General features: G+C 38.1%; 20 protein-coding genes and 8 long non-coding RNA genes across 51 annotated transcripts; 17 read left to right on the forward strand and 11 right to left on the reverse strand.

Annotated features, from left to right (window-relative positions):
* The first annotated feature begins 2,908 nt into the window (after window positions 1-2,908).
* On the forward strand, window positions 2,909-12,981 carry LOC149713080 (uncharacterized). The gene is made up of 7 exons (XM_089845980.1): window positions 2,909-3,318; window positions 3,600-3,663; window positions 5,303-5,467; window positions 10,220-10,373; window positions 10,478-10,683; window positions 11,288-11,598; window positions 12,602-12,981. The coding sequence occupies exons 2-7, from the start codon at window positions 3,610-3,612 to the stop codon at window positions 12,870-12,872; spliced, it is 1,161 nt and encodes a 386-aa protein (XP_089702106.1). The 5' UTR covers window positions 2,909-3,318; window positions 3,600-3,609; the 3' UTR covers window positions 12,873-12,981.
* Window positions 12,982-15,232: 2,251 nt separating this feature from the next.
* LOC149713081 (fucolectin-1-like) lies at window positions 15,233-21,274 on the forward strand. Of its 3 annotated transcripts, XM_089846049.1 has the most exons (7): window positions 15,233-15,336; window positions 16,286-16,425; window positions 17,785-17,881; window positions 18,814-18,841; window positions 18,911-18,997; window positions 20,040-20,189; window positions 20,997-21,274. In XM_089846049.1, exons 1-7 carry the CDS (start codon window positions 15,280-15,282, stop codon window positions 21,272-21,274), a joined length of 837 nt encoding a protein of 278 aa, XP_089702175.1. In that variant the 5' UTR covers window positions 15,233-15,279. The 3 variants fall into 3 exon arrangements, 2 of the variants coding, with proteins under 2 accessions (XP_089702175.1, XP_089702168.1); XM_089846042.1 differs by having other exon boundaries at window positions 18,814-18,997; XR_016370612.1 differs by lacking the exons at window positions 15,233-15,336; window positions 16,286-16,425; window positions 17,785-17,881; ... (1 more) ...; window positions 18,911-18,997; window positions 20,040-20,189 and adding an exon at window positions 20,715-20,906 and having other exon boundaries at window positions 20,997-21,138.
* LOC149713082 (uncharacterized) lies at window positions 15,259-18,981 on the reverse strand. Of its 3 annotated transcripts, none has more exons than XR_016370655.1 (3): window positions 18,846-18,981; window positions 17,369-18,760; window positions 15,259-16,564 (listed from the first exon to the last, which is right to left on the reverse strand). It is a non-coding gene; the product is annotated as an uncharacterized LOC149713082 (long non-coding RNA). The 3 variants fall into 3 exon arrangements; XR_016370652.1 differs by lacking the exon at window positions 18,846-18,981 and having other exon boundaries at window positions 17,369-17,446; window positions 17,509-18,820; XR_016370649.1 differs by lacking the exon at window positions 18,846-18,981 and having other exon boundaries at window positions 17,369-18,820.
* A 5,989-nt stretch (window positions 21,275-27,263) lies between the features above and the next one.
* On the reverse strand, window positions 27,264-46,644 carry LOC149713083 (uncharacterized). 2 transcript variants are annotated; one of them, XM_089845814.1, is made up of 5 exons: window positions 46,490-46,640; window positions 34,653-34,843; window positions 32,128-32,856; window positions 30,585-30,896; window positions 27,264-28,197 (listed from the first exon to the last, which is right to left on the reverse strand). In XM_089845814.1, exons 2-5 carry the CDS (start codon window positions 34,831-34,833, stop codon window positions 27,716-27,718), a joined length of 1,704 nt encoding a protein of 567 aa, XP_089701940.1. In that variant the 5' UTR covers window positions 34,834-34,843; window positions 46,490-46,640; the 3' UTR covers window positions 27,264-27,715. The 2 variants fall into 2 exon arrangements, with proteins under 2 accessions (XP_089701940.1, XP_089701949.1); XM_089845823.1 differs by lacking the exons at window positions 27,264-28,197; window positions 30,585-30,896; window positions 32,128-32,856; window positions 34,653-34,843 and adding an exon at window positions 36,697-38,341 and having other exon boundaries at window positions 46,490-46,644.
* Window positions 46,645-47,396: 752 nt separating this feature from the next.
* On the forward strand, window positions 47,397-63,617 carry LOC149713084 (DNA excision repair protein ERCC-6-like). Of its 3 annotated transcripts, none has more exons than XM_089845559.1 (19): window positions 47,397-47,594; window positions 47,717-47,906; window positions 49,165-49,343; window positions 50,070-50,195; window positions 51,098-51,263; window positions 52,809-52,934; window positions 53,012-53,104; window positions 54,973-55,121; window positions 55,203-55,305; window positions 56,403-56,521; window positions 57,398-57,589; window positions 57,720-57,834; window positions 59,194-59,441; window positions 59,643-59,913; window positions 61,207-61,333; window positions 62,180-62,358; window positions 62,421-62,480; window positions 63,147-63,193; window positions 63,262-63,617. In XM_089845559.1, exons 2-19 carry the CDS (start codon window positions 47,736-47,738, stop codon window positions 63,518-63,520), a joined length of 2,730 nt encoding a protein of 909 aa, XP_089701685.1. In that variant the 5' UTR covers window positions 47,397-47,594; window positions 47,717-47,735; the 3' UTR covers window positions 63,521-63,617. The 3 variants fall into 3 exon arrangements, with proteins under 3 accessions (XP_089701685.1, XP_089701694.1, XP_089701678.1); XM_089845568.1 differs by having other exon boundaries at window positions 47,725-47,906; XM_089845552.1 differs by having other exon boundaries at window positions 47,437-47,488; window positions 47,725-47,906.
* On the reverse strand, window positions 63,183-67,873 carry LOC149713085 (uncharacterized). The gene is made up of 2 exons (XR_016370666.1): window positions 65,429-67,873; window positions 63,183-64,688 (listed from the first exon to the last, which is right to left on the reverse strand). It is a non-coding gene; the product is annotated as an uncharacterized LOC149713085 (long non-coding RNA).
* Window positions 67,874-69,495: 1,622 nt separating this feature from the next.
* Window positions 69,496-70,940, reverse strand: LOC149713086 (uncharacterized). The gene is made up of 3 exons (XR_016370691.1): window positions 70,744-70,940; window positions 70,583-70,627; window positions 69,496-69,621 (listed from the first exon to the last, which is right to left on the reverse strand). It is a non-coding gene; the product is annotated as an uncharacterized LOC149713086 (long non-coding RNA).
* Window positions 69,563-112,097, forward strand: LOC149713087 (uncharacterized). Of its 2 annotated transcripts, none has more exons than XM_089845438.1 (26): window positions 69,563-69,773; window positions 72,535-72,753; window positions 75,651-76,572; window positions 78,142-78,234; window positions 78,306-78,445; window positions 79,793-79,986; window positions 81,196-81,297; window positions 84,481-84,618; window positions 87,015-87,426; window positions 88,920-89,171; window positions 91,276-91,564; window positions 93,186-93,339; window positions 94,652-95,938; window positions 97,359-97,523; window positions 98,261-98,490; window positions 99,766-99,878; window positions 101,464-101,555; window positions 102,445-102,560; window positions 103,293-103,438; window positions 103,816-103,935; window positions 104,457-104,624; window positions 106,156-106,332; window positions 107,668-107,888; window positions 108,717-108,797; window positions 110,032-110,196; window positions 111,678-112,097. In XM_089845438.1, exons 1-26 carry the CDS (start codon window positions 69,711-69,713, stop codon window positions 111,916-111,918), a joined length of 6,300 nt encoding a protein of 2,099 aa, XP_089701564.1. In that variant the 5' UTR covers window positions 69,563-69,710; the 3' UTR covers window positions 111,919-112,097. The 2 variants fall into 2 exon arrangements, with proteins under 2 accessions (XP_089701564.1, XP_089701572.1); XM_089845446.1 differs by having other exon boundaries at window positions 97,422-97,523.
* Window positions 112,098-114,102: 2,005 nt separating this feature from the next.
* On the reverse strand, window positions 114,103-119,798 carry LOC149713088 (uncharacterized). The gene is made up of 6 exons (XM_089846027.1): window positions 119,696-119,798; window positions 119,589-119,631; window positions 119,341-119,520; window positions 118,973-119,281; window positions 116,163-116,422; window positions 114,103-116,115 (listed from the first exon to the last, which is right to left on the reverse strand). Exons 3-6 carry the CDS (start codon window positions 119,410-119,412, stop codon window positions 115,848-115,850), a joined length of 909 nt encoding a protein of 302 aa, XP_089702153.1. The 5' UTR covers window positions 119,413-119,520; window positions 119,589-119,631; window positions 119,696-119,798; the 3' UTR covers window positions 114,103-115,847.
* LOC149713089 (uncharacterized) lies at window positions 116,808-120,464 on the forward strand. Of its 5 annotated transcripts, none has more exons than XR_016370638.1 (5): window positions 116,808-117,737; window positions 117,802-119,010; window positions 119,071-119,436; window positions 119,556-119,615; window positions 119,716-120,464. It is a non-coding gene; the product is annotated as an uncharacterized LOC149713089 (long non-coding RNA). The 5 variants fall into 5 exon arrangements; XR_016370630.1 differs by having other exon boundaries at window positions 117,802-118,314; window positions 118,413-119,010; window positions 119,556-120,464; XR_016370627.1 differs by having other exon boundaries at window positions 117,802-117,943; window positions 118,060-119,010; window positions 119,556-120,464.
* Window positions 120,465-122,125: 1,661 nt separating this feature from the next.
* LOC149713090 (uncharacterized) lies at window positions 122,126-129,614 on the reverse strand. Its single transcript, XM_089846093.1, has 6 exons — window positions 129,494-129,614; window positions 128,110-128,238; window positions 126,831-126,913; window positions 125,604-125,663; window positions 122,482-122,568; window positions 122,126-122,409 (listed from the first exon to the last, which is right to left on the reverse strand). The coding sequence occupies exons 2-6, from the start codon at window positions 128,234-128,236 to the stop codon at window positions 122,380-122,382; spliced, it is 387 nt and encodes a 128-aa protein (XP_089702219.1). The 5' UTR covers window positions 128,237-128,238; window positions 129,494-129,614; the 3' UTR covers window positions 122,126-122,379.
* Window positions 129,615-138,333: 8,719 nt separating this feature from the next.
* LOC149713091 (uncharacterized) lies at window positions 138,334-141,624 on the reverse strand. Its single transcript, XM_089849405.1, has 2 exons — window positions 138,670-141,624; window positions 138,334-138,576 (listed from the first exon to the last, which is right to left on the reverse strand). The coding sequence occupies exon 1, from the start codon at window positions 141,622-141,624 to the stop codon at window positions 138,700-138,702; it is 2,925 nt and encodes a 974-aa protein (XP_089705531.1). The 3' UTR covers window positions 138,334-138,576; window positions 138,670-138,699.
* Window positions 141,625-151,256: 9,632 nt separating this feature from the next.
* LOC149713092 (uncharacterized) lies at window positions 151,257-155,640 on the forward strand. The gene is made up of 2 exons (XM_089845960.1): window positions 151,257-151,486; window positions 152,950-155,640. Exon 2 carries the CDS (start codon window positions 152,967-152,969, stop codon window positions 154,272-154,274), a length of 1,308 nt encoding a protein of 435 aa, XP_089702086.1. The 5' UTR covers window positions 151,257-151,486; window positions 152,950-152,966; the 3' UTR covers window positions 154,275-155,640.
* Window positions 155,641-158,317: 2,677 nt separating this feature from the next.
* LOC149713093 (uncharacterized) lies at window positions 158,318-162,023 on the forward strand. 2 transcript variants are annotated; one of them, XM_089845908.1, is made up of 3 exons: window positions 158,343-158,449; window positions 158,563-158,669; window positions 159,580-162,023. In XM_089845908.1, exon 3 carries the CDS (start codon window positions 160,141-160,143, stop codon window positions 161,647-161,649), a length of 1,509 nt encoding a protein of 502 aa, XP_089702034.1. In that variant the 5' UTR covers window positions 158,343-158,449; window positions 158,563-158,669; window positions 159,580-160,140; the 3' UTR covers window positions 161,650-162,023. The 2 variants fall into 2 exon arrangements, with proteins under 2 accessions (XP_089702026.1, XP_089702034.1); XM_089845900.1 differs by lacking the exon at window positions 158,563-158,669 and having other exon boundaries at window positions 158,318-158,449.
* A 1,024-nt stretch (window positions 162,024-163,047) lies between these two features.
* AspRS (aspartyl-tRNA synthetase) lies at window positions 163,048-176,428 on the forward strand. Its single transcript, XM_089845854.1, has 12 exons — window positions 163,048-163,208; window positions 167,874-167,967; window positions 168,055-168,235; window positions 170,449-170,551; window positions 170,634-170,811; window positions 170,884-171,064; window positions 171,869-172,220; window positions 173,626-173,746; window positions 173,837-173,917; window positions 175,187-175,298; window positions 175,437-175,508; window positions 176,282-176,428. The coding sequence occupies exons 1-12, from the start codon at window positions 163,180-163,182 to the stop codon at window positions 176,371-176,373; spliced, it is 1,596 nt and encodes a 531-aa protein (XP_089701980.1). The 5' UTR covers window positions 163,048-163,179; the 3' UTR covers window positions 176,374-176,428.
* Window positions 164,827-166,381, reverse strand: LOC149713095 (uncharacterized). Of its 3 annotated transcripts, none has more exons than XR_016370646.1 (5): window positions 166,139-166,381; window positions 165,815-166,011; window positions 165,695-165,733; window positions 165,085-165,176; window positions 164,827-165,016 (listed from the first exon to the last, which is right to left on the reverse strand). It is a non-coding gene; the product is annotated as an uncharacterized LOC149713095 (long non-coding RNA). The 3 variants fall into 3 exon arrangements; XR_016370643.1 differs by having other exon boundaries at window positions 165,815-166,064; window positions 166,139-166,374; XR_016370648.1 differs by having other exon boundaries at window positions 165,085-165,203; window positions 165,815-166,064; window positions 166,139-166,369.
* Window positions 176,429-177,239: 811 nt separating the features above from the next.
* Window positions 177,240-192,255, forward strand: LOC149713096 (phosphatidylcholine transfer protein-like). 2 transcript variants are annotated; one of them, XM_089846074.1, is made up of 6 exons: window positions 177,240-177,532; window positions 179,082-179,199; window positions 180,229-180,308; window positions 182,237-182,408; window positions 184,254-184,321; window positions 186,557-192,255. In XM_089846074.1, the coding sequence occupies exons 1-6, from the start codon at window positions 177,398-177,400 to the stop codon at window positions 186,632-186,634; spliced, it is 651 nt and encodes a 216-aa protein (XP_089702200.1). In that variant the 5' UTR covers window positions 177,240-177,397; the 3' UTR covers window positions 186,635-192,255. The 2 variants fall into 2 exon arrangements, with proteins under 2 accessions (XP_089702200.1, XP_089702206.1); XM_089846080.1 differs by lacking the exon at window positions 177,240-177,532 and adding an exon at window positions 178,794-178,953.
* Window positions 192,256-194,720: 2,465 nt separating this feature from the next.
* Window positions 194,721-205,157, forward strand: TTLL15 (tubulin tyrosine ligase-like 15). Of its 2 annotated transcripts, none has more exons than XM_089845835.1 (10): window positions 194,721-194,892; window positions 196,630-196,899; window positions 198,183-198,455; window positions 199,124-199,269; window positions 200,868-201,221; window positions 201,687-201,753; window positions 201,825-201,934; window positions 203,127-203,223; window positions 203,296-203,406; window positions 204,996-205,157. In XM_089845835.1, the coding sequence occupies exons 1-10, from the start codon at window positions 194,833-194,835 to the stop codon at window positions 205,113-205,115; spliced, it is 1,608 nt and encodes a 535-aa protein (XP_089701961.1). In that variant the 5' UTR covers window positions 194,721-194,832; the 3' UTR covers window positions 205,116-205,157. The 2 variants fall into 2 exon arrangements, with proteins under 2 accessions (XP_089701961.1, XP_089701970.1); XM_089845844.1 differs by lacking the exon at window positions 194,721-194,892 and adding an exon at window positions 195,891-196,105.
* Window positions 204,959-207,777, reverse strand: LOC149713098 (uncharacterized). Its single transcript, XR_016370688.1, has 2 exons — window positions 206,873-207,777; window positions 204,959-206,803 (listed from the first exon to the last, which is right to left on the reverse strand). It is a non-coding gene; the product is annotated as an uncharacterized LOC149713098 (long non-coding RNA).
* Window positions 207,778-211,386: 3,609 nt separating this feature from the next.
* Window positions 211,387-216,684, forward strand: LOC149713099 (uncharacterized). Of its 4 annotated transcripts, XR_016370671.1 has the most exons (5): window positions 211,387-212,759; window positions 213,035-213,604; window positions 213,711-214,039; window positions 215,951-216,178; window positions 216,248-216,684. It is a non-coding gene; the product is annotated as an uncharacterized LOC149713099 (long non-coding RNA). The 4 variants fall into 4 exon arrangements; XR_016370672.1 differs by lacking the exons at window positions 215,951-216,178; window positions 216,248-216,684 and having other exon boundaries at window positions 211,389-212,410; window positions 212,493-212,759; window positions 213,711-214,790; XR_016370670.1 differs by having other exon boundaries at window positions 211,392-212,759; window positions 215,951-216,684.
* A 19,786-nt stretch (window positions 216,685-236,470) lies between these two features.
* On the forward strand, window positions 236,471-242,806 carry LOC149713100 (uncharacterized). Its single transcript, XR_016370692.1, has 2 exons — window positions 236,471-236,574; window positions 242,561-242,806. It is a non-coding gene; the product is annotated as an uncharacterized LOC149713100 (long non-coding RNA).
* On the forward strand, window positions 236,641-237,967 carry LOC149713101 (uncharacterized). Its single transcript, XM_089846063.1, has 3 exons — window positions 236,641-237,094; window positions 237,157-237,697; window positions 237,750-237,967. Exons 1-3 carry the CDS (start codon window positions 236,907-236,909, stop codon window positions 237,762-237,764), a joined length of 744 nt encoding a protein of 247 aa, XP_089702189.1. The 5' UTR covers window positions 236,641-236,906; the 3' UTR covers window positions 237,765-237,967.
* Window positions 240,587-242,552, reverse strand: LOC149713102 (uncharacterized). Of its 2 annotated transcripts, XM_089845947.1 has the most exons (3): window positions 242,021-242,552; window positions 241,804-241,954; window positions 240,587-241,693 (listed from the first exon to the last, which is right to left on the reverse strand). In XM_089845947.1, exons 1-3 carry the CDS (start codon window positions 242,285-242,287, stop codon window positions 240,732-240,734), a joined length of 1,380 nt encoding a protein of 459 aa, XP_089702073.1. In that variant the 5' UTR covers window positions 242,288-242,552; the 3' UTR covers window positions 240,587-240,731. The 2 variants fall into 2 exon arrangements, with proteins under 2 accessions (XP_089702073.1, XP_089702064.1); XM_089845938.1 differs by having other exon boundaries at window positions 241,804-242,552.
* A 2,734-nt stretch (window positions 242,807-245,540) lies between the features above and the next one.
* On the forward strand, window positions 245,541-258,437 carry LOC149713103 (uncharacterized). The gene is made up of 6 exons (XM_089845643.1): window positions 245,541-245,968; window positions 246,927-247,139; window positions 249,243-249,776; window positions 251,273-251,698; window positions 253,380-253,765; window positions 255,533-258,437. Exons 2-6 carry the CDS (start codon window positions 246,968-246,970, stop codon window positions 255,995-255,997), a joined length of 1,983 nt encoding a protein of 660 aa, XP_089701769.1. The 5' UTR covers window positions 245,541-245,968; window positions 246,927-246,967; the 3' UTR covers window positions 255,998-258,437.
* On the forward strand, window positions 253,814-255,526 carry LOC149713104 (uncharacterized). Its single transcript, XM_089849327.1, has 5 exons — window positions 253,814-253,832; window positions 254,176-254,323; window positions 254,420-254,539; window positions 254,714-254,786; window positions 254,883-255,526. The coding sequence occupies exons 1-5, from the start codon at window positions 253,814-253,816 to the stop codon at window positions 255,465-255,467; spliced, it is 945 nt and encodes a 314-aa protein (XP_089705453.1). The 3' UTR covers window positions 255,468-255,526.
* A 1,458-nt stretch (window positions 258,438-259,895) lies between the features above and the next one.
* On the reverse strand, window positions 259,896-266,101 carry LOC149713105 (uncharacterized). Of its 2 annotated transcripts, none has more exons than XM_089845928.1 (4): window positions 266,006-266,101; window positions 265,478-265,930; window positions 262,653-263,056; window positions 259,896-260,656 (listed from the first exon to the last, which is right to left on the reverse strand). In XM_089845928.1, the coding sequence occupies exons 2-4, from the start codon at window positions 265,778-265,780 to the stop codon at window positions 259,930-259,932; spliced, it is 1,434 nt and encodes a 477-aa protein (XP_089702054.1). In that variant the 5' UTR covers window positions 265,781-265,930; window positions 266,006-266,101; the 3' UTR covers window positions 259,896-259,929. The 2 variants fall into 2 exon arrangements, with proteins under 2 accessions (XP_089702054.1, XP_089702047.1); XM_089845921.1 differs by having other exon boundaries at window positions 265,466-265,930.
* A 1,659-nt stretch (window positions 266,102-267,760) lies between these two features.
* On the forward strand, window positions 267,761-272,344 carry LOC149713106 (uncharacterized). Its single transcript, XM_089845890.1, has 2 exons — window positions 267,761-267,776; window positions 270,180-272,344. Exon 2 carries the CDS (start codon window positions 270,621-270,623, stop codon window positions 272,151-272,153), a length of 1,533 nt encoding a protein of 510 aa, XP_089702016.1. The 5' UTR covers window positions 267,761-267,776; window positions 270,180-270,620; the 3' UTR covers window positions 272,154-272,344.
* A 655-nt stretch (window positions 272,345-272,999) lies between these two features.
* Window positions 273,000-276,778, forward strand: LOC149713107 (uncharacterized). 2 transcript variants are annotated; one of them, XM_089845694.1, is made up of 2 exons: window positions 273,000-273,156; window positions 274,734-276,778. In XM_089845694.1, exon 2 carries the CDS (start codon window positions 274,746-274,748, stop codon window positions 276,594-276,596), a length of 1,851 nt encoding a protein of 616 aa, XP_089701820.1. In that variant the 5' UTR covers window positions 273,000-273,156; window positions 274,734-274,745; the 3' UTR covers window positions 276,597-276,778. The 2 variants fall into 2 exon arrangements, with proteins under 2 accessions (XP_089701820.1, XP_089701811.1); XM_089845685.1 differs by having other exon boundaries at window positions 273,004-273,156; window positions 274,686-276,778.
* The last annotated feature ends 3,984 nt before the right edge of the window (window positions 276,779-280,762 follow it).

Genomic DNA, 280,762 nt, shown 5'->3' on the forward strand with positions numbered 1-280,762 from the left:
CAAACCTTCCTTAAGAAATTAAGCCCATCATACTTATTGATTTTGGGTTACTAGGGGGGTAACAATATATATTAAAACAAAATGAACTTTTGAAATGGTATAGAATTCCCAGTTATGAATTTTACAGTAAATTTTTAAGTTCCTAATGTAAGTTAACTTAATGGCACACCGTCATCAATGTATCTGCAATGTACTTTGACATGTAGAGACATAGAGTTTTTGTTTGCTTAAACTTACGCCAAACATGACACATTCGAGGAGTGAAGTGCGAGTATTAATACCCTGCTATAGCAGTAGCTACGAATCACTGTTTTTGCAATTATCGCGTTTTTGGAATTTTTAAGTGATTTCTACTAGGGACTTTCACGAGTTTTTTGCACCCTAACAAACTGTCTCGTGTTCAGGTTTGGTACAAATTATTCCTTTCCTGTTAATGCCACGGTCAGAAGTTAATGACTTCTTATCCTGGGAAGTATTGGACACTAAGGCTTTATATAGTTTCCATCCCTGCTAGTCAAAATTGCCTATGGCAATCGTAAAAGAAGGTCGAAAGTTTCCTCCCCACTAGGAAAACGATCTAATTTACTGAAAAAATCCAACGCTTAGAGGCTGTGGCACTCAAACTGTGGGGCGTGTTCAAAACTTCTTCAGAGCCAATCGTTGAAAAGCCGTCTGGCTAGATCTCTATGAAAATCCATTACAATCCGTGGGCCTAGGACCCCACACTAGTTTGACCGGAATTTCTAGCAAACTCTATTAACAGCTGTTCTTGTCACCGTTTCTGATTCGTTACCTCAAACCAAGGACACACCTTAAAGTTTCGTTACTTGCCCGCTGCTGGCACGCAAATCAGCCTGCCAGCTCAAAATGAGGGAAATGCCGTAGCTGGCGCGGTGATCGGGCCTAATAAGAAGTTGGCTAACAGAGATGGTTCCGGATATGGTTAGAGTCCAATGCTTCCCAGGATAAGAAGTCATAAACTTCTGCCACGGTTTATGGTTATCGACAGTTACCTTGGATTCTGGAACACCAGTCTAAGATTGAACCGGCTTCTTTATAACCCAATAACGTTTACATTATTGTACGCCTTCTCACAAGGTGCATTTTACCATTGTTATTTTTTATTGTTTTATTTTTCATATATATATATATAGTGAATATAATTACACTTAAGTTAACTATACCCTATCATTTCAGGTCGTGTAGCGTTCTCATTATTTTTCTACTTGAGGGAACAAAATTGATTTGAAGGCAATGCGTACTTGACTATAGTTCTGTTCCCTTATTAGGTTTCCCATTCGTCTAAGCCTGCCGTATTTTAGTTTTTACCAAGTGCGCATGAGCACTAGTAGAGGAAGTTTTACAAAGAGTTACTTTGTACAGAGTACCGAAATAATTCTTTTACATGCGTAAGTCGTGAGTGAGCAGATATCACTTTGGCACAATTAATAACTAATTTTTAAAACTTCACTAAGTATTTGCCAATGCTAATCAAGATGGGTCACAAATCACAGTTATTAGAACTCTTCTTGAAAATTGGTAAAACATTTTCGAGGAAACTAGCCAATACCGTAAGGAATATCAAGAGAGTGTTTCACAGGATAATATTATCTCTCCTTCGTTTTAATTCCCCTTGATCTAACTTTCTATCCACGGAATCATCCAAGATATGCCATGTTAAAACATGGGATCATTCTCTAAACTTGTTCTATATTAGCTCTGCGGAAATTTGACGTCAAAATCTTAAAGCGAAACCTAGCAGGTCACGGATGTATTCGCTCCGCTTAGCAATTGATCCATAGTAAACGGGTATTTTTAAGGTACTCGTAGCAGCGTTCTTTTTAGATACATTTCTCCAAATAAAAGTAGTATTAGCTTGCAGGCAGTTATCCTGAAAAAAAAAACGAGGAAAATATGTCTTAACGTTCAAAGTTTTAAGCGAAAACAAGAAATAATGCAATATTAATTGTCAACTTTACCTGACGATGAATTTCACATTAAATGTTCTAGTTCCATTTGTAAGTATGAAATACACATATATTATTAGGTTCAGCTTTGCTCCTGAAATTTTCAGCCTATTGGAACAAGTTAGCTCTTTACCAGTGTTATACATCTATTTGGAATAATTTTCAGATACCTCCTCTTGCGTTCTGGAACGCGGGCGACCTTATACCGAAAGGACATGGAATTGAACTTTGGAAATATGTAACTCATACCCAAAATATCAAGTAAGCGTGAGCTCCCAATACGGGACACCAGAAACGTGAAATACACTCAAGACCAGTGTTTCCCAAAAGGTTTCGACGTTGCGACACATCGATGGCCCAATTATAAACACACAATGTGATTTTTATAGCTTGTATTGAACAACATTACTAGAGTAGGCTTGTAGAGAATGCGAGGATAATTATTTGTAGGCCAATAATGACCTAAAACTACCACTTGTGAAACATATTTTTCAGTAATATATTTTGACAATTTTGCCTATGAATCTTATATAGGAATTTTCAACTTGAAATTCAAAATTTGATCAGAAAATCTAAAAGCACAGTTTTCAAATTTCACCACAGGGGAGTAAAACCAACGTACAGGAAAAATAGTCCCTTGACTACACTTAAAGTTTCCTCTCACGTTGTCTGCTACAGAGTGAATAACTTCTTTTTCACGACGCTAACTTCCTGAAATTTCATTTAAAGAACACGGATTACACTCTGAAGTATTATTTTTTCTAAACGCGCCCTTTTACGACACTAAAAGTTCCAACTACGTCAGAATCTTGTCAGATAATCAGGGAAGTGTTCAGGTAATGTGAGTTACAGCCGTAAAGAATTATGGATTTAAGAAGTGCCATCCTTCTGATTTCGCTAGACAGCGTTTGGGAAACACTAGTCGGTAGTTTTATCAAGAGCCTATAGTTTAAAAAGAGTCTGTCTCAAACGCTTTTTCGTACCTTCTACCATAGGTTTCTTGAAAACTAGCATCTTCGTTATCTACCCCCTTACCCCCTATATAAGCTAGCCAATCAAATAAGGGGAAACAGATATTGATTTTTTTTGGAAAAGTAGTACCTCGACATCAGCGACGCCTGTAGAATCTTTGTCAAGCTCAAGAAAAATCGTCTGCTTTATTATTTGGGTCTTTGGAAGCGGCTGTAGGATGAAGCGCTTAGTTTCGAATCCTAGGCTTAGCTTTGATTGCCTACTTTTCAATTTTTTCACCATAAAGTCTGGTTTCAACTGTGTTTAACTCTTAATACCAAGTTCCTACTTCATTGTTATCAAGATTTAAGAGTGAATTTAACATCTTTCAAAATGTCGGGTAAGAAAATTCGGCCGAAATGTAAAAATCAATCTACTCAGTACAATGCATATATAACGTTTAAAGACTTATATAAAGTATACTAGCAGAACTACTTTTCGCGGCCCAATAACGCACTTTTCAATGTGCTATGGCCCTCAGCTCAAGGGGGGGTAGGCACTAAGGGAGATGTTGTTAGTTTTCATGGCGCGCGCTAACCGCAGAGAGGCAGACTCTTTTTAAACTATAGGCTCTTGGTTTTATGATTTGATTGTTACTTATTACTCGATTTATTTCTTCAGATACCAATTTATGTTATACAGAAATCTGAGCTTTGTGGATGTGCTTAATTTATTACAGAACACGGTATGTCAAATTCAAACACCGTGAATCTATAACTTTAAATAAATTTCATTGATTGATTTGTGATTGCGATATACAGGGTGATTCTAAAATGGTGGTATAACCGAACTACTGCGGGTTCTATGAGCGATTTTAAGTCGAAAATGTTCTATGGCATTTTGTCATCCAGGCCACCGTTTAAAAGTTATGATAAGAATCATTTACGGATGACCCCTTAAAATTTATTAAATTAATCAAAAGCCCAGCGGGTTGAATACATTTTTTAAGGGGACTCACGTGTTTAGAAAGCCAACATTTAAAAATTTTGTAATGGCACGTTCAACCTTTTACTGTGCTAAAGTCTCGTGACTACGATCTTCCCAACAATTCTTAAGCCTAATTTCAAATTAGATTTTAAACAGCGTAGACAGTGAACGAAACCAACCCGCTTTTTTAAAAACCAAGTTTTAGAAAGCCGCTCTTTGAGCCTAGAACGATAGGTATGCTCGACCACTTCGCCCTCGCCTGGGAAATGATTTGGTTCATTCCTAGCTTCCTGCATTACTTCTGATTGCCGCTGTTACATTACTGGAACCATATGAGACTGCTGTATTGCGCCCGATGGACAGAGAGTAAAAAGCGATTCGAGGGCTCTGGTATGGCCCTCCACTAATCAAAAACTAAACCGATAATGGGCACTTGTCGTCAAGGTCGTTGCGATGCTACTTTTACTCTTGGATTCACCACAGAAAAGCATTGGCGGGTTATTACGTCCACTCTTAATAAACTTTCCAAATTCATTAACATTTCCAAATTACCGCCAAAGATGAAAGAAAACCACTACAATTTGAACTCTTGCGCGTTTTGCAGCTTTAATACCCTTCCAAATTACAACTGACTTTACAGTTATTATTTTAAATCCGGCCACGAAAGCAAACAAAAGCCAGCGATTCATCAAGTTTTGAGAATCGAATGTGAGAACATCTAGTTAGACTCTCATTCCATGAGGCAAAACACGCTACACCGCCAAAAACTGACATTTAGTTGATTTCTTAATTTGGCTTCTGACTTTACATTTTTTACGTTACATTGCAGTTGAGCCCATGTGTTCCGTAACTTCTTACTCCATTGACGATCAAATTGTTAAAATTAAGTTTTGATCCGCTTTAAACAAAAATACGTGTAATTTTGCTTGAAAAGCTTCACTTCTTTTTGCGATTCTCAGAAGAGAGTGGAAATAAAACATTAAACCTTTGTTGATTGTTTGTTAGGTTTTTCTCAAGCCGGCAAGAAACTTCCCATTTGGTCCTTTTTTATTAAATTTTCAATGCATTTCCCCATTGGGTTTGGTTTTTCTCAATTCGGCATGAATCTTCTCATTTGAACCCATTTTCAAGCTTACATTGGTGGAGTTCACGGGGAAGTAAATCGCGAGCGCGATTACTAAACACGTGAGTCCCCTTAAAAAATGTATTCAACCCGCTGGGCTTTTGATTAATTTAATTAATTTTAAGGGGTCATCCGTAAATGATTCTTATCATAACTTTTAAACGGTGGCCTGGATGACAAAATGCCATAGAACATTTTCGACTTAAAATCGCTCATAGAACCCGCAGTAGTTCGGTTATACCACCATTTTAGAATCACCCTGTATTTATTGCAGACGAAAAATGATGTGGTAATCATGGACACTTACATTAACTACGAAAGACACAAAACTTTGGGTTTCTCATTGCCTTACGCCTCGACGTCCGCGGCGTTGATGTCACACGTTAGCAACAATTGCCTTGATAGCTCAGCAACATTTTTGCCCAGTTTGAGTATACTAGTAAGTTTCTACACTAAACTAATTTTAATTCATTACACGCTAGTTAAGCTACCCGGCGTTGTCCAAGCAGGTAGAGACGAAAAAACCAATTAATCTTTAATTCACCCGTATCAAATACTTGAATGATGTTTTTTTAGATTCCAATTTCAATAAAACTATGCTTTTTACGGACTAATTAAATAGCTAATTGCTACGTTTGTAGAACAGAACGCATTCTATACAGGCTTAAAGGATAAGGGATCGCCGCCATCCCAAACTTGAAAAACTAACGAATTATGACTTTGCATAAAGAACAAATCTCCAAAGAAACAAATAATTGAGTTGGAAAACTAAAATATTAGTATTCCTATAGTCGAGACAAGAACTTTCCAATTAACAAACCGAATATGCAACTATTGCTATTTATTGACCAACAACCACAGGCGTTTAAATTTTAAATAATGAATTAATTCCAGCCTGTAAACACTATCCTCTCTTTACTATTGGTTATATAGCATGACTAGCTGTTACCCGCGGCGTCGCTCGCGTGTAATAAGAACTTCCATCAAACTGTTATAAAGAATGGGTAGATTTTACAGATGACTAATATCTTTGAAGCACCCTAGGAGCGAAGGTACTCGGCGTTGCCCGCCAGCCCGTCGGGACATTTTTTATTACTTTTCACGTGGACATTGTTCCTTAAAGAAGGGTTTTGAAACTTCTGGCCGCCATTTAAAAAGATGGCAACAAATCGAACCCAAAAGACCATTTATCCCGTCTGTAGGTTAAAGGAAACCAGTGTACTAAATATTTGTGAAATCGGTTGAAACGCGCGGACTTTGTTGCATATAGAAGATTTTGTTACATTTCTGGGCGCCATTTATTAAGATGGCAACGGATTGGAAAAATCTTTCTTAGTACGCGCATACTACTTATGAGTAACGTTCCTGCAACTTTTCAGCCTTCTAGGCCAAGCGGTTTGGGCTGCGCGTTGATTATCAGTCAGTCAATCAGTCAGTCAGGACTTTGATTTATATAGATATATAGATAGATTGCTAACGTTGAGTAATCTCTAGCTGCCAAAACAGTGTCCACACTTAATAATTGATGCTATTGCCAAATCAGAACTAAAACCACGAGGTTATGACTCTCCGTTCTATTAGATGACCTCATATTATTCATCCAAATTCGACTCAATCTGAACCGTTAAAACCTCTTCACAGACACAGAGGAAGACAAGAAACAACCCCGAAGAACGGGGTTTTTCTTAAGTGATTAAATAAATAAATACAATTGATATCATTTATTATTCTAATCGTCAGTATTTTACCTTAATTCTCGTTAAATCGTTTTAAAAAACTATATTCCTAAAATATTTTTAAACATAGCTGTTGTCGCCGTTAGACTCTGGTGTATGCCTTTCTCACGATTTTTACCTCTCCGAGTGACGTATGTCACGGAGAGGTTCTAATTTCGACGTGTCTGTCGTCTGTTGTTATACCCACGTGACCGCGTTCGCAGTTTACAAATCGGAGCAAACGTGTTCTCAATTTCCGGACCGCATTTCCCGGAAATTGTATTCCTCTCCATTGCCTCTCTAACACCACCAGACTCTGTTCTAATAATAATAATAATAATATATAAGCTTTTGTCTATCCCACACCAGTCTGTACACACTGGCTTCTAATCACCACCATCTTCTGATCATTGCCCATCCCACATGGACACCAGTCTGTACAACTTGCTTCTAACACCACCGTCTTCTGGTCTTTGTTTTTGTCCATCCCACATGGACACCAGTCTGTACACCTGGCTTCTAACACCACCATCTCCTGGTCTTTGTTTTGTCCAGACCACATGGACACCAGTCTGTACACCTGGCTTCTAACAGCACCATCATCTGGTCTTTGATTTTGTCCATCCCTTATGGACACCAGTCTGTACACCTGGCTCCTAACACCACCATCTCCTGGTCTTTGTTTTTGTCCATCCCACATGGACACCAGTCTGTACACCTGGCTTCTAACACCACCATCTTCTGGTCTTTGTTTTTGTCCATCTCACATGGACACCAGTCTATACACCTGGCTTCTACTGCATCATCATCCTTAAGGTTAAGACATACGCGGCGATCGGCCAGGGTCACGAGAAACGTCTGGCCTCCCAAAGGCGGGGCTTCCACCAAAGGTTCACGCAATTGCGCTGTTCTTATCCATACTTGCGATTCGAAACCCTTATATACTACCTATTTGAGTAAGGCGAAACAACAGCCGTATCCTTCAATTCAAACGTCAATATTAGTCAAGTCTCTCAAGAATGTTTAATTGTTCTTTCTAAAAAGGATGTAACGTTGAGAATAAGGTGAATAACTAACGAAGAAAATTTGTTATAATAATTATATTTATTTTGGTATTTAAGATAATCATGTCTCTCAACACAAAATTAATACGGAAAGAGTAAAACAGCATTCTATGTGTTTGTCTGTGTTTGTCCGTCCGTTGTTACACTAGTGCGCTGCGTTAGAAGTTCGTTTTGTTTTGATGTGTAAAGAAATCATACAGAACCTAAATATTCCCTTTTTCCATAATATAAAATGAATATGTGGAATTATTGTTCGTAATTATGATGCATTTAGTACTTTTGTAGCTATAAAGCTCCGTTTAATTTTGATATTCCAAAGATTTTTTTTAATATTGTTATTTGAAATGGCTGTTTATATATTACCTTAGCTATACTACATATGTATATAGAATAATCCTTGATTTAGTGATTTCATGAAGAAAGCTAAGAACTAGACTCCGGCGGGTATATTAAGTATTATCCGCAATAGGCTTAGTGAAACAAAGAGTAAATAATTGAGGCCTGAGGCGAAGTAAACTTTGGGTTTTGATTTTCGTGTCTGAAATGAAGAGACATCAACGGTTCAGAGTGAGCCGGAAGTTAAATACGCTCTTAAATAGTCAGGTTAAGATTTTATAATAGAAGAAAAGATCATGGTGGCAATTAGAATAGTGAAAGGGCTAGTGGTAAGCAGGTAGTAGCTACAGAGTTTTTATTCTCTGTATGGTGCGCATTGACTATCAGTGCGTCTAGCTACAATTGAGATTTAGTGTTATTTAACGTTAACACTCATGTTGGCAAACTAAGAATATTGTTGGTGAGACGAGACGATAGTGTTTACACTGAAAACCAGTTGTGAATATAGCCATCAGAATATAGGGTAAACAGCTGAAGCGTAGACTTCAATTCCTGTTCTTTTCCCCATCGACTGATTTCCATGTGTCCAAGATTTATCCTTATTGGATGTAAAATGTCGTCTGCTTTACTGTATATTCGCTATGCTTGGAATACTGCTTCAATATTTCGTAAATTTTTACTTCAAAAAAGAGAAATATTTCCATATCTAGGTAAATAAGTTTGTAGTAGTAGACCTCTTGACTCGGAGAGGTAATATTTTGGTTTTCCCAACTTGTTGTAAATTTAGGGTAAATAAGGCGGTTCACGGGTAGTTGAGCGGTTTTCAAAAGAGCGTTTTGGAATAAAGCGGTTCCTAAAACAGCGGTTTGCAAAACTGCGTACAAGCAAAACCGCGGTTGCTGTTTCCGCGTTTCTCAATACAGCGCTATTTCCCAGAACAGCGGTTGCTGTTTCCGCCCAAACTGTGATTGATAGGGAGGGAAATATTTATTATATTAAGTATATAGGACAAAGAACAATATTATGCAAAAAGGAGTAATGTTATATCGGAAGTAAATATAAAATATAATTTTTTGGAAAAGGCATATTATTTTGGGAAGTTAATGAAGATAAACAACAATATTTTGGAAAAGGCGTACTTTCGTACGCTCAAGATATAAACGCTGTAATCAAAATGCGCTAAAACGAGAAATGGCTATAATGGAAAACGCGTTTATGAAAAAGCCGTTTTGGACAATGCTGTTTTGATAACACGCCCAATCGATAACATACCAAATAAGGCGACCCTATTCCTAAGAAAACCTTGTTTCTGCGAGATTGCAACACCAATTCTGAAGTGCTTGTTTTCGAAATTAGTCTAAGTTTCTTCAATCCAGGCCTCTCCTCGCCTCAGATGTATTTCAAATGTTTTTACCCACCTGCCTTTGCTTTCTTTGTAATCCCTATAACAGATTTAATGCCTGGTGGTTCTGCAACCCCCAACCTTGAGGAAATAAACGAAACTGCTTCCAAAACCTTACTGATATCAGGGATAGATTTAGTTTTAGAAGTAGGAATAGAGAACGGTTAGTATTTACTTCAGTCCGACTCATAGCCCAGTATAGAGACCCTAACTCCAACACGTAACGAAAAGTTTAAATTATCTTATTGGCTCACTTAAACTACGTTTTGATGACGTTGCTGACGGGGACGGCAAAAAACACGTGATTCCTTTTTGCCTCTGTTGCTATGACCCGCCTCTTCTTTCATTCCCCTCCGTCCCGTGGTAGTGGACCCGGGACTTTGACGCGCGCCCGGGCTACTTTGTTCTCCATTCCTGCTTCTAAAATTGAATCTATCCCTGCTGATATCTACCATGCAGTTTGGTCAAATTCACATAAAGAACTAAATACAAACAAAAGAAACTCTCACTGAAATGTAAGGTATAAGATACTTTAGCTTTAACGCTACTGTTAGTTTAATAATGGATTTTTAGCCATAAGCATAGTTCCCGAAAACATGCAATGCGGTATATTCGGTGCTTGTGCCATTTTTACCACTAAAAATACTAAAACAATCGATTTTAATATTTTGCAGGCCGCTTTCTTGATGGTGGTATATTTCGTCATTGTGGCCATTTGTTTAACAAGCGAGAGATGTCAAACCATTAATAAAAGTAGTTTTAAAACAACACTATTAATTGAAATTGGCGAAAACATGCTTGAACCCTGTAGGATTCTTCTCAGGCAAGGTAAGACCATAAGGAAATTATCTCTAATTTCCTTATGGTAAGACTAAGAGCTCTGACAGTGTAATACTTCTATCACGGTTTGATACTATGAAATCGATTGGCAGCCATACCCCGAGTACCGCGATTTCTCTGGATAAGAATTGTTGTTCTTAGTTTCATTTTGGGGATGCTCTTTTTGATGCTCACGTATCAAAACGAAATGAAAGTCAACATGGCTCTTTGCGCCGGAACGGCACCGGACACTTTAGATCAACTACTTCAAGATTTCGAATTCCGTCGAAAACAGTTATATGTACCCCAACTTATTCAGGTAAATATCTTTGGATATGTCAACAATGTACTATAAGTAGATATACGCAAGGTCCTGCCCTTATTTCAAGGACAGGAAATAATCCGTTAAAACCCATGTCTGACGTTCCATTTATTAGTAAAGCTTGTACAGAATAATTAAAAAGTTCAGTAGTAATAGCTTTCAATAGTGACAAGTACCTAAAATCTCAGATTAACATTACGGTCTGTGAATTTTGCACGGTCTTATGGGGATGAGATCTGAAAGATATAGAGACTTTCCGAGAGATGGGTGGCTTTCAAACATCATACCGTAGGGGACCCCGACCCACAATTAGAAATATAAGACTTTTGGTAATCGAGAACTGGTAATAACAGTTGATTTTTAAAAACCATATCTTGGGGAGGGGAGCGTGTAAAATAATTATTATAGAAAAACCTTTCGGCATCTTGTTATTTATTCCGAGGTTAGACAAAAGTTTAAAACTGCCACTTCCCTCACAATGCTCTGTTCTATCATAGTTTCTCACTTCAAGGCAACGAGCTTATGAGAATTTTCTAGTATTAATAGCATTCGGTCTTGTGATCGACAGCACGTACACGACTTGTTGATTATGCATTTTTAGAAACGACTTAAAATTACTGCTCCTCTAAAGAAAAGGATTGGTTCCAAATCCAAAACTATAAGTCTAGGTGAAAGCGCCAACCTTGCCGACTTGAAAATGAAGTTGGTGGATTTGGGAGTGGTGGATTTTACGTACGTAAATAATATATTTCGAGCTCTGAACAAACTTTGCGTCAAGGATAACGAAATATTGAGTGCTGAAGAGCATGGTTTTAAATTCCACGTTGGAAGAACAAAGTATTTCCCACAATCTATTTGCATGGCAACACGACTCGGATTGCCCAAAAAGTTAATGGAACACATTAATCTCAGGTAGGTCTACTGCAACCGCTCACTTATCGACTTCATACTAGTTTAGTAGTTTTATTGCCTTTAGTGTAATTAACTCTCGACTCAGTCCCAACCGTTTCAGTCTGTATTTAGAGCCAACATACTGTTTTAGTCTTTCAGATGTTAGGGTTATTCTCAATACGGATTTTACGAGGTTACCGCCCCCATTTCGGAGAGTTGGTCTGTCAAGGCTACGTAGCTTGTTCGACGACAGGGGATGTCAGCCAGACCGCCTACTGGTTATGGCAGCCCCCACAGAAATACCTCTCCTAAATCCCATCCGAACTAGGCCCTAGAATAATTGAGCAATAATGAGCATTGTATTTTACAATATCAGAATGATATTTAACCTATATATTAGTTTTGGTATAGACAAATTCAGTATTCAACGCAAATTAAAAATGTAATTATCAACTAGGCCTAGAGACGGTCTCGGATTATTCAAATGAAGCCGTGCTATACAAATACTAGCGGCTTCGAACTGCCGAAACAAATTTCTCACATTTTCATTTATAGGGCGGTGGAAATGAAAAATGAAGTGATTTTTATCTACTAATTATAAGACCAACCTGCATAGTGAAACATTCAGGAAAAATCCCCGAATGTTTTTAAAATTCAAATTAGGTTGAGATTTTGTGGATAATTTTAAATAAGCACCTCCGACCAATGGCGTAACACCCTGGCTTCTTGTTAACAAAATTCTCGAGGCACGCTCCACGCCGAATGAAATTTGGCATGGGATTTGCTAAAATTTGTATGCGATATGACAATTATGGCGCGAAATGTAGAGCGTATACAACGGAAATTTTGTTAACATGAAGGCAGGGCGTTATGCAATTTGTCGGAGGTGCTTACTTAAAATTATCCATAAAATCTCAACCTAATTAGAATTTTAATATCTTTCTAGTTCTTTGCGCCATCTGCATTTACTTGTCAGGAGTTCTTCTAGCTAACTGTACTTTGTCTTGCTGCCTTCTAATTTCAGAGTGTTGACTTACTCGGAAACGGGATTGCGTCAGTACATGGAGAAGAAACGTTGGTTCATTTTGAACACGTGTCTTGGTCCCCATTTTTACTCCGGCACAGTCATAGACGATTTTAATTCAGCCGAATTGGAGGGTTTGCCACTATCAAGTGTTAGTCGCTGTTTCACCTGGTGGATAAGGGGACTGACCAGCGCTTTCCTTGTTCTGGGAGTAGAAGTACTATTTTATAAAATAGCGCATTTATTGAAAGATGTGAAACGAAAAGGTTAGCCATTTTAGCTTCGATAGATTTTCAAATATGTGTTATCAATCGATAGAATAACACCAACAATCATTAACAATAAATGCTATAATTTTAAATAAAATTTCAAAGTTTCAAAAGTTGGTGTGATGATCTTTAACGCTCAGTATTAGTAATCGGTGAATTTTTGTTTAAAGAAAAATACTCCATAGAGAACTTATACGATTCGTTTACCAACAAGACGCGTTAGGCTTAACATCCAAACTTTAGAAAGCTAATTGCAATTGAAATAAAATTTTAGTAAGCTTTTTTGTCAAAGTTTTGACTCCCTCAAGGCATGATTTCTTTGCTTTAGAGTGTTTTACATGACTCTAGTATGACTCTTTTGATCTTAAATAACATATTATAATGTTGTTGACGAACCGACTTGTTATGGGTGGTTATTTTAAGAGTTTCAAATACTCAATGTTGCTTTTAGATGCACTCATACTCTTTACAATTATGTAAAAACAATTTAAAATAAAGGAGTACGCTCCCTTATTATGGATCAAAGTGTTACCAGCTGTTAATAAGAACACCCTTGACGGCTTTCAGTTAAAAATCAGAGTTACTGCGTGAGAAATTCAAAGGCAAGGTTTATTTAAACCGGAACAGAATAGAGGCATGGCCTAAAGTGATTTTCTTTATTGGCCTTGTTGAATCACTTGTAATGACTGCAATAGTCGAAGCTTTCTGTTAAAGACGCCCATCTAGAAGTAATATGACAACAGAAGTGTTTCTACCCTTTTACTACAGACGCACACAAAGAATCTTTCGAATAATACTTATCGAGAGTATGATAGGCTTATGGTATAGTTAAAATTAATATTTTAGAGTAACCGGAAACGAAACGCGGTGAGTAGTTACGAAGGTCCTTGGGCTTGTAATATTCAGGCCAATCTTTATGACTTGGTACGTATCAAAAATTCTATTTTTAAGTTGTTTATACTTAGATAATCGCGTGCATTTTAAATGAAAAATTAAGTTAATAGGGCACTGCGACACTGGGGAAATTTATCATCGTATCTCTTGGACTATAAAGAGCAGCGAGGGGTGGTGACCTTTGCCAGGTAATGAAAAGTACAAAACAGCCGAGGGATCAAACACTTCGCAAAATGCTGCAATAGAAATTGTCGTCTTTCATATCATCAAAGAGTCAAATTATACTGTCGAAATGAAAAAGATTCTCTAAATTTGCTATTCTCGATACAAAGTCACAGAGTACGCACGAGCAAGGGGAGATTAGAATTCTAGTACCTACATCAATGTCATTATTTTCAGTACATTTTATAGCTAAGGGTCGAACGTAAATGATGATCTGTGTTTTTTCTAATGTATCAAACTCACCCAAAATTAATTTCAAAGCACTGTTTAGAGATAGCACACTGGGGAAAGTAAATGAAATGTGCTCGGGTCGACTAAAATTGGATGTGTTTCAAAAATCATACGCTAGGGCTTTAAAATATATGTATTTATTTCTAACGGATAAAAATTAAAAATCTCCTTAATACAAAGATAAATTGTACCTTGGTTAAGGCACGTGTTGGTCCAATACCACATTACAGTTGACAACGAAAATTTTGACAGTTTAGCGCTTACTCCAACGTCTTCTGTTTAAAAATTAAAACAAAACGCGGGTCACGTGTTTCACCTACAACTTGACTTTTTTACGAACTCCAGTTTTGGCTTGGCCAAGGCAGGAGGTATTTGTTGGCGGGATTTATAAGTACGCATATAAATACCGCTAACTAGCCTTTGCCAATCCAAACCTGGAGTTCAGGAGGAAAGTCCCCATGTAGGAGAACCACGTGACCCGCGCTTTGCATTAGGGTATTGAAGCCCGTTATCTTTGAGTTGCCACCAATAAAATCGATTAGCGTCCGTGTCAGCGATTATGGCTTTGCAAAAACCCATCAGCATGACGAAAATCTTCCCTGTAAAATTATAAAGAACATACTTGAAAGAAGGTGGTAATGTATAATATTCAAATGTTTAAAACTTTTTCCTGAACGGCTGTTTCGAAGAACAATATCATGGTACACGATGTAACTGACCCCTCGTTTTCGTCTATGCGCGATCCAGCCCCGTTCAACACCCGAAATCACCGCTATTAGCTTAATTGCTCACCACTCCCGCTATTATTGTCCACGCTTGAGTTAAAAAGAACCACTCCCACTGGGCCGAGTGCTATCATCCGATGAATCCTCATACTCGGACTCTAACAGCCTTCTAACGGCAGTCGACTTAACATTATCCACTCTTCACATCATTGACTTTTCGCTCATTGACAAGAGTCACCAATTTTTTCTATCATCAACCAATAATAATTTCCAATAAATTATATTTTACCTTAAAAACTACTTGTTACTTCGTTCGGCGTTCCCCGCTGATACAAGAATGTTTTCCTTACTAACAAAAGTTGCACTTTGTTGCGTCGTAATTTTATTCATAACGGTGAGTACATTATAATTGTAAAATATATGATTTACACATATTTCTTTTGATCTATAATAGTTGTAAAGCAGTTAAATTTTATCGAAAGACTTATACAACGTCGAAACCTTAATCTAATGAGTCTAGTCTAGATACTTCTTCTAAGGTGTATATGAAATGCAGGGATTTACAGATGCTGATACCTGTTATCGCTATTAGAAAAATTATTTTCTGTTAAATGTCGCAACTCATAGGGTTAATATAGCGCTTTAAACAATTGGTTAGAGCATATGCTTTGAACGTCCGTTGATCAATTGTTTGTTGTTACTTCAATTAAAAGTATTTTGACCACTAATTTAATTTCAATACTAACGTCTCTAATTATACCTGAATTATATCAACACCTTAGGAGAAGTTATCAAAAATGATCTCTAGCGAATAAGATTTCCATATAATGTTCTATTTCAAGTGAATAACTGGACTAGTCCAAAAGTTGACAATGTTAAGAGTTTATTTTAAGAATATTATTTAAAAAATATTGGGATTTTTTTAAACAAAAAATTTAAATCTTCAATGAAATCAGATTCCTTACCGGGTAGTTTTAAGAATTCCAACAATGTCGAAAAATTTCATTTTAATGAAGTTAAATGTTGTTAAAATTTTTAACATTTAACGTTACCATAAATATATTTTAAAACACAATTTCTTCAAGAATTGATTCGAAAATACACTCTTTTAATTTTGGCAACTTCTCTTCTCCTTAAAGTGTCAGGCTAAAATCACAGGAAATAATCTGGGAAGTTAAGAATGTGAGACAGAAAATTCAAATGTTGCAAACTGCTTAGGTTTACAAATGTACCCAAAATGGTCTAACTTCATTTAAATCTTTGAATGTATTTGCATTTAACCAGCTTTAAAAAATATTTTCATTTTATATATTAATTCTTTATTTCAAAAATTATCATCTTAGGGCACTTTAGGTCGTGTAACGTTTACAAAAACCTTTGGAGATATCATAGAAATGGGAGACAAAAGTCGTTATCCGGAAAGATGTTACATAATCGACTGTTTATCCAAATGCGAACTTAAACAGGATTGTTACTGCGCCAGGTACAGAAGCCTCTGTAATATATCACGACCAGTACTCCCTGCACAGTCCTACTTAAAAACACCCGATGTTGTTCCTCAACTATGTTAAAGGAGTTTTCCTCCCCGGTATTATCCGGTTTCTCGTTTCCATCAAAACTTGCTGAGGTTAATGGTAACAATTAGTACAGGGCGCTGTCGGTTAGCTGTGGTATAGGGGCTACCCTCCACCTCTATATGCATTGACATCATGACCCATTGAAACATACCCCATTGGGCGTCAAGGACACGCAATAAAGCTAGATTATTATTATTATTTCCCTACATTTTGAAAACCACATAAAAGACAAAGCTCGCTTTATAGGATACAGCTGACCAGAATACTAAATGTTTATGAAATCAGCTGAAACGTTTCTCCGAAAAGACAGATTTAGAAATTTCGTTTTCCAAATTCAAAAAATCTTAAGAGTAAAGTCCCTACAAAATTTTTGCTTCTTAGCCTTGCAAGTAAAGCGGATTATGCTGGGGTTTGATTATCCCTCAGTCAGGACTAAATCTTAAAGGTCGACTTCCAGCGAAAAGGGTTCTAGCGAACTGAAAACCGAGCATCGAGACTAACAATGGAGCGACCGTGCCGATTTTCGAATCCCCGCTGGGGTAAAAGATGGAAGGGTTCTAACTAACTGAAAGCCGTGTAATGTGGTTCTAGCGAACTCAAGATACACAATAGAGAATTTCCTTCAGGGGAAAGCAAATATTCGAGAGGAAATAAATTTAAAAGGATTTCTATTGTTCATCTTCAGTTCACTAGAACCACATTGCACGGCTTTCAGTTTAGAGAACCCTTCCAACTTTTGACCCAGCGGGGATTCGAAAATCAGCACGGTCGCTTCATTGTTAGTCTCGATGCTCGGTTTTCAGTTCGCTAGAACCCTTTTCGCTGCTGGAAGTCGGCCTTTAAGCATACGTTGTTGACTCGACCGCAGTATAGTATCGGCATTGTTCATGCGAGACAAAACTAAAGATACTTCAACAATCAGGGCTCCTGTAATTAAGCAAAATACTAAAAATATAGCATTAATTCTTCCCGTTTATAACTCATCGTACCTCCACTTTCGAGTGTCACAACTTGGATCCATAAGATGTAACATTACAAAAGACCATCAGGTCTTATCTACAAGTCCTGCGAATGCAAGTTATTTGAATGAGTCATAGCCCCACATCTTCCTTTTAAAACTATCCTAAACACTTGGGGTTACAAACAGCCAGGACTATAACCTAATTGACACCCACCCAGTTCTAACTCAAACGCCTGCTTTGGAAGATAAATTAATAGGGAGCGCCGTATGAATTTTCACATTTTGGTTTTTGATTTACTTCTAGGGTCTCGACGGAATCGCAGTTTAGCACTTGCGAAACATTTAACAATGAAATTGATATCAACACATACAACAAAAGCGGATACGTCTATTACGCATTTGTAAGAATATTTCGAAATCTGTCATTGCAAGGTTGAAAAACACATATTGAAGCTACTTAAATTGCAGTTTTGAAGTAACTCCCAAAATCTGCAAGATTTTAAACTTTGCAGATGACTCTAATATGAAAAATATTTATTCTAACGGCAAATAGAAATGACAGAAAGTAGGGTCAGTGAAAACCTTTAATAGTGACCAGTATGATATTTACGACGTACTCCAAGTCTTGATATCTTTCTTTTTAGCTTCTTTACTCAATTAAAGCAATCGTGCTCTACTTTAATATTACCTAAATTACTCTTTCTAACTTTTCTCCCCCAAAAATAGACCATTCGACTTTTAGAAAATATATTTTTGCTTTGGTTGGTAAATGTAATTCGTTTGCCCCTGTACTCGAGGTGTGAGGTAGTAAATATATTTCTCAAAAGAACAGGGACAAAATGTAACACATGTCATCTACGATCTCGTAACTGCCCCACTTTCTGTTGTAACTATTTACCTTTATAGTTTCACCAGAAGTAAGATAAGGGACTAGAAGTATCGAGGTAACCAAATTCTTCACTTGGTGAAAGTGAATATTGTTGACAAGACACCATCGGTTGGCCCTCTGGTAGCGGTTTCTGAATTTTCCCTCCAAAACGTGAGACGCTCGCGGAGGTAGATGGCCGAACTAGATTCAAGCACCCGCGTCCGTGTTCCGCGGTTTTAGGTTGAAGGGAAGGGGGTAGGAATTGTTTTTTTTAACTCGACGAATTTTTTTCTCTCTAGTGTAGACGCGATGGAAGCAGCATAAAATCCTCAAATTTGTTCATTAGTGCCAGGATCTATTACCAATGCTAGAGCACTTTACTTCTAGTCCCTTATCGTACTTCTGGTTTCATCTACATTCGTAAAGTTTATAATAAATTTTAACATGTTTGATTAATATTATTAGAATAAATACAAGGATACTTTGGGAAAACGTACGTTAAGATTGACCAAAAAACGAGATCAAATTTCACACATGCTCTTAACACAAATATCATTTACAGAATCTATTGCTTTAAGAAAACCGGCACATCAAAGTTCAGTTTACGAGTTGAAAGATGTCAAATACTCCGCGGACAAAGCTGTTGATGGTAAATAGTACAATAAGTAACATAACAACAATAAGTGTGAAATGCACTCAATGAAATACGTTAATGGAGGTGTGTTTATGAGTAAAATATGATTACCGCTAACCAATCTAAGTTACCTTTGGTAGAAGCTACCCCTGAAGGGTGAGTCACAGCTAAACACTAAGGACTATATCATGTGTTGTCAATCGCCTGTTTTCAAGAAAATTTCCTTTCTATAACATGATAGGAAACAAACCTTAATTCCCTAAGAAATCAATCATTATACAGCAATGGGAAGTGCTTATCCCCCCTAGCCGACACTTTGGCGGTTCGATTAATTAACGAGCGAGCTTTTTTAAGGTCGAGCCGAGCCACTACGAATCGGGAGCCGGATCGCGAGCTTAGTCACTTAGTGCTTTCCTTTTAGTCCTTCTTCTCTCCACCAATAGCGTTCCGTTTTATTTTTACATGAAATAAAGCGTGGGAAAATTGCCATTCTCTCGCGTCTAACCTTGAGCTTTTTACCGAGCGGGTTTAACTAAACCACTACATTCCTAAACATGGGATAGCATTTCTAGTCGTTCTCAAGTCTTACGTTGCAATTTTTTGCTAAACAAATATGTTAAACTAGCCTCGGCTCGAGTTGAGTCGAGCCGCCATTTTTTCGACCCGAGCCGAGCTGAGCTTTTAAAAAGCTCGCTCAGCTTGACTCGTGAACAGTCCTATTGACAGTAAAACAATGTAAACATTTCTTTGTAAACTTACCCGCGACACCATATTTCATTTTAATATCCACCCCACTGAGCTTCAACAATTAAGTAATAAACATCTCCGTATTACACAAACTAAAAAAATGCAGATTACGCTCGCGATTTAGTTGTTTGTCTTTTGTAAAATGGAACTTCATCACTTAATTTAGATGTAGGTCTAGTAGTTACTCAGAAAACGCGTTTGAATGAGATTCTGCACTTTAATTCGCGGAATGTAATGCTGAAACAGATAGGATATAATTATTCAATTCCTAAATTTTTGGGATTTACTTTTCTACCTCGTTATCACGCAGGTTTTCGTCACGTTGATGGTTTTACGAAGCCATACTTCGCTCACACGGACGATTCAAACACAAAAGCAAATAGATTTCCTTGGTGGCAAGTCGATTTGAAAGATGAATACGTCATAACAGGCGTCAATGTCTTAAACAGAAAACTTTGGGGTATGTAATATTTTGCGACAGAGTGCCTACCTTTGAACTGTGATCAATAAATGCCAGAAAACTGCAGATCCTTAATTTTTACGTTCCCCCACCCAATGTCTGGTTTAAAATAGTGCTACAAAATTTCTATTAGGCTTCATATACCAAAAAAACACAGACCCTAATTAACTCGAGCCTAGCTTTAAACATTAGAGAGATAAATTTAAAAAGACCCTGATATAGACCATTCCATTAACTCCAGTAGAGAACCAAACACCACAGAGACTGGACCGCCTCCTTGGGTTATTTCCATAGATGTACGGTAAAATTAGTGCGAGTCGGCTCGTTTCCTGCGTGTAGGAAACTCGGGCTTCGTACGTCTGGTGTTGCCTTTTGGCGCGAGGGTGGACTCCCGCCCGAGTGCACCTTCGTCTGCAAGTTATTCATGGAATTGTCTATATCAAACAACAAAACAAAACAGATCCATTTTTTTTACGATTCGGTGTCTAGCTTTAAACAGGGCTTTGGAATTTCAAGTGACCCTAGTATACCTGAAAAATTACATATCTGAACTTTTTAACGTCCCACCCGAGCGTCTAGCTTTAAACAGTGAGTTCTGAGAAATTTCGAATGCCCTTGATGTGCTAGAATCCTAACTATCCCCTTGCTGGCGCATCCCGTGGAATATTTTTGTATCGAGAAAGAAGTCTTCCAATTTTCCCATTACCTATAGGATTTGTAAGATCCATGCTTCACCCTTGGTTCCAACTACCACATAATAATGTCTAAGAACCAAATATTTAGTTTAAAACACTTATTTGTTTGTAGCTGAAAGACTTCACGATTTCGAGATTCGAGTTGGAAACGAGCGTTTAACGCCTATCTTCAGGGACAAGCATTTCACAGACAATGTTCTATGTGCCGAACATCTAGGCGCCGGAATAGCGGACAACGAAACAGTCAAGTTCCTTTGCCATCCGTGTCCAGTCAGGGGGAGATACGTTAGCATTCAAATTGTGCGATTCTGCGAAAAGTGCGCCGAAAATAGCATGAACGTTTTGCAACTGGCTGAAGTCGATGTTTTTGGATTTAAAGCCGAAGAATGAATCACATTTTAGAACCGCAAGGCCTAAATAGCCTTTGTCTCTGAAGAGATCATAATAGCATTGGTGTTATGCTGGGATAATATGTAAGGGATTTGCAGGCGCTAGTACATAATTTTAATATGTGACTATCGCAAATTCGCGACTACTTACTTCTCTAATGAAAATCCCGTACAAATTATTCAGGGTTGCATAACACCAACGTGTTAGTAGAAGAATCTAGACAGGTCGCCGGCGAATATATATGATACACACAACTGTATTTTAGTAACTCTGGACCTATGTTAGTTGCAAGAATTTAGCATAGATGGTGCGTAGCTCTTTATCGTTAAACCTAAAATCTAATAATTAGCATTAAGAAAATTCCCTAACAATACGTAACAAGAAATGTACCTAGTTTTTAGGAAAATTTCGGATGTATATTTTTTTCTACTGATTAAAACCGATAACCACATAACACATCTTCATTGATTGTATACTTATCGTTGTGCTATTGCTTACGCCATGCTATGCTATAGGATGCTAACCGTTTAAAGCAAGTATCAGGTGTGGTTTTATTGAAACAAATACCAGTGAACGCTCTCTTAGCCCATGGGTGTAGTTTACTGGTTCGCTAAGCTTTGCAAAGGCTAGTTTTAGTTCCAGTCTTGTGGACGAGTTCTAATAGAGCTTTCTCAGAAGCCTTAGTGTGACGTCACCCATGCTATTTGCCCATAGAAACAAAGCGGTACCAAACACGGCCGCCAAGCTCCGTGACGTATTACCTAGGCACCGACGTCACAACTCTCTATTGCCTCTGCAAAGTTTTGCATGAAGGAGATTAGCCAGCATGCCCCTAATATGCATGTTAGGGGCACCAAATGAGCAATTATAGAGACTCGCTTTAAATCTTGAAACGTGATGCACTCCTATCATAAGCATATCATACATGCTCCTATCTATTACTTTCATGCCATCTCCCCACAGTATCAATTCCAAGCCTATTTTCTCCACCCTGAGAGTACGCTGGATGACATCAGACTATCTGTCAACTGTAAGATCCCCATACTAGACGTAGACTTACGAGGTTACCGCCCCCTTTTCCGAGAGTTGTTCTATTGAGACTACAGAATATCAGTAGTGTCGTTAGGGTTTGAAATTTGGGGGGTTTAATCTGGGCAAACTTATTGAAGGTTGTTATAGGAAATTAATAACAAAATTTAGCATAATTGGTTCATTGGAACATGCGTAGACCTTTATAACTCTCCGAAAATTTGTTTCAGCGTGAAATTATTCGTATTTTAAAGATATACAAACTTTTATTGATAAAGAGTATGGAACCGAGTTATTGACTATGAGACAATAGGTGATTATATAAAGTAAGACTTATATAAAGTAATTGGTCTTGCTGAACTTGTTGAAAAATAAGAAATCGTCATCACAGCTGCGCGCGATTTTCTACGTGACGTGAGTCTGGTGATTTATTGTTAAGCCATGGATAAAGAATGCGCTCCAGGAAAATTGTTTTCACACTATCTTATAGCATGAAAACTAATTTCTTCATACATGATCTATACGAACTTCAGCGCGAGCGTCATTTTCCAGACTAGAAACGTCACTCGTGACGATTTGGTATATTTTTCAATTAGCTCCTCCTACTTTATATATTTACCTATTGTGGATGAAAGAATTTCACTCGTCTTAAGTTTAGTTTTCGTTTACTTTTAGTCCCCACTACCATAGCCGACTTGTATTAATAAAGGCCTATAGGTGATCCTCGGTTTTTTTTCTGATATTGGCAATGGCCATAGTGATCTGCTGCCGCTAGATGTCGTTCTTAGGGGGAAAATTTTGTGGCGGGAACTTCAAAACGAAGGAAAATGCCAATAGGAGAAAGCTTACTTTTTGTCTTGAGGTTGGGTTTTTTTTGAAATAAAGTAAGGCAGTTTGTTTTAGAAGTAATACATTTACTTGATAACAATATATTTGTCTTTATCTCATTTAAAGTGCGTTTAGTAAAGTATGTTTTCTACTTTTCTATCACAGTACAATGTAATACTTTCAAAATAAGTGTTTTGATTAGTACCTAACATATGAAATTTTTTTGAATCACATTACAACTTTGCATATTTTCGGGGGATCATTAGGGTTTGACAAGCTTATCTAACATAATATCACATAAATGAATAGGATTGAAAAAGTTTAGTAACTTATTGCGTTATTGCATACTTTACAAGTTGGGAAAACCAAAATATTACCTCTCCGAGTCAAGAGGTCTACTACTACAAACTTATTTACCCAGATATGGAGTTATTTCACTTTTTTGAAGTAAAAATTTACGAAATATTGAAGTAGTATTCCAAACATAGCAAACAGTAAAGTAGACGACATTTTACATCCAATAAGGATAAATCTTGGACACATGGAAATCAGTCAATGGGGAAAAGAACAGGAAATGAAGTCTACGCTTCAGCTGTTTACCCTATATTCTGGTAGCTACATTCACAACTGGTTTTCAGTGTAAACACAATCGTCTCGTCTCACCTCAACAATATTCTTAGTTTGCCAACACGAATGTTAACGTTAAATAACACCAAAGCTAAATTATACCCAGACGCACTAATAGTCATAGCGCACCGTAAAGAGAATAAAAAGTCTGTAGCTACTCGTTTACCACTAGCCCTTTTACTAATCTAATTGCCACCATGATCTTTTCTTCTATTATAAAATCTTTACCTGATTATTTAAGAGTGTATTTAACTTTCGGCTCACTCTGAACCGTTAATGTCTCTTCATTTCAGACACGAAAATCAAAGCCAAAAGTTTACTTCACTTCAGGCCTCAATAATTTACACTTTGTTTCACTAAGCCTATTGCGGATAATACTTGTTTTACCCGCCGGAGTCTAGGTCTTAGGTTTCTTCATGAAGTCACTAAACCAAGGATTATTCTATATACAGATGTCGTATAGCTTAAGTAATATATAAACAGCCATTTCAAATAACAATATTAAAAAAAATCTTTGGAATATCAAAATGAAACAGAGCTTTAAAGCTACAAAACTACTAAATGCATCATAATTACGAAAAATACTTCCACATATTCACTTTATATTATGTAAAAAGGGAATATTAAGGTTCTGTATGATTTCTTAACACATCAACACAAGGCTAACTGCTAACGCGACGCACTAGTGTAACAACGGACGGACACACACAGACAAAAAAATAAGCTGCTTTTTAACTCTTTCCGTATTAATTTTGAGATGAGAAACAAGATTATCTTAAATATTAAAATAAATATAATTAATATTAAATATTTTCTTCGTCAGTTGTTTGCCTTATTGAACGTTACATCGTTTTGATATAGAACAATTAAACATTCTAGAGAGACTTGACTAATATTGGCGTTTGAAATGAAGCATACGCCGGTTGCTTCGACTTACTCAAATAGGTAGTATATAAGGGATTCGAATCGCGGCTGTAGATAAGAACATCGCAATTGCGTGAACCTTGGAGGAAGACCCCTCCATTGGAAGGCTAGACGTTTCTCGTAACCCTAGCCGATCGCCGCGTATGTCTTAACCTTAAGGATGTTGGTGGTGTTAGAAGCCAGGTGTACAGACTGGTGTCCATGTGGGATGGACAAAAACAAAGACCAGAAGATGGTTGTGTTAGAAACCAGGTGTACAGACTGGTGTCCATGTGGGATGGACAAAAACAAAGACCAGAAGATAGTGGTGTTAGAAGCCAGGTGTACAGACTGGTGTCCATGTGGAATGGGCGAAAGACTAGAAGATGGTGGTGTTTAGAAGCTAGAAAGTTCAGACTGGTGTCCATGTGGGGTGGACAAATGAACAGTTGTTAGACAGACAATGGAGTTATAGCCTGTAAGTGGAATACAATTTCCGGGACTGTAAATGCGGTCTGGAAATTGAATACACGTTTGCTCCGATCTGCAAACTGCGAACGCGGTCACGTGGGTATAACAACGGACAGACAGACAGACAGACAGACAGACAGACAGACAGACAGACAGACAGACAGACACGTCGAATTTAGAACCTCTCCGTGACATACGTCACTCGGAGAGGTAAAAATACCTAAAGTATTTTGGCGAGGTAGAAACGTTAAGGGTTCTTTAACAAAATCAGATATGAATCCTATGATAATGATTTATAATTTGTAATTTAATATAGTTTTGATTTGTAATTATAATTTTTTATTTGAGGTTCATGTAATTTGGCCAACACTGTGAATATGTCTATATTTACCAAAACATTACTGGGGTATTTTAGGGCAAGGATGATGGGGGTGGATACGAAATCTGAGGGAAAAACGCGCCTTAACTGCGGAAACAATTGGGTCTGGTGGGACGCTGAAAATGGGGAAGGAATAGGTATATATTAATTTATGTGATATTTTGTTAGATAAGCTTGTCAAACCCCTAATGATCAACTATGCCAAAGATATAAGTGACGTTGAAGAAACAATCAAAACATACAAATAAAAACCTTTACCCCGAAAATATGCAAAGTTGTAATGTGATTCATAAAATTTCATATGTTAGGCACTAATCAAAACACTTATTTTGAAAATATTACATTGTACTGTGATAGAAAAGTAGAAATCATAGTTTACTAAACGCACTTTAAATGAGATAAAGACAAATATATTGTTATCAAGTAAATGTATTACTTCTAAAAAAACTGCCTTACTTTATTCAAAAAAAAAACCCCCAACCTCAAGACAAAAAGTAAGCTTTCTCCTATTGGCATTTTCATTCGTTTTGAAGTTCCCGCCACAAAATTTTCCCCCTAAGAACGACATCTAGCGGTCGCTAAAAAATCGGTATGCCGCCCCATGGGTAGCTTCCTACCTATAGGCCTTTATTAATACAAGTCGGCTATGCCACTACTGTTTGATATTGAAATTCATCTCTACAAAGATGAAACTTAAAGAATCTATCATTACAATTTTTATACACTATATTGCTACAGAATTTTAGGGGGCTACGAGCACTTTTTTGGTAGGGTTTACGGATTATTTTGAGGGAGCTAACTTTGAAATTTGGGGGGGGGGGGCTAGCGACGCCACTGCAAAGTATGACCACGGACAGGATTGACATCCACTAACAAAAGGTACATGACAACTTATGGCACCGTCCACAGAAACACCTCTCGTAGAATTGCATTATTTTGGTTATATTACTCTGATGATTTGTTCAACATATACTTTCCACTAAAAGGAGGGTTTGCTGTTCCACCAGTGTTGCCAGGCCGTTGGTCAATGAAAACTGTCAAAAGATTGCAGCGAGAAAGGCTTGCAGTTCAGTTTCACCCAGTACTTTACCAACTTGACCCACAGATGGCCTGACAACACTGCACTGAAGTTTAAAGCAAGTCTCGGCTGTGATTTAGTTTAAAAGAAAAATGCCACTAGATATTCCCATAATCAAGGGGTGGAGTTGACTGGCTTAACAAAGGTTAGTTTGAGCTTCGCCCTCGTTGACGAGTTCTGATTCGCTCCTGCCTTGGAAAAAATAAAATATGCGTGTAGAATATTAGGGGTTCCACAGAAGCCGACATTTCCTTTAAGATGACAGAGGGGCAAGAATTTTCTGTAGTCTTTAAAGTGAAAACTATCTATTGCTAAACCATATTGAAGAGGCACCAAATTTGCCGATAAATAATTAATTTATTTATTCATCTTCTTGTCCGAGTCAGTACAGAGTCCAGTTCCTTTTTTGTATATATGCGACTTATGCTAACAAATATTTGACTATTTCATGAATTCAATTGAATTTGAAGAGAAAAAATTAATTGCAAGTAAAAACTTGAAAATTGCAGAAATTGGCAAGAAAATCCAGTTTCTATTTTGTACTTACGTGACTTATGGTAACAACTATGTTACTTTTTCAAGAAATAAATTGAATATACTGGACAAAAAAAAAATTAAATTGCAAGAAAAAAACCATAAAATAATTTGTTCAAAATTCAGAAATTTAAGAAAAGTGCTAATCCAGAATTTTTCCTATTTTATTCAAAAGAGTGTATAAAATAAACATATTATTTTAAATGGGAACAGCACTACCATCTACAATATCAACGATGATAGGAGCAAATAAGATTTTTTACTGGACCTACGCGTTAATGCTTCGTGCAAAGATGAAGACAGCCTATTGAAAAAGACGTAGAAATAAAAGCCTATTGGATAAACGCGTCAGATACTACTATTCGTCCAACAGATATTCATAACGCTCCGTAATCATCTTCGATAACATCATACATGCATGGTTCCAATTTTAAACATTAATTATTTCAAATGAAGATTGTAAGGGTTCAGGTTGGGCTGAATAGAATTCATATTGTCAGCCTTTCAAATAAACAAGACCGCACTAGGTCACTTAAATGATTGTATTTTCTTTATTTAAAGACTAAAACGAAAATAATTCTTCCCTGCGATTTCATTCTGAACACGATGAAGACGAATCCAGCTTAAGAATTTTCCTCTTCTCTCTCGCACTTCTTCGTAAAATAGGCGGGCTATCCCTGTCGTTAGACAATGATAACTCCCATTCGTCAGAGTCTTCACTATCAGCGTTACATTTCTTCGTATGACACGTTAAGGACATTTTACATTTGAAAGGCATGCCGCAAAATTCGCATTTGAATTGAGGTTTTTCACTGTGAGTGATTTTGTGATCGTTTAAATTCTTCTCAACCGCGAACGTTTTATCACAATCTGGGCCTTTAAAAGGACCACCCTTTTCATGCGTGATTGCTATGTGGTTCATGAGCGAGGGCTTCACAGCAAAGGCTTTGGGACAAAGAACGCACTGGAACTTGTCGTCTTTCGAGTGTGTCCGTTTGTGACTCAAATATTCTTGTTTTTCGATCGTGGTGTAGCCGCAACGATAGCACTTCAGAACATCACCTCTTTTCTCAACTGAAACAAAAAGTAACGATGAAAAGCGCAGTTATGCTAGATTTCGTAGAGATCAGAATTAAAATCCTACTCGTTAAATTATCCCCTCAGGGTTTGAATCAAATTTTCGAACCAAAAATGTAATACTGACCATTTTTAGGCGTTTATAAGGCCCACTTGAAAGATCATCCTAAAGGGACTCCAAAGAACACAGCGGCGAGGGGGTAAACATTATTTGAAACACGTCAGAGGCAAAGAAACTTAATTCGTTTGATTTAGAAAATTCAGGGAATTGTTGCTGCAATATCGCGAAAACAAGGACTGCGTGTTCAGTCAGTCTCAAAAAAGAGGTCTTTGGACACTTAATCACGCATTTCAAATAATTTTTACTCACCCACCGCTGCTTTCTTTGCAGTTCTGCCTTATACGTGCATTATGTCTATTATTTTCTGCCAATGATCGACCCATAATTTAATGAAAAGAAACTAGAAGTCCCTGACTTATCCACGATGTTCTACAAAAATATCAAATCCCAGACCAGTGTGGGAAATAAGGATTTTTTAAAAACTGGACCTGTGGCCAGTAGAGCCTAGGTATTTTAATTAAAAAACTGGCCACGGTGCCACCTACCACTTTTAGCCTAAAAAATCAGGCTTTCGTAATTTAGGGCCAAATTATCTATTCTGGACAATATTTGCTAGGGCGTAGGCTTAGTAGGTTAGTTTTTATAGTTATGGGTATTTAAAAATATTGGAGTCTTAAATTAAGAACTATAAGTCTTTTTTGAGTAATGCTAAATTAAAAAATTCGGCCCGTAGGGAGGGAGTTGACACTCCATTGCTATCTTCCCGTAGACTCTAATACAGTCAAAGGCAGCATTATCTAACTGCAAAAATCACTTCATCTACAGATTCTACACTGTGTAGAGCGTAGACAGACATACGAAACCCACCCATAATCCCACATACACAATTCAGGCCAAGCAAGCAAACAGCATAGAAGCAAAGACGAGACAATTTTAGGGATTAACATAGTATTTATTTAATGACCCAAAATCTTGAGGGGGAAAACTTTGTGAATTAATTAAGTGGCCACCAGGGCCAGTAGACCCCAAAGCGTTTAATTTTTAAACTGGCCCAGGTAATTTTTAAACTGGCTATTGGCCTGTGAAAGTGCCTTATTTCCCACACTGTCCCAGACCTTCCCTCCAAATCCCCGACTCATACAGGTTCCGTTCAAACCCACCCCCACGGAATTTCACTTGGGTAAATGTTAGTAGTTTTTGGTTGAGGGCCATCTGGTGAACGAATTCTCAACTTCAATTTCATGGTGGCGCTGTTAGGGCGCAATGTTAACCCGTTTGTCAGCTTCCAGGAATGAAGCTGACAACTCTCCAGTCACTTAAAGCTAATGTCAGCTGTGTTTCCTGGCTCGGAGGGGGCCCGAGTTCGGTCACTCGGTGTGCCGGTTAGGATGGTTCCTCGGGTTTGCCCGTGGTTCGGACCTTTCCCTGCCCCATTCCGCGAACGTCCAGGTGTTGCTATGGCTCATCCCCAGCTCTTGGCAACCCTCTGGGGGCCGCGGATACATTCCTGGACCATATGGCACTGCTGTGCTCGGAGGGCACTCCCCCGGCCTTTCGAGCCTTCTCCTGCCTTAGTCCTTCCCTGTCACCGACCAACTCCTGGCTGGGCTCGCCACTGACGGTGTCCCGCTTCTGTCACCCGCTCAAGGGGCGTTGTCGGACAGTTCTTTTCGGCAGTTCCGAAGGTACCATTGGGAACAATGATGAATGGCATGAGGGGGCGCTGTAGATGCCCCCCTTACCGAAAAAAACCTCTAAAAACGTCTTCAGCCCAACCTAAGACGTGTTTTAGAGGTGGTATTTTCGGTAAGGTCCCCCCCTCTTGGGCAGGAGTAGCGCCTAATCAAATGCATTCCGAATGCCAGTACACGCTTTCATAGTCGAGGGATGGGTAATGGGGTTGACTGTCCCGCTAAGCTTACTCAAGGCTAGATTTAGCTCCGCTCTAGCGGGCGAGTTCTGATTGGTTCCTGCTCTGGGCAAGGTAAAATTGGTTTATAGAAGATAATAGGGACGCCACAGAGTGACAACTAGGAGCCGACATCGGCTTTAAATCCCTTTCACTATTTTAATCCCAAAAACGGAACAATCATCTTCAACCCCAATTAAACACTATTCTCTTTATTTGCTAAAATTCCACGATCCTTTTGACCCATTTTTCAATATCCAGAGCTTTCCACGCTTTCCAAACCCAGGACAAATCTACTATTCAGATTTTTAGAATTCTTTCGCCAATCAAATGCTAGCTGATTAGTAACGCGACTCGAATTACCGTACAAGCACTCTTAAATACGAGAGGGCAGCCCTTATTTCCATTGCATACCTATTCCGTGTACTTCGGCTCTATGCAGTTTACGATCGGTAGTAATTATAGTATCTTTCGGGCACAAGTTGCATCTGTGCCTTCTAGCGTGGAGTTTCAAATGAGTCATCCGCATAAACGTGGCCAGGCAAACGTCACACTTGAGCGGACCTTTTCCATAGTGTCGTGTATTGAGATGGTTCGAGAGTTTTTCTTTCGTATACGCAGTGAATGCGCATATATGACAGGGAAAGGAATCGTGTCGATAATTTTTCACGTGATCAGCATATTCAGGTTGATTAATAGTTTTATAATCGCATAGTTTACATTTATCTGAAAGACATAATCAGTAGCAAATAATAAGAAATGCAAAAGGCAACGATTATGAAATTCACTCAACGTTAAAAATTAACTAGTGTTATGTACGCTGTAGGCAATTTCATACGTGTTTGAAACTAAGGCCTAGAGGTCCGTGCACTTGAGCTAAAAAACTCGCGGACATTTTAAATCCTGAAGATCCTGAAGTTTTTTGTCTCTAATTGTTGATAGAGCCATTTTCAAGAACTGCCTCCAAAATAGCTAGTTACAGAAGTTTATTAAATTAGCCTAGGAAGTAAACAATTACAATAGCTGGTAAAGCGTACGTCTCTGCTGGGGTAAGAACTCCTTTTAACTCCATGGATGGGGGGTTAAATTCCCCCCCCCCTTTCCTAACACTGTTATAAATCTCGAGCTCCTCTCTTGGAAGTCTTTCTTATCACGTGAGCGGAGCGTGACCAGTGTTGGGCAAATCGCGAATCACGTTGTACTACCAAGCGGGGGAAATTCGGTGAATGATCGAAAAATTCGCGAATTTGCCCACCTCTGGGCGTGACTTCTTCAGCCCATGAACGCTGGGTCTCTAAAGGGACCGGAAAACGGGGTGGATATCTCTATATAGCACGTTTGCTTTATAAAAAAATTAAAAATGGAACGGCCACAGTCGCTAGAGAGGGCTCGGATTTACAGTGGAATGGGGCGTTTTCCGGTCCCTTTAGAGATCCAGCGTTCATTTTCAGCCAATAGCTGTTTCTCTCCCAATAGGGCAAATTTTGGCGTACAAGTCGCACCTAAACCGGAGATCTGAGAAAAGTTATCGTTAGGTGGCGAACATGTCGCCCTTCTTCAGTATTGCTACACAAAAGAGGGGAGTCCCAAATCCCGCTTTTAGTTACTTCCTAGGCTAATGTAATGGACTTTACGATAATTTCTAGACTGTTCGGGTTCAAGAAAAACATTGTATCGCTATGCTAATTGGCCATATGTCTAATCAGCGCCACTAGCGGATGGTCTGAAAACTACTCCCATAGAGTCTAGGTATATTTAAGAGGGTTTGCAGAATTTCCGTCAGATGCCGCGGCGTTCGAGCCACCTGGCTATGATTCTGCAAACCCTCTTAAATATACCTAGACTCTATGGGAGTAGTTTTCAGACCATCCGCTAGTGGCGCTGATTAGACATATGGCCAATTCCTAACAACACAGAGGAAGGTAGGTCATTGCCACTAGTGTATAAAGAAACTTACAAGATCTCGGTCCGCAAGGTCTCTCATTATGTCGCCTTAAATACTTTATTTGCGTACATTGAAATTCGCACTTGTCACATTTAAATTTCATTCCTTCGTGTACTTTCATGTGGCACTTCATGTTGGCAACGGTCTTATATGTTTTGTCGCATTCTGGGCATTTTACGCGCTCATCCTTATCGTTATGTTTAAACATGTGACTTTTAAGATTATACTTGATATTTGTACGATAAGGACAAAGTTCGCAGGCGAATGGTTTCTCTTTGACAGGAGGCTTTTTCGTGTGCACATTCTTTATATGACGTGTCAGACTAGTCTTCAGTTTAAAGGCTAACGGGCAACGCTTGCATTTGTAGGGACGTAAGTTCGAGTGCCTCGACCTTTTATGCGTATTCAATGAGCATTTTTGTTCAAAAGCAAACTGGCAAATGTCGCACACGTGCCGTTTTATTCGCTCGACAACTTTGGTGGGTGGTGGCGAGTCAACAGTGTCAGAATTTTGAGATTCCAATTGCGAATGATTCTCAAATTTTATATCGGATTTGTTTATTGATAGCGAGTTATGGTCGCCTAGCTTGTTATTTGTCACGTTATCCTCCACAGTCGCGTCATCCTCCACAGTCGCGTCGTCATTCTTAGTCTCATCCAATCTCGGTTCCGACTTTGTCACGTCCACATTGACGAATGGAACGAGGTCCTCCGATACTGCCTGGTTTTCCTCCACAGCATCTGTTAGTTATTTATGATAATATACATAATGTTCGAAATAGTGTTAGACATTTTGTGTTAAGGGACAACCAAAACAAGTTATGAGTTAATGATGACCTCTTAAATTTGATTAAGAAATTAAAAGACAGCGCTATAGAGAAAGGAAGGTGTTACTGGAGTGGTCGATTCAACACCTACACGCGTAAATTGTAACGATGTGTAGCGCAGAATCCACCAGAGGCGCTACATCTTAGGGTTGGTGCGTACGACTGTAGTGTCTTCTATAGGGAAAATAATGTAAAAATATTCTAACAAATTTCTTAACTATCAGCGAGGGCTGATATGTATGCCAAAAGGGGGGCTGAGGCGAAGTTCTTCGGACCTGAGCCTGCGGTTCCCATCCCCCATGGCATAATTCGCCAGAAGATTCACTACCGGATGTCTGCACTTCAACTGCAGCTCTGGCTTGACATGGATGGACAGAGACAAGCCAAGGAATTCATCCTGGGTCCCTCCATTACTAGGGCAAAGGAACTGCTTGCCCTTACCAAAAGTAAAATTAGGCTGGTTACCAGTTTCCTCACTGGTCACTGCCGGCTGAATAGACACCTGCACTTGTTAGGCATCGTCGATGACCCACTCTGTAGGTTCTGCCGAGAGGTAGAAGAAACCTCCTCCCATATCCTCTGTAGCTGCGACTACCTCGCGGCCATGAGGTTCGAGCATTTTGACATGCATACTATGGAACCTAACCAGTTCTCTACTGTCTCGGCCAATCGGATTCTCCGATTCATCGAGGCGACAGGACTCTTCGCAGTCTAACCAGCTCGGGGCGCACAATATACCTTTGGTATCGGTGCTCGACGCGGCGACGCGTCACCCCCTTCAACAATAACAATAACAATAACTAATCGCGTATCTTTGGCTTCGGCATGCTGGTGCGGCTTAACTCGAGTAATACGGTGTAATATTGCTGTTTTGATAACGAAATTAAATAAAAACTATGGCTGCCCTTGACCGAACTTTAAAATATTTTAGTACAAGTTTTAGCATACAGATGGCAGCGCTGTATTACCCACCATCCCAAGCTGAAGCCACTCATGGAGCGTCCACACGGCCACTCATGGAGCGTCCACACGGCCACTCCAGTAACACCTTCCTTTCTCTATGATTAAGGCATCATCCTTAAAACAATTCAATCATAACTCGTAAAAGGAGGCCTTAGGGGAAAATGTCATTTAACATTTTCGACTCTTTCCCGTTAAGACCTACTGTACTTCAGTCCCAGCTTGAAGTAGAGAGGTATGGAGTGGAAACCCCCATACCTATAACGTTGCCTCTGTACCCCACCTAGTGACCTACGGCACCGTAGTTTTCCCAGCAGCCTCAGCGGTTAGGTAGGGTCGTACAGTACGAAATCGTACAGGACGCCTCCTCTGTCTTAAAAATAGAAGCTAGTTCTCGTACAAATACAATTTCGCTTCGCGGCAGCACTTGGCAATCGCCTACCGAGGGTAGGGGCGTTCGCGAGGTACACTGGGAGAGATACGGTGATGGAGGTCGCCTGTCATTATTTTCAATCCATTATATTTCATTCCCACCATCCTCCTTGGAACACACTGCATAAAATCTTACTGGATTGGGGAATGAAATGCTTAAATAATTATTTTTAGTTATTTCAGAAAGCTAAACTTAACATCTCGAAGAGATGTATTATTATATACTTCGGGTGATACGTACTAATAGGGCGCCCTCCTTGAGCTCTTTATTACACTACGAAATGCTTAAAAAATATCAAAGTCTATAGTATTATTTACCTACAACTTCTATCTTGATTGTAACATCTACATTTGACACAATTACGTCATCATTAGCCTCGAAGAACCCCAGTTTCGACTTCATCACTTCAGCTTGGATGAGAGGAATGAGATCCTCTAATTTTCCACTGTCTTCTTCCTCAACAGGTTCAACTTTGATAGTCACTTTTTCACTTGACATTGTTTTGCTTCTGAAAATATCAATGTAAGAGCAAAATTGTAGTGTTCACCTTAGTTATTGTGCCTTCTTTAAGACTTATGTCAAGCCTCTCGAAGGTGATCTAGCAGACGACGCATGAGTAATATTTTCAAATTATAAAAAAGGGTTGTTACAACTCCAAGCGACCAACACGCAACATTGGGGCTTATATGGCATTATATTCAGATTATCTTAACCGAGTTCATTAGTTCCATCCTCCATCACTAGGGAGAATTACTGATTAAAACTGTGTCTCAGTTGTGGTTCAACATTTAGAACTTTTTCGCCCTCATCGGGCGAGCTAAATAGAGCTATCTCAGTTGTGACGTCAGTGCCCAGGTAGAACGTCACGGGTTTAGCTTTGGCAGTGGGCGGCCATGTTTGGTACCGCTTTGGTTCTATAGGCAAATAGCATGGGTCACACTAAGGCTTATGAGATCGGTCTATTAGGGTTATAATACCTTTATAAGATATCTTACACAAATGACAAATCTGACACTTCCTATACTTCGTTATGCTGTAGACTTACTGAGAGCTAATTCGAGAACGAGAATTGACTACACGCGGAACTAGGTTTTAAAATTTATTATAAAATAATTTGGGTTAAAGATTTTTAGATGAATTTTAAAAAAACGTAAACTGAATTTTAAAACTACGAAAGGTATACTAAGCCTCGGCTTTTTGGCATGTAATTTACTAATGTCTATTATCCACTTATGGTATTGTCTAAAAGGGGGTTGTAATGTGATTTAATAAATGCAATGTTTGCTTATTATTTAAAAAAAATGTAAGGTACTAGCTGTTACTGGTGGCGTCGCTCGCGTGTAATAAGAACTTCCATCAAAAGGATATAAAGAATGGGTAGATTTTACTGATTCGACTAATATTTTTGTAGCACCCCAGGAGCGAAGGCACTCGGCCTTGCCCGTCGGGACATTTTTATTACTTTTCACGCGGACATTATTCTATAAAGGATTTTTTAGTTTGTGGCCGCCATTTAAAAAGATGGCGACAATTCGAACCCGAAAGACCATTCAGCCCGTCTATTGGTTAAAGGAAGCCAGTGTACTAAATATTTTTGAAATTGGTTGAATCGCGCGGACTTTGTTGTATAGAGAAAAGTTTTTACATTTCTGGGCGCCATTTTTTAAGATGGCGGCGGATTGAAAAAATCTTTCTTAGTACGCGCTTACTACTTATGAGTAACGTTCATGCAAATTTTCAGCTTTCTAGGGCAAGCGGTTTGGGCTGGGCGTTGATTATCAGTCAGTCTGTCAGTCAGTCAGGACTTTGATTTATATAGATATAGATTAATTTTGGTTAATAAAGTATAATTTCAACTTAAATTTCGAAGATAAAAATGATTCCCATAGCCATTTAAATATATTTAGTCCTAGTTTAAAAAAAAGGAAATAACATCTTTTGACACGAGTTTCAGATGCATTCAAATATTTGCAGAAGCAAAAGCGGCATCTAACTACTATGAGAGGCAGGCGAGAAAAGGTTTTTTCCTCTAATCCCAAGATAGCATGCACGGGCCTCTAATAATTACGTAGGCATTGATCCAAGCTCTATGAACATCACGGTTTTCGGAACTACGTTATTGAAAAATATAAAGCTGGTTTCTTGGTGTTGTATTAACTTGTGGTCACAATAATTGACTGGCAGCTAAGTGGATTTGTTCACTCCCAGTGACGAAAGCAATTAAAATAAAATTACCTATGACATGCGCAGTTTACAGCCCCGGTATTTCAAATGCGAACTTAACATGTTAAAGACAAGAAACGTAAATAAACAACTTTTGCGCATGAAATTCAATATGGGAAATTTGAAAAAACCAAGTCCTTTTTTGGTTCAGTTTTAATTTTATTGTTCATAAAATACAGGGAAAAATATTAAAATAAAAGATTCAAATGAAAAGAATGAAATGAAATAACGATTTTATAGAAGTTCAAAACGATGATATTCGTTTCTTTAAACGTATTTAATAACGGTAGATTTAAAGTTCGAGAAAATCCCTAATTTAGGAAAACCCAACGACCTTAGTAATTATGCCCAGACGACGGGTTGTAAATGAACTCTAACAACTTCATAGACATAAGGCGCTTCTTTCACTCTCATGTAGTAGCACCCGTGATAATTCCCCAAATCTTCCAATTTCTTCAAAAGTATCGAACATTTTCTAACAACATTAATATCACGTTTTTCACGAAAATTGCTGTCAAAGTCACCAAAATCAAACTCGACTTTCACGTGATTCAATAAATCTGAATCGTGAATTGTTTCGTTTGATGGATGAAGCTGCGCAGTATCGTTCTCTACTTTAAAACTGTTCAAATTCATTTCTGAAGTCGATGAATGTGTGACGACCTTTTGTGGACACCAAGCTTCGCCTTTCTTCGTTTCTTCTGAGATTCTCATTGGACTTTGGGTATCAAAACTCATCTTGGAGGGCGACATGTTTAAATGGTCGAATTTAAAACCAGTAGATTCCGATGAAGTTTTGGGTTCATTGGGATCTGATTCACATTGAATTTCTATTGAGCTGACAACTTCATTAGCAGATGAATCGTTGACAATTGCTGCTCCACTTAGTTCTGGATGGGAAGTCCCTGGTTTGTTGCGACTAGCTTCCCGTTGTGACGAAAAAGCTGTCGTATATTTACGGTCAGCGTGAACATTAGCAACGTGACCTTTTAAGGATGACTTTAATTTGGCCGAGTAATCGCAAATATTACATTTAAACGGACGCTCGTCACTGTGAGTGGCGATGTGATTTTGTAAATTGCCCCGCGAACGGGCACGGTATTGGCAAGTGTGGCATTTGTACGGGCGTTCGTCACTGTGAATCAACTTATGATACGTGAAACAAGATGCTGCATTCGTTCGGTAATCGCACCGTTCGCACTTAAAAAACCAAAAGTCCCTATTATGAGTCATTATGTGACGCTTTAAATTGATATTAAATTTGAATCCCTTTTGACAGACGTCGCATTTAAAGGGTTTGACAACAAGGTGCGTCTGTTTATGGAGCTGACACCTTCGTAGCGTGATAAATGTCTTCTGGCACTTGTCACACTTGAAATCGCGTTTCCCTTCGTGTTTTTTCAAGTGAAGAGTTAAATATCTTTTTAGTCGAAAACTCGCGTTACAAGTTTTGCAAACGTGTGGTCTCTCCCCGGTATGAACTGAACTGTGCTGTTTTATAATGCTTTCTTTCGCGGCGACGTAATCGCATTCTTGGCATTTAAATCCCTTTTTCTCGTGATGAAGTACAATGTGATTCTTCAACGAACTTTTGGAGGAGAATCTCTCGTTGCATCTGCCGCAATGGTACGACATTTGGCCCAAATGTCGCTCCAAGTGAATGTTTAAGGTTCGATTGTGTTTTGTTGCAAAACTGCACTGTGTGCATTTAAAACGCTTAGACTCGGCATTGGCAGCGCTTTTCTTTAAAATGTTCTTAGTGAAAGACATTTTGTGACGTAATCTGAAACAGGATGATGGACATTTTTTGCACCAAAATATCAATGATTAGGCCTAGCATGAATTTTTCTGAGAATGTAGCCGAGGCAAAAGCAGAGTTAGTATTGGTTGATTTTGTAAGCCAGCAAGTAGTGTGACACATACAATGTTATTTCGACATAATCGTGTATATGGTAAGAGCCAAACTGTCTTCTATTGAGGATAGCGTATCGCGCCATTTTGAAGAATTATCCCGAAATAAGGGTGCATCTATGTATATACGGCAAATAAAATGAACCTTGCAACCTAGAATCCCAGTTTCATGCAACGCCACTGGCAGGGAGCCCAGTCAGAAATTTAAATTCCTTTTAGGAAATTTATAATTTTTTTCTCGGAATTATAGGAAAATATAGGTATAAAAATGCTCATATACAGGGTGTTTGTGAAAGGTCCATCAATAATGAAAGGGCGTATTTATTGGGTCATTTTGAGTCGAAAATGTTCTATGACATTTTTCCGTCCGGGCCACTGTTTTCAAGTTATGATTGGAGTAATTTACGGATGACCCCCTTAAATTTAATTAAGAAATTGAAAGACAGCGCTAATTTAATGAAGGGGTCATCCCTAAAATATTCAAATCATAACTCGAAAACCGTGGGTCGGACGGCAAAATGTCATAGAACATTTTCGACTCAAAATGGCCCAATAAATACGCCCTTTCATTATTGATGGACTTTTCGAAAACACCCTGTATAGGGCTTGAACTATGTAGAAAAATCTCAACAAAAAAAAATAACAAATTGGATTTTACTTCGAAAATTCAGAGGAACTTAATATTAAAATATAATATAACTAGCAGTTACCCGCGGCGTCACTCGCGTGTAATAAGAACTTCCATCAAAATGATAAAAAAATGGGTAGATTTTACTGATTCGACCAAGGAGTAGTATATCGGGCCCACACCACACATGGGGTGTGATGTGGGCCCGATATACTACTCCTTGATTCGACTAATATTTTTGTAGCACCCTAGGAGCGATGGCACTCGGCGTTGCCCGTCAGCCCCTAGGGATGCATTTTTTAGTACTTTTCACGCGGACATTATTCCATAAAGAAGGGTTTTTAAGTTTTTGGCCGCCATTTAAAAAGATGGCAACAAATCAAACCAAAAAGATCACTCAGCCCATCTATAGGTTGAAGGAAACCATTGTACTAAATATTTGCGAAATCGGTTGAAACGCGCGGACATTGTTGCATAGAGAAGATTTTTTGCATTTCTGGACGCCATTTATCAAGATGGGGGCGGATTGGAAGAATCTTTCTTAGTACGCGCCTACTGCTCATGAGTAACGTTCCTGCAAATTTTCAGCCTTCTATTGCAAGCGGTTTGGGCTGATTCAGTCAGTCAATCAGTCAGTCAGGACTTTGATTTATATAGATATAATATAAAAAATCCTGAGCGAGCTCCGCAAATTCGGTGTCTATTCAAATGTGATCTCAATAAAAGCAGCTAAAATTAGATAAAAACTATACGAAATTTCGACTAAGTCGAAAATATAGGATATTATAGGACCTTTCATGAAATTATAGGATAATATAGGACTGGTTCAAAAATATAGGATTTTATAGGAACTATAGGACCGCTGGGCTCCATGCTATTGCTATTTCACGTTTTAAGAGCAAAATTCTAACTACAACGTTTCCAGCTGACGCAAAAAAACTCGATAACAAGAATAGACTTGAAAATAAAATTTTATTTCCTTTTTCAAATTTTTCCTACGCTTGCCGTTCGAACTTGAGAAGAAATAGGTGCGCATGTTCGAGTAGAGCAAAACATGGAGCTTTTAGACCATTTTCCAAGAGAAAGAACTAAGAATTCGGTGTTAATTACCACCGTGGTAATTTACACTGCTAATGACCAGGGTAATTACCGTTTTCGTAATTTACCCGAGAATATCGTAAATTACAGTTACCCTGGTAAATTACCGTGTAAATGATTATGGTAATTTACCGATTTAGAACCCTAGGCTAGGCTCGTAATAGCAGCCACATCGTACCGTATTTAACAGGAGTACATAAAATTTGAGTGAATAGCCCCTCGATGCGCTACCTAGCTTTACCGAGTGAGTACCCCCACGACGATGAGCATCCTTTAACAGTGGTAAAATGAAATAGCCGTAAATACCCATTGAAAGAGGTACAAAAAGTGCCCAAAGAAAAATATTATAACCCATAATTCTTACTTCAATAAATTTACTTACGTTATCATTTTAATATCCGGGGCCACAAGCTAGTACTTTCTTTTAAAATTCTTCTCGATTTGCGGAGAAATACACGTAACTTCTAATAATAAATACCACCTTAAGACCATTCTCAATATAACGTCGGTATATTCTTGCTTTTGTTTTTTAAAATCCCCCTCGATTTCTTTGAATTTTGAAATAGGGGAGCGGGATTGAAAGCGTGAAACCCTTATTGTACACGGGTGACAGGAATTTTAAAGGGAGTATAAAACCTTCCATTTGAATTAAGATAATGCCATAATCCTCTCTCTCTCGCTTTAAATGTATCGAGCAAACTGAATGCTTAGTCTTGCTAGTACAATGCTCGTTTACACAAGCGCGAGGTTCTCTAGCTGAAGCGGAAAGTAGGTTCCGAAGTATGATGTCGCATCTCGCGCATAAAATCGGTTTCGGCGTAAGCTTGTTCTGTACGCGAGGCCTATCGTTCACATAGGTGCTTCAAGTTAGCGCACTTTTGGGTACTCTTGCGAGAAGCCGAGCAGGTAAACATGCAAAATGGCGGCGGGACTAGTAACGACGTTATCATTTAATATAATATCAATTGCTTGTCATTTTCATTTCCCTGGCAATGGCTTCCCATTTTAAGTTTTGCAAGTCCCTGTCTCGATAATTAATGTTGGACTTGTCCCAAATATCCGAGTAATCCCGAATTATATTTATTAAACGTAACTTTCTTTCTTGTCCTTTTTTCTATTGTTGGCTTTTAAAATATTTTCATGTTCGTTTTTTGTTCAAAGACATCGTTCTTTCTATTCTGTAAAATTTTACTCTCAAAATCAAGCGTGAATGACTAGCAGACAAAGACAAAATAACCACCGACCATGCGCCGACTAAACAAATGCTTGTCATTGGATAGCAAAAGTCACACGACATTCCGATTAAGCTGAACTCGTGCGAGAAAATCTGCCATGGCAGATCGCGAGCTTATTCGGGAAATCAGCTTCATCTTTAGGCAAAAGCTCGTTCAAGTGATATTCTCGCGGGCATGTGAACGGTCACGCGAGAAACAGAAACACGGGTCAGCTTGATCTCTCATCTTTAAGCTTCATATTCTCGCGCTTGTGTAAACTAGCCTTTAATTGTAACCGAATGCCGACTTATTAAGAGTGGCGGGTCGTTGGGGGATTCCGTTACAGGACGTTAGTCAGCCCTACTAATATTCGGGGGACCTCGTGACAAAGTTAAGTCTTAAAAGGGGATTCTAAATTATACAGTGTGGAAAAGAGTAACACCTACCTTTGTGGAAAACCCCCAAAACCCCTGACGGACTACTTCACTGCAGTACATTTTCGAGCTCGTATACAGGGTGTGACATGTGTCATTGTATGCAAATGAGAACGTGCAACAAGTATCATAGTGAATATCGTTTAATGATACGCACTTTGAAACGTTAAAGACCTACGATTAAGCTTAGGAACTAAGGCATCACACTACAAATTAAAGGGCTGTTTGGTAAACCCATCAGCGTAAATGTTCGATGTGCCTACCGTCGTGGTGTAGGCACTTTTCAAGACGATTGTCCATGCCTTGTATTACGTTTTCTAGCATTTGAGGAGTGATTCGTTCAATTGCGCTTCGAATTCTGGCCGTCAAGTCGTCTACATTTAAAGGTTCTGTTGCAAACACCTTCCCCTTAACATATCCCCATAAGAAGAAATCAAGTGGGGTTAGGTCAGGGGATCTTGCTGGCCACGGAATTGGTCCACCTCTACCGATCCAACGGTTTGGAAAGTGCTCAGTTAGCCATTGGCGAACATTGACCGCCCAATGTGGTGGCGCACCATCCTGCTGGAACCACAGGTCCCGCATCACTGCTAATGGTAATGCGTCTATCGCATCACTAAACTCGTGGCGCAGGAAGTGCAAATACCTGTCACCAGTAATGTTGTCCTCGAAGAAGAAAGGTCCGATGATTCTGTTCCCCACAATGCCACACCAAACATTTATCTTCCATCGAATTTGATGGTAATGTTGCCGTAACCAGTATGGATTTTGTTGGGTCCAGTAATGTAAGTTATGTCGGTTTACCGTACCATCCCTGTGAAACGTCGCCTCATCAGAAAAATGAACCTTTCTTAAGAACAATGGATCGGCTTCAATTAGCTCGCGCATGGTAAGACAGAAGTCTTGACGTCTTATGCTTTGGCCTACTTAGATAAGGTGAACCCATACGAGGTTACGAAGGTCAGAATTATCCGCGGCACTGAGAATGTTTGGTGCGGCATTCTGGGGAACAGAATCATCGGACCTTTCTTCTTCGAGGACAACATTACTGGTGACAGGTATTTGCACTTCCTGCTCCACGAGTTTAGTGATGTGATAGACGCATTACCATTAGCAGTGATGCGGGACCTGTGGTTCCAGCAGGATGGTGCGCCACCACATTGGGCGGTCAATGTTCGCCAATGGCTAACTGAGCACTTTCCAAACCGTTGGATCGGTAGAGGTGGACCAATTCCGTGGCCAGCAAGATCCCCTGACCTAACCCCACTTGATTTCTTCTTATGGGGATATGTTAAGGGGGAGGTGTTTGCAACAGAACCTTTAAATGTAGACGACTTGAAGGCCAGAATTCGAAGCGCAATTGAACGAATCACTCCTCAAATGCTAGAAAACGTAATACAACGCATGGACAATCGTCTTGAAGAGTGCCTACACCACGACGGTAGGCACATCGAACATTTACGCTGATGGGTTTACCAAACAGCCCTTTAATTTGTAGTGTGATGCCTTGGTTCCTAAGCTTAATCGTAGGTCTTTAACGTTTCAAAGTGCGTATCATTAAACGATATTCACTATGATACTTGTTGCACGTTCTCATTTGCATACAATGACACATGTCACACCCTGTATACGAGCTCAAAAATGTACTGCAGTGAAGTAGTCCGTCAGGGGTTTTGGGGGTTTTCCACAAAGGTAGGTGTTACTCTGATCTTTTCCACACTGTATAAGCCTAATTCGTCTGGGAATCTTAATTAATTACAACAGTCATACCTTCGGCTCATGTTACTGGTTGAACGATATTTTTTAATAGAGAACAAAAAGATGAGTTTTAAAAATAACTAAAGCGTTCCACTCTGGGAGATCTCGACAAAAATATAACGTGCTTCATAACTTCGTGTTAATCTGCGGGGAGCGACTGTGCTCCTCGGCAGTCAAAAGAATCTCTCTTTGTCTCGACCCTACGCCTCTAAACACCCTCTTTGGTGTATTATGCTCTTAACGAAATCTCGGAACGAGTAAAGGAAAGGGGGAAGCGACGTTGACGGCGGATGGCTGAAGCATATGGGCTGAACATATTCCCATCAAAAATACAAAAGTGCAAAGTTCGGCTCTCCATCGTCTGCAACGGGTCAGGAGCGAAACCGTTGCAACATGCTATGATTAAACTTACTATTATAATCCCTTTCCTTTTCAAACACAGAAAAAGTTAAATATCACCTCACCACAATTCTCTCCCCCTTCAATGATGAACGAAAATTTTTATACAGCCAAAGGTATTTACTGTGGCACACCTACTACGCCACCTACAACTGGGCAGGTCACATTAATACGCACATCGTAGATGTACATTGTAGGATGTGGCTAAAAACTGTGTTCCTCCCATAGACGGCAATTTTAAAAGCTGACTCCTTTGATTTTTCGAGCGAAAAAACCGAAACTTCCCAATACGGACTTTCACAGAAAAAAAAATTGTTTGGAAGGTCAAGCCAAAGCGTGATCGAGTGGGCTGTGGTTATAGCAAGGAAGGGCGGCCAAAGGTTTGAATGAGAACCAGTCAAGGCTAAGAATGTATATCCATGAAGTAGAAATTTAAAGTAGATTGAATTTTTAAACTGATATCCCTCCATAATGTTTTGGACCTGTGGTATTTCCAAGAAATAAGTGAGACGACTTTCGATGATCCAATGTTTTGAAATGACTAAAAACAGTAGCAGAGCTTCCCCAATAAGTCGATTTGATGAAGGAGATTTATTTTTTATGTTGAGATTGTTGGCCTTGAATAAAATATTTTTCACCTTGGAATTTCCCTAGATTTAGAAAGTTTTTGGTGGAATTTCCCTTTTTACAGTTTTTTGGAGTCAAAATATGGGAAATTTCCCTCAATCTGGCATCAGTGGATAAGCGATTTTACACACGAAAAAATAGTTTGGAGGGGCTTCTACAGTGCATGCAGCCAAAGCCTGATGGAAACAGCATGGGAAAAAAAGGCGGTGGTACAGGGCAAATGACCAGTTTAAAAACTCAATGACCACTAATAAAATTCAAGGGTAACCATAGTCCAAACCAAAAGCGTATAGAAAACCATAAAGTGAAGGTCTTTACCGCCTGGGCTGAACGTGTAAAAGTAGAAGCCCCCTCTCTATCGCGTTGTTCCGACCCCCCTCCTCGTTAGAGCCGGTACGATGCCGCTTCGTCGTGGCGGAAGATTAAATTCGCGTAGTGTTACACAAGGTACATGAGTGAGTTGGCTACAAAATATAGCTCCACTAAATTTCGTAGGAGTTGCGTCGGCTGCTTATATTATTAGGCCTAAAGACGAGTGTGCCGTCCAATTTCGGTAGTTGGAGAAACAACTTTCTTATCGGTTTCCGTTTGAATTGATATGTCCTTATTTAGTTTAGGAATGGGTATATTTATGATCGTTTGTACACCCAAAGTACGGCATTCGGCTAAATTCTTTCACATAAAAATTGTATTGCGTACTTTGGTTTTTTGGCTTTAAAGCTAAAAGAGCAATCTGCTCTGTGGTTTTTTTCCGAGGCATTTCAAAAACGAATAATAATAATAACGGCTTTATAATATTTGTATCATTAAAAGAACTACCACGACAACTACATATTCTAAACTAAACTTAGTAAACTAGTCTACTTTAAATATTTATATAACAATTAAATTATCGCCTTGGGATTGGGAAGTTAGGAAAAAAGTCGGGGTACTTTAGGCCTTGCCGCCTGACTTAGCGTGCCGTGGCGTTAACGCGGTGACCGAAGAGGCGAAGACCCGAAGCGCTCCCGACTCCCGTTCCGGGGTTGTTTAAAAAAAGCAGACGATATTTTAGTGTTTCTATTTTTGCCCTGAAGTACCGGCGCCGCTAGCGTCGCAAAACTATTTCTTGCTTGAGTATGACGTCTGCCTACGATTCGGATGAGGTAATGCAAGTGGAAGGTGATTGGTTGTTTAATCGGAGGAGCTTACTTAGATCCCGCGAGCTTCTCATTTTACATGTTAACCAAAGCCAAAGCCTAAGATAAGTTACTGACCTTCACTTTATGGTTTTCTATACGCTTTTGGTCCAAACATTAACTGGATCAAATATTTAAATTATCCACTTCTTTAGTTTAGCAGAGAATGTGCTCTGGTCAATTATCATGGACCAGTTTATTTATTCCAGGCCAGGGACATCGCTGGCCTAATGTCCAGTTTAAAAAAAATATATCCTTATTTCCCACCCTAGCGTGAAAATAATATCCTTAAAATGTCATCATCTGGGAAATAGCACACTTCCTCTGGTCCAAAACCAGTTTATTATTTGCTTGGACTAGTTTTTAAAATCAAGAAGTGAGGGTTACTAGTCCTCGGGACCAGTTTATTAATTGCAAATCTATAGGAGAACAAAGGCTGGGACCAGTCCGGAGACCAGTTTATTATTTAGGACTCCAGGGAGGGTCACTGGTCCCAAGGACTACTTTAAAAAATATCCATTTCCCTGACTGACATGCACCTTGTTGTTAAGCCTAGGGTTCATCGATAGATTAGTGTCTGCCAAAGCGGAACTGCCTCGAAGTTGGTTATGAAAAAGTTACTTAGACCATTAGAAATCGTTACTTTAGGGCATTAAAAGCAAATAAGAATTGAAATAATCATACCTTCATTTAATTTGAATGCTCGGAAGACCTCAAGAAAGATTCCCTCCACAGTCCGGACATCAAAACTTATAGCAGACGCCAGACGAACCGTTACAGTTACAGTTTAAACTAAAAGGACTAGAAGGGAAGAGGACGGGAGTGGAAAAAACCCCCAAACTGTTGCCTACGATAATCAAGGCCTGTCCAGTGTGCACTGTGTTAGCTGTTTATAATTTTTTAATAATAAAAATATTTATAATGAAAGAACCCATAAAAATGCAATTTTAAAATCTTAATTAGGAATTCTAAAACATAAAAATGCGGTTATATTTTCTTTATTTCTAAAAAATCAATTATCATAGTTGAATTTAAAATTATAGCTTAATTACCAAGCCGATATTTTCTGCCGCTTTACGAGTTCTGGAAAAAGTCGGTTTGAAATTGAAACGCGCGCCAAAATAAACATTTCAAATTTCAAACGCGAGAAAAAGCCCAGCTCGCGGCGCTCTTGGGCAGGGCCGGAAATAAGCACAGGACACTGGACATTGTCCAATAAAATTTTAAAATGTCCCATAACTTTTTAAAAAACTAAGGGGGTCACTGGACATTTTGACCAATAAAGTTTCCGAAGTTTTGATAGCTTGCTATGAAGATGCGACACTATTTTAGCACACTCCAGTGGACAATGTCCAATAAATTTTCCAGTAAAATGGGGGGTCACGGACTCACGGGACACATGTCCTATAAGATTTTTTTCTTATTTCCGGCCCTGCTCTTGGGTCGACTTTTTTCCAGAACTGTAGCCGACTCTGGTTTTTGGAGTTTAGACTTGTAAATCTGTCTTATTTCCAGCCCTGGTAGCCGAGCCGCTTGCGTCCGTGAGTGCGTGATCGAGTGGGCTCTGCTTCTGACTGGTTATTTAACACATGGGAAAGTACCGTACCTTTTCATTCAAATTAGTGGCGGTTGGCGTGGCGGTGTGTTTCGAGAGCGGATTTCATTTGTCTCTTGGGGCTGCGAGTGAAGTGTTGCAATTATTTTTATTTTAATAATTATTCGTTTTAGTTTAATAGTTAAAGTTAGAGTTTGTCTCTTTCTATTTGTTTTAGTTAAAGTTAATTAATCGGTAAGTTTGCAAACCTTTTGGGAAATATGGGGATAAATTCAGGCTTGGACAAGTTAACAAAGATGATTCAAGCACAATGTTGATTATTTTACTGAACAGTGATTTAAAAAATTTAAATTTAGTTTCGTAGAGCACACAATCATGTCGGACCAGGAGCAGGATGATGTCAACGTCGAACGTTACAATCAACTAAAAAGGGAAGCCAGAAATTTGCTGAAGGAGTTCAAGTACAAACCAGCACTGGTGAAATTCCAACAAATGCAAGAGATTCATCACTCTGACAAAATTGACGCGAAGATATCTAAAATACAGGTATGTGTTTTTGAAATTCTTAACTTGAATAGCGTTCTTTATTGGTAGAACAGAGAAAAGTGGTACTATGTTTAGTATGAAATCTTATAGTTTAGTACCAATCCTAATTAATCTTAGAACTTCGTTAAATATCTCGTTAAGTGAAAGTTTCGTTGGTGCAGGGCAGCTAGGGATTCCACGGACTGCTTTTGATAAGAATAAAGGCGTCATTAGTTTGTCCATTTTGAATTTGAAGTCCATTAGACATGAAACTCTTTGTATAATGGCTAAGGCTAATTACATGGCACTCGGAAGCACATAAATGTATATGATTCGGTTGCCACAGATCAGGGGCCAAGTAGATCAGGGAATTTGATCAGTGTCAACGGATATTTTATTTTATCGGGGAAAATGTCTTGAGTGTATGAAAATTACAATTACAACATCGGTGAATGTTCCAGCGTTGCGTCGCTTGTCCTAGAGACTTACAGCTCTTATTATCTTATGGTAAAAGTAAGGGTAATTCATATTTGTTAAGTAATTAGTCCTAGCATTAGCTAATCTATAAGTTCATTGTACTTTGCACTTGTCATTTCTAAAGCGAATCTCGTCTGTCGTTTAGTTTAAACAAATGCCACTAGATGGCGTTCTCATAATCGAGGGGTTTAGTTGACTGGCCCACCTAGCTTAGCAATGGCTAGTCTTAGCTCCGCCCTCGAGGATGACTTCTTTTTATTGGTTGCTACCTTCAGTAAGGTAAAATAGGTGTATTGAAGATTAGCCAGCGTGTTAGGGACGTCAAAGCAGTTGAAATTTGGATTATAAACTTGTCATTCTTGACTTTTCTACAAATAAAAGTGAAAATTAAAATTGGTTTCGGGACCCCTCTCCCCCAGGGCCCCTATAGGTCCTATAATTCCTATATTTTCAAAACTGTCCTAAAAAATCCTATATTTTTGGCCAAACTCGTCAAGAATCCCATAATTTTGAAGTTTACGTTAATTTTAAGCAACCCATCCGTTAAACCAGACTCTGGTATAAAAAATATCATAAAATGTGAATGTTTTCCCTAATTTTGTAGCTTAACTAGTTGTTTAAAAAAAAAGAAAAATTAATATTTTAGTGTCCTATATAATCCTATAATTCTGGAAAAATGTCCCATAAAATCCTATATTTTCATAAAAATACCTATAATTGCTATAAATTATAAGCCCCCATTGTATTGTATCGTAGCTCGTACTTGACTAATTGTTAAAATGTTTGAAATTGTTTAACACAGGAACACCTCTTAATGGAATCTGATTCTGAGTCGGACTCCGATATGATCGAGCTCTCCGATGGCTATCAAATTAGTCGAGAGTTCTACGACAAATTGTATCCGTATCAGAAAGAAGGAATAGATTGGATGTGGTCGCTGCATAAAATCAAGAAAGGAGGAATTTTGGCGGACGATATGGGGTAAGATAACTCGGAAACTGCATTTTCCTAATGGTGTGTTGCGAATGCGCAATTGAGTTTCATATCAACTTTCACATCTCTGTGAATTCAAAAATATCAAGCTTTTAATTCTCCCATTTCTGCTTATTTCATTGGCAATATGCATTTGAAAATGCTTCATATGAAATAATTTGAAATCCTCTTTATATGAAAGGCTAAAACGTTTCCCGTTGGGTGACGTCACAGATATATTTTTCACGTGAGGTTTGGCCACTCTCTCCGCTATCAGACCTAGAGTTCAGACTGGCGAGAAGCTCGAGACGCCTATAGGATTCCCGCGCTTTTTTTCCTCACGTCATAGTGATGTCATCAAACGGGCGAACAAGCTCGACAAGACTAAATTATTGATATTTCGAAACTGCAGAGTTTTCGTGATTTTTGAATGGATTTTAAAAATAGAAACTTTGGTTCAATTATATTAAAAACTTGATATTTTGAAAGTAGAGACTCGAAAGTGTAACATAATACCACTTTCGTGCTAAAATATGATATGAAATTCTAAATTCGCATTCCCTTTAAGAGCAAGTCTCATCTTTCTTCTATTATCCCTTTCTGGTATTATGTTTATTGTTACATTACTCAACATGAAGTTGAATTTAATTCTCAAAACACAATTCAATATTTTTCTCCTGAAAGTTAAGTAACTGATCATTTAAATTTAACTTGAATATATTTCTTTATTTCCAGCATGGGCAAAACGGTCCAAGTTATCGCTTTTCTGTCTGGACTTTTCGACATGGACACGATCAAATCTGTTCTTATCGTGATGCCAGTTTCACTCATCACCAACTGGGAAGATGAATTCAATAAATGGTATTGTTCTTAGGGTTATTTTATTTTTGGTTTGTCGCCATCTAGTGAGAGACTTCTCAACTTTTATTTCATTCAATATATTTTTAAAAATGGTCCATGGCGTTGAGCTTGTGTAATGTTAACCAGCTGGAGTCGGCTGCCTGGAATGGAGTTGACAAATCTCCACTGTCGTTACTTTTAATCAGGGCTGTGCGGGTCCAGATTTTTGGGTGTTGGGTAAACTTCGGGTAATAGAAAATTGTACCGGGTCCAATTTTCAATTTCCCCATCGGGTCTTCGGGTCCTGCAAAATCCCCAAAATTAGCTTTCGGATCCAATTCGGGTCTCTTTGTTTTTCCTTACAGTCCAATTAAAAGCTCGGTTTCAAAGCTGAGCCATTATCCACCATAGTTACGTAATTCGTTAAACAATATTAATTAATAACTTGTCACTAATTAGATTGTTTAATTATGAAAGGCATAAGTATTGAAACACGCGCGGTAACGGCATGAATTGGACCCATGGGGATTTGTCAGACTCGGCGGGTATTGGTAAAATTGGGACTCGGGTACCCGTTCGGGTCCTAAAAGATATGTTTCGGGTATCTGGTCGGGTACACCCGCACATCATCAGGGTTCATACAAACCTGGAAAAATCAGGGAAATGAATAGTTGACAAAAACCTCAGGGAATTCTTACTAAAATTCGGGGAAAACGGGGAAGTTTAAGTCAAACGTACAGGGGTCGAGTTATTAAGCAAAATGTTCGTGAATATTCCCTCGTTCTAGTTTGTTTAAAGGGAGGGTGAAAAGCAAAATCGAGTGTTTTTCTTTTTTATCGATTCTTCTACTAATTATAAGACCATTCTGCATAGTGAAACAGGTTTAATTTAACTAGAATAATTTCGTTAATTTTGTTCTATAGGTGTCCTAGTTTGGCCGTTTATTGCTATCACGGAAGTTCCGTCAGGGAAAAAGAAAGGAATTTGCTCAAAGCCCAAAGAAAACAGGGTGTGCTTTTAACAAGTTATGGACTTCTGGTTACATCCGCTGATAAGCTTGCCAGATGCAATGGAAAACCATTCAAATGGGTAATTATAGTATTTTCCTAATTAGGAACCGTACAATATTATAGTCCATAGATCTATCTCAGTTGTGACGTCAGTGTGTAGGCAAAACATCGCGTAAATTAGCCAGAAATTAATTATCTAAAAACAATTTCAAATTGTGGCAACCCTACTGGAGGACTTTGTATAATCGCGTAACTGTGCTGACTCGTGATATTTATCAAATTTGATATGCTGATTTACACATACTATGTTAGCGAAAGTATGTAGATACTAGCTGTTATTCCCGCGGCGTCGCTCGCGTGTAGTAAGAACTTCCATCAAAATGATACAAAGAATATGTAGATTTTATTGAGGACTAATATTTTTGTAGCACCCTTGGAGCCAAGGCACTCGGCGTTGCCCGTCAGCCCGCCGGGACGTTTTTTTTTATTAGTTTTCACGCGGACATTATTCCATAAAGAAGGGTTTTTAAATTTCTGGCCGCCTTTTTAAAAGATGGCAACAAATCGAACCCGAAAGATCATTCAGCCCGTCTATAGGTTAAAGGAAACCAGTGTACTAAATATTTGCGAAATCAGTTGAAACGCGCGGACTTTGTTGCATAGAGAAGACTTTGTTACATTTCTGGGCGCCATTTATTAAGATGGCGGTGGATTGGGGGGAAATCTTTCTTAGTACGCGCCTACTACTTATGAGTAACGTTCCTGCAAATTTTCAGCCTTCTAGGGCAAGCGGTTTGGGCTGGGCGTTGATTATCAGTCAGTCAGTCAGTCGGGACTTTTGATTTATAAGGATGTAATAAAAACAAAATGTACGCTTCTTTGAAACTTGCTCGCGCCGTGTATTATGAGAAAAGCCCCGCCTCCTTTATCCCAGAATAGTGTCGACCCCCTCTGCGCATGATCACCTTCCCGTCCACTGCACAGTTAACAAACCGTGAATATGCTCATAAAGTAGCACATGCTAGCTCTAGTACCAAAAATTAACGTCAGCATCGTGTACTTCTTTCTATAAGCCTATGACGTCAAGTTCTTCCCTGATTGGTTAGTTTCTGTAGGGGTTTGAGAGGGCCATGGATTAAATAACGCTAGGGATTGTTTGTTCCCTCTAAAAGATGAAGTATGCATGTTGCAAACGCCCCCTAGCAGCAGCTACTTTCCCTAACAGGAAGTTATAGGAAAATTGGACCACTTTGACGTGTCCTATGACGTCAAAATTAAAATCCTGCCTAATTTGAACAAAAATTATTTATTTTGCCCAGAGATGGCGCTATATCTACATCCGTTTTGGTCCAATAAATTGGGGGAATCAAGGAATTATTCGGAACGTGTAGTTGGCGATAGAAATACATGGGAAACACGGTTAGTGAACAATCCCTAGCGTTAGTTAATCCATGAGAGGGCGCTAGTTTGCCTTTCAGTTTACTTGTTGTCTACAGCCAAAGGCAGGGAGTTGTTAATGAAGTGTACTTTTTGCTTTATATTTATGACCTTTTGATGTTCGTGGTTGTTTTCAAAAAATCCCTGAAATATTTTGAGGGGAAAAAATGAAATTTCTTCCGTTTAGGACTACATGATATTGGATGAAGGTCACAAGATCAAAAACCCGACGAAAACCACTAAAGCCGCTCATGAAATTATGGCCAGACACCGTTTAGTGTTAACAGGGACTCCAGTACAAAATAACCTCAAGGTATCACTATGGTTTTAACGTGCTTGACGAATTTTGCAGTCTTGTCTCATGATTTTAACGTGGATTTTTTATTTCAGGAACTCTGGGCATTGTATGATTTCTGCCACCAGGGTGCGTTACTGGGAACACTAGCCACTTTCAAAGTGCAGTATGAAAATCCCATTAACACTGTAAGTTTAACCCGTAACGTCTGGACTACTTGGTACACTTTGATAAATGCTAAAAGATATTCTTGGAATTTGACAAATTTTTATGATCAGGAAAATCGGGGATGGCAGGGTTCATACAAACCTGGAAAAATCAGGGAAATAAATTGTTGACAAAAACCTCAGGGAAATTTGCGTCAAACAGCCTGGAAATCTCAGGGAAATTTGTTTTCCAAAAGTGTATGAACCCTGGATGACAATCAGGGTTACCCTTTGATCTGTCAAACCAAGCGTTAACCAATGCTAAATATGGTCCGATATTATCAAGCGGGTTCTGATTTTAGGCTTAAAAATGGTCAGGGTATTGGTTAACATTTTGGCTATGTTAAGAACTTAGAATGTTGGGGATTTTCAGTCCGAAGATTTTGTATGAAACCCGAGGCAACCTTCTCTTTGGTTTTTATTTATGGACGTTGCCACGTGACAGGGAAAAACCTGGTCAAGTCCGGGAAGATTTGATTTAAGTGGCAATTATTTCTTAGGTTTAATAAACTTGCAATGTTGCGCTTCTTCAGGGTTCGTACAGAACCTGAATAAGTCAGGGATTTAAAAGTTTTTATCCCCTAAAAAGTCGGGAATATGTCAGGGACTTTGTTTGGTAAATGAAACCTTGATTTCTGCGTGCAATGCTAAATATGGGCCGGGTGTATTTTTGAAGTGGGCTCTGGTAAACACGTACTTATAATGGTCAGGGATATACTGGCAAATTTCATCAGGGATAAGCAAGCTGGAAAAGTCGGGGATTTCGTCTGAACCCGGTTCTTGGGTTTGGGAAATTTGCAAGGCTGAATGTTCCAGTGTTGCACTTCTTAGGTTTAAGTAGAGATGTGAAATTACCACTGTAATTTTTAAAAATAGTAATCTACTGTGTAAATTACCGAAACATTACCGGTAAATTACCTATTTAAATTTTGGAATAACGAAAACTACCGTAATTTAAGGCATTTTATACTTTCACAGGCTTATTACGTAATTTATCGGTAAATTTCCATTTTAAAATTACGGTAAGATATAAATCGGTGGTTTACGCGGTATTTGGTAAATTACCGACTGATATATCTAGGTTTAGGAAACTTGCAATGTTGCGCTTCTTCAGGGTTCGTACAGAACCTGAATAAGTCAGGGATTTAAAAGTTTTAATCCCCTAAAATGTCGGGAATATGTCAGGGACTTTGTTTGGTATATGAAACCATGATTGCTTCGAGCAATGCTAAATATGGGCCGGGTGTAATTATGAAGTGGCCTCTGGTAAACACATACTTAAAATGGTTAGGGATATACTGGCAAAATTTCATTAGGAAAAAGCAAGCTGGAAAAGTCGGGGATTTTCAAGGTTATTAGGTTTGGGAAACTTGCAATGCTGAATGTTCCAGTGTTGCACTTCTTAGGTTTAGGTAGAGATGTCAAATTACCACCGTTATTTTTAAAAATAGTAATTTACTGTGTAAATTACCGAAACATTACCGGTAAATTACCTATTTAAATTTTGGAATAACAATAATTATAATAACCGTAATCTAAGGTATTTTATACTTTCACAAGCTTATCACCGCGGTAATTTACGTAATTTATCGGTAAATTACCATTTTAAAATTACGGTAAGATATAAATAGGAAGTTTACGCGGTATTTGGTAAATTTCCGACTGAAATATCTAGGTTTGCACTAAATATGTTAAAAATCACATCCTTTGGCCTAAATCAATGAGGGAGTCTGCTTGGAATTTGATCTGAAAATCATTTGGAATTGCGGCAACTCTTTCTTGAGATGTTGCGAAACTGCAATAAAATTGCAGTTGATTATTTGTAAATTTTTCTTGTTTGAATGATACAGGCTCGGGAAAAAGATGCGACAGCGGGCGAGAAAAAATATGGCAACAAAATTGCGGAAAATCTTCGTAAACTCATCGATCCCTATTTTTTGAGACGAACCAAAGCTGAATATTTCAACCAAAATGAGAACGCGGACCCCAATGTGAAGAGGTATAGAATTGTTCTATGGAATTCAATGAATAGAGCGAAATTGAACCGTTTTATCATGGTTTTGTTTCTTTTTCTTTTTAGCATTAGTCTTCCCACTAAAAATGAGTTTATTCTTTGGGTTTTTCTGTCCGACAAACAAATTGATATTTATCGAAGGTTTCTCGAATCCGAAGATGTACAAAGGGTAAGCATTAAATTATAGTTCTTGCATTGGAAAGAGCGTGGAACTTTTGATGTTTCAAATTGGAATCGTGTATTAATCTACATTATTAAGATGATACGAGCGACCCTACCCTACTCTTAAGGCCACTGTTCGAAGGTGAGGACAGAGGATATGAATTTCTATTGGCCCACTTGTTCCATTCAATGTGTTCGTCCAATAGGGATTTATATCAGTGGTGTGCGAGTATCGAGCCGAGTACTCGATAACGTATTGAGATGCTCGAGAAAGGTTCGAGTAGCTTTTTAAGTTCTTAAATACTAGAATCCAATTGGCTTATAACTTTAGCAGGCGATGAGCTCATGAGCATTTATTTTGTAAATAACGTGTTTAATGTTCAATTGATCACTAACATCTTTTGAACTACTTAGATATTAGATAATTGAACAGCTTAATTGTTAATTTCAAGAAATTTACTCGATTAATATTCGACAAGTTAAATATTTGAGACTCGATAATTACTCGAAAAAAACAAACCAAATTTGACCTCATGAAGTGGGGTGGCGTAGCGGTTAGCGCTTTCGCCTCGCAGCAAGAGGATCCCGGGTGGGATCCCGGACTGTGGCACTGGGTGAAAATCTGGGAACAAATCGTTCTGCGTAGAGTTTGCAAGTTCTCTCCCCGCTTGGTAAAAGGAGTTTTCCTCCGTGGTCTAACCCGGTTTCTCCTTTCCATCAAACTTGCACAGGTTAACGGTAATAGTTAGTATAGGGCGCTGTAGGTTGGCTGAGGCAAAGGGGCTAGCCACCACCCCTCTATGCATTGTAAAGGGACCCACCTGTAAACATGCCACTAGCTTTATGTGGACATCCCTTCATAGACAAAGCTTAGATTATTATTATTAATCTAAATACTCGATACTAGAAAGAATTTTTGATACTCTTCTATATCCCTTTGTTGCCTTCTTCAGACAAAGGCCTAGCTCTTAGGGTTCAGTAAGAAAACCTAGTTGCTTATATCTTAACTTTATCCATGGTTCCAATATTATTTTCTATTTTATACGCACTTGCCTATAAAAATTGCTTAATTTTAATTGCAAGTATAATTTAAAATTATTCTAGGTTTTGATGTCGACGAAATCACCGCTGGTACAACTTAACATTTTGAAGAAAGTTTGTGATCATCCGAGACTCTTCTCTCGCCGTTGCTGCGCCGAACTTGACCTTGAAACCAGCTTCAAGTAACGTTTCTCAGAAAGATAGAGGGGCGGGGGGCGTAATTACCTTTAAAATTAATAATTACTATGGAAAATTAAAATTAGGGATGTTTTTATTAAAATTCCTTGACATTGACGGAATAAACTTTAGCTTTACCGATAACAGAATTTGTAGTAGAGATGGCCCAACACTAGTTTACTACTCGATCAATACGAAAATCGAATTGACTATTCGGTTAAAGCAACAGGCAGCTCCATTATCACCCCTTTGCATTCTGGCCACGAATTTTACCTTGCCAAAGGCGGGAACCAATCAGACCTAATGCACTAGGTCCCATTGGTTCCTGCCTTTGGCTTCACTAGCCTTACTAAGCTTAGCAACTGTGTAGTAGGAAAGCCATCTTTAAGGGGCACCAACGGAGCCACCTTTTAAAGTTCGATTACCACAAATTTAGGGTCTTGGCACAGCAGCTCCCTCTACAGAGTAGACAGACCTTATTTAAAAAAAAATACCAAACTTATTTATCTCCTATCATAAACTACCAGCAAGTGCCTAGGAAAATTTTAAGCAATACTCGGCGACCAACAAGGAGTGGTAATTTGAAATATGGGAGCTTTTAAATGTTTTCCTCCTTGCTTGGTTTTGACTATTCGCGATTAATCGTGGAGTTAAAAATTTACCAAGGCCCAGCTATTCGGTGTTCGATTTGGTATTTTTTAAGAAAAATGTGTGGTATTCGGTAAGCAGATCGATACCCAAAAAGTATTATTCGCGTTCCACTATATATTATAAGACACTCAAATTTATAAGAAATACTTTTTAATGCCCGGAAATGTTAAGGAAATTCCTTTTAATATTCAATTTGAACGGATCTTAAAAATCGTTTTGCTTACTCGCAGTGAAATGGCTGAAGATCCAAATGCGGACGCTGTATCCATCGATGTCGATCCTCAACTTCTCCTGGAAGAATCGGGTAAAATGGAGGCGCTCATTTTATTGTTGGAGAACTTGAAAGAGAACGGACATCGCACCCTCGTTTTCTCAATGTCCAGAAAGATTTTGGATATCATTGAAAAAATCCTCAAAGTTAGGTGAGACAGAAAGTAACGAGGAAGGCAATTTTTAAGTTGCGAGATAATCATGTTTAGAGTTAAAGAACCAAACTTCAAATAACTTTCATGTTAACATAATGTTACTCGTGATATTATGTAATTGTCTTAGGAAGTGGCGGATATCTCGATTAGATGGAACAGTGACCAAACTAGAAGATCGTCAAAGACGTGTTCAAACATTCCAAAATGATCCCAGAATACCACTAATGTTGCTGACGACGCAAGTAAGTTGTAGACCCAACCAACAATTCTTTTGAATTTTTATAACGGCTCAGATCTCGAGCTCGGGTTTTGAGGTGAGAAAGGGATAACCTGATTGGTCTGATTTTGCCATGCGCAGAACTCGTTTTACCCCAAGAGTCAGACTCTAATCCAATCAGAAAAATTAGATTTATTTTCGTCGCTTAACGACAGATGGTACTACAGTCAACTTTGTTGGTCACGTGATTCTATCCCTTAGATGTAGACTAGACTAAGCCAACTTGTTTATTTGTCTATTGACCTCAATCGAATGGATGGATTGACCGTTTTTTAAAGTGGGGTGGTCCTATAATTGCTGCTATAAAATCCTATATTTTTGGACCTTCAATTTCATGAAATTCCCTATATAATCCTATGTTCTAGACTAAATCTAACTTTCCCATGTAATTTTCTTGTATTAGCAAAATAATTAATTCCTATACCACATCTCGTCTGGGATTGTTCTAGTTTAAAAAGGCTATTGTTCAACTGCATTAATTGTTCTTTATTGACTGTCCACATATCCACTGACCAATATTTCCACAAGTTCCTAAATTTATTTTCCAAAACTCGACGGATTATGTTAAGTAGCGTGATTTAACACTAAAATAGTCCAACAGTATTTTTGTCCTATTAAATAATATGAAACTGTTTAGAAAAGCTATCCTATTATTATCTCAGTGACAATGACATCACTGAGAGGTTTTACACTGGACGTGTCTGTCACTTCGTTCGCAGTTGGCAAATCACCTAGTCAATGTAATACAGGGTTGCCCCGGGTCAGAGAAAAACTGGAAAAGTCAGGGAATTTAAAAAATAGGCGAAAAGGACATGGAAAAGTCAGGGAATTTTTAAAATTTAAGCAAAGTCAGGGAGTTTGATTTTAGTGGGTAAAATTTCTGGGGATAAGTCTTTATTGAAAGAGTAATGAAAGTTTCTCCGCATCCTCTCTTAACACTCTAGAGCAATCCTTAAAAATGCTGTCTAGAAAATGCCTTTAAAAAAATCTCTTGGACTGTTATTTATAGTTAAAATGTTTCTTATTCATTTTGGTGCAACAAATACATTGGAAATCTTAATGTAGGTCGAGTTTAATTAATTATAAGCACTTAAAACCTGCTGTAAACATTCACACTTTCGGCCTAAAAAGGTCATGGAAAACCTGGAAAAGTCAGGGAATTTGGTTCTGAAAATTCGGTGGCAACCCTGTAATTGTGTATGTAGATAGTCCTTCTCTCGACTCGGAGAGGTTATATTTTAGTTTCCAAACTTGTTAATATAATGAAGTTTAATTTGTGACTGATAATTTTGTTGATAGATCACTTTGATTATTACGTTTCCAGGTTGGCGGAGTCGGTTTAACAATCACGGCCGCTGATAGGGTCGTCATTTACGATCCCTGTTGGAACCCCGCGTCAGACGCCCAAGCTGTAGACAGAGCTTACAGGATTGGACAAACTAAACCGGTAGTCGTTTACCGCTTCATCACTTGCGGAACCATTGAAGAAAAGATCTACCGAAGACAGATCTTTAAGGATTCAATCACGCGTCAAGTCGCCACCAAGGGAGTAAAGAACAAAGACCCGCACAGGTAACGTTGAGAGCAGGTAGATGGCGCTGGGGTCGGCTTCCAACCAATTAATTTCCCATTTTAAGATCCAATTGAAAGTTGATTAGTCGAAATTGCCTTATTAGGAGGCATTGTTTTATTAATTGATAAAGTTAATTACGATCGAAGCTGACTTAAAATATAATTGTAAAGTTCATCAATAGAAGTCGTTGTTGTTTTCAGGTATTTCACGAAAAGTGAATTGAGGGATTTGTTTCTTTTGGACGATCCAAAATCGTCGCAAACTCAGAAACAACTACACAAACTCCACGCGAAGAATCGAAGAACGACACCGGATTTGGACAAACACATTGAGTTTCTGTTGTCACTGAAGAAACACGTTTTCAACATAAGCGATCATGATCTGATGTTCCAGGGGAATATAAAGGAGGAAAATCCACAGCCCTTGTCACAAATTCCCGATCACATGGATGATCATTATATTCAACAAAGGGTAAGTCGAACAGGGTTCGTACACGACCTGGAAATCCTGGAAAACCTGGAAAAGTCAGGGAAATTGAAAATGGGCCTAAAATGTCAGGGAAAAGTCAGGGAAATTGAAAATGGACCTAAAAAGTCAGGGAAATGTCAGGGAAAAATATATTGGAGGGAAATTTAAAGCCTGGATAGCAGTACAAGGGTGACCAGAAAATGTGTTGTCTGAGATTTGACCAGAGCCCCAAATTCGCGGAGCTCGCTTCGCTCGCTCCAGTTATTACTTTGATAGAGTTACATTTAAACACAATCATTGGCTTATTTTTATAACAAAACTCGTGCAAAAATGATTCAAGTGAATTTATATTGGTTTTCATATGTGTTCGCCATGTACGTTATTGCAAATGGTCAGGGAAATTTGTGGAATTTTGTCAGGGAAAACCTGGAAAAGTCAGGGAATTTAATTTCGAAAATTTTGTACGAACCCTGTCGAACGAACATTTTATACATAAGTCAGGAAGTTTGTTTCTATGTTTTTCATTATGTATAAAGAACACATCCGAACAATTAAAGGGAATGCGGAATTACGATATCATATCATATTTTAGCACGAAAGTGGTATTATGTTACACTTTCGAGTCCCTACTTTCAAAATATCAGGTTCTTAATATAATTGAACCAAAGTTTCTATTTTTAAAATCCATTGAAAAATCACGAAAACTCGGTTTCGATATATCAATAATTTAGTCTTGTCGAGCTTGTTCGCCCGTTTGATGACATCACTAAGACGTGAGGGGGGGGGGAAAGCTCGGGAATCCTATACGCGGCGTCTCGAGCTTCTCGCCAGTCTAAACCCTGGGTCTGGTAGCGGAGAGAGTAGCACCATCTCACGTGAAAAATATATCCGTGACGTCAGCCTATGGGAAACGTTTTAGCCTTTCATAAAAAAAAGCGGATTTCATATGAAGGAGCATTTTCAAATGCATATTGCGGCCAAATAAGCAGCAGATATCGGAGAATTAAAAGCTTGATATTTTGGAATTGACAGAAATTAATTCTATCTTTTGTTATATAAATCAGAGGTTTTTCAAACTAAACTTCTCATTCTTTTCAAACTTTCTTCAAAATGCATAAAATTAAGGGAAATTATTTGAGTATGTGTGAGCCCTATTTCTTTCTTCTCCAACGATATTAATACTTTTGAGTATTAAATCTAGCAAACTGCATTCTAAAGAGATATTGAAATACATAGCTTACTTTGGTTTTTCATTGGAATATGCTGCAAGTACTTGATACAGGTCAATCGTTGCAGGTTCAAGCGGCTCAAGAACAAATAGTCAAAGAGTCGCGAAGGGTCGAGGAGGAATATAAGACTACGGGCACTTATAGAACCACCTACACCACGGGGCTCGATAGAAAGAAATTTGGGGAAAAGTCTGGTAAGTAATATGCTTTTTATAACTTATCCATGGTCTGAAATAACATAACATTATTCCGTAAAACAATGGTCTTTTTTTTTAAATACAAAACGAAAAATAAATTTAAAAAAATGATCTCTTATAGCAAAATAATTAGCATTTAATTAGTCTTAAAAATAATCAAGGATAGCTGCGCCATCCGCCATTGGTTTAGTGGCGTCTGCTAACGCGAACCTCTTACCCCTATCGGATTGGTAGAATTCTCAGTGTGAGATAGTTTCCTATAAATTCCTATAAGAAATTAAGATTTTTAGGGGCTTCCTTTCAATATTTCCGAATTTATTAATTATACTTGCGTCGCTCGCGTGTAATAAGAACTTCCATCAAAATGGTATAAAGAATTGGTAGATTTTACTGATGACTAATATTTTTGTAGCACCCTAGAAGCGAAGGCACTCGGCGTTGCCCGTCAGCCCCTAGGGATGCATTTTTTATTACTTTTCACGCGGACATTATTCCATAAAGAAGGGTTATTAAGTTTCTGGCAGCCATTTAAAGAGATGCCAACAAATCGAACCCGAAAGACCATTCAGCCCGTAAATAGGTTAAAGGAAATCAGTATACTAAATATTTGTGAAATCGGTTGAAAAGTGCGGACTTTGTTGCATAGAGAAGATTTTTACATTTCTGGTCGCCATTTTTTAAGATGGCGGCGGACTGGAAAAAATCTCTCTTAGTACGCGCCTACTATTTACGAGTAACGTTCCTGCAAATTTTAAGCCTTCTAGGGCAAGCGGTTTGGGCTGGGCGATGATTATCAGTCAGTCAGGACTTGGATTTATATAGATTGTTTTCACATTTCCGTAGCTCCTTCGGCGGCTCTAGGAAGACCTCCAAGTCCATTGAAAGACGAACTGGCGGACGAGGAGGGCCCCAGTGCCCAAGTTTTAAAGACAGAAGATCAAGTGATAATCGATCACTTAGAACAAAATTTCAAAGACTTCGGCATCAGTCCAGGCAGTGAAAAACCCAAGAATGTTGCAACGGTAACCATATTATCGGTGGGAGAAGGAAATGGAGTTGAATTATAATAAATAAATATTTATAGGTGGTCAAAGTCGAGAAAGATGAATCGGGCGCTTCAATAAGTCAACAAACTGAATTTAAAGTAAGGTCCACGCCCTCCATGTAACATCTCAATAGCAAATTGAAATAACAGAAATGAGAGCATTTAATTTACCTCTGAGCCTACGAAATAATTATTTACAGTCACTCGCGGTATGCCTTGGGGGGAAATCTCGTATGAATAATGTCATAAGTTAATGAGATGTTCCAGAATTGACTACCCTCGGTTAATTTTGCAGTCTATCTACGTATTTAGTCTGTGCTAAGCCTTTGACGAGGCCTCACCAGGCGTCGCTATACGAGAATCAATGACGTTACACCAACGTCAAAGGCTCTCATTAACCTCTTCATTGCCTAATTACCAGTCTGGGAAATAAAACAAGTCCTTGGGACCAGTGTCCCCCTAGTGTCTGAAATAGTAAACTGGTCCCAGCCTTTGTTCTCCTATAGATTTGCAATTAATAAACTGGTCCCGAGGACCAGTAACCCCATGCACTTCTTGAATTAAAAAACTAGTCCAAGCAATTAATAAACTGGTGTTGGACCAGAGGAAGTGTGCTATTTTCCAGACTGCTCACCAGGCGTCGCTTTACCAACGTCAAAGGCTTTCTTTAACCTCTTCATTGCCTAATTACATTCTGTTATTTATATTTGTCTTTGGCATGAAGCGAAATTCGAGATTTAATAATAAACCACCTTGTTTTTTCAGAGAGAAAAACCGGACACCCCCAAAAAACAAGTGGAGTTTCTTCAAACGTAAGAATTAAGTTTATTCGGTAATATTGAATAACAGTTGAGAAACAATTCTATTCTATCATTTATAGTCCTAGAAATGGAACTCCTCTCCAGGCTGGTGAACCTTTGGACCACAATGAATCGGGTTCCATCTTCATCAACGATACATTTGAAGGCGTAGTAGAATCCGAGCCATCGACCTCTTTCTTTGGTGGAAGTGCTAGAAGGAAATCCTTCTGTACGAAACCATTGAGAGTAGAATCTGACGATTCCGATGAAGAGAAAATGGATGGCGACTCCAATCATGAGGATTCGGATAGGGTGCTTTATTTGTCGGAAAGCGAATAGCAAAATGTTTGCCTTATAAAAATTACATTTGTTTTAAAGTTGATTTTTAACATGTTTTATGTTCATGAATAAATAAATTTTAATATTTGTCAAGAAAGAGGAAGTATTTGTTGTTAAGCACATAACTCAATTAATATTTGCGCGAGGGGTCCGACATTCCCATAAAAAGCGTTCCCAAAAAAAGCGTATGGTATTCGTGATTTCGAGGAAAACTTCACGATTTCGTGATTTCGTCAAAAACGGAGATCTTGTATATATTTTTAGATTTCGGGAGTTCTTATTTGATTTCGGGAGTTCTTATTTGATTTCGGGAGTTCTTATTTGATTTCGGGAGTTCTTATTTGATTTCGAGAGTTCTTATTTGATTTCGAGAGTTCTTATTTGATTTCGAGAGTTCTTATTTGATTTCGAGAGTTCTTATTTGATTTCGAGAGTTCTTATTTGATTTCGGGAGTTCTTATTTGATTTCGGGAGTTCTTATTTGATTTCGGGAGTTCTTATTTGATTTCGGGAGTTCTTATTTGATTTCGGGAGTTCTTATTTGATTTCGAGAGTTCTTATTTGATTTCGAGAGTTCTTATTTGATTTCGAGAGTTCTTATTTGATTTCGGGAGTTCTTATTTGATTTCGGGAGTTCTTATTTGATTTCGGGAGTTCTTATTTGATTTCGGGAGTTCTTATTTGATTTCGGGAGTTCTTATTTGATTTCGGGAGTTCTTATTCGATTTCATCAAAGATTTCGGGATTTCCTCTTTGATTTCACCAAAGATTTCGGGATTTCCTCCTTGATTTCACCAAAGATTTCTTCTTTGATTTCGGGATTTCGCAAAAACTTTTCTTCGTTGATTTCGCGATTTCACCAAAGATTTCGTGATTTTGCGAGAAGCGTACGGGATTTTGGGTAAATGTCGGACCCCTCGTATTTGTGTCTCATAAATAATACAGTTCCGTTAAAAGTTAATGATTTTAACCATGTGTTCTTAAATGTGTATACATATAAAAAATATAGCGACGAATGAGATCCAGACAATGACGTATAAATCCTGAAACCCAAAAAATTGTCCCGCAAAGGTTTCTCCTATTGATTCTGACCAATACGAAGTAAATAAACAACCAGAAAATCAACGAGTCCCAAGAAAGCTTTAGCTTTACTCGTCTTGTTTCTTGCCTGCAAATTAAACATGAATAAACTGGTACCATGGACGAACCAATACTGCTTAGTCCATGCTGGTACCGAGGACCAGTAACCCCCAGCGCCAACAATATGAAACTGGTTTTTGGGACCAGTAACCCTATCACTAATTTTTTTACAAATCCTTTTTGCAATATACAAATTTAATTGTAGCACAGCCCACTCGATCACTCTTTCGCTTCATGGCCTATAGAAGCCCGTCCAATTGGCCTAAAACCATAAGTCCCCATAAGTATGAGTCCCCAATTAGGTCCTATACTACCGGCATTGTACTCGTATTAACATTTTGAAAATTTGGCCGGTACGATAAAAGCGCCATCTATAATTCCTAGGCTGTTTGTTTATACCGGAAGTTAGGATAGGACTCAACTTTTTCACTAATTGGGGAATCTCCGAATGGCGGTGGGTACCGTTTACATGATTGTACCTCTTAATGTGTGCACTTCTTCATTTAAATACTACTTTAGTTTATGTTAATACCTCCCAGCTCTATTCCTGGCCACCGTCATTTTTAAACCTGCCTACTATAGAGCTATTTCAGTGGGGGAAAAATTTCGTCTGCTACGAAAATTGGGCCTGTCTTTGAGTGTAGGGCGGCCATTTTATGAGGGTTTTCTCTATGGGCAAATAGCATTGGTGACGTAGCCATTACCCCCTCTGAAATAGCTCTATTCAATCTTCGAGATTAAGACATGACCAATACGAAATTCGATTACGTCAGCTTCGCTTTGTGGTACCTCCAGAGTCCGACAGGGGGCGATGAAATTTCCTTACCTGCTTGCTTCATTAGGGGCATTTGCTAATGACTTAAATTGACTTTTTTTCTGACTTATGGGGACCTTACATAAAAGACTTATGTCAAAACTCCTATCACACATTTTGAGCCGAAAGCCCGAAAGTCAAAGGAGTCAGCTTTTAACCTTTTTTATAAAAATATTAATACGAAGATTAACCTTATTTAAAGGGCTGAGTCTTGAAATGGTTTAAATGTGTTTTCTTCGGTTTCACTGGTTCAAATCTCTTTAAAATTTGGGGAGAGGTATATTTAAGGGTTTTAAATGATCGTGCACAGTTTCAAAGTTTTAAAACAAATGTCTTTTCCCAAAAATTCCCTAAGTTGTGACTATCCACAAACAAAATTTTAATGAATTTTTATGAAAAGAACTATTTGTTTGGAAACTTTGTACTATAATTTAAAACCCATCAATATTCTTCTCACTAAAATTTCAAGAGATTCGAACAGAAACCGAAGAAAACGCATTTAAACCGTTTAATTATGGCTAATTTCCGTTTTAATTTTCTTTTTACAAAAAGCTATGAAAGAGAAACTTTTGAAACGTTGCACAAATTTTTCGAGCGAAAAAGCCAAAAATTTCCGATACCGGCTTTTACCAGGGATAGATTTAATTTTAGAAGTGGGCATGGAGAACAGAGTAATTTGGACGCGCGTCAAAGTCCCGGACCCCCTTCCTGGGGACGGAGGGGTATGAAAGAAGAGGCGGGTCATAGTGACAGAGGTAAAAAGAATTACATATTTTTCGCCGTCCCCATCAGCAACGTCATCAAAACGTAGTTTAAGCGAGCCATTACGATAATTTTAACGTTTCGTTACGTGTTGGAGGGAGGGGCTCTTTATTGGGCTATGAGTCTTCATTCCTACTTCTAAAATTAAATATATCCCTGCTTTTACATAGGAAAATAATTGTTTGGACTCTGGAGGGGCTTCTATTATAGTTCTATAGTGCGTGAATCCAAAGCGTGATCGAGTGGGCTGTGGTTGTAGCAAGGATCACTACCTCCTATATAAGAATCAAGGCCCGAGTATGCTCCCTCGTCAGATGGGGATTTGGACTTGTATATAATTGTGCGGTTTCCCCGTGAGGTGGAGCTCGTTTCAGGATTTCTTATTTCAAATCACGCCCGTTCGCATTAGCACAATGACTTTGACTATTTGGCCAACATTGGTTAATTAGAACTATTTTATGTTTAATATTAATACCAGTTTCATACTTTTAATTTATAATTATAGGCAAGCTTAAAAAACAGGTTTTATTAAAGTTGAAAAATAATTTTATTAAAACTCATTGCATCAGTTTTAATTTTAAAGTTTTAATAAAAACAATATCTATTAAAATTCAAAATTGTCTTATCAAATCTTTTTGTAACATTGTTCAATTATTTTTTTTTCATATGATTCTTAAGCCTTTGCACTATGCCTGGATTATGGTAGTGGGTGGGATGTAAGAATCAGTCGTATAAAGTAAAGAGGGATGGTAAAACAGTGGAAATTAAATTTCACAGAATAGACCTTTTCGCAAATTTATGCGCGCATGCGCTTGTCGTGGGTCGTGGATAAAATAGCAGACGACGCCATCGGTCTATGGGGAAATAGCTGGGATTGTAGAGAACGGAGTAAATTTGAATCTAAACTGTGATAAACTAAAAATATTGGAACTTAAAGAAGTTTGTAAAAATATGGGAATTATATTTAAATCCTACTGGCGAAAACACATGCTCATTGAAGCTTTAAAAAATTATAATATCGAAAATATTTCCCTTAATAGCCAAGGCTTAGTGTCGGCTTCATAAATAATGTCGGTATCCAAGCAGCGCCGGGCAAAACCACGAGAGCAACCCGTCAAAAAAAGAACGCTTTCCCCGCGAGGGCCGCCGATTCCCGACCAGGGTCCGATACCCACTAACGAAATGCATGTTACATATACCCGTCTTTGGAGTTCCAACATTTTCGATTTATAACTCGTTCTCCTTTTCACAACAATTATGTGAAATTTAATTTCCACTGTTTTATCATCCCTCTTTACTTTATACGACTGATTCTTGCATCCTACCCACTACCACAACACAGCATCCAGGCATAGTGCAAAGGCTTAAGAATCATATGAAAAAAAAATAATTGAACAATGGTACAAAATTGAACTAACTAAAAAACCACTGGCTTAAATGAATTTTATTACACTTTTTTTCCAAATTTCTAAGAAAAAAAATCAAGAAAATGTATCGAAAATGATTAGATTTAATGGCAAAGTTGATGCCTCTAAAGTAATGAGGAAATACGCGGAGGCTAAGACCGTAGTCTGCTATTTTATCCACGTTGTTACTAACACGCATGCGCTTCGCATTTTCCCCCACTTTTACCCTCCGACATGTGAAAAGGAGAACGAGTTAGAAATCGAAAATGTTGGAACTCCAAAGACGGGGAAATGTAAAATGCATTTCGTTAGTGGGTATCGGACCCTGGTCGGGAATCGGCGGCCCTCGCGGGGAAAGCGCTCTTTTTTGAGGGGTTGCTCTCGTGGTTTTGCCCGGCCCTGCTTGGATACCGACATTATTTACGAAGCCGACGCTAAGCCTTGGTTATTAAGGGAAATATTTTCGATATTATAATTTTTTAAAGCTTCAATGTGCATGCGTTTTCTCCAGTAGGATTTAAATATAATTCCCATATTATTACTAACTTTTTTAAGTTCCAATATTTTTAGTTTATCATAGTTTAGATTCAAATTTACTCCGTTATCTACAATCCCAGCTATTTCTCCGTAACCCGAAGGAGTCGTCTACACGTGATAGCTGTGACGTCAAAGTCTGGAAACGAGCGCCGCGCTGCGTCTAAATCCCGCGAATTAAAATGCCTCATTTCGAAGATAAAAAAATTCCCATACTCGGGCCTTGATTCTTATATAGGAGGTAGTGCAAGGATGGTCGAAGGCGAGAATGATAACCAGTCAAGGCTAGGAATGTATATACATGGAGCAGAAATTTAAAATAGCTTGAATTTTCACGGTCGTCCCCCTCAATTTTCATAAAAATTCTTAATCAATAAGACATATCTAATAAAAAACTGGTCCGAGGAATTAATATACTGGTTTTAGATCTGTGTTATTTCCTAGACTGACCAGTCCCTGTAACTGCTACTGCTCACTAGCAGTCATTCAAGCTCAAGGCGGCTCAAGCACTAGTGGAGTAGTGGATTGAACGTTGTGGAAAAAGTTCTCAGGTACAGCCACAGCCCCCTCATTATGCGTTTACTGCACGCGCTATAGAAGCCCGTCCAAACAATTGTTTTCCTATGTTAAAGCGCGTATCAGGAATTCTCGGCTTTTTCGCTCGAAAAATCAAGGAGTCAGCTTTTAACATGGCCGTCTATGGGACGAACACCGTTTTTTGTCCCGTGTGCAAAAATAGTGTTCAATCTTCATAGCCAAGCTATCAAAATTTCAGAAAATTTATTGCTCAAAATGTCCAGTGGCAGTGACCCCCATAGTTTTTTATCCGGTGTCCTGTGCTTATTTCTGGCCCTGGGCTTGCAGGCAAAAGCGTGAATTCAGGGATGCCATATTGGGCTGGAAATCCGCCAATTGGGCTTCTTCTAAAAAATATTGGCTGGAAATAAACGGGTTGGCTGTTGGCTGGAAATTGAGCTTGTCGGGGTTTTTCTTTTAATTTCTGTACTTAAAATACCGCCAACAGGCGAAGATCATTAAAATGCCCAAAAAACTGACAAATGGTACTGTCAAACCATTTGTGTAGCTTATAATTCGTCAATTTATGGTTAAATAATGTGGTTTCATTTTATTTTGGGTTTTAAAAATGGTGTCAGTATGTAATATGCATTGAAATTTCTAAAAGAAAAACAATTCCAAATTTTCACCATAAATTTTTGGCTTGTTTTTGGGGCTGGATTGTTTAAATCTTAGTCAGTTTTTGGGCTTCTTTTCGAAATATAGATTGGCGGTTTTTTGGGCTTGTTTCCAATTTGATTTTGGCGGGTTGAAGGTTTTCAATCTGGCATCACTGAGCGTGATCGAGTCGGCTTTGGTACAGCAGACTGTCGCAACTCGCACGCGTTTTCGTTTTGATATTTTTAAAAATAAACCGCCAGAATCTTGATCTAGAAGAAATGAAAACGCCATTTCATTTGATGAATTTGATGTAGATGGTCATTATAAATACAGCGCTCCCCGAACCACGTTGTAAATAATGGATAACATTCCAAAATTAATCAAAGAAGGCCTTTTTGAAGATGTGGAAGCGGCATTATTTGTAAGTATAGTAAAACAATATTAGGCCTTGGCATATTAGTATGGCAGTAAAGTATGGCACAGTTGAGTTTATATTACCTGGTTAGTTATTAGCAATCAATTTTGTTGGAAAATTTAAGTAAAATTAGTATAATTAAAGGCTGTAAGCCCGGTTCATGGGCACATCCAATCCTTAAATGAAATAGTCGCCTATTTATCATGGGCTGAAATTGCACTATAGGGAGCTAACAACTGGCTAGGGGGAAGAGATAGTCTGACGTCACGCAGCCCCTCTCTGGTTGGCATTTTTGCGCGTAGAATACTGTTTCCAACCGTTAGGGGGGATGAAACTGCAGTAAGAGATAGAAGGGTGTGACGTTTCAGGCTCAGAACTGTTAGCTCCCTATTTACAAATGTACTATCAGGATTCAGGAACATTTAAAATTCTACAGGGCTGGTAGGCCCTTGTAGATATGACTTGATACCCGTTTCCAATGCTTATAAGTATGCGTTTTGGTTGGCCTTCATTAACTATAGGGACTTATGAGGATATCGCCCCCCCTTTTCGGAGACTTACTCTATCAACTCTATAGAGTGGCAGCGCTACGTAGAGTTGATACTGACAGGTTAAAGGCAGTATACACAGATATACAGGGTTCTAACGGAACCTGGATAAGTCAGGGATATGAAAAATAGGGGAAAAGTTAGGGATAAGTCAGGGATTTAAAACGTCAGGGATATGTCAGGGATTTCGTTTGGTATATCAAACCATGATTGCTTCGAGCAATGCTAAATATGAGCCAGGTGTGAAAAATGGACTCTGCTAAATACCTTAAAATGGTCAGGGATATTTCCAAAATTTTCGTCAGGGATAACCTGGAAAAGTCAGGGATTTTCAATGTTAAAATTTTGTACGAACCCTGATATATTTCTGGCAAATCCCGTGTAGTACTTTTAATGTACTGCGAGGAAACAACAAATACTTCACTCACTTGCATCCAAACCTTAATTTAACTGTATAAACCCTCTTCTTAAAGCCTGGCGTGTCTTTGCATATCCCTTAACTTTGCTGGTGTTACACTAGGACATCGATTTAAAATATCTCGTGAAGAGTTTATTTGTCTATTATAAATATTATTCTTTACAAAATAATCTGAACATGGACAACCTCAATCTTGGTTTAGGGAAACCTAAAAATTAGGGAAAATCACAGGAAATAGTTAGGGAAAACCCTTAAAAGTCAACTATGAATTTGAGTCAGAAAATTATATCAAATTGTGGCAATCCTGAATTCTACTATTACTAAATACGTACAAGCTCAAGGAGTTCCCTTAGTTTGATGATTGAGGGGTCGTTTTGCGTTCATTATGGCACATGCTCAATAGAGATTAAGCAACTTGAAAAATGGGTTACTAATTGTTTGGCCAAATTTGTGTAAATGATTTTTACGAAGGTCTCGGAAGGTAATATATGGAATTGAAAATGAAGTTACTGTTTTTAAGGACAGCTTAGAAAATTACATGTTTTGTTTTATTGTATTTTGATTGAGTTGTTTGAGTAAAAATAAACTAGACTCAAAAATAGTTTACCTCTCATTACCATATTACAAGTGAGAGAATATGCAAATGAAGGGTTAAATTTGAAAATTAATGCCAGTACGACCGCTCCTCATTTTTTTTCCTTATTTCATCGGCATGCTCTTGAGTAATTCCGTTGGAAGTAAATGTTTTAGGCCTAATTGAAGATTTTTTAAATCCTAAATATTGGCATTGAGATGTTGCTTTTTGAAAGATGATGCGTATTATTTCAGGGTTCTAATTAAGAATAAAAAAACCCACGGGTTGTATTGGACCGTAAAAAAAACCCCACTTAATAAAACCTATCGCTAAGATTTTAAAATTTGTTGAATTTGAATGCTAGAATAATTTCATTTAAGGTATTTATTGTTTCAACTTCAAAACTTATTTATTAATATTTATTATGAAACATTTTTAGAGTTTTTTTTATTATTATGCACAGGGTTCATACAAACCTGGAAAACAGGGAAAACCTGGAAAAATCAGGGAAATAAATAGTTGACAAAAACCTCAGGGAAATTTCGGATTTTTAGTAAAATTCAGGGAAATTTGCGTCAAACAGGGGCCGAGTAATTAAGCAAAATGTTCATAAACATCCCCTCCATAGGATTAACATTACAGTTTGGAGGCTCATAACTCTGGTTCTACTAGAGATGTCCTTTGAGTATGTCATAGCCCTGTTTGTCCGCCATCCAACCATACTAAAAACTTAGGACTACGACAAACAGGGGCCGAGTAATTAAGCAAAATGTTCAACAAAACATACCCTCCATAGGATTAACATTACACTGAACTTTCGAGACTCATAACTCTGGTTATTTTAGAGATACGGGGACGTCCTTTGAGTATGTAATAGTCATATTTGCCCCCCCCCCAATCCTTCGTTAACATTTGCCCCATAGGATACTCCATATACGGGAAAAACCTGGAAAATTCAGGGAAGTATATGGGGGAAAAACCTGTAAATCTCAGGGAAATTTGTCCCAAAAGTTTTATGAACCTTGTAAGCAGTTACATTTGAATAACAATTTCTACCATGCAGTACGCAACTGCTAATGATAAAAATTAAGTCATGGAATAAATTAATAAAACCCGGTAGGCTGGGTTTTTTTATTTAATAATGAAACCCAGGTTTTTTAGACATTCATTATTGTATTATTTAATTGAAAAATTGTTTTAAAATATCATGTGTTTATACATTTTTAGGGTCAACGAAACAAGATTGATAAAGATGTTTGCATTCCCATTTTGAAAGCCTGTTACGCTAGAGTTACTAAACTTCGCAACAGTCAACATGAACTTTCATTTCTCTGTGATATCGTTTCGTTATCTTGCAAAAACCTTCAAAGACTCGGAATTAGTTACGCTGATTTTCGTAGCGTCATGCCATATTTGTATCATATCATCAACAAACTACTCTCAGAGGTAAATATGTTGAAATTAAGTAATAAAAATATTACATCAGTCGTTTGCGAGTACTCGTTAAGTTCGAGTACTCGATTCGTGGGAATTTTGAGTAAGTTTGCTTTGAAGGGGTTAATGCTTCAACTATATAAAAACTACTCTTAGTTTTTATTGCTCCATGTATGGGAAAAAACTGGGAATCTCAAGGAAATACACGAAAAAAAACCTGGGAGACTCAGGGAAATATATATGGGCAGGAGTTCATAATAACCCCCCTTCGAACTCCTGATATGGGGAAAAAAAATATTGGGGTAGAATTTTTAGTGTTCTAGCCGCTATCTTCAGTTCTCAAAAGTGAGTCTAGATGGCGTTAGTTAATAACTAGTAGCAGGAATGTATGGAGGGGTTGGAATGGCTAAGGTTAAATCCTAATCGGCGTGAAATGATCTTGGAAACAACTGGCGTGGCTTAATTTACGCTAGTGACGTCATAGCCTGACGTAATAATCGTATTTACCACTTAAATTATTTTCATTCATTCATTGGCTGGCAAAAAAACTAGTTTGCTATAATTCTGCACCCTCTACCCTAGGTCCTCTGCCTAGGCTGAGAGAATCGAATATGAACGCGAACGGCGGCGAATCAGCGCATTTAACTTTAAAAAATCTAAAAGGTCACTTCTGCCATGCCTTTTTTAACGAGTCATGACATTTTTCGCCTTCGGTAGACAGCTAAACAGATGTTGAGGGATGAGCTACACTTCTCAAATCGAAAAAGGATTCGCCTTATGTTTCCACCATCAAGGGCACAACGAGACCCCCCTTAGCCATTCCAGCCCCCCCCCATACATTCCTGCTAGTATACAAAATCTATACTAATTTCTATTACCATCCATACTATATATGATTTAGCAAAATGTAAAGTGAAAAAATAATTTTTGACACTCTTTTAAAGACCGTTTCTGCGCCATCTAGCGTTCAAAATAAGCTTTTACGAATTAATTAATCCATCGTTTGAAGCCTTCATTGCCCAAGTGGTTAAGTAGCGACAGGGAATTAAGAGTGTCTGTTTTAGTCAACTTCATTCCTCTCGGTGACAACCCCTTCAATCATGCTATTTTGAGAAATAAAAGTTGAGAAGTCTGTCAACAGATGGTGCCACCTAAAAACTACTAACATTTCAAAACCCCGCGATACCTACAAAATAATATTGGCTGCCTTGATTCTGAAACTGTTTTCATTTCATACCATTTATAGAATATATCATCTTTGTTAGCGTAAGTTCATAAGATACGTTTCATCTTTGTTTGTCACTGGTTACTAAACTGGAGCTTGACATGAAGTGACGTAGATGAAACAGTGGTGCGCGAGTCCCCATTTTATCCGTTTCGAGTCAGAGTCCGAGTATTATAACAAATCAATTATTTAGATTTAGGCCTAGTTCAAAAGATTGTTAAGCATTAAACAGCTTAATTTCAAAATAAATGCTCATGAGCTCATCGTCTGCTAAAGATATAAGCCTTGGATTCGAGTATTTGTCCGAGCATTAAAACAAATCAATTATTTAGATTTAGGCCTAGTTCAAAAGATTGTTCAACATTAAACAGCTTATTTTCAAAATAAATGCTCAGGAGCTCATCGTCTGCTAAAGATATAAGATAAGCCTTGGATTCGAGTATTTGTCCGAGTTATAAAACAAATAAATTATTTAGATTTAGGCCTAGTTCAAAAGATTATTAAACATTAAACAGCTTAATTTCAAAATAAATGCTTATGAGCTCATCGTCTGCTAAAGTTATAAGCCTTGGATTCGAGTATTTGTCCAGTATTTAAGAACTGCTAAGCTACTCTAATCTTTCTCGAGTATCTCAATATGTTGTTATCGAGTACTCGGCTCGATACTGAACTTAACGAGTACTCGTAAGACACTGAGGTAAAACGTCATAGATTCTCGTAAAGCTACGCCTGGTGAGGCGCTGTCAAAGGCTTAGATCTTGAGTATCTCAATATGTTGTTATCGAGTATCGAGTACTCGGCTCGATACTTGAACTTAACGAGTACTCGTAAGACACTGAGGTAAAACGTCATAGATTCTCGTAAAGCTACGCCTGGTGAGGCGCTGTCAAAGGCTTAGTAGAGACTAAATAGGGGAAGATGGACTGCAAAATTAACCGAGTGTAGTACTTCAATTCTCGAACTAGCTCGAGCTGTAACTCTCTAGCATTACGAAGTATAGGTAGTGTCATATTTACGGAACATCTTATAAACTTACGCAGTTACTTAATTTGCATATGAATTTTAATGTCAATCAAGTTATTATTACTCTTAAGCAAGTAGTCCACTAAGCCTTGTGAAACCATATCGTTAACGTAACGTCACGTATCCAAATACGAACAGAACGCCATCTGATAACGTTTCTTAAACGATACTTTCGGACTTAGGTAATGGGCGCCCTCTTTCGGATGATTTACGAACTTAAAACGGTAACTATACGGTTTCGCAAGGCTTAAGCAAGTAGTCCACTAAGCCTTGTGAAACCGTATCGTTAACGTAACGTCACGTATCATAATACGAACAGAACGCCATCTGATAACGTTTCTTAAACGATACTTTTGGACTTAGGCAATGGGCGCCCTCTTTCGAGTGATTTAAGAACTTAAAACGGTAACAATACGGTTTCGCAAGGCTTAAGCAAGTAGTCCACTAAGCCTTGTTAAACCGTATCGTTAACGTAACGTCACGTATCATAATACGAACAGAACGCCATCTGATAACGTTTCTTAAACTATGCTTTTGGACTTGGGTAATGGGCGCCCTCTTTCGGATGATTTACGAACTTAAAACTATAACGATACGGTTTCACAAGGCTTTAAACCGCGCAACACCACTCTAATTAAGCCTCGTCATGTCTTTTATTTAGGACTATATCAAAGTCGTAACCGTTGCGGAAGATTTCTACAAAATGATAGTCTTTTCAAAATGGTGGAAATTCGCGGAAAAACCTAAAGCGGACGTAGAAACGCAATTTTACGTAATTGCCCAAAATCTTTCTGTCGCATTATGGAATGCCGCTCAACGTAACAGTCATCCAAAGAAAACTTTTTCCGCATTGTGCTTGATGACGTTTAAAATGACCTTATTGTGTAGCGATAAAATAGACCCGTTAGCCCTTGCCAGAACCAAGAAACTTTTAAAACTAGTTAATGATACATTTCAACGCGATCAAAATGCGCCTTTCGTTAAAGAAATGATTGATGCCGTGAAAGAAACTCATTTATGTAACTGCAACTCCAAATGCGGACGAACAGAGAAATTAGCCTGGTTGTTGATCACCTTAATCGAATCGTTCACAAATTTCGACAGACTGATCGATCTTAAGACCGTTTTTAATTGGGACCTAAAGAAATTGATCACCTTTGATAATCTGACGTTTAGCAATGATTGTTCTAGTTGCGGTATTTCCAAAAACACTCGAGAAATATGGAACTTTTTAATGGAACTTTTGTTGGCGAGTTACGGTCTTCGAGTCGGCAACTTTTCATTCGGATTTTTGGAAGAATGGTATTACGTCGAAATATTTGGGAAAGTATCAGGAGAGACGTTACAATTAGACCCCAGTCTTATTCGGTCATTGCTGCATTGCGTTGCCAATGGAGTCTTTTACTCTGAAGATCTGATGTCGAATGGGAAGCTAAGGCATTTGAATCATATGGTGCGGTTTGCGTTCTTAGCGTTAGATTTGATGCCTCAACGAGATCCGAAAGAAAATGATTTTCGTGATGAGATGTCAACGTTGTTTGGCAAATATTGCGTTTTGATTTCAACGGCCTTTGAAAATCCTGGTATTTATCTTTAAGAATGCATTAAGAATTGTTTTGAAAGGATGCATGTACTATGTGATTTTAGAAGCGGGAATAGAGAATGGTTAGTCTTTACTTCAGTCCGACTAATAGAGAGCTTTTAAATGGGGTAGTAGTACGTCACACCCTCCCAAGTCTTACCGGTGTTTTGGTAGCCATATTGGGTGGTCTCGGCTTTATTCCTGCTTTAATTAAACCCACCAATATGGCAGCGTAAATTATGTCACGAGACTCAGCTCCTCCAACTATAGCCTAGTATAGAGCCCCTCCCATCTACACGTAACGAAAATTTTAAGTTATATTATTGGATCAACCCTACCAAGTCTTACCGGCGCTGTTTTGGTAGCCTTATTGAGTGGTCTCAGCTTTATTCCTGCTTTAAACCCACCAATATGGCAGCGTAAATTATGTCACGAGACTCAGCTCCTCCAACTATAGCCCAGTATAGAGCCCCTCCCCTCAACACGTAACGAGAATTTTAAGTTATATTATTGGCTCAACCCTCCCAAGTCTTACCGCTGTTTTGGTAGCCATATTGGGTTGGTGGTCTCAGCTTTATTCCTGCTTTAAACCCACCAATATGGCAGCGTAAATTATGTCACGAGACACAGCTCCTCCTCCAACTATAGCCCAGTATAGAGCCCCTCCCCTCAACACGTAACGAAAATTTTAAGTTATATTATTGGCTCAACCCTCCCAAGTCTTACCGGCACTGTTCTGGTAGCTATATTGGGTAGGTGGTCTCAGCTTCATTCCTGGTTTAAACCCACCAATATGGGAGCGTAAATTATGTCACGAGACTCAGCTCCTTCTCAAACTTAAAGCTCTCTATAGCCCAGTATAGAGCCCCTCCCCTCAACACGTAACGAGAATTTTAAGTTATATTATTGGCTCAAACCTCTTAAGTCTTACCGCTGTTTTGGTAGCCATATTGGGTGGTCTCGGCTTTATTCCTGCTTTAAACTTACCAATATGGCAGCGGAAATTATGTCACGAGACTCGGCTCCTCCTCCAATTGAAATCTCTCTATAGCCCAGTATAGAGCCCCTCCCCTCAACACGTAACGAAAATTTTGTTATATTATTGACTCAACCCTCCCAAGTCTTACCGGTGTTTTGGTAGCCATATTGGGTGGTCTAGGCTTTATTCCTGCTTTAATTAAACCCACCAATACGGCAGCGTAAATTATGTCACGAGACACAGCTCCTCCTCCAACTATAGCCCAGTATAGAGCCCCCCTCAACACGTAACGAGAATTTTAAGTTATATTATTGGCTCACTTAAACTACGTTTTTATGACGTTGCTGACCCCGCTTCTTCCTCGTCCAGGGGAAGGGTGTCCGGAACTTTGACGCGCGCCCAATATGCCCTGTTATCTATTCCTGCTTCTAAAATTACACGAATCCATGGTGTTATGTAGGTGCGAGGTTTATATCAAATTTAGCTTTACTGGGCATGCGTGAATTTGATCGTTCCATGAGGATACAGAGTGTCATCCTTCTTCTATTATCCCCTTCTGATAATATATGTTATTGTTATATTTATGTTTAGAAATACCATCTAAAGATTTCGAAGAAATTTTGGAAGTTCTGAACTATGGATTTAATGCTCTCGTGAAACATGACCAGAAATTGATCTCTAATGGTTAGCCCTGTCAAATGTTGCTTTACGCCCTAGGTGATCGAACCTTGCGAAAATCCCTTTTTATTTTGCAGCAACGTATTTTTACAATGTCATCTGCAAACTTTACAACCAACGGAGAAACCCGCATACCGTTGAGTATTGCAAAGCTTTCTGCAATGCAATTTATCAATTTGCTGACATTCATTCCGCAAAATCGTTGCTAATCGACAAGGTTTGTTTCAATTTTCTCTCGCTTACGTCACTATTGCAAGATTTCTGTAATTCCTATGCAATTCTTAGGGCCCTGTTTTATTCCTTTAAAATCCTATACTTTTGAACTTATTGATCTATAATTTCAAAACAATCCTATATTTTTGAACTTATTCATCTATAATTTCAAAAAATCCTATATTTTTGAACTTATTCATCTATAATTTCAAAAAATCCTATATTTTTGAACTTATTCATCTATAATTTCAAAAAAATCCTATATTTTTGAACTTATTCATCTATAATTTCAAAAAAATCCTATATTTTTGAACTTATTCATCTATAATTTCAAAAAATCCTATATTTTTGAACTTATTCATCTATAATTTCAAAAAAATCCTATATTTTTGAACTTATTCATCTATAATTTCAAAAAATCCTATATTTTTGAACTTATTCATCTATAATTTCAAAAAAATCCTATATTTTTGAACTTATTCATCTATAATTTCAAAAAAATCCTATATTTTTGAACTTATTCATCTATAATTTCAAAAAATCCTATATTTTTGAACTTATTCATCTATAATTTCAAAAATCCTATATTTTTAACTTATTGATCTATAATTTCAAAAAATCCTATATTTTTGAACTTATTGATCTATAATTTCAAAAAATCCTATATTTTTGAACTTATTGATCTATAATTTCAAAAAATCCTATGTTTTTGAACTTATTGATTTATAATTTCAAAAAATCCTATATTTTTGAACTTATTGATTTGTAATTTTAAAAAAAAATCCTATATTTTTGAACTTATCGATCTAAAATTTCAAAAAATCCTATATTTTTGAACTTATCGATCTATAATTTCAAAAGAATCCTATATTTTTGAACTTATTCATCTATAATATCAAAAAATCCTATATTTTTGAACTTATTGATTTGTAATTTCAAAAAAAATCCTATATTTTTGAACTTATCGATCTAAAATTTCAAAAAATCCTATATTTTTGAACTTATCGATCTATAATTTCAAAAGAATCATATATTTTTGAACTTATTCATCTATAATATCAAAAAATCCTATATTTTTTAACTTATTCATATCAAAAATCCTATATTTTTGAACTTATTCACCTAAAATTTCAAAAATCCTATATTTTTGAACTTATGGATTTATAATTTAAAAGAAATCCTAAATTTATATAGTAGGTGTCCTGGTGTCCTGGTTTCACCAATAACTCCATTTAATATGTCCCATAAAATCCTATAACTTTTATCACCTATAATTTCATTTAATATCCCATAAAATACGATTTTCTTGTCACCCATAATTCATTTTTGACAAAGTATATCGTTTATGTAGTTCAACGCGGTGTTTCTTCTGCAATCTTGCTACTTGAGTGAGAAGCGTTACAGCGACGCCATGGACGCATGCGCTAGATGCGCCTCCATTTTTGGTTTGCAATTTCCCAAGGAAGTATTTGACGCGTGGCTTAGAATCAAGAAGTCCATTGTTCAGGATAAGGTTATCGCTCAAAATGAACACCTCCTTTACAGGTATGTTCACCTTTTATTCTTAATTATAGTTCACGGGTCCAGAAAAGGCCTGAAAAGTCAGGGAGTTTAATAAGATTATTCAATAAAGGTCTGGGTTCAGTCAAGAAGTGATATCTGGTTTATTAGGGAGAAGGTATAAGATGTCTTAAGTATTCGCGCGTCATAGTCCCAGTCCCCCTTTCAGAATACAAGGGGGAATGTAATGTAATAGGAGGCCGGGCTATTTCGCCTCTCCTCAGTCGGAAAATATGACTGTAATTTTCGTCACTCGCGTCATCGCTCTGACGTGAGTTTTCAAGAACCAATGAGATGCTGGGTTGTAATTTAAGGCGGGGATTAACTCCGGACCTACGTTTGGACTGGAGATAAAGCTGGAAATGTGCAGACGAATTTATACCTTCTACCTAGTAAACTAGATATCGCTTCTTGGTTCAGTTAACTCGGGATATTTTAAAATAGGCCAAAAATGACAATGTCAGGGAATTTAGAAATAGGGTAGGTTAAAAGGGAAATTAGTTTTAACAAAAATTGCAATGTTGCGCTACGGATAGGTGTAATTTTAGAAGAAGGAATGCAAAACAGAATAATGTGGGCGAGCGTCAAACAGGGTTCATACAAACGGGGAAAACCTGGAAAAATCAGGGAAATAAATAGTTGACAAAAACATCGGAAAATTCAGGGAAATTTCGAATTTTTAGTTAAATTCAGGGAAATCAGCGAAATTTGCGTCAAACAGGGGCCGAGTTATTAAGCAAATTTTTCGTGAACATACCCTCCATAGGACTAACATTACACCATACTTTGGAGGTTCATAACTCTGCTTCTACTAGAGATACGGGGATGTCCTTTTAGTATGTAATAGTCCTATTTGCCCCCCCCCCTCCTTCGTTAACATTTGCTCCATAAGATACTCCATATACGGGAAAACCCCGGAAAATTCAGGGAAGTATATGGAGAAAAACCTGGAAATCTCATTGAAATTTGTTTTCCAAAAGTTGTATAAACCCTGTCTTTAAAAATTAGGGTATTCGCACAGCCCTAATAAGTATAATATTCAAAAAAAGTAAACTCTAAAAATTGACAACTTTTCGCCTCTTGTTAAGGTCAGGGAAAACTTGGAAAAATTTGTCTAGGAAATTTGATGAAATGAAAATGATTTAAGATTGTGACTTACGCGCCAGAAATTGATAAAAAAAAATATCTTTTCAGAAATATCGGAGATCATTTGGAATTGTGCCAGGATTTAAAAGTAACGAAGAATACAATGGTTCAACTTTTGTATCACGAGATGTTCTTCTACCCCACAAAATTGTAAGTTGAACGGAAGTTCAAGCTTTAAATGCAGCAAACAAACAGGAAGGGGCCGTTCTTAAGCTACGTCATGCAAATATTTTTATCTTCCTCCCTCCCTCTTATCAGAGAAATATTATTCTGCCAGAAAGGGTTTACATTTCTGGCTGTGATTTTTCAATATGCCACCTCATGGCAAAAAATTCTTCATATGCACATTTACGTCCCTGTAAAACTATTTTCAGCTTCCTAAGTAAATTTGAGCAGGGAGCCCAGCATTCCTATAATTCCTATAAATCCTATAATTTCGCGAAAGGTCCGATAATATATCGTGTAATTTCGCGAAAGGTCCGATAATATATCGTTTAATTTCGCGAAAGGTCTGATAATGTATCGTGTAATTTCGCGAAAGGTCCGATAATGTATCGTGTAATTTCGCGAAAGGTCCGATAATGTATCGCGTAATTTCGCGAAAGGTCCGATAATGTATCGCGTAATTTCGCGAAAGGTCCGATAATGTATCGCGTAATTTCGCGAAAGGTCCGATAATGTATCGCGTAATTTCGCGAAAGGTCCGATAATGTATCGCGTGATTTCGCGAAAGGTCCGATAATGTATCGCGTAATTTCGCGAAAGGTCCGATAATATATCGCGTAATTTCGCGAAAGGTCCGATAATATATCGCGTAATTTCGCGAAAGGTCCGATAATATATCGCGTAATTTCGCGAAAGGTCCGATAATATATCGCGTAATTTCGCGAAAGGTCCGATAATATATCGCGTAATTTCGCGAAAGGTCCGATAATATTGTAACCACGCTTGCGAGATTACTAAACTCGCTCCATTCGCACGTGGCCATAAAAGCCTTGGCTATAACTAAGAATAAACTACTACTGTTCCTTAGATTCAATCATACTTTATTAACTAACTAAATCATAAATAAATGCCGACTTGCATTATACAATTAAAGAACTAAACATAATTACTATTAATAAGGATGAAGTCCAATCCTAGGGCAAAGCCCTTCACTCGAGCGACTACTACATCTTAGTAGTAAAGGAGAACTGACTTTATGTCATAAGCAGACGATGCTTATATAGTACGGGGAAAGGTCAGAGGTAACTCGGTGTGTTAATCCTCTATGTAACCGTACACCCCTGGAGTGGAAACCCAGGAGGTCCCTTGATTATTACGGGAGGTTACATCCCCCCAGACGACAAGATTTGGACTTCATCGGTAGAAAATTTAAATACATAAATCTTTCAAAATTAAACATAATAACATAGTAATTAACTTTAAATAATGTAACAGATAGTTAAAAGATTCCAGTTAACTAGCATACTAGGTTAATCATTTAAAGTTATAAATAAATTGACGAAAGCAGGAACTGTAGCATCGGTTGGCTCGTCCTAGCTTTCTCATCCTCGCATGTTAGAATACGTCCAGTCAGATCTGAAGCAGCCGTATCAGACGATATTGTTGAGGAAGTCTCCGCAGTAGGGTGGTCGGCCGTCCCACCGTTCGTTGAAGAACTTGACTCAGGATCGTCCTCTGTAGGCGTTGACTGCTGACTGTAGTTTCTTCTCTTAAGGGAATGTCCCGTTGAGATAAGCCAAGTAATTAAACTTGCTTCTGAAGAAGTTCAGTATGAGTTGAACATTGTGATCGTAGTGAATTGTTGTAAAGGAAGGTTTAGAGCGACCCTCAGACTCAATAGTGCATGTCACGGCTAGTCCAATCCGCAGTGCGGAACCGCAACGTTACTACCCTAACTTTACTCTAACAACTAATTACTACAAACTCCGATCACTCTAAGGCTTAGCATAGCCAAAGCAAGTTACAATAACTAGGACCCGTCGATCGGTCCTGGCGAGCTCGCCATTTATGTAACCACGCTTGCGAGATTACTAAACTCGCTCCATTCGCACGTGGCCATAAAAGCCTTGGCTATAACTAAGAATAAACTACTACTGTTCCTTAGATTCAATCATACTTTATTAACTAACTAAATCATAAATAAATGCCGACTTGCATTATACAATTAAAGAACTAAACATAATTACTATTAATAAGGATGAAGTCCAATCCTAGGGCAAAGCCCTTCACTCGAGCGACTACTACATCTTAGTAGTAAAGGAGAACTGACTTTATGTCATAAGCAGACGATGCTTATATAGTACGGGGAAAGGTCAGAGGTAACTCGGTGTGTTAATCCTCTATGTAACCGTACACCCCTGGAGTGGAAACCCAGGAGGTCCCTTGATTATTACGGGAGGTTACAATATATCGCGTAATTTCGCGAAAGGTCCGATAATATATCGCGTAATTTCGCGAAAGGTCCGATAATATATCGCGTAATTTCGCGAAAGGTCCGATAATATATCGCGTAATTTCGCGAAAGGTCCGTTAATATACCGCGTAATTTCGCGAAAGGTCCGATAATATATCGTGTAATTTCGACTTATTCGAAGTTTTCGTATAGTTAATCATAACATATATCATAATTTAGCTCTTTAACAAGATCATATTTCATTAGACACCGAAATTGCAGAATTCTCTTCGCTTGCTCAGTATTATTTTTAGGTTACTCTTTTCAAAGTAAAATCCAATTTGATATTTTTATCAATATATATACTTTTCTACGTAATTTAAGCCAAAATAATATATGTGAGAATTTTTAGTTCCGAAATAATATATGTGAGAATTTTTAGTTCCGAAATAATATATGTGAAAATTATTAGTTCCGAAATAATATATGTGAGAATTTTTAGTTCCGAAATAATATATGTGAGAATTATTAGTTCCGAAATAATATATGTGAGAATTTTTAGTTCCGAAATAATATATGTGAGAATTTTTAGTTCCGAAATAATATATGTGAGAATTTTTAGTTCCGAAATAATATATGTGAGAATTATTAGTTCCGAAATAATATATGTGAGAATTTTTAGTTCCGAAATAATGAGAATTTTTAGTTTCGAAATAATATATGTGAGAATTTTTAGTTCCGAAATAATATATGTGAGAATTTTTAGTTCCATATTTTCCTATAAAATCCTATAATTCTGAAGAGAAAAAAAATCCTATTGATTATCAGTCTGCCAGTCAGGACTGAAATTGCGTGATGTTTTTGATCAAGTCCCAAGCTTGGCTAAATCGTAACCATTATCAGTAATACTTATTTTAAATGATTTTACTTTTCAGGGGCGATTATTACCCATGCTTTTCAAATTACGCTGCGGTTAAAATAATTTCTCTACTCGAGGCTCCTTGTAAAGAAAAAGCTCTGGCCCAATGGTTTCTGTGCGTTTCGACAAATTCCAGAGGAAAGCCTGAAACTTGGTGAGTTTACGATATTATGCGAAGAAAGCGCGGTGAAGCTCTATTCGGCTATGCCCTATAGGTTTTCAGTCTTTTCCATTTTTTAGCTACGTAGCTTATATATTTATTTACCAAAATCGTGTTTGGGTATGTGGGTTAAATGTTTGTGGACCTTAGATACGCTCAAAAGCTTGGAAAACCACTGTTTTGTATGATCAGAAGGGGATAATAGAAGAAGGGTAACACTATGTATCCTCTTAATCAAACCAAGAACGAATTCAGGGTACCATAAGAACGTTGGCGCCATGAAGTCATACTTTTCATAATATTTAGTGAGGGGGGCTGGCCTATATTTTTGGGAATATGGAAAATCGAGTCCCCTAGGTCTAGTAGTGTCGGTGTCAGGAACCAAACTGTTAAAATCGTTAATAGAGAACTGATATATTTAAAACGAGTGGACCATAATGAAGTTACAAAGAATCTAGATTTTACTAGAGAGCCTGATTTATCTGGGGCGAAGTCAGTACAACCGTAACAACGGATTTCTCACACTTTGGCGTATAACGCCAAGGCTTAAGGCCAGTGAAGCTGAATGTGATACCAGCCACTTTAGTTGATTTATAACCCACCGATGGCGCTAAAAACGGATTTTAAGGCGTTACCTAGGACGAAGGCGGTAACGGTTTTCGAAAGAAGTGTGACTTCACGGTACCAGGGGACAATGTTACCATTCCACGTTCATATGGTATCCTGAATTCGTTCTTGTTAATACTTTAGTTATGTAACGTCATTCATCACAGGCTTATCCTTCTCATTTGCTTTCCCGATCATCAATCTTCAGATGGGCATAGCACTGTAAGGTGAATTCTATAACTGCTTGGCACTAAATCCCCAGCAATCAACCCACAAACCTTGATTGTCTTGACGTAGTACAAAAATCCACAAGCGCATGTGCCATGCCTAATAGTTAAACTCTAGGCATAATAGAGTAATGAGGGAACTTTTTATCGCGTATGTGACAGGGTTCGTACACGACCTGGAAATCCTCGAAAACCTCAAAGTCAAGGAAATTGAAAATGGACCAAAAAGGTCAGGGAAAAATATATTGGAGGGAGATTAAAAGTCTGGATAAGAGTATAATGGTGACCACAAAATGTGTTGTCTGAGATTTCACCAGAGCCCTAAATTCGCGGACCTCGCTCAGGTTATCTATGATTAGAGTTAAGTTTAAACAAAATAATTGGCTTATTTCTATAACAAAACTCGTGCAAAAATGATTCAATTGAATTTAGATTGGTTCTCATATATGTTCGCCATGTACGTTATTGCAAATGGTCTGGGAAATTTGTGGAATTTAGTTGGGGAAAAACCTGGAAAAGTCGGGGAATTTCTAGAAAATTATGGGAATTTCTGGAAAATTATGGGAATTTCTGGAAAATTATGGGAATTTCTGGAAAATTATGGGAATTTCTGGAAAATTATGGGAATTTCTGGAAAATTATGGGAATTTCTGGAAAATTATGGGAATTTCTGGAAAATTTTGGGAATTTCTGGAAAATTATGGGAATTTCTGGAAAATTATGGGAATTTCTGGAAAATTATGGGAATTTCTGGAAAATTATGGGAATTTCTGGAAAATTATGGGAATTTCTGGAAAATTATGGGAATTTCTGGAAAATTATGGGAATTTCTGGAAAATTATGGGAATTTCTGGAAAATTATGGGAATTTCTGGAAAATTATGGGAATTTCTGGAAAATTATGGGAATTTCTGGAAAATTATGGGAATTTCTGGAAAATTATGGGAATTTCTGGAAAATTATGGGAATTTCTGGAAAATTATGGGAATTTCTGGAAAATTATGGGAATTTCTGGAAAATTATGGGAATTTCTGGAAAATGATGGGAATTTCTGGAAAATGAAGGGAATTTCTGGAAAATGAAGGGAATTTCTGGAAAATGAAGGGAATTTCTGGAAAATGATGGGGAATTTCTGGAAAATGATGGGGAATTTCTGGAAAATGATGGGGAATTTCTGGAAAATGATGGGGAATTTCTGGAAAATGATGGGGAATTTCTGGAAAATGATGGGGAATTTCTGGAAAATGATGGGGAATTTCTGGAAAATGATGGGGAATTTCTGGAAAATGATGGGGAATTTTGTATGAACCCTGTGTGATTCAGTTTAGTAATATAGCTCCAAATGTAAAATGATGTTGGGAATAATGACGTTACACTTATTACCTCGCTTTGTGCGGTACAGTTCTCTCTAAGAAAAGTATTATATACTTCTGGTAATGCGGTATGCTACGTCCTGTGGGGGGGGGGTTGTATCGATTTTTTTGATATATTCAATCCGGTCCGGTTATTCTTACCCATCAAAAGACATATTTCTTTACAAATTCAAAACTGTTTTCAGGGACTACGAAGAGATTTGCAAAGAATCAATTGGGGTTCTTAAAAAGATGGAAAACGATGACATGAAAATTCGAACAGCGATGGCCTATTACAGTTTATGGAAATTCCGATCTGATAAACTTAAGAGTGAAATTTACGAGGAAGAGGTGAAAAATCACGAAAAAAATAACGCTAAACCAAAAGGTGACGTGGAACCGCCTGATCGCTGCGATATCGAATCAGCCTACAAGCACTTTAATCTAATTACCGAAATTCACACTCTCAAGCCGCTTGTTAAGTTCTGCTCCATTCTGTCAAGCGTTCTTTTTCAAGAAGAACACGTTACTTGGCATTATGATTTAGATGCCCATCACCAAAACGTCTTGATGGATATGGCTTTTACCGCCGCTGATATCTTCGCTGGAGCAACTATGGTAAGTCCTAAATTGAGTAAAATGTCCTAGCAACCATATTGATAACGTTACCCGGAAATCATTAAAGGCCGACTTCCAGCGAAAAGGGTTCTAGCATTGAGACTAACAATGAAGCGACCGTGCCGATTTTCGAATCCCCGCTGGGGGGGGGCAAAAGTTGAAAGGGTTCTCGCTAAGTGAAAGCCGTGAAATGTGGTTCTAGCGAACTGAAGAAATACGCAATAGAAATCCTTTTAAATTTATTTCCTCTCGAATTTTTGCTTTTCCCTGAAGGAAATTCTCTATTGTGTATCTTCAGTTCGCTAGAAACACATTGCACGGCTTTCACTTAGCTAGAACCCTTCCAACTTTTACCCCAGCGGGGATTCGAAAATCGGCACGGTCGCTTCATTGTTAGTCTCGACGCTCGGTTTTCAGTTCGCTAGAACTCTTTTCCATGGAAGTCGGCCTTTAACTTAAACTTTCAATAACCAACTTTAAAAAGTTGACGTGTTAAAACAAAACGTGGGTCCAGTGGAGTTCACTTTATTTCCTCCTGAACTCCGGGTTTATCTTCGCGAAGGATAGTGGGCGGGGTTTATAGGTGCCCTTATAAATCCCGCCCACAAATGCCTCCTGCTTTCGCCAAGAAAAAAACTGAAGTTTGTAAGGAAAGTCACCTTGTAGGGGGTCCACGTGTCCCGAGCTTTGCTTTAAGCCTAGCTCTTATTTAGGAACCTTAAACAGGGTTCATACAAACCTGGAAAATCAGGGAAATAAATAGTTGACAAAAACCTCAGGGAAAATTCAGGGAGATTTCGAATTTTTAGAAAAATTCAGGGATATCAGAGAAATTTGCGTCAAACAGTGGCCAAGTAATTAAGCGAAATGTTCATAAACATACCCTCCATAGGATTAACATTACACTATATTTTGGAGTCTCATAACTCTGGTTATATTAGAGATACGGGGATGTCCTTAGAGTATGTTATAGCCCTATTTGTCCGCCATCCACCCGTAATAAAAACTTGGAATTTCGTCAAACAGGGACCGAGTAATTAGGCAAAATGTTCATTAACATACCCTCCATAGGATTAACATTACACTATATTTTGGAGGTTCATACGGGGATGTCCTTTGAGTATGTTATAGTCCTATTTGCCCCCCCCCCTCCTTCGTTAACATTTTCTCCATATACGGGAAAAACCTGGAAGACTCGGGGAAGTATATGGGGAAAAGCCTGGAAATCTCAGGGAAATTTGTTTTCCAAAAGTTGAATGAACCCTGTAAAGAAAGTCACCTTGTAGGGGACCCGAGCCTTGCTTTAAGCCTAGCTCTTATTTAGGAACCTTAAACCAATTGCAGCAATAAGCTCTTTGAAAATGTTAGCAATGTCACGTGGTATAAGGGTGGCTTAGTGGTCCGTTTTTCTTGAAATGCCCCTATGTTATTTTAGCAATCTATGTCAATTAAAAAATGGTTTACGTTACTTAATTACCTTAATTACGATTAAGGTAAGAGAAGCCGTTGAAGCTCTGAGTATCTTGCTTCGATTAAGCGAAATTCTGGATCGGAAGATTTACTGGGTTGAAGCGGTATTGAAACTGATGGAAATTATGATTGCCAATGGAATGGCGTCTGCCGCCTTATCAATTTGTCCCGAAGTTGAATCTCGCATCGCAGAGGCTTCGAAAATACACGATACCGAATTTGTGGAACATTTCTTAATGATTTTGAAAGCCGAAGCCCATTACGCCAATTCGCAGGTAAACAAATCGTCAAATCTAAATTAACACGTGGGTGTGTCTCATAAGTTCATAATGTATGTTCCATAAGTTTGTCATTGGTTACAATTACAAACTGGAGGCGGGAGCTTGTCATGAAGTGACGTAGGTTAAACGTCATAGATTCAGGGTAAAGCGACGCCTGGTCAGGCGCTGTCTATTGACGAAATAGAACTAAATGTACTGTAACAGGGTTGCCACAGTATCTGGAATCCTGGAAAAGTCAGGGAATTTAAAAATGGGCCGAAAAGGTCAGGGAAAAGTCAGGGAATTTAAAAATGGGCCGAAAAGGTCAGGGAAAAGTCAGGGAATTTAAAAATGGGCCGAAAAGATCAGGGAAAGTCAGGGAACTTAAAAATGGGCCGAAAAGGTCAGGGAAAAGTCAGGGAATTTAAAAATGGGCCGAAAAGGTCAGGGAAAAGTCAGGGAATTTAAAAATGGGCCGAAAAGGTCAGGGAAAAGTCAGGGAATTTAAAAATGGGCCGAAAAGGTCAGGGAAAAGTCAGGGAATTTAAAAATGGGCCGAAAAGGTCAGGGAAAAGTCAGGGAATTTAAAAATGGGCCGAAAAGGTCAGGGAAAAGTCAGGGAATTTAAAAATGGGCCGAAAAGGTCAGGGAAAAGTCAGGGAATTTAAAAATGGGCCGAAAAGGTCGGGGAAAAGTCAGGGAATTTAAAAATGGGCCGAAAAGGTCGGGGAAAAGTCAGGGAATTTAAAAATGGGCCGAAAAGGTCAGGGAAAAGTCAGGGAATTTAAAAATGGGCCGAAAAGGTCAGGGAAAAGTCAGGGAATTTAAAAATGGGCCGAAAAGGTCAGGGAAAAGTCAGGGAATTTAAAAATGGGCCGAAAAGGTCAGGGAAAAGTCAGGGAATTTAAAAATGGGCCGAAAAGGTCAGGGAAAAGTCAGGGAATTTAAAAATGGGCCGAAAAGGTCAGGGAAAAGTCAGGGAATTTAAAAATGGGCCGAAAAGGTCGGGGAAAAGTCAGGGAATTTAAAAATGGGCCGAAAAGGTCAGGGAAAAGTCAGGGAATTTAAAAATGGGCCGAAAAGGTCAGGGAAAAGTCAGGGAATTTAAAAATGGGCCGAAAAGGTCAGGGAAAAGTCAGGGAATTTAAAAATGGGCCGAAAAGGTCAGGGAAAAGTCAGGGAATTTAAAAATGGGCCGAAAAGGTCAGGGAAAAGTCAGGGAATTTAAAAATGGGCCGAAAAGGTCAGGGAAAAGTCAGGGAATTTAAAAATGGGCCGAAAAGGTCGGGGAAAAGTCAGGGAATTTAAAAATGGGCCGAAAAGGTCAGGGAAAAGTCAGGGAATTTAAAAATGGGCCGAAAAGGTCAGGGAAAAGTCAGGGAATTTAAAAATGGGCCGAAAAGGTCAGGGAAAAGTCAGGGAATTTAAAAATGGGCCGAAAAGGTCAGGGAAAAGTCAGGGAATTTAAAAATGGGCCGAAAAGGTCAGGGAAAAGTCAGGGAATTTAAAAATGGGCCGAAAAGGTCAGGGAATTTAAAAATGGGCCGAAAAGGTCAGGGAATTTTAAAAATTTCAGCAAAGTCAGGGAATTTTATTTTAGTGGGTAAAATGTCTGGGGATAAGTCTTTATTGAAAGAACAATGAAAGTTTCTCCTCATCCTAATCTCTTAACTCAGAATGAACTCTAGAGCAATCCTTAAAAATGCTGTCTAGAATTGTTCTTGTAAAGTAAATGCCTTTAAAAAATCTCTTAGACTGTTATTTATAATTAAAATGTTTCTTAATCATTTTGGTGCAACAAATACATTGGAAAACTTCATGTAGATCGAGTTTATTTAATTATAAGCACTTAAAACGTGCTGTAAACATGTACGCTTTCGGCCTAAAAAGGTCAGGGAAAATCGTAAGAAAAAGGTCAGGGAAAACCTGGAAAATTAATCAGGGAATTTGGTTCTGAAAATTACGTGGCAACCCTGCAAAAAGTGGTATTCGCACATCTCTACTAATTCCGTAGCTCCTCCGTACTGTTCATTTCGTCTAGACGAAATAGAGTCACACTTATGATGTTCATCTCTTAATTCTCGATAAATCTTATGGGAATATGTTTCTTTTTACGTAGCTGGAAGAGGGCATCAAAGTGCTGAAAGTCGTTTTATCCAAAATATTCGTTTTGTCGGATAGAGACGCCAGCACCGCAACTTGGATCATTATAAAATGCAAAGCCTTTTTGTTGCTGTCCAATTACAAGAAGGCTTCGGCCTTGGCTACGGTAGCTCCCAGTGCCGCACACGTTGGCGATCGAGCTTACCTCTCCCTTTCACCATTGGCCCTCTTATTAAAGGCTACGGAATGGATTAAGACCATCAAGACTGACCCCAATCTCTTCGCAAGGAATGTAGCTGACTATTGTGAGTTGTATTTTTTCTTTCAATAAGTTATTTTGTCCGCTATTATACAATAGCTCGCGTAATAACGTAAACTATGACACTTGCCGAAAATTATTACATTTTCCCTTTAAGAATAGTTTCACCTTACCGATTGTGGTATTTGCCATTAAAGGGAATGCGAATTTCCAATTTCATGTGATATTTTACCACGAAAGTGGTATTATGTTACACTTTCGAGTCTCTACTTTCAAAATATCAAGTTTTTAATATAATTGAACCAAAGTTTCTATTTTTAAAATCCATTGAAAAATCACGAAAACTCGGTTTCAATATATCAATAATTTAGTCTTGTCGAGCTTGTTCGCCCGTCACTATGACGTGAGGGGGGGAAAAAAAGCGCGGGAATCCTATACGCGCGAGGTATACGCGTCTCTAGCTTCTCGCCAGTCTAAACTCTGGGTCTCTGAAAGCGGAGAGAGTGGCACCATCTCGCGTTAAAAAATATATCTGTGACGTCTCAGTACGGGAAACGTTTTAGCCTTTCATAAAAAGAGGATTTCGAATAATTTCATATGACGCTTTTTCAAGTGCATATTGCGGCCAAATAACCTGCAGAAATGGGAGAGTTAATAGCTTGATATTTTTGAATTCACAGAAATTAATTCTATCTTTTGCTATATAAATCAGACGTTTTTCAAACGAAGCTTCTCATTCCCTTTAAAAAATACCCTCAAAAATCATCTCAAATGTTACACTATGGGCGTGTAATGTTTACATTTCTAAATAGACCAATACATAAATCTCGTGACCTCAAAACGACGTTGACGAATAAATAGCCAGATCTCCCAAAACGTCACTATTTTTTATAAAATAAAAAAAGCGCAATGGCTCCACACGTCTTTCCATTTTTAATTTATAGCTAACTAAAGTTAATTCAGAAGCACAAACGACTTGCAAATTTTAGATCATTTCATACCATGGCTTTTGATTTAAAATTTGCAAGCAAAAGTGGATTACTGCGCCGAGATTGGCTTAGTGACGTCTGCTAAATTGAACCTCCAATCCCGTAGGCATAAGTGGTTCGATTTAGCAGACGCCACTAAGCCAATGGCGGATGGCGTAGTAGTCATTTATTTCTTGTATTATGCATAGTTTACAGGCATGGAGGATTCCTACCATTAACACAAGGAGACCAAACGCCTTAGAGTGTAAAATCGTCTGCTATTTTACGCTCTAAGTTGTCTGGTCTCCTTGTGCAAATGGTATGAATAATTTTATGCCATGGCTTTAGATTTAAAATTAACAACAAAAGTGGACTAGTGCTCCGAGATTGGCTTAGTGACGTCTGCTAAATCGAACCTCAAATCCCTTAGGTGTAAGTGGTTCGATTTAGCAGACGCCACTATGCCAATCGAGTAGTAGTCCTCGTTTTTAAGACTCATTAAATGCTAATTATTTTGTAGTAAGAGATGGAGGATTCCTACCATTAACACAAGGAGACCAAGCGACTTAGAGTGTAAAATCGTCTGCTATTTTACGCTCTAAGTCCGTCTGGTCTCCTTGTGCAAATGGTATTAATTCTCCTTGTGTGTAAACTATATGTATTTGGAACGCGTATTAATGTTCTAACGCGTATTTCCAGATAACCTGAGTTACAAACAATACATGAATAACTTGTATGTTACTTTGGGGTTGGAGTCTGGTGTTAACTACGTCGATTTGGGTGTGTCCAGAGAAGCGAGAACGTGTCTGTCCCAAGCTCTCGTTCAGGCTAAAATAAATATGAAGATTATGATGTAAGTATATTTTATTTTATTTTATTTTAATAAGACGCGTACTGGTACTGTTTAAGAAATAGCTATCACTAAGGGGTTATTATTAAATAAGTTTCTTACTAATGGAATCCTAGCGGCAAAAGGCCCCGCCTGTGTTCGTTTTTTTTTTTTGGGCCACAATTTTAATCCCGTCTATAGGATACAAAATATCATAAGTTCATAAGATATGTTCCATAAGTTTTTCACTGGTTACTGAGAGCTTGTTAGAGATGGGCCGATATCAATATCGGTATCGGTACCGATATTTGGCAAAACCGTTGTATCAGTCACACCCTTCTATCTCATACTGGAGTTTCATCCCCCCTAATGATTGGAAACAGTATTCTACGCGCAAAAATGCCAACCTGAGAGGGGCTGCGTGACGTCAGACTATCTCTTCGCCCTAGCCAGTTGTTAGCTCCCTATCGGAACACCTATAGAGATGGGCCAATACCGATGACGTACGGTATATCGGTATCGATATTTGGCTAAACCGATGTATCAGTATCGGTTTAAACTGGTATCGACCCATCTCTAGAGCTTATCATGAAGTTACGTAGGTGGAACGTGATAGACTCTTTTAGAGCGGCTAGTTCGTTATCTTATAAACTTTTGGAACATATTTGTCCATTGTTTAAGAAGTTAAAAGCAGGGTTCATACAAACCGGGAAATATCAGGGAAATTGATTTTTGCGTCAAAAGTCAGGGAAAAATCAGGGAAATTTCAAATAAATTGTAAATGTCAGGGAAATCAAGGAAATTTACGAGGATAGTGTACTTTTCGCCCAATCCAGTTTATTTTCGATCGAGGTTGCCGAAGGAAAAATAATTTTCGTATAATTTAATAATAATAATTTCCAGCCATAGAGATGGCTCCAGCGGTACTCGCGTTCCCTCTGAGTCCTCTCAAGGCCATGTTTGTAGTGTTATTAGCATACTTTATATAAAATTGGGGGCTCTTACACCTGGAAATATCAGGGAAAACCTATGAAAAAACCTGGAAATATCAAGGAAATTGATTCTCCAGATTTTGTATGAACCCTGTAAAAGGTTACTCGAACCTTTCTCGAGTACATCAGTATGTTGTTATCGAGTATAGTACCCGACTCGATACTCTAACTAAACGAGTACTCGCACACCACTGTAAAGAAACTTGAAAATATCAGGCAAATTGGATTTTTAAATGTTATTCGAACCGTTAGTTAATATCATTCCACGAAGTAGCGGCGATACTTGGAATGTTTTATTCAAGAAAAAATGATTTAATTAATCTCTTACATTATATTTTGCGAAGGGGAGCGAAGGCGTTATTACAACTGGCCTTCCTCGACCTTTTATGCGATCAAAAAATCGATTGCGACGTCAAAACCGAAGGACTATTCTACATGTTTACTTACGATCGCTTAGAACCGCTTAACAGTACCTTGATGATACCTGGATCATCCCCACAAATGGTCTTTCAAGACTCCAAATTTACTCTGAGCCAAATCAACCCCCCCGTTGACGATGACCTATTAGAATACGACGAAGACATATTTCTAAGTGATTGGCACAAAATGAAGTTGAAAAAGAGAAAATTACCCGTTTCGTTTCACCATCCTCAACTATGCCTTTGTAACTACTGTAAATACCTTAAATTGGAAGAGAGTTACTTAGAAGCATTAACGATTAACGCTAAAACCCTCATTATGGAAAATAAACCTAGCGAAGCTTTGTCATTGTTACAAGTTGTTAAGACGCATCTTGCAAAAATTAACATTAAAAATGGCGCCTTTATCAAAGACACTCTTAAGAAAATTGCAAATACATTTCAATTCGTTTCCGATGATATTATGAACTCGAAACTTAATTCGATTACGAGTTTAGTCGTGTTGGATCTCAACGTTCGGGATACGTTAATCGAGTGTTACGCTTCAATGAAGCAATTCGGTGCGGCCGATGAACTTACGAAATCAACTACGAATAAACTTGAAGACAACGAAGAACTGTTACCGCAAATGCGAGCGAAATTGTATTACAGGCAAGCTTTAGTAACGTTACATCATAACTGCCATTGGAAGAAAATCAGCGTTCATGATTGGTTCAAATTCAAGTCGTATATTCCGTCGTTATCGTTAGATTTGCAAAATATTAACGTTAAAACATCCCCAACACTGGCTAAAATACCTCAAAGAACTGTTGTTAACGCGCCTAAGAAATCTCAATCAATTTACTCGAAAGTGACGAAGCTTCCTTTGTTAAATGAAGCCTCGGCTCCGAACGCCGCTCCCAAAATGAAAGGGCGTCCGAGCAAAAATGTTCTCAAACAAAAGAATGATCAAAGTGACGTTGTGGTTATTTCATCGGATTGTGTTAGTTCACCCGATTTAGGAACGGATTCAAAATCAAAAAACGTAGCTGCGGGTACGAGGAAGAAAGCTACGAAAAGTAATTACCGTAGCTCTGATTCGAGTTCAGTTAGTCCCGTAAAGAACTCGACGTCTAGTCAAGGTAACGCCAAACCTCCTCTCGTTACCAAACCGAGGAAATTCTTCAAACAGGGAGGACTCAATACGAAGAAGGAAAATAAAGCTCCCGAAAGGTAAGGTTTAAATTAATTAACGGATGTTAATGAAATGGATTTGGTTAAAGGGACTGTAAAGTAGGCATCGGCGGGTGGGTAAAAAGTTTTTGAAATACGTCACAGACATCACGTGATGCCAAGATACAAAGGCTCCTCATGGAGTGGGACAAGTTAACATCTAGTCCTTGTTTTTCGCGAGATTGCAGCGCCAATTCCATGAAGTGGTAGTTTTCGAAGTAAAGCTTCTTTGAACCACGCCTCTCCTCGTTCACGTGACTCTGACTTATTTCAAATAATTTTTACCCACCCTCCGATGCCTTCTTTACAGTCCCTTTAAGCTACCATTTTTAAATTGCTTCTGATTGATCAAGTACTATCAAAGTCATACGCAAAACTTGGTGTAAATGAAGTCGCGATTCTTTTTCAGCACCATCAAATTAGCTGGAAGCAAAAAAAAAAAAACATTTTGGTCGGAATTTTTAGGCTTATGGGGGGGGGGGGCTAGGTTAGCTTCTGATTAGTATTACCATAGCTATCTAGGCAGCTAAGGTTATGTAATCAGGCCTAGCTTTGCGATGGTTTTCTGTGTGTGTTTGTGTTTGTAGCCCCCCTGTACACAAAAAGAAGCGTGGATGGAAACCAATTAATGCGAAAGAAATTACGAAAGAATGTACTTTAGCGCTTTACAGCAGTTTTCATGGTAAAACAAGCCTGTCGGGACCCTTTTTATGAAAAGATCCGCTTCAGGCTCTTGGAAGTATTGAGAAAAAAAAACGGCATTGACATCGCTAAAGAATTCACCATGTTGTATTGTCGCAACCCTCAATTTTTGTTTTAATTTGATGGACAACTGTATCGAAGCCGATTGGTTTGAAAGCGTTTCAAATTAAAATATTTTCACTAAACCCCGGTTTTTTTCGGTTAGCGAGAGGATGGGGAATACGGGCAAGGTAGCTAGAGTAAGAGATTCAATTTCAGGCGGAAACAGCACTATTTATAAAGCGCTGGGTTGCTGTTATTTATTATAGTTGTCGTTTGGGAACTTCTCCTGACCCTATATGTATATACTTGTAATCTGTTTTTAGCTACGAGCCTGAAAGACATTTTCAGGGTTCATACAAACCGGGAAAACCTGGAAAAATCAGGGAAATAAATAGTTGACAAAATCCTCAGGGAAAATTCAGGAAAATTTCGAATTTTTAGTAAAATTCAGGGAAATTTCGATTTTTTTTTTACTATTGTTTTTCATTTGGCCATTTCATTAATTTTCCTTTGAAGCAAAGCGCGGGTCACGTGGTTCCCCCACAAGTTCGTAACGAAAGTCAACTTGCAGGGGAACCACGTGACCCGCGCTTTGCTTTAAGTGGTGATGTATTTTTCAAAATAGTATCAGGGGATTTAAAATGACTGGTTTCTAAATTTATTGTTGCTTTTACAGTAACTCCAAGTCAACTAGTAAGACAACTCGTTTGAAGAAAGATGCATATACATATGTTTTCAGTGATTTATCATCGAGTGATGACGAAACTTTCGAATTTCGAAAACCAATTCCTAAAACAAGCCGAACAACCAAAACAAAACCCAAAGCACAATCAAGTGACAGGTAAAAACAAATTGTATATTAGTGGTTTAATTGTCTCATCAACGCTTTAGAATGCGAGGTTAAAAGCCTAAATATAATTTTTTAAATATTAGGCCTAGTAGTGTTGTTTGGTTTCATCTTTTGAGCGACTTCTTAGTCTTATTATGTACTAGCTGTTACTGGCGGCGTCGCTCGCGTGTAATAAGAACTTCCATCAAAATGATATAAAGAATGGGTAGATGACTTATATTTTTGTAGCACCCAAGGAGCAAAGGCCCTCGGCCTTGCCCGTCAGCCCCTAGGGATGCATTTTTTATTACTTTTCACGCGGACATTATTCCATAGAGAAGGGTTTTTAAATTTTTGGCCGCCATTTAAAAAGATGGCAACAAATCGAGCCCGAAAGACCATTCAGCCCGTTTATAGGTTAAAGGAAACCAGGGTACAAAATATTTGCGAAATCGGTTGAAATGCGCGGACTTTGTTGCATAGAGAAGATTTTGTTACATTTCTGGACGCCATTTTTTAAGATGGCGGCGGATTGGGGGGAAATCTTTCTTAGTACTCGCCTACTACTTATGAGTAACGTTCCTGCAAATTTTCAGCCTTCTAGGGCAAGATTGCAGTAACAAACTGTTAACAAACTAAATTTTCTGTCTTAAAAATCGTAATAGGCACGAAATTTCCAAATAATTGTGGAAATAATTAAATAAAAATTTAAGAGGTGTTTAATTGTAAACTTGTCATTAATGTTTCAGAGTTACGAGATCTGGGCGATTAACGCGGGAAATAATTCGATCTGACGAGACGTCTAGTCCATCCAAAGATGAGCGCCAGAGTGAATCTGATGCACCGACCAAAGTCAGTCAAGATGCGGCGGCGAACCGTCCAGTCAGAAATGCTCAAAAAGATGAACAATTTAGGGCTTTCAGGATATTTGAAGATGACGTCACCAAGGAGCAAGCGCCTAATGATAGCTCAGAAAATGGTCAGTTTTCTAATACTACGATATTTAAAAAAAAAACCTGTGGGCTAATAGAGCTATTTCAATTCCGGGGGGAAAGGAGAGATTTTGAGGCGGCGTTTCGCCAGTCCACGCCTAGGCGCCATATTGTGCGGGAAATTTAGCATAGAGTTCTTCAGCGGCCCGCACGGAGGGAGGGGAAAAACCGGGTCCGTTTATTGGCAGGCCCAACTGTGACGTTTCCCCCTTCAACTGATATAGCTCTATAGATATAAACACCCTTTAAAGGAGTAATTACAGTTGTTAGTTCAGTTTCCTGGCATATCTGAAAGCTAAGCGCGGGTAAAGTGGATCCCCTACAAGGTGAGTTACCTCTTGAACACTGGGTTTAGCTTGGCGAAGGCTAGTGGGCGGGATTTATAAGTGCATTTATAAATCCCGCCCACAAATGCCTCCTGCCTTGGCCAAGCCAAAACAGGACTTCAAGAGGTAACTCACCTTGTAGGGGGAACCATGTGACCCGCGCTTTGCTTTAAAGGATAGGACCAGCATTATTTATACAAATGATAATGGTATACCGAGGCCTAACCGCCCAAGCGTTGATAATAAAAATTAAGTCATTGAGCCGCGCTGTTGAGAAAATAATTGCCCTTCTGCGCTGGGTAATTATATTTAATTATTCAAGAAAAACCTCTTAATTGCGTCTCGTGAGGTTTATTTTGGTTGCTCAACTTGTTAATTAACTAAAATCAGAAGTAAGATGAGACTAGAAGTGAAGGGCTCTAGCATTGGTAATTGATCCTGACACTAGTGAACAAATTTGAGGATTTTATGCCGCTTCCATCGCGCCTACACTACTGAGAAAAAAATTGGTCGAGTTCCAAAAACATTTCCTACCCCTTTCCCCTCAACCTAAAGCCGCGGAACACGGACGCCGGTGCTTGAATCTAGTTCGGCCGTCTACCGCCGCGAGCGTCTCACGTTTTGGAGGGAAAACTCAGAAACCGCTACCAGAGGGCCAACCGTTGGTGTCTTATCAAGAATATTCACTTTCGCCAGGTGAAGAAAATTATTAGCTGAGTACTTCTTGTCTCATCTCACTTCTGCTAAAATTAAATGAGAATCACAAACTGCTAGCAAATTTTAAACCCTCTTTTCGTGGCCTTTGATTTAAAATTAACGTGTAAATTTGGAATTGGTTCTTTCCCGTTAGAAGTTTAGAATTATGTGTAGTGCATATCGAAATTATAATTATTTTGTTTCTTTTAATAATTTTTTTTTCTAATTTTAATTATTTAGTCGGGAAGATATTGGAGACGTTGCTTTTGAAAGCTAAAAGTGTTATGCAACATTATCCCGATTGTGTTCTCTATGGGCAAATCAACTTCCTTCTGGCGCTTGTTTATTATCAAGTAAGTTGGAAATTTTATAAAAGTTGCTAATTAATTCTTTTTTTGCGTTATTTAATTTAAACTTAATTGAATCTAACGAGAAACATTACACTTACATATTATTACATCTACGTGTGCTTGCGTAGCTCTATAAATAAATTTGGAATGGCTAAGGGGCTGAAGTTGTAAATACGATTTTTACGTCAGGGTATGACGTCACTAACGTATATTAAGCCACACCAGTTGTTTCCAAGATCATTTCAAGCGGATTAGGATTTGACCTTAGCCATTCCAACCCCTCCATACATTCCTGATTAATACCATGTCATAATGTTAAACAACAGAGATTTTTATTAAATTTCGGAGTAGTTAGAATAGGAGGCGGCTTTCTCGAGAAATTTGGAAGAACTAGTGTGACGTCACCCATGCTATTAGGGAGCTAAGCTAACAGTTCTGACCCTGAAACGCCACACTTTTATCTCTTACTGGAATTTCATCCCCCCCTTACGGTTGGAAACAGTATTCTACGCGCAAAAATGCCAACCAGAGAGGGGCTGCGTGACGTCAGACTATCTCTTCCCCCTAGCCAGTTGTTAGCTCCCTATAGAACCGAAACGGTACCAAACATGGCCACCCACTGCTAAAGCTAAGCCCGTGATGTTTTACCTAGGTACTGACGTCACAATTGAGATAGCTCTATTGAATTCTTATATTAAAGGGGCTTATATTTATGGAGTAATTTTCTTGGAGTGAGAAAGTTTCCTTAACATTGCGTTATATGCATCTATGTATCTTTTGATATTGCTCCATAGTGGTAGATTGCTTTCATTCTAAAAACCGAAGAATTAAAAAACCGGTGCTCCGGAGTTGAAAAAACCGGTTTTCGTTTAAAGCGGGCAGTTTTTGACAACCCTACCAGGGTTCATACAAACGGGGAAAACCTGGAAAAATCAGGGAAATAAATAGTTGACAAAAACCTCAGGGAAATAAATAGTTGACAAAAACCTCAGGGAAATAAATAGTTGACAAAAACCTCAGGGAAATAAATAGTTGACAAAAACCTCAGGGAAAATTCGGGGAAATTACGAATTTTTAGTAAAATTCAGGGAAATTTGCGTCAAACAGGGGCCGAGTAATTAAGCAAAATGTTCGTGGACATACCCTCCATAGGATTAACATTACACTATACTTTGGAGGCTCATAACTCTGGTTCTACTAGAGATACGGGGATGTATGTTATAGTTCAATTTGTCCCCCATCCAACCATACTGAAAACTTAGGGCTACGACAATCAGGGGCCGAGTAATTTAGCAAAACGTAAACAAACAACCCCCTCCATAGGAATAGCGTTACACTAAACTTTGGAGGCTCGTAACTCTGGAAAATTCAGGGAAGTATGTGGGGAAAAACGTGGAAATCTCAAGGAAATTTGTTTTCCAAAAGTTGTATGAACCCTGCCTACTATTGACAAAATTATGGAACATATCTTATGAACTTAGGGTACTATTAATATTGACGACATCCCATGGTTTTTGTAACGACAAAGCGCATTCTTTTCTGTAAGGTTTGTAAGATGCGCAAATTTATGGTTTCATATTCATTTCAGAGTGAAAGATTTTCTCAAGCTGGTTATGAAATTAGCAACAGTGTCTCCTCTATGTTACATCAACTTTGGAGCAGCACTCTCCAGATATCAAGGTATTTAATTAATATGTGATTAATTAAATGTCTAGAGAACAATGTTCTAATGGATTTAGAATAATGAAAGCTTATTAGAACAAAAATATATAAAATAATAAGGTTCAAACACTATGGTACCCCCGACTTTCGAAAAGTGTCTATTGACAGTTTTCTTTTAAAAATAATATAGTTGGGATTCATAAACCTTTTTATAATTTATATGCTCTACTGGCTGTTACCCGCGGCGTCGTTCGCGTGTAATAAGAACTTCCATCAAAATGATATAAAGAATGGGTAGATGACTTATATTTTTGTAGCACCCAAGGAGCAAAGGCCCTCGGCGTTGCCCGTCAGCCCCTAGGGATGCATTTTTTACTTCTTTTCATGCGGACATTATTCCATAAAGAAGGGTTTTTAAATTTTTGGCCGCCATTTAGAAAGGTGGCAAGAAATCGAACCCAAAAGACCATTCAGCCCATCTATAGGTTAAAGGAAACGAGTGTACTAAATATTTGTGAAATCGGTTGAAACGCGCGGGCTTTGTTGTATAGAGAAGTTTTTTTACATTTCTGGGCGCCATTTTTTAAGATAGCGGCGGATTGGGGGGAATCTTTCTTAGTACGCGCCTACTACTTATGAGTAACGTTCCTGAAAATTTTCAGCCTTCTAGGGCAAGCGGTTTGGGCTGGGCGTTGATTATCAGTCAGTCAGGACTTTGATTTATATAGATATAGATATAGATTTAGTTAAATTTCCAAAATATTGTTAAAGAGGCATACAGTTGAATTCAAACATTAACAATAGCTATGTTTAAAATGATTTTAGAAATAAAGTTTCTTAAAACAATTTAACTAGAATTAAGGTAAATTAAGGACAATTAAAATAATTAATATCAATTATATTTAAGGTTGAACAATCCGTCCGTGGTTAATCTTAGTCAAATAACCAAAGAAGAAACTTTGTACATGGAATTATATCAAGAAAAGGAAACCAGTTCACTAGAGACTGATTTCATTCCACCAGGTAATTATCAAGTAATTGAACCAGGGATCCATGTATTATGAGAAGTAGAAATGGAGAACGTTAAGTAGTCTTTACTTCAGTCCAACTCAGCCCAGTATAGAGCCCCTCCCTCCAACACGTAACGAAAATTTTAAATTAAGCTCATTGGCTAACTTAAACTACGTTTTGATGACGTTGCTGACTGAAAATCGCTAATAAAACCCACTTCACTTCCAGGGTTCATACAAACCTGGAAAAATCAGTGAAATAAATAGTTGACAAAAACCTCAGGGAAATTCAGAATTTTTAGTAAAATTCAGGGAAATTTGGGTCAAACAGGGGCCGAGTAATTGAGGAAAATGTTCATAAACATCCCCTCCATAGGATTAACATCACACTATATTTGGAGACTCGTAACTCTGGTTATATTAGAGATACGGGGATGTTTGAGTATATTATAGTCCTATTTGCCCCAACCCCCTCCTTCGTTAACATTTGCTCCATGGGATACAACTTATACGGGAAAAGCCTGGAAAATTCAGGGAAGTATATGGGGAAATACCTGGAAATCTCAGGGAAATTTGTTTCCAAAAGTTGTATGAACCCTGCAACATGACTAAGCTCCTATGACCATATTTGGTACTCCCTTAAACTGTCTCATTTTGCAAAAATTTCTGTACCCTGTATTTTGTTATTTCTGTTTGCCTTTAACCAGAAAAATAAGACTTATAATAATTTTCATTATGTTTCTAGACTGGACTGTTGTACAGATAAACTTACTAACTTGTCATCCAATCATGTACGACAGCAGGATAAACGAAACGCTTCCGTTAGTCGTAACCCGCTATGCTAAAAATAAGAAGCCACTTGTCAATATTGTAAAGGTTACTGATGAACAGGTAAATATCGCTCGCATTATAAATATTCGCGGAAGTAGGATAATGGACTAGAAGTATCGAGGTAACCAAATTCTTCACTTGGCGAAAGTGAATATTCTTGATAAGACACCAACGGTTGGCCCTCTGGTAGCGGTTTCTTAGTTTTCCCTCCAAAACGTGAGACGCTCGCGGCGGTAGACGGCCGAACTAGATTCAAGCGCCCGCGTCCGTGTTCCGCGGCTTTAGGTTGAGGGGAAGGGGATAGGAAATGTTTTTGGAACTCTACCTATTTTTCTCTCTAGTGTAGGCGCGATGGAAGCGGCATAAAATCCCCAAATTTGTTCACTAGTGCCAGGATCATTATTAAAGTATACTTTAATAACATTTGTTGGTTTCAGTTTCGTCATTCGTTTTGGCAAAATTTCAAGAACTTCTTTATTGGAAATAACAATTCACTTACAAGGGCTCAACCAAGGAAGTGGTGGGATGAAAGAAAAAGATTGGACACCGAATTAGAGGTCAGTAAATAGTATTTTTTTCATTAGCATCTGGAAATTCCTTAAAAATCGGTGTGAAATGTTCGGGATTTTGAAATATTGGTGTGGAAATGGTCGGGATTAGTTCGCAAGGAAAGTCGCCTTGTGGGGGATCCAAGTGGACTCGCGTTTTTCTTTAAAAGGTCGGGCGAAAACCTAACCTCGAAAAATCAGGGAATTTTAACGGAAAAAATCAAATTGTCAACTTTTATTATAATTTCAAGAAATTGTTTTTAACTTTCTTTTTAAATATCTAATTAGCGCCACCTACCTATAGCGGCGACTTTGAGAACTACTGTAATCGTCAAGTCAACCAGATGTCGCTAAAATCTGGTGACGTCATTTTTAGTAAGGCCCGAGAGTGCCTATCAGTGACGTCACCAGATTTTAGCGACATCTGGTTGACTTGCCGATTACAGTAGTTCTCAAAGTCGCCGCTATGGGTAGGTGGCGCTGATCAGGAATAAGGCTAATTGCTTAATTCGATGTAATTAAATTTCCAGGGACTTTGCGGGGAATTGGAGACTCATTGGTTGAGGTTCTACAAGTGTTTCATACTTGGAAAACCCATTTCCAATGCCGAAGCCCTTCAAGGGAAGCAAGCGTGTAGGAAGTTTCTTCGCGATTGCAAAAACAAAGATATTGTTTGCAAGTCCCCAGAGAGTCTCGAGGTAAGTGATACCAGAAGTATATTATATTTCTCTTCGAGAGAAGTCTACTGCACTAAGCGTGGTAAGTGTGACGTCATTCTTCCCAACATCCCTTTACATTTGGAGTGCACAAGGTTACTAAACCGAATTACATACGAGATAAATAGTTCCCTCATCATTAGTGTCAGAGTCCTGTTTAAGCCCGTTTGGACAGAGCCGACCGGGCTCTCCACATTTGAAAATTTTATCGGGCCGGGTCGGGCTTTTCAAATTTTGGAAATTAAGGGGCCGGGCCGGGCTTTTGTTCAATTTTCAAAATTCGGGCCGGGCCGAACTTGATTCTCATTTAATCTAAAATTCAAATGAAAGATATAAGCAGAACAAATGTGACGAACAATTATCAAAAGAAATGAATAATACACGACGCTAAAGCAAATATGAATTCAAGTCATTGATGTTATGAAAAAAAATCTGAAAATTACAACTGCACTACACGTAATGGGCCGGGCCTGTTCAATTCACGCAATGTATCGGGCCGTTCTTGGTTAATCAGCGTTCATACTAACCTGGAAAACAGGGAAAATAAATAGTTAACAAAATCCTCAGGGAAATTGAGAATTTTTAGTAAAATTCAGGGAAATTTGCGACAAACAGGGGCCGAGTAATTAAGCAGAATGTTCATAAACATCCCCTCCATATTATTAACATTACACTATATTTGGAGGCTCGTAACTCTGGTTACATTAGAGATACGGGGATGTCCTTTGAGTATGTTATAGTCCTATTTGCCCCCATCCAATCATACTAAAAACTTGGGGATCGAGAAAAAAAGGGGCCAAGAAATTGAGGAAAATGTTCGTGAACATCCCCTCCATAGGATTAACATTACACTATACTTTGGAGGCTCGTAACTCTGGTTCTACATGAGATACGGGGATGTCCTTTGAGTAAGTTATAGTCCTGTTTGCCCCCCCCCCCTCCTTCGTTAACATTTGCTCCATAGGATATTCTATATAGGGGAAAAACCTGGAAAATTCAGGGAAGTATATGGGGAAATATCTGGAAATCTCAGGGAAATTTGTTTCCCAAAAATTGTATGAACCCTAGCTGTTAATGCATGTAACGGGCCGGGTTTCGGACTTATTCAAAATGCTAAATCCCGGGCCAGGCTCGGATCGGGTCTGAAAAACTCGACCCGTGCAGGTCTCTGATTATCGTTTAACTATTTGGCAATACGCATGCGCTTGTGGTTATTTTTGTCCCACGTCAAGACAATCCAGGTTTGTGGGTTTATTGCTGTGGATTTAGTAAATACCAAACAATTATAGAATTCACCATAGCACGGTGCGATTCCCGTCTGATGTTTGATTTTTAGCGGGAAAGTAAAAAAGGGGTGTGTCTGAGAAGAATTACGTTACATAACGAATATATTAAGAGGATGCATTGTGTCATCCTTCTTCTATTATCCCCTTCTGGTGATAGACACCCAGAGGGGTGATTACAATCTCTAACAAGGTTAATGACTAATCTTTCTCCACCAATTGTATTGCAGGTTCTAATGGCAGCTGGTTCTGTCATTAGTCGAGAAGAGTGTCTTGAGGCTGTGGCTGAACTATTTGACGTAACATGCCCACAAACGTTCCTTGAATTAAGAGAGTCTTTGTTCTCGCATCTTAAAAATATCAAGACTGATCACAAGAGGCATCCCGTTTTCCTCATCCTGGACAAAGTAAATAGGACCTTGTTTGTTTGTTTTTTTACTATTTAGGCCTAGTAGGACATTTTTGTTACTCTTTGGGCTCTTAGCCGTTTTAAAAGGTTTTTGGGGACATATTCAACCCTAACTGGTTTATTATTAGCCCTGTCTATAGGTTATAGATATCAACCTGTAAACTAAATATTAAAGGATATGATAATATAAATATGATATTAAAGGAAAAGTTCAGGCATCATAACATTATATCTTAAAAGAACGGCCTTTTTATAAATATAAAAGGAAAATTATTAAAAAATATAAATAATCTTTTAGAATTAAACTTGCCTTAAAAACGAAATAAAAGAAATAAACAATAACTGGGAAAATAGTTGAAAAAAGGTCAGGGAATTTGAGTCTGACAACCTCGTGGCAACCCTAATGTATGGGTCCGCCATTTGTCCATGACAGGGTTGCCACAGTGCCTGGAAAAATCAGGGATAAGTCAGGGAATTTGTAAATTGTTAAAGTCAGGGAATTTCCGTTGCATATTGACTTGAGAAAATGTGTAGTGACGGCCTACTAGGCGCACCAGCTCAAATGTGGGACTATGGTAACGTCCTAACGTTAACTGTTTCTGATAGTTCTTAATAAAGTTTTATTAACTACTAAATAGCAGTTTCAATTTAAAACTGTGATAAAATTAGCATAATTGAAAGTACAAAGCTGATGATAAATATGGCATTTATAAAGGCTGCGTTCTTGCTTCTCTGTTAGTGTAAGTTTGAAAATTGGTCAGGGAAATTGGCTTTAGATGTTCAGTGAAAACCTGGAAAAGTCAGGGAATTTTGAAATGAAAAATCTGTGGCAACCCTGCATGATGTGAATAAAATGTATTGGAAAAAGCTATTTTGAGCTGGTTGATACTAAGCAGTATCTTTGCATACCGCTTAATTTTTGTGTTAACTGAGTTACGTTCCCCATGAATCTATATAACTAGGAATATACAGCTCTATCATATGCCCCTTCTATCGTGTCGATTTGGTTTGGGTGTTACCCTCCTTGCTTTGACGCGTTTTGCGTAGCTCTAAAAGCCAATCACGAGACAAGAGGAAGTGACGTTTCGAATTTGCACACCCCCCGGACTCCCCTCCTTTCTCCCGCTCCTAACACTAGCAGACACGTGACTGCTGTCTCCTTTCGATAAGCCCCGCTCAAACCTTGTCGAGAGGTTAGACAGCGTAACGCAGCTGTATATTCATAGTTATATAGATTCATGGTTCCCGTAATATCAGATTGGTTAAAAGAAATATCCACCGTATTTATTTATTTATTTCGAGTAAACAAAAAGTTCTTTTTAATTTATTGTAGAACCTGCACATTTTTCCTTGGGAATCTATGAGTATTTTACGAAACAGTTCCGTTTTTCGAATTCCGTCTCTGTTATGTTTGAAAACGCAATTGAAAGCCTACGAATTGGAGCCACTGTGCTTGGTAAAGAAAGGGATGGATGCTACTCACGGTTTCGCCATCATGAATCCCCATGCCAATCTCCCGAATTCCGAAACTCTAGTAACACCTTTCGTCAAATCGTAAGAAACTTTAAACACTATTAACTTTTATTCTACAATAATGGGTTTTCCATAAGGGGTATATAAGTTTTAAGACATTTCGCGCTGAAGTCCAGCGTTTAAAATTATAATTAAAGTGTCTTGAATGGCGATGCTACTTTTACGAAGGGGTCATCCTTAAAACACTCTAATCATAACAATGGCCTGGACGCCCAAATGTCATGGAACATTTTCAACTCAAAGTTGTCTATAGAACTCACTGTACGTTAGTCCTACCACCCTTATTAACATCGTGTATTATCATGAATTTTTTTCTATAGTAGTGAAATAATAGCCCCTTCCAAAAAGTTTTGAAAAAAATGTTCTTAGTCTGAGTCAGTTCAGTTCTTCCTACAAACAGGAAGTAGTTTCCCCGCATAGCCTAGTTCACAACCTAGATATGACGTTTTTTAGCTCCAAGTGCGCATGCGCGAAGAACTTAAACAACAAGGTGCACAAGGCAGTCAAACTTTTTGGAAGGGCTATTAACTTGTGTACCTTTCCGCATATGTTTGAAACAATTCTATATCTGGCTTTGCTCTTTCTGATCAAAATGTTTAGCGAAAATATGATTTTAATGTGTCAAAAACTATGTAAATAAGACAAAATAGATCCCTATTTACTTTTGACCCACGTTGACACATTGATCTGAAAATCTCGCAGCATAGCATTTGGGAAACATTTTCCCTTTCCCAAAGTGTTCAAAATCAACTTTGTTGATGCTACATTTTCCCTTTCCCAAAGTGTTCAAAATCAACTTTGTTGATGCTACATTTTACGACTGTTTTACCATTATTTCATTATTTGTAGGGCCACGTGGGAAAACATTACGGGTAGGGCTCCTGAAGCCCAAGAAATGATAACAGCCGCTACCAATTACGATTTATATTTGTAAGTATAACTAGTGTTCAGTCGAGAACATTCGACTTGTAATACCATTAATAGTACTAGCGTGTATTCATATTATGTAACATATTTAAAATGCATATGATATCAGGGTTCATACAAACCTGAAAAACCTGGAAAAATCAGGGAAATAAATAGTTGACAAAAACCTCATGGAAAATTCGGCGAAATTTCGAATTTTTAGTAAAATTCAGGGAAATTTGCGTCAAACAGGGGCCGAGTAATTAAGCAAAATGTTCGTGAACATACCCTCCATATGATTAACATTACGCTGAACTTTGGAGGCTCATAACTCTAGTTATATTAGAGATACGGGGATGTCCTTTGAGTATGTTATAGTCCTATTTGTGCCCCATGCAACCATACTAAAAACTTAGGGCTACGACAAACAGGGGCCGAGTAATTTAGCAAAACTTAAACAAACAACACCCTCCATAGGAATAGCATTACACTAAACTTTGGAGGCTCGTAACTCTGGTTCTACTAGATATACGGTGATGTCCTTAGACTATGTTATAGTCCAATTTGTCCCCCATCCAACCATACTTAGGGCTACGACAAACAGGGGCCGAGTAATTAAGCAAAACGTAAACAAGCAATCATCTAAATAGGAATAGCATTACACTAAACTTTGGAGGCTCGTAACTCTGGAAAATTCAGGAAAGTATGTGGGGGAAAAACCTGGAAATCTCAGGGAAATTTGTTTTCCAAAAGTTGTATGAACCCTGGATATGCAAATCCTATTGATTTTCGTATTGGAAAATTGGGGTTTGTTCCCTATCATGTTATAGATAGGAGTTATTGCCTGAAAACGTAAAAATGGACAACTCTAAATAAGCATATTTTACTCTTTGGAATGTTTTTACACCTATTGGCACTCCCCCTCGCGTTTTCTCGGAAACGCTGCTATGAACGTGTTTCGCGTTTTCTCAGAAACTCTGCTATTAACGTGTTTCATGTTGCTTTGATTGAAGTTTCAAAAACCTTCAATTCGTGCCCCCTTCGGCCATTCCAATCTGTTCACATATCGCGTACTTTATAATATATGCCCCTTCAGCCATTTCATTTTGTGCTTTTCAACTCTTTTTTACTTATAATTTAGCGTGGTTATTCTTGGACCAAAATTTATTTAATTCAAATGTATAGTTTGATTAAGTGACCTGATTTTGGTAACTTAGTCGAGCATCTTAAAATTGTTTCTGTTTAACTATGAAATTAGTTACTGTGGACACGGATCAGGCAGCGTGTTTCTCGGACGAGAACGGATTGAGCAAAACAACTGTAGAGCAGCGGTTGTCTTGATGGGCTGCAGTAGCGGGAAACTCAGTAACTTGGGTTGCCTTGAACCCATTGGAGTCGCCCTGATGTATTTGCTCGGAGGATGGTAAGTTAAAATAGGGAGAAACATTTTACCTTTACGTGTGTTAGCGTAAGTCTATGAACAAATGCCACCTCATGACCTCAAGTCAAAACAGATAGAATTTTGGATTGAATAAGAAGTGGTAGTTAGAATACGTATTTAGGCAATAGGGAGCTAACAGTTCTGACCCTGAAACGTCACACCCTTCTATCTCTTACTGGAGTTTCATCCCCCCTAACGGTTGGAAACAGTATTGTACGCGCAAAAATGCCAACCAGAGAGGGGCTGCGTGACGTCAGACTATCTCTTCCCCCTAGCCACTTGTTAGCTCCCTATTTTAGAGAAATAGGCTTCCATCCAGCTCTTGTATAAACCTGTCCTTCAACCAATTGCTTAAAAGCGATGTCAAGAAAGTTTTCGAGAATTACATGTTGAATAGTGATCGCTAGTGTGATTCTTTTTTCAAGCTGGCAATCCTGAGGATGCCAAAAAAGCCAAAGCCATCACTATAATTATCTAATGAGAGGTCCTAGATATTAGTTGAACTTTTCTTAAGCACTTGACCTAACCAAATTTGTTTTTGTGTGTTTCTGATCTACACAAAGTGACCCTGAACTCCCGTCTCCGTTTTCTAAAATCTGTATTTTGATGGTACCGCTCATTTTTAAAGTACTACTTGTTTTTGATTGAGTCCATACATGTTAAAACATGGTGTCGTTTTTTGGGCGCAATGTTAATCCGGCCATGATCTGGTTGTCAACTTCCAGGAATGAATTTGATGCATCTCAAACATTATTTTTAGTTAAAGGGAATGCGAATCTACAATTTCATGTGATATTTTACCACGAAAGTGGTATTATGTTACACTTTCGAGTCTCTAATTTCAAAATATCAAGTTTTTAATATAATGGAACCAAAGTTTCTATTTTTAAAATCCATTGAAAAATCACGAAAACTCAGTTTTGATATATCAATAATTTAGTCTTGTTGAGCTTGTTCGTGACGTAACGGGGGGAAAAAAGCGCAGGAATCCTATACGCGCCTCGAGCTTCTCGCCAGTCTAAACTGACTCTGAGAGTGGCACCATCTGACGTGAAAAATATATCTGTGACGTCAGCGTACGGGAAGCGTTTTAGCCTTTCATAAAAAGAGGATTTCAAATCATGTGTGCATTTTCAAATGCATATTGCGGCCAAATAAGCAGAAATCGGAGAATTAAAAGCTTGATATTTTAATTATTTTTGAATTCGCAGAAATTAATTCTATCTTTTGTTATATAATTCAGAGGTGCTTCTCATTCCCTTAAACAATACTACAGTAAAGAAAAGTATAATAATTTTAACAACGGTTTAATATGTATATCTTCTTCTGAACGCTAGATGGCGCAATAAAATAAGCGTTCTAGTTTAAAACGTGGAAATTCCGAACTAACAGTTGAACTTTATGACGTCATAAGGGGGTTCGCTGTTCAAAAATCAATGATATAATTTTTTATTGTTTTTCAGTCCTCTGGTGATGGGAAATTTATGGGACGTGACAGATGTCGACATCGACAAATTCACTTTGGAAATGTTTGATAAATGGCTTGTGAAACAAGAAAGTGATAGTGATGAAGTTCCTTACAGTGTTAAGCTGGGAAAAGCTATGACCAGTGGTCGAAATAGCTGCAAAATGAGATACATTGTGGGAGCGGCACCAGTTGTTTACGGTTTTCCCACTGATATCGTAAAGTACCTGCGAAAATAATATTGCATTCCTTTTAGTTCAATTAGAAAAAAATGAATTTTTCAAGTATTCTTAATTTTCTCTACAAAATTATAATTTTTTTAACAAATTTGTTCAAAGTCTTTGTATTTTACTAAACTTTTTTATTTTATTTTACCAACGTGATATAAAATTTTCTTAAAGACAGTTTCATATGACAATGTATCTCGTTATTTCCAAACATTATCCTATAGGGGAGAAGAAAATTGGGAGATTTCTTTGTGGATGTGGATACAAAAACCGTGCAGACGTCAGAGCTGACGATTTAAGCGTTGCCTACGGAATAAGTATTAAGCATGGTTTTCACTTGGCGTAGATCACAACTTTTCGCCCGACGTCAAGCGACAACCGAAAAAGAAAAAAACCTAGTTACGCTGGACAGAAATTACGTTGAGTGTGGTGATATTAGCTTTCTATTTTTTCGGCCGCGTTCAACGTTAACGCTCTGCGCGAGCCAATCAGAAATAAGCTAGAGTCGTGACGTCATTTTCGACCACGCGTGTTCGGAAGAGGCCGTCCGCCATCTTTTTATTTATTTCGTTCCTAATCGAGTCAGTAACTAGTACAAATCTCTGAAAATGCCGAAGTTCAATGCTGAAAGGTTTATTGAAGAGGTTCGGAACAACACAAATCTGTATGATATTATGAACAAAGATTGAAAAAAAGAAAAGCAATAGATTGACCGCAATTAGTGCAGTGTTCAGTTTATCTGTTAAGCCTTGGTTCCTTTATTTGAGGGAACTACGCTAAGTGAAAACGCTATTACGTTGGGCGACAACGTGAAAAGCAAATCTGACGTTTGACGTCCAGCTGCAAAGAAGTTTTTTTATTCGGTTAAGTGAAAACCATGCTTTAAGGATAGTTGAAGCTTGGCTGGAAGTGAGGGACTTTACCTTATCTCTAAAAATATATATTTATTATTTATTTTTTTATTATTAAATATAAGTAATTTAATTCTAAAAGCCGAAATTCTGATTCGAGAACTATAGATTTGAAAAAAAAATTTACCGTCTTAAAAATATTACCGCTAGGAATGTACGTCAAGTTAATTAGGCCATAAAATATTCAACCCTTATCTTAACCTTAAATAAGCTGGCAACCGTTTACAAATTTACCGGCCTTTCGGATAGCATAGGAATTCCAAAACAAACCTATCCCCTGGTATAACGATAGCGCCTCGTGTAGTTTTAGGAGCGGATTGTTATCATTGAAGCGTGAAATGCAAGATAACGTCTGATTGCAAGCATGCAGCTCGCTATTAACGTTCATCAAGCTTCGTCTTTAACATCATGCATACTGTATAATCCTCTATTTTCACAATTGAGGAGATTTACTTCGTACGAGTGGATCTGGGTTATACATTGCATTCTGAGTCAATTTCCATTGTTTCCACAAAGTTATAGATTCATTTTAGTTTCACTTTCAAATTACTTGATAACCTAGACCACACAGGGGCGCTTCGGAGGAGAACACCAGTGCCTTAAGGGAAAAGTAATACTTTTAATATCACGACAACTCTATTGGTAGTGGGCTTTTATTCCTGGCTCGGTCGGGGGCGCTACCCACAGCCGAACGGTTGGCCCAAATCTTTGGTAGTGCGGATAGTAGCTGTCCGCTCTGTGGGGCGGATATTGAGGATGTCGCACACGTCCTTTTATATTGTCCAGCCTTGGAAAAAGAGAGAGAGCCGTACCAAGAAGTTGGGGCTGCCACGCTACCTGATAGACTGTCGCTTGGTCCCAATGTAAATATTGCAATTAGTGTTATAACCAAATGTCTTCTTGTTAAATGGGCAAATGCTCGCCTCCAGCGCCCTCCATAGCCTGTTCTGTGGTTACAGAATTTTGATATTTGTCTTATTATTTTGATATCCGTATTATTATTATTGTCGGTATTTTGCTTGTAACAATTTGTTTTTATTTTTTGACCTGTGAACCCCTTGCGGGTTCCTCCCTGATTCAAAAGGGATTATATTTTGGGTCACTAAACATTCATTCATTCATTCATTCATACTACCTTTTGAATTTCATGCATACTGAAACACCGACTAGTCGCTGCGACCCTGTTTTTAGCAGGGAAAAATATATGAAATCAAAAGGAGAGTAGCCGAATTTGTTGGACTGTAATGCGCGAGAATATGGGCAAAAAAAAGATTTTCCACTGACCGCCTATAATTAAAGCCAAAATAAATTTGCAGAAATACACTGAAAAACGCCTCTTATAAAACTTATTCGTCTCTAGCCCGACTGCCAAAATTCTAGCCCGTCTGTTATTGGGACTTTTCTATTGAGTACTTTCTAATTTAATCCACTTTTCACAATGACCCCTAACATTACAAGTTTATACCTGAAGTCAAAGTTCTTAGCAGAGATATAAACTTGAAATTTTGATTTGGAATAAAATTCAACAAAAAATATTTTTTTAGTTTAAAAGGAAGAGGGTGTCGTTAGAACAAGCTCTTTGAAACTATTACCCATGCTGTTACACCGTAAAGAGCAATGAGATAACAGTCAAGTTTTATGTAAATTTTATAATTTTCAATCGATTTTGTACAACTCTAATGGTTCCATTAGAGAAACAATAGGAGTCGAAAGAAATGGGCTCTAGAATAAATTATGCATTATCGTTAATATTGTGAAACAATGGTTTTGTTATTTGTCCGGTGAATTATATCCAGCTATTAACTTTATTGCGTTTCTTTTTAATGAACCCCTTTGTTCTCGTAATTCGCGCTAGAAATTGGATTTTGTTTGCTTCGAAGTAATAACCCAGAATAGACCAAATTGACGTGCTGCACTTAGGCATTAAATTACACCTGAAATGATACATTAGTAATTATACAGGGACATTAAGAATTGACCTTAAAGATAATGATTATCTTGAAAAGCTGGGTTTTAGTAACCATGGGGAAGTAAGAACACCTTAACATTTGACTATAGATATATGACTTCCTAGGTGCTACAATAAGCAAGGAACTCAGCCAATTGGCCGAAAACCTACAGTCGTCATTGTCACTCGCCTATATTTAGTCCAAATGCTCTATTTTCGTTACGCAAACTTGTAAGATTAGAGGAACATTTACAGTGAAAAAACGTGAATAGCAAGAAACACGTTCTAAATATTTTACAGAAATAGAAACAAGTTTTAAATATTCTACATAAATGTAAGCATATATATTATACATATATAGATTTTTTAAATATATACATATCGATTTATTTTTATATTCTACATATATAGAAACCTGTATTAAGTACTCTACATAAATATAACATGTTTTAAATCTTAAACATTTATAGAAACGTGTTTTAAATCTTAAACATTTATAGAAACGTGTTTTAAATCTTAAACATGTATAGAAACGTGTTTTAAATCTTAAACATTTATAGAAACGTGTTTTAAATCTTAAACATGTATAGAAACGTGTTTTAAATGTTAAAAATGTATAGAAACGTGTTTTAAATGTTAAACATGTATAGAAAAGTGTTTAAATGTTCAACATGTATAGAAACGTGTTTTAAATGTTCAACATGTATAGAAAAGTGTTTTAAATGTTCAACATGTATAGAAACGTGTTTTAAATGTTCAACATGTATAGAAACGTGTTTTAAATGTTCAACATGTATAGAAACGTGTTTTAAATGTTCAACATGTATAGAAACGTGTTTTAAATGTTCAACATGTATAGAAACGTGTTTTAAATGTTCAACATGTATAGAAACGTGTTTTAAATGTTCAACATGTATAGAAACGTGTTTTAAATGTTCAACATGTATAGAAACGTGTTTTAAATGTTCAACATAAAAATATATTTATTTGAAATAACTTAATTTTAATTCCAACACTTTCTTTTAACTTTTTTTTTCATTTGAAGTGTGAGAGGTGGTTCCAGATAGTGATTTTTGTAATCTTCAGCGCATGTTGTAGTTCCGCAGTTCAAGAGCTTGGAGTCTTCGTTCCACATGTCTGTTGGTGAAAGCGTGTCGTAACTGACCAAGCATTACCAAAATGGAAATCGTCATTGAAGTGACGTAGGCGAGAAATATGGCGCCAACATCACCGAGAGATATCTTCGAAAACTCCAAGCTTCGCTTTGTCTTGAGGTATTTTGAACAGGCGTGCTCGTTCAATAGGTAGTTGGCTATCATTTGATGTCCAGTTTCCCAAAAGTTCATTAGTCTGTCGAGAAAGAGTGTCACCTAACGATTTGGGCCAGAAGAAAGGACCTTATATTGACGACGTCTTTCACTGCAGTCGAAGCCGCCTTGGACAAGTGGAAAGCGGTGGCGACCGAGTAGAATGGGTTTGTGCCGTAATGTAAAGCTTTCCCCGCTTCATAGTTGAAAAGGCAAAAATATTCCAAATGTGTATGAGTGGCTATGAAGACGGCGTTCCCTCGATTGAAGACGTCGTCGTCGTCACCCTTTCTTCTGTTGAATTTTCGGAATCTTCTTAAGTATTCTAACACAACGTCTCGATGGGTCTTCTAATTATATAATGGAAAATAAATGCCAATAGAACGTACTTGAAAATAAACACCTTCCCTGTTCTACTATAATATACTATGTATGTGAAAGTGAAAATGAAATAGCCACAAAATCCTTCCGATTTTTCAACAATTAAATAAGATCCAAATCATTAACAAAGCTTACTATGGGTTGACGTTTTATATTCTACTCAAAAAATTGATCCCTTTGAAATTTAATGATGGATTTATACGTTAGTTTTTCGAATCTTAAAAATAATTTATTGTCGTAAGATTTATACGTAAAGCAGTAGAAATGCGGAGAAAATATTTTGATTACAAGATTTCAAGAAATTCAATGCAATTCAATTTATAGTGCTATAGTGGTACAGTACATACAGTACATACATTGTACTATAGTGGTACAGTACATACATTGTACTATAGTGGTACAGTACATACATTGTACTATAGTGGTACAGTACATACATTGTACTATAGTGGTACAGTACATACATTGTACTATAGTGGTACAGTACATACATTGTACTATAGTGGTACAGTACATACATTGTACTATAGTGGTACAGTACATACATTGTACTATAGTGGTACAGTACATACATTGTACTATAGTGGTACAGTACATACATTGTACTATAGTGGTACAGTACATACATTGTACTATAGTGGTACAGTACATACATTGTACTATAGTGGTACAGTACATACATTGTACTATAGTGGTACAGTACATACATTGTACTATAGTGGTACAGTACATACATTGTACTATAGTGGTGCAGTACATACATTGTACTATAGTGGTGCAGTACATACATTGTACTATAGTGGTGCAGTACATACATTGTACTATAGTGGTGCAGTACATACATTGTACTATACAAGGGTAAGATACAAGGGTATCTAACCCGGGATCTTGGAATAGCCAGCCTGATATTATACTGCCTCGTCTACAATACACCACTTTGACATTACCTAGGGCGCCACAGCGGGCTACTGCGAACTAGTACTTATTAAGATGGGCAGGGAAAAAACCGCTAGGGGTTGCGCTTTTGCTAGTAGGGGTAACAAAGAGCAGTTTCTAGTCTTTCCCCTTGCGGCGCTTTGAGCGCGGGGCATCGGGCATGCGCGCAACAGAATGTCGAAGTGGTGTATTCCTTGTTCATAGAGGGTTGCAGAGAAAGTAGGAGAGAGAACGAAAGGATATGGAATCGGTCCGAGCTGTGCTGAGTGAGCTCCAAGAGAGAGAGAGAGAGAGAGAGAGAGGAATAGGACATAGAAGCGGTCGGAGAAGTGAGCTCCAAGAAAGAGAGTAATAGGATATAGAAGCGCGCTTTGGCAACTTAACCCCCATAGATCTTTTGTTTTATTCTTAGCTACAAGGTATCGATGGGACTAAAAATTTTACCTGAGAATTCTCTTGAACCAACTTGGAACAGTAAAGGTTATCAACATCTAATGAAATTCTATTCAACGCTACCCATGGGAGTTTCTTGCCACGAACTGCATTCTCTGCAGGTAGAAGTAGATAAGATCTGGGGAACAAACTCTGTGATTGAAGCCTTATCTATTTCTAACTCACCAAGTTACAAGTTCTTTGTATCTAATTGTCCTAAAAACCTAACAATTAAAAGCATACATGTACATCTACTTGACCTTGGAATCCTAAATGTCAGTGTGCCATCGCAAGAATCTGTCTCCCTTACGTGACTCGGTAATTCTACAACTCGACAACTGGCCAAATCCATTTCGCATGCAACACTATCGCGATCATCGAAAACAGTCAACAGCGGTGGATGAAGTTTGATTGCCCTCATATGGTATCCATACCATTAAGAACAAAGTTACAGGGATAAAAATTGGACACGCTAACATTGGCAGCATTAAATGTAAAATCTGAGACATTTTATACATGATACAACAAAATCATCCAAATATCTTATTTCTTATCTTTTCACGTGGTTAACTTCATGCTTTACCGATGAAGCTCTGGGTATAGCCGGGTTCCAGATTCTTCGCAAAGACAGAATTACACATAGGCCTACCGCCTTATAAACTTATGATCTGTTAACTACAAATCCTATCTTTTGCTGGACCTATGCTGGACGTTATCAAGGAAAACGGTGCAATAACAGAGGAAGTAAAATGCTACTGGAGTGGCCGAGTGGACGCTCCATGAGTGGCTTCAGTTTGGGTTGGTGCGTAATAAAACGCTGCCATCTATGTGCTAAAACTTGCAGCAAAATATTTCAAAGTTGGGTCAAGCCAAAGTTTTAATTTGGTAAATATGGCTCTGCAATGCGTGATTTAAATGAAAATATGGTAAATATGTTTCGGCATTATGATTCTTTCAGTAGTTGTGTAACTATATAAAGCTCTGTTTCATTTCTTTTTTCCAAAAACATCTTTTGATAATAATATTTCAACACTACGAGTTATTGGAGCAAATTTTCATGTATTTCTGATCTTACTGACTCTGATATATATTGGACCTTGGTATCCTCGAATATAACTCGATATAACTTCTTCGGTGACATTGATTCATACCTGCAGATTATGTACCACGCCGAGATTAATAACAATCCGTATGTCAGGGTATTTGAATATATCGTCCAAGTTATTTATGTTACGATCAATGTCCACAGTCAATTTTGTCGACAGATGGGCTTTGAAGACTTCGACCAAAATGAAACAGCCGACGAAATAGGTTGAAAACATAACCTTCTTGGCAGTTTCGTATTTCTTCGGAAAATTGTCGGAGATCAAAACAAGAAACCTCCGTAATCTCGGCACGAAACGGTTCGCAATCGCGATGAAATTGAACATGAAGAGAAAAAGAACGATAATCGTCCACACCTTCAAAAGATGGTGGTTTTGGTAAATAAGTTCGCCTAAATATGAAAATGCGTACGCACCTCCGGCAGAAAGACCTCAATGATTCCACTGAGCGATATTTGATAATCGGCTTCTTGGAAATAAGACAGCATGTTCGACTCGTAGAGCCAAATCGGGTAGGTAAAAGTTCGATTAAATTTCCCTAATTCCTCCAGATCTTTAGATTCAACCCTCTCCCCAATAAGATAAACATCTCCATCCTAAACCGAATATAATTGTATTCTTCCTTTCACAGTTTCATCCGTTTTAATTCGAAGACCAAACTTACCGTCTTGAAAATATTATCACTAGGAATGTAAGTTAAGTTAAATCTGCCAATAAATATTCAACATTCATCTTAACCTAAAATAAGCTGGCAACCTTTTCAAAATTTACCGGCCTTTCGGATAGCATAGGAATTCCAAACTAAGCCCATCCCCTGGGTGGAATTTTGCAATGTCAAGAACTTTATTCTCAACGTCATAATCTCTCTAAAAGAAGATTTTACATTTCTCAAATCGCCAAAAAAGTACGACATAGCCTCGATCAGTTTTGGGAGCGGATTATTATCATTGAAGCGTGAAATGCAAGATAACGTCTGATTGCAAGCATGCAGCTCGCTATTAACGTTCATCAAGCTTCGTCGTTAACATCATGCATACTGTACAATCCTCTATTTTCACAATTGAGGAGATTTACTTCGTACGAGTGGATCTGGGTTATACATTGCATTCTGAGTTAATTTCCATTGTTTCCACAACGTTATAGATTCATTTTAGTTTCACTTTCAAATAATTTGAAAACCAAGACCACACCGAGGCGCTTCGAAACAGGAAACCTGTGCATTAAGGCATAAGTACTTACTCTTAACATCACAATCTTCATGGACATATTTGACCAGTCGTTAGAATGTAGAGCAGACTGAAACCCGACTAGTTGATCCGAACTAGTTTTGCTGCAGCGAAAGAAATATTTGATAATCAAAAGGACTGTTGACCGAATGGTCCATTTGTTGTACTGTAATAAACAAGAATATGGCCAACAAAAGGATTTTGGACCGACCGTCATATAATTAGAGCCAAAATAAGTTCACAAATATACACTTAAAAAAGCTGTCGGCCAACAATGTGCTTTGGCCTCGAATAAAACTTCAAAATTATTCGTCTCTAACCCGACTGTTATTGGAACTTTACGCGCTATAGGGGACGGGTACCTTTCTAATGTATACTCTTTTCTAAAAAGAAGTGTTTTTTCGCTATGAGATACCCTCTACCCCTAGCATTAAGAGCTTGAACCTACTAGGCATATGTTTTGCGAAATATCTCAGGCCAAAGTTGTCTTATTTTTCCTTATTGGGTCATCAAAATTCCAAGGTACTTCTAGCAGAGATACACTTGAAATTTGGGATTAAGGTAGTATTTAATTTACACATAAATGGAAAAGGGAGGTCCATACCTACGAAAAGAAGTGAGATTCTAACAAAAGAAACGTCAACAGGCTTTACTTTGGAACTGCTGCTACTCCTTAAAAGGTTCTGAGATAACACGTACTGTACAGCCAAGTTTCATATAAAGCTTTTAACTTTTCAGACGATTTTCTACAACTCTAATGGTTCCATTAGAGAAACAATAGGATTCAAAAAGAAATGGGCTCTAGAATATACTATGCATTATCGTTAATATTGTGAAACAATGGTTTTGTTGTTTGTCCCGTTAATTATATCCAACTATTAACTTTAATGCGTTACTTTTTAATGGACCCCTTTATTCTCGTAATTCAAGCTTGAGGTCTGTACAATCTGTGGGCTTAGATATTTAAATGAAAGGTCTAAGGCGAAATTTCATTGAATTATTTTGGAGCGCAGCTCAGAATGCACAGTAATTCTTACCATTTCAAATAAATACAAAAAAAATCGTATCAATTCAATTATTATGACAAGTTGGGAAACCAAAATAACCTCTCCGAGTCCAAACCCAAGTAAGTAAATACTTACATTGTGTGAGAACGCGGTGCGGATATTGCGAAGACATTTGCTCCGATTTTCCAACTGCGAAGTCGGTGACAGACACATGTTGTGTAACACCTTTCCGTGACGTCATGGTCACTGGGAGGGGTAAAAATTGAGAGTAAAAAATTCCTGAGCGAGCTCCGCGATATTTATATCTGAAAAAATAAGATATCACCAATTCTGCGTTTAAAACGTCCTACAGCTGGGATTATAAATAATTACTTCGAAATCCCAAAAATATAGGACTTTATAGGACGATTTGTGAAATTATAGGATAAAATATGCATTTTTCGAAAATATAGGATTTTATAAGAACAATAGGACCTCGGGGGTCCTGGCAATGTATTCTTCCACTATCCCTTGACATCACTATTTGCACAGACTAGCAGTTTTGCCAGTTTAATGGTAAATTAGTTCAAGGATAAGCATTAAGTAGACCCTATTTGCCCATTAGAGCTAACAGTATATGTAAGTATTAATCAGTCTTAACTCACTGGTCACGTAGCAGGAACAAGATATCTGCAATGAGGAGTGGACTGGAGCTTGCCTTCACCTTTTCCCGACGCTTCAACGTGTAGTTTCTCTCTACAGATCTTACGCAGTTTGGACTAATTTAATTAATATTTCACTTTTTAGTTTAATAAACATCGTTGAGGGCCTTCCAGCTCTGATAGTAGTGTCAAGTAAAAATTGGGACTATACTGTATATGCGTAGATATGTGTCACTGAATATAGGGTAAAACGTGAACTAATCAGTATAAAATCAAAATTTCGAAAGATCCCCCAAATGCCTTTGGTTCCGGGCTCTGCTCCCTGTAGTTACGCCACTGCTCGAACTAGCTCGGGCTTTAAGTGTGTAGCATTACGAAGCATAGGTACTCTCATACTTATGGAAAATATCTTATTAACTTATGATTCTACTTATCTTCCAAGCTCTTGACTGATAATTTTCTTATTCATCATGAAGAAATGTGTTTATTGTGCAATTTCAAAACATACAAGAATTTCAAAATCAAAACTTATTAATTTGTTTAACTCGTGATTTAATAGTTCAAAGTATGATTTCGTCTCTTTATTTTTCCTTGTTCTTCTCAAAGCAGTCCTGGAATTAAAATCAATTAAATCCCAATAATTAGATCAAATATCAGTCTCATAGCACAAAAGATAGACAAACCTCTATTTCTTTAAACTGCTTCACTCTTTTCTTATAGTCCTTTTCATCTTTGTTTAATTTTCCTTCAATGCAATTCACCTCTTCTTGCTATTGTACATAGAGAAAATGTATTTGATACAAATACTCATTAAAACCATAGCCTTCTAGATCACGCGAATCGGGGACGCCGGCTGCTCGCGCTATTGAAGCCCGTCCATCTATATCTATATAAATCAAAGTCCTGACTGACTGACAGACTGACTGATAATCAACGCCCAGCCCAAACCGCTTGCCCTAGAAGGCTGAAAATTTGCAGGAACGTTACTCATAAGTAGTACGCGCGTACTAAGAGTTTTCCAATCCGCCGCCATCTTAAAAAATGGCGCCCAGAAATGTAAGAAAATATTCTCTGTGTAATAAAGTCCGCGCGTTTCAACCGATTTCACAAATATTTAGTACACTGGTTTCCTTTAACCTTAAGACGGGCTGAATGGTCTTTCGGGTTCGATTTGTCGCCATCTTTTTAAATGGCGCCCAGCAATGTGAGAAAATATTCTCTATGTAATAAAGTCCGCGCGTTTCAACCGATTTAACAAATATTTAGTACAATGGTTTCCTTTAACCTATAGACGGACTGAATGGTCTTTCGGGTTCGATCATTTGTTGCCATCTTTTCCAATGGTGGCCTAAAACTTAAAAACCCTTCTTTATGGAATAATGTCCGAGTGAAAAGTAATTAAAAATATCCCTAGGGGCTGACGGACAGTGCCGAGTGCCTTCGCTCCTAGAGTGCTACAAAAATATTAGTCATCAGTAAAATCTAGACATTCTTTATATCATTTTGATGGAAGTTCTTATTACACGCGAGCGACGCCGCGGGTAACGGCTAGTAGATAATATTTTCCGATTTCAAAGCGCGTATCGTTCATTATCGCTTCAAGAAGCGAAGAAATCTAGATTTAGCATGCCCGTCGGAAGAAACGTAATTTTTTGGCCCTAATTCTGAAAACAGTAGTTCAAATCTCTTGAAATTTTAATGAGATGTGTAAAATAAGGATTGTTATTTTTGTACAAAGTTTTGAAAGTTCATCTTTCATAGCTTAAAATTGAAAAACGAAAATTTAAGCCGTAACTAGGGGATTTGGTCTTCAATCGGGGGAAATGTGTTTTAATATTAACAGAAGTAGGATGAGACTAGAAGTAAAGAACTTGAGCATTGGTAATAGATCCTGGCACTAGTGAACAAATTTGAGGATTTTATGCCGCTTCTATCGCGCCTACACTAGAGAGAAAAAAATTGGTCGAGTTCCAAAAACATTTCCTATCCCCTTCCCCTCATCCTAAAGCCGCGGAACACGGACGCGGGTGCTTGAATCTAGTTCGGCCGTCTACCACCGCGAGCGTCTCATGTTTTGGAGGGAAAACTCAGAAACCTCTACCAGTGGGCCAACTGTTGGTGTCTTATCAAGAATATTCACTTTCGCCAAGTGAAGAATTTGGCTACCTCAATACTTCTAGTCCCTTATCCTACTTCTGATATTAATAATCTAAGGGATGGCCACACTAAGCCTGTCGCTGGTTTATAGGTGGGTCCCCTATAGAGAGGTGGTGGCTATTCGGTTACACTGGTTTAAATCTCTTGAAAGTTTAGTGCGAGGGATATTGAAGAGTTTTAAACTATCTTGCAAATTTGTAAAACTTTCATCATATAGCTATTTTTATAAAAAAAAAAAAAAAAAGCCCATGGTTTACTAAATAGGTTGTACTCGTTCACGAAAAAAGTTTAATGAGCTAAATAAAAGACCACTATAATTTTTTAAAACTTAAATTTGTACTATATTTTAAAATGCTTCAATATGCCTCCCAGTAAAATTTACAGAGATTTGAGCTAATGATACCGAACGTACCGAAGAACTATTTTCATCCCATAGAAAATTAAATTCTCTAAATTATGGCTAATTTCCGTTTGAATATTTTTAAAAAAGCTATTAAAGATAAACTTTCGAAACTTTGCACAAAAGTAACTAATCGTATTTTACAAATCTCATTAAAATTTCAAGAGATTTGAACCTCTATTTTCAGAATTAAGGTCCAAAAACGGGGTTTCTAGCATAGGCCTGCATGTACTTAAAGTTGACTAATTATGTATCGTGTGAACACGACCAACCATCTTGGAAATTCGCGATAAATCGCGCCACCTATTGTGGAAAATTGCAGTCCTATACAAGGTTAAAAGTATAGGAGGCGTTGGTTGGGCCAATTTCAGAGTTATACACCGAATGATAGCATCTTTTCGTCGAAGTTTTCAGTTTAATGGTGGTTTTTCACATAAATATGTCTTGTATCTTGCACATGAAAATTTACTTGAGATTGAATGAGTTTCTTACCCGACATTTTAATTTTCCCTTTCTAATGTACCGACTTACCAACTCCAATTGATTGTCTAGAAACCCAGCGCTTAGTGAACGAAACGGAACTAAATTTAAAAAAAAATTTTTGCTACAAAAACGATATAACGGTCATGAGCGTTGCTAATCCATCGGCACTTTATTACATCCCAAAGAGTTTATCGGAGACTTCTGTGAAATACGGTCATGAGCGTTGCTAATCCATCGGCACTTTATTACACCCCAAAGAGTTTATCGTAGACTTCTGTGAAAGTAACTGTCTGTTTGTCTGTCTTTTACGTTTTCACGGCTAAACTCTGAACATATTTTGATGATATTTGGTATGGAGGTAATTTGTACCCTGGGGTCTACATTTTTTAAATCGCCCCCTAAGGTGAAGATAACCGGAAAACGTTGTTTACAGAACTAAGTTACTACTTTAGTACTTCAAATCATATAATCAAATCTAGTCGTTTCTAATAACATTTCGATTTAAGTGCTAATAATACGCGAGCGAAGTCGTGTTTAACAGCGAGAGCGTTTATAAATAAATTTAGATAATTTGTTAAAAATTTCCAGTTTTGTCAAGGAAATTTTTAAACGACTATACAATCTGCGCTGAATTCTTGCCGCTAACAGATATCGTGTTACTACAAGCAGGGATAGATGTAATTTTAGAAGCTTCTAAAATTACATCTATCCCTGCTACATGGCAGACAACTATGGTTTAATTATTATACAAATACTGGTACGTACTTCAAATTTTTCCTTGCAAGGATTTTTAGGTTCGATACACTCGTATACCTCCTCGAAAAACTAATAAAGAAATGCGAGAAAAGTTTTTAGAGTGAAGTCAACATCGCGGGATTAAGTACTGTCGAGCAATATTTTTAATTTTACACGGAATTTTAATTACGGTAAAATTTAAGAAAGAGCCCAAGTGCCTGTCCCTGTCCCTGTCCCTGTCCCTGTGCCGCACGCGTACACGATACGGAGAGAGCGTACACGATTTGGAGAGAGAGAAGCTCGACGTAGAGAGAAAACTGCCTGCCTGCTGGTATATTAGTGAGAGGGGGCTTCCCGCTCGGAGAGGAGAGAGAGGAAAGAAAGGTAGTTTAAATTTCGCGGGCTTTTTGAGTGGAGGAAACAAAGATGATATTTTTCGTACGCTTTGTGTGCGTGATACATCAGATTATGCTCGGTTTCGTAAAATAGAGGGAACGGTTTATGGTCACATTGCTTTCTTGTTTAGGGGATGCAGGATTGTGTTTTAGATACAATATTTGATACGTATGGTTTTAAAAATTATACTTTAGTAGGGTGCACAATTTAGTTTCATTCATATTATTTGAAATGTGACGTTATTAGAAATTAAGGGATACACGATTGTATTTCAGAAATGTTTTTAGTTGTACGATTTATTTTAATAATACCTTAGGGAGATCAACTATATGGGGGGACACGTGAGCCGTGTGGTATGATATGCTTATGTTTATATCTATGTATATAAACGATGCTTTAAATTCAGTTTCGTTAATTTTTAACAGGTGACTCTTTTCAACACCTACGTTATTTATAAATCTGGTAAGCTTTCCGTTAGGAACATCTTCCCATTTCTTCAGAGGTTTGGCTCATTTTTAACTTATTACGTCCTTAACTAATGGTACATGGACCTAAAATTTGGGAAATTAGACTAAAATAACAAAGCGTTGATCTCCATTCCGCGTTATTAGCTGTAAAAGTTAAGTTTTTAAACTGCATGGAAGTTCCGACTAATACAGTGGGAAAAAATGTATGCTGCTTAGCGAGCTGGGCTATTTGATAAAAGAAAGTAACCAGGCTAAAACTACTTCTACTTTCCCTTAACAAAAAGGCTCTAAATTTCGAAGTGGCTGTATTTCTATTGGGTAGCTAGTAGCAGTACCCTTGAACAAATATAAGAGTAATGCCACGCCAAATAAATACCATAATAGCGAAACTTACCGCGGCGGCCAAAATTCCAGCTGATGGGTCATCTTTTGAAACGCATTCATCAATCGCATTTTTACTTTTAAATTTTTTATATTCTACAAAATATTAAAAATTTAATAGTCCGCTTTTTATTTGGTGAGCTCATTTATGGCCATATTTGACCCGAAATTTATTGAAAATACTTATATAAAATATATCTTCATTTGCCTAAAATGGAACACACTAAATTTGACGATTTACAAACTAACTTTTTTTTCTTGCAATTGACGAGCCAGGGCTGAAACAACCTTTCAGCTCCAAAAATGTTAATTTTTGCAATACGAGAGTGGACAATAAATTTTAGGGTGACGATGTAAGTTAAGTTAATTTTAAGGTCAGTAAAAGTTTGAGATTAATCTAAGGATTATGTCCTATTAATTGGAAAGATATAGCCATATATTTCCTAAAACGCGAAAATGTACATTCGGATTTTCACCGCAAGTCGCGACACAAACTAGACTACGAGGGCTCTTTGGCCACAGTTTTCATTCCTCACATTTATTTTCTTTGGCCTGAGAATATACTTGTATAATTGCTAATTATACATTAAGGAGGCTAGAGAAATTTTATCCCCCGTTTTTTAAGCATCTCAGGTTTGGAACTGAATGGTCTGAATAGAACAGAATTAATAGTTTTTCAGTCTGTTCTAGATAACGGTTTAATTGCACTTACAAATGACTGACGTCACTTGTCTTCGCACTATCAGAAGTATATAACACACTCTTCGAGAGGAGTGTACCACAAAGCGGGGTAAGCGTAACGTCATTTTTCCCAACATCATTTTACATTTGGAACAAGGTTACTAAACCGAATCACATGCGCGATAAATAGTTCCCTGATCATTACTCTATTAGCGCTTTACAATTTGCCCAATCGCCCTTGTGGAATGTTGTCCCACGTCAAGACAATCAAGGTTTGTGGGTTTATTGCTGGGGATTTTGTGCCAAACAATTATAGAATTCACCCCCAGCACGTTGGTATGCCCATCTGAAGTTTCAAGAGCGGGAGAGGAAACAAAAAGGGTGAGCCTGGGAAGAATGACTTTACATAACTAAAGTATTAAGAGGATACAGAGTGTCACCCTTCTTCTAGTATTCCCTTCTGGCACTATCTATAGTATTCATGACCTATCACAAAACCTACATTACACGCGACCGCCTGTTTTCCCTAATTATTGTTAAGCATATATTTCGAGGAAGGTGTAGCTTCTTTCTCGGATTAAATAATTGTTGTGCATAAATAGACCACATACTGCACATTAAGTCTAAGGCTTTCCTGACGTGCTCATCTTCTGCTTTCTTATCCTCTTCCGCCCTAGTTGCCATAAATGCCAGCATCATGACAACCAAAATAGCGCTTAACATCTTTGGCGAAACCATATCTATAAGAGAATAAATGAAAAAATTAATTAAGTAATAAACACTGATAATATGATTCCGAATGTTTAAGGAAAAGTTATGGCTGACTGACGGATACTACTCCTAGCCCGAACCCTTTGCTTTGCCAAGAAAGCTGGAACTAGTTTTTCATGGACGCATTAGGCGCTAAGAAAGATTATTCTAATCCGAGGAGACTTTAGACAAATGGCGTTATAAAATGCGAAAAACCTTTGTTTCAGAATAATGTCCCTCCGTTTCATTAACATTTAGTAGTTCGCTCCATTCTTTAAACGGGCCGACATCTAGATTCTACGATATCGGAGAAGATGCTAGATTTTACGATATCGGAGAAGATGCTAGATTTTACGATATCGGAGAAGATGCTAGATTTTACGATATCGGAGAAGATGCTAGCTTTTACGATATCGGAGAAGATGCTAGCTTTTACGATATCGGAGAAGATGCTAGCTTTTACGATATCGGAGAAGATGCTAGTTTTTACGATATCGGAGAAGATGCTAGATTTTACGATATCGGAGAAGATGCTAGATTTTACGATATCGGAGAAGATGCTAGATTTTACGATATCGGAGAAGATGCTAGCTTTTACGATATCGGAGAAGATGCTAGATTTTACGATATCGGAGAAGATGCTAGATTTTACGATATCGGAGAAGATGCTAGATTTTACGATATCGGAGAAGATGCTAGATTTTACGATATCGGAGAAGATGCTAGTTTTTACGATATCGGAGAAGATGCTAGATTTTACGATATCGGAGAAGATGCTAGATTTTACGATATCGGAGAAGATGCTAGATTTTACGATATCGGAGAAGATGCTAGATTTTACGATATCGGAGAAGATGCTAGCTTTTACGATATCGGAGAAGATGCTAGCTTTTACGATATCGGAGAAGATGCTAGATTTTACGATATCGGAGAAGATGCTAGATTTTACGATATCGGAGAAGATGCTAGATTTTACGATATCGGAGAAGATGCTAGCTTTTACGATATCGGAGAAGATGCTAGCTTTTACGATATCGGAGAAGATGCTAGCTTTTACGATATCGGAGAAGATGCTAGCTTTTACGATATCGGAGAAGATGCTAGATTTTACGATATCGGAGAAGATGCTAGATTTTACGATATCGGAGAAGATGCTAGATTTTACGATATCGGAGAAGATGCTAGCTTCTACGATATTGGAATAGTAGAGAAGGTACTTTCCGGGAAAAAAATGTTTATTCTCACCGTTCAGCTTGTTATCAGGAAAATTCGTCTTGACTTCGTGATGGTTCGTCTGGAATGCTTGAATCAGTGTCGTAGTTTGGCTTTTTATACAATTTTCATCCTAAGGGCAGTACACAAGATACTGCAATTAAAATGGCACAATCTAATCAAAACTAAGCACCGCCAATTGAGGGCGGTTCGTTTTGTACTTTAAACTGGTTATTGCGGTCGTGTTAAGAGACAATTGGTTCTCATGAGGATGCACTTATCTCTAACCTAATTCTGACGACAATAAAATAGGGGAAGGGTAAACTTGCAAGGTGTAGCTTTAACAGTGCTAATATTTATCGCTGCGGGGGGCTGCCTGAACCCTCAAAGCCCCTCAAGTACGGCACTGAGAGTCATCACGTTGAAAAATTATGTTATGACACTTAATTCTACCAGGAATGTATTATATAGGGAGTTACTATTACTGTGACCGACGTTGGCGATGAAAATTTTCCAAAAGCTTCCATTTTAGTACTCACGGAGTGCAATATTTCCCTTTCTGATGTTGAGACGTGATGAGATTAAAGTCACCATAACTGTATCGGATCAAAACACTCACCAGTCTCTGCCTATATTTATTTTCACCACAGTGACGCTTTGCCCATCCTCGTTGTCTATATAGAGAAAAATCATCGCTGGGGAGACTTCCGATGTGAACTTCGTGGAGTTATAAGCTTCCGACATGATCTACGCAACAACTTTAATTGCTAGTTTTTAGACGAAGCTTTTTATTTTGGAGGGCACGCTTTGGATTACATTTACACCACATTGCGTGCAACACGCCCCTTTGTTTTTCAAACGAGCTTTCGAAGTCAGTCTGTCTCTGCAACTGCGGCGGGTTAGAAAACTAGATGCTACGGCTGTTGAACGGTTTTTCTAAAAAACCTCAACTTTTCATAAATTCTACGAGTATTTCCACTGGCAAGGTAAAGTTTTTATTTCTGTTTTGATCATGCCATCGACGATCTATACTCTTGTACGTAAGAACAATATCTGTTTTTAAGTTTCAAAATTTCCAAAACCTATTCTAGAGTCAAAATTACCAAAAACAATTCACCAAAAAGAATCAATATCGGCAATTTTTATCTATTTTGGTATATTTCGGTAACTTTTAGCATTAGATATTTCAAAAAATATTGTTAACTCAAGACGTCCCTTAAACACAAACCAATATTGACTTATGTCTTAGATTTTTGTTCCATAAACCTTTTTCAAAAATCCAGTTTAGAATCCAGACGGTCTATTAAAATTCCTAATCACCAATAAACAAATTTTCATATTTCTTGGTAATATTGGCCGGCGGCTGTGGTTTTTGTTCCATATATTTCAAAAATCCTTCCAGAGTCAAGATGATCCATTAAAATTCCTAATCTTTTGCAAAATCGCCAAAATGCAATAAATTTTCATCTTTTTTTGGTAATATTGACCGACGGCTGTGGTTTTTGTTCCATATATTTCAAAAATCCTTCCAGAGTCAAGATGATCCATTAAAATTCCCAATCTTTTGCAAAATCGGTAAAATATAAAAAAATTCCATCTTTTTTGGTAATATTGCCCGACGGCTGTGGTTTTTGTTCCATATATTTCAAAAATCCTTCCAGAGTCAAGATGACCCATTAAAATTCCCAATCTTTTGCAAAATCGGTAAAATATAAAAAAATTCCATCTTTTTTGGTAATATTGCCCGACGGCTGTGGTTTTTGTTCCATATATTTCAAAAATCCTTCCAGAGTCGAGATGATCCATTAAAATTCCTAATCTTTTGCAAAATCGGCAAAATGCAATAAATTTTCATCTTTTTTTGGTAATATTGACCGACGGCTGTGGTTTTTGTTCCATATATTTCAAAAATCCTTCCAGAGTCAAGATGATCCATTAAAATTCCTAATCTTTTGCAAAATCGCCAAAATGCAATAAATTTTCACATTTTTTTGGTAATATTGACCGACGGCTGTGGTTTTTGTTCGATATATTTCAAAAATCCTTCCAGAGTCAAGATGACCCATTAAAATTCCCAATCTTTTGCAAAATCGGCAAAATACAAAAAAATTCCATCTTTTTTGGTAATATTGCCCGACGGCTGTGGTTTTTGTTCCATATATTTCAAAAATCCTTCCAGAGTCGAGATGATCCATTAAAATTCCTAATTTTTTGCAAAATCGGCAAAATGCAATAAATTTTCACATTTTTTGGTAATATTGACCGACGGCTGTGGTTTTTGTTCCATATATATCAAAAATCCTTCCAGAGTCATGATGATCCATTGAAATTCCTAATCTTTTGCAAAATCGGCAAAGTGCAATAAATTTTCACATTTTTTTGGTAATATTGACCGACGGCTGTGGTTTTTGTTCGATATATTTCAAAAATCCTTCCAGAGTCAAGATGACCCATTAAAATTCCCAATCTTTTGCAAAATCGGCAAAATACAAAAAACTCCATCTTTTTTGGTAATATTGCCCGACGGCTGTGGTTTTTGTTCCATATATTTCAAAAATCCTTCCAGAGTCAAGATGACCCATTAAAATTCCCAATCTTTTGCAAAATCGGTAAAATATAAAAAAATTCCATCTTTTTTGGTAATATTGCCCGACGGCTGTGGTTTTTGTTCCATATATTTCAAAAATCCTTCCAGAGTCGAGATGATCCATTAAAATTCCTAATCTTTTGCAAAATCGGCAAAATGCAATAAATTTTCATCTTTTTTTGGTAATATTGACCGACGGCTGTGGTTTTTGTTCCATATATTTCAAAAATCCTTCCAGAGTCAAGATGATCCATTAAAATTCCTAATCTTTTGCAAAATCGCCAAAATGCAATAAATTTTCACATTTTTTTGGTAATATTGACCGACGGCTGTGGTTTTTGTTCGATATATTTCAAAAATCCTTCCAGAGTCAAGATGACCCATTAAAATTCCCAATCTTTTGCAAAATCGGCAAAATACAAAAAAATTCCATCTTTTTTGGTAATATTGCCCGACGGCTGTGGTTTTTGTTCCATATATTTCAAAAAACCTTCCAGAGTCAAGATGATCCATTAAAATTGCTAATGTTTTGCAAAATCGCCAAAATGCAATAAATTTTCATCTTTTTTTGGTAATATTGGCCGACGGCTGTGGTTTTTGTTCCATATATTTCAAAAATCCTTCCAGAGTCAAGATGATCCATTAAAATTCCCAATCTTTTGCAAAATTACCAAAATGCAATACAATTTCATCTTTTTCGGTAATATTGACTGGCAGCTGTAGTTTTTGTTCCATATATTTCAAAAATCCTTCCAAAGTCAAAATAATCCATTAAAATTCCCAATCTTTTGCAAAATCGGCAAAATGCAAAAAATTTCATCTTTTTTGGTAATATTGGCCGACGGCTGTGGTTTTTGTTCCATATATTTCAAAAATCCCCCCCAGAGTCAAGATGACCTATTAAAATTCCCAATGTTTTGCAAAATCTTCAAAATGTAATAAATTTTCATTTTTTTTTGGTAATATTGGCCGACGGCTGTGGTTTTTGTTCCATATATTTCAAAAATCCTTCCAAAGTCAAATTGATCCATTAAAATTCCCAATCTTTTGCAAAATCGCCAAAATTTTATCTTTTTTGGTAATATTGACCGACGGCTGTGGTTTTTGTTCCATATATTTCAAAATTCTTTCCAGAGTTAAGCCGCCCCATTAAAATTCCAAATCTTTAGGAAAATCGCCCAAAAGCAGACAATTTTAAAGTATTTTTTGTAATATTGACCGACGGCTCTGATTTTTGTTCCCTATGCTTCAAAAATCCTTCCAGAGTGAAGAGGATCTATTTAAATTCCAAATATTCAGAAAAATCGCCCAAAAACAATCAATTTTTATATATATATTTTTTTGGTAATATTGACCGACGGCGGAGATATTTCTTCCATATATTCCATAAATCCTTTCAGAGTCAAGATGGCCCATTAAAATTCCAAATCTTTAGCAAAATCGCCTTATATTTTATTATTTTTTGGGGGGGAGGGGGGATAATATTGACCGACGGCTGTGATTTTTGTTCCATACATTTCAAAAACCCTTCAAGATGGTTCATTAAAATTCCAAATCTCAAACATTGTCTGCTTTTGAGCGATTTTCCTAGAGATACTGAATTTTAATGGGCCATCCTGATTCTGAAAGGATTTTTGAAATACGTGGAACAAAATCACAGCCGTTGGTCAATATTACAAAAAAAAATATATATATAATGTATTTTGGACATCTACATTAGGAAAATCAAAAGCAGAAAATTATAATATTTTTTTTTGAAATGCAGACCTACGGCTGTGATTTTTGTTCCACATATTTCAAAAATCCATTTAGAGTCAAGATGGCCCATTAAAATTCCAAATCTTTAGCAAAAATACCGAAAAAAGAGAGATAACTTTAACATACATATTTTTTTTTGTAATATTGACCAACGGCTGTGATTTTGTTCCACGTATTTCAAAAATCCTTTCAGAATCAGGATGGCCCATTAAAATTCCGTATCTCTAGGAAAATCGCTCAAAAGCAGACAATGTTTGAGATTTGGAATTTTAATGAACCATCTTGAAGGGTTTTTGAAATGTATGGAACAAAAATCACAGCCGTCGGTCAATATTATCCCCCCCCCCCAAAATAATAAAATATAAGGCGATTTTGATAAAGATTTGGAATTTTAATGGGCCATCTTGACTCTGAAAGGATTTATGGAATATATGGAACAAAAATCACAGACGTTGGTCAATATTAATATTGACGAACGGCTGTGATTTTTGTTCCATATAATTCAAAAATCCTTTTAGAGTCAAGATGGTCAGTTAAAATTCCAAATCTTTACCAAAAATGCCCCAAAAGCAGACAATTACACAATTGTTTTGGTAATATTGACCAACGGCTGTGATTTTTGTTCCATATAATTCAAAAACCTTTTAGAGTCAAGATGCTTCATTAAAATTCCAAATCTTTAGCAAAAATGCCCAAAAGCAGACAATTACACAATTTTTTTTGGTAATATTGACCAACGGCTGTGATTTTTGTTCCATATAATTCAAAAATCCTTTTAGAGTCAAGATGGCCCATTAAAATTCCAAATCTTTAGAAAAATGCCCAAAAGCAGACAATTACAAATTTGTTTTGGTAATATTGGCCAACGGTGGTGATTTTTGTTCCATATAATTCAATGGAACTCTTAATAACGCTTGAATAATTAATTATTTAAATTTTTAAGGCCTGTAGTTGCTTGTCAATAAATAGCGATAGTTGCATATCCAGAAATTTAAGTGGGCCCGTAGATAGCCCTCGTCTCGATTCGGAGAGGTTAATTTTGGTTTCCCAACTTGTTCGACTGTATGTAAGGAAAAAATTTGCAATATTTTTCGGAATTTCGAAGACTTCAGTAGTTCATTTCGATATTCCGAGAACATCTTTTGATATTAATATTTAAAACTGGTGTTTGCGTATTAATTAAGCTATAATAACTTATATATAGCCTAAACGCCGATTTAGATATCGCAAGATAGAGCTTAATTTTATTCTTTCCACTGACGTTTAATTTGTTCGTATTGAACAGGAAAAGTTAACACTAGAGGCTCGAAATGAGAAGAAATAAAACGTTCTTGGTTTTCCGTCTCCTCAATCTAGAGATTTAAACTCTTTAGAGTTAAATACGCATTAAAATTTAGGTCAAACCCATTGTTTTTCAAACGAGGCTTTAATCTCATGAATAATGACGCTATAACGCAATAACAACATGTGCTCGAACCATTTTAATTGAGTTTTCTGGTCTGCTCTTGACAGTTCAAGAATTAAATTGCTTTATATCACGCAACCTTAAAATGCAATAACAGATAGACAGCGAACCACTATATAATTTAGTTTTCAACATTTCTTTTATGCTGTCTCACGCAACGTTATAAAGCGCAATAACACTAGATAGGCCACGAACCATTTTAATTGTGTTGTGAAGCTTGTGCTTTTTACACCTACGCCACAGTATGATTTTGTTTTATAACGAAACCTTAAAGGCCGACTTCCATCGAAAAGAGTTCTAGCGAACTGAAAACGGAGCATCGAGACTAACAATGGAGCGACCGTGCCGATTTTCGAATCCCCGCTGGGTCAAACGTTGGAAGGGTTCTAGCTAACTGAAAACCGTGCAATGTGGTTCTAGCGAACTGAAGATGAACAATAGAAATCCTTTTAAATTTATTTCCTCTCGAATTTTTGCTTTCCCCTGAAGGTAATTCTCTATTGCTCATCTTCAGTTCGCTAGAACCACATTGCACGGCTTTCAGTTAGCGAGAACCCTTCGAACATTTGACCGAGCGGGGATTCGAAAATCGGCACGGTCGCTCCATTGTTAGTCTCGATGCTCGGTTTTCAGTTCGCTAGAACTCTTTTCGATGGAAGTCGGCCTTTAAGGCGTACAGGTATTGGAGAATAAGCCTTTTCGATGTAACAAAGGGGGTTGACAACCCTCAGTATCGAGAAGTACAAGAGGGTTGACCCATAGCTGTCTCTGCGTCTCTCTCTCTGGACCCAAAACGATTAGAGCGCAGGTGCCGAATAAAAACGCAGAGTTTTACCCCCCCTTCCTCATAGTTACATCGAAGATGCTTATTATTCTAGATCCAAAGGACCTGACTGCAATTAGCCTTATTCCTGATCAGCGCCACCTACCCATAGCGGCGACTTTGAGAACTACTGTAAGCGGCAAGCCAATCAGATGTCGCTAAAATCTGGTGACGTCACTGACTGGCACTCTCGGGCCTTACCAAAAATGACGTCACCAGATTTTAGCGACATCTGATTGGCTTGCCGCTTACAGTAGTTCTCAAAGTCACCGCTATGGGTAGATGGCGCTGATCAGGAATAAGGCTAATTGGGTGAACCTTTGATATTAGCTCCGCCATTGGGAGGCCGGACGTTTCTCGTAACACTGGCCGAGAGTCGCGTATGGTATGTTCCCATTTTCCCAATCCCATAATCCCCAAAAGGAATATTTCGCCCAAAAGATTTTTTTCCCGTTTCGCCCAAGCCCGAAAGTTGAGATCTAATTTTAGCCTATAGAAATAAAAAAGACCTAGAAAAAAATTAGCCTTGTTTGTCTCATCGAGACTGATTGGTGTTTGTGTGGATCAAACGAAAGACCTGTAAATGGTGGTGCTGTTAGAAGCCAATATCTATAGATTGGTGTTTGTGTGGATCAAAAGAAAGACCAGCAGATGGTGTTGTTGTTAGGAGCCAATAAGTACAGATTGGATTGGTGTTTGTGTGGATCAAAAGAATGGTGGTGTTGTTGTTAGGAGCCATTAAGTACAGATTGGATTGGTGTTTGTGTGGATCAAAAGAAAGACCAGTAGATGGTGTTGTTGTTAGGAGCCAATAAGTACAGATTGGTGTTTGTGTGGATCAAAAGAAAGACCAGTACATGGTGGTGTTGTTAGAAGACAATTAGTAGAGGTTGGTGTCTATGTGGGATTGACAAAGACCAGTAGAGGGTGGTGTTGTTAGTAGCCAATAAGTTGTGATTGGTGTCCATGTGGGATAGAAAAAGACCAAAAATGGTTTTGTTAGAAGCCCATAAGTACAGATGGGCAGATGAAGGAGTAGTGGCCAATAAAACTGAGGATTGGAATTTGGATTCAATGAAATATAATTTTCCAAATTTCTGGAGAAATAGCGAACATGTTTGCAATCTTCGATCGCGGTCCACTGTAGTGTAATAACAGACACACAGACAGTTAAAAAAATAAGTAACCAAACATTTTTCGTAAAATCTACTTGTGACAGTATTTGTACATGGGTTCAACATCCGTAGGTGTTACAGACTGCATAGAGAACATTGGTCCAGTATGTCTTAAAGTTGGTTGAGTTAAAGTAGGATCTAGGACGCTGAAACTCTTGTAGAAGAAGTCCACAATCCCCTTCGCCGGGACGGTGGGGGGGGCGAATGAAAGAAGAGGCAGGCGAGCCGCGGTAAAGAGGAAATACGCACTTTTCGACGTCCTCGTCAGCAACGTGATCAAAACGTACTTTAAGTGAGCCAATAAGATAATTAGAAATTTTCGTTACGTGTTGTAGGGAGGGACTCTATACTGGGCTATGAGTCGGACTAATCGCTCTCTATTCCCGCTTTGCAAGAAACCCTGATCCCAACTTTACGCGCTATTTTGTCGAATGCTCTTAAATCAACCTATAGGCTGACGTAATAGGCCAAAATAATTCCGTGGGTCACAGTGGTACGTTGCAGGGCTTAATTGATATAATCATAAGTAACATAATAACCATAAGTATGACAATTAGCCAAAACTAACTATAAACCTATTTTCGGACCTTTTACGTGATCATAAGTTCGCGCCCAGCACAGAGACCCCTAGGGTTGGAAAATGAAACGACTTCCGCCCATATCGAAAATCCGGTTCAGAGGTTTAAAGAGACGCCATTGAGATTTGAGTCAACGGTCCTAAGCCTTGGTTATATAGTTGATTTGTATTGACTTTTTACCGACTTTAGCGCGGCCACATTACGAAGTTGAAAATTGCACTGGGTAGGTTTAGTTGCCGAATATTTAGACTTCAAAAGGCTTATCATTTATGGCAAACATACAAACACCGCGACCGCGCGAGATTGTAAATTGTAGACGAGCTATTTCGACACAACTACGTTCAAGGAGATGGTTTATTGTGATTGGCTAAAATTGTAGAACTATGTCATTCGCCAAAGACCAGCATGAAATACTCGACGGGGTTGCAAGTCCTGGCCTGATGTTTATTATGTTACTTATGATATAATCATATAAGGAACTGAGATGGTGAAATCATATAGGCCTGTTGATACAGGCTTAGCGCAGGACATCAAAACAAAGGAACTTTATTTTATGTTGAGTATATTTACGTAAATAATGAAAAATAATCGTTTTGCGTTAACTTTAAACACATTACAAAATAAATAAATAAATAAATAAATATTAGAAAATGAAACAAAATAATTCCAAAATTGAAAATTGTGTTTCTTCTGAAACCTTTGGTGGTTTAAACCGAAGTACTTCCTCAGCCTAATAAAGGATAATATTGTTAAAAATTTGCATTTCTAATTTTCTACTAACTTAAAACTAAGAACAAATTAAGAAATCGTACAATAATATTACCCATTTGTTTCTCCTAATTGCGAACCAATCTTACACTGCAGGCGGTCTCTGATTGTTATTTAGTTTTGATGCATCAATAGATTCGATCATATCCAAGGAAATATTGGCTTGTCCTTGAAGGACAACTCTACCGGAAATGGTTTTGTCCAATCGACTTGACACATTGTTAATCGTTACTGTTAATGTTCCGATCGTGCATGGTATATTTGAGTCCGAAATTACAAATGACACGTGTTCATTCGGATCATGATCATTTGTTTCATTACTTGGGACACACTGTGTTTCAACAACTACAAGTTCTTGGTCATTTTCTTGAGGTATTTGGAATCCATCTATTTCTCTAATTTGCCCCTGCGATTTCTCAGGTTCCAGGTGACGTGAGCCATCCAAACTACAAACTCCAGAATCATCTGGAGTACTTTTGTTGATCATCTTATCTTTCGTCTTGTTAGAACCAACTTCGTTGTTCTCAATAACGTTGACCAGGTTCTCTGGTTGCTTAGTTTCTGCCCGTTGTTTCTTTCCTCGATGGATTTCATTATAAGCAAATTTTTCATTCTCGGATTTTTTGGTGCCCTGTTTAATGTTGGACTTTTTCCAAGTTTTTTGTTTCTCCGAATTGCTCGGGGACCCTTTCGAGGAAACGCTCGGGGACCCTTTCGAGGAAACGCTCGGGGACCCTTTCGAGGAAACGCTCGGGGACCCTTTCGAGGAAACGCTCGGGGACCCTTTCGAGGAAACGCTCGGGGACCCTTTCGAGGAAACGCTCGGGGACCCTTTCGAGGAAACGCTCGGGGACCCTTTCGAGGAAACGCTCGGGGACCCTTTCGAGGAAACGCTCGGGGACCCTTTCGAGGAAACGCTCGGGGACCCTTTCGAGGAAACGCTCGGGGACCCTTTCGAGGAAACGCTCGGGGACCGTTTCGGGGAAATTCTCGAGGACCGTTTCGGGGAAATTCTCGAGGACCGTTTCGGGGAAATTCCCGAGGACCGTCTCGGGGAAATTCCCGAGGACCGTCTCGGGGAAATGCTCGAGGACCCTGTCGAGGAACTGCTCGAGGACCCTGTCGAGGAACTGCTCGAGGACCCTGTCGAGGAACTGCTCGAGGACCCTGTCGAGGAACTGCTCGAGGACCCTGTCGAGGAACTGCTCGAGGACCCTGTCGAGGAACTGCTCGAGGACCCTGTCGAGGAACTGCTCGAGGACCCTGTCGAGGAACTGCTCGAGGACCCTGTCGAGGAACTGCTCGAGGACCCTGTCGAGGAACTGCTCGAGGACCCTGTCGAGGAACTGCTCGAGGACCCTGTCGAGGAACTGCTCGAGGTCCGTTTCGCGGGCCGAGTCGAGGGTCGTTTCGCTTGCCGAGTCGAGGGTCGTTTCGCGGGCCGAGTCGAGGGTCGTTTCGCTGGCCGAGTCGAGGGTCGTTTCGCTGGCCGAGTCGAGGGTCGTTTCGCGGGCCGAGTCGAGGGTCGTTTCGCGGGCCGAGTCGAGGGTCGTTTCGCGGGCCGAGTCGAGGGTCGTTTCGCCGGCTGGGTCGAGGGTCGTTTCGCCGGCTGGATCGAGGGTCGTTTCGCCGGCTGGGTCGAGGGTCGTTTCGCCGGCTGGGTCGAGGGTCGTTTCGCCGGCTGGGTCGAGGGTCGTTTCGCCGGCTGGGTCGAGGGTCGTTTCGCCGGCTGGGTCGAGGGTCGTTTCGCCGGCTGGGTCGAGGGTCGTTTCGTGGGCCGAGTCGAGGGTCGTTTCGCCGGCCGGGTCGAGGGTCGTTTCGCCGGCCGGGTCGAGGGTCGTTTCGCCGGCTGGGTCGAGGGTCGTTTCGCCGGCCGAGTCGAGGGTCGTTTCGCCGGCCGAGTCGAGGGTCGTTTCGCCGGCCGGGTCGAGGGTCGTTTCGCCGGCCGGGTCGAGGGTCGTTTCGCCGGCCGAGTCGAGGGTCGTTTCGCTGGCCGGGTCGAGGGTCGTTTCGCCGGCTGGGTCGAGGGTCGTTTCGCCGGCTGGGTCGAGGGTCGTTTCGCCGGCCGGGTCGAGGGTCGTTTCGCCGGCTGGGTCGAGGGTCGTTTCGCCGGCTGGGTCGAGGGTCGTTTCGCCGGCTGGGTCGAGGGTCGTTTCGCCGGCTGGGTCGAGGGTCGTTTCGCCGGCTGGGTCGAGGGTCGTTTCGCGGGCTGAATCGAGGGTCGTTTCGCGGAACTTGACCTAAGACCTTTTGAAGGTGGTTCATGAGAATCTTCGTTACTCATCGGTACATCATAATTCAAAGTAGCAGCAACAGAATATTTTCGTTTCTGTTTTTGGGAAGTGGTCGTAGGTACGCTGGAATCTGAGGAAGACTCCAAAACGCTCTTTTGTTCTTCGGATGTTGTTCTTGGGAAATATTCTTCCCTTGCAACCATTTCTGTGGGGCTCTGATAGTCATTTAATTTTAATGCGTCAACTGATCCTACCATATCCAGTAAAATACTGGCTTGACCTTTAAGGACGACTCTATCGGAAATCGTTTCATCTAATTGACTTGACACATTAGCAATCGTCAATGTAAATTTTCCGATCGTGGACGGTGTATTTGAAGGTAAAATTACAAATGAGAGGTTTTTAGGTCCTACTGAGACTCTACCGCTTGACATGTATGGGGCGCCGGGTTCCTCTGATTCAGTAACATCATCTCGTTGTTCTCTTGGCTTATCTTGTTGTACCACTTCTTCGTTAAATTCACACGATTCATTTTTCTTGATAATTTCCAAAGGAACTTCGCAAATATTTTCAAAAGGTAGACTGACGATTTCTTCCTGAAAAGGACTATCCTCGAAGTTACTCGCCCTGGTTAGTGCATCATAATGGGAAGTCTCTCCCAGTTGCTCGCTAGTGGCCATCTCAAGCGGAGTCATCACTTCCGGTTCAATCTGGCCTCGTCCGCGCGGCATTTCTGGTGGAAGTTGCGAGTTTCCAACTTCAAAAGAACTGAACATCTTTTTAACCCTTGGCTAATTACCGTTCCTTAGCGTCAAAATCAGTTATCGCTCGAACATAATCCGAAGCAACTAATGGCAAGTTTTTAGAAAAAGATCACGAAAAATTTGAAACAAGGCATAAATGATAACTTCTCAACATTGTCTGATGGGACTTACAAGTTTGCTTTTTTGTGTATTTTTTATTACGCCTGCTGTATAAACATTTGCCAATCTTATTAATTCATTCGCGCTAATTAGTATCTTAATTAATTAATTAAAGAATTTAAAAAATGCTCACCTTTATTTTACGATTCATATTGTAGTTCTTTAATGGTTTTTTTGAACGAGTATCTTCTTTGATTTACGTTCGAAATAAATTCTGATAAGCCGATGCAGTCATTAACTCATTCGTAGCGTTCTCAAATGAATTTTATATTTTCGGAATTTTTTACGATACTGTAATGAGCATTTGTAGGCGAAATAGTTTTTTAAGACTCTATATATTAGGAATTATTTGAAAGAATATATCTTACATGCTAAAAAATTAAAATTAAAAAATAACTCGTGCGTCAGACGCATGTGGTAATTTAACGAAACCGGACGATTTTTCAATCATTGCACGCGCTCTACAAAAAATACATGTTGAGAAAATAAAATACTACCTCTCCGAAACGAGATGACTACCTCCAATCATAATTACTTAGATACGCAATTATTGTTTTTTATTAATAAGCTTAACTACAGAAGTTAAAATTAATGAATTATTAAAGCATTGTCGGCTTGTAAACACTGTCCTCTGGATATTTTTTTTTTTTTTTTTTTTTTGAGGTTTCAATGCGATAGGGTCTATGGACCGCGGCAAGGATGTGATTATTCAGGTTTCAGTAGGAGTGTAAGCAGGGGAAGGAAATGAGGTTTACTTGGGAGGTGACGGGCGGGGTGTGGGGGTCAAGTCACCTCCGGCGGACACGGGGCAGTCGGCACCTATAGGGTAGGATCGCCGACATGTGTCGTATTCCCTCAAACTTTGCCGCCCAGTAGCTTGGCTTACAGGAGTGCGCCACACTCCCGGCGTCCTCTGGATATACCGTAACGAGTATCTTAATTTGGTAACATCACTGTTAATTTTTTTCCCATACTAAAGCTGATTGCTAATAACACAACACATGAACAAACAATACTATTATTCGTCCATACACAGCGTGAGTTCGAGACCGGCGGAGAAATTGATTTTTTTTCTTTTATTTAATAAAGTTTGATTTTAATTAAGGATGTTTCGGGGCGAAATTCAGTTTTAAATAATGAGGGAAACGTTTGAAAAACCAAATATGAAAATGAATTAATTCCACGTGGAACGACTAGAAATGATTGCTAATAACACAACAGATTATTAGCCTTAACAAGTTTTTTTTTAAATAATAAGAACACATTTTTTAAAGGGAAATATATCGTGCACAAGTTGGCCAATTCAAAATGTTAGCCTCAAAAAATAAAAATAACACCGGTACTATCAGAAGTAAGATGAGACTAGAAGTACTGAGCTAACCAAATTCTTCACTTGGAAAAAGTGAATATTCTTGATAACACACCAAAACGTGAGACGCCCGAACTAGATTCAAGCACGAGCGTCCGTGTTCCGCGGCTTTAGGTTGAGGGGAAGGGGGAAGGAAATGTTTTTGGAACTCGATTCGTCTGAAGATTGAAGAGTGGGTAGCTGCCTATCAACAGAGGCTTGGAGGTAAGACTGAGAATTTGTAAGAACTTCTTGATTTGGCAATCACCGACGAAGTCTAATTTAAAACTTTTCCTTATCTCTTGTTTAATACACCCTCTTCAGACGACACGTTAAAACCAAAGCTTGTTTGAAAAAAGTAGTGAGAGGCATTGTTAGATATCGTGAGTTTCTTCAGAAAACCTGAATTCCGTTAAACTAAAATCGGTTTATAGTCCGTTTACTTTTGAAAAGTAACAACAGTATTAAATAAACGATGTCTTATTAAACCAAGATTTTACGCCTCGTCTGAAGAGAGTATTTAAGGCCTTGTAACTCTTAAAAGGTTCGGCTTATACCAAAATGACTCAGGAAATTTCCACTCAAGGAATCTACAGTTATAAGGAACGCGTACATCTCTGAATCACCTTCTATACGTTGTACTTTTTTAATTCCCTTAAGGTTACAGAAGCCTTTATCTAATCTCTAAGACATCATTCTGTTATTGCGTCCTCGTGATTATAAATGAACTTTAAGTCAATCGGGGATATTTAAGAAATGTCAAATTATTGTTGAGCGCACGTACTTTTACAGTACTCGTCGGTGAATGGGATTTCAGGAACATTGTATGGAATCCTTACATTTGCATGGTAGCTACCGTAAACCAAGCATTTGACTATGCGCTTTATAAGACATCTACATAATCATTACAAAGGTCAATTTCATGCTGTTTTAAAGGCAGTAAAAGAGTTGGCCGCAAGCTGTATTTTGGAGAAACTTTTAGTTGGCAAACCTATGAATCAAGTAGAGTCACTTCACTTCCGTTGTTTTTAAATTTGGCGGTAAAATAGTCACAAGATGAATAATATGAGTGTGGAGGCGTTAAGGGCAGTAAAGTGGTGGCAAGATGCCGGGCGAGAGACGTCAAGGTGTCGGGCCAACACGCGCCCAGCAGCAACTGGGTCGTTGACTCATTACTTTAGTGGTATTAGGGTACTAGGTAGAAATGTGCTGCGTTTTCACAATAAATGTTAGTGTGGATAACGTTTTTTTAATACTTTTAAAAAAATTTTAACGCGTATTATTGAGCTTGTATTGTGAGCTTAAACCTACGTGAATAACTTTTCACCGATTAACCGCTCTATAGATTTATAACAAATACTATCAGTTTGGGGAAAGGTATTATACCCTAATCGTGAAAAACAATTATTCGTTCAACGAGGCCTATTTGAGAGGAGATGGTTTGGCATCAAGTTCCATTTATTTCTATATTATGCGCTCATTGCTTCAAGAGATACTAATAGCGGTTTCCATTGGGGTGATCCGAGCGCTCCGAAAACATTTCCTAAGATTCATTAGAAAGCAAAGCATCCACCTTCCTATCCTCAGTGAAGAGTTGATAAGATGTAGGAAGAAGGGATTTATATAAGAAGGCATTTATATAAGAAGGCATAAGCGGCGAGATTTTACGCTTCTACCGTTGCCTACGCTATATTTAACGTAGACAACGCTTCTACTCTTACGCCGGTGTAAGTAAGCCCTACCCCTTTTATGTTCGACATTGCTATCTGCGCTTTCCCATTGGATTCCGTAGGAATAAGTCAAACAGACAAAAATTACGCGAATGACGTATTCCTACTAGAGGAAAAAAACCTCGAGCAAAGTAAACAATGGAAGCTGCCCGCGGTGCTGAAATGGTACGACAGTTGTTTTTAATTGCCATTTACAAGTTAGTTAAAGGTTTTAGACCTAACTTGATGGATTTTGAATGTGTATCTACGTGAAAATAGTTCTATAATTATTTCTAAACTACTATATACTTATGATTTCGTCATTTCGTGAGTTCCAAAAACCAAACCAAGGCTTAACGAAAAAGTAATAGAGATAGATGGTGGAAAAAAAATAAAATATTAAGTCCCGCCTCCGTTTGGACTTTGGACCGTTTCCAATAGGGGGGATTATCGACTATCACGCGAGCACCGGACGCTTTTTTTATGCCTTCTTGATGTATCGGTGATACATGGGCGGAGCTTGTCGGAGTCATTGGGAATACTGTAATCTCAATCTTGATTAAGGACCTTTGAAACAATGATGCTGCCTTGGATTTGTATAAATACCACTGCTCCAATCGACCGATGCGGAGATTAAACACGGTAAAGATTGTCGTCGTAAAGGTAACTCTTCTTACTTTAAAACCTTTGTCTAGTTTTTTCACTTTTGGACTATATTAGTTCAGAAACGTCCTGGTTAGTTTAAATGAACTATTTTTAACCTAGTTAGTATTACCAGAAATAAATATGGGGAAGTACGTATCTACAGCTTTAGCTAGTGTAAGGCGACCTTTTCACGTAACAACACGGTTTGCGGCACAAAATTTTAATTCATACAATTAGAGAGAGGCAACTTATCGAGAGAAATTTTTTTTACCACACGGTCATAAAGCTAACTAAATTTGTTCACCCTGGACAGACGCGAAGAAAATAGTTTCGGGGAAGTGTATTCATCCACGAGTTCCCGCCAAAAACGTGATTGTGGAAAAGGCGCGAAAAAACCATATCTCGACGACTCGCAAAGTCTAATTAGATAATTCTGCTGCTACACTATAGAATATGCTAGCCGATAACAATTAGATGCTGTATGAATCTTGAAATTCCACTAAGCACCGCGATCGTTTCTTTTGCTATCAAACAATCTTTATCGGTTCCACACCACCGACTCTATTCACTAAAACCGCGACAGCCGTATAATACCATATCTTTTTCGCGCCATAATTTGGTCGTAACAACTTGGGCAAGAAATAGGAACGAAGGATAGCATAAATGTGGTTTTAGGTAATGTTCTGCCAATTTGGGGTTTGAAAGAGAGATTTTGATATTTGAAAAATATGTCAGCATTTTAAGATTTTCGGAAATATAACTGAAATTTTGAGATTAATGTGTGAAGTTTCTAGATTTCTAGAATTTAAGGCTAGATCATTGGGGGATTTCCAGATATTAGAGGGACTTAAACCACTGTAGATTAGTAATCATTCTATTTTAGAGGCGCGTTCAATAAATTTTTGAAAAGTTATTTTTTCTTAATTTTTATTTTAAAAGAATTACGTGATACCCTTTCTCGGTTTTAAAGAGTATTTCTGGCGTATTTCCAGGTGCATAGTTACATTGAAGGTGTTTTTTTATTTTAAAAAGACTGTAAAGAAGTCGAAGAACCGTTGTATTACCCCCCCACCAATCATTGACGTCAGCAGCTTATGTAAATAGCTATGCTATTTCGTGGTTGTAAAGCGGTTCCTCACATACGGTTAATCTCTCTTGTGATTGGTTGTGACCCTCCTTCAGATGTTACTCCGCTTCGGTGTATCTTAAGTCCCCTCTCCGAGACCCACGCTGCGTTATTTCCTAGAACCGTCGATCGTTGGCCCAACTGTATCACCTCACCTGCTAGATAAGGCTGATAACACAAAAATTGAAAAATGTCTTAACACTATTTTCCCAAAAAAGAAAGGAAATACTTTTCTCGGGGATAAGTGAGGTGAGATGGATAGGAAATGATGACGGGCGACCTGCGGCACCGTATCTCTCCCAGTGTACTTCGCGCAAGCCCCTACCTTCGGTAGGCGATTGCTAAGTGCTGCCGCGTAGGGCCATTGTATTGGTATGAGAACTAGCTTCTATTTTTAAGATAGAGGGAGCGGCCCTTACAATTTACCCTACCTAACCGCTGAGGATGCTGGGAGGACTACGGTGCCGTAGGTGGGGGTACAGAGGCAACACTATAGGTATGGGGGTTTCGACTCTATTCCTCTCTCCTTCAAGCAGTTTTTCTTATGCTAACCCTGGGAGGTTGTGGCGTCAATAACAACCTTTTCACCAAAAAAAATAAGTCAACGGTCCGCCGGCGCCGACTTCTTTATAGACCATTTAAAATAGCATTACTCTCAACAGTGTTACAAATTTGGCCATGGGTCATGCTTAAGTTTTGACTTTGAATTTTAGGATTAAGAATTTCGTGATTTGCCCTTATTTTCCCTTATTTTTTCCAGGTTTTCCACGTCTTCTCTATTCGCATAAACTCTGCAGAGTGATAGACAACTAAACCGAAGACTAGAGATAATGGCTTTGATCGATGCTTCTCGTAATGGTGAAAAAGAAAAGGTGAAAGAGTTATTAAAGAGTAAAGAAGACGTCAACCGAACTAATAATTATGGTCGGACTGCTTTATTCTTCGCCTCCGAGAAGGGATATTTTGATATAGTTAATATATTGATCAGAAATGAGGCACGAGTTAATGTAAAGGATAAGGCTGGCCTGACACCGTTGTGTATTGCTTCCGAAAAAGGTCATTCGGATGTAGTAAGACTATTGCTAGAAAATGATGCTGATGTTGAAATAACCAGTAAAAAAGGCTGGACACCATTGAAAAAGGCTTGTATGAAGGGTAATTTAGATGTTATCAGATTGTTGCTCAAAAACGGCGCCGATATTAGCGTGAGTAACAATGGTTACAATGCTTTACAAACTGCCGCGAAATATAACCAGAACGAAGTTGAGAAACTACTACTGAAACACATGGAAAATTTGAATAAGAACCCTGCCGAAGAGCCCGAGTCAAATAAATCCGGGGAAGTGAATGAAAAGGATATATTAAAATTAAGTAAAAATATATCAAGTCTAATTGGAGACGTTGACAGAATACGAGCCGAACTGGATAAAAAAGCGAGGGAGAAAGAAGATTATAACCAAAATACCCTGGAAGAAATTGAAAAATTAAGGAAAGAACGCTCAACATCAATCTTCAGGCTAGCGACGTGGCGTACGCAACATGAAAATGCAGTTTGTTTGAAAACAACCAACGAAATTGAGTCCGAAGTAAGCGGTGTGGCGCAAATGATCGAAGCCATATCGAAACCAAATTATGAAATTTCGGCTCTGCTGGAATCAAAAAAGAAATTCGATGAAAAAATGGAAGTGGAAATACAGCAAAACGAAATTCGATTGAAAAACCTCTTAGAGGACAAAAATGGAGAGGTCACCAAACGGAATAAAATCATCGAAGAACTAGAACAGAAATTGCAAGACCTGACTGATCAAAACCAGGATATCGTCAGCTCAGTTAACGATCAGAACTTGGAGATTAGCAAACTGCGTCATGAGATAGAAAAACTGAATCATGAGATAGAGAAATTGAAGCAGATAAGCTGTGAATCTAAACAGGAGACAAATAACATCTTTACCCCAGTGGTCTTGATGAACCAGAATTACGGCCCCTCTTCGGGACAGGCAAACTTCAACGTCGGTTGATTATATACAAATTTCATTTAACTTACAAACACAAATTTATCAATATTACCACAAGGTAATAATACAACCCCAAGGGACTTACTCGACATTGTGTCATATCGGCACAGTCGAAAGTTTAATATCGAATTTTTATAAAAATTGTACAGCCCAACACCTGCCGGATGCACTCTCTTTAAAGTAATCTAAATTTGAACGCTTCAAGCCTTTCTTGGGTCCAATTAACCTAGAGATGCGAGTCGGTAATTTACCAAATACCGCGTAAATTACTGTTTTACATCTTACCGTAATTTTATAATGGTAATTTACCGGTAAAATAGCAATCAAATAAATAAAAGTATGTTTGTACTACAATGAGATAAAAACTAGGCCTGCGATTCCCGACTAGCACTATGCTTTTACTGAGAACTAGTTCGATCACGATACGAGAATTGATATCGAGTACACACTTTTTCACAATGTAGTCACGCCTTTGACACTTCCTCATCATCATCAGGCGTTGCTTTACTGCAGTGTATGACGTTTCTAACCATGTCAATCCACGACTATATCTCATGAGATGTAAAAGTAAAACATAAACTAATCGTTGTAAATATTAAAATTTTGTTCCATGGTTGATCTAAAAGTGAAATTATTACTGGTATACATCGTGGGCAAGAAGATATACACATATTTTTTATTATTCTGAATTTGGAATATGTGACCCTACATGAAAATGTTCTATAATTATTTCTTAATCGAATCAAGCGTAAGGCTTAACCAAATGGTTGAAGAGTTAGATGGTGGAAGTGGAAAACATATAGTGAGATAAAAAATGGTTCCGGGTAATCATTTTAGCACTGTTAAAAGCAGCGCGTCGAGGGGCTATTCTCTAATATTTTATTTCATTGCTGATTTTCATTGATACTTTTAAAAGTGATTTATTGGTGATTTAAAATGGATGGAGATTAAGGTTAACTAATACCTTTTCCAAAGATATAATGTTCTCGATAGATGGAGCCTTACAAACGATGGGGCTCTAATCTGGCCGAGGCTATCTTGTTTTATTTTACTAATTGTGTGTTAAAGATTCGATATACATGCCCAATTTTTTGATAAATATCTATGTTGTTCTAATAATCTTCGGCGACGTCTTGAAGAAAATCTCTTATTGATAACGTCAAACTATTGTGAAATTATATGATATAAACGTCAGAAGACGACGTAGTTACTAGGTTATCAGCGTCAGTAAAATGGCAAGTTGTACCTATTCTACTTTCCTCGTGGAAAAGTGGAAAACTAAATAAAACCAGGAGTTCATATTAGAGAGTTTAAGCATCCCCTATACGCGTACGTGTAGCCACCTTTGACAATGCATTGGTCTAATGCACTGTGGAAGGTAGCTACACGTACGCGTTTAGGGGATGCTTAAACTCTCTAATAACCCGAAGTACGAAACTGGTTTAAAAGCCTGTAACAACAAAGTTTCGCCGTAAAGCTCAGCGGATTCATACACCGCTTAACTCCCAAAAAATAGTTACCCCATTTTTAGCAGCCACGCGCATTAACTTCCACACTTCCGGTTTAGCACTATTTTTATCTTGTGATTTTGGGAGCGAAAATGGCTCACGTCTGCTTCTGTCGGAACGGTGTAAATTAAGCCTTGGCTAAGAAGTTGGCTTTTAGTCGGGGTTTCTAGTTTTCTACAAAACATTTAAACGATCGTCAATGATGTTTTGTTGTGATATGTGTGAGTGAGAATTCCGTGGTTAAATTAAAACGGTTTGGACAAATTTATTCCCAGTATCTTTAATATAAGAATTGCAACGTGTTTCTACGTCCACCATATCGCCATTTTTCTTTTCGACGGAGATCCCAGCCAACGGAAGTTTTGGAACGAAAACCAAGGAGTATAGATACCACTACGATATACTGTAAGGTTGTATGTCCATAAACAGGCTAATCCTTTCTATGCTCAACGACAGAATCTTGTTGTTCGCGATTTTTACCATTAGCTCTATCAGAGGTTTATGACTTCTTATCCTGGGAAGTATTAGACACTAAGGCATTATATAGTATCCATCCCTGCAGGTCAAAATTGCCTCTGGCAATCGTAAAAGAGGGTCGAAAGTTTCCTTCCCACTAGGAAAACTATCTAATCTACTGAAAAAACTCCCACGCCGAGAGGCTGTGGCACTCAAACTGTGGGGCGTGTTCAAAACTTCTTCAGCGCCAATCGTTGAAAAGCCGTCTGGCTAGAACTCTATGAAAATCCATTACAATCCGTGGGCCTGGGACCCCACTCTAGTTTGACCGGAATTTCTACAAAACTCTATTAACAGCTGTTCTTGTCACCGTTTCTGATTCGTTACCTCAAACCACAGGACACACCTTAAAGTTTCGTTTCTTGCCCGCTGCTGGCGCGCAAATCAGCCTGCCAACTCAAAATGAGGGAAATGCCGTAGGTGGCGAGGTGATCGGACCTAATAAGAAGTTGGCTAACAGAGATGGTTCCGGATATGGTTAGAGTCCAATACTTCCCAGGATAAGAAGTCATCAACTTCTGGCTCTATGGCCAGTTTCATACTTCCTCTCCGAACTCCTGATAAAACGTTACAATCCATTACGAACGGTTATTCTTTTTGTCTCTTGAATGTACGAGTGTTTTAAAAAAGCGGCGTCGTTATCAGTTTCTGATATGAAAATAGTTTGATAAGCCAGAAATATTATAGAATAAAAGGTGCAGGCGGATTTTACTTCATTCGACTTGCCGCTTCAGTTTCAGACATTTGTAGCCATAAACGCGGATCCCAACTGCTCAGTCCTCCTCGTTAGTTACGGACCAATTCCCTCGCGTACACGCTCAGAGAATTGAATTCAATCAATTGAATATGTAAGTTAGTTTCGTATTAGAACTCTTCTTCTTGGAAATTGGGCTCTTTATCCCTACTGCTTTTACATGGAAATTTGTTTTCTCGCTATAGGATAGGCAACTCCCTATCTCCGACGGCAGCTTATTTTATATATGCTCTGTTCCAGCTTCGGTTGTCAGCACGCGCAAAGCTAAGTCTCTATGTTCGTGCTGACCAGAGACGAAAGAAATACTGATCAGGATCTAAAATCTCGAGATTTAAGTCCTGAAAATGGGTATTTCATTCGTCTCTTGTCAGCACGCAAAAAGCTACGTTACATAGAGACCTAATTTTGCCCGTCCTGACAACCTTAGCTGGAACAGAGTATATATCGATTAACCTGCCATCGAAGATAATTGAGTATCATTATTTATCCACGTCTTTACATTCTCAATTTCCCTCAGTTAAGTTCACCTCATCCCTAGCGTCAGAAGGGGATAATAGAAGAAGGATGACACGCTATATCCTCTTAATACTTTAGTTATGTAACGTCATTCTTCCCAAGCTCACCTTTTTTGTTTGCTCTTCCGCTCAACAAACTTCAGATAGGCATCGCACTGTGGGATTATATCTATAACTGCTTGGCAATAAATCCCCTGCAATCAACACACAAACCTCGTCTTAACGAGGGATAAAAATCCACAAGCGCCTTGGCAAATAGTTAAGCGCTAATAGAGTAATGACGAGGGAACTATTTATCGCGTATGTTATTCGGTTTAGTAACCTTGCTCCAAATGTTCCGATGTTGGGAAGAATGACGTTACATTTGTGGTACACTTCTCTCGAAGAGAAGTATTATAAACTTCTGCTATAGCGTGTGAAAAGCGTTGCTATCTTTCCTAACCTTTGTCCTTTGATATAGAACAGATGGAAATTATCAGCGACTATATTTCTCAACCTGATTAAGTATATAGAAAAAGTCAAGGTGATATAGAATACTTGAAACATTACACCTTCGGGCGCTAGCATCTAATTCCGTTAAACCTTGCTTTGGATTTTGAAATTGAGCTTGCTTTAATTACCAATTCGTAATGCCACGTACGTGCCTTGCAATTCTTCCCTTGCTTCTTTGCTAGTGTCGCAGTTTTTCTATCCAGAAAAGGAAATGAACTCGCAGAGATGGGTGGGTAAAAATGATTTTAAATACGTCACAGGCACCACGTAACGCCAAGATCCAAACACTTCGTTTCTTTGAACCACCTCTCTCCACGCTCACGTGCTTTTAAGTATTTCAAATCTTTTCACCCACCCAACGCTGTCTTATTTTGAGTCTCATTCATTAATTAAGGTCCAGATTTGTGAGCTCGCAAAATAAAATAATTGTCAAAATTGGCTAGTAACCTAATAATAATTTACAGCGTTAACGAATAAATATTTAGTTACTAATGTTTAAACAATCTTTACGATTTTTGCCTAATAACCTGTTTACACCGTTTCTGTTCAGAATAATTGTCCAAAAACATGTGGCGAATATTAGAATCATTTGGATGGACGTATTTGCACAAAGCTTCGCGTACTGGTGATTTGCAAAGAGTGCAATCTTTACTGGCAAGTGGGGAAGACCCCGACAAGAAGGATGAAGATGGTCTAACCGCTTTGATTTACGCTACATTAAATGGTCATTTCGAAGTGGTCAAATGCCTATTAGATATGGGAGCTGATGTTAACGAAGCCGATCAAGAAGGCCAAACAGCCTTATTCTACGCTACTTCTAATTGTAACAGCGATATAGTTAAATTATTGTTGGAAAGAAACGCGGACGTTGATAAAGCTTGTAACAACGGTGAGACACCACTATTCGTAGCTGCCAGTAATGGTTATTTGGAATTAGTGAAATTGTTACTCGAAAAAGGATGTCTAGTTGATAAGCCTCGTAATAACGGGAGTACACCTTTATTGGCCGCGTGTCGCGACGCTCATTTGGATGTAATTAAATTGTTGCTAGAAAACGACGCGGACATAAACGTTTCTGACAATAGCGGCTACAACGCGACGCAAACAGCGATGCTATGTAAAAAACCGGAAGTTGAAAAAATCTTATATATACACGCGAAGAAGTTGATGAAAAATCCTCCTGAAGGACTTGAAGCCAAACAAATAGAGAGAAACAAACGTATCGAGGAACGCGAATTAGAAGTAATCAAACGAAAGAAAGCTTTGCGGAGTTTAAACGAAGATGTTGAAGCAATACGGACTGAATCGAAAACCTTTCAGGAAGAAAGAAGCGAATCCGAAAAGAAGATGGTCGATGATATCGACGCGAAAAAGGATGAACGATCGAAATTAATATTTAAACTGAACTCCATTTATGGCAATGATAACGAAGATGGAAGTCCGAAAACTAGCGAGCAAATCGAGGTTGAAGAAATAGAAGCTTCCGAAGTGCTAGCGCAGATAATAAATAGAAACAAAAGCATCAGTGAGCTAATAAAAAAAATGAAGGAACTTCAAGATAAAAATGAGGAGAAAGCTAACGACTTGAAAAATCGTTGGGAAGATCTGATATCGAAAAGGCAAAAGGAAGTTAAGGAAATCAACGTCATCATTGACGAAATGCTTGACAGGGTACGACTACTGACTGATCCCGAGGGTAGTTGGCGGTCATCCGGTCGCGATGAGGAAGTTCCCACTTCAATACACGATCGATTCCACGAAATTCAGAAACTGCGCCACATGATCAAAGAACTAACTACGGAGGTCAACAGCATATATGAGTCAGTCAAGCGAAATGACGCTAGTTCCGCGCAACCGAACTCCAGCTTCGCTTGACAATAGACAAACATCTTTTTGACTCGACACAAATGAATACGATTCTAAAATTCAAGTGCTTTTGTTATACTTTTGGCCCTTTTGGAAACGGTTAACGATTTTTCCAGATGTTTATATCGGATTAATAAGTGATTTTGTTTCGAATTGGGTTACAGATACCTTACCATTCCCGCGATTTGTATGAAATAAAAATTTGTACTACACCTATGCAAAACCACAAATCAGCCTTAAAATTATTAGTGATTCAAAATTTCAAACGGATTCTAGTGAGGTTAGTATGGAATAAGGGTTCTCCGTTAACCAAAGTGTTACCAAAAACTTTGTGAGTCAAGGCTTGAAGTTCAGTTTCATTTAATGCTATGCTCACGGACGATTTGACCAAAGAATAGAGAAAGACGGAGAGAGAATCAGTATAGGCAGCAAGGATCCATGCGTGGTGAAAACGGGGGGTAAATCTACGGTACACCGCGGCGCCTGAGCGCAGCTTTCTCGCGCACAGTTGTCGTAGGGGATGACAGCGATAAGGCGAGGAGGTCAATCCCCCCATGAGCAAAGGATGTGCCTGCTAAAACTAAACGTACCGAATATTGTTTTTACTACCCCCGTATTTTCCCATTTTTTGGGCGGATTTTATAAAGCGCGTTTCCACCTCCCTCTCTCTCTCTCTCTCTCTCTCTCTCTCTCTCTCTCTCTCCTCTTTGTTCTATATAACTAAAAGGAAAAAACAAGGGGGTAAAACTTTGCCTTCCCTCTCCCTTTCTGGCGCCTGCGCAGAGACGGCTATGGGCCAACCCCCTTGTATGTCCCTACTCTAATGGTTTTCTACACCGAAGAGGCTTAGAGCTTATTTAGTGAAACACGTATCATAACGAAGCGATTCATAATGAACTTTACTGTTTATTAAAATTAAACACTGATAAAATATTGAAATATTTGGAAATTTAATGCGGTTGCTTCTAATTTTCAAAGGAATGAATTATTTTGACTTTACAATTTAAATTTTATTTCCTTAGAATGTAAAAAATATAAAAACACCAGTGTTCAACCAAATCTTTAAAGGGAGGGTGAAGTGAAAAATCAAGTGAATTTTTTATTGATTCTGCTACTAATTATAAGGCCATTCTGCATAATGAAACATCCAGGAAATATCTCCGAATGATTTTAAAGTTCAAATTTGGTTCAGATTTTATGGATATTTTGAAATAAGGACCTCCGACCCATACTGCTATTTTATTCTTTAGGAACCTTGCCTCCGACCAATCTCGTAACGCCTCACCTTCTTGTAACAAAATTCTCGTGGCACGCTCCGTGCCGAATGAAATTTAAAAGAGGGCTTTGTAATTAAATAAATTTTCCAGGTTATTTACTTCGAATTATGAATTATTTACATTGGTAAGGATTTCCGGTCCAAGGTAAGCTAAGCCAAAAATAAATTTTTTATCACGAGTAACTTAACAAGAAAACACAATGAAGTACGTTAAAGCAGTTTGCTTCCGAATCTTGACTTTCATCAATCATGCACCTTGTTGTTTGTCAAAATTTTCCTAAAAGAGACCCTGGTAAGGCATAGCTAATTGATATAAACGCCAAGCTGTAATATCGTTTTAGATTTGCCAGATACTTGAGTAAATCCCGTTTTGCGTTTTCACGCAATTTGGCATTATGGCAATGAGTAGTGTCTGGTCATACGTAATGTTACTAAGTTACTTATGGTCGAATTGATTAAAGAGGACTCTATAATTCGTTAATTTGCGTAGATTTCGAGCCCTGCTTATTTGTAACCTTATTTAGTTTAATTGGATAGGGAGCGCGGCTTCTAAGGCAAAAAAGTCCTCCTAGCATCCTCGGCGTTTTGGGAAGATCGTAAATTGAAATTGTAATCGGAGCCTCCGAAATGAACTAGGCCCATGCGTGTCGCGAAGCGAGAATATTTTTTTAACCAATTTAGTTCGCCGTGGTTTTACGCTTGGGGGCGCTTATAGTACCGTAAAATAAACAAAGTTCAACCCCGTGACCCTGTCGACTGCTTAAGTATTTGGGCCAAGGTCGCGGATTGTAAGTATACGTTTTTATTACTCTTACTGAATTATTTGAATTGAAATAATTTATTTTGTTGTCATCAATACAATCTAACCGAAAGATTCAATAAAAAGTGAATAACTCCAAAAACATTTACGTTAATTTTAGGATGAAACTTTTCTGTATCATAAAAATTTTATGACTGACCCCAAAAATATTAACGATAATTTAAGGAAGACCCTCGTACACATATATGGTGAAAATATTTTCCTTAACAAACTGGATATTTCCCCACATAAAATTTGACATGCATGGGCCTAGTTCATTTCGGAGGCTCCGTTGTAATGCACGAAAACGTCGACAATGCCATGGAGGAAACCAGGAGAGTCGACTTAATGCTTAGGCCTAAGATAACCGATTTTCGTACGGAAAAACGGGGATATCAATATTGGGGAAACTAGTCCCTCGCCTCCCGCACATCTAATTATGTTCCGTAAGAAAACTAGAGGCCGCTAGAAGCTCTAGCTTCTGCAACGCTTCTACCATGCCTATACCGGACGGTAACGGAAACTGCCAGAGTCGACTCTCCTGGTTTGCTCAATGACAATGCCCTTGCGTCTTGAAAATAGAAGCTATAGGGAGCTAACAACTGGCTAGGGGAAGAGATAGTCTGAATGTCACGCAGCCTCCTCTGGTTGGCATTTTTGCGCGCAGAATACTGTTGCCAACCTTTAGGGGAGAGATGAAACTCCAGTAAGAGATAGAAGGGTGTGACGTTTCAGGGTCAGAACTTAGCTCCCTATTTGATGAAAACTAACTTCTAATTTTAAATGGCACAACCTGGCAGCACTTAAAATAGTTGAAATAATGGGTACGTTCAGTAACGAAAATCTCAAAGAAATCGCTGTTTTCTTGATGTTTGGGTGATGGGCTCGAGACGTCACAGTGACGTAAAAGGTTGTTGAACGGAAAAGTCACATTTTGAAGTTAGCGCTGTTTTCGAAAATGGGGTTGGGGAAACGTCTTACTGGCCCTCAAAACGTTACGAAGCGCAAATGGTTCTTGTCCACTATTAACGAGCTCGCAATTAATGAAATTGTTTAAGAAAATTATGTCCATTTGAATGGTAGAAGTAGTTTTGTAAAGAAAACTAATACAATTACTGTTGAAATAGCATTATTGGAATTTAATTTTTAAATCCCGCGCACAACAGTCAAGCGCTACGTCACGCCATCAAAAAAACCATATCCATTAGTTGGTTTTTCTGATGAGCAAGCGCTGAGCATCATGACGTCAAAACCGGAAACGCGAAAAAGCGTACAGTAGTGAAAATCTGGCATCGCTTAGTAAGCGCTGTCATCAAAGAGGGTTACTGAACGTACCCAATGTCTTAGTGGTCTCATGGACCACTGACCCCCTCCGATTTAATTTTTAAACTGGACCAGGAAATTTTTAAACTGGTCATTTGCCCTGTGCCACCGCCTTATTTCCCACGGACCTACGATCATTTACAGGGCCGGAAATAAGATAAAATTCTTATAAGACATGTTTCCACTGTCCAGTGACCTCCTGTTTGACTTGAAATTTTATAGGACATTGTCCACTGGAGTGTGCAAAAACTGTATCGCATCTCCCTAGTCAAGCTATCAAAACTTGGGAAAAATTTACTGGTCAAACTGTCCAGTGGCCCCTTTAGTTTTTAACAAACTTATGGAACATTTTAAAATTTTATTGGATAATGTCCGGTGTCCTGTGCTTATTTCTGGCCCTCCTCATTTATTGATTTTCAGGGCCGGAAATAAGCACAGGACACTGGACATTGTCCAATAAAATTTTAAAATGTCCCATAATTTTTTTAAAAACTAAGGGGGTCACTGGACATTTTGACCAATAAATTTTCCATAGATTTGATAGCTTAACTATGAGGATGCGACACTATTTATGCACACGCCAGTGGACAATGTCCAATAAATTTTCCAGTCAAATAGGGGGTCACTGGACACATGTCCTATAAGAATTTTTCCGGCCCTGATTGATTTTATCATTTTACACGTCGTCTGCTGGGCTATCTGCTTTCATAACTTCGCCACGCCGGTAATAAGACGAGTCCCAAAACGATGATGGCCTCGTGCATACCCTAGAGGTTCAAATTAAAGGTGATTTCAATGTTATTCTTCTCCTCAAAGATTCGAAGGCATATAGACTTAGTCCTTTTAGTAGAAACAATCAAGTTTAGTTTCACTAAAGGCAGTTTTTGCCGTTCCCCCAGTGTTGCAACGCCGTTGGTGAGCCAAGAGATTGCAGAGAGAAAAGCTAGCAGTAATGAATGAATATACAAAATGAAAACGGGGACAATTACAAGGGTCTCTTAATTAGGTATCTATAGTCTGCAAACGAGACTAGGTTGGGCACTGGCATAGACATATAAAGAAGTATATAGTGTTATATGTCTATGTGCACTGGCATCACAGACTCACAGTAGGACGACCATGCTTTAGAGGCCAACATAATAGAGAGTTTAAGACATGGATAAAGAATGCGCGTGCGGAAATTTGTTTTCACGCTATAGGATAGGCAACTCCCTATCTCGAACGACCGCTTATTCTGTATATACTCTGTAACAATATCGGTTGTCACCACGCGCAAAGCTAGGTCTCGATGTAATCCAGCCTTGCGCATGGTGACAAGAGACAAAAAACTTCAGGATCTTCAGGATTTAAAATCGTTTAAAATATCCTGAAGTTTTTTGTCTCTTGTCACCATGCGCAAGGCTGGATTACATCGAGACCTAGCTTTGCGCGTGGTGACAACCGATATTGTTACAGAGTATATACAGAATAAGCTGTCGCTCGAGATAGGGAGTTGCCTATCCTGTAGAGTGAAAACAAATTTCCGCACGCGCATTCTTTATCCATGGTTTAAGAGATTAACTGAAAAAAACCAGATTGGTTACTTGTAGCCAAATTACAGAAAACGTCTTGTTACTTTGAGATTGTCTGCTTTTACCTAGGCGAATGCGATACATATTTTTCCAAGCTACATGCAGTTCCTTTAGAGCTTAGCTGCCAAATTTAGTTACTCATAAAGCCGCTAACTAGTCCTCCACTTAAATAATTAATGATTGCTGTACTGGCCGTTAACTAGAATTTGGAGCAAGTGGACAGAGATTAAACTCGCCCTCAAATATCCAAGTTTTCGCTCAGTCTTTAATTCATCGATAGGAGCTATTAAAATTTATCTGCGATAAGAGTTTCATTATTCAAAAATTGTCATCAACCCTTTTCAGATTGGGCAACTCACATATCAAAATACTCTCAACCAAAGAATCTTTTCATCGTGCAATGAGGATCTTCCCTTGAAATTCGATATTTTTAACTATTCTACCCAAAGACTGGATCATTTAAAGAACCATATTGTAGCTCACAGTGACGAGTGTCCATTCAAGCGCGACATTTGTGAAAACCTTAAAGGGACGCGTCGTGACTCGCAGTCCATTCACTTACAAACATCGTAGACGAAGACGGAGGGGGTACAGTACCGAGCGTCCATTCAATATTTCAGAGCACCGTAGTCGTAGTAGTGACAGTTTGAAGGAACACATTGCCACACCAAGTGATGAAAGCCCATTAATTTGCGATTTTTGCAATTACTCAAAGAAGGGATTGTTTAGAGAGACATATCGCGTCTCATAGTGAGGAGCGTCCTTTTAAATGCCATATTTGCAAACACCGTACTCGAAGTCGTACCCATTTAATGGACCACGTCGCCACTCACAGTAACGAGCGTCCATTCAAACGCGATATTTTGCGAACACCGTACACGAAGAAGACGGGATTTAAAAGTACACATGGCGACTCATAGTGACGAGCGTCCATTCAAATGCGATATTTGCGAACACCGTAGCCGAAGTCGTGCCCATTTAATGGAACACGTCGTGACTCACAGTAACGAGCGTCCATTCAAATGCAATGTTTGTGAACACAGTACGCGAAGACTGGGGGATTTAAAAATACACATGATGACTCATAGTGACGACCGTCCATTCAAATGCGATATTTGCAGTTACTCTACTCGAAGAAGGTGTAATTTAAAAGTACACATGATGACTCATAGTGACGAGCGTCCATTCAAATGCGATATTTGCGAACACCGTAGCCGAAGTCGTGCCCATTTAATGGAGCACGTCGCTACTCACAGTAATGAGCGTCCATTCAAATGCGATATGTGCGAATACCGTGCAAGAAGACGGAGGGATTTAAAAGCACACATGATGACTCATAGTGACGAGCGTCCATTCAAATGCGATACATGCGAACATCGTACTCGAACCCAGAGGGATTTAAAAGCACACATGATGATTCATAGTGACGAGCGTCCGTTTGAGTGTCATTTTTGTAACTTCGCAGCCAAGACAAAGAAAACTCTAATAAGACACTTTTCTAGACTTCATCCTTCAAAGTTAGGAACTAATCGAAAAATTACAAAAAATATCTCATCCAAATTTAAATCTAAATATGATAAATCAAATTTCCATCTAAAATGTCGATTTTGTGGAAAACTTTACAAACTTGGCGGGTACTTAATTTTTCACGAAAAGATCTGTCGAAAAGTCAACAGCGAAGTCGTTACGAAAGATAATTCAACCGTAGCAAATCAGGCAAACACCGAAAGATCATCTTCGAATTCGAATGAATTTAGAGCACCTGATACTGCAATTGAGCATGCAACAAAATTGAGACAAGTTTGTTCGGAGCCAGTTCCAAATGGTTCAACAACTATTGAAGTTGACAACTCGAACGATGGTCATTCTGAATCAGATCCTGATGAACCCGGAAATTCGAGAGCGTTTAATATTTGCAGATCGGAAAAAATTGGTTTAAAATCAGATCAAATGACTTCATCAAATGCGTGGCCTCCCATTTGCAAATTTAATACTGGAAATGTACGCCAAAAATCTGAAGAAATGAAGAATGGCGAATCCTCCGAAAACTTATCAAATGATAATTTTACTTCAGCGTTTGACTTGAACTGTATTAAATTAGAAAACGATACTGATGAGTTTCTTCCAGTAATCGAAGCAATTCAGGTTTCAGATTCCGATGTATCGAAGCGGGAATTAGGGGAAGTGGAAGAACCAATGAATCACGTGAAGGTTGAGTTGGATTTTGGCGACAATGGATCTATTGACTGTGACAATAATTTTAATGACAAACATTTCATTGGTGCTAGAAAATGTTCAATTATTTTGAGGAAATTGGAAGATTTGGGGAATTATCACGGGTGTTATTACGTGAGAATGAAAGAGCCTCCTTATTTATACGAGGTTGTTAAAGTTAATTTGAACCCTGTCGTGTAATTACGATTTACAACGTAATAACCAGAAGTCTTCCAACTACTACTAGATTAAAGAAAAAGGTCACCTTTTTTAAAACCTTTACAAAATCTCAAATGTTACACTATGAGGCGTGTATTCTTTAACTTTCCAAATAGACAAATAATAAAGCAATAGCGCCATCACGTGACCATAAATAGCCAAATTGCGTGAAATGTCACAGTTATAAAAACGCAATGGCGCCTCATATCTTTCCGTTTTTACAATGGTTTTATATTTTAATTAACTAAAATTAATTCAGAAATACAAACTACTAGAAAATTGTTTCATGATTTTTAACTAACACGCAAAAGTTGTGGTCTTTTCCTTTAAGAAATAAATTACAGTATGTGCCTTCATTTTATTTTACATAATGAATGTAATTTCAATTATATAATAAATCTACTATTGCGTTTAAGCCAGGGGATTGATTTTTTTTTACCTCTCCGAGTGACGATGACGTCAAGGAGAGGTATTACACTGGACGTGTCTGTGTTCGCAGACTCGCAGTTGGCAAATCGGAGCAAACGTGTTCGCATAGAGCAATTTTTGGCTTCTAGTCCTATCGTTAGGATTACGAGAAACGTCTAGCCTCCCAATGGTAGGGCTTCCCCCAATGGTTCACGCAATTGTGGGTTTTGTTATAATTTTTTTGTAAATCAATCGCCTTATATCCCCTAAATTTCCAAAAATTGTTAAAGAGGCATACGCTTGAATTCAAACGTCAACAGTAGCTATCTTTAACTAGAATTAAGGTAAATTAATGACGATTAAAATAATTAATATCAATTATATTTATGTAAATATTCAAAAAATAACCTCTTAATTGTGGCTCGACTCGGAGAGGTTTATTTTGGTTTCCCAACTTGTTGATATTAATTATTTAAATCGTCATTAATTTAGGTAGAATAAGCTGTCATTCAAGATAGGGAGTTGCCTATCCTATAGCGTGAAAAAAGTTTCCGCACGCGCATTCTTTATCCATGGTACTGGTATGAATGTACGATCTGAGACTGTCAGGGGTCAGCATAGAGGTTCTTAATAGTGTTCTAATGTCTATGGGGGTCAGCGTCCACGACTCGCGTGATCCAGGAGGCTATGCAACAGCCGCTGCCTACGTTAATCAAGGCCAGTGCGCGGCACCGATTTTTATTTTTAGTTTGGCAATTTAAGTTGCCAAATTCTCTCACCTGAGGCGCTTTTAGCTGGACTTAAATAATTTGAAATGTTCATTTTCTCGCGCTTCGAATTTTAAATACTCATTTTCGCGCGTTTCGGTCCAGCTATCAATGAAATCTCGCGGAAAAATAGGGAGAAAATACGAAGTCGCGTTTCTTAAAAGTCGCCCCCTTCGAAACTACCGCGCACAGGCCTTGATTAACGTAGGCAACGCAACGCAACAGCCTACGTACGTGTACTGCTGCGTGTTCCGAACTTTCGGCTTCAAACTTTCAGGCTGCTTCAACGTCTTCAACTTCGAATTTCTCCTACTGATTGACTGAACCTACAATAAGCATGTCAAAAACTGACGATTTACCCGAAAGGTTAGTTATTTTTAATTTTCAGAAGATCGAAATTCAGTTTTCTAATTAAATGCAACCAATATGATCTTAAGCCTTGGTGCATGAGCCCAAGATACACAGTCTACACCCCCTCTCTACCGCCACTAGTCTTAACTAGTGGCGGTAGAGAGGGGGTGTAGACTTATTCTGTGTAAGGTGATGAAATCCCTAGTGGAAAAAATGATTGGAAACCAATTGGGAAAACGCAGTTCAGAAACCAATTGGGAACCAATAGGAAACCAATAGTGTTTTCGTCACATTTCCGATAGGATATACCAATTACTGACCGATAAGATTGACCAATTACCGACCGATAAGATTGACCAATTACCGACCGATAAGATTGACCAATTACCGACCGATAAGATTGACCAATTACCGACCGATAAGATCGACCAATTACCGACCGATAAGATTTACCAATTACCGACCCATTAGAATGACCAATTACCGACCCATAAGACTGACCAATTACCGACCCATAAGACTGACCAATTACCGACCCATTAGAATGACCAATTACCGACCCATTAGAATGACCAATTACCGACCCATAAGACTGACCAATTACCGACCCATAAGACTGACCAATTACCGACCCATAAGACTGACCAATTACCGACCCATAAGACTGACCAATTACCGACCCATAAGACTGACCAATTACCGACCCATAGGCTCACACAGAACATATGAAAATTAATTAATAATATGGCGAACAAACTAATTACTAGGCATGTGCGAGTACTCGAAAAGGTTCGAGTACTCGATCGAGCTTCGAGCCGAGTACTCGGCTCGAAGCTCGATAAGCGATTTTTGAAAAGCTCGATACGTTTTCGAGCCTTGACCCAAAGCTCGATTAAAGCTCGATAGCCAAAATTGAGTTCCCAACCATCTCTCAAAAACCCTGGATGCGCGAAATACTACTTTTTCGATCTGCGCAGGGGTTTATGTAAGCTTAATTCTTATTGGCTTTTGAAATGGTGTGACACAGAACCAGGTCCGATAAATAAGACGACTTTTGATTGGCTCTTATAGTTTGAGTTTGAGTTATTCGTAGCATGAACCATCAATATAGAAAGTTCATGCTCTGTTCGTAGCATGCATGATAAACATGATGCCAGACAAAGAAATTATTTCATCATCCTACGTTAGCCGCGTTGTTGGAGGAAATTGGCGCCATTTTTCCCGCCGAAAACAAGTATCAAATAATCAAACAGTCTTTAGTTTTTTAAAAACTTAAGGCTGTTTGATACTTGTTTTTATTTACTTTCGTGATACTGTCTTAGCAAACTTAGCTTAAGGTTAATGCCAATTAGTTCCTTCTGAAACAAGCTAGAATAATCAAAAGTCGTCTTATCTAAAAAGAAGAACATTCTTAAGGCTCGAAATCCGATTTTTCACTAACTTGAAAGCTCGATAAGGCTCGAAACCCAATTTTTGACTAAACCTTAAAGCTCGAGAGCTCGATAAGAAAATCAAAGCTCGGCTCGAAGCTCGATAAGAAAAATTTTCAAGGCTCAAGCTCGGCTCGAAACTGAAAATTCAGGGCTCGCACACCCCTACTAATTACCACAGGCTCCACAATACTAATAAAACCTTCACAATTGAAATATTTTATTTTAAAAAGGAATTTTTTTTTTTTTTTTGGTTTTTTCAATTTGGCGCGGCAATAATTTTTTTTCGCAAATCGGAAATTTTTTGGGTCAGGGCGTGGTTCACTGCCTTAGCCGCCATCTCCTGGGCAGACTGATCTTTCCCCTTTTTCTTGGCGTAGTAGCGAACACTACCTGCAATAATAACAGTTACTATTGTATGATTGATACAAATTTTTAAGCTTTCATTTTTTTAAACTTACTCTTAATAGCCGAAACCTTTTGTGGAGTAAGAGATGGCCTCGCTTCTAACGCCTTAGTTGCCTCGCTTCTAACGCCTTAGTTTTTTTTGAACCTATTTGACGATGTTCCTGTCAAGCTTCTATAATGAAACTCCCCGTTAGATTTATTTGGAACACTTAGGATTGTGCAAAAGAGTTCAATTCATTTACACCTTATAACACTTTGTACATTCTGACATTTCAATATGAATTTGTGAGAAACTGAGAATGACACAAAAGCCTCCCAAAAAAAGCACACACACACCCACACCCACACTTGAAACATTAACATTAAAAATATGGCACAAGCAAAATGGTTTCAATCCACTTTTTTAATCTACAGAGTTTTTGAAAAACTATATGTTAAAGGGAGGGTAAGCGCGTTATGTAGGGGTGGAGCCTTTAATAAGCTTCTCTCTTGCATTTTGATGGAAGATAAAATTCAGAGAGAAGCTTACTATTTTTGACTTGTATATGGATTTAAAAAACAAGTAATTTGATCTAAACAGATCCATGATAATTATGATGTGGAACTCATAATTTTTCCAAAGACCTATTCGCTTTTAAGAATTTAAGAGAAAAAATATCATACTTTTACTGCGCATCTCCTCGTCATCACTAGACATATCATCTGGTAACAATTTAAGAGTTAATTTATTAGAAATTGAGACTATATAGGGAAGTCTACTCTTGTGTGTTAGAAGAAACTTACCGTAATTTACTCTCACTAACCCACCATCTCTCATCATCCCTTGGGGCTCATGATCTCTTATGCCTTTGACTATCTCTTGAGGTTCATTATCACTAATCATCGTTTTACGTTCATCACTAATCATCGTCAATATAACTTATCAAAAATGTCTCGTTCATTTATAATGAATACGTTTCTAAAGGATATCCACCACTTTTCTAAAGGTAAAAACTACTTTTATGTCGTTTTAGAGATTCTACAAATTCAAACTCTGAAAACAAGGGCCAAGGCTTAGCGAGTAGCAGTACTTTAGAAGCTTCAAAAACGTGATAAAGTTGTTCTTACCATTAGAAAATTGCTGAATATCCTTTAGAAACCTATTTGGAGCAAGATTTAATCGGATTTCATGAATTAGTTCCAATAATAACGCTGAAATTGAGTCGAGTTGAGTTTATCGAGCGTTGTAGCGGGCTAAACCTTGACCAGAGAAACGAGCATGGCCATGGAGGAAGGATACGAGCTATGGGCTCTATAGGAGAGCCTGGAGGGGCCAACTAATAGGCGCGCGAGAAGCCAAAAAGGGTCACGGTGGCGCCGCCAGACGGCGAGTAAAGTAACTAAAGTTTTAATAAAAATTCAAAACCATGTCAAGAACAACAAATCGAAACATGTGGTTAATAATTGATTGCATCGCTCCTAACTCCAAAAATAATAAAGGAAATGCTAGAGATTTGTCTTTTTTCCGATTTCCCAAAAATACCTGTTTTTTCACACGTTATAGAGCCATAATTTGTTTGAACTTTAGTTACTTTACTCGCCGTCTGGCGGCGCCACCGTGACCCTTTTTGGCTTCTCGCGCGCCTACTAGTTGGCCTCTCCTATAGAGTCCAATAGAGTTCCCTGTTGGAAACCAATTGGAAATGAAAAGAGTTCCCTGTTGGAAACCAATTGGAAATGAAAAGGACTTTAATTTGAAAACATGACCAATACATGTCCAATAGAGTTCCCTATTGGAAACCTATTGGGAATTAAAAGGAACTTAATTTGAAAACATGACCAATACATGTCCAATAGAGTTCCCTATTGGAAACCTATTGGGAATTAAAAGGAACTTAATTTGAAAACATGACCAATACATGTCCAATAGAGTTCCCTATTGGAAACCTATTGGGAATTAAAAGGAACTTAATTTGAAAACATGCCCAATACATGTCCAATAGAGTTCCCTATTGGAAACCTATTGGGAATTAAAAGGAAGTTAATTTGAAAACATGACCAATACATGTCCAATAGAGTTCCCTATTGGAAACCTATTGGGAATTAAAAGGACCTTAATTTGCAAAAATGACCAATACATGTCCAATAGAGTTCCCTATTGGAAACCTATTGGATATGTAATGGTCTTGAAATGGCAAGAAACCCCAATTCATTCCCAATAGAATTTCCAATCGGATGGTTATCGGAATGAAATGGACTTCTATTGGCAGATCATTTCCTATAGGTCGCCAATAGAAATCTTCAAACACCAATAGGATCGAATTTGTCACCGATTGGTTTCCAATCATTTTTTCCACTAGATTAATCTGTGCTTTAAATTGGCACATGCCCAAACCATGGATAAAGAATGCGCGTGAGGAAATTAGTTTTCACGCTATAGGATAGGCAACTCCCTATCTCGAACGACAGCTTATTCTTTATATACTCTGTTACAACATCGGTTGTCAGCACGCGCAAAGCTAGGTCTCCATGTAACCTAGCTTTGTACGTGCTGTCAAGAGACAAAAAACTTCAGGATCTTCAGGATTTAAAATCGTTTAAAATATCCTCAGGTTTTTTTGTCTCTTGTCAGCACGCACAAGGCTAGATTACATGGAGACCTAGCTTTGCGCGTGCTGACAACCGATGTTGTAACAGAGTATATAAAGAATAAGCTGTCGTTCGAGATAGGGAGTTGCCTATCCTGTAGAGTGAAAACAAATTTCCGCACGCGCATTCTTTATCCATGCCCAAACGGTATCACACCACATGTCGTGTAGTGTTTCCTTATAAAGTCTCTAAACTAAGTTAAATGTTAATAAAGTGAAGAGGCGAAAACAATCTCGAAGAAAGGTTTAAAAAAACAAGCGAAAGAAGCGGAAAAAGCGGCCAAAAAAGCTGATAGAAAAAATCAAAATGTGTGTTACGTTAAGTATAAATTTTTCAGTTGAAAAATCACTGTTTGTCTGTTTTCGAATGAATATCGCTAATTTTGAAAATCACAGGTTAAAGCTGAATTGGAAAGTGAAGCGGAAGATTGTTCAAAAGGAAAGTACGGAACTAGGCCCATGTTGCAAAGTCAAGACAAACCATCTATAGTGCTTCGTAAAGTTAATGAATTAACAACTAAACTGGAAAATCAGTTAATTTGGGTAAGGGGACGACTTCATACAAGCAGAGCAAAAGGTAGGATATGTATATAAATAAGTTTGGAGCTGTCCCATATTCACCTATAAGTTTGGAGCTGTCCCATATTCACCTCTTAAGTTTGGAGGTGTCCCATATTCGCCTATAAGTTTGGAGGTGTCCCATATTCACCTATAAGTTTGGAGCTGTCCCATATTCACCTATAAGTTTGGAGCTGTCCCATATTCACCTCTTAAGTTTGGAGGTGTCCCATATTCGCCTATAAGTTTGGAGGTGTCCCATATGCGCCTTTAAGTTTGGAGGTGTCCCATATGCGCCTTTAAGTTTGGAGCTGTCCCATATGCGCCTTTAAGTTTGGAGGTGTCCCATATGCGCCTTTAAGTTTGGAGGTGTCCCATATGCGCCTTTAAGTTTGGAGCTGTCCCATATGCGCCTTTAAGTTTGGAGCTGTCCCATATGCGCCTTTAAGTTTGGAGCTGTCCCATATGCGCCTTTAAGTTTGGAGCTGTCCCATATGCGCCTTTAAGTTTGGAGCTGTCCCATATGCGCCTTTAAGTTTGGAGCTGTCCCATATGCGCCTTTAAGTTTGGAGGTGTCCCATATGCGCCTTTAAGTTTGGAGGTGTCCCATATGCGCCTTTAAGTTTGGAGCTGTCCCATATGCGCCTTTAAGTTTGGAGGTGTCCCATATGCGCCTTTAAGTTTGGAGCTGTCCCATATGCGCCTTTAAGTTTGGAGCTGTCCCATATGCGCCTATAAGTTTGGAGTTGTCCCATATTCGCCTTAAGTTTGGAGCTGTCCCATATTCACCTATAAGTTTGGAGTTGTCCCATATTCGCCTTAAGTTTGGAGCTGTCCCATATTCACCTATAAGTTTGGAGTTGTCCCATATTCGCCTATAAGTTTGGAGGTGTCCCATATGCGCCTTTAAGTTTGGAGGTGTCCCATATGCGCCTTTAAGTTTGGAGGTGTCCCATATTCACCTCTTAAGTTTGGAGGTGTCCCATATTCACCTCTTAAGTTTGGAGGTGTCCCATATTCGCCTATAAGTTTGGAGGTGTCCCATATTCACCTATAAGTTTGGAGCTGTCCCATATTCACCTATAAGTTTGGAGCTGTCCCATATTCACCTCTTAAGTTTGGAGCTGTCCCATATTCACCTATAAGTTTGGAGTTGTCCCATATGCGCCTTTAAGTTTGGAGGTGTCCCATATGCGCCTTTAAGTTTGGAGCTGTCCCATATGCGCCTTTAAGTTTGGAGCTGTCCCATATGCGCCTTTAAGTTTGGAGCTGTCCCATATGCGCCTTTAAGTTTGGAGCTGTCCCATATGCGCCTTTAAGTTTGGAGCTGTCCCATATGCGCCTTTAAGTTTGGAGCTGTCCCATATGCGCCTTTAAGTTTGGAGGTGTCCCATATGCGCCTTTAAGTTTGGAGGTGTCCCATATGCGCCTTTAAGTTTGGAGCTGTCCCATATGCGCCTTTAAGTTTGGAGGTGTCCCATATGCGCCTTTAAGTTTGGAGCTGTCCCATATGCGCCTTTAAGTTTGGAGCTGTCCCATATGCGCCTATAAGTTTGGAGTTGTCCCATATTCGCCTTAAGTTTGGAGCTGTCCCATATTCACCTATAAGTTTGGAGTTGTCCCATATTCGCCTTAAGTTTGGAGCTGTCCCATATTCACCTATAAGTTTGGAGTTGTCCCATATTCGCCTATAAGTTTGGAGGTGTCCCATATGCGCCTTTAAGTTTGGAGGTGTCCCATATGCGCCTTTAAGTTTGGAGGTGTCCCATATGCGCCTTTAAGTTTGGAGGTGTCCCATATGCGCCTTTAAGTTTGGAGCTGTCCCATATTCGCCTATAAGTTTGGAGCTGTCCCATATTCGCCTATAAGTTTGGAGCTGTCCCATATTCGCCTATAAGTTTGGAGTTGTCCCATATTCGCCTATAAGTTTGGAGTTGTCCCATATTCGCCTATAAGTTTGGAGTTGTCCCATATTCGCCTTAAGTTTGGAGCTGTCCCATATTCACCTATAGGTTTGGAGCTATCCCATATTCACCTTTAAGTTGGGAAATAAAAATATCCTTTATTTTTGGACCTGTTCATCTACAATTAAATAAAATATCCCACAAAATCTTATGATTGTATTTAATTATAATTTTATAAAAAATATCCCTCAAAATCCTATATTTTGGGATCTATCCTATATTTCCCGATATATCTTGTCATTATTGATATATTTAATGACTTTCATAGGAAAACAATGCTTTTTTGTTCTACGTCAACAACATTACACTGTTCAATGTCTTCTCTCTGTTTCTGAATCAGTTAGCAAACATATGCTGAAGTTTATTGCAGCGTAAGAATATTAATATTATCAATCTGAAACAATTTAAGAAAAAACATTGCGCGGAAATTTTTGATTATTTTCTTATTAAAAGGGCAACGAAAGAATCAATTATCGACGTTCAAGGAGTTTTAAGATCATCACCAATTAAAATTGAGAGTTGTAGCCAACATGACGTTGAACTTCATGTCGAACAGTTTTTCGTTGTAAGTGCCTCCGAAGCTAGACTCCCCTTACAAATCGAGGATGCTGCCAGACCTGATTCCGAAGAGGTAAGGAAGCTGTCCTATATTGTCCTATAATTTCATGAAAAGTCCTATTAAATATACCGTAATTAATTTTAGCAAACGGAAGGTCTTAAGATTCACGTCAATCAAGATACTCGATTGGATAACCGCGTACTTGATCTGAGAACGCCAGCGAATCAAGCCATATTTCGTTTGCAAGGAGGTGTTTGCCATTTATTTCGAGAGAGTTTGTCTAAAAACGGATTTGTCGAGATTCACACGCCAAAGATTATACCTGGTGCGTTACATTTTAATTTTGTTAGAATTGGGAATTTAGAAATAGGCCAAAAGGTCAGGCTCAAGTCTGGGAGTTTAGAAAGAGGCCAAAGGGTCAGGCTCAAGGCAGGGGATTTAGAAATAGGCCAAAGGGTCAGGCTCAAGGCTGGGAATTTAGAAATAGGCCAAAGGGTCAGGCTCAAGGCTGGGAATTTAGAAAGAGGCCAAAGGGTCTGGCTCAAGGCTGGGAATTTAGAAATGGGCCAAAGGGTCGGGCTCAAGGCTGGGAATTTAGAAATGGGCCAAAGGTCGTGCTCAAGGCTGGGAATTTAGAAAGAGGCCAAAGGGTCGGGCTCAAGGCATGGAATTTAGAAATGGGCCAAAGGTCGGGCTCAAGGCAGGGAATTTAGAAAGAGGCCAAAGGGTCGGGCTCAAGGCAGGGAATTTAGAAATGGGCCAAAGGTCGGGCTCAAGGCTGGGAATTTAGAAAGAGGCCAAAGGGAAAGGCTCAAGGCTGGGAATTTAGAAAGAGGCCAAAGGGTAAGGCTCAAGGCTGGGAATTTAGAAAGAGGTCAAAGGGTAAGGCTCAAGGCTGGGAATTTAGAAAGAGGTCAAAGGGTAAGGCTCAAGGCAGGGAATTTAGAAAGAGGCCAAAAGGTCAGGCGCTGGCAGAGAATTTAGAAAAAGGAAGTCAAATAAGGTTAGGGTCAAGTTGAGGAAAGGTCAGAGTCAAGTCAAGGAATTCATAAATACCCAATAAAAGTCGGAGTCGAAATGGGAAATTTAGTGTCTATTTTCACCTACCATTAGTTTCATGTCTTTGCAGCTGCGAGTGAGGGCGGGGCGAACGTTTTTGAAGTGACGTACTTCAAGGGAAGCGCTTATTTGGCCCAATCTCCGCAATTGTATAAACAAATGGCAATTGCTGCTGATTTTGGTAAGGTTTTCACAATCGGAGCCGTGTTCCGCGCGGAAGATTCCAACACTCATCGGCATCTTTGCGAGTTTGTCGGATTGGATTTGGAAATGGCGTTTAATTACCATTATCACGAAGTTGTTGATGTCATTGGAGAAATGTTTGTGGAAATTTTTAAGGGTCTTCAAACAAAGTACGCTGATGAAATAGCTGCCGTTTATGCTCAGTATCCCGCTGAACCATTTAAATTCTTGGAACCAAGGTAAGAGAAATTTATTAGAAACAACAATGAAAATTTAGAGAGACCTGTTGTCGTATAGTTCCTATGAATTCCTATGTACGTATAGTTTTATAAAGTGTCCCATCAATTTCTCTGTTTTTGAACATCATATCACCTATAATTTAAATTTTATAAAATGTGCCACGCAAATTTTGTTAACAAGAAGGCAGGGCGTTATCCGATTGGTTGGATGTGCTAATTTCAAAATTCTGAAACTAATTTGAATTTTCTAAAATTATTTGGAGATATTTCCTTATATTATTCAAAAGTTGGGGAATTTTCCTATAGTTTTACCATAAGTTTATAAGATATGTTCCACAAGTATGACACTACTTATACTTAATTCGTAATGTTAGAGACTTACAGCTTGAGCTAGTTCGAGAACGACTCAAGCGAGAACTTACTACACTCGGATAATTTTGTAGTACTTCATCTTCCTATTTAGTCTGTACTAAGCCTTTGACAGCGCCTCACCAGGCGTCGCTTTACGAGAATCTATGACCTACGTCACTTCATGACAAGCTCCAGTTTGTAACCACTGACCAAAAGTAATATAATATAATATACCCAGGGTTCATAAAACTTTTGGAAAACAAATTTCCCTGAGATTTCCAAGTTTTTTTCCCATATACTTCCCTGAGTTTTCCAGGTTTTTCCCGTATATGGAGTATCCTATTGGGAAATTGTTAACTAAGGAGGGAGGGGGGGCAAATAAGACTATAACATACTCAAAGGACATCCCCATATCTCTAATGTAACCAGAGTTTAGTGTAATGTTAATCCTATGGAGGGTATGTTTTGTTGAACATTTTGCTTAATTACTCGTCCCCTGTTTATCTTAACCCCAAGTTTTTAGTATGGTTGGATGGTGGCAAATAGGACTATAACATACTCAAAGGACATCCCCGTATCTCTAATATAGCCAGAGTTATGAGCCTCGACCATAGTTTTGTATAATGTTAAGACTATGGAGGGGGTGTGTTCACGAACATTTTGCTTAATTATTCGGCCCCTGTTTGACGCAAATTTTCCTGATTTCCCTGAATTTTACTAAAAATTTTAATTTTCCCTGAGGTTTCCCTGAGGTCTTTGTCAACTATTTATTTCCCTGATTTTTCCAGGTTTTCCCTGTTTTCCAGGTTTGTATGAACCCTGTATACCGTAGGGAGGTTTATTATATTACTTTTGCAGTGACAAACTTACGGAACATATCTTATGAACTCACGCTTAAACTCACTATAGTTGATCAATCAGACAATCAAATTCTAATCAAAAGGCGAACACGTATCTAATTTCTCATATGGCCTTAAATTGGTGTTAAATTTCTGATACGGATATTATTTTGTATAAACTAATGCTAATTACGTCTGATTAATTCTGGGTTTAGCTTGCGTTTAGAATTTCCCGAGGCTGTAGAAATGCTGAGAGAAGCTGGAATTGAAATGGGTGATGAAGATGACCTCAGCACGCCAAATGAAAAATTCCTTGGGAAACTAGTCAAAGCCAAAGTAGGTTAGCTTCCCTACATATCGACCCCAATAAATGTATTTAGATATATTCTGATCGGATTGTAATATGTTTATAATATTTATTTATAGTATGACACTGATTTCTATATCTTGGATAAATACCCATTGGCTGTCAGGCCATTTTACACCATGCCTGATCCTCATAGCGAGGTTAGTTCAAACATAAGCATCGTAATAACAATAAGTAGAATCAAATGTGGATGATAGGGAAAGTATGACAATGGCCATAGAGCCTGCGTTAAAAAACGCGGACATCAAAGTTTCGCCAATAACTATTTAGTTTACTAGTGACTGATGGACTTGCAAACTCGCGACTGAAAGTAGTTCAGACCTTTATGCTCCTTGGTTTAACCATAGGCCACTCGATCACGCGCATCACGACGCAAGCTGCCCGCGCTATAGCTAAATTACCGAGATTTGTTTTAAACGTATCTAGTTTTATGTGTTCTTCTATTGCTTCGATAACCTTACTTAAATCCATATTATACCTTCAAATACCTTTTAAAACATTACCAGCTACTCTGTCCTGACTACAAACACAAATCTAGGAAGTTCTAGCATACACAATAGCAGACAACGGTAACAGCGTAACCGCGAATTAACACAAGACCTATTTTAAGGGAGTGAACAGGCCCAGTATAGCTACGCCAATAAAACGGTCAACTACGGCGAAACTCTGATGACTCGCGACTTTTGGCCATTTTCATACTTTTCCCCTCATCCACTTTTGGTAGAATTATAATATAATTCACGCTGTTACAAAAACTGTTCAAAGTAAAGTAGGTTTTAAGGGCCAGTTTAGTCGAAAATATTCTATGACACTGTTTACAGATTTATGATTTGAGTGTTTTACACGTGAACCCTTAATAGGGTTGCCACGGGTCAGGGAAAACCTGGAAAAGTCAGGGAATTCAAAAAGGGCCGAAAAGTCAGGGAATTTGATTTTAGTGGGTAAAATTTCTGGGGATAAGTCTTTATTGAAAGAGTAATGAAAGTTTCTCCTCATCCTCTCTTAACACAGAGTGAACTCTAGAGCAATCCTTAAAAATGCTGTCTAGAATTGTTCTTGTAAAGTAAATGCCTTTAAAAAATCTCTTAGACTGTTATTTATAGTTAAAATGTTTCTTATTCATTTTGGTGCAACAAATACATTGGAAAACTTAATGTAGATCGAGTTTATTTCATTATAAGCACTTAAAACGTGCTGTAAACATTCACACTTTCGGCCTAAAAAGGTCAGGGAAAATCTCAGAAAAAGATCAGGGAAAACCTTTAAAAGTCAGGGAATTTGGTTTTGAAAATTCCGTGGCAACCCTGCTTAAATTTAATGGGGTACTAACATGGAAATTCACCATTTTATTTTGGATTAAAATGTTTCACTGATAGAATTTCCTCTTGATTGTTTATTTATTTCTTTAGAAATATTCAAACTCTTATGACATGTTTATGAGAGGTGAGGAAATATTATCAGGAGCTCAGCGAATTCACGATCCTGATTTCTTGGCCCTGAGAGCCACTAAACATGGCATTAGTAAGTTTTATTATATTCCTGAATCGAAAACCCCCATCTAGATACGAAAAAAAAAATCAATGTTCATATCAACCTCCCTTTAACTGCAGTTTAATTTTCAATATATTAGAATTAAAGAAAATAATTCTTAATTTCCAGATTTGGAAACAATTAAAAGCTACATTGACTCTTTCCGATACGGAGCGCCACCACATGCTGGTGGAGGAATTGGTAAACACTCCTATTCTAAATTACAGTTTTTCAAATCATTATCAAAACTTAACTAAAAATTATCCATGAATTGTTTTATTATAAGTTTTCGAAGTTTTAAAAGTTCCTGTTTTAAGCCTAACACTAATAGGAACCTTTAACCAATTAAACGCGATTATCTTTTAGCAAAAAAGTTGCGCACTGCGATTTCGCGGTCACTAATTGGTCACTTAGCTCGTTAACTTTTAAAACTAATTTAATATCTATAAAATGTGAAGAAATATTATTCGAATGTTTTCATGATGATTTTAACGTTCATACTTCATTGTCAAAATCATTCGAAGAAAATCATAGTTTTCGCGTCATTTCATTCTCCCTTTAATGTCAAACATTTCATTCTCCCTTTAATGTCAAACATTTCATTCTCCCTTTAATGTCAAACATTTCATTCTCCCTTTAATGTCAAACATTTCATCCTCCCTTTAATGTCAAACATTTCATTCTCTCTTTAATGTCAAACATTTCATTCTCTCTTTTAATGTCAAACATTTCATTCTCTCTTTAATGTCAAACATTTCATTCTCCCTTTAATGTCAAACATTTCATTCTCCCTTTAATGTCAATTTTTTTTATTTTAGGTTTTCGCGCCATTTCATTCTCTCTTTAATGTGAAAATTTTTAATTTATGTCAAACATTTCATTCTCCCTTTAGTGTCAAATTTTTAATTTAAATTTTAGGTTTTCGCGCCATTTCATTCTCTCTTTAATGTGAAAATTTTTAATTTATATTTTAGGTTTGGAGCGAGTAACTATGCTCTATTTAGGATTGGATAATATTAGAAAAACATCCATGTTTCCTCGGGACCCGAAACGTCTTACTCCATAAATTAAACTTTGTTTCAACTCTTTTTGGCTTAAAAAGATTAAAAGATATCAAATTACCCGCCTCTCGTCTCTTTTAATTTATTTAATCAATACTTTTAATCTCAAATAGCGACATCTAGCGGCCGAAACTGGGTTAGGAAATGCTTAATATGACCCCGCTCTTTATAAAGGTATTTTAAAACAGGTTAGGTCACTGGGAACTGTAAGTAAAAATATTATAGAGTTAAGTAAACATACAAAACGAGTTTTGCTTATAATTTTATGGATTTAATTTTAATGTTAAATTAACTTAAATATGCATGAAAAATTAATTCAAATGAGGCTTCAACTTTAATGCAAATGAGGCATCAAATTTACTGTAAATGAGGCATTAACTTTAATTAGCTTTATTCCTGATCAGCGCCACCTACCCATAGCGGCGACTTTGAGAACTACTGTAATCGGCAAGCCAATCAGATGTCGCTAAAATCTGGGGACGTCACTGACGGACACTCTCGGGGTCTTACCAAAAATGACATCACCAGATTTTAGCGACATCTGGTTGGCTTGCCGATTACAGTAGTTCTCAAAGTCGCCGCTATGGGTAGGTGGCGCTGATCAGGAATAAAGCTAATTGAAATGAGGCATTAACTTTCATGCAAATGAGGCGTTAACATGTAGTAGTGTTTATTGTACCACCAACAAAGCAAAGCATACAGGTGTCCCATAGCATTTATTAGATGTTTGATATAATTTAATACCGTCAGAAGCGTCTTAAGACTAAAGTATACAAAGCTAGTTTCGGCATTGAAGAAATATTTGCCTCTGTAATACAAAAATCACGCGAAATTGCGAATCGCAAATTGCCTAACCTGTTTTGAAGAAACCTTGGCTATGTTGCTACCCTGTGAAAGTAACCAATAAGGCGATCGTGCGATATAACGTCATAGGTAGCAGGATGAGTAAAATCATCGTCTGCTTAAACGAATGGCTTTGGAAACGTCAGTGGCGATTACTCTCTCTGCCCGGTGATAGCCTTCCTAGCCATGACTGATCCGGAAGAAATAGATTCCTCTTTATTTTGTAGAAAAATTAACAGATTGTACGATGACGGTGAGTTTGACGGTTGGGATTTAGACGTGGAATTTTACGGAACGAGAATTTACAAGAGATTCGACGATGTAAGTACTTTTTAAATGTATTTTCATTTGTTCCTAGGCTATGATAGCATTAAGCACAGCTAGCACGCTTTAAGAGGTACTATATATACTTGTATCAGAAGATTGTCAGAATACTGTCTTCTTATTGGTCGACGAGGCCTATAGTTACAGTGTGTAGATTTTGATTCGCTCATAAAAAAAATACGAATTTTTAACGTTATGTTCTTTGTAAACAATTTTTGATATGATTTTCGATGTAAATCTATGCGCAAATTGGTGTTTTTAGTATGATATGATTTCCGTTTATTTACCGTAAAAATTTCTATCGTCAATACATTATTTTCGTTAAATAAGATGTCGCCCTAAACCTGTTGTTTCGCGGTTTATTTGAACGCAGCAACGGGCCAGTTGTTGAAGTTTCGCGGCATTTTCCCAGGCGCTTAGGGTTTTTCGCGCCCTTTCCGTCGGCGCTTATTGTCATTTAGCACCCTTTCCCTCGGCGCTTATTGTCATTTAGCACCCTTCCCCTCGGCGCTTATTGTCATTTAGCACCCTTTCCATGGGCGCTTATTGTTAGTTCGCGCCCTTTCCATCGGCGCTTATTCAGGGTTCATACAAACCTGGAAAAATCAGGGAAATAAATAGTTGACAAAAACCTCAGGGAAAATTCAGGGAAATTTCGAATTTTTGGTAAAATTCAGGGAAATCAGGGAAATTTGCGTCAAACAGGGGCCGAGTAATTAAGCAAAATGTTCATAAACATACCCTCCGTAGGATTAACATTACACTATATTTGGAGGGGCTCATAACTCTGGTTATACTAGAGATACGGGGATGTCCTTTGAGTATGTTATAGTCCTATCTGCCCCCCCCTCCGTCGTTAACATTTGCTCCATTGAAAACCTGGAAAATTCATGGACGTATATGGGGAAAAAACCTGGAAATCTCAGGGAAATTTGTTTTCCAGAAGTTGTATGAACCCTGTTATTGTTAATTTGCGCCCTTTACATCGGCTCTTATTGTTATTTCGCGCCCTTTACATCGGCGCTTATTGTTAATTCGCGCCCTTTACATCGGCGCTTATTGTTAATTCGCGCCCTTTCCGTCGGCGCTTATTGTTATTTCGCGCCCTTTCCGTCGGCGCTTATTGTCATTTAGCGCCCTTTACAACGGCGCTTATTGTTATTTCGCGTCCTTTACATCCGTGCTTATTGTTTGTTATTTCGCGCCCTTTCCATCGGCGCTTATGTTTGTTATTTCACGCCCTGTCCATCGGCGCTTACGGTTATTTCGCGCCCTTTCCACTGGCGCTTATGGTTATTTCGCGCCCATTTCATCGGCTCTTATTGTTAATTCGCGCCCTTTTCGCTCGCACTGAATGTTATTTCGCGCCTTTTCCCCTTCCGCCGAGTTATTCGCGTACTTTTGGCTCGTGCTATAGAGTAATTTCTTTTCTATATATGGCAACGTCATAACCCTCTATCTCTTACCTTAGTGACATCCCCCCTTCCGGGTTCTATTAATTCTATTACTCAGTGTTTGATTGTGAACTCTTGTCATTTCTTTTAAGGTTTCTAGTTTATTCGAGTATAGAGTTGTTGGAAATTTAAGGAATGTTCGACCAGAAGTATGTTACGGAGTGTACACCGATTTAGTTTACAGAAAAAAGTGGGATCAATATGCCTGTGGTAAGTACATTTTTTTAGGGTTAGGTCAGTTAGTGAAAGTAAATGATAAGGGAGGACCGGTGTTGTATAAATGATTAGATCAGGATAATCCTATTAAATATTGATTTAATCAAACTAGTTCTGATTGAACTTAGGATAATTCATCCCATTTACCCCCTTCGCGATTGTCTTTAATTTAAACAACGTCTTGAAATTAATTTAATTAAATTAATCCGAATCCTAATTTTCCTTCCACCGAGCGCGCCTACCTTTAAACAGCAATATCTTTCAAATTTTGAATACCCTTTGATATTACACGTAAAAGGTAGATCTTAATTTCTATCCCCCCCCCCCTGGTAGTTTCAAGCAATTTTTGGTATTTCGAATGACATTGATTTATCAAAGAAATAAGAGTATTCAGATTTATGTCTGCCTCCATGATATACTTAAACCATGGATGAAGAATGCGCGAGAGGAAATTAGTTTTCACGCTATAGGATAGGCAACTCCCTATCTCGGACGACAGCTTATTCTGTATATACTCTGTTACAACATCGGTTGTCAGCACGCGCAAAGCTAGGTCTCTATGCAACCTAGCTTTGTGCTGTCAAGAGACGAAAAACGTTTTTAGCTCGAGTGCACGGACCTGTAGGCTTTAGTTTCAAATACGTGTAGTAGGCTGTAGGCCATTTCACAAGTATTTGAAACTAAGGCCAAGAGGAGAGGTCCGTGCATTCGAGCTAAAAAACTAGTTTTTAAATCCTGAAGTTTTTAGTCTCTTGTCAGCACGCACAAAGCTAGGTTACATAGAGACCTAGCTTTACGCGTGCTGACAACCGATGTTGTAACAGAGTATATACAGAATAAGCTGTCGTCCGAGATAGGGAGTTGCCTATCCTATAGAGTGGAAACAAATTTCCTCACGCGCATTCTTTATCCATGTTTTTACTCTTGCATTCCGTGGTTTTTGTATTGACAAAGCGCTGAGTTTTGCACTCACTATAAGCTTTGCAAGATCCAGAATTGAATGCTCGCGTGCTATTTTTCTAGACGTCTACAAGTTTGAAGAAGATGGCGATGAAGCTATTTATTGGCAGACTAAATTCTTCTTCCCTATTCCAAACAGAGATGTATCCTTTTAATAATTACGTAACGATTTTCGCAATTTCATGGTTATTGTTACCATGTTTTAATGTCCCATACCTTGGAATTTAGAGACGTTTTAGCTAATAAGTTCACTGGCGTTTTTGACTAAATTTGAGTTATAGATAAGTAACTTTTAATAGTGGACAGTTGACCATAAAGACCGAACGAGGTTAGTAATAAGCGTTGCGCCATAGAATACGCCACACGACATTTATTAGAACTCGGTATATAGCTTGGAACCCCGCGAATGCGTGCTAAGCCCTGATCTATGTATTACAAAACGAAAAGCTTTAAGAAGACGGTAACCAGACTTCCCATCACCATTGAACCTAACGCAACCAAAACTATTTTATACCCAAACAAACTTATTTCAAAACTACCTAAATGAACAAAAAACGTAATCTTAACCCTGAGCAAACCTATTTGATAACTAACAGTAAATGAACAGTAGGGAAACTACGTCGACTCGGAGAGGTTTATTTTGGTTTCCCAACTTTTTACAATTTTCCCTGACATTTCCTGCTTTTCCCTGACGTTTTTACAATTTTCACCTGAATTTTTTTTACGTTCAGGGATAGATTTAATTTTAGAAGCTGGAATGGAGAACGGTTAGTATTTACTTCAGTCCGACTCATAGACCACCCAGTATAGAGCCCCTCCCTCCAACGCGTAACGAAAAGTTTAAATTATCATATTGGCTCACTTAAACTACGTTTTGATGACGTTGCTGACGGGGACGGACGGCGAAAAATACGTAATCCTTTATATACCTCTGTTGCTATGACCCGCCGCCTTTTCTTTCATACCCCTTCGTCCCGTGGAAGGGGGTCCGGGACTTTGACTCGCGCCCACATTACTCCGTTCTCCATTCCTACTTCTAAAATTAAATCTATCCTGTACGTTTTTTCCCTAAATTTTTTTCAAAAAAGCTTTTCCCTGACAGTTTTAGCCATAAACTTGACAATGTTAACAGTATATTTTATATTTTTCAATAAATCAACTCAGACCGATATTAAGTCCATTATTCTAAGAATTGTCGCTGACTTTTTTGGCCGATCATTTTGCAATTCCTTGACTTTTACCTGACCTTTTTGGGCCATTTTGAAATTCCTTGACTTTCCCAGGTTTTCCCTGTCCACCTTAGTGAGGGTGAGGCGAGACAGGCCGGCAGAAGCCCGTTTTTTGAAGGCTCGCGTCGAGGTAGTTACGCCACAGAACATAATTGTAATCTAGCCTTACCTACAACACAAAATTAATACAACGGAGGTCAGGTTATCCGCCGTCAGGGTTGCCACGGGTCAGGGAAAACCTGGAAAAGTCAGGGATATTAAAAATGGGCCGAAAAGGTCAGGGAATTTTAAAAATTTCAGCAGGGAAAACCTGGAAAAGTCAGGGATATTAAAAATGGGCCGAAAAGGTCAGGGAATTTTAAAAATTTCAGCAAAGTCAGGGAATTTGTATTTTAGTGGGTAAAATTTCTGGGCGATAAGTCTTTATTGAAAGAGTAATGAAAGTTTCTCCTCATCCTCTCTTAACACAGAGTGAACTCTAGAGCAATCCTTAAAAATGCTGTCTAGAATTGTTTTCATGTAAAGTAAATCTCTTCGACTGTTATTTATAGTTAAAATGTTTCTAATTCATTTTGGTGCAACAAATACATTGCAAAACTTAATGTAGATCGATTTGATTTCATTATAAGCACTTAAACGTGCTGTAAACATTTACACATTCGGCCTAAAAGGGTCAGGGGAAATCTAAGTAAAAGGTCAGGGAAAACCTGGAAAAGTCAGGGAATTTGGTTCTGAAAATTCCGTGGCAACCCTGGCCGTCTTATACCCCAGGAAACCGTCGTAAATATGCAACAAATTAATTACCACAAAAGTGTTTAATTTCCTTAATTCTTGATGTGCAGTACACTTACAGATGTAAAACGTACGAATTAGATGAGAACGATAAACACGTTTTCATCGTTCACGCCTATAGTTTTGATTCTAAAATAATTCCTCCAAAGCCTAATGTTAAAAGAGTTAGTGATTATAAAGAAGTTGTTGTTATAACGTCCGATGATGTTGGCGGAACTATATGTAAGTATATGTTTCTGTTATCCCATAAGATGTTTGTTTGTCGCTGGTTACTGAGAGCTTGTCATGAAATGACTTAGACTCTCGAGGGGCTGATCACTTGCGAAATCGAGGGTACAAACGCCCATGAAATCAGATTTCCAACATATTTTTTTTTTATGAAATCTTGTTGAAATTTCTGGAAATTTTATGAAATCTTGGTTGAAATTTCTGGAAATTTTATGAAATCTTGGTTGAAATTTCTGGAAATTTTATGAAATCTTGGTTGAAATTTCTGAAAATTTTATGAAATCTTGGTTGAAATTTCTGGAAATGTTTCGAAATCTGTTGAAATCATAAAACTTCTACGGAAATTTTGACATCTCTGTTGAAATCATGAAATTTTTCCAGCTTTGTTTGAAATCTTACGAAATTTTAGTGAAATTTTTGGAAATTGTAATAATTTCTGAAGTTTTTCAAATGTTTCGAAATCATTAGGAATTTTTTGAAACCTGAAATCGAGTGTACAGATTTTTTGGAAGTAATCAGCCCCTCACGACGCCTGGTCAGACCCTGTCAATGATTTAGTAGTAATAGGAAGATGGACTGTAAAATTAACCGAGTGTAGTCAATTCCCGCGTCGTTCTAGCTCTCAGTAATTAAGTCTTTAGCATTACGAAATATAAGAAGTGTCATACACATAACAAAATTTAATTTGCTGAAAATATTTTATCCTGAAATAACATTCAAAAGAGCATGTCTGAGAATGTATTTTCAATAATAGTAATCTTTATCAGGGAGACACCATACGGGGGTTGTATAGCGTATCTCTTCCTAAGAAGAGAGAACGCATCGTGATCGTTGTCCCTAGATGGAAAGACGCGTTGATGCGCAGAAATATGCGCGAAAAAGTTGGGCATTAGTGTGTACCGGTTTGCTTTTCTGTCACAAATACACCCCCATTAAAGTCTCCCTGTCGAGGGGTCCGACATTTACACGAAATCCCGTACGCTTCTCGCAAAATCGCGCAATCGTTCAGATAATATCACGAAATCTTTGAAGAAATGACGAAATTACGAAATCAAAGATGAAATTTCGAAATCTTTGGCGAAATCGTGAAATCACGAAATCTTTGGTGAAATCGCGAAATCAACGAAGAAATCACGAAATCTTTGGTGAAATCGCGAAATCTTTGATGAAATCAAGGAAGAAATCCCGAAATCTTTATGAAATCGTGAAATCACGAAATCCCATAGGCTCTTTTGGGAATGTCGGACCCCTCGCTCCCTGTATTTATGAAGTTCGTCAGTTGTACATTTGTGACATAACAACAATAACCATGGCACTCAATTAAATACGTTAATGGAGGCGAGTTTCAGTGTAAAACATGATTTACACCAACTTGTTTTGTGAACTTTTTAGTAGAAGCGTAAGTTTGTAAGATACGGAACCAACGGGTTTAAACACGACTATTAATAACATAAGTGCGTAAGATATGTTCCATAAGTTTGTCACTGGTTACTGAGAGCTTTTCATGAAACGACGCCTGGTGAGGGGCTGTCAAAGTCTTAGTACAGACTAAATAGAAAGATGGACTGCAAAATTAACCGAGTGTAGTAAATTCTCGCTTGTAGTTCTCGAACTAGCATTACGAAGTATAGGTAGTGTCATACTTATGAAACATATCTTATAAACTTATGTTAATAATTATATTATGGTTTTAGAGTTGCCATAAGGAACAACCCTTTATTTCGATAGAATTTTAACATTATGACCTCCAGAAAGTGTCTCACTTATTGTTATTACGTTACTTATGGTGACGTGTTCAAGCAAAATAATGGCTTTTGTTCATTACTGTTTTATTTACAGTGTATATGGAGTATGTTGAAAACCCTAAGGACAAAAACCCTGATTGGTTGGTTAACTGGGCTGCCAATGTAAATATTTTATTTTAATACTAGTTCGATATTTAAGCCTGTAGCTACTCGTAAACAGATAGTCTTTAAAGAGAGTGTGAAAGGTTCAAACAAGTTGATATTAGTATTATCAGGAGTGAGATGAGACTGGAAGTACTGAGCTAACCAAATTCTTCACTCGGAGAAAGTGAATATTCTTGATAACACACCAACGGTTGGCCCTCTGGTAGCGGTTTCTGAGTTTTCTCTCCAAAACGTGAGACGCTCGTGGCGGTAGACGGCTGAACTAGATTCAAGCACCCGCGTCCGTGTTCCGCGGCTTTAGGTTGAGGGGAAGGGGTTAGGAAATGTTTTTGGAACTCAACCACTTTTTTCTCAGTAGTGTAGGCGCAGGGATGGAAGCGGCATAAAATCCTCAAATTTGTTCACTAGTGCCAGCATCTATTACCAATGCTAGAGCACTTTACTTCTGGTCCCTTATCTTACTTCTGGTATTATTTTGCTATAAGAAAAATTATTTTTGTCCTAAATATCTTATTACCATAAGCTAACCTAACCGTTTTTGGTTTTCGTTTAATTAATTTTAATGATAATTAAGTTAACTATCATTTGCGACGCGTAATTTTGTTTTTGATTTGGGTAAAACACCCCGAAATCGACTTGTGGCATTAATTTTTTGGTTTGAGCATCAGTAGCAGTTATTCAATGTGTCAAAAAACTCAAAATTGACTTGTTTGAACCCTTTAATGGGCTACACAACCATTTTTAATAGATTAAAGGCTTTTTCACACGATACAACTTTTGACTCAACTAGATGAGTCAAAAAGTCGAGTCAGCAGAAATAAATTTTTAATTTGGGGATTCAACTTGTGTTCACACGACAGAACTAGTTTACTCAACTCAAGTTGACTCATCTAAGTGAGTCAAAAGGTTGTGTCGTCTGAATAGACCTTACCTATGAACATATTCCGTTAAAGGGAGGGTGAAGTGGAAAGTCAAGTGATGTTTTTATCGATTCTTCTACTAATTATAAGACCATTCTGCATAGTGGAACATTCAGGAAATACAATCTCCGAATTATTTTAAAATTCAAATTAGGTTCATTCAGATTTAATGGATAATTTGAAATAAGGACCTCCGACCAATCGCGTAACGCCCTGCCTTCCTGTTAACAAAATTCTCGTGACACGCTCCGCGTCGAATGAAATTTAGCGCGAGATTTGATAAAAGTTCCTCGCGATGTGACAATCGTGGCGCGAGATGTAGAGCCGCGCGTGCAACGGAAATTTTGTTAACAGGAAGGCAGGGCGTTACGCGATTGGTCGGAGGTCCTTATTTCAAATTATCCTTAAAATCTGAACCTAATTCGAATTTTAAAATAATTCGGAGATTGTATTTCCTGAATGTTTCACTATGCAGACTGGTCTTATAATTAGTAGAAGAAGCGATAAAAAATCACTTCATTTTTCTCTTCACTCTCCCATTAGTGTTATCATATAAATTTTCTAGGTTTCTCAGCGGTTAAAGTTACCAATGGCAATTTTCTTTAAAACAATTTAGATTTAGGCTTAACTTGTTAACTTCTGAAACATTAATTATAATTTATAAAAAAATGAACGAAAGCGTCTTGATACAGGGTTCATACAAACCTGGAAAACAGGGAAAAGCTGGAATAATCAGGGAAATAAATAGTTGACAAAAATCTCAGGGAAAACTCAGGGAAATTTATCATTTTTAGTATAATTCAGGGAAATCAGGGAAATTTGCGTCAAACAGGGGCCGAGTAATTAAGCAAAATGTTCAACAAAACATCCCCTCCATAGGATTAACATTACACTATATTTGGAGGCTCATAACTCTGTTTCTACTAGAGATACGGGGATGTCCTTTGAGTATGTTATAGTCCTATTTGCCCCCCATCCAACCATACTAAAAACTTGGGGTTAAGATAAACCGGGGCTGAGTAATTAAGCAAAATGTTCATAAACGTAGGATTAACATTACAGTAAACTTTGGAGGCTCAAAACTGTGGTTACATTAGAGATACGGGGATGTCCTTTGATTATGTAATAGTCCAATTTGCCGCCCCACTCCTTCGTTAACATTTGCTCCATAGGATACGGGAAAAACCTGGAAATCTCAGGGAAATTTGTTTTCCAAAAGTTGTATGAAGCCTGTCATAAGTTTTGTGAATGATTTTGATGTTTTTCCATGAGTCTAAATACATTATATTTGATTGTTTTTACTTTTTTTCAGAATGGTATTCCCGATTTTTTAACGGTTTGTGAACGAGCCTGTTTGGGCTACGAAAGATACCTCGAGTTGAAAAATTAATCTTCCAGAGTTTCTAGTTTTATAAAAAAAGAATTGAAATATATATATACAAAAGCTTTAGACTGAATGTCATAAATATATGTCACCGAATGAATGAGTCAGCGAAATAGTTTTCTAACGTTGCGTAACCCTTCTATATGAATTAACCAATCCTAGGAAACAAAAAACTCATAGTACCTTTTACCATCGTACAACATTTTTATCACGAAAATCGATCGTTTTTTTACTGTAAACCCCGTAGTGACGATTCAATTGTACAGCTGTTGTCGAAGATTAATAGCCTCTTCCATTTTATCGCTCTGAGATCGCTTGAATTAGTTAGTACGTCATAAAATCCGATAGAGGGCGCCAAGATCTAGAAATAAAATACGCATCAGTTGCGGAGCTGTTCGAACGTTCATTCGTTAATTTTTTGCCGCCAAAACATCTCCAGAAATTTAGCTAGCATTGATCTGTACTATCTCGTAAAGCCTAGTTTTCACTGCCGAAAAATTCACGGAACAGTAAAAAAAACGTTTCCACTAAAACTTGCAATATCATGAGAGTGCGAGCTCGTGGAAACCAAGGCTTACCAGTTATGTTGAAAACGCACCAATAGCAACCTATCAATTTTCTTAGAATTTATTGTCTTTGTAAAAACGTTCATTTTTATCATATAAATAACGATTAAGCCAAAGTTCTTTAACAAATCGTTAATTATACATTTTTAGAAATTTAACTCGACAACACAAACGCCTTCAATTAAAAAAAAACATGGCGTCGAAAAAATCCTCGCGAGCTGACCAAAACCAAGCCTATGACGTCACGCATTAGTCGATTCCTATTGGCCACCGCTTTCCTTTCCGTAAAATTTTGCGGATAAATAGAAAACCAATCCAGTGCTTGCCGCCCAGAAAACGCGAAATTTTGCGGCAAGTTACCCTCTGCGTTTTGGACCAGTGAAAACCAGGCTTAATACTAGATCATTTGCGAGCCAATCTCTGGCCGAGTACTCAGTAAACCGAAATCTACACGCAAATTTTTTCAAAGCATTCTAAGATCAAACCAGAGCGGTAAATGGAACACGCTATAAAATAACTCGGGAGTTCGGAACTACAGTATATTACAGCGTACCTAGAGGTGTCATCATTAAACAGCAATAGATGTTGGGTTGAGTATTGGCCGTGCTTCTTGATGATGTATGAGCAAATTGTACAGGGTGCATTGACAAACGAACGAATATTGTATCAGAAGAGGTGCACTGACGATTTGAGCTCTCTAATTATAGAGAGGTTTTTAAACAATAATTTTATGTCAATTAGGAAACATTTTATATTTCTTAGAACATTTTTTATTATAAATTATGGATATTAACTTTGTATAACAAACTATTTATTAGGAATAGACACCAAAATCCCCTGTGAGCTTATAATAATATAAAATATACGGCGGCATGCATAGTCTCCTGGTTTTTCGAATTACCACAATAAATAACTTAATAACAATAAGTATGATTTTTCTCGAAGGTGATTATACCTATCATGTTATAGAGGAAGTTTGTACCTTTGGTTCTGCTTTCTAATAAGGCTAGTTTTGATTGGAAATTAATTGTAGCAAAGGACGGCTCCGTTGGTATCCCTTAAAGATGGCTTTTCCACTATAACTACACAGTGGCTATTAGCTTGGTAAAGGCTAGTTAAGCCAATGGCAGGAACCAATGGGACCTAGGTCTGATTGGTCAATGCCTTTGGCAAGATATAATTTGTGTTCAGAATGCAAAGGGGTGGTAATGGAGCCGCCTGTTGCTTTGACAAGTTAGGCCATGGATTAACCCTGGATTAATTAACGCTAGGGATTGTTCGTTCCCCCTAAAAGATAAAACATGCATGTTCCAAACGCCCCCTAGCAGCAGCTTCAATCCCTAACAGGAAGTTATACGAAAATTGGACCAAATATCACGCGTCCTATGACGTCAAAATTAAAATCCCGCCTAAATTGGGCGCCGCCATTTTTAAAATCAGCAAAACCGATTTATTTTGCCTAGAGATGGCGCTATATCTACATCCGTTATGGTCCAATAAATTGGCGGAATGAACAGGGGAATCAGGGAATAATTCGGAACACCTAGTTGGCGATAGAAATACATGGGAAACACGGTTAGTGAACAATCCCTAGCGTTAGTTAATCCATGGTTAGGCGGTGTATGGAAAACACTACTTGATTTTTAACGTTCGAGTGCATTTCATACTTATTGTTGTTCTTTTATTTATGATTTTACTAAGTTAATAAAGATAGGGAAAATTTGTAGTGTCTGTTCTATACTCGTGTTCAGTCGCACTAAACAGTACTACTTTTAAGGAGTGGTAATGCCCTGGTAATAATATTTAATGAAAGTCTACGCATATAGCGACATCTGTCATGAACTGCCAAAATTTATCGAATAGCAAATAAAAACTTGTCTGTATCTTTCTTGTAGTAGCGTAAGGTTTAGTAATATCAGTTTATATTTAAATAAAAAATTGAGCACTGGCCTATAGTTAAAATTAGGCTAATCAACGCTCCTAATTTAAAATAGTTAACTTTTATTTAATTTATATAAAATAAAGCTGTTTTTAGTAAAATTAAACTTATCAAATCTAAGTGGGTCTAATTTCAAAATTTTAGAATTCTTTAATTTTATAAAATTCCGATAAATGACGCGTTAAAATTGTATCCAAAGAAAAATTGCGTCGACTTATTACAAGTACTTGCCCTGAACACGAGTGTATAACTTTTTCTGACACTGCGAGTAAATTTATGAAGCTATGCAAATTGTCATAGACTAACCTGAAATTTTTAATTTGTGAAACATAATTATATTTACCATATTATTCACACATCCTATAAATTTGTCTTAGAGAGCTTTAGAAGCATTTTTTTTTTTTTTTTAATTTTTACTAAGCGTGATTGTAACACCTTAAAAATAATGCCTAGCTTTCCCTTTTCTGTGATAGTTCAATTACTACAGTTAATCACATCGCCACAAGTAATTTAATAGTAACAAGTATGGCAGTTGAACCATGTTTCGCCTCGGTTAATATTGAGAACTTGGAACTATGTTAGGAAGGATACAAACTTGGAGAGGACAAGTACTAGACGCGACCAAAAGATTTGCGAGCGCAGTAACTTAAGATTATTTCAGGGATCCATGTAATTTTAAATGTAGGAATAGAGAACAGGGTAATCTGAACGCGCGTCAAAGTCCCGGACCCTCTTCCCCGGGACGGGGGGTATGAAAGAAGAGGAGGGTCATTGCGACAGAGGTAAAGAGGAATTACGTATTTTTCGCCGTCCCCGTCAGCAACGTCGTCAAAACGTAGTTTAAAGGCCGACTTCTAGTGAAAATAGTTCTAGCAAACTGAAAACCGAGTATCGAGACTAACAATGAAGCGGCCGTGCCGATTTTCGAAGCCCCGCTGGGGGACAAAAGTTGGAAGGGTTCTAGCTAAGTGAAAGCCGTGCAATGTGGTTCTAGCGAACTGAAGATGAACAATAGAGAATTTCCCAAAGAGGAAAGCAAAAATTTGGGAGGAAAAAGGATTCCTATTGTGTATCTTCCGTTCGCTAGAACCACATATAGCACGGCTTTCAGTTAGCGAGAACCCTTCCAACTTTTGCCCCAACGGGGATTCGAAAATCGGCACGGTTGCGCCATTGTTAGCCTCGATGCTCGGTTTTCAGTTTGCTAGAACCCTTTTCGTTTGAAATCGGCCTTTAAGTGAGCCAATAATATAATTTAAAATTTTCGTTACGTGTTGAAGGGAGGGGCTCTATACTGGGTGGTCTATGAGTCGGACTGAAGTAAATACTAACCGTTCTCTATTCCTACTTCTAAAATTACATCTATCCCTGGTATAATTCACTCAGATAATCTACTACTTTACAATTACCCAGCGCAAGAACATTGAAAAAACTCAATTCTTGGCTATGGTTTGGTTTAGTTAGCGTTGCAAATCTACCATTAGCAAAGTTATGCTATGATAATCTATCAGGAGTAGTACCTCTTCTTTCTCAAATTGCCATCCGATGTTTTATCTCCAACTGTCATACTTGTTATTATTACATTATTTAAGCTATCGCGTAACAGTGTAATGTTTAAGATTACAATGAGCATTTTAAACGTTGTATCATTATAAGTTTGTGTATTTGAAGGAATTTTTTTATGTTCGAAATAATTAGTTAAAACTACAAAATATTAGTAATTAAGACATTAAATATCTATTCTAAGGCACAGAGATTAATGACTAACAAAGGTAAATAGAAATAACAGGAAGTAATTAGGCACTTGGGGGAGGTTAAAGAAAGCCTTGCGTAGTGCATTCTCAGTATGATCAAGAGCGTATAGATATAAAAACAAAAGTACCCCTTATTAACAATTCTCTGTCTTTGGCTATAGACGACATGTAAACTGAGAAGCAACTACCCTGCGCTCAAAAACCCAACAGGAACTAACCAATCAGCGAAAAGCTTGTTGACGTCATAGGTTTACAGAAAATAGTACATGATGCTGACGATCCAAAAGTTCATTTTTGGTACTAGAGCTAGCATCCGCTTCTTTATGAGCCTACTCACGGCAAAGAGGAGGGAAATAGGGAGATAGAAACGCGCTCTATAAAATCCGCCGAAAAATGGAAAAAATTGGGGTGGTAGTAAAAACCTTTCTGGTACGATAAGATTTAGGACGTACTTCTTTCGCGCAAGGGGGGACCTAACCGCCTCTGTCTCTGTCATCCCCTACGTAACTGAAATTTCTCTCTAGTATTGGTAGCTCGAAAGAGGAGAACCTGTAACGTCAACTGTGCGCGAATAAGTTGCGCGTTAAGAGCCGCGGCGTACCGTACATTTTCCCCTCTTCTCACTACACATGGATCACGGCTGCCTATGCTGTTTCTCTCCCTATTTCCCTACTCTTTGCTCACGGCTTGTTCCCTGTGCCACGGTCGGGAAGGTAATCATACGCAGAGGGGGTCGACACTATTTTAAGATAAAGGAGGGTTTCTCATATTACACGGCGCGAGCAACTTTCAACGAAGTGTACTTTTTGTATTTATATCTATATATTTTTGGTAAGAAGTTTACTTCTAGTCTCTTGTTTTGTCAACCAATCAGAACTCTACCTTAATAATTTTAATACCTCCGTAGAAAGTAGGCAATTTGGCTTGTGAGGCATTCGGGGCGTTAGAATATTTTTAGTTCTTAGAAATTATCATAGATTTTGTCGGTGTATATTACGTAATTGGGACGCTAATATAACGCGAGTGCAGTAAATAATTGGTTCAACATCCCCTAATTACTGCCTGACTTTCTTCTGTTATTTCTGTTTGCCTATGATTTTTAATTCCTTCGGTTGTGTATCCATTATTTTATCGAATTGTAGGTAACTAAATTTTATTGGAAATTGTAGTTGTAATAATTAAGAATTTTAATCAAAATGTGACATAAGTTTTCGTCAACCCACAGGTTATTCATTTTCATATTTAAATCTGTGATAATATTTCTATGTATCTCGTAATTGCCTTATTATTCTTTGAACGGAAATTAACTGGCCCTCTTTATTGTTTCTTTTGCTCATGTAAACAGTATTAAAAATTTTCTCAAACAGAGCCGTGTTTTTCATTTTTTTAGATCTTTGCGAAGTTTCAAAAGCTGACAGGTTTTCACATGGCATTTTAGGAAGAAGTCTTAATTTCCTTTTGATTAGTTTATTACTTGAATTATACAGGGTGTTCCAAAAATAGTGGTAGGACCTAAGTACAGCGGGTTCTAAGGGAGATTTTGAGCCGAAAATATGTTCTATGACGTTTTGTTCGACTCAAAATTGCTGATAGAACCCAATATACTTTTGGAACAACCCGTAGATATTTTCCAGCCGATTCTGGCTACAGAAAGCAGGACCTCAAATTCTTGTGCCCGAGCTCGATTTGAGCGAGGCACTGCGTGAAAGTGCGTGAAAGTATAAGCATGGATAAAGAATGCGCATGAGGAAATTTGTTTTCACTCTATAGGATCGGCAACTCCCTATCTCTCTATTCTGTATATGCTCTGTTACCGCTTCGGTTGTCAGCACGCGCAATGCTAGGCATTTATGTAACGTAACTTTGTACGTGATGTCAAGAGACGAAAAATTTCAGGATTTAAAATGTCCGCGAGTTTTTTGGCTGGTGTGCACGGACCTTAGTTTTAAAAACGTGTGAAATTGGCTACAGCCTACAACCCGTATTTAAAACTAAGGCCTAGAGGTCCGTGCACTCGCGCTAAAAAACTCGCGGATATTTTAAATCCTAAAAATCCTGAAAGTTTTCGTCTCTTGTCAGCACGTACAAAGCTACGCTACATAGAAACGTAGCTTTGCGCGTGCTGAAAACCGATGTTGTAACAGTGTATATACAGAATAAGCTGTCGTTTGAGATATGGAGTTGCCTATCCTGTAGAGTGAAAACAAATTCCCTCACGCGCATTCTTTATCATGGTGTTACCTCCCAAATGAAAGCTCATTTCTTCCCTGGTCAAAAGTTGACCATAATGACCATTCTCGTAATGCATTGCTAAAGGCAGACTCGCGTTCAAATCGGACCGGCACAACCATTGGGCCAGAATTTATGAATTGATCGAACTTTTCATTTCTATTACGAAATTCGGTAGAAAAATACATTTTGTAAGTTTATATAAAAAACAAGCGATTAAAGTAATGCGTTCAATTACACGGATTAACTTGGAAATTAATATTGATTGCAGTAACGGAGAGACAAAAATTTTGATTGATTCGTCACCAGCCAAATAAACCTCCTTCCTTAAATCAGTCAAAATGAGTTGATCATATAACGATCAAACTCTTAGGTTAGGGGTTAGTCCCCAAGACTTTCGTTGTTTCTACAACCTGGACAATACCCAGGAAGAGATGAAGTTTACTTGGGAGGTGACGGAAGGGGTGTGGGGTCAAGTCAGCTCCGGCGGACACGGGGCAGTCGGCACCTTTAAGGTAGGGATCGCCGACATGTGTCATATTCCTTCATTCTCAGTCGCCACGAAGCTTGGCTTACAGGAGTTCGCTACTCTCCCGACCTGAAAGTAACTGTGTTGTTCTTCCTTTTATGGCATTATCGTTGCAGGATTGACTTTAACGTGTGAGAAACGGCGCCTCTAGCGGGAACCAGTGGCATGGGCTCAATTCCGGCCAGCGGTTGATTTGCATAATATTTTTTAATAAATGTTTTTAATTTTTATTATGAAATTCGGTAGAAAAAGACATTCTGTAAATTTAGATGAAAATCAGGCAATTAAAGTAGTGCTTTCAATTATACAGCTAATTAGGAAATAAAAATCGATTTTTGAGTCGGTCATCAACGCCACCTTTGAGAGACGATCATATGTCACCTAGGGTCTGCCAATGAGATAGAATATATGTATTAAACCTAGAGTCACAACGTGGGATCTCGAGATCGACGTTTCGCTATACATTTTTATCGAGCGTGAATCTTTATCAAATACGGGTGGCGCCACCTATTAATCACTGTCTGCTGCTATAATCTGCGTAGCAAGTTATCAAAATAGATTTTTTAAACGTGTTAAATAAAATACGCGAGTTAAATAATAAAACTTTAGTCCTTTTTAATCTAATAAATAGATGAAATAAAAATCATAACGATGTTTCTGATTGCAAGTAAACAAGTAAAAGTTGTCATTAGTTCCGCTAGAGGCTCACAGATGGCGCTGTCATGTTTTGATAAACGTGCTTAATAAAAGCAATGTGTTTCGCGGTAAGCCGATTTGAATTGTAACTCTATCTATCTCATTGGCCAAAACACCTACCAACTCTTATCGAACCTCCTTTGAATTTCCCGCCGATATTCCAAGGTTCTTGATTTGTTGGAATTTTTTTTTTTTTTTGGCGCGCGAATATCTAATTGAAAGTAACTTGTAGGAGATAGGGATGGAGTAGAAACGTGGAAACCGCTTCATAACTATAACTTTGCTGTACTTTCTTTACTGCAGGTTTCCGAAGATGATTTTCACTCCATCCTACGTCTTTTCTCCCTGGTTGAACTTGAAACGGTGGATATTATGTCGTCTGCTTAGCAGACTAGGCTTCAGTGCCACATAAACAGCTGCGCTTCCGTCAGTCTGATAGGCGAAAGGTTATGTTGCATGCATTATTTTTGTAAATTCACTAAAAATTGTGAATGGCGTCGTCAGTTAAGTTCAGAGGTAAACAAAATACACCGCCAGTGGAAAAGGATGAGGTAAGATCAAATCAGTATTCAAATTTCTTAGATTGAACGTTAAGCCTTGGGTAATGACGTTTGCTTTGCATGGAGGCATGCTTGAAAATAAGTAACGTAATAACATTAAGTATCACAGTTGTAATTGCCGATTGACTAAATTTCTTAAGGAATATTTTTTCCCATAAAGCAGTTTGGTTAGGATTTTACTTTGTCTAATTTACTGAACCAACACTAGTTACATTTGATTCGGACTAATTAGTCTAATTAGTTAAGCGGGTGTTTGTAAAAAAATATGAAAAAAATCATCTTTTTGAAAATTTCAAAATAAAGGCCCGACTATATACTAATAAGTAACTTTAAATACTATATGATATGTATTCTAGTATAGCACTATAAATACTATATAATATGTATTCTAGTATAGCACTATAAATACTATATAATATGTATTCTAGTATAGCACTATAAATACTACATGATATGCATTCTAGTATAGCACTATAAATACTACATGATATGCATTCTAGTATAGCACTATAAATACTATATGCTGTGTATTCTAGTATAGCACTATAAATACTATATAATATGTATTTTAGTATAGCACTATAAATACTATATAATATGTATTTTAGTATAGCACTATAAATACTATATAATATGTATTTTAGTATAGCACTATAAATACTATATAATATGTATTTTAGTATAGCACTATAAATACTACAGGACATGTATTTTAGTATAGCACTATAAATACTATATAATATGTATTTTAGTATAGCACTATAAATACTACAGGACATGTATTCTAGTATAGCACTATAAATACTGTATAATATGTATTCTAGTATAGCACTATAAATACTACATAGTATGTATTCTAGTATAGCACTATAAATACTACATAGTATGTATTCTAGTATAGCACTATAAATACTATATAGTATGTATTCTAAATACTCCCATTCTATTCATTATATTCTAGTATAGTACTATAAATACTATAAATACTATAATACTATAAAATGTACCCGTTTCTTACAATGTTTCGATTTACCTAAATACTAATTATACGCGAAATAAGGCAGCATACCAATTTCGACTGTTTTAGGGTCCATGGGAAAATAACATGGAGTGTCACTAGTGTAAATATTAATATGTCCGTTTTTGACTACTGTATATTTAACTATGGAGTGCCACAGATGGTGGTGATATTTTCATTTTCAATGTACGTTTATGAATTAAAAATGATTATCTGTGCAGTACAGCTGGTGCAGAAATGAATCTACGTTTGATTTAAAGGCCGACTTCCATCGAAAAGAGTTCTAGCGAACTGAAAGCCGAGCATTGAGACTAACAATGAAGCGACCGTGCCGATTTTTGAATCCCCGCTGTGTCAAAAGTTGGAAGGGTTCTCGCTAACTGAAAGCCGTGAAATGTGGTTCTAGGGAACTGAAGATGAACAATAGAAATCCTTTTAAATTTATTGCCTCTCGAATTTTTGCTTTCCCCTGAAGGAAATTCTCTATTGTGTATCTTCAGTTCGCTAGAACCACATTGCACGGCTTTCAGTTAGCTAGAACCCTTCCATCTTTTACCCCAGCCGGGATTCGAAAATCGACACGGTTGCTCCATTGTTAGTCTCGATGCTCGGTTTTCAGTTCGCTAGAACTCTTTTCCATGGAAGTCGGCCTTTAAGGACGTTGATCTCTCACGTGAAATTTGTATTTTGTTTCTCTTCCGTTCCGTTAGAAAGCCGCGATTGGTGAAAGCGAAATGACGGTCGCTGCAATTAAACGAACAAAAACCTCTCCTTTAAATTTGAAAAACTTGGTCATTTTTGTTCTGTTCTTTGGAATAATTATAACTACGGTTAATATTTATGAACTACGACACCTGAAGAAGGAGCATATGAGGATTTTAAATGAACAAAGGCAAGAAAGTGTTTTTCCGCCAGAAACGGAGTCAGGGACCAAGGTGGCTAAATGCGACAAACCTATCGTTTGGGTTTTAGGAAAAAATGTGAGTATTAGTTGTTGAATTTCGTCTAATTTAATTCCATAACTAGTCTGTAGAATAATTAAAAAGTGGTATTTAATTGCCGTAGTCAAAATTTGCCTCCATTGGCTAGATAATCTTATTCACACCAAAAGTGTATAGACATAAAAGCAAAAAGTACACTTCATTAACAATTCCTTGCTTTGGCTGTAGACCAGGGTTCGTACGGAACCTGGAAAACCTGGATAAGTCAGGGATATGGAAAATATGACCAAAAGTCAGGGATAAGTCAGGGATTTAAAAAAAAATCCTAAAAAGTAAGCGATATGTCAGGGATTTCGTTTGGTATGTCAAACCATGCTTCGAGCAATGCTAAATATGAGCCAGGTGTGAATGATGAAGTGGGCTCTGGTAAATACCTTAAAATGGTTAGGGATATTGCAAAAATTTGGTCAGGGATAACCTGGAGAAGTCAGGGATTTTCCATGTAAAAATTTCGTACGAACCCTGGTATTAGTTCTTGAATTTCGTCTTATTTAATTCCATAACTAATCTGTAGAATAATTAAAAGTTTGTATTTAATCGCAGTAGTCAAAATGTGGCTCCATTAATTGGCTAGATAATCTTATTCACACCAAAAGTGTACAGACATAAACATAAAGTATACTTCAATAACAATTCCTCACCTTGGCTGTAGACGACATGTAATATGAGAAGCAAAATACCCTCCGCTGCTACAGGATCTGACCAATCGCGGAAAAGCTTCTTGACGTCATCGGTTTAAAGAAAGTAGTACATGATGCTGGCGATCCTAACGTCAATTTTTGGTACTAGAGCTGGCATCTGCTACATTATGAGCCTATTCACGGCTTGTTCCCTTTGCCACGACGGGCACTATTCTGGGTTAAATAGGGCTACTCATATTACACGGGTCGAGCAAGTTTCAACAAAGTGTATTTTTTGTTTTTATATATCTACTTTTGTTCATATAAATTTTACATTTGGAACTAGATTTCGACTACCTTAATTGTATATATCGCGCTCTGCTTGATTTATATTCAAGTACTTTATCATTTAGCAATGACTCGATTGGTCGGAGGTCCTTATTTAAAATTATCCAATGAAATTTCAAACTAATTGTAATTTTAAAATCATTCGGAGATATTTCTTGGATGTTCCAATATGCAGATTGGTCTTATAATTAGTAGAAAAATCGCTAAAAAAATCACTTTATTTTCCACTTCACCCTCCCTTTAAAGCTTGCGTATAGAAAGCCATAATAGTTTTAAATTTCTTTGAACCCTCAGATGGACACTGGGTACTTGAACCACGTTGTTGATGTGTTTAGAACGCTGGGCTTTGAAAGTTACAGTGGGAAAGGGAAATTCAATGTCTTATGGTCTCATGACTACCCATTCCTGGAAAAAGGACCCGTTACTCATGAAATGGAAAATGTCTGGGTCAATCACTTTCCCGGATGTGGCTTCTACGCTAACAAAGTACTCTTGGCAACTTCCAATATGAAATCAGTACCCAAAGCTTTCAAGCTCCCTGAAAAGAAAGATCAACTTTTGGAATACGTAAGTTTAAGTTCTTAACTTAAATCTATTTAAAGGGAATGAGAAGCATCGTTTGAAAAACCTCTGATTTATATAAATATCAAGCTTTTAATTCTCCCCATTTCTGCTTATTTGGCCGCAATATGCATTTGAAAATGCTTCACATGAAATTATTTGAAATGCTCTTTTTATGAAAGGCTAAAACGTTTCCCGTAGGCTGACGTCACAGATATATTTTTCAAGTGAGATGGTGCCACTCTCTCCGCTATCAGACCCAGAGTTTAGACTGGTGAGAAGCTCGAGACGCCGCGTATAGGATTCCCGCGCTTTCCCCCCCCCCTCACGTCATAGTGATGTCATCAAACGGGCGAACAAGCTCGACAAGACTAAATTATTGATATATTGAAACTGAGTTTTCGTGATTCAATTTCAATGGATTTTAAAAATAGAAACTTTGATTCAATTATATTAAAAACTTGATATTTTGATAGTAGAGACTCGAAAGTGTAACGTAATACCACTTTCGTGCTAAAATATGATATGGAATTGTAAATTCGCAAACCCTTTAGAGTACGCTCTTTCCAATACCTAAAAAAATGTAGTCAGGAAATTCAGGAATATCAATTTTTAAATTGTCTGAAGTGAAATCTAACCCACTGAGTTGCAAAATTATAATTTTTCATCCTTAGGTTAAGAAGAACCAAGAGAAATTATGGGTTCAAAAGAACGACCTTCACAGGGGAGTCAAAGTCGTTGATGTTGAACATTTAGATTTTGAAAGTAGCGGAACGTTTGTTCAGGAATTTATTCAAAACCCTCTTTTGGTCGATGGAAGGTTCGAAATTAGTTGTGATTTTCTACAGGAATCTCTTATAAAAATGGTACTTTGGGTTACTGTGCATGTTTTCACTTAACACAATTTCCTTTTAAATTTGAGTTAATTAACACTTTGGAGAAATCCTTCCTATACAGTTGGCTATTTTGTACTTTGGTCTGTAAGTAGTCATTTAAAGCAAGTCTCGGTTGTGGTTTAGTTTAAACAAATGCCACTAGATGCTCCCAGAGTCGCAAATTCAAAGGGGTGTTGCTGACTTGACGATAAGCTTAAGAAAGCCTAGCTTTGGCTCCGCCCACGTGAATGAGTTTTTATTCGTTCCTAGTTTTGGCAAGATAAAATTGGTGTGTAGAAGATTAGCTAGCATGTTAGGGGTGCCACAGTAGCCGACATTTGGTTTAAACGGTTTCTGTTGTTGATCACATGTGTGCGATGTAGTATACACGTTTTACCAAGAACGTATTCAGGATAACATAAGAATGTCGAAACAAGGTAATGCTGTCGCCATGAAATGGATCCACTAGAAGGTGACTTTGCTTACGAAGTCCATTTTTGGCTTGGCGAAGGCAGGAGGCATTTGTGGGCGGGATTTATTTAAGTGCGCTTACAAATCCCGCCCACTAGCCTTCGCCAAGCTAAACCCCGGGTTCAGGACGGAAGTCACCTTCTAGGGGCCATAAGATGACACTGGAAACGGATTCTAAGGCATTACCCTGAACGAATGCAGCAACAACTTTTACCAGACGTTTAAGTACACCACGTCTATTCGATATTCTCATAGTATCCCGAATAAGTTCTTCATTATATCCACTCTCCACAACTACTGTCATCTTTCCAACACCTTTAAATACAGCCTCAAAATTGAGTAATGGCACTTCGTGTTAATTTCTCATAGAGCATAATACAGCCAAAGGCAGAATGGTGCCATTACTCTGTAGGGTGGTAGGACCAAAGTACAGTGATCGTTATTGAGTCGATATTTTGCCCTAAGGACCACTGTGGCACCATTTGGAGTGTTTATCGTGTGACAATTAAATTTGAGTGAGAAACTTAAATAAAATACTAATTTTAAGGTGTTATCCGTAAAGCACTGCAATCAGAACTTATTTTGGGTGGCTGCAGAAGTAAGATGAGACTAGAAGTAAAGAGCTCTGCATTGGTAGTATATCCTGGCACTAGTGAACAAATTTGAGGATTTTACGCCGCTTCCATCGCGCCTACCCTACAGAGAAAAAAATTGGTCGAGTTCCAAAAAAATTTCCTACCCCCTTCCCCTCAACCTAAAGCGGCGGAACACGGACGTGGGTGCTTGAATCTAGTTCGGCTGTCTATACCGCCGCGAGTGTCTCACGTTTTGGAGGGGAAATTCAGAAACCGCTACCAGAGGGCCAACCGTTGGTGTCTTATCAAGAATATTCACTTTCGCCGAGTGAAGAATTTGGTTAGCTCAGTACTTCTAGTCTCATCTTACTTCTGGTGGTCGTAAGAGCAAAATTTCATAGAACATTATCGACTCAAAATAGCCCCCATAGGTCCTGCCACCCTTTTTTGATCACAATTTACATTAGATTACTAATATTTTTCATACAATTTTCCAGAAAATTTGATATTGGAATATACGCCATTTTAACTTCATTGAATCCAATTCGAGCTTATATTAACGAGGGTGAAGCCTTACTCAGATTCTGCGAGCAATCGTATCTTCCCTTTAATAAATCGAACCTCCCTTCATACGTTATCGGAGACGATTACGCCCCAATTTGGACTATTCCTTCTCTAAAAGGACGTTTCGCTAGTGGACTCACTATGAAAGAATCCCTTAACTCGTATTTAGTTTCAAAGGGCAAAGACCCGCGGAAAATATGGCGACAAATCAAAGAAATCGTATCGGAAGTTTATAGAAATACCGCAAAGGATATGATTAACGTTATGAAAAGATTCCGTTCAAACAAGTAACGTATTAATAAGTTTGTTTGGTGGAGGTTGGGGTGGATTTTCAGAAGTGGATTATTGATGTAGAATTGTTGGATAAGACCAAAAGTATATAGATATAAAAACAAAAAGTACACTTTATTTACAATAGACCCAACCAACAAATCTTTTGAATTTTTATAACGGCTCAAGTTTCATGTGGTACTCTTCGTAACTTTCTTGTGTATGCTAGACACTGTATTGCACTAGCTTGTGTTCGGTGCTGTACAACCTTAGCACATTGGAAACCACATGGAGTATTGCTAAATGATTTTTGCCCTTGTAGCCCTATATGAAACAGGCGATACTGCGGCGCCCTTTTTGAAATGGATCAGTATTAAGTAATTGCATTTGTTACGCACGTTAAGTAGTCCACTGTCCACTTCTGATAATAATTAATAGGGTACCGTCGCTTTGGCAATTTAAAATTATTTTTCGTTATTCAGTGTTTATTTCGAAATGACTCGATTTGATTTTGTCGTTGATGAAGATTTGAATGTTTTCTTAATGGAAGTACGTTCTTCATAACTCAATTAAGTGATTTATACCTAGCGTTTACAAGAATGATTTTACTTGTATTTCAGGCTAATATGTCACCAAATTTATCATCGTTACATTTTCCTGGTAATAAACCATTGTATGAAATGGTCATCTTTAATTTGTTGCATTTGGCGGGAGTAGCATACAGCCATTTGTAAGTTACAAGTTTTACATTACGGTTTTTACGCCATCTATCGTTCAAAAGATGCAAATACAAATTAAAACACCTTTTGATATCTTGATTTCCATAGCGATTTATTTAAACTTCATTTTATCTTAATTATTAAGTTATATTAATGATACTACTACTAGTTTAGACTGTGTCAGGGATAGATGTAATTTTAGAAGCAGGAATGGAGAACGGTTAGTATTTACTTCAGTCCCACTCATAGCACCAGTATAGAGCCCCTCCCTCCAACACGTAACGAAAAGTTTAAATTATCTTATTGGCTCACTTAAACTACATTTTGATGACGTTGCTGACGGGGACGGCGAAAAATACGTAGTTCGATTTTACCTCTGTCGCTATGAACTGCCTCTTCTTTCATAATCCCCCCCCCGTCCCGGGGAAGGGGGTCCGGGACTTTGACGCGCGCCCAGATTGCTCTGTTCTCCATTCCGACTTCAAGTTTCTTAAAACGATTTAACTAGAATTAGGGTAAATTAATGACGGTTAAAATAATTAATATAATTAATATCAATTATATTTATTTAATTATTTAAGTAAAAGCCTCTTAAAGGGAGGGTGAAGTGGAAAATCAAGTGATTTTTTATCGATTCTTCTACTAATTTTAAGACCAGTCTGCATAGTGAAACATTCAGGAAATACTTCCGAATGATTTTAAAGTTACAATTAGGTTCAGATTTTAAGGATAAATTTTAAACAAGGACTTCTGACCAATCGCGCAACCCCTGCTTTTTGTTAACAAAATTCTCGTGCCACGTTCCGTGTTGAATGAAATTTATCGCGAGATTTGATAAAATTAGGCGCGCGACGTGACAATCGTGGCGCGAGACATGGAGCGTGCCACGAAAATTTTGTTAACAAAAAGGCAGGGCGTTACGCGATTGGTCGGCAGTCCTTGTTTAAAATTATCCTTAAAATCTGAACCTAATTTGAATTTTAAAATCATCCGGAGATCTTTCCTGAATGTTTCGCTATGCAGACTGGTCTTAAAATTGGTAGAAGAATCGATAAAAAATCACTTGATTTTCTACTTCACCCTCCCTTTAATTGCGTCTCGACTCGGAGAGGTTTATTTTGGTTTACCAACTTGTATTTTTAATGTTTTCAAGTCACGAAAATAATTTTTTTTTTTGAACTGGTAAATGGTTTTTTAATTTAGAAACGATAATGATCTTGAAAAATTTACATCTGACCGGGATTTGATGTCACCCGTACATTGTGCTACTGAAAATTGCCAACTATCTTGTATTGGAGTGGTTAGTTTGATACGAAACACTTTTGCGTAATTCTAGACTAATAACCATAACCAGAATTATTATTATATAAAGTGTCGATTATGCGTTCAATGTTTGAACGAAGCTGAGAAGAAAGTTTTAAAGAAAACTGTTTTGGAACATCAGTCCCGTTGGAGTTGTCGCAGAATTATTCCCAAGCCTGCCGTAAGTATAATTTCTTTATATATCAAAGGGTTGCCACGGGTCAGGGAAAACCTGGAAAAGTCAGGGAATTTGAAAATGGGCCAAAAAAGGTCAGGGAAAAGTCAGGGAATTTGAAAATGGGCAAAAAAGTTCAGGGAAAAGTCAGGGAATTTGAAAATGGGCGAAAAGGTTCAGGGAAAAGTCAGGGAATTTGAAAATGGGCCAAAAGGTTCAGGGAAAAGTCAGGGAATTTGAAAATGGGCCAAAAGGTTCAGGGAAAGTCAGGGAATTTGAAAATGGGCCAAAAGGTTCAGGGAAAGTCAGAGAATTTGAAAATGGGCCAAAAGGTTCAGGGAAAGTCAGGGAATTTGAAAATGGGCCAAAAGGTTCAGGGAAAGTCAGAGAATTTGAAAATGGGCCAAAAAGGTCAGGGAAAAGTCAGGGAATTTTAAAATGGGCCAAAAAGATCAGGAAAAAGTCAGGGAATTTGAAAGTTGGCCAAAAAGGTCAGGGAAATGTCAGGGAATTTGAAAATGGGCCAAAAAGGTCAGGGAAAAGTCAGGGAATTTGAAAATGGGCCAAAAAGGTCAGGAAAATGTCAGGGAATTTGAAAATGGGCCAAAAAGGTCAGGAAAAAGTCAGGGAATTTGAAAATGGGCCGAAAAGTCAGGGAATTTTATTTTAGTGTGTAAAATTTCTGGGGATATGTATTTATTGAAAGAGTAATGAAAGTTTCTCCTCATCCTCTCTTAACGCAGAGTGAACTCTGGAGCAATCCTTAAAAATGCTGTCTAGAATTGTTTTTATGTGAAGTAAATGCCTTTAAAAAAATCTCTTAGACTGTTATTAATAGTTAAAATGTTTCTTAATCATTTTGGTGCAACAAATATACATTGGAAAACTTAATGTAGATAGGGTTTATTTAATTAGAAGCACTTAAAACGTGCTGTAAACATTTACACTTTCGGCCTAAAAAGGTCAGGGAAAATCTCAGAAAAAGGTCAGGGAAAATCTCAGAAAAAGGTCAGGGAAAATCTCAGAAAAAGGTCAGGGAAAATCTCAGAAAATGGTCCGGGAAAATCTCAGAAAAAGGTCCGGGAAAATCTCAGAAAAAGGTCCGGGAAAATCTCAGAAAAAGGTCCGGGAAAATCTCAGAAAAAGGTCAGGGAAAATCTCAGAAAAAGGTCAGGGAAAATCTCAGAAAAAGGTCAGGGAAAATCTCAGAAAAAGGTCAGGGAAAATCTCAGGAAAAAGGTCAGGGAAAATCTCAGGAAAAACCTGGAAAAGGGCAGGGAATTTGGTTCTGAAAATTCCGTGGCAACCCTGTATCAGATTTTTTGTTAAAGGGATAGGGACTGAGGGATGCGTTGCACAAGTCAGAATTTTAATGGGGGGAAAAGGTAAGGGAAAGGTTAGTGAATTTCAAAATTGGTCAAAATATCAGGGAACTTACACTGGGGGAATTTGCTAATGGGCCAAAAAAGGTGGAGGAACAATTGGAACGAAGTCAGGTAATTTGATATTAGTTGGGAAAATTAGAAAATAATTCATTACTAATTCTTCTTAATATCTCATTGAAAATAATTAAAATTTTATCTTTACTTTTACAGAACAAATCATTAGCAGAAACTGAGCTTTCAAAATTTACATTGGAAAACTTAAATCTGGATAAACTACTTAAATATTGGTTTTATAGTAAATGTATTCAAGACGACTCTTGGTGCTACTAATTTATTTTTAATAAAGTTTTATTAATTTTTCATAAAAAAAAACATTTGTTGTTTAATTCGTTGGTTCTGCTACATTTATTGCAATTTTAGAAAAAAATTATTTATCTAAAAAAGGAAGGGGCTGTGAATTATAAAACTAGTCTGAAACATAGATGGCACTATAGGTAATGTAATAAAAATAACTTGGATGTAAAGATTTCATAAAGGGATTGAAAAGGAGTCATTGCAGGGTGAGTAAATTACAGCACTGCGGCGCCAATTCCCCGAAGTGGTAGTTTTAGAAATAAAGCTCCTTTACTTAGTCAGGTGACTGACGTTTTTCAAATAATTTTTAAACACCCGCTGATGCCTTCATTGCCGACTATTTAAGATATTAAGTTTTGTTCAGTATCATGTTAGAGCGAAAGTGTATGGATTATAATCTTATGAACATAGCAGACATAGGAAGTGGGGTCTTGCCCTATCACAGACAATTTTAGCTACGTCATTTTATAAAATAGTTTTTTGATCCTTAGTTGGTCTAAGCTTGACATCTAGTCCTCATCTTACTTCTTCCGAAACTGACCAAGGAAGAAAAATCTCAGTGGGCCATGCATCTATTCCATTTCGGTTTGGAAAAGAAACGTTCAGACCACTACCAACGAGATATTCAAGGTCCATGCGGGCATCAATTTTTATATTTTTTCGGGACCTTTCAAATCACCACGATTCTCCGCTAGAGGCGCGTTTAAGTCTAAAAAAAATTACGTAAACCTCACGTGACCAGCTGCCTGCTCTAAGTTTCGAACCACGAGCGAAGGAGCGCGTGGCGCGATTTTATGTGAATTAAGCCTAATTAGTAAGTGCATTAAAGAGACTAAGAAGCGCCATCTATCAACCACACAAGTCAAATATATATGGGTGAGGGACCCCCTTCGAAGTGAGCGTGCATGGGCCTTGTTTATCTCGTCGGTAGTGTTCAGACTCTTTAATAATTTCGCGTGATGCAAACCCATACTTTTGCTTTATTCGGTTATGCTGCAACTAAATATTAATATTTTATAAATAATTGCAACGGTTTAGGCCTACCGTTGCAGACGACAGTGGACGGAAGCGTCAAATTTCAAACCGCTGGTTTATGCTCAGTCCACTGCCGTCTTGTAACTACCTTAACCCCAAATATCCAATTAATTCCGGTTGCCACCCTTCCCCCTTTTTCGGAAGAGAGTTAGCATCCCTCTGGGACTATATAAAAGAAAGATTTTATGTTGTATAAAACATTCGCATTCACACCCGGGTAGAATGTAGTCACCTTCATTTTTCTGAACCGTATGGTTCAGACTCTGTTCCATTATGATTTAAAATGTTATTTAGTTTATATTAATAAAATCAAAAGTTTTGATTAACCGCTTGCGATGCCTTCTAATTTAAAGTTAACGTATTTCAATCCCCTTTTCAACGGAATGGGACAGAACTTTTTCTTCCGGTGCATAACCAAGAATTTGAAGACGATAGTGCATCAATTCTATCTTGAAACTAAATTGATGAATCAACAAGATATTGAACAAATATGAATTAAGCATATCAGTTTTTTCTTCAAATAACTTTTACGGATTTTAAAATTAACCTTTGTAGGCTTGTAGCCGCCATTTTCCTATATGACAAATAATTCAAACCTAAGGCCTTAAATCCCTTGTTTGATCGCTTACCTGTAAAACCGATCGATCGATCAATCAATCAGCTAAACTAAAATAAATTGTACACTAGGTTTTGTTTACTTCGTTTCTGCTAATTTTTGACGGATAGAGAATGTCATATTCTTTACAAAGTGCGCATTAATACCTTTATATTTGCATAATTTCGTTTTGTAGCAAAATGTTTCTTATCGATTAAAGTTAGTTACAACTAGTCTCAGTACTTATATTAATCTACAATTTCTATACAGAAGTATTAAATTTTAATTTGTGGGGCTTTGTAAGAGTCCTTTACTCGATTAATCAAAAATGTCTTGATTAGAATCAAGACCTAAAAAGTATCGATAAGACTGAGGTTATCACTTGTCTGAAGGATCAGATATTAATTTTTCTTTTTAATTGAAACTTAAATGCATGCTTAAGAAAAAACAACGTTCCATTACCGTTTTCCGTTGAAATAAATTATTTTACTGGTAATCAATTTCAAAAATTTACTTATCTCGGCTTTTCGACCACAATTCCATTCCCCGAAAACATTTTATCATTACATTAATTACTTTTGGGAGATAACGTGTCAAAATAACCTATAAAACAATAAAAAACTGTAATAGCGGTCTGTTCAGATATGACAAAACCCTTTTAAAAGTTACAAGCACTATATAACCCTTTCGAGACTAACAGGACCTGAGCAAACTATAGCTTAACCTGCTACTAGTACGACCAGGGAGAATTGATATAAACTGGAGTTGAGATTTCATCATGTGCAACCTGCGGCCCTGAAACTCTCCCATAGTGTGTAGTAGTGTGTAGAATTTAATTTCTTCGCTGTTATCTGCCAAAATCAATCTATCTAGGTAGTGCCGCCTCCTCACTTGAATTTTTCATGATATATTAAGGTTTGAACGAACGAAATTCTAGATTACTATTTCTCTACCATGTCCCTCTGCTAACTTGAAGCAAACTTTCCTTTCTTTTTGCTGCTCATTACCGCTGCCATTCGATCCCTTGACTTTCAGTTCGTTATAACTACTATCACGAGTTTATTTATTTCAAACCAAAATATAAAAAAATGGATTCTTTTTCCATTTGTGCTACTTAGAATTATAAATGTATATAACGTTATGCAGTGCCGAATCAAATACTCTCTAACCATTGTTAGAAATTAGAGAGAGAAATTGGGCAGTAACACTGATCATGCCCTGAACTATGAGAAAGAACAGTACGACGGTTGACTAAAGTACACTTGATATTACATCATTTTGCAAAACCGCGAGTAAAAATCTTGCTGTCCCTATTGAATTTGGCGCCATTGGTTTTAGAATAATTAAAATGTTCCACTGCGAAGCGTGCCGGTCACGAATGGGGATGTAACGTCTTTAGGAACCTTTTAAACGCAAAACCATACACGTACTCTCCCAAAAGTAATTAATGTAATGATAAAATGTTTTCGGGGAATGGAATTGTGGTCGAAAAGCCGAGATAAGTAAATTTTTGAAATTGATTACCAGTAAAATAATTTATTTCAACGGAAAACGGTAATGGAACGTTGTTTTTTCTTAAGCATGCATTTAAGTTTCAATTAAAAAGAAAAATTAATATCTGATCCTTCAGACAAGTGATAACCTCAGTCTTATCGATACTTTTTAGGTCTTGATTCTAATCAAGACATTTTTGATTAATATCTGTTCCTTCAGTCTTCATTTTAATTAAGAATGTTAAGAAACTTTTTTACATTTTCAAAATCTGCACTAAGCAGAAACATATATAAAGGGGACCATAACTTTAGCTCAATCAGACATTTATTTATAATGATACTTAAAGAAAAACGTAAATCATTAAAAGTTTGCATTCTTATTGTAATTAACATAATACAATTTTTTACAATCATTTATTGAAACGCGAGCCCCCCCCCCAAAAAAAAATTCCAGAAATAGGACCAAATTGACAATTTTACAAAATTTTTAAAAATGCTGATTTATGTCCGTTTAACCTTTAGCTCAAAATTGTCATAAGCCCAATATGAAATTCGGATATCCTTAAAACTTCACAAAGACGATCCGAGATTGTCAATATCAAACTTTTTTGTAGCATAAACTAATGTCTGTTTGATGTTAAGCTTAAAACCTTAAACAAAATATAATCAGGGCTCCCCTAAAAGTTCCCAAAGATGATCCAAGATTGTTAATACGCTTAAAAAGTGCCATCCACAAAATATGTAGCCGGGGAAAAGAGAACGTGATCGAGTGGGCTATGCTAGTTGTTGGAAGTCGCGGGGGTTGGAACAGGGATAAGGGAGTTGAAATGGATTGTAAATAATAATTTGCAATCTGCGGCACCGTATCTATCCCAATGCACCTCACGCACGCCCCTACCTTTCGGTAGGCGATTGCTAAGTGCTGCCACGTAGCGCCATTTTATTTGTATGAGAACTAGCTTCTATTTTGAAGATAGAGGGAGCGCCCTTTACAATTTCGTCCAGTACGACCCTACCTAAACGCTGAGGATGCTGGGAGGACTATGGTGCCGTAGGTGGGGGTACACAGGCAACGCTATAGGTATGGGGGTTTCCACTCCATTCTAATTTAATTATCGACTTCTTTAGTTTAGCAGACGACGTGCTCTGGTCAATGGTCACGGACCAGTTTATTTATTCCAAGTCAGGAAAGTCGCTGGCCTAATGTCCAGTTTAAAAAATCCTTGTATGGTCACGGACCAGTTTACAGGGTTCATACAACTTTTGGAAAACAAATTGCCCTGAGATTTCCAGGCTTTTTCCCATATACTTCCCTGAGGTTTCCAGGTTTTTCCCGTATATGGATTATCCTATGGAGCAAATGTTAACGAATGAGGGAAGGGGCAAATAGGACTATTACATAATCAAAGGATATCCCCGTATCTCTAATATAACCAGAGTTACGAGCTTCGAAAATTTAGTGTAATGTTAATCCTATGGAGGAGGCAAAGTACCTACAAGCACCCGGGGCAAGTACCTACAAGCACCCAAAAGTACCCACTAGTACCTACAAGCACCCACAAGTACTTACGAGAACCCACAAGTACCTACAAACACCCACAAGTACCTACAAACACCCACAAGTACCTACAAACACCCACAAGTACCTACAAACACCCACAAGTACCTACAAACACCCACAAGTACCTACAAACACCTACAAGTACCTACAAAAACCCACAAGTACCTACAATCACCCACAAGTACCTACAATCACCCACAAGTACCCACAAGCACCCACAAGTACCCACAAGCACCCACAAGTACCCACAAGTACCCACAAGCACCTACAAGTACCCACAAGCACCCACAAGCACCCACAAGTACCCACAAGCACCCACAAGTACCCACAAGTACCTACAAGCACCCACAAGTACCTACAAACACCTACAAGCACCCACAAGTACCCACTACCAACAAGCACCCACAAGTACCCACAAGCACCTACAAGCACCCGGGCATAGCACCTACAATTAAGCACCTACAAACACCCACAAGTACCTACAAGCACCCAAAAGTACCTACAAGCACCCAGAAGTACCTAAAAGCACCCACAAGCACCTACAAACACCCACAAGTACCTAGAAACACCCACAAGTACCTAGAAACACCCACAAGTACCTAGAAACACCCACAAGTACCTTCAAGCAGCCACAAGCACCTACAGACACCCAAAAGTACCTACATACACCCACAAGTACCTACAAACACCCACAAGTTCCTACAAACACCCACAAGTACCTACAAACACCCACAAGTACCTACAAACACCCACAAGTACCTAGAAACACCCACAAGTACCCACAAGTACCTAGAAGAACCCACAAGTACCTACAAGCACGCACAAGTACCCAGAAGCACCTACAAGTAAGCACAAGCACCTACAAACACCCAAAAGTACCTACAAACACTCACAAGTACCTAGAAACACCCACAAGTACCTAGAAACACCCACAAGTACCTAGAAACACCCACAAGTACCTTGAAACACCTACAAGTATCTAGAAACACCCACAAGTACCTACAAACACCCACAAGTACCTACAAAAACCGACACGCAACTACAAGTACCCACAAGAACCCACAAGTACCCTTAAGAAACCACAAGTACCTACAAGCACCCACAAGTACCCACAAGTACCCACAAGAACCCACAAGTACCTACAAGCACCCACAAGTACCCACAAGCAAGTATACAAATACCCAAATGTACCTACAAGCACCCACAAGAATCCACAAGTACCTAACCGAGAGCTCAAACGCCATGTTTTTCTTGCTTAATATCCCTCTAACGGCGTGAATCACGACAAAAACGCCGTAAGTCCAATATAAAAAATTACCAGTCGTCGGTAATCTAGCTTAATTACCAGTCGTCGGTAATCTAGCTTAATTACCAGTCGTCGGTAATCTAGCTTAATTACCAGTCGTCGGTAATCTAGCTTAATTACCAGTCGTCGGTAATCTAGCTTAATTACCAGTCGTCGGTAATCTAGCTTAATTACCAGTCGTCGGTAATCTAGCTTAATTACCAGTCGTCGGTAATCTAGCTTAATTACCAGTCGTCGGTAATCTAGCTTAATTACCAGTCGTCGCTGATCTAGCTCAATTACCAGTCGTCGCTGATCTAGCTTAATTACCAGTCGTAGGTAATCTAGCTTAATTACCAGTCGTCGGTAATCTAGCTTAATTTCCAGTCGTAAGTAACCTAGCTTAATTTCCAGTCGTAGGTAATCTTGTTAACTTAATATATATGTGTGTGGTCTTTTACCAACTTAACTTGTTAGCTAACACAAGCTTAGGTTCTCTTGTTTTCTAACCACTACGAAAATTGGACCAAATAGCCTTAACCGTGCTATTATCATAAACTGACTCTTATCCATTCTAAAATATCGCAGATTGGAATGGTTTTAAAAATTTTAAATTAAACACACTTAGACTTAATTATAGTTAATGAAAATCGCCTAGCGCCAAGTAAAATGTTGTACCTTTCATTTAAAACCGTTTTCAAGTCTAACAAATGTATAGTTATGTCTATAAGTGCCTGGACAAAATGGCTGTTTGCGAAAAAAATCCCATGTTATTTCTATGGGAAATTTCCAGTTTTTCGTCAAAAGGGCTGATTAATTTTATGGAAATGAAAACCACCCTTAGCAACTTTATTTTTTATAAAATAAACTAATTAATGGATCTCTTTGAAATTTTAACCACTTATTGAGGGCCAGAATTGTAGTTCTGTGGATTTTTTTCAAAACAGTTAATACAATACAAAAAAAGTTACATCCAAACAAAAAACCCTCCTTATACATTAAGAGCAGTATGAAGTCTTATCTAAGAGAGCTACCGCTCTCATAGAATTTATTGTGTTTAAATGCAGTTTGCTAAAGACTGCCAAGCAAAACTCGTTTTGTATTTATAATTTTTATCAGCTAAATTTTTGTGAATTTAAAAAAAAAGAAAATTAAGGTCCGGTGTCGCTAATCACAGCCATCTACTTCGTTCACTGAAGACACTCTAAGCAGCCACCTTCCACTCTTCAAATCAGAGAATCAATCGAACTGCGGTCCTTTCAGTCTCAGACCAACAGTTACGCAATCAGAGGAATTTAGACGGTGAATCTCGACTCTGTGATCGTAATTACACCCTTCCAAATTCCATTATGTGGTTAATCAGGTGACCTCCTCATATCTGTAGTTTGGGTAGCGAACGTCGAAGTAATCAGTGTTGCGGGTCAGGCAACGGAAGTGGATGGCTATACGTGACCCTGATTAGCATCTACAGTCCCTTAACCTAGCTCCTCGGAAGCGAGGTTACAGGAGTACGCCACTACTCCCAGCTAAACGCGAGTGTGATTCGGTAGTTCTTAAGTCTTGCGGCGCTTGAGAAGAGCAAAGACTTCAACTCATTCCGCCGACTTCGGTTTTCATTCTGAGAAACACTGAAATACATTTAATGAATAGAGTAAGTCGTTTTAATCGGAATGCTGATATCTAAAACAATTAATTAAGAATTTACTAAAACCAGAAGTAATATAAGAAACCTCCCGGAGGTTTCTTATATTACTTTTGCTAAAACTAAAATTCTAAAAAACGAGAGGATAGGAGCGAACTAATTTTAAAATAATTTTATTGCAACAAGAACATTTTCATCACAGTGTTTTATCGTGAATCTTAATAGTTAACAAGTTTTACCATAAGCTTAATAATTAGACAAAAATATAACGTCATCATTTACAGCACATAGATGTCACTGTTCACCGTTGAGGGGGAAGCTCGAGGATGTTGAACGAAGGCAACATTTTGTTTTCATGAATCATTATCAGTCGCACGAGACTTATCAGCCACAGTCCTGATTATTAATCCCTATGGTGGTAGTATTAACGACGTAAATTTGATATGTGAATGATAACTGAAATCGTCATCTTGCGACGCTGTAGACTTCGTTTTCTTAATAATCTAACCTCGCATGCTTAAATAAAACCTGCTTCTAACATACACGAATATTTAAGGTGCGATTTGCGCAGCTCGAGGACGTATTTTGCGAATGGACTATCCTAAATTTTAACTAAGTTTTAAACCACAATTGTATTTAAATAACACCAACCCAACCTTTTAGTTGTATAGGTGTTCCCTTTTAGCCAGAAAATGAATCTCTCATTCTAGCCACAACTCCCGCATTCAACATTCCCCACTCAAACCCTAGAAACCAATATTTAAAGAAAATATTTTAACTTTGCGATAAATCGGCTTCGATACAGCTGTCCATCAAATTAATTCGAAACTTGAGGGTTGCCACAATACAACCGGGTGAGTTCTTTCATAATTCCATGTTATTTTTCAATACTATAAAGTGCTGGAAGGGGATCTTTTCTTCAACAGTGATCTGATAAACTTGTTTTTTTTCCCCTATCAGAACTCATGAAGGCCGCTGTAAACTCATATGCTAGCGCCAATGTACTTTCTTCCACAATTTGAATGAAGATTAGGCTTTAAGGATTTATGCATATACGCATAGCTGCAGCAAAGGCACCCGGCGTTGCCCGTCAGCACATCGGGACAATTGAATGGGTTTTCGGTCCTCCATTCTAAAAGATGGGCGCAAATCAAAGCCATTAGGCCCGTCTACTGGACACATGGGAGACCAGTAAACTAAATAATAGTGAAATCGGTTGAAACGCGTGGGCTTTATTCCATAAAGGTTTTTACTTTTCGAAACCCATAAAGCCCGTCTACAGTCTTTAGGTAACCAATATACTTCATTAATTTAAACCATTTTAGTGGACAAAGACTAGAAAAAGTAAAAGATAAGCGAACAAAATGGAATGACAATGAAGTCACATGATTATAAAATTTACTTATCGTCGTTCCTTTCACAAAAATTCCAATTGCCCAAAATATTCTATCATGAAATTTTGCAGTATTTTTGAAAGGGCTCGTGGCAAAGAATTTCTAAGTGACAAATGAATTCGACATCATTTACATTTACCGCTATCTGACCATTATAGTTTTTAGAAGACAAATTAGATGATTAGATAATAATTAGCTCTTAATTAGTCTTAAAAACGAGGGCTATTGCGCCACCATTTTTATAGACGTCTGCTAGCCCGAACCAGCACGGGAGTGATTCAACCATTCCCATATGGGTATGGGGTTCAGTTTAGCAGACGCCTCCAAAGCAATGGTGGCGAAGTAGTCCTCGTTTTAAGGCTAAATATTTTGTAATAAGAGATCGTTTATTTTTTTAATATTTAGTTCCTTTTCTATTTATGAAAAGGCCTTTCTTTTAAGCTATAATGTTATGTTAACTAACCTCATCCTTTACACTAATTTATAATTTCTATACAGAACTATACAATTAAAATTTTTGGGTCTTTGTTAGTTTGACACAGTCCTTGTTTCGCAAAGGATTGTGTTTAAATGCAATTTTCTAAGAACTGCATAGGAAAACTCGATTTTGTATAATAAATACAATAATAAATTTATTTTAGTTAAATTTTTCTGGATTTAAAAAGAGAAAATTAAGGTCCGGTGTCGCATAATCACAGCCATCTACTTCCTTCACTGAAGACACTCTCAGCCGTTACCTTTCACTATTCAAATCAGAGAATCGAACTGCGGTCTTTTCAGACGGCTAGTTATTCATTCGGGAAGCCACTTGTTCAGCGACTCCTGCGATTAATTAAGGACTTACCTTTAAGGAAGGATACCTATAAGGAAGAGGCCTTTCAGTGACCTTGCTATAAGGTAAGTCCATTAAGTTTTATGTGGTTAAACAGGTGACCTCTGTAGTTTAGGTAACGAACGTCGAAGCAATCAGTGTTGCGGATCAGACAACGGAAGCTGATGGTCTTACGTGACCTTGATTAGCGTTTACCGTCCCTTAATCTAGCTCCTCGGAAGCGAGGTTACAGGAGTGCGCCACAACTCCCAGCTATGCGTAATTGTAATTCGATTGTTCATAGTCTTGCGGCGTGTGATAAGAACAAGTCGGTGCCTTCAAAGTGAGTCATTCCGCTGACTTCGGCTTACCTTCTGAGAAACACTGACATCCATTAAGTGAATAGTGTAAATCGGATTAATTGCAATCGAAAAGAATTAATTAAGAATAAATATAAACTAATAACCGAGAGAATAGTAGTGAACTAATTTTTGAATAATTTTATTGCAACAATAACCCTTTCAGCACAGTGTTATATTGTGAATATTAATAATTAATTAACAAATTTTAGCATAATAATATTAATTAGAAAAATTATAAAGTCATCATTTACATAGATGTCACCTTCCACCTTTGGGGGGTGGTTCCAGGTTGTTTGAACAAAGAATACATTTTGTTTTTATTATCAGTCACTCGAGACTTATCAGCCACAATCTTGAATATTAATCTCTTATAAGGCGGTTAGCATTAACAACGTAAATTTGCGTTGCTCTTTCCAAAATGATGTAAAATTTCATGATAAAATATTTTGGGCAAATGGAAATTTGGTAAAAGAAATGAAGATGTGTCATTTTTATGATCATGTCTTTGAACAGAAAAATTTCAATATCTGGTCAGTCATTTCATTTTGTTCACGTATATTTCACTTTATCTAGTCTTTGTCCGCAAAGACAGGTTTTATTAATATCTATACCTTCAGTCTTAATTTTATCTAGAAAGTATTGCTTTTTTAAATGGTGCATATAGCAGAATAAACAAGACGACCTAAGGGCTCGTAATACTAGCCACATCGTACCGTACTTAACAGGCGTACATAAAATTTGTGTGAATAGCCCCTCGATGCGCTACTTTTAACTGTGATTTCTAAAAATAACGTCAGTATATATACTAGCATTATGGGATAGGGGAGAGTGATTGAAAGCGTAAAATCGTATTGGCGACGGGTGAGGGGAATTTTAAAGGGAGAGTATATAGCTTAACCTTACTACCATAATTCCCTTCCTTTTAAGTAGACGAACGAAAAATATTACCTTCACTTCACTTTCCCTTCAATGACGAACGAAAAATTTTATACTGCCAAAGGCTCTACTATTGACACTACTACTACGAGAATGACAACAGGACAGGTCAAACTAAGAGCCTCATCGTAGATGTACATCATACGATGTGGCTAAAAAGAAGTGCTTAACTCGAGACCAATTAGATAATCAGTATTAATCATTGAAATGTTTTTATAAAGTAACGAGATGAAGAAGTTTGTACCGTTACTAACTATCGAACTCCCTTTCCTAGATTATTGAGGTTGCCAAATCATGCTAAAAATACTCATAAACACCTTAAAATACCTATGTCATTAAAGTATTCATAAATATTCTTAAAATACTCATAAATATCATTCAAATACCCTTAAACTAGTTAAAAACACCCTTAAAATGCTTTTAAATGTCATTAAAATAATTACTAATCGACATTGTTTTTGAAAATTAAGCCTATTCTCACAGTAAAACGCGCGGCTCTCAAGAATAAAACAATTCGCAATAAATTTGACGCTAGAAAATACTGATTGGTCGAGAGAAAAGCCACGTGACTTGAAAACGTGCCTTAACGCTCCTGTTATTTTTCAGTATAGAAGGTAAATATTAGCAGAAGTAAATATTTACTTCTGATATTAGTCAGTCAGGACTTTGACTTGTCTGAAAGACTACACTCTAAGAAATTGGAGTGTGATTTAACACCTTTATAAGTACTTTATATGGGTTCAAATTTGACACCGTTACAGGTGTACATTTACACCCCTGAAGGGATTTAATCACACTTACACTCTAAGAAAATGGGGTGTGCTTTAACACCTTTAAAAGTAGTTTATATGGGTCCAAATTTGACACAATTACATGTGTTCATTTACACCCCTGGAAGGGTTTAATAACACGAAGCCGATTAGGCTTTACACATGAAGTACGTAACATGTGCCTGGGGGAGCTACACGATATTCTCTAAGCTCCTAGGAAAGAACCTCCCCTTACGCGGAGGGAAATAGTTCAGTAACACGGCTCTTTCGGATCCATCCGATCCTTCCGCCTTAAGAACCGATTTACCAGGTACATAAATTGGGGAACTACTATAAAGACTGAGTAGGGTGTCTAAAATATTCTTTAGATAAAACTATTCACAATACCAAAGATTATTTGGGAGTAAGGCGTTAAAATGTTATCAATCTGGGTAGCTTTTGCTTGGACTATTTAAGACGCCATGCATCTGTTTTTTACGATGAATGTTTTCTGTTCTCGCGGTTACGGCGAGCTCAGCCGCCGGCGGCTCGGGAATCGGGATACCGGCACCATACCGCTGTTACCTAGACAAGGCCTAGTGTAGTTTTAGAGTCTATTATTATTCGCATAGCTATTTTTCTGTTGAAATTAGGGAACTAGTATAAATATTGAGTAGAGTGTCTGAAATATTCTTTAGTTAAAACTATTCCCAATACGAAAGATTATTTGGGAGTAAAGCACGAAAATCTTTTAATCTGGGTAGCTTTTGCTTGGACTATTTAAGACGCCGTGTATCTGTTTTTTAACGAGGTATTTTTCTGTTCTCGCCGTTACGGCAAGTCCGGCCGCCGGCGGCTCGAGATGCGCCCCTCGGCCTCAGCCGCTGATATCTAGCCAAGGCTTAGTGTAGTTTTCGTGTTTAATTTTATTTGCAGAGCTATTTTTCAGTTGAAATTTAAAGAAAATCTTATAAATCTGGGTAGCTTTTGCTTGGACTATTTAAGACGCCGTGTATCTGTTTTTTAACGAGGTATTTTTGTGTTCTCGCCGTTACGGCAAGCCCGGCCGCCGGCGGCTCGAGATGCGCCGCTCGGCCTCAGCCGCTGATATCTAGCCAAGGCTTAGTGTAGTTTTCGTGTCTAATTTTATTCGCAGATCTATTTTTCTGTTGAAATTTAATGAAAATCTTATAATATTTAGTTGAAGACTTATTAAATGTCTCGAAAAATTTCGAAACTTTAGCTTTAAAACGTTAAATATTTTATAACGAGTACCGAAATTCGCCTTCCGGGCTTCCCGGTTATGTCGACGGCGAGGTCGAGTCGAGTTCCCATTCAAGAAAATAGTAATAGCCGTCGCCGATTGGTCTGGCATTAAAGAGGTTATCTATGATTAGGGGGCTCATGATTGGTTAAAAGCTTTTTTGTTCGTCTGCTTAGTTTTTACTTCGGGAATATCATGAAATCCATGGCCAAAGCTATGGAAAAATGGGACTTACGTACTTTATGTGTGAAGCATAATCCGCTTTTGATAACACTTATTTGAGCAATTGGTGGCAAAGATAAGTATAAAATTGTGCAACAGAGGTGCAGTTTAACACCTTTTTAACTCTTATATCGCACTGAAAGTGAATTTTTACTCTCATATTAGTGTTGTGCAATTCCTTAAAGGGTGCGGCATAGCACCTTTCAGAGTGTCGCTTCACACCTTTAAGAGTGTCGCGTAACACCTTTATTATTTGGTAGCATAGTAGTAGAAATTCTAGTACTTTTCCTAGACTTAAGAGCAAAAACCGATGACGTAAAAAACAATATAGTAGCTACATTTTGTCCACTGATGAGGCATAACTCAAATATCATGTATGGTTTTCCTGTTTAATTACATTTTGATTATCCGCCATTCCGCAGTATTATTAGCAATCAATGCTATATTCATAGCAGGGTTCCATCTTGAGAGAACTTCATCACCTATAGGGAGGAAAGAACAATACCTCTTTAAGCGAGGGTTGTTGCGTGTAAAGTCATTTTTACGGTTTTGTAAACTTCTGAAAAAAGGCAGAAAGTTTTCAATTCGTACAAATGCATAGGGTATTAAATTAGTTTTGGAGGCTATAATATTCAAGCAGTAGATATAGACGTTCTTGTTAAATTTAATAAGCTCTTTTCACTAAGAGTTTTTCGAGCACCAGAAACGCGTTTAATCAAATTTGCACTACAGAATTTACAAAAAAAAATCCATTTAGTACTCTAATTTTTCTCAAAATAATGATGAAACATGTCACAAAAGCAAGTGCCCCACTTTGGCTTCTCAAGCTGGCCCTACTGTGAGGCCAGTACCTACTCGTTTTTTAAGAGTATCGCCTAACACTATTAAGAGTGTCGCCTAACACGTTTAGCATTGTTTTATGAAGGTACAACACCGCCAGATTACCAATTTCTTTGTTAATTTTATTTAAAGGATAAAACTGTTATCTTTCATGAATATCATCTTTAAAAAAAGGATTAACAAGTACGTTTTTCAATAATTTTTTACTGTTTGTATTGACTTTAATATTAAAACATTAATGAAAAATAAATGAAAGACCTTATTTAAGAAACAAGCAGTATTATAATTTTTACCTCTCCGAGTGACGTATGTCACGGAGAGGTTCTGTAACGATCGTGTGTGTCTGTTTGTGTGTTTGTGTGTGTGTTTGTGTGTTTGTGTGTGTGTCTGTTGTTACACCCACGTGACCGCGTTCGCAATTTCCAAATCGGAGCAAACGTGTTCGCCATTTCCGAACTGCATTCACAGTCTCGGAAATGGCTCCTCTACTTGAGTTCTCACACCACCATCTTCTGGTCTTTGTCCATTCCACACGGACACCAAACTGTACATACTGGCTTCTAATCACCACCATCTTCTGGTCTTCGTCCATTCCACTTGGACACCAGTCTGTACATACTGGCTTCTAATCACCACCATCTTCTGGTCTTCGTCCATCCCACTTGACACCAGTCTGTACACCTGGCTTCGACACCACCATCTTCTGGTCTTTGTTTTTGTCCATCCCACATGGACACCAGTCTGCACACCTGGCTTCTACTCCATCGTCCTCGATGAGTTTAAGACATTCGCGGCGATCAGCTAGGGTTACGAGAAACGTCTAGCCTCCCTAGGGTGGGTTGTCCACGATAGGTTTTCGCAATTGCGGTTGTTCTTGCTTTTAGCTGTAGTTCGACACCCTTATATACTACCTATTTGATTAAGGCGAAGCAACCGGCGTATGCTTCATTTCAAACGCCAATATTAGTCAAGTCTCTCAAGAATGTTTTAATTGTTCTTTTTTAAAACGATGTAAGGTTCAATAAGGCGAATAACTAACGAAGAAAATATTAAATATTAATTATATTTATTTTAAAATTTAAGATAATCTTGTTTCTCAATTCAAAATTAATACGGAAAGAGTTAAAAAGCAGTCTATGTTTTTGTCTGTGTGTGTCCGTCCGTTGTTACAGTAGTGCGCTGCGTTAGAAGTTCGTTTTGTTTTGATGTGTATAGAAATCCTACTGAACCATAATATTCCCTTTATCCTTAATATAAAGTGAAAATGTGGAAATATTTTTCGTAATTATGATGCATTTAGTACTTTTGTAGCTTTAAAGCTCTATTTCATTTTGATATTCCAAAGATTTTTTTTAATATTATTATTTAAAATGGATGTTTATATATTACTTAAGCTATACTACATCTGTTTATAGCATAATCCTTTCTAAAGTGAATACAAGCACAACGTTACTATGTTGGTCAAATGAACTTTTATTAGTCAATAGGCCTAGTGAACCAAAAAGTAAACGCTTGAGTTTGGTTTTCGTTTCTGTAATGCAGAGACATTAACGGTTCAGAGTGAGCCGAAAATTAAATACACTTATAAATAATTAGGCTTAGATTTTATGGTCATGGTGGAAATCTGGGCCGCGTTCAGCAGAGCTCAGCGCTGTTAGCAGTGTCCTACAATACGGGATTTTGTTTTTGAATTTTGACGTCACGGTGCATAGCGCTGAGCTAGCGCGGTCTTCAAAGAAAATAGTCGGCTTTTTGGATAACGTGACGTAAAACGCGTAGTTCTCAGCTTGGCGAAAAGACCATGGAGGAGTTAATACAAATAGCTCTATGGGACTATAGCTATTTAATTGGCGTGAAACCAGTTGATCACGCGAGAATTTTAAGAGATATGTTAGTTTAATTATAAAAGTTGTTAGCTATCTCTATAAAAATGTTATCATACAATTTTTGTTAAGCCTTGGTACCTTGCACGCTTTATTGCGCTAGCGTCATTTATAAAACGCCGATGACCGGAGAAAAGCTATGACGACAGACCTCACCGGTAAACATTTCCAAAATCCGCTGTCTTTTTGGTGAGCTCTGCTGAACGCAGCCCAGACCAGTGAAAGGTCTGATCGTAATCGGATAATAGCTTCGTGTTTTCATGCTTTTTATGGTACGCATTTACTTTCAGTGTGTGTAGCCACAAATAAGCTTTGGTGTTATGTAACGTTAACAGTCATGTTGACAAACTAAGAAAATCGTTGAGATGAAACGAGAGGATAGTGTTTACATGGCAACCCTGTTGTGAATATGGCTTTGAACATAGAGGGCATACAGTTGAGGAGTAGAAAATCGGGCCTTTACAAACACGTAAAGGTAATATCCCTCCAAAGTTTTATCTCTTCATTTCCCGTTTTTACCCCATCGGATGATTTTAATGTGTACAAGTATATCATTATTGGATGTAAAATGTCGTCTGATTTACAGTATATTTGCTATGCTTTGTATACTGCTTTAATATTTCATAAATTTTAACTTAAGAAACATTTCCATATCTGGGTAAATAAGTTTGTAAGTAGTCGTCTTGACTCGGAGAGGTAATATTTTGGTTTTCCCAACTTGTTCATGTTTAATTTCGAACGGTGTTTTAATAGTGTTATTTTACACCGAATTTACACTTTAAATTGGCCTCTAAAAACTCAAGGTAATAAAACACTCTTTTGGGTGTTTTTACGGTGTTTACACCGTTTTAACACCTTTCAAAATTCAAATTAAAAAGATTAAAGTCCCGTGTTGCATGATCACAGCCATCGACGCCTACTGGACTGCGCGCGCCAGTGTGAGTTTACAATCTTGCGACCTTTGAACATTTGAAGGCTTATTTCGTGGGCATGCTTGAGGGCTTATTTTTACGCTTTTCGTACGCCTCGTAACTTTCCAGCGGGTTAACTTCAACCTCGCAAGTTACTCGTAGCGGCCTTTTCGTACGCCTGGTAACTTTCCAGCGGGTTAACTTGAACCTCGCAAGTTACTCGTAGAGGCTTTTTCGTACGCCTCGTAACTTTCCAGCGGGTTAACTTGAACCTCGCAAGTTACTCGTAGCGGCTTTTTCGTACGCCTCGTAACTTTCCAGCGGGTTAACTTGAACCTCGCAAGTTACTCGTAGAGGCTTTTTCGTACGCCTCGTAATTTCATTATGCTATGATAATTGTCATATCGGTAATTAGGGCATCGGACGACGAAGAAAGCAATGTTGCGGATGGCAATAACGGAAGTCGATGGTCTTACGTAACCTACAGATAGCATTTACGGTCCTTTAATCTAGCTCCTCAGAAGCGAGGTTACAAGAGTGCGCCACTACTCCCAGCTGAATAACTCTCCTGTCTAGTAGTTTATATGCCTAATAGAAAATCGAAGGAAAAGTTTGGGGATAGTAACAAGTTGCCGCGTTAAACACCAGTCTCGGACGATTGGACTTTCGCTGGCATCGTGTTCTGTATATAAATACAGACATACATTTAGGGAAAACTGTAAGTCGGTTTAATTGAACGCGGATTAATTTATTTCTAATCATTAAGTAACAATTATGATAAAAGATGCGATTATAATCAATAAATTTTACTATATATTTAATAATTAAAAAATAAAACAACGAGATAATTTTCAGCACATAGATGGCTCTGATAACCATGTTAAATTTGGAATCTTATTTACTCCTTTTGGACCACGGAGCTGTATTGTAGAAGGAGTAGAGGCTCGTAGCTTCCACTCTACTAAAAAAAGCTAGACCTTATTTGTACATAAAAAGGAGGTATGAATTTTGGCCCTCCCTCCAAACCTCTACAATACAGCTCCGTGGTATTATCAAAAGTGGATGAGGGGCTTCGGTAACATAGTTCTAAGGAACAAATATCTATTATTATTACCACAACTAAGTTACAGATTGTTACATCACATTCTTAAAAGCTAATTTCTCCATTGGGGTTCAACCCTTTTCTTTATTTTTATTTCGGCTGACATTTTTTCAAGCTTAAATGATAATATTTAACTAAAAATAAAGATAATAAAATATGAAAAGATTTATTTAAAAAAGGAATGGATACCATTAGCAACATATTTTAAACGACTTTTCGTGTTATGGAAAAACAAGGGATTTTAAAGAGAAATGGTGGTTTATTTAATTACCTTTTTTTTAAGAAAAGTAAAAGTCAAATATCTTTGACATATGGGTGGAGCCATAAGTTCATAAGATAGGTTCCATAAGTTTGTCACTGGTTACTGTGAGCTTGTCATGAGGTGAAACGTCATTCTGGTAAAGCAACGCCTGGTCAACCTGGTAGTGAGGCGCTGTCAAAGGCTTTGTACAGACTGCAAAGCCGAGTGTAGTTAGTTCCCGCGTCGTTCTCAAAATAGCTCTCAGTAAGTATCTAGCATTACGAAGTAATAGGTAGAGTCATACTTATGGAACATACCTTATAAAATTATGCGATAACAAAGAGTATAAAAAGTTTAATGAAAAATATTTAGGAATCGTTTTTTACGTAGATCAATATGCCCTAGCACATTAAAATACCAATCTTACTTAATTTTTAACTAACAATGTTTAAAAAAACCTATGTATTGAACTTTACTGCAGTTATTTATCATTTATTCAAGTTACCTAACCATTTATTCAATGAATCATGGGTAATTACTATAAATTCAATTCATAGTTATTAATTAAGGTTACCTAACGATTTATTCAATAAAGCATGTGTAATTACCATAAGTAACTGCAATTCCTAATTATTAATTAAGGTTATCTAAGGCTAAGCAAAAGGGGCGAGTAAAGCAATACAACTTCGGTTGAATTTCTGGTTTGATCGCGCCAGCAAATCCCAGTAAAGTAGTACATTTCACGAAACAAGGTACTTCAATAAATTAAAATAACGTACTTAAACTCAAATTTTCTCAACGAAAATTAAAAAAATCACCTATTTGAACTTCCCTCTTTCATGAAATCTTTGTTTAAAACCTAACAAACGTATAGTTATCAAGTAACGGCGGTAATGGTTGGCCTACTTTTGCAAAATTTCTCATAGAAAATCCATGGGATATTTTGACATTTTCGACAAAGGAAGGATCACTTTGAAATTCAAATCACGCATTAAGGACCCTATTTCAGTCTGTGTAAATTTATCGAAACATTAAACGCAATTCGAACAAGGGCAAAATTAATTTTCCAATGTGTTAAGGTTGTATAGCACCCAACAATGTCTCGCCACATAAACATGAGAAATGCCTGCCCAATTTAATACTGGCGGGATACAGTATATTATAGATACATTATAAGGTGCCATTTCTAGTTTATCTTACATTTTTCACTAACGAAAATTCTGAATCCAAATTAAAAAGATTAAAGTCCCGTGTTGCATGATCACAGCCATCTACTGCTTTTACCCCTAAGCCGCCAACGCCACTAACTCTTCTAATCAGAGAATCGAACTGGGCGTGTGCCAGTGTGAGTTTAGAACCGTTTTGATTACGGCCTCGATTCGTGAGGACTTATGCGTGTGCCTCGATTCGTGAGGACTTATGCGTGTGCCTCGATTCGTGAGGACTTATGCGTGTGCCTCGATTCGTGAGGACTTATGCGTGTGCCTCGATTCGTGAGGACTTATGCGTGTGCCTCGATTCTTGAGGGCTTCTCGTACGCCTCGTAACTTTCCGGCGGGTTTATCGTTGACCTCGCTTGTTACTTCGTAGAGGCTTTCCGTACGCCTCGTAACTTTCATTAAGTTTATGTGATTAATCAGCTATGATAATCGTCATATCTGTAATTAGGGCATCGGACGACGAAGAAGGCAATGTTGCGGATGGCAACAACGGAAGTCGATGGTCTTACGTGACCTACAGTTAGCATTTACGGTCCTTTAATCTAGCTCCTCGGAAGCGAGGTTACAAGAGTGCGCCACTACTCCCAGCTAACATAGCATCTTGTCTGGTAGTTCATATGCCTGATAGAAAATCGAAGGTAAAGTTTCGGGATAGTAACAAGTCGCCGCGTTAAACACCAGTCTCGGACGATTGGACTTTCGCTGGCATCGTGTTCTGTCTATCAATACAGATATACATTTAGAGAAAATTGTAAGTCAGTTTAATTGAACGCGGATTAATTTATTTCTAATCATTAAGTAACAATTATGATAAAAGATGCGATTATAATCAATAAATTTTACAATATTTTTAATAATTAAAAATTAAAACAACGAGATAATTTTAGGCACATAGATGGCTCTGATAACCATGTTAAATTTGGAATCTTGGACTATGTATAGTATTTTCAAAAGTGGATGAGGGGCTTTAGTAACATAGTTCTAAGGAACAAATATCTATTATTATTAGCACAACAAAGTTATAGATTGTTACATCACATTCTTAAACGCTAATTTCTTCATGCGAGTTTAACTCTTTTCTTTATTTTATTTCGGAGGACATTTTGTCAAGCTTAAAAGATAGTATTTTGCCATAACAATGAATTTATGGCAAAAATATCAGCCGAACTAAAAATAAAGATATTCAAATATGAAAAGATTTTTTTAAAAAGGAATAGAAAACATTAGTAATATATTTAATATGACTTTTATTGCTATGGAAAAACAAGGGTTTTTAAAGAGGAATGGTGGTTTATTTATTTGATTTTTCAAAAGCCATAGTCAAACTAAGACCATTAACATAGAGTCAAATATCTTTGACATATGGGTGAAGCCATAAGTTCATAAGATATGTTCCATAAGTTTGTCACTGGTAGGTGTTGAAGTGACGTAGGTGAAACGTCATAGATTCAGGGTAAAGCGACGCCTGTGAAGCACTGTCAAAGGCTATGACCACAGACTAAATAGGAAGATAAACTGCAAAACCCAGTGTAGTTAATTGTCAAACTAGCTCTCAGTATGCCTCTAGCATTACGAAGCAATGGAACATACCTTATAAACTTACGCGATTACAAAAAGTATAAAAGGTTTAATGCAATATTTCGGAATAGTTTTTACGTATATAAATACACTTTTAAGAAAAAGATCAAGGTTCCGAACTTGCATAGTCAACTGCCAACGGCTTCTCTCATTATTTTACGGTCTCCCGCCACTCACAATGTAGATTTATCGGTTTTCAACGTTTTTCACGTCACCATGGTTAGATGCAGTGTTTGCAGTTTCAAGATTTCGTCTCATCGAGAGAAGGTTTGCGTTATGTTTATGTGATTAATCAGGATTGATTCTTTTCATTATTGAGTGGTTAAGACGTTTCAATGATTATTGCGGATGACCACAACTGAAGCCGAAGGTCTTACGCGACCTGTAATTAGCATTTACGGTCCCTTAATCTAGCTCCTCAGAAGCGAGGTTACAAGAGTGCGCCACTACTCCCAGCTAACATAGCATCTTGTCTGGTAGTTCATATGCCTGATAGAAAATCGAAAGAAAAGTAACAAGTCGCCGCGTCAGAAGCCAGTCTCGGACGATTGAACGTTCGCTGGCATCGTGTTCTGTCTATAAATACAGACATACATTTAGGGAAAATTGTAAGTCAGTTTAATTGAACGCGGATTAATTTATTTCTAATCATTAAGTAATAATTATGATAAAAGATGCGATTATAATCAATAAATTTTACAATATTTTTAATAATTTAAAGATAAAACAACGAGATCATTTTCAGCACATAGATGGCTCTGATAACCATGTTAAATTTGGAATCTTGTTTAATCCATGCATGGCCAACTTCGATTACCTTCTTTCGGCGATTGAGGGCCTGGCAGCTTTGCTCGACTCCGAAGTCCCATGCTAAAAACTGAGTAGCGAACTTTCTCCTAGTTCCGATTTTGGCCGTTAGTTGAGATTTTCTCACGATGTTTTTTCTAAGGGGATAAAATTTTGGAAGTGGACACTGTTTCAGAGCATTTTTAATGTAGGTTATAGCGAATATTTTCGAGACTGAATTTTAAATGAAAAATCATATAAGTTCTAATTTATATTTCAGCCCTATTTCACAGTTTTACCGACATTTTAGACATTAGATAAGACTTCATACTACTCTTAATGAATATTTTATCTAGGGAGCCTTGTCTTAACCCCATAGAAAAAGCATTAGAAGGAAAACTGGGTTGGTAGCACACCTAACGGGAAAGTCGGAACTAAGGGCGCTTTTGCTAGTCGTTTTTTATCATCGGGCTCGAGTGAAGCTGACAGGCCTTCTACTGCCGAAAGAAAGTTTTGCTAGTTGCCCATGGCTAAGTTTTGCCATAGAAAAAGCATTACGAGGAAAACTGGGTTGGTAGCGCACCTAACGGCGAAAGTCCGAACTAGGGGCGATTTTGCTAGTAATTTTTACCTCTCCGAGTGACGTATGTCACGGAGAGGTTCTAATTTCGACGTGTCTGTGTGTGTGTTTGTGTGTGTGTGTGTGTGTGTGTGTCTGTCTGTTGTTATTGACTTACACCCCAGGGGACCGTGTTCGCAGTTTCTGAATTGAAGCAAATGTGTTCGCTATTTCCGGACCGTATTCACAGTTCCCGGAAATTTCAAAACTTGAATCTATCCACAAATCAACTGGCCACTATTACTTCATCTGACTAGTCAATTGTCTATTCTACATGAATACCAATCTGCACTTATTGGCTTCAAACACCACCATTTTGTGGTCTTTGTCCATTCCACATAGACACCAGTCTGTACTTACTGGCTTCTATCACCATCATTTTCTGGTCTTTGTTTTTGTCCATCCCACATGGACACCAGTTTGTACACCTGGCACCTAACACCACCATCTTCTGGTCTTTGTTTTTGTCCATCCCACATGGACACCAGTCTGTACACCTGGCTTCTAACACCACCATCTTCTGGTCTTTGTTCTTGTCCATCCCACATGGACACCAGTCTGTACACCTGGCTTCTAACACCACCATCTTCTGGTCTTTGTTTTTGTCCATCCCACATGGACACCAGTCTGTACACCTGGCTTCTACTCCTTAAGGTTAAGACATACGCGGCGATCGGCCAGGGTTACGAGAAACGTCCGGCCTCCCAATGGTGGGGCTTCCACCAAAGGTTCACGCAATTGCGCTGTTCTTATCCATAGCTGCGATTCGACACCCTTATATACTACCTATTTGATGAAGGCGAAGCAACCGGCGTATGCTTCATTTCAAACGCCAATATTAGTCAAGTCTCTCAAGAATGTTTAATTGTTCTTTTTCAAAACGATGTAACGCTCAATAAGGCGAACAACTATCGAAGAAAATATTTAATATTAATTATATTTATTTTAATATTTAAGATAATCATGTCTCTCAACTCAAAATTAATACGGAAAGGGTAAAACAGCAGTCTATGTGTTTGTCTATATGTGTCCGTCCGTTGTAACACTAGTGCGCTGCGTTAGAAGTTCGTTTTGTTTTGATGTGTAAAGAAATCCTTCAGAACCTTAATATTCCCGTTTTCCATAATATAAAATGAATATGTGGAAATATTTTTCGTAATTATGATGCATTTAGTACTTTTGTAGCTTTAAAGCTCCGTTTCATTTTGATATTCCAAAGATTTTGTTTAATATTATTATTTAAAATGGATGTTTATTTATTACTTAAGCTATACTACATCTGTTTATAGCATAATCCTTTCTAAAGTCACAGTGAATACAAGCACAACGCTGCTATGTTGGTCAAATGAACTTTTATTTGTCAATAGGCCTAGTGAACCAAAAAGTAAACGTTTGGTTTTCGTTTCTGTATGCAGAGATATTAACGGTTCAGAGTGAGCCGAAAATTAAATACACTTATAAATAATTAGGCTTAGATTTTATAATCATGGTGGAAATCTGGGCCACGTTCAGCAGAGCCCAGCGCTGCTAGCAGTGTCCTACATAACGGGATTTTGCTTTTGAAATTTGACGTCACGGTGCTTAGCGCTGAGCTAGCGCGGTCTTCAAAGAAAATAGTCGGCTTTTTGGATAACGTGACGTAAAACGCGTAGTTCTCAGCTTGGCGAAAAAACCATGGAGGAATTAATACAAATAACTTTATGGGACTATAGCTATTTAATTGGCGTGAAATCAGTTGATCACCCGAGAATTTTAAGAGATATGTTATTTTCTAATTTTAATTATAAAAGTTGTTATCTATCTCTATAAATATGTTATCCTACAATTTTTGTTAAGCCTTGGTACCTTGCACGCTTTATTGCGCTAGCGTCATTTATAAAACGCCGATGACCGGAGAAAAGCTATGACGACAGAGCTCACCGGTAAACATTTCCAAAATCTGCTGTCTTTTTTGGTGAGCTCTGCTGAACGCAGCCCAGACCAGTGAATGGTCTGATCGTAATCGGATAATAGCTTCGTGTTTTCATGCTTTTTATGGTACGCATTTACTTTCAGTGTGTGTAGCCACAAATAAGCTTTGGTGTTATGTAACGTTAACAGTCATGTTGTTAAACTAAGAAAATCCTTGAGGTGAAACGAGAGGAAGTGTTTACATGCCAACCCTGTTGTGAATATGGCTTTGAACATAGAGGGCATACAGTTGAGGAGTAGAAAATTGGGCCTTTTCAAACACGTAAAGGTAATATCCCTCCAAAGTTTTATCTCTTCATTTCCCGTTTTTCCCCCCATCGGATGATTTTAATGTGTACAAGTATATCATTATTGGATGTAAAATGTCGTCTGATTTACAGTAAATTTGCTATGCTTTGTATACTGCTTTAATATTTCATAAATTTTAACTTAAGAAACATTTCCATAACTGGCTAAATAAGTTTGTAAGTAGTCGTCTTGACTCGGAGAGGTAATATTTTGGTTTTCCCAACTTGTTATAAAGTAACGAGATGAAGAAGTTTGTACCGTTACTAACTATCGAACTCCCTTTCCTAGATTATTGAGGTTGCCAAATCATGCTAAAAATACTCATAAACACCTTAAAATACCTATATCATTAAAATATTCATAAATATCCTTAAAATACTCGTAAACACCTTAAAATACCTATATCATTAAAATATTCATAAATATCATTAAAATACGCACAAATACCCTTAAACCAGTTAAAAAAACACCCTTAAAATGCTTTTAAATGTCATTAAAATAATTACTAATCGACATTGTTTTTGAAAATTAAGCCTATTCTCACAGTAAAACGCGCGGCTCTCAAGAATAAAACAATACGCAATAAATTTGACGCTAGAAAATACTTGTGATCTATTGGTCGAGAGAAATATTGTAACCACGTGACTACTTGGCCAAGCGCTTTTTCGCTTGATTGAAAACGTGCCTTAACGCTCCTGTTATTTTTCAGTATAGAAGGTAAAACTACAAAAAAAAAATTCAAATTAAAAAGATTAAAGTCCCATCTACTTCCTTTACCTCTAAGCCGCCAATGCCTACTGGACTGCGCGCGCCAGTGTGAGTTTACAATCGTTTTATTTGCGGCCTTTGAACATTTGAGGGCTTGTGTATGTATACTTGAGGGCTTATTCCTGTGCCTCTTTGAGGGCTTTTCGTACGCCTCGTAACTTTCCAGCGGGTTAACCTGAACCTCGCAAGTTACTCGTTGAAGCTTTTTTCGTACGCCTCGTAACTTTCCAGCGGGTTAACTTGAACCTCGCAAGTTACTCGTAGAGGCTTTTTTCGTACGCCTCGTAACTTTCCAGCGGGTTAACTTGAACCTCGCAAGTTACTCGTAGAGGCTTTTCGTACGCCTCGTAACTTTCCAGCGGGTTAACTTGAACCTCGCAAGTTACTCGTAGAGGCTTTTTCCGTACGCCTAGAAATTTCATTATACTATGATAATCGTCATATCTGTAATTAGGGCGTCGGACGACGAAGAAAGCAATGTTGCGGATGGCAACAACGGAAGTCGATGGTCTTACGTGACCTACAGGTAGCATTTACGGTCCTTTAATCTAGCTCCTCGGAAGCGAGGTTACAAGAGTGCGCCACTACTCCCAGCTGAAGTACCCTCCTGTCTGGTAGTTCTTATGCCTAATAGAAAACCGAAGGTAAAGTTTGGGGATAGTAACAAGTCGCCGCGTTAAACACCAGTCTTGGACGATTGGACTTTCGCTGGCATCGTGTTCTGTCTATAAATACAGACATACATTTAGGGAAAACTGTAAGTCGGTTTAACTGAACGCGGATTAATTTATTTCTAAAGATTAAGTTACAGTTATGATAAAAGATGCGATTATAATAAATAAATTTTGCAATATTTTTAATAATTAAAAAATAAAACAACGATATAATTTTCAGCACATAGATGGCTCTGATAACCATGTTAAATTTGGAATCTTATTTACTCTATTTGGACCACGGAGCTGTATTGTAGAAGGAGTTGAGACTCGTAGCTTCCCCTCTACTAAAAAAGCTAGACCTTATTTGTTCATTAAAAGGGGGTATGAATTTTGACCCTCCCTCCAAACCTCTACAATACAGCTCCGTGGTATTATCAAAAGTGGATGAGGGGCTTCGGTAACATAGTCCTAATTAGCAACATATTATATACGACTTTTAGTGTTATGGAAAAACAAGGGATTTTAAACAGAAATAGTGGTTTATTTAATTACCTATTTTTTTTTTCAAAAGTAGAAGTCAAATATCCTTGACATGTGGGTGGAGCCATAAGTTCATAAGATAGGTTCCATAAGTTTGTCACTGGTTACTATGAGCTTGTCATGAAGTGACGTAAATGAAACGTCATTCTGGTAAAGCAACGCCTGGTAAACCTGGTAGTGAGGCGCTGTCAAAGGCTTAGTACAGACTGCAAAACCGAGTGTAGTTAATTCTCGCGTCGTTCTCAAAATAGCTCTCAGTAAGTATCTAGCATTACGAAGTAATAGGTAGATTCATACTTATGGAACATACCTTATAAAATTATGCGATTACAAAGAGTATAAAAAGTTTAATGAAAAATATTTCGGAATCGTTTTTTACGTAGATCAATATGCCCTAGCACATTAAATACCAATCTAACTTAATTTTTTCCTAACAATGTTTTAAACAAAACCTATGTATTCAACTTTACTTCAGTTATTTATCATTTAGTCAAGTTACCTAAACATTTATTCAATCAATCATGGGTAATTACTATAAATTCAATTCATAGTTATTAATTAAGGTCACCTATCAATTTATTCAATAAAGAATGTGTAATTACCATAATTAATTTCAATTCGTAATTATTAATCAAGGTTATCTAAGCAAATGGGGCGAGTAAAGCAATACAACTTCGATTGAATTTCTGGTTTGATCGCGCTGGCTAATCCCAGTCAAGTAGTACATTTCACGAAACAAGGTACTTTTTACCTCTCCGAGTGACGTATGTCACGGAGAGGTTCTGTAACGATCGTGTGTGTCTGTTTGTGTGTGTGTGTGTTTGTGTGTGTGTGTGTTTGTGTGTGTGTTTGTGTGTGTGTTTGTGTGTGTGTCTGTTGTTACACCCACGTGACCGCGTTCGCAATTTCCAAATCGGAGCAAACGTGTTCGCCATTTCCGAACTGCATTCACAGTCACGGAAATGGCTCCTCTACTTGGGTTCTCACACCACCATCTTCTGGTCTTTGTCCATCCCACACGGACAACAGTCTGTACTTACTAGCTTCTAATCACCACCATCTTTTGGTCTTTGTCCATCCAACTTGGACACCAGTCTGTACATACTGGCTTCTAATCACCACCATCTTCTGGTCTTCGTCCATTCCACTTGGACACCAGTCTGTACATACTGGCTTCTAATCACCACCATCTTCTGGTCTTTGTTTTTGTCCATCCCACATGGACACCAGTCTGTACACCTGGCTTCTACACCTCCATCTTCTGGTCTTTGTTTTTGTCCATCCCACATGGACACCAGTCTGCACACCTGGCTTCTACTCCATCGTCATAGTTTGGTTTAAGACTTTCGCGGCGATCAGCTAGGGTTACGAGAAACGTCTAGCCTCCCTAGGGTGGGTTGTCCACGATAGGTTTTCGCAATTGCGGTTGTTCTTGCTTTTAACTGTAGTTCGACACCCTTATATACTACCTATTTGAGTAAAGCGAAGCAACCGGCGTATGCTTCATTTCAAACGCCAATATTAGTCAAGTCTCTCAAGAATGTTTAATTGTTCTTTTTTAAAACGATGTAACGTTCAATAAGGCGAATAACTAACGAAGAAAATATTAAATATTAATTATATTTATTTTAATATTTAAGATAATCTTGTTTCTCAATTCAAAATTAATACGGAAAGAGTTAAAAAGCAGTCTATGTTTTTGTCTGTGTGTGTCCGTCCGTTGTTACAGTAGTGCGCTGCGTTAGAAGTTCGTTTTGTTTTGATGTGTAAAGGAATCCTACAGAACCATAATATTCCCTTTATCCTTAATATAAAGTGAATATGTGGAAATATTTTTCGTAATTATGATCCATTTAGTACTTTTGTAGCTTTAAAGCTCTATTTCATTTTGATATTCCAAAGATTTTTTTAATATTATTATTTAAAATGGATGTTTATATATTACTTAAGCTATACTACATCTGTTTATAGCATAATCCTTTCTAAAGTGAATACAAGCACAACGCTACTATGATGGTCAAATGAACTTTTATTTGTCAATAGACCTAGTGAACCAAAAAGTAAACGTTTGGGTTCGGATTTCGTTTCTGTAATGCAGAGACATTAACGGTTCAGAGTGAGCCTAAAGTTAAATACACTTTAGGTTTAGATATTATAATCATGGTGGAAATCTGGGCCGCGTTCAGCAGAGCCCAGCGCTGTTAACAGTGTCCTACTTAACGGGATGTTGTTTTTGGATTTTGACGTCACGGTTCTTAGCGCTTAGCTAGCGCGGTCTTCAAAGAAAATAGTCGGCTCTTTGGTAACGTGACGTAAAACGCGTATTTCTCAGCTTGGCGAAAAAACCATGGAGGAATTAATACAAATAGCTCTATGGGACTACAGCTATTTAATTGGCGTGAAACCAGTTGATCACGCGAGAATTTTAAGAGATATGTTAGTTTCTAATTTTAATTAAAAAAGTTGTTATCTATCTCTATAAATATGTTATCATCCAATTTTTGTTAAGCCTTGGTACATTGCACGCTTTATTGCGCTAGCGTCATTTATAAAACGCCGATGACCGGAGAAAAGCTATGACGACAGAGCTCACCGGTAAAATTTCCATATTCCGCTGTCTTTTTTGGTGAGCTCTGCTGAACGCAGCCCAGACCAGTGAAAGGTCTGATCGTAATCGGATAATAGCTTCGTGTTTTCATGCTTTTTATGGTACGCATTTACTTTCAGTGTGTGTAGCCACAAATAAGCTTTGGTGTTATGTAACGTTAACAGTCATGTTGACAAACTAAGAAAATCGTTGAGATGAAACGAGAGGAAGTGTTTACATGCCAACCCTGTTGTGAATATGGCTTTGAACATAGAGGGCATACAGTTGAGGAGTAGAAAATTGGGCCTTTACAAACACGTAAAGGTAATATCCCTCCAAAGTTTTATCTCTTCATTTCCCGTTTTTCCCCCATCGGATGATTTTAATGTGTACAAGTATATCATTATTGGATGTAAAATGTCGTCTGATTTACAGTATATTTGCTATTCTTTGTATACTGCTTTAATATTTCATAAATTTTAACTTAAGAAACATTTCCATATCTGGGTAAATAAGTTTGTAAGTAGTCGTCTTGACTCGGAGAGGTAATATTTTGGTTTTCCCAACTTGTAAAAAAATTAAAATAACGTATTTAATCTTTATTGTTCTCAACGAAAATTAAAAAAGGACCTATTTGAGCTTCTCTCTTTCGTAAAATGTTTGTTTAAAACCTAACAAACGTATAGTTATCAAGTAACTTCGGTAATTGTTTTCCTACTTTTCCAAAATTTCTCAAAGAAAATGCTTAGGATATTTTCGGCAAAGGAAGGATCACTTTGAATTTTAAACCACGCATTAAGGAGCCTGATTTTAGTTCTGTCACAAGTAGAATAATCTTACACCAAGTTCCTATGTAAGATTTTTTGGCGTAGCCTCTGTGTCTGAAAGTTCTGACGTTAAGCTTTTTAAAGTGCCCAACGGAGCTCGCGTGAATGGAGAGATAAAATTTCTAAAATATCGGCCACGACCGAGAACGAGCTTTCGAAGCAGCGCTCCACAGCGGTGGAGAGTGAAGTAAAACAGGCGGGGTTAATTTTTCTATCCGAGTAAGTTCAAGCATGGAGGGTTCATCCAAGTGCACGGTGTTTGCGTTTTTTATGGCGTGTGGTGTGCAAACGTTTATAGAGAAAGCCGACGGAATTATATTTTTCTGGCGCGGAAATACTCTGAGTTTGTTTTGAGAGCCTTATATCCATTTCTAAATTAATACATTTACACCTAACTTGCTCCGCCATAACGTAAACTCCGCTCCGATCGCCTTAGATCTACGCGAGCGGATCTACGTCTCTCTATTGGCCGAAAAGCTCATCACAAGCGGACCCAGCCTCCCATCGAAAAATTGAAGTTTCGTACATTTTTTAAGGGGGGTGGAATTTTTTTAGCGAGACCCAGCTTTCCGCGGCTGATGTTAGTTGGCGCCCAGAAAAAATGTTAGTAGAGAAAAACTTTGGGTGTTCAACTACCATTTACTCTACAGTAAATACATTCGGCCTAGCCTTGGGATATCACGTTTTAGGAACACTCGAGATGAGACGTTCGTTAGAGATAACCTGACACACATTACCCTCATTCCTAGGCTGGAAAGCTATGTCCTTTGGATCATCTCCTTTTGCTATTTCAGTGGGGGGAAAATTTCGTCTGCTACGAAAATTGGGCCTGCCTTCGAGTGTAGGGCGGACATTTTATGAGGGTTTTCTCTATGGGCAAATAGCATTGGTGACGTAGCCCTATACGCATACGCTGTAACGTTACGAAGAGTGCCACATAAACATGAGAAATGCCTGCCAAATTTAAAACTCAGTACAGTGACCACGAAAATTCTGAAAGACTACAAGAAGAATCCAAATTAAAAGGATTAAAGCCCCGTGTTGCATGATCACAGCCATCTACTTCCTTTACCTCTAAGCCGCCAACGCCACTAACCCTTCTAATCAGAGAATCGAACTGGGCGTGTGCCAGTGTGAGTTTAGAACCGTCTTGATTACGGCCTATCGTGTGCCTCGATTCGTGAGGGCTTATGCGTGTGCCTCGATTCGTGAGGGCTTATGCGTGTGCCTCGATTCGTGAGGACTTATGCGTGTGCCTCGATTCGTGAGGTCTTATGCGTTTGCCTCGATTCGTGAGGGCTTATGCGTTTGCCTCGATTCGTGAGGGCATGGAAGAACTACGAGATGGAACAGCCGCCTAGTGTTGAAAAACCTGTCGTCCAAAAACTTGAATACCCCCTTTAGATTCCTCCTCCCTTCCTAAAGGTGGGCGCGTGGAAACGGTGGAAAGGCTGCGCGCGTCGGTTTGCGCGCTCCAGACCAATTTCAAAGTTTAGTGACGGTTTAGTGACCAAGGCTTACGCCACTCTCGCCAAGTTTCACGAGTTACGTAGGGTTCGGCTCGGTTAAAGTTAATTTAGAAATTATACAAAAGCAAAAACATGGTAATGAAAAATTGTGTCTATAAAGGCTGCAGAAATGACTCGCGATATAAGGATCGCGAGTACATGGACGGTATTTTTTTCATACGTTTCCCTAATATAAAGTCAAACATCGAGAAATGTAACCGATGGATTTCCGCTTGTGCTAGACCAGAATTTTTGACGTTAGAAGCGTTAAAAAAAAGAATGTGAGTTTAATTTGATATCGGAAGTATTATTAGATAATAAAACAATATATATTTGTTTATAGGTTTATTTGTTCCTTTCATTTTCTGGGTGGGGCTGGCCCAACAGAGGAAAATCCAGACCCACTTCCTTTTCACGATTACTGTATTGATGATACTCACGAAACATGCAAAATTGAAATCTCTAAAGAACCTCGAGAAGAAACAGAGCTTATTAAAGAACCTTCTTTGACTTTTGAGAAATGCAGCATGTCCATTGATAAATCAAGTTTGATATTAGAAGTAGTAGAACCTAAGCTGAACTTAAATCAAGATTTAAACATCGATGAACCGTCTTCGGTCGTCATAGAACCTGCTTTGAGCAAAATTGAGCCCATATTAACTGTTACTGATCTGTCTTGTGACACTGAACCAAGTTTGATGGAAGAACAACCTTGTTTAGGTGGTGCTGCGAATAAATTTCAATTGGATCATCTACTGTCTTCGATCGCGACTGATGCTACGGATCTTTTAAAGAAATTCATCCATTATCAATATTTTGCAAGTTTAAGTGACCTTATATGGACAGTTTCTCGGAATGTTGATTCCTGCTTAAGCATTTTTAAAGTAAATAGTCCACATTATTGTGCTATTGAAATAAAAATTCAAAATAATTTAGGGTTTGAAATTCTAATTTATGGAAAAGCACTTGAGAAACATCATTCATTATTCCAGTTAGAAACATTTCCTAAAACAGCTGCCACGCTTGGCACTTTACTTGATCTACTGGATTACATAAACTCATTAACTGTTTGTGAAGGAAGCGGTTTAGATTCACGAGAGACTAGATATAATAAAAAATTTGGTCATGCAAATGTATATACAAGGATCCTTCATTCCACTCATAGATATATATACGGGTCTAGATACACTTCCCCTCTGTTAGGCCCTTTAAAAAATGCGGAGGTGAGAACTAGCAGTCGACGCTTTACGGCGGGGGAATTAGATCCAAACGCCATCTATTGAGAGTTTCAAGAAACAAAAAAACGAAAAATTCGAATATGGAAAGCGCGGGAAATTCAAATTAGGCTTAACTTTTCAAATAGCTTTACGTATTTCTGATCTCCTTTATACGTGTAATTATGTTCTTAAGTGAAATAAATAGTTTTTATGTAAAAGAAGTAGTGTTTTTAATGAAATGTTAGTGAAATAAGGCATTAAAGATGGTTAACAGTTGTTCTTATTTACAAAATGATTTGCTTACGAACAGAATAAGAGGACCTCCCCTTCAGATTAGGAAATAGTTTTACTTTGAACAAACATTCGCTTAAATCTCTTTAAATATCAGCTGTTATTGCAAAGCATCAGCACGCCCGCTGGCAAAAGTTATTTATCGAATTTTTTAGCTTTCAAAATTCAGCGATAGATGGCGCACTAGGTATCTTCCCCCGGGAAAATCGCGTCGACTGCTAGCTGTCATCTCCGTATTTTCCCCGATTCAGTAGGGTATCTAGACCCGTATATATATCTATGATTCCACTAAATGTGAGGGACTTGTTAAGAATGAGACCAATCCAAGTTGTAAAAATTGCAAAGGTTTTAAGCGTGCTCAGCTTGCAAAACAGAAAAGAGCTAAATTAAAGGAATTAAATACACTTGTAAGTAAAAAAGGACCTAGAAATTATCGGGCTATGTCAAGAGAGGACTTAGTGGCAGCATTGTCAGAGAAAAATCGTCAGAATCGAGAAAAAGACCGCCAAATTAAACAATTGAAGAAAACAATTAAAACTCTTAAGCAATCCCTTTCAGAAGAGCCAAACTTTTTGTTTGGAGAGGCGATTGACGAAGACTCGTTCTGCACCAAAGAAAACTTTTTACGCCTTTTGTTAAAAGAACAATTGAAATTATTAAAAAATAACAGGAAGAAACCCAAGCAGTGGCACCCTGCCATAATAAAATGGTGTCTGTATCTTCGTACTAAATCACCATCAGCCTATGAAAATCTACGAGAAGTACTCCCACTACCAGCTAGTCGAACGCTTTGGAAATACTCGTCAATTTATTCTACTAAAAGTGGTTTCACAACTGAGACTATGACGGAGATGAGAGGCAAAATAGATTTGGACAGCTGTGATGAGCACCAAAAGTATTTTTCACTGATTGTGGATGAGATGAAGATTAAAGAAGACCTCATTTATAAAGCGAGCACTGGAGAAATTGTAGGGTTTTCTCATTCAAGTGAATCCGGAGATATGTTAAAGAAAGCCGAAAATGCCAGAACTGGTGCCATTAGTTCAGAAGAATTACCTATTGCATCACATGTTATGGCATTAATGGTTAGAGGCCTAACAACGAATTTCAAACACACCTTGGCTTATTTTCCATGCCATGACATGAAAACTGACGAACTGTATTTAATAATACAGGAAGCAATTGAGATTTTGGAAAATCATGGTTTTAAAGTGTTAACTGTTGTTTGCGATAAATCAGCTGTAAATCAGAAATTAATCAAACTATGTACGCGCCCTGACCCAGAGACAAACGTTCATTATAAAGCACCAAATATATACGCAGGACCTGGAGAAGAAAGAAACATTTACTTTATCTCGGACCCTCCCCATCTCATGAAGACCGTACGAAACTGTTTCTCAAAGAGTGGTACTGAAAAAAAAACCAGATTTCTAAGAAAAAACAATAAAAATATTCTGTGGTCGCATGTTGTTGAAATGTATAAAAAAGACTGCTCTTCCCAATTACGATTGTGTCCCAAGCTTACAGACAACCACATCTACATAAATCCGTTTTCTGCAATGAAGGTGAAACTGGCAACACAAATACTAAGCAACACTGTTGCGGAGGCAGTGGATGAATTAGTGGGGGAAGAAGCATCAGAAACTGTCAAATTTCTCAAGATTTTCAACTCTTTCTTTGATATATTAAATTCAAGAAATATATCCCAAGGAAAATTCTCTAGAAATGCATATATAGAGCCATTTAGAAGTACCAATGATTGGAGATTTACGGTAAGTTTAAATTTATTTCTGTTTCCAGTTGGTAAAACATTATTTACGTTTTATAAGTGGCTCGAAGAAACCTTTTTGGGATACTTGCGAGATTGGGCTAAAGAAGCAAATGAAGCTGATGTGCCAGAAGAAGGGAAGCTGATGATGCAACTAAGTAGGGAAACGATCGAAGGAATTCACACCACAGGTTAATATGGTTTTCATGGTTATCCTATTTAATTTACGTTACTTTATACTTATTGATAAAATCTTACAGTCTACTCTATTATTGAGGCTGTGAAATTCTTGCTTAGAAATGGAGCTATGTTTGTGCTAACAGACAAATTCAACCAGGATCCACTGGAGAGACATTTTGGAAAGCACAGAAGAGCGGTTGGTTGTCATGAAAATCCATCTTTATTGGCTTACAGCTATACAGAAAGGAAATTTAAAATAATGCGCGTAGTTTTAAGTAAACCTAGAAATGGAAATTGTGCTCGTAAGAAAAAGAAGGTTTAAGCATTTTAATACTTTTTTTTTTAATAAATTTTGAACATTAAAACACAACTTTGAGTTTTTTAGTTTGAGATCTTTGATATCACATTTTGTAAAGTTTCTAGCAAAATTTGAAAGCACAGATCTTGGTTTTAAATTAATTTTTAGTTTTGGTTGCTCTCTTTAAGAGCTTTTCTACAACCCTTTTTCTGAGAGAGAGTATCACTGTTAATCTTATTAACCTTTCTCTTATAAAAATCTTTCATGGCTTTACCTCTACAGTTGCAAAATGTATCAATGACTATGTTAAAACATTTTTCCCTATTCTTTTCATTGCCACTTCCCCATAAATAATTCCACCTATCTATCACAGATTTTGATTTTAATGCATTTATAACATTTTCCTTCCTGTTTGAGTTATCTTTCAATATAGATTGTTCAAAAATTGGTGCAGTTATGCTTTTGATTAATAGGAAAAATTCAAAAGCTCTTGATTTTAATACTAGTAATCCTCCTCTTGTTAACCGTTCACTCCAAAGTGAATACTCATGAGGTTTTTCACCCTCTTCAGCAATGCAACTTTCCATAAGATGGGGTTCATCAAATTTACGCGATATTTTTTTGAGAATGTAGCCACCCAAATGATGTACAACTTTATCTTCTTTATCTTTCAAATGTTTGTCATTTAAAAATTTTGGATCTATAAATTTCTTTGGTTTCAGCTCATTAGCGGCTGGTTTAAGCTCAACCCATTTTACTTGTAGTGTGACAAAAAATCTTCTAAGCCAGTTATTGACAATGATGTGTTGTTTAAAAAGGAGCAAATCGTTAAAACCCTTTACTGTGGCAAATGAGTTTAAAATTGCATCCTTAAATTCCTTCTTTCCACGTAATTCTTGAGTATGAACCAAAAATGCGTATTTGTCACGTATTTGGTAGTCATTCAAAACTGTTAGTAGTTTTATCGTGTCGTCAGTTATTTTTATCTCATCAGGGTTCTTGATAATGTTTTCAATAACGTCTTTTACTATGACATCAGAACTAATCATGTTACATGATGCCATACTTTTGGAACATCTTGCTATCAACTCTTCGATATGATCGTGGAAAAAGGTTTCATTGAAATCTTTAAATGGAACATCAAAAATTAGGAAAATTTCTGTCTAATAAGAAATAAAACAGCTTTTGAATATGAAGCTAGCCCCCCCCCCCAAAAAAAACATAACCAAAACAAACCATTCTTATCAGAGTTTTTAACTGAATACAAGTTGTATTTGTTTCTCGGCATTGCATTTGGTGTCCCTGCGACTGATATATCATTTGCCTTTAATACACTCAAGTCTATAGCATTATCTTTACCGTCTTTTGGTAAACTAATGGAGCGAACCTGGGAAACATTGGTTTTCATGTTTATTTTAAAAATTAAAATTAACATAACACTAGATATACTCACATTTAAAACACTACATCCAGTGTCATTAAATGAATCTGGATCTGGGCACCGTTCTGTTGGTCCCAGTCCACCAGGGAAATGCTTAAAGCACACATAATGATGTTTTTTTATCAGATCTGTCGTTAAATCTGTTCTTCCGCATGCCGTTATCCATTTTTTACATTTTAGATACTTAGTTTTAGGTTTCGGAAACGTTACGAATCCTACACTACTAAGTTTACTGTTGTTTGTACAACCTTTGTAACAACATTTTTTATAGTTCACCATGTTTAATAATTACTCTTTTACCCCATTACACGACTACGCTAGCCCTAGCGAAACTGCGAATGCAAAACCGGTATAAAATACCTAAGCCTTTGCGGCTTTAAACGTCAACTCTAACAGCTGTAACCAATAACAAATCAGAGGCGCGCGATTGCGCAGACCGAACTTTCTGCTCCCACTATCTCGGAGAGCTCTCCTACGTCACTCGCTTCATTTCTGGTAGAGGCTCCGCTATCTTCGCCGCCGTTCCATCTCGCCTGGTTCTTCCATGGTGAGGGCTTATGCGTTTGCCTCGAATCGTGAGGGCTTCTCGTACGCCTCGAAATTTCATTAAGTTTATGTGATTAATCAGCTATGATAATCGTCATATCTGTAATTAGGGCATCGGACGACGAAGAAAGCAATGTTGCGGATGGCAACAACGGAAGTCGATGGTCTTACGTGACCTACAGTTAGCATTTACGGTCCTTTAATCTAGCTCCTCAGAAGCGAGGTTACAAGAGTGCGCCACTACTCCCAGCTGGATAACCCTCCTGTCTGGTTGCTCTTATGCCTAATAGAAAACCGAAGGTAAAGTTTGGGGATAGTAACAAGTCGCCGCGTTAAACACCAGTCTCGGACGATTGGACTTTCGCTGGTATCGTGTTCTGTCTATAAATACAGACATACATTTAGGGAAAACTGTAAGTCGGTTTAATTGAAGGCGGATTAATTGATTTCTAAAGATTAAGTAACAATTATGATAAAAGATGCGATTATAATGAATAAATTTTACAATATTTTTAATAATTTAAAGATAAAACAACAATATCATTTTCAGCACATAGATGGCTCTGATAACCATGTTAAATTTGGAATCTTATTTACTCTATTTGGGCCATGTTTGGAACTTTGGACTATGTATAGTATTATCAAAAGTGGATGAGGGGCTTTGGTATTATACATATTTCTAAGGAACAAATTACCACAACAAAGTTATAGATTGTTACATCACATTCTTAAAAGCTAATTTCTTCATGCGAGTTTAACTCTTTTCTTTATTTTATTTCGGCTGACATTTTATCAAGCTTAAAAGATAGTATTTTGCCATAACAATGAAATTATGGCAAAAATATCAGCCGAACTAAAAATAAAGACATAAGTTCATTAGATATGTTCCATAAGTTTGTCACTGGTTACTAAGAGCTTGTCATGAAGTGACGTAGGTGAAACGTCATAGATTCTAGTAAAGCGTCGCCTGTGAAGCGCTGTCAAAGGCTATGACCACAGACTAAATAGGAAGATAGACTGCAAAACCCAGTGAAGTTAATTGTCGCGTCGCTCTCAAATTAGCTCTCAGTATACCTCTAGCATTACGAAGTAATGGAACATACCTTATAAACTTACGCGATTACAAAGAGTATAAAAGGTTTAATGCATTATTTCGGAACAGTTTTTACGTAGATAAATAAACTAAAAAAAAAAAAGATCAAGGTTCCGAACTCGCATAGTCACTGCCAACGGCTTCTCTCATTATTTTACGGTCTGCCGCCACTCACAATGTAGATTTATCGGTTTTCAACGTTTTCACGTCACCATGGGTAAGATGCAGTGTTTGCAGTTTCAAGATTTCGTCTTAACGAGCGAAGGTTTGCGTTATGTTTATGTGATTAATCAGGATTGATTCTTTTCATTATTGAGTGATTAAGACGTTTCAATGAATGTTGCGGATGACCACAACTGAAGCCGAAGGTCTTACGCGACCTGTAAGTAGCATTTACGGTCCCTTAATCTAGCTCCTCAGAAGCGAGGTTACAAGAGTGCGCCACTACTCCCAGCTAACATACCATCCTGTCTGGTAGTTCATATGCCTGATAGAAAATCGAAAGAAAAGTAACAAGTCGCCGCGTCAGAAGCCAGTCTCGGACGATTGAACGTTCTCTGGCATCGTGCTATGGCTATAAATACAGACATACATTTAGAGAAAACTGTAAGTCGGTTTAATTGAACGCGGATTAATTTATTTCTAAAGATTAAGTTACAGTTATGATAAAAGCTGCGATTATAATGAATAAATTTTACAATATTTTTAATAATTTAAAGATAAAACACGGGATAATTTTCAGCACATAGATGGCTCTGATCACCATGTTAAATTTGGAATATTGTTTAATCCATGCATGGCCAACTTCGTTAACCTTCTTTCGGCGATTGAGGGCCTGACAGCTTTGCTCGACTCCCAAGTCCCATGTTAAAAACTGAGTAGTGAACTTTCCCCTAGTTCCGATTTTGGCCGTTAGTTGTGCTACTAGCTGAGATTTTTTTACTTTTTTCTATGGGGATAATTATAATTTTAGAAGTGGACACTGTTTCAGAGCATTTTTAATGTAGGTTATAGCGAATATTTTCGAGGCTAAATTTTAAATGAAAAATCATATAAGTTCTAATTTATATTTCAGCCCTATTTCACAGTTTTACCGACATTATTTTTTCATGGCGGAGAAATTGAATCGGCCATGAACTTACTTGACATTTAATTTAAAATTTAGCCACGGAAATATTCGCCAAATTATTAAAAATGCTCTTAAACCGAGTCCACTTCTTAACTTTTATAGAAGCTCGGTGGTGATTTTAACCAAGGCTGCCTAGATAAATAATATTTTATCTAGGGAGCCTTGTCTTAACCCCATAGAAAAAGCATTAAGAAGGAAAACTGGGTTGGTAGCGCACCTAACGGCGAAAGTCCGAACTTGGGCCGCTTTTGCTAGTCATTTTTTAATCATGGGGCTCAAGTGAAGCTGGCAGGCCTTCTACTGCCGAAAGAAAGTTTTCCAAGTGCCCATGGCTAAGTTTTGCCATGGAAAAAGCATTACGAGGAAAACTGGGTTGGTAGCACACCTAACGGCGAAAGTCCGAACTAGGGGCGATTTTGCTAGTCGTTTTTTATCATCGGGCTCGAGTGAAGCTGGCGGGCCTTCTACTGCCGAAAGAAAGTTTTCCAAGTTCCCATGGCTAAGTTTTGCAAAAGAAAAAGCATTACGAGGAAAACTGGGTTGGTAGCGCACCCAACGGCGAAAGTTCGAACTAGGGGCGATTTTGCTAGTCATTTTTTTTAACATTGAGCTCGGGTAAAGCTGGCAGGCCTTCTACCACCGGTAATCTAAGTTGACCATGCATGGGCTGAGCCACAGCCCACTCGATCACGCAAGTTGCAAAGAATTTACTCATTCTCTCTGTCGCAACGCGATTAGTCTTTGGTTTGAATTTATTATTCAAGGTTACATTCCAATACTCAGTATGTTGTATTGGGTAGGTAACTTGGATTGGAATCTGGAATGCTTTATAAATTATAATTTCAATAATGAACCAGGAATGCCGATTTAGATAATGAGTGGGTAATTTTATTTGCGCGTTTTTATTATAATTTTTATTAAATTAATTAGTCAGGGATATTTATTTAATAAGTAATTACGTTAAAACTTGAATGAAGCGACGGAATACGCGTTTTTTAGTTAGTGATGTGTGTTAATCGTTAGGCCTTGGCCAACCTCAAAAGTTAAAGTGGTCGGAGAGAAACAGATCACTCAAGATTCCGTAGAAATGAATAATTTATGCTTTAATCAGTTTTGTGAACTGTGTGAAAAGTATGTTTATGGCTTTCTAACATGGAAGAATGAAAATTAGCAGCGAAAATCGTTTTTAAAGGCAAGTTTGAAGTTTTGTGACAAATGCATATCCATATTTTAAAAAGTCATTAGTATTGTGTTACCATGCTGAGTTTCACTTAAGTTTAATTCAGACTTTTAATACTAAAGTAATTATTCACTTTGATCATGAAAGTCGGGGTTTTGTTCTTAAATGTTAAAATGTATTCTATAATTGACTTATTGTATAAGTTACCATGAACCCAGTTGAATGGTGAAACAAGCTGTGAGGTTCTCAAACAATTTTAGTACGCACAATCTTATTAAATAAACAAGCTGTTACTGGCGGCGTCGCTCGCGTGTAATAAGAACTTCCATCAAAATGATATAAAGAATGGGTAGATTTTATTGATGACTAATATTTTTGTAGCACCCTAGGAGCGAAGGCACTCGGCGTTGCCCGTCAGCCCCTAGGGATGCATTTCTTATTACTTTTCATGCTTACATTATTCGATAAAGAAGGGTTTTTAAGTTTTTGGCCGCCATTTAAAAAGATGGCATCAAATCGAACCCAAAAGACTATTCAGCCCGTCTATAGGTTAAGGGAAACCAGTGCACTAAATATTTGCGAAATCGTTTGAAAAGCGCGGACTCCGTTGCATAGAGAAGATTTTTTACATTTTTGGGCGCCATTTATAAAGATGGCGTCGGATTGGAAAAATCTTTCTTAGTACGCGCCTACTACTTATGAGTAACGTTCCTGCAAATTTTCAGCCTTCTAGGGCAAGAGGTTTGGGCTGGGCGTTGATTATCAGTCAGTCAGTCAGAGGGAACGAGACTTTACTGTAGAAAATTTGTGAAAGTTATTTCAATAGACTAATGGCACCCCATGTTATTTCCCCATAGAGCTTAATACAGTCGAAGGCAGAGGGCTGCCATTACTCTATTGTGGCAATCCTGTTGGAACTTTAAGGTGGTCAAAAAATTTTGTATAATAATTATTCGTTGTTTCTTTTCAGGCTATGAGCTCTAACGACTCTGCTTCTAAATTTGCACCAAAATGGATTATTATTTTGGTGGAGGAGTTGACGGAAACTCGATTGATTTGAGTGAAAATTATTCTATGACCTCCACCTGTAGCGTGGCAGCTTACGACCGATCCTCCGTTTCTTCATTTGGTGACAGAAGTTCGGGAAAAGTACATCTGAGTGGTGGACGAGATAGTAGTATAGGTAATTACTCACTAACTCTGTTTCCCATGTATCGCTATCGCCAACTACAAGTTCCGAATTATTCCTTGATTCCCCTCTTCATTCCCCCAATTTATTGGACCCAAACGGATGTAGATTTAGCGCCATCTCTAGGCAAAATAAATAGAATTTGCGGATTTTAAAGATGGCGGCGCCCAATTTTAGGCGGGATTTGAATTTTGACGTCATAGGACACGTGATATTTGGTCCAATTTTCTTGTAACTTCCGGTTAGGGATAGTAGCTGCTGCTAGAGGGTGTTTTGAACATGCATACTTTATCTTTTAGGGGGAACGAACAAACCCTAGCGTTAGTTAATCCATGCTCAGAGCAAGTTTGAGAATGACAAGTGAGAATTGAAGTCCTACACTCGGTTAATTTTGCAGTCGATCTTCCTATTTAGCCTGTACTAAGCCTTTGACAGCGCCACACCAGGCGTCGCTTTACCTCGAATCTATGACCTACGTCACTACATGACAAGCTCTCAGTAGCCAGTGACAAACTTATGGAACATATATTATGAACCAGGAATACATAGATTTACAACTTGGAATCTTTAAGAGGCCATTTTGTGTGCCTGGGTGCTTGACTGAAAGGGGAGGAGGTGTAGAAACCGTCACCGTTTACGTCATGCATAATTTATTTGATCTTAAAAACCACGTGACATTGACGTTAAACTTTCCAGTATAATTGTTTAGTAGCCAAATAATTATTTTGTGAACCCCACCATGTATGGGACAGTGACTTGTTCTAATTCAATAATTATAAGGCAACAAATGCCGTAATTTCCTTTTGAAAGTTTAACAGATGGTGTTATAACGCGCGATTACAGTGTTACAGAGCCTATTTTAATGCAAAAATAGCCCTCCACTATCCAATCAATGTGTCAGAAATACATTTTAATCCTATAAGGGTAACCATAAGTAAACTCTCCCGATGGGCCACTGGCCTTGCCCTCGAGGCCGACCTGGACGCTGTCCTCACTTGGCCCAAAACCTACTGTTTACACTTCAACCCCGGGAAGTGCGAAGTCCTACACCTTAGAATGCGCAAGCCACGCCACCAGTATCATCCGTCGGCTTTGCGTCAATCATATGGTCTCCCCCGGGGGCAGGCGGGGCCCAAGACGTCGCTCGCCAAGGCTCAGAATCGGTTCACGAAACTTACCGAGGGCTGTAAACGCCTACTCCCTGCCCAGCGTGACACTCGGTTTTGTGTCTTGCCGCCAGTCCTGCGACATCGCGTTAATGACAGGTCTACCTGTTCCGAGTAGGCGTCCACGCACCGGTCGCCAAATACTTCGATTTTGTTTCTGAGACGCGTACCCTCGGTCATCGCCTCAAACTCCGCAAAACTCGCGCCCGCCATCGCCAGTACCATTTCACTGCCCGCGTGGTGAATGACTGGAACGCGCTCCCAACCGCCCTCCTCGATTCCCCTAGCTATTTTTTACCATGGAGGGGAGTTGTACCCAAACCCTGGCGGCTTCACGACCCTATTCCTCGAGTTGCAATAAATAAATATGTTCCATAAGTTTGTCACTGGTTACTGACAAGCATAGATAGTTAAGAGAAGGTTCAGAAGGTAGGCCTTCCGTAGTGAATCGCTCTTTGCTGGGCTTGTGCGAGGTGGGGGCGCACGCCAAACTTCTTCATTTGACTTCCGCTTATGCGCGGGACGAAGTGGCCAGGTTTCCGGAAGTAGAACCTACCCATTTTGAACTAAAGCGCGGCCAAACTCTCCCCCGACCTTCTGATTCTGGTATTCATCATTTATGCTGAGAGCTTGTCATGAAGTGACGTAGGTGAAACGTCATATATTCCCGTAAAGCGACACTTGGTGAGGCGCCGTCTCAGTAACCAGTGACAAGCTTATTTGAACATATCTTATGAACTTAATCACAAACTTACGTAAGCAATAGTCCCTTTGATGAACAGTGGAAGATCTCTGGTGAAAAATGCGTTTTTTGAGATGGTTAACACGTGTCCTAATTTACTAAGAATGACGTGTTTATCGAGTTCTTGTTGCGCCGCTTTTCTCCCGATAATTATTTAAACTCTTTCGTTCAAATTACTTATTTTTACAGCCGGGAGTATAAACATCGATTTGGATCAAGACTGCGGCGCGTCTCAATCAGAAGGGAGTCAGGTTTACTCTCAAGGCAATATTAGAGCGCCATCTCCCGGAAATGACTTGGGTTACCATACCTTATTGGCTGGTAGACCCGAAGGCTCGGGTCAAACGGCTCCAGTCGCTTACAGAACAAATTACGGCAACGCCAAACCCAATAAGACAACGACACTCAACAGTAATTTGAGCCCCAGTTGTTACCAACACGCTGCTCCCAGACAACTTGATGGTTTAGCGCAAGGTGGGCGTTTCAGTCCGGGTATATCCGTTGCTTGGCCTTCCAGTGGTGCCAGTCTCGTTTCGCCAAGAGCCTCGCCATTCCCTAGATCGGCAATTACGAGTCTTCCAATGGATCCTTTGACTATAAGGAATAATAATACGCAACCAATAACGTCTGGGTTAACAACACCCGTTTCGTTTGGAAACACAATTACGACGACTGATACTGCCATATCCGATACTGATAAATTGTTGGCTTGCACCTACAAGGGTAACTATATAACTGAAATTAAAGTTAAGATACACATAGCAGGGTTCATACAAACCTGGAAAACCTGGAAAAATCAGGGAAATAAATAGTTGACAAAAACCTTAGGGAAAATTAAGGGAAATTTCGAATTTTTAGTAAAATTCAGGGAAATCAGGGAAATTTTCGTCAAACAGGGGCCGAGTAATTAAGCAAAATGTTCGTGAACATACCCCCTCCATAGGATTAACATTACACTATACTTTGGATGCTCATAACTCCAGTTATATTAGAGATACGGGGATGTCCTTTGAGTATGTTATAGCCCTATTTGTCCTCTTTCCAACAGTACTAAAAACTTAGGGCTTCAACAAACAGGGGCCGAGTAATTAAGCAAAATGTTCGTGAACATACCCTCCATAGGATTAACATTACACTATACTTTGGATGCTCATATCTCTGGTTCTACTTGAGATACGGGGATGTCCTTTGATTATGTTATAGTCCTATTTGCCCCCTCCTTCGTTAACATTTGCTCCATAGGATACTCCATATACGGGAAAAATCTGGTAAATTCAGGGAAGTATATGGGGAAAAACCTGGCAATCTCAGAGAAATTTGTTTCCCAAAAGTTGTATGAACCCTGACATAGAATCATACATCACAATTGGCAATTAAAGGAAAAGTTCAGGGCACATAACGTATTTTAATTCTTAATTATCTATTATTGCAAGATAATTAGCGTTTAATTAGTCTTAAAAACGAGGACTACTGCGCCATCCGCCATTGGTTTAGTGGCGTCTGCTAAAACGAACCACTTACCCATAAAGGGGTTCTTTGAATTCTCACAGGCTGATAAGTCATAGTCCAATCGATTACGCGCGTAAGAGGTTCGTTTTAGCAGACGCCACTAAATTAGTACTTGGGAGCTGGGAGGGAGGGAAACAATTTAGGTTTGAATCCCGGCGGGGTGTATATTTAAAGGAAAAGTTCAAGTACCATAACATTATACCTTAAAAGAACGGCCTTTTTCAAAATATAAAAGGGAAGATATTAAAAAATAATGATCTCTTATTACAAAATAATTAGCATTCAATTAGTCTTAAAACGTAGACTACTGTGCCATCCGCCATTGGTTTAGTGGCGTCTGCTAAATCGAACCACGGAATTGGTTGCATTCTCACAGGCTGAGAGACGTTCAATTTCGCAGACGCCACTAAACCAATGGCGGAGGGCACAGTAGTCTACGTTTTAAGACTAATTGAATGCTAATTATTTTGTAATAAGAGATCATTATTTTTTAATATCTTCCCTTTTATATTTTGAAAAAGGCCGTTCTTTTAAGGTATAATGTTATGGTACTTGAACTTTTCATTTAAACTCTGTAGAACAATAATTAAAAAGGGAGTTAAAGCTTACCAAATCTGGGTACGGATTTGAGTAATTACGCGATTAGCTACATCTCTTGTCTTTTGACCAGACTGCGTCGTCCGTAACACCGTATTAATTGTATCTCTTAGGTAAAAAGACATACAGAAGTTCCTTCTTTGACAAATTACCGGATGAAATTACTCTGAAAATCTTCTCGTTTCTTCCGAGCAACGAATTGTGTACTTGCGCGCGCGTATGTAGACGTTGGTATTTCCTGGCGTGGGAACCTCAATTATGGGTTAATATAAATCTGGGGAGTGAAAAAATCCACGTAGACAGAGGTTTGAAGACTCTATTTCGACTTTTGTGTCGCGATTCTCCAACTGTCTGCTTAACGGTCGAGAGGATAGCCTTAAATGGATGCGAGAGACTCTCGGATAAAGGACTAAGCACAATCGCTAGACGATGCCCCGAATTACGCTCTCTAGAAATTCGTGGTTGCGGTAATGTTACTAATACCGGTGTGTCCGAGATTGTAACAAAGTGCTTGAATTTGGAACGCCTCGAAGTAACTGGTAAGGAATCTTTTTTTTTTATTCTTAGTTTGTATTAGGTAAAGACAAGAAGCGATATCTAGTTTACTAGGGAGAAGGTATAAGATGCCTAAGTATTCGCGCGGGCCATAGTCCCACAGGGTTCATACAAACCTGGAAAAATCAGGGAAATAAATAGTTGACAAAATCTCAGGGAAAATTCGGGGAAATTTAGAATTTTTAGTAAAATTCAGGGAAATCAGGGAAATTTGCGTCAGTCAGGGGCCGAGTAATTAAGCAAAATGTTCGTAAGCATACCTTCCATAGGATTAACATTACACTAAATTTTGGAGGCTCATAACTCTGGTTCTATTAGAGATACGAGAATGTCCTTCGAGTATGTTATAATCTTATTTGCCCCCTATCCAACGATACTAAAAACTTGGGATTTCGTCAAACAGGGGCCGAGTAATTAAGCAAAATGTTCAACAAAACATACGCTCCATAGGATTAACATTACACTAAATTTTGGAGGCTCATAACTCTGGTTCTACTAGAGATACAGGGATGTCCTTTGATTATGTAATAGTCCTATTTACCCCTCCTCCTTCCACCTTGAAGGAGAGAGGGATGGAGTGGCAATCCCAATTCCTATAACGTTGCCTTTGTACCCCCACCTACGTAACGGCAACAGTCTCTCCAGCATTCTCAGTGTTTAGGTAGTATCGTATCTCGTATGGTACGAAAACGTAAAGGATGTCCTCTGTCTCTTAAAAATATCAGTTAGTTCTCATACAAATACAATGGCGTTACGAGGCAGCATTTAAACAATCGCCTACCGATGGGTAGGGGCGTGCGAAAGGTACATTGGGATACTTTCATTGCCACAAGTCGCCCATCATCATTTACACTCCATCTTACCTTTTTTCTTCCTGCGTCTAATGCCGTGTGCAACGGTAGGCCTAAACCGTCGCAATTCTTTATTCTTAAAAATATATCGCTTTACGCTAACATTTACAACTCTTGGCTGTTCAAAAAAATTCAGAGAAAATCCCTGAAAATATTCATGGAAAAATCTGCTTAAAATTTGATCTTAAAGGGAATGCGAATTTACAATTTCATATCATATTTTAGCAGTTAGCACGAAAGTGGTATTATGTTACACTTTCGAGTTTCTACTTTCGAAATATGAAGTTTTTAATATAATTGAATCAAAGTTTCCATTTTTAAAATCCATTGAAATTGAATCACGACAAACTCAGTTTCGATATATCAATAATTTAGTCTTGTCGAGCTTGTTCGCCCGTTTGATGACATCACTATGACGTGAGGGGGGAAAAAAGCGCGGGTATCCTATACGCGGCGTCTCGAGCTTCTCGCCAGTCTAAACTCTGGGTCTGATTGCGGAGAGAGTGGCACCATCTCACGTGAAAAATATATCTGTGACGTCAGCCTACGGGAAACCTGTGACGTCAGCCTACGGGAAACGTTTTAGCCTTTCTTAAAAAGAGGATTTCAAATAATTTCATATGAAGCATTTTCAAATGCATATTGCAAAATAACTAGAAATGGGAGAATTAAAAGCTTAATATTTTTGAATTGACAGAAATTAATTCTATCTTATGTTATATAAATCAGAGGTTTTTCAAACGAAGCTTCTCATTCCCTTTAAAAATATCTCGAAGGTTCTTGTGAAATTCTAATCACCGAAACTCTTTTACAGGCTGCTACCTTCTAACAAACATTTCTCCGAGACCGCAGACAATTGGAGCGAGTTGTAGCGCGTCTGATAGTGGACCCGATCACTCGGAACAAGGCGCCAGTTTGGCAAACCAACAACAAGGACAACAAGTCCAACCTCAACAACCGCAAGCTCAATTGGAGCAACCCATGGGAATGGTTTCGTCCAGGCGGCTTAGGATACAACATTTAGACTTAACAGACTGTCACGCTCTTGACGATCTGGGTCTTAAAACCGCCGTCAGCATTTGCCCTCAATTGACGCATTTGTATCTTAGGAGATGCGTCCAGTTGACCGATGTTGGTATCAAGGCGGTTGCCAGTTATTGCATTATGTTAAGGGAGCTGAGCATCAGTGATTGTATGCAGGTAAATATAACCAATCAAAACACGGCTTCGAGGAATGCAAAATATGGGATGGCCATGATCAAAATTGGTCAGCGATGTTGGCGAAATTTTATCTAGGATAATCATACAGGGTTGCCACGGGTCAGGGAAAACATGTCAGGGAATTTAAAAATGGGCCAAAAAGGCCAGGGAATTTAAAAAATTTCAGCAAAGTCAGGGAATTTGATTTTAGTGGGAAAATCTCAGAAAAAAGGTCAGGGAAAACCTCAGAAAAAAAGGTCAGGGAAAATCTCAGAAAAAAAAAGGTCAGGGAAAATCTCAGAAAATAAGGTCAGGGAAAATCTCAGAAAAAAAAGGTCAGGGAAAATCTCAGAAAATAAGGTCAGGGAAAATCTCAGAAAATAAGGTCAGGGAAAATCTCAGAAAATAAGGTCAGGGAAAATCTCAGAAAATAAGGTCAGGGAAAATCTCAGAAAATAAGGTCAGTGAAAATCTCAGAAAAAAAGGTCAGGGAAAATCTCAGAAAAAAGGTCAGGGAAAATCTCAGAAAAAGGGTCAGGGAAAATCTCAGAAAAAAAGGTCAGGGAAAATCTCAGAAAAAAGGTCACGGAAAATCTCAGAAAAAAGGTCACGGAAAATCTCAGAAAAAAGGTCACGGAAAATCTCAGAAAAAAGGTCAGGGAAAATCTCAGAAAAAAGGTCAGGGAAAATCTCAGAAAAAAGGTCAGGGAAAATCTCAGAAAAAAGGTCAGGGAAAATCTCAGAAAAAAGGTCAGGGAAAATCTCAGAAAAAAGGTCAGGGAAAATCTCAGAAAAAAGGGTCAGGGAAAATCTCAGAAAATAAGGTCAGGGAAAATCTCAGAAAATAAGGTCAGGGAAAATCTCAGAAAATAAGGTCAGGGAAAATCTCAGAAAATAAGGTCAGGGAAAATCTCAGATAAAAGGTCAGTGAAAATCTCAGAAAAAAAGGTCAGGGAAAATCTCAGAAAAAAGGTCAGGGAAAATCTCAGAAAAAGGGTCAGGGAAAATCTCAGAAAAAAAGGTCAGGGAAAATCTCAGAAAAAAGGTCACGGAAAATCTCAGAAAAAAGGTCACGGAAAATCTCAGAAAAAAGGTCACGGAAAATCTCAGAAAAAAGGTCAGGGAAAATCTCAGAAAAAAGGTCAGGGAAAATCTCAGAAAAAAGGTCAGGGAAAATCTCAGAAAAAAGGTCAGGGAAAATCTCAGAAAAAAGGTCAGGGAAAATCTCAGAAAAAAGGTCAGGGAAAATCTCAGAAAAAAGGGTCAGGGAAAATCTCAGAAAAAAGGGTCAGGGAAAATCTCAGAAAAAAGGGTCAGGGAAAATCTCAGAAAAAAGGGTCAGGGAAAATCTCAGAAAAAAGGGTCAGGGAAAATCTCAGAAAAAAGGGTCAGGGAAAATCTCAGAAAAAAGGGTCAGGGAAAATCTCAGAAAAAAGGGTCAGGGAAAATCTCAGAAAAAAGGGTCAGGGAAAATCTCAGAAAAAAGGGTCAGGGAAAATCTCAGAAAAAAGGGTCAGGGAAAATCTCAGAAAAAAGGGTCAGGGAAAATCTCAGAAAAAAGGGTCAGGGAAAATCTCAGAAAAAAGGGTCAGGGAAAATCTCAGAAAAAAGGGTCAGGGAAAATCTCAGAAAAAAAGGTCAGGGAAAACCTGGAAAAGTCAGGGAATTTGGAGCTGAAAATTCCGTGGCAACCCTGTCATAAAAACAAATTGGAGATTTTTAATACGAAAATTTCTTACAAATCTTATAGTAAAATTTGTTTTTCAGGTGACAGACTTTGGAATGTACGAACTTGCCAAACTGGGTCCAAATTTACGCTACTTAAGCGTTGCCAAATGTGATCAAATTTCCGACGCTGGTATCAAACAAATAGCTAGACATTGTTATAAACTGCGATATTTAAACGCCAGGGGGTGCGAAGCTGTCTCGGATGATAGTATGGAAATGTTAGCGCGAAGTTGTCCGCGTTTACGAGCCTTAGATATAGGAAAATGCGACGTTACCGATCAAGGTTTAAAATTGCTATCGGAACATTGTCCCAATTTGAAAAAATTGAGCGTAAAATCTTGCGATATGATCACCGATAAGGGGATTCAATCAATCGCGTATTATTGCAGAGGCTTGCAACAGTTAAATATTCAGGACTGCCATATTACCATCGAAGGATATCGAACTGTGAAAAAGTTCTGTAAACGGTGTATTATAGAACATACCAATCCAGGATTTTTTTAACTTAAAAAAGAGACTTTGCTAATTAATTTATATCGCCTAACCGCGTGTAATTTTAAATTTTTTAACTCTATACTGAAAATATTTTATAAATGTTATCGAATGTTTCGATATATTTCATTTTTCAGTCCAAAGTGTATTCCATTTGACTGCCCTAAGGTCGCTAACGAGTTACTCTCTTACTTCGTAAAATCTAAGAGCATTAAACACAGATGGAGTGGAAAAATTATAAGCTAAAACCCCCGTTCTTCTAATGGCATCGCCTATCGTCACCCCTAGCGGGAGAGTCCCGAAACTTTTCGACTCATAGATCACGTTGTTATGGGCACTACCAACGAGATATACAAGGCCCATGCGGGCGCCAATTTATTTTTATTTTTTTCGGACCTTTTAAATCGCCACGATTCTCCGCTAGAGGCGCTTTTAAGTCTAAAAAAATTACGTAAACCTCACGTGACCAGCTGCCTGCTCTAAGTTTCGAACCTCGAGCGAAGGAGCGCGCGGCGGGATTTCATGTGAATTAAGCCTAATTAGAAAGTGTATTAAAGAGACTAAGAAGCGCCATCTATCAACCACAAAAGTCAAAGCGAGCGTGCGTGGGCCTTGTATATCTCGTTGGTAGTGTTATGGCTATGGTTTGAGTCGAAAAAGTTTCAATATTGGTCGCGGCGTGGCGCTGTAGAGGCGCTGCCCTAAATGAACAACCACGTGCCATCCGTATCTCCATTCCAGTCCTTCAGCGTTTAATGGTCTTAGTAAAAATGGAGCAAGCAAAATTTCTTAAGGGCATAAAGTATCATTCGAAATCACGCCTCGCTAACCAATCAGGTAGCGAGAATGATAATTTTAATATAAGTGAATTTTTTTGTGAATTTTACGAAATAAAGTAACAAATTGAACATTCCGCCATTACGGTTGAGGTACATAAAAGTGCAGCGATATTTTTGACGTCAGATTCCCGCGTTTTCTGTGCAATTTTAATACAATCTAGATTTTAGAAATTTTGATAACCTTTAATTTTCATTCTGTATAAATTCGCCAACAGTGCCAATTTAACTAATGTTTATAAAGAGAGTTTAAAGACCCAATTAAGACAACGTGATCTTATAAGGGCGCTAGTTACCTACAAAAACATGTTGTCACATGGTCACAGGCTTCGTGTAGAGGTCGATTTGGCCTCCTATCTCATGCTTATCTAAATATTGGAAATACCGAAATGTTATCTGAATCTCTGTAGAATAATCTGGTAAATTTTTAAAAATCTATTCTGAAATTTTATTTGGTCCCTGGTAAATACTTAGAATCTCTTAAGAATTTTGGTTGCCGGTAAATACTTAGAATCACTTCTGAAATTTTGGTTCCCGGTAAACTTCAAAATTTTTGAACAAAATTTCTTCAAAAATTTTGGTTCCAGTAAACTTCAAAATTTCTTCAAAAATTTGGTTTTTTATTGAACTTTAAAAAAAAAATTTCTGAAATTTTGTTTCTGGTAAACTTCAAAATATCTAATGAAATTTGGTTCCCACTAAATTTTTCAAAATCTCTAATAGAATTTGGTTTCCGGTAAACTTTTCGAAATCTCTTCTGAAATTTGTTTCCGGTAAACTTTTCGAAATCTCTTCTGAAATTTGTTTCCGGTAAACTTTTCGAAATCTCTTCTGAAATTTTGTTTCCGGTAAATTTTTCGAAATCTCTTTTGGAGTTTGTTTCCGGTAAATTTTTCTAAATCTCTTTTGGCGTTTGTTTCCGGTAAATTTTTAAAAATCTCTTCTGAAATTTGTTTCCGGTAAATTTTTCAAAATCTTTTTTGAATTTTGCTTCCGGTAAACTTCAATATCTCTAATAGAATTTTGCTTCCGCTAAATTTTTCGAAAAATCTTTTCTGAAATTTTGGTTCTGGTAAATTTTTCTTATTCTCTTTTGGAAATTTGTTTCCCGGTAAACTTTTCAAAATCTCTTCTGAATTTTGCCAGATTTCATGAAAACTAAATATTTTAAAAATCTAATTGCTAGAAATTAAAAGAAAAATGTATACATGAAAAAACAAGTACCGAAAACTTAAACTCCTTGTAGTATATTGTTACCAGTTTGTAAACAATATATATATATTGAGAACATATTTTAATTTTATAAATTTATATAGGATTTAAATATAGTGACGCGAAATGAAATATTTTTATAATTGTTGTTTTAATTGACATCAATAGGCTGCAAGGGTTTCATATATTTTTATACATTTTTTTTGTTATTAGGAAAAATAAAAAATAAAATTAAACTGGTGTAAAACAGTTTTTAATTTTTGTAAGTTTAGATAGCCAAAACTTCATGGCTCTGTTAACTAACTTTTTTAATGTAAATATATTTATTGCATTTATTTTTGCTATAAACATCTATATAAAGTGTAGTATTAAGGGGAGAATAAAATAGATTATTTTAAAATATGTTTAACGCCATCTATGTTTGACCGACTTATCGTGATAAACACCAATTTACTCTTGACTTACAAGGCTGAAACTGTAGTGTGGATTAGACCTGAACGTCATGCTATAAGCAGGGCCGGTAATAAGAAACATTTCTTATAGGACATGTGTCCTGTGACCCCCCAGTTTGATTAGAAAATGTATAGGACATTGTTCACTGGACCGTGCAAAAATAGTGTCGCATCTTCATAGTCAAGCTAGCAAAAATTCCGAAAATTTATTGGTCAAAATGTCCAGTCACCCCCATAGTTTTTAAAAAATTTATGGGACATTTTAAAATTTTATTGGACAGTTTCCAGTGCTTATTTCCGGCCCTGGCTAAGAGTTCCGATTAAAATTAATGGGGGCCACCATTATTTCTCGGTAAGTTGTTTTTCCTATCGCTATCTAGCCACTAATTTTGGTATGAAAATACACTCTGGAATCCGGATTTATATCCATTTAAACTAATACGCCTCTTGCGCCATCTATTGTTCAAAAGCAGCAAATACCCACAGTCTTTAATCTTGATATTCCCACTGATTTCCAAGGTTATTTTTAAATTTTATCAGGAAGTCAAGCAGAATACAACACACATCGGCGATCCTATCCTAAAGGTGCTGACCTCCCCTTGTTCTCTGAAGGTGACTTGACCCCGCCACCCCTTCCGACAACTCCTAAGTAAACCCCATTTCCTCTGATTCGTCACATACACTGAAACTCTATTAATATCGCATCCTTGCCGATGATTCTTATAGTGACCTACTAACAAGGTGACCATACATCCTATATTTATTTAATACCCCCTATAAATTGCTAAACTTGAAGGTTGCAACGGTTTAGGCCTACTGAGTGCAGTCAATTCTTGGGTTGTTCTCGAACTAGCTCTCAGTATAGGTACTAGCTGCCATAGTTATGGAACATATCTTATAAACTAATGCTAAAACTAACCTTATCTAAGCTTAGCGGTACAGTCAACTCCACCCCTCGACTATGGAAGCATCTAGTGACAATTGTTTGAACTAAACCACAGCCGAAACTTAAATTGCTATAAACTCCAAACAAGGCGGGGAGTGTGGCGCACTCCTGTAAGCCAAGCTTCTGGGCGGCAAAGTTTGAGGGAATAAGACACATGTTGGCGATCCTACCCTATAGGTGCCGGCTGTCCCGTGTCCGCCGGAGGTGACTTACCCCAATTCCACCTTCCGTCACCTCCCAAGTAAACCTCAATCCTTCCCTGCTTCTACACATACGACCTAGCGGCCCCCGTCAGTGCTGGGCCGCGTAGGGTCTCCCGCTCAATCCTTCCTGGTGCTAAAGGCCTAACGGCTAAGCACTAGTGTTGTAGGTGGTAAAAAAAAAAAAAACTCCAAACAATTCAACCAGCAACAGCCACCACCTTGGGAATGCAATACATTTAAATTATTTGCAAAATCAATGCGATAATATTCATGAACTTTTATTACACTGAAAATTTTACAAGAGTGGTTCACACACGTTACTAATGTAAGAACAAACTGCGAAAACATTCGAAGCCAATTTACCAATTGTTGGCATCATTTCTTCATCAAAGATACGAAATTTATCAACCCTTCGAATAGCTTCCTCTAAAAGTATTCTTAACTCGCTGATACTTCTAGTATAGCTAATCTGAATTTCGGAAGACTCCGGTAAATTTATCGTCCAATTTTTATCATGAAGCAATTCTTCAACGTAAAACCCTTCTTCGTCGACATTATTAAATTCGTCTAATAACAAAATTAAATTACGATCCTTTAATACGCGATTACCAGAAACTCTTCGACTCCAATTTTTAGGTAAAATGGAAATAGCGCCATCTGGTGTTAAACAAATGAGTAATGTCGATGCTGCTGCGTTTGATTTTGTACAATCCAAAATTATTTGTAAGTTAGGAAACGTCGTATAACATTCGGGAATATATTTTTCGACTAAAGGTTTGATCGGGAAGGGAAACATGTCTTTTAAAACCATTTCCATTAATTTGATCCACATTTGGAACATGGATGTAAATGCTGATTTTTGGATGTTAAAAAGTTGCGCGATATCATCGGGAAACAAGCTGATTTTAAGACGCGTCATTACGGCGAGGAATTGGTCGATTATAGGCACTTCAAATGAGTTCAGAGTTTGTTTCGTGGTTCCTCTCGTAAACACCATTTCCCGAGCTTTATCCTCTAAAATTCTAAAAATAAAATTACCCGTTAAAACTTAACCAAAAGCAGACAGATGCAAACAGATACAAAGGAATATGAAATAACAGTAAAGAAAGTGAAGGTGACAGTCAGGTGATTCACGGTGCACCTCTAAGCCAAAGAAAAAATATTTACTACCACTGAGGAAAACTAGAGACTTCCGGTAAGGTATCTGCTGTACTTAATATCAGCATGTATTTCTGATATCAGGAATGTATGGAGGGGCTGGAATGGCTAAGGGGGCTCTCGTTGTACCCTTGATGGTGGAAACATAAGACGAGTCCCTTTTCATTTTTGAGAAGTGTAGCTCCTCCCCCTACGTCTGTTTAGCTGTCTACCGAAGGCAAAAAATGTCATGACTCGTTAAAAATGACATGGCAGAAGTGACCTTTTAGATTTTTTAAAGTTAAACGCGCTGATTCGCCGCCGTTCGCGTTCATATTCGATTCTCTCAGCCTAGGCAGAGGACCTAGGGTAGAGGGTGCAGAATTATAGCAAACAAGTTTTTTTGGCAGCCAATGAATGAATGAAAATAATTTAAGTGGTAAATACGATTTTTACGTCAGGCTATGACGTCACTAGCGTAAATTACGCGACGCCAGTTGTTTCCAAGGTCATTTCACGCCGATTAGGATTTGACCTTAGCCATTCCAACCCCTCCATACATTCCTGTTAATATAGACTCGAAAAAAAAACTGAATAGGGAGCTGGTTTGCTTAAAGCAACGTCTGACACTAGCACTGTGGCGGCGGGTGTCGTAAGGCTATCACAAAACCCCAGTAAATTACGGCGATAAATTGCAGTCGGTAGGCGTGTGTTGCAATTTGTTATCGCGCGTTTAACACTGCTTTGCCTGTCCAAAAAGAAGGGATTTGTATCAAGGACACTCGAAATTTGTAAGCACTATTTGAAGATAGGAACGCGGAGATGGCCTCTTGAAGAAAGGTATCGCAAAAAAATAGACTCGTCAAAAGTCGATTCCTGTGGCATCCCTAACACGTTAGCTAACCTTCTACACTCCAATTTTACTTTGCCAAGGGCAGGAACCAATCAGAATTCTTTCACCACGGTGTTAACAACACCACGCGACTACAGGGTCATCTAGTGCCAATAGTTTAAACAAAACCTCAGCTGTGACGTCAAAAAAAGGCACAAAAATTTAAAGTGGGGGGAAAAATGTCTTACTGACTTTAGAAAAAGGCGCGCCTAAACTTAATATTGTGTTGATGGCGTATTCTACTAGATGGCGTTGCGGTTGGTCTCAAAATAGTAAACTTCCCATTTTAAATATTAACATTACTGGTATAGGAAGACGTAAATCCATGCTTGGACTGAAAGCAAAGAGCGTATAGAGGGGGAGTGGGGCAAATGTTGTTGCCCTTTCAAAAACGGATTTATGGGATAAGAACGTCGGATCGTAGCTTTAGCTTCTAGTACCATCCTCGCATGCTTTATTGAGAAACTTCGTCTGCTTATATTTTGACTCCACCCACAAATTCGATCTCTAGAAGTAGCTATATACAGAATTTGAGGGTGGAGTCAAAATATAAGCAGACGAAATTTCTCAATAAAGTATGCGAGGATGGGGAGTGAATTCGCTAACTCCGACGTTCTTATACCATAAATCCGTTTTTGGCCCTTTTTATATCCTCAGTTCGCAGTGCGCTGTACAGAGGTATTTCTGTTCATGAATCATGACGTCAAACACGTTGATAGTACATCATTAGTGACGCGACGGTAGACCAATCAAAATTGAGCAAGCCGAAAACTGTTGTACCTCTAGTTATATTTAGGGACAACGTGTATTTTAGGATTGTGGTGTTTCCACTCCACCCCTTCATTCTCTTTGCTGAAAGAGATCAGACTTGGGGGATGGAGTATGTCATAAACATAATTTTACTGGGAATACACTAGACCCTTCTTACTTTCTGTTATTTCTATTTTCCTTTGATACCATTTCTTTATAGTAAATATATTAAACCATACCGGTAAAGGTACAAAAAAGTTCTATAATCTGGTAAGCCAGTGTAATACCGCGTCATTTCATTATTATCTTTTAATTTCTCCGCACTCCAAGTTCTTTGTTTTAACGTTTCTTCGAGTTTTGATATTTTTAATTGCAAATTTCGGTTTTCCGCTTCTAAATTGTTGTGTTCCAATGTCCCTTGACTAGGTGAACAATTTTCTTCTTGAGGAAGATTGGTACACAAAGTTGGTACAATTAACTCGCTTTCATCGTCGCTTGGGATTTCAACTTTAACTTTTGTTAAAGTTTCGCAAGCGATTATAACAGGTAGTTCATTTTTGTCTGGAATCACAGTTTCGTGAGAATCCCTCATGTAATTGTGGAATCCAATATTTACATGGCTAAATTGTCCTTGATTTTCACCCTAAAATCAAGTACAAACATTTCAGTTATTTTACAATTGCAATTTTCAGACAATCAAGTTTCTAGCTGACTATTTGAGAGTGTGTAGTCTGGGAAATAATAACATTTTTTAAACTGGTCCGTGGGACCAGTGACCCTTCCCCTAGTGTCCGAAATAATAAACTGGTCTCAGGAGTGGTCCCAACCTTTGTTCTCCTATAGATTTGTAATTAATAAACTGGTCCCGAGGACCAGTAACCCCCACATCTTGAATTTATTTCCCTTACTATTTGAGACAACAGACATCAAAACACGTATTAACAAATGTGGATGAGAGGGAAAGTATGACAATGGCCATAGAGCCTGTGTTAAGAAACGCGGACATCAAAGTTTCGCCAATAACTATTTAGTTTACTCGCGACTGAAAGTAGTTCAGACATTTATGCTCCTTGGTTTAACCATAGCTCACTCGATCACGCGCATCACGATGCAAGCTGCTCGCGCTGTAGCTAAATTACCGAGATTTGTTTTAAACGTAACTAGTTTTATGTGCTCTTCTATTGCTTCGATAACCTTACTTAAATCCATATTATACCTTCAAATAGCTTTTAAAACATTACCAGCTACTCTGTCCTGACTGCAAACACAAATCGAGGAAGTTCTAGCATACAAAATAGCAGACGACGGTAACCGCGTATCCGCGAATTAACACAAGACTATTTTAAGTATAGCTACGCCAATAAAACGGTCAACTGCGGCGAAACTCTGATGACTCGCGACTTTTGGCCATTTTCATACTTTTCCTCTCATACACTTTTGGTATTAATAAGCCTAGACTCATGACATTTGTTACGGGAGAGGGCAAAACCCTCTCATCTGTTGTAGGGTTTACATTTCGTGGCGCCATCTATCGCCAACTGAAGGAAATATTAAATTTGAACAATTAAGAAATACTGTAACGTTGAATCTTGCAAATGTTTTAATTGTCTGTTAATAAACCTCTCTGCATCCTACTAACAATTTTCTTACCATTAAATAATACGGAAAATAATAAAATTTAAAGGAAAAATTCAAGTAACATAACATTATACCTTCAAAATATACCTATAAGAAAAAATATTACAAAAAAACCATTATTCCTTATTATAAAATAATTAGCATTTAATTAGTCTTATAAACGAGGACTACTGCGCCATCCGCCATTGGTTTAGTGGCTTCTGCTAAATTGAACCACTTACCCCACGGCATTGGTTCAATTCTCACAGGCTGAGACAGGGGTAAGGGTAAGCAGAGCCCACTCGATCACGTGCGTAAGAGGTTCGATTTAGCAGACGCCACTAAACCAATTCCCTTTTCTATTTAGAAAAAGGCCGTTCTTTTAAGGTATAATGTTATGTCACCTGAAATTTTAATTAAAAATATTTGCAAAACGCCCCGCCAGGATTCAAACCCGAGTTTTTTCCCTCCCTCCCAAGTAGTGACCGCGCTCGATGCTGTTTAACTTTGGTGATCTGACTAACACGGGTTTAGTTCACCTCGCCACGTGTAGATGGCGCCAAGAGTCTTTTTACCCTATAAGACAGGGGAATATGTTCCATGAATGTACCATATTCCTCTGGCTATTATCAGAAGTATATAATACTTCTCTTCGAGAGAAGTGTCCCACAAAGCGGGGTGAGTGTAACGTCACTCTTCCCAACATCGGACCATTTAGAGCAAGGTTACTAAACCGAATCACATACACAATAAATAGTTCCCTCATCATTACTCTATTAGCGTTTAAATATTTGGCAAGACGCGCTTGTGCATTTTGTCCCACGTCAAGACGAGGTTTGTGGGATGATTGCTGGGGATTTAGTGCCAAACAACTATTGAATTCACCTTACGGTGCGATGCCCATTTGTAGTTTGATGAGCGGGAAAGCAAACTAAAAGGGGGAGCCTGGGAAGAATGACGTTACAAAACTTAAGCATTAAGAGGATACAGAGTGTCATCCTTCTTCTATTATCCCCTTCTGCTATTATCGGTCTATTCAACAATTTCTCTATCATCTCTACGGGCAAGGGGACAGTTATTTCGGAAATCAGGGAGCACAAATGGAAGGCCCGGAAATACCAAAAATTACCGTCACCCCCTTTCAAAACCGGTACCAAGCAGTGGCTCATTTCTACAGATCCGTATATGCGCAATTTGCATTTTAAAGGATCATGGAACGTACTGCCAAGGTTGGTGCGCGTAAAAGAGAGAAATTACTGTGCCGTTCAACAAAACTTTCCCCTTACTGATTCTCTACCTCCTCCCAGTTAATACACATGTAAAAACAAATCGTTTGAATTAAAAAAAACCTTTAGCAGAAACCATAAATATATCCATAGCACATAATACTCTCAAATGTTTGTGCTGTACAATTCCATGTCCCTTTAAAATACACAATAACTTGTACCATGCTTCTGCTTTTATAATCACTCCCAATAATCCTTTGATGCGGAATTTTAATCGCAACTGGAGGAATGTTGTTAGATTTTGGTAAATTTAAAGTTGGCACCCAATCTGGATCACTGGGTTCCCAGCCAGGATATCCGGACACAAAATGCTTGCTGCAAATTCGAGAGTTTTTGGTAGCGGTGAAGTTTTCTCTGTTCACTATTCTTCCCCATAGTTGAAGTCTCTTGACCGGAAATCTATGAAATTTAATGTCTTTCTGTCCAAACCTGCTTTTACAGCCCAGAACACTACAAGAAACCATTTCTTTTCACATAAAATTTGATACTAATTAGTCTTCTTCTTAACAGTGTAACTTCCACACCGCCATCAATTTGCCAGAACGCAGCATCATACTAGAACCAAATATTTTGCCGAACTCGCGCCGTTAAAATTGTCAAAACTGCTTACAGACCTATATAACGAAACATTGTTTTTAAGCACTATAGAAAGATGCATTGGAAAATTATAGAAAATATTATAATTTTACGTTTAAAAATTTGTTTAAATGAAAAAATGTAGAAAACGTGGTAGCACTCTTAATTTCCTCTTTTTTCCCCCATTGACTCATTTCCATGTGTACAAGCATAAGTTAATTATGCTTCTAAGTACACAAATCGCTTCCACTTCTATGGCAATAGTGTTTGTCTGGCTCCCTTTAATGAAACTCTATACTCTCTCCGTATCATTTATCACCTCAACTTCAATACAAAATTGTACCGCCTAGCCTAGCGTTTCTTTTATCCCTTTTAGAATGTTTCAGGACTGAAACCGCCTCTATCTCACGAGAGAGAGAGGGATTTGGGGTTGCTCAAGTAAAATTCGTTCCCCCCCAGTGCCTGCCTATACGAAACGTAAAAATCTCCTTTATTCCACTGGATGATTTTTTTTCGTCTCGACCGCTTGGTGGCTGCACCGCGACAGAAATTTCAAAATTTTCTCTCTTCGGATCTTAGCGCTATACGAGTTCTGACGTCACAGAAGCCTGCAGAAGATGCCCAGTTTTAACCCGTATTTGTGTACTTAGAGGCATTATTAACTTATGGTACAAGACATCCTTATTGAAAGTAAAATATCGTCTGCTTTACTGTATATTCGCATAGACAGAAGTGAGATGAGACTAGAAGTACTGAGCTAACAAAATTCTTCACTCGGCGAAAGTGAATATTCTTGATAACACACGAACGGTTGGCCCTCTGGTAGCGGTTTCTGAATTTTCCCTCCAAAACGTGAGACGTTCGCGGTGGTAGACGGCCGAACTAGATTCAAGCACCCGCGCCCGTGTTTCGCCGCTTTAGGTTGAGGGAAAGGGGGTAAGAAATTTTTTTGGAACTCGACCAATTTTTTCTCTCTAGTGTAGGCGCGTGGGAAGCGGCGTAAAATCCTCAAATTTGTTCACTAGTGCCAGGATCTACTACCAATGCTAGAGCCCTTCACTTCTAGTCTCATCTCACTTCTGGCATAGATAATAAACACCTCGCTATGCTTTGAATCGTTGCCTGCGTTAATCAAGGCCTGTGCGCGGCGCCGCTTTTTATTTTTCGTTTCGCGATTTAAGTTGCCAAATTCTCTCATCTGAGAGCGCTATAACTGGACTTAAGGAATTTGAAATGTTCATATTCTCATGCTTGAGAATTGAATTACTCATTTTCGCGCGCGTTTCGGCCCAGCTATAAATGAAATCTCGCTGTAAAATAGGGAAAAAATAAAAAGTCGCGTTTCTTAAAATTCGCCCCCCTTCGAAACTACCGAGCACAGGCCTTGATTAACGTAGGCAGCGTTTGAATACTGCTTTAATAATTAATAAATTTTAACTTCAAAAAAGGGAAATAATTCCATATCTATGTAAATAAGTTTGTAAGTAGTCCTCCTCTTGACTCTGAGAGGTAATATTTTGGTTTTCCCAAGTAGTGTTCATAGGTCTGGAACTATTTTTACGTCTTGAGTCCGGCGTAATTTTCGACCGAGATTTTTGTCCATTTTGTTGGTATATCATTCTGCCAGATTGTGGACGGTTGCTCTGACAACCAAGAGCTTGAATTTAATTATTTGAAAGTAAGTTATGTTATTTCAATATGAGTTTTTTTTAATTGTGACTTATTCCTGACGTTTTCATTATTTATTTATTAACCTCCCTCTTTTTGCAAACTAACTTGCATCCTACCATGTTGCCCTTAATAGCGTTAAGGCCGCACCGTTTTAAAGGGAGGGTGAAAAGGAAAAAAATCAAGTGAATTTTTATCGATTCATAAGACCCATCTGTATAATTAGTTTTGAGATTTCATATATAATTTGAAGATAGCACCTCCGATAAATGGCTTAACAATCCACTTCTTGTTAACAAAATTCCTTTCCATGTCGAACAAAATTAAGCGCTAGATTTGATGAAAATTTAATGTGTTGTAACAGGTTGTAACAATCGTAGCGCAAGATATAGAACATGGATTAACTAACGCTAGGGATTGTTCGTTCCCCCTAAAAGATTAAGCACGCATGTTCCAAACACCCCCTAGCGGCGGCTACCATGATACCATCCCTAACAGGAAGTTATAAGAAAATTGGACCAAATATCACGTGCTCTATGACGTCAAAATTGAAATCCTGCCTAAATTGGGTGCCGCCATCCTTAAAATCCGCCAAAAACTATTTATTTTGCCTAGAGATGGCGCTATATCTACATCCGTTTTGGTTAAATAAATTGGGGAATGAAGAAGGGAATCAAGGAATAATTCGGAACATGTAGTTGGCAACAGTATTACATGGGAAACACGGTTAGTGAACAATCCCTAGCGTTAGTTAATCCATGTATAGAACGTGCCACGACCATAGATATGTTATTGTCACGACTACCACGATGTATAGAACGCCCACGGAATTTTGTAAACGAGAAGGCAGGACCATGGATAAAGAATGCGCGTGAGGAAATTTGTTTTCACGCTATAGGATAGGCAACTCCCTGTCTCGAACGACAGCTTATTCTGTATATACTCTGTTACAACATCGGTTGTCAGCACGCACAAAGCTACGTTTCTATGTAACGTAGCTTTGTACGCGCTGTCAAGAGACATAAAACTTCAGGATCTTCAGGATTTAAAATATCCGCGAGGTATTTTAGCTCGAGTGCACGGACCTCTACGCCTTAGTTTCAAATAGGTGTAGTAGGCTGTAGGAAATTTCAAACGTATTTAAACTAAGGCCAGTGGCGTAGGAACGGGGGGGTACAAGGGTACATTGTACCCCCCTAAAATTCTACTAGGGCGCCTAAATAGGTCAGAAAGGGCGCCAAATTTATATTCAAAGGGCGCCAAAATGATACTGAAGTGAGAATATTTTAGAAAGTATCCCATTTTATCCTATAATTTCACTAATCTTCCTATATTTTGGGGATTTTGCAATAATTATTTATAATCCCAGCTGTATGACGATTGAAACGCAGAATTAGCGACATCTCATTTGGTCAGATTAAAAAAAACGCGGAGCTCGCTTCGCTCGCTCAGGAGATTTTTGCCTTCCATTTTGGCAAAATTAAATTTAAAGAATTTTTAGACATTTAATTTTAAATGACCGCAATTACTTTGAATTCTGAGCTGCACTTCAATTTAATTTCGCCTGAGATTTTTCATCTGAAATGTCAAAGCTCACAGATTAAGTTCACAGACCTTTAATATATCTTTAATTATAAAAATCGGTTTTCAGTGAAAAACCTCTCTTCCTACCTGACTCTTTTAAATAGCTTGATTTGGTAATTTTCAGTCACTTTTAAGTCTTTTTTGTTAATGGTTTTTTAATTATTAGCCTTTTTGCCTTCTGCGTGAGCCCTTCAGTATTTAATTAGATCAAGGTGCGATGTAACGCACTTTCAGGAATCTTACATTCACACTTCAGGTCTTATCACTTATGAGTCCTATCAGGGGGGTTATTATGAACTCCTGGTCCTATAAAATCCTATAATTTTACAATGGGAATCATATTTATTAAAAATTCTCTTAAAGTGTTTGTGCCCTGACTACGGGCAACAATGACTTGAAAAATACTAAATCACTTAGCAATTATCTAAATATATCCAGAGAGGATTGATAAGATTGAATAAAATTTCATGTGCAGAAAATTTTCCACAACCAACACAAATCGGACACCGATTTTTGGAAAATCATAATAATTCACCATTTCATTGTGATTAAAGTACAATGTTTCAACCGTGTTCAATGTATTTTTCGACATTTTTCTTGTCTTTGGGGAGGGGGCGCCCAAATCCATGTTTAGACTGTACCCCCCTAAATTCGAAACGTTCCTACGCGCCTGACTAAGGCCTAGAGGTCCGTGCACTCGAGCTGAAAACCTCGCGGATATTTTAAATCCTGAAGATCCTGAAGTTTTTTGTCTCTTGTCAGCACGTAAAAAGCTACGTTACATAGAGACCCAGCTTTGCGCGTGCTAAAAACTGATGCTGTAACAGCTAGAGTATATACAGAATAAGCTGTCGTTCGAGATAGGGAGTTGCCTATCCTGTAGAGTGAAAACAAATTTCCTCACGCGCATTCTTTATCCATGGCAGGACGTTACGTTACGCGATTGGTCGGAGGGCCAATTTCATATTATATCAACATTTGAAAATTCGGAGATTGGATTGTAATCAGTGTAACTTCGCTTGCATTTTTTCCCAGTCACCGAGTACTCAAAAACTAAAAGATTGGATGAAAGTACCAATGAAGCATAAATGCTATTACTGATAGTGTGCACCAAAGATGCGTTGAAGATTCACATTTTACATCATAACGAGGAAAAGAGTTCAAATTGCAATAGAATGCGAATATTTTAATTGCCACCAAAATCAGTTCACTAAATCGGCACAGTTTAATTCATACTGATGAGAGACCATGTACCCGTTTGTAAAACTTGTAATGAGGGTTTTCATCGAAAAGCGGATTTGAACAAGCACTTGCTGAAACACGAAGGGAAACGCAAATATACAGTATTGCAGTCAAATACACAAAACTTGCTGTCAAATGGTTTAATATTGCGACATTTGCCAAAAGCGATTTCTTCGACGTTGCGAATTTAAGAAAAACTTACTACCTAAATCATAAAATAGAGTGGAGGTATAAATGCGAACAGTGCAATTTTCAGACAAAAACGCAAAACTTTATTTTAAGAATCATAATTTGGTTCACTTAAACGCGATATACGAGAATACCGTGCTGATGGAGGGAAATAAAAAGCAACACATGGGGACTCACAGTGACAATCGTCCGTTCAAATGCAATGTGTGCGAATATCGTAGCCATAGTAAGGGAAATTTAAAGTATCACCTCGCAACTCATAGTGATGAACGTCCGTTCAAATGCAATGTTTGCGAATATAGTAGCCATAGTAAGGGAAGTTTAAATCGTCACCTCGCAACTCATAGTGATGAGCGTCCGTTCAAATGCAATGTTTGCGACTACTCCGCCCTAAGAAGGTCTAATTTAAAGAGACACATCTTCACTCATAGTGACGATCGTCCGTTCAAATGCCACATTTGCGATTACTCTAACCAAAGACGAGATTGTTTAAAGAGACACATCGCGGCACACACTGGCGAGCGTCCATTCAGTTGCAATATTTGTGAAAAACGTTTCCAAAGCCTGGATTCTTTAAAGAGACACATCGCGACACACACTGGCGAATGTCCATTCAGTTGCGATATTTGTGAAAAACATTTCCGAAGCCTGGATTCTTTAAAGAAACACTTGTTGACTCACAGCGCGGAACGCCCACTGAAATGCAGTATCTGCAAATTCCGTACTCGATTTCGGTCGAATTTAAAGGTGCACCTCGCGACTCACGGAGACGTAAGCTCATTCAAATGCGATATTTGTGAATACGAAGCCAAGTTAAAGAGTCTATTAAAACAACACGTTGCCCGATGTCACGCTGACGAGGCTGATCCATTGAAATTGGGAACCGGAACAGAAATCAGGAAAACTGTTTTGTCGCAACCAAAGGTGAAGCGCAACAAACGAGGAAGTTCACTGCCTAAGATAAACGATTCAAATATCAACGATGATTCTCCAAATCAAATTGACAACTCGACAGAAGTTCATTCTGAATCAGATCCAGATGATCCCGAAAATTCGAGCGTTTCTAATTGTAACCCATCAAAAGCTAAAAAGTTCAGATCCACCCATATGACTTCATCAAATACTTCGCCTTCCAAGTACAATAATAACACTCAGTGCCAATCTAAAATCTCTGAAGAAATGAAGACAGACGAATCCTTGGCTGTGAAAAATGATGGCAAAAATGCACCAAATAATAATTTTACATCTGAATTTGAACTTAATAGTGCGAAATTGGAAAACGATACTGATGCGTTTCTTCCATCGAACGAAGCAATTCACGTTTTAAATTCCACAGCAGTTAAGCAGGGATTAAGTGAAGACTTGGAAATACCTGTAAGCTACGTGAAAAATGAGTTAGTGTTATGTGACAATCACCTTGTTAACCTTGACAATTTCTCTGGAAACCCCAATTTCTTTGATGTTAAAAAATGTTCTATTGTTTTGAAGAAATTGGAGGATTTGGGGACTTTCCATGGGCGCTATTATGTCTGGATGAAAGAATTTCCATATTCGTATGAAACTGTTAAGGTTAATTAATTTTAATCCTATTATATAATGTTTTTCTTTTTTATCGAAATATATGAGTCGGTAGTCTTTTGACGGTTTTCTAATTGAGTAGTTATTAGAATATGTACTTTAAATTCGTTCCAATAGATTGTTACATCTGTAATTGTATGTCCAACTTCATTTACTAATAAACACTTCAACGAACGCTATTATAATGATCATTAGTGTGTTGGAAGAATAATTTATTTTCTGTTTTAATAGAGTAGTAACACTCCATGTTAATTTCTCATAGAGCGTAACGTAGCCAAAGGCAGGCAGGTGCCATTACTCTATTGTAATAGTGCGATATAGCCAGGAAGTAGCCCCACGATGCGCGGCCTTTAACAGTGTTAGAACGGTTTCCCGCAACTCAAATACCTAACCCTTAATTGAAGTACAGTAAATCAGAGCAGAAGTATATAATACTTCTCTTCGAGACAAGTGTAAGACAAAGCGGGGTAATTGTAACATGATTCTTCCCAAAATCAGATCATTTTGAACAAGGTTACTGTTATAGCCATAGCTAGATGTCGCCCTAATGTGATGTAGTTTAGAGACGAACGGTATGACACTGACAGAACCAGTCGGCTACTAGTAACATGTCTTGATTCCTATAAATTCTCCAGTCAAAGAGGGATCACTGGACACTTGTCCTTTAAGAACTTTTCTTATTCCCGACACTGTTCCCATTTTTTTAATCTTTTATAGGTCCCAAGCATTTCGACTGCTCCGCGTTCTACTGTTCTACTACGATAGTTTTACTATATCTATGACTATGATTTTCTGAAAACGCAGTTTCATAATCGTAACCGGTGGAGACTGTGCTACAAGCGAAATTCAACCTGCAAGTTTTGTTCACAGGTCTGGACTATTTTTACGTCGCTAGTCCGGCATAATTTTCGACCGAGATTATTTTCATTCTGTTGACATAGCATTCTGCTAGTTTGAGGGCGATTGCTCTGACAACCTAGAGCCTGAATTTAATTATCTAAAAGTAAGTTGCGTTGTTTCAATTGCCTGAGTTTTTGTAATTGTGTCTTATTCCTGAAGGCTTAGTCAACTATTCGATATTTAATTATTTAATTATTAACCAACCTCTTTTTGAAAAGTACGTGCATCCTACCATGATGCTTCCTTAATAGCGTCAAAGAGAGGGTAAAAGGAAAAATCCAGTGAATTTTTTTTATCGATTCATAAGAGTTATCTGCATAGTGAAAAGTCCAGGAAATACCCCCCGAATGATTTTAAAATTGTAATAAGTTTTGAGATTTCATAGATAATTTTTTTGTTCCGTTTGGGGGTGACGAGCTAGGGCCCGAGAAGTGTTACAGCTCCAGAGGGAGGAATTGAGGGACGAGGAAGAGGAGGGTGTGAACAGCAATGTTTTGAGGCCTAATTTAAATTTGGTTAGGGACGTTAGGGAGGCGAGGTCAGAGGGTAGGGAGTTCCATAGGGGAATTGACCGTCGAAAAAACGAGTGCTTCAGTGGGTTTTTATGGGAGGGTGGTAGAAAGAGCTCGGGTGGCATGGTTTGATGGGGCACACGAAAAATATTTCTGACCATTGCGGTGAACAATACGAAACAGACTGATAAGGTCGAGATAGGTTCGTCGACTAGGCAATGAAACCCAGCCCAAAGAGGAAAGTCTAGATGATCGCGGGAGGTGACGGAGATGAGACAGAATTTATGACGCTCGGCCTAGGACACTGTTTAGTAGACGGATGTCTTGTGCTTGGTAAGGGTTCCAAAGTTGGCTACCAAATTCTACAATGGGGAGAATGTATAACGAGTAAACAATCGTGTCATGAGCGCGTTAGAAATTTTTGGGAAATTTGCTTCAATGGTCGCAAGCAGATCATTGGCACGACTACAGGTTTTTTGAATATGGGCATGGAAGATGAGATTGTGTGAGATGTGTACACCCAAGTCGCGACATTGGTCTGGTGATTTAATGTTAAGAAGTGGATAAAAAATGCAATTGAGGAAATTTGTTTTAACACTATCTTATAGCATTAAAACATGGATCATAGACATTATAACATACTATCAGAAGTATATAATACTTCTCTTCGAGAGAAGTGTACCACAAAGAGGTGTAAGTGTAACGTCATTCTTCCCAACATCGCAACATTTGGAGCAAGGTTACTAAACCAAATCACATACGCGATAAATAGTTCCCTCATCATTACTCTATTTGCGTTAAACTATTTGGCAAGACGCAATTGTGGATTTTTGTTTCACCCCAAGACTAGGTTAGGGAGTTCATTGCTGAGGATTTAGTACCAAACAGTTATAGAATTCACCTTACAGTGCGATGCCCATCTGAAGTTTGTTGAGCGGGAGAGCAAACAAAAAGGGTGAGCCTGGGAAGAATGACGTTACATAACTAAAGCATTAAGATGATACAGAGTGGCATCCTTCTTCTATTATCCCCTTCTGATACTATTAAAGCCTAGGCAAACTATTGGGGAAAGCGGCGCTTGAAAGTTTTAATTAATTCTATCTTTTGTTGTTTAAATCAGAGGTTTTTCAAACGAAGCTTCTCATACCCTTTAAACGTGATATACTAGAATACCGTGCCGATGGAGGGAAATGAAAAGCAACACATGGGGACTCACAGTGACAATCGTCCGTTCAAATGCAATTTTTGCGAACATCGTAGCCGTACTAAGGGACTCTTAAAGTCTCACCTCGCAACTCATAGTGATGAGCGTCCGTTCAAATGCGATGTTTGCGAATATCGTAGCCATAGTAAGGGAAATTTGAGGATTCACCTCGTAACTCATAGTGATGAGCGTCCGTTCAAATGCGATGTTTGCGAATATCGTAGCCGTACTAAGGGAAGTTTGAGGATTCACCTCGTAACTCATAGTGATGAGCGTCCGTTCAAATGCGATGTTTGCGAATATCGTAGCTATAGTAAGGGAAAATTAAACCTTCACCTCGCAACTCATAGCGATGAGCTTCTGTTCAAATGCGATATTTGCGAATATCGTTGCCGTTTCAAGGGAAGTTTAAAGTATCACCTCGCGACTCATAGCGATGAGCATCAGTTCAAATGCGCTGTTTGCGAATATCGTAGCTATAGTAAGGAAAATTTAAACCTTCACCTCGCAACTCATAGCGATGAGCGTCCGTTCAAATGCGATGTTTGCGAATATCGTTGCCATAGTAGGGGAAATTTAATCCTTCACCTCGCAACTCATAGTGATGAGCGTCGGTTCAAATGCAATGTTTGCAAATATAGTAGCCATACTAAGAGAAATTTAAAGCGTCACCTCGTAATTCATAGTGATGAGCGTCCGTTCAAATGCGATGTTTGCGAATATCGTAGCTATAGTAAGGAAAATTTAAAGTGTCACCTCGCAACTCATAGTGATGAGCGTCGGTTCAAATGCAATGTTTGCGACTACTCCTCCGTAAGAAGTGGTGATTTAAAGAGACACGTCGCAACACACACTGACGAGCGTCCATTCAGTTGCAATATATGCGAAAAATGTTTCCGAAGGCTGGATTCTTTAAAGATACACTTGTTGACTCACAGCGCAGAACGCCCACTGAAATACAATAGCAGCAAATCCCGTACTCCATTTCGGTCGAATTTAAAGATGCGCATCGCGACTCACGGTGACGAACGCGAATTAGACGCCAAGTTAAATTATCTATTAAAACGTCACGTTGCCCGAGGTCACGATGACGATCCTGATCCATCGAAATTGGGAACTGAAACAAAAATTAGGAAAACTGTGTTGTCGCAACCAAGCATGAAGCGCATCAAACGAAGAAGTTCACTGCCTAAGATAAACGATTCAAATATCAACGATGATTCTCCAATTCAAATTGACAACTCGACAGAAGTTCATTCTGAATCAGATCCAGATGATCCCGAAAATCCGAGCGTTTCTAATTGTAACCCATCAAAAGCTAAAAAGTTCAAATCCACCAGTATGACTTCATCAAATACTTCGCCTTCCAAGTACAATAATAACACTCAGTGCCAATCTAAAATCTCTGAAGAAATGAAGACAGACGAATCCTTGGCTGTGAAAAATGATGGCAAAAATGCACCAAATAATAATTTTACATCCGAATTTGAACTTAATAGTGCGAAATTGGAAAACGATGCTGATGCGTTTCTACCATCGAACGAAGCAATTCACGCTTTAGATTCCACAGCAGTTAATCAGGGATTAGGTGAAGACTTGGAAATACCTGTAAGCTACGTGAAAAATGAGTTAGCGTTAGGTGACAATGTCGTTGTTAACCTTGACAATTTTTCTGGAAACCCCAATTTCTTTGATGTTAAAAAATGTTCTATTGTTTTGAAGAAGTTGGAGGATTTGGGGACTTACCATGGGCGCTATTATATCTGGATGAAAAAATTTCCATATTCGTATGAAGTTGTTAAGGTTAATTTTCATCCTGTTATATAATGCTTTTCTGATTTATCGAAATATATGAGTCGGTAGTCTTTTGACGGTTTTCTAATTGAGTAGTTATTAGAATATGTACTTTAAATTCGTTCCAATCTTTTTCTCGTATCATAGATTGTTATATATATAATTGTATATCGAACTTCATTTACTAATAAACACTTGAACCAATGCTACTATAATGTTTGCAAGTAATGAATTTGTGTTAGGACAATAATTTACTTTCTGTTTTAATTGTAATAGTGCGACACAAACTGGAAACTTAAGAGACTAGTAGCCCCACGATGCGCGACCTTTAACAGTCTCTTCGAGACAAGTGTATGACAAAGCGGGGTAATTGAAAATCAGAACATTTTGAACAAGGTTACTGTTTTAGCCATAGCTCTATGTCGCCCTAATGTGATGTAGTGACACTGACAGAACCATTCGGCTACTAGTAACATGTCTTGATTCCTATAAATTCTCCAGTCAAAGAGGGATCACTGGACACTTGTCCTTTAAGAACTTTTCTTATTCCCGACACTGTTCCAGTGTTCCCATTCTTTTAATCTTTTATAGGTCCCAAAACATTTCGACTGCTCCGCGTTCTACTATGATAGTTTTACTATATCTATGACTATGATTTTCTGAAAACGCAGTTTCATAATCGTAACCGGTGGAGACTGTGCTGCAAGCGAAATTCAACCTGCAAGTTTTGTTCACAGGTCTGGACTATTTTTACGTCGCGAGTCCGGCATAATTTTCCACCGAGATTGTTTTCATTCTGTTGACACAGCATTCTGCTAGTTTGAGGGCGGTTGATCTGACAACCTAGAGCCTGAATTTAATTATTTAAAAGTAAGTGACGTTCTTTCAATTGCTTGAGTTTTTGTAATTGTGTCTTATTCCTGAAGGCTTAGTCAACTATTCGATATTTAATTATTAACCAACCTCTTTTTGAAAACTACGTGCATCCTACCATGCTGCTTCCTTAATAGCGTTAAAGAGAGGGTAAAAGGAAAAATCCAGTGAATTTTTTTTTATCGATTCATAAGACTTATCTGCATAGTGAAAAGTCCAGGAAATACCCCCGAATGATTTTAAAATTGTAATAAGTTTTGAGATTTCATAGATAATTTTTTTGTTCCGTTTGGGGGTGACGAGCTAGGGCCCGAGAAGTGTTACAGCTCCATAGGGAGGAATTGAGGGACGAGGAAGAGGAGGGTGTGAACAGCAATGTTTTGAGGCCTAGTTTAAATTTGGTTAGGGACGTTAGGGAGGCGAGGTCAGAGGTTTTTATGGGAGGGTGGTAGAAAGAGCTTGAAGGAATGTCCTCGGGTGGCATGGTTTGATGGGGCACGCGAAAAATATTTTTGACCATTGGAGTGAACAATACGAAACAGACTGATAAGGTCGAGATAGGTTCGTCGACTAGTCAATGAAACCCAGCCCAAAGGTGAAAGTCTAGATGATCGCGGGACGTGACGGAGATGAGACGGAATTTTTGAGGCTCGGCCTAGGACACTGTTTAGTAGACGGATGTCTTGTGCTTGGTAAGGGTTCCAAAGTTGGCAACCAAATTCTACAATGGGGAGAATGTATAACGAGTAAACAATCGTGTCATGAGGGCGTTAGAAATTTTTGGGAAATTTGCTTTAATGGTCGCAAACAGACCATTGGCTCGTGTACAGGTTTTTTGAATATGGGCATGGAAGGTGAGATTGTGTTAGTCTGGTGATTTTTAATGTTAAGAAGTGGATAAAAAATGCCATTGAGGAAATTTGTTTTCACACTATCTTATAGCATTAAAACATGGATAAGGAATGCGCGTGAGGAACTTTGTTTTCACTCTACAAGATAGGCAACTCCCTATCTCGGACGACAGCTTCATAGAGACTATAAACCCACTGCCTTCTCTAATACTAGGCCATGAAATACGAATAAAAGGGATGTGGCAGATAGGATTTCACAAATGCCGCTAGATGTCGCTTTTCTGAGGTTTTAAGCTGGCGGCAAATTCAAAACTAAGGGAAATTGTTAGCAACGACGAAGTGTAATCTGCTAAGTTCGTCTCGAAAAAGAAAGCAAAGAACCGGTCATTAAACCGGTTCATGATGCTGAACGGTTTCCAAGTTCGAAAAATACTAGTTTAAATTTGGTGTATGTTTTGACACGTGTCAATGGCGTCTGCATGGAAATTTCAACCCATCACAGCCCTTAAGTTTTTCCCAAAAACTGCCACTGCCAATGAAATGCCTTAAGTTTGATCTGGATTGCCCAATGAGCGAGCTTAGGAGAGGTAGGAGGAGATTTCTTTGGCAGCTGAATTCGGACACAGGCATTATCTCCAATATGTTAATTATCCACTTCTCTAGTTTAGCAGACGTTGTGCCCTGGTCAATGGTCATGGACCGGGTTATTTAGTCCAGTTTAAAAAAATCCTTATTTCCCTTCCTGGTCCGCCATAAGCGAAAGACGTGACGTCATGCGAGACTGCGCAGTACCAATTTACTTTCGTCATCGCGAAAATTCGCCTCAGAAAAGAGCCATCTAACGGTTACTAAGCGCAAATTCAAAATGTCACATAAAAAATGCTTCTCTTGTACATTTCAAGGCCTAGTATTAGAGAAGGCAGTGATAAACCCCAAGGAGTGGCAGGTCCCCCGCTCTACAAGCGCAAATAATGATGTTGCTCCTAAATTGGTACATGAGAGCTTCCGGCCCGTTTAATTTTGCTTAGCGGAAGTCGCCTTGTACCAGGAAAAAGGGCAACAAGTTGAGGCATTCCTTCCACTCCTTGGGGTTTATAGTCTCTATGACAGCTTATTCTGTATATACTCTGTTACAGCATCGGTTGTCAACACGCACAAAGCTAGGTCTCTATGCAACCTAGCTTTGTGCTGTCAAGAGAGAAGGGACGAAAAACTTAAGGATCTTCAGGATTTAAAATATTTTTTTAGCTCGAGTGCACGGACCTTCAGGCCTTAGTTTCAAATACATGTAGTAGGCTGTAGGCAATTTCAAATTTCAATTGCCAAATAACCAGAAATGGGAGAATGAAAAGCTTGATATTTTTGAATTCACAGAAATTAATTCTATCTTTTGTTACATAAATCAGAGCTTTTTTCAAACGAAGCTTCTCATACGCTTTAACGTTTAAAATTTAAAGCCACACATGGAGACTCACAGTGACAATCGTCCGTTCAAATGCCATGTTTGCAAATATCGTAGCCATAGTAAGGGACATTTAAAGTTTCACCTCGCAACTCATAGTGATGAGCGACGGTTCAAATGCAATGTTTGCGAATATCGTTGCCATAGAAGGGGAAATTTAAACCTTCACCTCGCAACTCATAGCGATGAGCGTCCGTTCAAATGCAATGTTTGCAAATATAGTAGCCATACTAAGAGAAATTTAAAGCGTCATCACCTCGCAACTCATACTGATGAGCGTCCGTTCAAATGCGATGTTTGCGAATATCGTAGCTATAGAATGGAATATTTAAAGTGTCACCTTGCAACTCATAGTGATGAGCGTCGGTTCAAATGCAATGTTTGCGACTACTCCTCCGTAAGAAGTGGTGATTTAAAGAGACACGTCATGACACACACTGACGAGCGTCCATTCAGTTGCAATATATGCGAAAAACGTTTCCGAAGGCCGGATTCTTTAAAGCAACACTTGTTGACTCACAGCGTAGAACGCCCACTGAAATACAATAGCAGCAAATCCCGTACTCCATTTCGGTCGAATTTAAAGATGCGCATCGCGACTCACAGTGACGAACGCGAATTAGACGCCAAGTTAAATTATCTATTAAAACGTCACGTTGCCCGAGGTCACGCTGACGATCCTGATCCATCGAAATTGGGAACTGAAACAAAAATTAGGAAAACTGTGTTGTCGCAACCAAGCATGAAGCGCATCAAACGAAGAAGTTCGCTGCTCAAGATAAACGATTCAAATATCAACGATGATTCTCCAAATCAAATTGACAACTCGAAAGAAGTTCATTCTGAATCAGATCCAGATGATCCCGAAATTTCGAGTGTTTCTAATTGTAACCCATCAAAAGCTAAAAAGTTCAAATCCAACCATATGACTTCATCAAATACTTCGCCATCCAAGTACAATAATGACACTCAGTGCCAATCTAAAATCACTGAAAAAATGAAGACAGACGAAT

Source organism: Phalangium opilio, unplaced genomic scaffold (assembly GCF_054372755.1).
Source record: "Phalangium opilio isolate 3A_F unplaced genomic scaffold, DU_Popi_V2 ptg000009l_1, whole genome shotgun sequence".
Taxonomy (NCBI): domain Eukaryota; kingdom Metazoa; phylum Arthropoda; class Arachnida; order Opiliones; family Phalangiidae; genus Phalangium; species Phalangium opilio.

Excerpts from the sequence above, each read along its gene's own strand:
- LOC149713083 (XM_089845814.1), bottom strand. The coding sequence starts at position 34,833 with ATGTCAAGTGAAAAAGTGACTATCAAAGTTGAACCTGTTGAGGAAGAA. Across the intron at positions 32,857-34,652 it reads AATCAAGATAGAAGTTGTAG|ATGCTGTGGAGGAAAACCAG; the intron begins GTAAATAATACT and ends AATAACTAACAG. Across the intron at positions 28,198-30,584 it reads AGCCGAAGTACACGGAATAG|TTGAGAAAAGAGGTGATGTT; the intron begins GTATGCAATGGA and ends TTTTTGTTTCAG.
- LOC149713105 (XM_089845921.1), bottom strand. The coding sequence starts at position 265,780 with ATGGTTTCTTGTAGTGTTCTGGGCTGTAAAAGCAGGTTTGGACAGAAA. Across the intron at positions 263,057-265,465 it reads GAAGCATGGTACAAGTTATT|GGTGAAAATCAAGGACAATT; the intron begins GTGTATTTTAAA and ends ACTTGATTTTAG. Across the intron at positions 260,657-262,652 it reads ACTTTTTTGTACCTTTACCG|AATTTTAGAGGATAAAGCTC; the intron begins GTATGGTTTAAT and ends TTTTATTTTTAG.
- LOC149713096 (XM_089846074.1), top strand. The coding sequence starts at position 177,398 with ATGACTGATCCGGAAGAAATAGATTCCTCTTTATTTTGTAGAAAAATT. Across the intron at positions 177,533-179,081 it reads TTTACAAGAGATTCGACGAT|GTTTCTAGTTTATTCGAGTA; the intron begins GTAAGTACTTTT and ends ATTTCTTTTAAG. Across the intron at positions 179,200-180,228 it reads GTGGGATCAATATGCCTGTG|ACGTCTACAAGTTTGAAGAA; the intron begins GTAAGTACATTT and ends CTATTTTTCTAG.
- TTLL15 (XM_089845835.1), top strand. The coding sequence starts at position 194,833 with ATGGCGTCGTCAGTTAAGTTCAGAGGTAAACAAAATACACCGCCAGTG. Across the intron at positions 196,900-198,182 it reads TTTGGGTTTTAGGAAAAAAT|ATGGACACTGGGTACTTGAA; the intron begins GTGAGTATTAGT and ends TTGAACCCTCAG. Across the intron at positions 199,270-200,867 it reads CCTCTTTTGGTCGATGGAAG|AAAATTTGATATTGGAATAT; the intron begins GTTCGAAATTAG and ends ACAATTTTCCAG.
- LOC149713087 (XM_089845438.1), top strand. The coding sequence starts at position 69,711 with ATGGATAACATTCCAAAATTAATCAAAGAAGGCCTTTTTGAAGATGTG. Across the intron at positions 99,879-101,463 it reads TGGCGCTTGTTTATTATCAA|AGTGAAAGATTTTCTCAAGC; the intron begins GTAAGTTGGAAA and ends TATTCATTTCAG. Across the intron at positions 103,439-103,815 it reads TAAAGGTTACTGATGAACAG|TTTCGTCATTCGTTTTGGCA; the intron begins GTAAATATCGCT and ends TGTTGGTTTCAG.
- LOC149713102 (XM_089845938.1), bottom strand. The coding sequence starts at position 242,287 with ATGGTGAACTATAAAAAATGTTGTTACAAAGGTTGTACAAACAACAGT. Across the intron at positions 241,694-241,803 it reads TAAAAACTCTGATAAGAATG|ATTTCAATGAAACCTTTTTC; the intron begins GTTTGTTTTGGT and ends TTCCATTTAAAG.
- LOC149713103 (XM_089845643.1), top strand. The coding sequence starts at position 246,968 with ATGGATTATTATTTTGGTGGAGGAGTTGACGGAAACTCGATTGATTTG. Across the intron at positions 249,777-251,272 it reads GTTGGCTTGCACCTACAAGG|GTAAAAAGACATACAGAAGT; the intron begins GTAACTATATAA and ends TGTATCTCTTAG. Across the intron at positions 251,699-253,379 it reads GGAACGCCTCGAAGTAACTG|GCTGCTACCTTCTAACAAAC; the intron begins GTAAGGAATCTT and ends ACTCTTTTACAG.
- LOC149713091 (XM_089849405.1), bottom strand. The coding sequence starts at position 141,624 with ATGTTCAGTTCTTTTGAAGTTGGAAACTCGCAACTTCCACCAGAAATG.
- LOC149713081 (XM_089846042.1), top strand. The coding sequence starts at position 15,280 with ATGTTTTCCTTACTAACAAAAGTTGCACTTTGTTGCGTCGTAATTTTA. Across the intron at positions 15,337-16,285 it reads TCGTAATTTTATTCATAACG|GGCACTTTAGGTCGTGTAAC; the intron begins GTGAGTACATTA and ends TTATCATCTTAG. Across the intron at positions 20,190-20,996 it reads CTTAAACAGAAAACTTTGGG|CTGAAAGACTTCACGATTTC; the intron begins GTATGTAATATT and ends ATTTGTTTGTAG.
- LOC149713088 (XM_089846027.1), bottom strand. The coding sequence starts at position 119,412 with ATGCTGTCTTATTTCCAAGAAGCCGATTATCAAATATCGCTCAGTGGA. Across the intron at positions 116,423-118,972 it reads GCGTGGTACATAATCTGCAG|AAGACCCATCGAGACGTTGT; the intron begins GTATGAATCAAT and ends TTATATAATTAG. Across the intron at positions 116,116-116,162 it reads AAAGACGTCGTCAATATAAG|ACTAATGAACTTTTGGGAAA; the intron begins GTCCTTTCTTCT and ends CTTTCTCGACAG.
- AspRS (XM_089845854.1), top strand. The coding sequence starts at position 163,180 with ATGTCAAAAACTGACGATTTACCCGAAAG. Across the intron at positions 163,209-167,873 it reads ACTGACGATTTACCCGAAAG|TGAAGAGGCGAAAACAATCT; the intron begins GTTAGTTATTTT and ends ATGTTAATAAAG. Across the intron at positions 173,918-175,186 it reads TGCCTGATCCTCATAGCGAG|AAATATTCAAACTCTTATGA; the intron begins GTTAGTTCAAAC and ends TTATTTCTTTAG.
- LOC149713092 (XM_089845960.1), top strand. The coding sequence starts at position 152,967 with ATGTGGCGAATATTAGAATCATTTGGATGGACGTATTTGCACAAAGCT.
- LOC149713101 (XM_089846063.1), top strand. The coding sequence starts at position 236,907 with ATGGTAATGAAAAATTGTGTCTATAAAGGCTGCAGAAATGACTCGCGA. Across the intron at positions 237,095-237,156 it reads GAAGCGTTAAAAAAAAGAAT|GTTTATTTGTTCCTTTCATT; the intron begins GTGAGTTTAATT and ends ATTTGTTTATAG.
- LOC149713106 (XM_089845890.1), top strand. The coding sequence starts at position 270,621 with ATGCGAACAGTGCAATTTTCAGACAAAAACGCAAAACTTTATTTTAAG.
- LOC149713080 (XM_089845980.1), top strand. The coding sequence starts at position 3,610 with ATGTTATACAGAAATCTGAGCTTTGTGGATGTGCTTAATTTATTACAG. Across the intron at positions 3,664-5,302 it reads TTAATTTATTACAGAACACG|ACGAAAAATGATGTGGTAAT; the intron begins GTATGTCAAATT and ends TATTTATTGCAG. Across the intron at positions 10,374-10,477 it reads TAGGATTCTTCTCAGGCAAG|CCATACCCCGAGTACCGCGA; the intron begins GTAAGACCATAA and ends ATCGATTGGCAG.
- LOC149713093 (XM_089845900.1), top strand. The coding sequence starts at position 160,141 with ATGGCGACTCATAGTGACGAGCGTCCATTCAAATGCGATATTTGCGAA.
- LOC149713090 (XM_089846093.1), bottom strand. The coding sequence starts at position 128,236 with ATGGTTTCGCCAAAGATGTTAAGCGCTATTTTGGTTGTCATGATGCTG. Across the intron at positions 125,664-126,830 it reads CTGGAATTTTGGCCGCCGCG|TTTTTCGAGGAGGTATACGA; the intron begins GTAAGTTTCGCT and ends TTTCTTTATTAG. Across the intron at positions 122,569-125,603 it reads CTTGCAAGGAAAAATTTGAA|CAAGAAGAGGTGAATTGCAT; the intron begins GTACGTACCAGT and ends TATGTACAATAG.
- LOC149713104 (XM_089849327.1), top strand. Across the intron at positions 254,324-254,419 it reads GGAAAATCTCAGAAAAAAAG|GTCAGGGAAAATCTCAGAAA; the intron begins GTCAGGGAAAAT and ends CTCAGAAAAAAG. Across the intron at positions 254,540-254,713 it reads GGGAAAATCTCAGAAAAAAG|GTCAGGGAAAATCTCAGAAA; the intron begins GTCAGGGAAAAT and ends TCAGAAAAAAAG.
- LOC149713107 (XM_089845694.1), top strand. The coding sequence starts at position 274,746 with ATGGAGGGAAATGAAAAGCAACACATGGGGACTCACAGTGACAATCGT.
- LOC149713084 (XM_089845559.1), top strand. The coding sequence starts at position 47,736 with ATGTCGGACCAGGAGCAGGATGATGTCAACGTCGAACGTTACAATCAA. Across the intron at positions 53,105-54,972 it reads ATGAAAATCCCATTAACACT|GCTCGGGAAAAAGATGCGAC; the intron begins GTAAGTTTAACC and ends TGAATGATACAG. Across the intron at positions 55,306-56,402 it reads AATCCGAAGATGTACAAAGG|GTTTTGATGTCGACGAAATC; the intron begins GTAAGCATTAAA and ends AAATTATTCTAG.